Raw genomic sequence first — 254,709 nt, forward strand, 5'->3', positions numbered from 1 at the left:
TAATGACACTAGAGGGCAGTATCACACTACATCTCATTCTGCGAGATCAGTATCCTCTGGTCCGCTATGATGGTGGATGGTCGGTACATGTTTAAGGGAAATTTAGAATTGAATAACCTTGGGTGTAACCTGATTCATCCATTGAGCACGTAGCCGATCATGACATTTATAGATTTGGTTTAGAGATATGGAGCTACATCACTTGTTTACCCATCCCTGATTGCCAGGTAACCCCTCTCATCACACTATAGCCAATGTACAGTGCATTGTGATGCGTCATGCCCTTGTGATCCTGCTGGCCTTCAACGCTGCATTGTGATGCCTGGATGTCCCTCTGCCCCCATTCCTCTTCAAAGCACTTCCTTCAGGGTGACATCAGCCGTGGATCTGCTCCGGAAATGGAGTGGTGGCTGTGTGCTTGAGTGGTTATTTCACCCTGACTTATAAAAAACTCTTTTACTGAACCTCTTTGTAAGGCTGTACACTCATAGTTCTTCTCTTTACAAAGGTTCTTCTTTGCGTTCAGCATTTATCAGCAACTTCTCCATAATCCCCTTTTTCCCTCATCCACTTAAGAAATGATAAAGGAGCCAAATGTTGATGACAAAACAGAAGCACAGAGCCAGCGATCCCTTCTATTGTCTCCATTTCACAAGAACAGCTGCAGTGGAAAGAGCGTGATAAATAGAGTTTTCCTGCCCCGGTAGATGCACACAGGAACAATGGGAGTTGCTGCCACAAACAAGATGCGTGGGATGGAAGTCAGCGGGGTAAACACGGGGTGTTGTCATATGTGGGACTAAGCGAGTGTGTGTGTGTGTGTGTGTGTGTGTGTGTGAGAGAGAGGAAGAGCTGACCTGCCATCAAATCTGATATCATACACGGGACACTCGGATGCCTGCTTGAAAAGAAACTGGATTCCTGTAGTGGGTGTTGCTGATTTGAGCTATATTTACGGGGGTTTCTGTGTTGTCACATTGTGTGTGCGTGCGTGTGTGTGCGTGTTGTTCTTGTTCAGGGAATTCCCATGCAGGTTGTCTGATTGAAAGTCCTTCTCACAGGTATTCCGTCATACAACACAGGGAATTTCAGAGATCAAAGCGGCCTCTTGGTCCGACAACAGAGGCTCTGCCGCTCTGCCACACTGAAACACGATGGCCACACAATACCACCAGGCAATCAATGAACTTCACGCATCATTTTTTTTATGTCAATTTGAGGCCGCTCACTAGTTCCTGAGCTAGTGAGGGAGATTTGGATTTGAATTTGATTTGATTTGATTTCCAAGTTTTGCTGGCAATAAAATGCATATGTTCTTTTTCTGCAGCTTCTTAAACAAATCCTTTCAAAAGAAAGGCTTCCAGTGAATTAATCCCGAGTGTTTCTCCGTGTTTTGAAACTGTAAGATTGCTTTTAATGCCTTGAGTAACTTCTAATCGAAAACACTTGAACTCCATGTCAGGAATGGGCCAAAAGGCCTCAGGAAGAGAGCACAATTCATATTTGTTCTTCTAAATTTATTAGACACAAAAAGTGAAAACGGCAGCCAAGAAATAGTATGTCGCTGCTTATGACCCTGTATGGTATCTTGTATGCCCATAGCAGGCTTTTAAAAGGTATCTGTGATATGTTGATATATTAGGCCTTAATAAATGATTATACGTCTCTGCCAATATGTCAAACCTACTGGAGAACAAAAGCTCAAGCAGTCACTGCACTATCCACTATGTCAGTTTCTAAATCATTGTCATTGGAGGACCTCCAGGATTTATCTCCTGATGAAATCCCAGATTAGAGGCTTGTGTCTGTGGGTTTCAGCTTTGATTGAGAGTTGTTCATGCCAAAAAAAGTTGAAAGACGTGTCTAATGTTGTTGGAATTTTCTTTATGGTTGCTTTACTTCCTCCAATAGGGACATCTGATTATATAACAAAGTTATTCATTTGTTAATTAAAGAGGTACTAGAACTGATGGACACTTGGAGGGCCTGTGGCAGAAAGATCCATATATCTGTCTGTCATCTTGTCCACCGTGTGCTGAACTACCATCTCAGACACCCGTTGGATTTTCAGCGCCCGTTCTCATGAGAGAGACCTTTATGTCACATATGCTCGCAAAATTATCTCCTCATCAAATTTTATTTGAGCTGAACAAATTTTTGTTTATTCAGCAAGTGAGGGAGACTGGCTTTCATGCTGTACTCCTGCAAATCATAAAGACATCACTCTAAATTAACTGATTTACTGTTGCCTTACCTATGAATGCAGTTAGTTGCTCTCAGCCAACTTCCCACAGGGGGGGACTTTAAAGCACGTGGACAGCCTATACCTCTTGTGTGACAAGCTGGGGGAGCTGCTTGGAAAAGTTTTTATTTCCCCTGAGTGAAGCCTGAAGAGGATTTGTCAAGGGGCACAGTGTGCCACGCACAAATGCCATTAATGTGATGTGAAGATTTGTACCATATTAATATTTTTACCCCTGTTTTTCCAACAAGTTTGAGATAACATACGTGTGTAAAAATCCATGCATCGATTTGGGTATTCAGGTGGAGGAAAACAGAATAAACTAGTCTGAAAGACACCATTTACTTGGAGACGGCTATATTTTACGCGTGGGTGTAAAAGTGTCAATGTCCATGCGAGAAAGACTTAACATGGTGAGTCTCTAAGGTCTTTTCATAGGAGACGTGTGTCTGAGCTGCCAATACACTGTCCGGTTCTCATGCTACCCGGAGACAGCCGTAGTCCTCCGACACACTCGCTGAGGAACGCGGTGCATCTGCATCCTCCTGACTATCTGGCTCTAAACACTACGCACCAGTTCCATAAAACGCAATTAAAGGTGAATTAAAACCCAAGTCAGATTTTCATAGTCTGCGTTGACACAGTCTCAAGAGTGGAACTGAACATTTTAAAGAAACAGTCCCTTGTTCACCCCTCACACACAAAGTGATGCACACGTAGGGGGGAAGTCTGTTGTCTAACCTTGCATCTGACAACAGCAGCATCGAGTGAATGGAAGCTCTGCTGTCATGGAGAACAACGACACAATGTCAATTGTTGTGTCCTTTCTTCCTCCCGTGTACACTGTTTACGTACAAGTTTATCAAGATAGTGGCACAGACATGAAAGCCTGGTTTGGAAGCAAGAACTTGTCTCCCCCTGCGGAAGGGCTGCTATTCTGACAGAGCAAGTTTCTTCTTGTAGACAGGAACACCAGCAGACCTGGCTGGCCCCTAAGCTATCACAATGCAACGGCAACACCGGACTCTCTTATCTAAACTTCCCTCGTGTCCGATCAGGATCAGATGTTCGTGAGATGAGATATTCAGTGTTGAGGTTAGAGGAATATAACTGCAGGCTAAACAGGTTGAATTGGGAAATGCTGCGGCGCAGGTGTGCACATTTTAAGAGGCCTCTTTATTTGTAGGATCACCTGAAGTTTTTCCACCTGTGGGGAGAGTGGAAGAATTGCCCTCAGGGCGGCCCTGCGCGTCTACCCGCAACAAATTGTTATTCATCGAATGTTTACACAACCCGGCCCCCCCCCTGGCCCCCTTTTCCTTGTTCAGAAAATAGAACAAGGTGGGGTCTTGCTTTGCCCCGCTTTGTTGCTGAACACTGATGACAACTCAGTGTGCTGTGCGGTTGGTGACCCCGAACCCCCTCATCCATCATCCCAGAGCAAAACAACTTGCTGCTCTCCCGTAGGTTGCACCGGACAAGAAAACACCACACTCGGCTGATGTGGTGCCCTTCTGACACGCACAATCCCCACTTTGAGTAAATTACACTTGATGGGTTGAAGAACTGCAGCTCGTATGAATGTAAGCCAGCTCAATCAAAATAATACATCAGAGCACATTAAATTGTACTTGAGAGGAGATCAAATGTGTGACCCCGGGCTGACCTCCAAACACTTGCTCCTGAACCCTTCATCCCCTCCTCTGGTGTGCTAATCCTCCTGAAGCCCTCCATGGGAGCTCATGTGGCCCAGAGGAGATGGACCGGAGGAGGATGCGTCTGACAGCACCAACACAGTTGGCCTGTTGAATGGCGAGCTGGGACTGGATGCCTCCTTAGAAGGACACTCCAGTTCCAGCATTCACAGAGCGATGGTTTCCGACTGGGAGGAAAACCTGCTTGCTCTACCCCATGACCACCGAATGCTCGCCCCTCTGAAACCTCACTTGGTGAACATAGTGATCTGAGGCATACGTGAGTGTGTGTCATTACACACACGACCACACAAGACTGTTGTTGGGTATTTACATAAACATTTGAAACAAAAAGGGTACATCTATCACAATCAGCAGATTCCAAGTTGGTTTTGCATAAACAAAGACTCGCGGCGGCTTTCCCAGAGCCTCCGTTGAGCGAAGGTCCAAGGAAAAATGAACCTTTTGTTTCGGAAGTGCTTCCCTACGACATTTGAGACTTGCGTGTCATTCAAAATTCTGAGAAGATGGGATCACTCTAGAGCGTTTACTTTCCCAAGACCTTTATTTTACTGCATTTTCATATCGGGAACCAACTCACAAACATCACATCAAGTTTATCCGCCATTTAAGATATAATATATTTGGCAAAAAAGGGCTCGGCACAATAAGATAAACAATTGCAATGAGTTGCTTCTTGAGGAGGAGCAATTATCTCTCCCTTCTATTAGGCAGAGATGATTTGGAGTGTTTGTAACTAGATAATGTGCAGCGAATGCTTGCAAATTCCTCTGAGCGAGGCACTCCTCACATATTTGAAGAATGACTGCTCTCAAATGTACTTGCTCACTGTTAAAGTCTTTTTTTTCCTCTAATGAATAATCTTGCTCTCTGACCAGGACGTGACACCTTATATAGAGCGAGCCAAAGGTCAGGCTGCGGAGCACACAGAGCCATTTACAAATTGTCAGAGTGGCTGTGGGAAAGTTTCCTATTGGCTGGATCCCTGCTTGTCCTTTCTGCTTGGAAGGTTCAGTGAGCGTTGTGTTTTAGAGAAGTCTGATTAAAAAAATCCAGGCCATTCCAGTGCAGCTTGGACATTAAAGATGTCATGTGCAGGGTTAGTAAGAGGGGTTTGTAGCGTTTATTGGTCATATATTCTCCTACAAAGCACTCACGTAAATCCTCCCAGGATCACATATCAGCGCAGGTATTTGTAAAGGTACAAGCAGACGACTATTCAGATCAGTGTCCCAGCTCTGAATTCATTTATGGCTGTGTTTGCAGGGCAAATACATTTTGATGGAGTGGCTGATAGCAGAGACGTGTTTCTGGACATGACCGGGTGGTGAGTTTCCCAGCTGCTCGAGCCAAGAGCTGAGACGCGTGATTAGAAAGTGAAATTTTCGGGTGAAATTAAAAACTCCATCTCTGACATTTTCTTGTGGTGAATAAAGTTGTGAACTACAGGGGAGAAGCAGGGGCCAAGGCCCCATAATATAGCCCCTCTGTCCAAGGCCAGGTCTGACGCAGGGAGCCCGACGCCGGGACAGAGCCGGTCTGTGTGTTGAGCCAACCGTAGAAACTCTGTCACCTCTCTGTGCTGCGTGGAAAGCCCGGTGAGCTGTCGCTGACAGCATCCAACAACAGACACGTGGTGATCGTGGATTAGCGAAGCTTCACCTGCGTTTCGTTTCAGACATGAGCGTGTTTACAGAATATTACGGCTCTTGATTCAACAAAACGACTGAAAATCTTCTCTATCTATCTAATCTTTCTATTTGTCTTACAAATGAACAGCAAGTAAAAAAAACATTATTTCCCGTATTGTCTAATTGACTCCAAATGGGACCATAGTTTACTACAGGCACACCACGCTGTATTAAAAAAATGAAATACAATTTTTACAATGTTTACTTGGATAATGAACCAAGTGACAAGTAGAGTAATTTCCTCATAGACTTGTAATTGAAATATTTTTATCATCCTCTTTGGGTCATTAGGAAGAATGCAAGTGTAATCTTAGGTTGATACCTGGCACGAACTTCCCGAACTGCACCATTTAAAGTCAAATTGTCAGAGTCAAATTATAAAGTTTTGTCGGGCAGAAGGTTCATGGCCTAGTAGCCATCGGTTTGCGCAACACATGTTTTAGATGAAAGTTTAATACTTTTTTTAAAAATCCATGTGTCAAGATGCGTGTTGGAATGTGAGCTCCTCTACTTATTTCAAGTTATTTGTAACTTTTATGTTCACTCGCTTCTTCAATTTCTTTGTGGCGAGAAAGAATGAATTGAAAAAAATGTTGCTCAAAGCCAACGTCAGTCCACTCGTCCATGTTAGTAGAGGACGCCGTCATAGTGTTGTCACCCGTTGGTTTGTAGACTTTACCCTTTTTGAAGCCTCAAGTTTGATAATATTGGCATAGCCATCCTGTATTTCAGCCAGAACTTTTTTTCCACAACCAAATAAATACAAGTTACTATATTTGCTATGCGGAGGAATGACGTAGAGACGCCGTAAATGGCTCTTGTAGCGGCAGTGGCCGGTCAATCACAATAAGCCCTTAGAAATACTCTTGCTTTATGGTTTGTTTGACTCTTAATGCAGCCTGGCTGTGCTTTGGGTTTCATGCTACTTTAGCGCTAAATTCATCCTGTTAACATTGCTAATAAATTAATACCATATTAACATCAGCATTAACATCAGCATTATGAGCAAATTAGCTCAATTCCATTAGCATTTCGCTTCAAGCAACACGGTGCAGAAGGAAAGAGGTTAATGCGGCAGTACTGGAGGATTAGCCCAAATACAAAAGCAATTCAGCCATTTATGTATAATATGCTCAGTGATATAAAACTGCACCATAAAAAGCCTTCACATAGTTGAACAGGGTCAATTGTTGTAATAGAACCACATTCTACAACATGGTGGAGATCCCGTGAGGTCCAGTTCAGGTCTGATCCGTCTGCTAGTACAACTGCCATTCGCTGATAAGTTCCTATCAGTTCTCTGTGTGACGTGGATGTGCACAGTGAGAGGTCTGTGTACCTCATTGGGTATCTGAGCTATGCAACCTCACTGCTGTGTGTCAGGGCGCAACAACTTCTTCCCCCTCTGCTCAGCAAGGATGCAGCTAAAGAATAACGGCTGTGGTCTGCAGGCTTCAATTCAATTCATTTAATTTTTTATACCCCAAAACCGCGGACTACAAATTTGTCTCAGAGGGCTTTACAATCTGTACACTTGTGACATCCTCTGTCCCGAAAATCTCACATCGGCACAGGAGAAGCTGAAAAAAATGAATCACCTCCCAGATGAAGGCGTAAACTACCAGGTTTATACCACGGCAAGAAAGGTTGTCAAAAATTCAGTTTCATCAAAAGAAAGTCTATTGATTAAACCTTACTATGTGTCTGTAATGCCATTAAAAGCATATTGCCAGTGAGTACCAAGAAAGTCCTGATCTTGTCAAAAATGATTTACCCTCCTTGATAGGAGAGGACTTGTTAATTGTGTACCACTGGTCCAAGTCCCCAACCCACCACATACTTTGAGCCCTGTGGTACTGAATGGTTGCATCACTTACTTGGCTCTAAGAGACGGACGTTAGAGCTTTTTTTTTGTGGGTTTGTGTGCATGGAAGAGATATCCACTGCTACAATGGAGAGCCTGGGATAGTGGCTTTAAGTAGTGGAATAGGGGCTGGTGTTGCCTGGAGAACCCACTGACTTCACAAGGAAGGTCTCACTAGGTCAAATGAAGAGTTGAATTTGGATGGACACATTTGAAAAGTGTTAATGACATGTAAAGACAAATATCCGGATTGGAAGCGGGGTGGGGAGCTACACACAACTAAATCACATATACAAAGCCAATGGAAACCTGGGAGAAAATGAGGCATGAATGCTGTCTTGTGCCACCAAATGTTAGAATATGCAAATGATCCTTTCAGTCAGCGATGGCCCGGAATTCGAGGAGGCACCGAAGGCAAGGCTGCGACACAAGCTGTCAACTCCTTTCGCCAGGTCGTTGCTGCGCGGTCACCGCTGTTTGTGATTGATGAGCATGGCTTAAACATGACCCGGCTCAGTGAAGAGCCTCCCCGAACGGACAACACTGAACACTGCTGGCTTTTATTCAGTCTAAAGAGCCATAACGGCACCCCATATTTCTTGAACGTTGACAATATCTTGAGAGGAAATCAAGTATGCACCTTTACACACAAACTGGATGGGTTAAGAGGGGAGTTGGAGCTGCGACATGAAAAAAAACATACCTGGGTAGAAGCCTCTTTCACAGTTCTGATTTCAGTCCCCAGTTGCAACCTACATTGTGATGCTTTCATTGAGATAAGCCTTCGCTCTGCAGGGTTCAATCCCAGCATGGCAACATCACAACTCCTTCTGTAAGAGTCACAACTGCTTTCGTGGACAACTACAATGATTTAATTTCATACACTGTAGCTACTACAATCAAAATATTGTCCCAAAACCATAGAAAAAGTATGGTATGTGTGTGTGTGTGTGTGTGTGTGTGTGTGTTTTGTTTAAACAAAACACACACACACACACACACACACACACATACACAAGGACGGGTTTGTGGTTGTAAATCCTGTTTGCTTACACTGCAAATGTTGGCTTTAAAAGTCAACATTCAGTGCATTTTTGTACTTCTGCTAACCTTTTTAGATGTAATGCTTTAAAGATGACAAATCAGTGGCAGAGAGGGAGACGGTGGGATAACAGAGAGGAACGGAGAGTGAAGACAAAGTGAGAGACCATTTTGGGCCTTTTTGTCTATTTGAGTACACCGAGGGACGTTTTGAGCTCAGAATTATCTACATTGTTTAAAATCCCTCTCTCCCTCTTGGCGGACGAGGCGCAGGCCTGGGTGTCCATGCGGGTGACTGTAAATGAAACATTCCACGCTGGGTTCAGGACGGGGTTCTTCTTGACTCATCGTCCGTCACTGCACAAAGCTGGCTCTCTGCTAGTGAAGCAACCCATTCTTCTGTCCATGGTGGGCCGGGAAGTAAATGATCAGGAAGCTCATTGTTGAAAGCTCCATCACCTACCTTAGATGCCTCTATCTCGCTCTACCTCGTGAACATCTGCCGTGCACGACGCGCAGCCGTGGCTGAAGAGTAAACACCTGCATGAATTTTACCATTGTATCAGAACAAGTGTATTCTTTCTCTGCTGAAACTTAAGACAAACTGGCACAAAAGCAGTTTTTTTTATTTATATGGAAATGTATTATATGGAAATGCTGGGTGTGAACTCCTTTCATCACAAACAACACTATTGGTAGCTAAGCAGATGTGCCTTGCTTAAGGGCACAAGAAAGAGGGAAGTGGGCGAGTCGTTGAAAGCAAGCTGCTTTGGGCATTTGGGTGAAAGATAAACTTCTCGGGGTGTGCATCGGAGTCTGGCTGTTTATGTGCAGGTGTTTATGTGGCTAATTCTTCATAATGCATTTTGGAGAGGAGTGAAAACTTCTCCTCGGGGAGTGAACGGGCCCCGGTAGCTCTCACATCTGAAGAGCGGCCTAATGGGAAAGCAAACACAGTGATTACCAAGGCCCCTTTACAAGGAGCAGCCTGCAGGGAGAGTGAACGATTCCCCTGAACACGCGTGTGTGAGTGCGTGTGTGCACCTTCATGTAGTACAGCCGACGGAATCTTAATGTGTTAGTTTCTTAATTTTTCAATATGAAAATACATTCAGGCCTAGAAATGCTCCGATTAACTTGTGGGGGTCTGTCCCCTTTGGCCTTCAGTTTGTAGACTTATGCGCCTAAGTGCAGCTCAACTTACAGTCAAATTTGTTAAAAGCTGTGGATCACTGTGGAATTTTCCCAATGGGGTTGATTTTCACGTAGCGCTTGTATCTGGATGTGGCACAGCCGCTATATAGGTGCAGTATCGGGGAGCTTCCATGCATGTCATCTGTCGTCCTTCCGTCCTCTTGCCTCTTCCTCTCAAAGTAATTTACAGAACTGGATACAGAAGACAACATGAAAGATTTAAAATATGAATTCACGACATTCATTCAAAACACTGTACAGCTAGCAAGAGCTCATAATGTTATCAGCATCTTGATAACAAGAATGTTTCTATAGATCCCCCAAAAAACCTAAATGAATGAAACCCGGTGTATGGAAGAAACTGTACAACTGTGGGGATCAGTAAATATTTACAACATATAAATGACAAAATATTTATTACCTATTTACTTTACATTTACATATATATTTCATATTAATTATTTTTTAAATGATTCCTGGCGTGGTAGCTTTGTGCTGCGGTGTGCCATGTCTCCTCAGGGACCGCAGTAGTTGCATAGAGGGTCTTTCTCTGCAGCACACGGGCCCTCTTCACTCTGTGTTGACTTAGTAAATTACTTGGGATGTCAGGGCCCAACCACAGCTTATCCTCGGAGGTGGAGACTGGGGGAGGGACGCAGCGTTGCTGTGAGAAAAAGAGGGAGTGTGAGAGAGGGAGAGTAATTATTGTCGAGGACCGGAGTGTAAAACACTCGGTAAGCACTGAAAGTTTCAGGTAGAAGTCTTAGTATAGGTTATGGAACCGAAGAGCCGAGACAAGGGTGATACAATCATGTGACACAGGAAAAGTAAAATTGTATTTTCAACATAATAAAAAAAGATTAGATAGATTAGAAAGTTGCTTTCCTGCGACAAAAAGAAAAAGCGACAGAACTTTTTGATGTTGGTAAGAAAAGAAGAAGCTAGAACCTGCTTGTGATTTAGGGACTAAATAATTCAAGATATGCAAACCGGTGATCTCTAATCCCTTCATTATATGTGAGTAAAGAAACATTTTAATGGAAAAGGGCCCCTCACATTTTTTCTCGGTGTTGTAATGCGTCATTGGGAGTGTTACACCTCACAACAAAGGTTCGTTGGCTTTTTTTTCTTTCTTGTGTGCAGCCGATTCCAGGTGGATGGAGGAGGCCAGCCGGAGAGAGTCCTGCAGGGCACGCGGCTGTTTGGTATGCGCGCTGGGCGCTCAGGGCTGTCTGTGCTGCAGCCTGCCTGCAGTCAGTGGAGCAGACAGCACACCTGTGGCCCCTCAGCTTCAGTCTTGTTTGCTTTGACACCTCGGATGCTGTCTCCTTCAACAACACATCTTTCATCTTCGCCATCAAGCTCATCACGCTGTTCTCAGTCCCCCTTAAACTTAGTTGGCTTTTTTTTTTTTTTTTTCATTTTTCACAGTATGGCTGTCCTGAGGCTCTCTGCTTTATTCTCTATGGATCATAATTTTCAAAATGAACATCATGTAGCATTGGAGCAGACTTAAAGCTAGAGATTGATAAAATGGAGAGAGCTCATAATCAAGATAAAGAAATGGTTTGGAATAACTGTAATAACATTTAAGGAGAGTGAAATTGACAGTTCAGTTACGAACAGTGCGAGTTATGAACAAGAAGTACAATAATCAATTTAGCAAAAAAATGGCAAAGACAAACAGAAAGGTTTTAAACCCCATTATAAAAGATGTGAAAGTTGAGCAAACCTGAAGGTTTCTGGGAGGTGCATGAAAACTAAAAGCTGCTTCTCCATGTTTAGTTTTGACCCAGGAGATGCTGAGCAGACCCGTCCCAGATGATCTACGTCGCCTTGACGGTTCATAACGGGAGAACGACAAAGAGAGCATTCCAGTGGACAAGCTTAGAAAAGCCTTCTTTCCTTTCCTCTCCTTCCTTTGTTTCTTCATCTAATCCGCTCTCAGGACTACACAACACAGCCCCGAGGCCAGAAAGCCCAATCTTTGCTCTGATACAGGCATTCAGAACAAATGCAATTTAAGAAGCCCTCCGACACTGGACGTTCGCACAACCTGGCTTCTGATGTTTTAGGGGGGCGGGGGGCGGATACAAGAGCCTCTTTCAGGGCCTTTCAGCGCGGATTACAGGGGCTGACTGGTCCGCGCGTTTGAACAATGTGACTGCAAGGCCTTTATGGTCAGAGGAGGGGATATGTTCACTATCTTAATCAAAAATGTTGCATTCAGGATTCATGTGACCAGCTTGAAATTAGATTTACGCTTTGCGTAAAATTAGACTTCAGCTCAATAAAAGTGAAACATTTAAGAGGCGGTAGTTTTTACAATAGAGGGCACCACTCTGTTATCACTGATGCAGTTAAGCCTAGTTTATGCTTCTGCGTTTTTAGAGCGACGCAAGGTTGCGTGTCCCTTGCGTGCCTTTTCACACCTCCGTGCGTGCTTGCGCGTGTCGACCCATTTTTCAGCCCGCAAGGCTGTGATTGGTCCGCTAACTACATCCTTTCCGATGTCTCACATTTCCACAATACCGCCATTATTAAAACGAAGAATGTTTACGAGAGAATGAATCAGATTGAAGAGCTTTTGTCAGAAGAAATGCGTAAATATGACCGCTTATACAAGCCGTCATTGGCGGACTTCAGTCGGAAAAACTCAGGGGATCTGTTTACCGTTGGCCAGTCCAGTTGCAGCTGGCTGCTTTGTGAGTGGTGGGATTTCATGATCTATTAATCTATGTTTTTCTGACAATGTGCAGTGAGCGACCGGAGGGGAGTAATGTCGTGAGTAACTGCTTTGTCCCGGACTGGTTTAAAGCAGGGGCTCAGCAGTCAGACTCTTCAAGGGAAAGTACAAAGCCTTGCCTGGTGGTCTGCACACATGCCTGGATGATCTGCCCAAAACAGCCTGGATGGTGGGGTGGCAGAGACACACCTGCTGTGTCAACAGTCTTCCTCACTACTGTGGCCAACTGAAAATCCAGCCTCTATAATTGCAAAGACTGTAAGGCCCCGTAGATTTTAAGTCGTCTTGGTTTAAGAATACTGGCTGCTTAATCATTGCATTTAATCCTGGTGTGGAAATCATTTCCTGTCGTTTTCTACTTGTCAAATTTAGTTGTAAAATATTTAATACTGAAATATACAATGTATTAAATCCTTGGTGAAATGTGAGTAATGCTTTGGAATATTGGAAATTTAAATATCTATATTTCAATAAATAAGAAACGTAGAGAAAGATGACACAAATGAACAGCAAGGCTTGTATACTTTGTTGCTTTTAGAGTGAACATTACATACGAGTCTACAGTCTACGGCCATGATAGTGACAGACTAAACGTGAACTTTAACTCTAATTCATCACTTTGTCGTCACTTTGTTACTTGTTTGTTACTTGTTCGTTAGTGCACTTTATGCTTAATATTTTTCTTTTTAACTTTTTTAATATTTAAAATTTTTAACTTTATTTTAATTCTTTATTGTTTTATACTAACCCATAGCCTTATTCTACTAACCCATTGCATTAGCATTTCATTTTACTTTATTTTATTACTTGTGCACTGCTGTCTTGTCTGTCTACTGTCGCGCACTAACCGCCAAGACAAATTCCTTGTATATTTGGCATATTTTGGTAAATAAATGTTTCCTGATTCCTGAACACTTTTAGCGTGTTAACATGCTAACAGTTGCTTATTGATATTTAAAATGAACCTCAGCTGCGATGGTAAAGGAAATATTAGTTGATCACCGAAGTCAATGGGATTCATCAAGTGGAGAGCATGAAACAATTTAAAAATGTGGACATTTAATCGGGTATGTTTCAACAAAGAGAAGACTTTGACTAGATGACAATAGAAGCTCATCAAAGTCAGTAGGATTCATCTTCTGGGAAAGATGTACAAAATGTAATGCAACCCATCTTGTCTTTGTAGAGATATTTCAGTCTTGATCAAAGCGCTTGACCCTATACAAAATCTTTTGCATCTCAGCTGTTTTTTTTTCTTTTTTTCCTGCATTCTAGAAACCAGAGGCCCTTGACGTTCATCCAGAGCACCCACCTGGATGCCAGTATGACCCCGGCTTGTCACTTTTGACCTGTGGAGACAGGAGTCCCACCACCTGAGCGGTGTGTTGTCCCCCCGGTGTTTACCTGATATTTGGATAGACGTCCTGCTTCTCAAAACAGAGGAGACGTGGTGGGGCAGGTCACCAAAGAGAGAGCAAAACAAAGTGTCAGATTTCACACACCCTCTATCAATCAAACATCTTAGAAGCACAGTCGTATTCACCTTCAGGAATCCCACCGACTTCAAAGCGCAACGCGTGAGGGATCTTTCCTCGCTTCCGAACACGGGATGTTGTAGATCAGCGGCAGTGTTTATCGTCCTTTGTTGCGACGTGACACAACCCGAGGATGTGGATCATGGAATTAATTAATCCCAACGTGAATTAATTCAACGTGATAATAATAGTGCTGAAAATGAATCCGTTGTCTGTTTGTGACTGCGCAGCAAGCACGGGCAAGCTCTTGTACATTCCCAAACATGAATTATGGCAGGACAAATGAATGAATGAATGAATGAATACTGTTCTTTGTGTTACCAATGCTGCATGTCTACTTTGTATACAGAACGCTGATGCAACGACTGGACTGAAATACACGGGCATTGGTCTGGTGTAAGGAGCAAGAGTGTGCGTGTGCAGTTGATCTGTAACTTATTCAACCTGCTTGTTCAGGGAGGTTTCGTCCGGAGTTTCCACGCTCGCTGGACCACGCGTTCAGCCGACTCTTAAAGCGCACTGCGAGCGTGTTCGTGAGCATTGTTGCACAAATTTGTGGCATGTGAATTGGAAGGAATGAAACCTGGAGAGTCTAAATAAAAAAAATCTTTCTAAAATTAGAAGAATAGACTCCTGTTTTCAGATGGTCTCTCCAGGTTGATGGACCAGTCTGCCATGAAAGAGGACCTTTGGCCAAATACTCGATTGATATACTCATCAGTCTTTGGCTACGTATGGAAGTTTTTTTCCTCTTTACCACCTAAGCCACTCCATCTCTCTCAGCCATCCACCCATCCAGCCGGCACCCGCCTCGCCCGGCCGTGCACCTGTCTGCAGTAGGCAGCTGTGGGTGGGCGGGCCTTGGCTGTCAGTAGAACATTCCACAGGAGAAGTCACCCCGTTAATCCCTTGAGTTTAGGCCTGACAACCCCCCACCTTCTTCCCTACCTCTAGTGCCCCTCATTGCCTCTCCCATCGTTGCCCCTTCCTCGCCGCTCTCCCTCTCAGCCCCGGTCAGGCTCAGATGGGATACTGCTATGTCAAAGGCAGACACTGTGAAAATGAGATTAAAGGACGAGTCCCCCCCCCACTCCTCCCACGCACACGCACCCTCCATCTCCTGGGCCCAGAGGTTTTAATCCCCCCAAATATTTGAGAATGAATGCAAATATTGTTATGTCCAGATCTGCAGCCTTGTTTTGGAGGTAAAAGGCTGAATGGACACAGAATACACAGTGGTGACTGTCTTAAGATCAATATATAGAAAAACTATTTTTCATTCAATTCCATTACATTTTCAGAAATGTGCCTTCTAGTCTGTAATTAGTGGCTGTTTGGAGGTGTGAAGGCCGTGCACACATACACAAATCTGTCCTTTGTCTAGCAGAAATTTCACTCCCCTAATTGCCCATATCACTCTCTCAGTGTCACCGTTTTTTTTCTTCTCTCCCACTGTTTATTGACTGTGATTCAAACAAGAGTCTCTTTATCACGCCGGGAAATTCTGAAGCCGGGCCAGATCCCGAACTTGGCAGCAGCCCCATTCAGCTGGAACACATAAATGAGAAAAGCTGCACAATTTGCCTTATGAGCAAAAGACGGCGTTCCTTCGGTTTTCCCTCAACTCTGCAGACACTCTCGAGCGCAATGTTGTATGTTGCTTGTTTGGCGGCAACGTCTAATGCTGTTTGAATCTACCGCAAGCAAAGGAGGCTGAGTTAACTGTGCAGTAGTCTGAACATCAACAGGTGCTACAATGAGGGTGAACATGATCTAACATAAAGACTGGAAACCAGGGATGGCAAGCAGCTATCCTGTCTTACCAGTGGTACTCTAAAGCTCACCAAATGAATCTTCTATCTTGTTTCCTTAATCTGTACAAGAATGTAAATGTAATTGTTTTGTTGGTGTTATTTCAGGAACTATTTATTTTCCGAGAGCAGTAACATTCTAGTTTCTGCCTAAAGCTCGGCGAAGAAGTAGTCCTGCACTCACACTCAAGCGAAAGCAGCATAACGATTTTTATTCATTGGTTTTGTACCGATGAACAGAAGACGTGAAATAATGACATTTTGAGGAGCTGGTTGCTGTACTTTGTCCCCTTAAGCTGCAGCCTTTATGCTAACCTCCTCGTCACATGGCTGTAGCCATATATTAATTGCACTGACATGTCAGCGCTAACTGCCGACAAAAAAGCAAACATCGCTTACCCACAATAAATAAAGTAATTTAGATCGGGGATGGAGTTTGTGAAATGTTTCTTTGTATGAGGGAACCCACTCCCACAAACACTTAACACCACTTGTTTTTCTTTTGCACGCCATCCATTAAAAAGTCACACCTCCTCTAGCAATTCATTTTCTTGAGTGTCCTGCCGCGCTGGCAGGACTGCTGGGGTGTTTGGGCCACACGAGGGGAAGCAGTACGAGAGTGAGGGAGGATCTCAGGGTGCAGGCCGTCCTCACGCTGTTTGCCCACAGACCAGAGCCCCTCCAAAGGGCCAGGGGGAAGCGCCAGCCGCGCCAGACGCTATTAAATACCTGATGGATTTTGACAGCAATTTTTTCATGAGTCCACAGCTCGCAAAGTCTGCCAGTGGTCAGATCGGGTGCCTCCTCTTGCCCATTAAAGCACACAAACTGTGCCCACAAATCCCGCTCAATGGTATCTCTGTGTTCAGGGAGTGTGTTTGTGCATGTGAGTGAGACAAGTGAGGACGCAGGACTGAAGAGAAGTGAGACGGAGGGCCCGGCTTTCTTCAGTTACTCCATCATTTCAGGCACGAGTCCAAGCCATCAGCAGAACATATTTGGAAAACCATGCCTCGACGTCCAGCCAAATTGTAAAAGGTGTTTACGTGCATCACAGCCCAGGGGACTCGAAATCACACATGACAAGGGTCAAGCATTGTGTTGTGCAGAGGTTGGAGCTTCAGCAGCGGTTGAAGGGTTGGCTGGAGGTTTAGGTGGAGGTTGATGAGTTTCTTGGACAAGGAGAGCAGCAATAAGGTGTAGTTTCTGCAGCGCTACACCTGTAACCAGCACACTCACAGGAGCAGTTTGTATGGCTTTTTGGGAAAAGCAAATGTTGCTCTGAGCTTGGTGGTAACATCACCTTTGGGGGGGATTTATGTCAAACTGACGTTGGTGGAAATTAGGGAAATTGCAAAGTAATTGAGTTTATAATATGAAGACTGTTTTCACAAGTATATAAAAAACAACAAATGATTTAAAACATTTGGTTAGCCGTATACTCATAAGTGGGGGGAAGCATAGCACTTGCAGCACAGCACTTGCTTAAGATTTAACTTTCCTTTGCTGTGGATGGAGAAAGGGCTTAATAAGGCCATCTCTAATCCACCACTAAAGAGAAGGCAGTCATAATCTCTCCTCTTAAAAAAACGGACCATTTTGCTCGATTATATACGAGAAAGGAGACTGATGTGTTAATCATATATTAGAGGCCATGCCCGATTGAACAGGTCAATTCGAGGTCAGTCGCTCAGCCCTGTAGGGGACTTTCTGTGTGAAAAGCCACGACTTACCGCTTAGTAGCCTCAACATAATCAGGCAGGAACAATGTACAGTGGTGCAATATGTCGAGGCCGGCCTGGGCCCAGGGATCAGTTCTAACCTCAGACACATATAAGTATACCTTATATGTTCACATACGCACACGGGCTCATATAACGCCCTTTTTTGTGGCCATTTGTTCTACGCACAGCCAACATAGGTCAATTTATCTGTCTTCAGTCTACATGGAGAGCAGACATAAGTACCATCCCTTTTTCCCAATTCTCAGATGTGGCCTCGAGGGAATTGGCATGCTGTCTGAAAATGGAATGATACACAACCGTTGCTATGTATGACTAATACTTGGCTCATAAACACTGTGTCAACAAGGTGTTTTATTAAAGACGCTGCAAGTAAACACTAAACGGCAAAGACATTACATAATTTGTATAAGGAGAAGGAAAACATGGAAGACTAATTGGATTAGAGAGAAAAGAATGAAATCGCTGACCTAATTAACCTTTGACACGTAAAGACTGGCAAAGAACCAGATGTATAAAAGAGGTCTTTATTTCTAATAAACATGGTTACATGTGAACATGTAGAAGATTTTTATGCTGCATGTTTAAGACATTCTTGTGTACAAAGCACGAGAAGAAATGCTATAGATCAGTACATGAGAGATGGTATGGTCTAAGTTATTGTAACTATAATATAGCAAACCATTTATCTGCTTTACCATCATCAACATGGAGGAAAAATTACAGCGGGGGAAGGGTGACAAAAAGCAACATCGAACATGAAAACTTGTACAACTTTGAAAAGTATACTTTTTAGACACACAAAGGACACATACATTGTATGTGTTAAATAATGTTTGTCTGGACATAAAAAGCTAACTACATCATTCACAGATTCAGCAGATTTAAATACCTTATTTCTACAAAGTGAATTTACATTTTTTTCTTTTTAAAGTACAAAGTGCAAATACTATGGTTTCCGTTTTTGCCGATTGTTGAGGGCGGATTCCCCATGCGGGAGGGGAAGTCTCAGATGGTGGTTTACCCTTGCTTCCTTGAGGGATTCTGTGGAGATCACGTTAAGGTTATGTGTCAGTTTGAGACGTGCCATGCAATTAGGCAGACAATTTTTTTGTATAACTTAGAATTATAATTAATACTGAGACAAACACAAACAGATAAAACAGTTAATTTCATCCATAAGTGTGGGAGGAGTGGGTTACTTACTAGTTTACTGGAAGATAAACCCTCTCCTGGTTTAGCCCCTGTTACACAGAAAGGGATAGAAACCTCAACAACCATAACATGTGGAATATGTCGGTCAGTTGAATCACCTCCCTCAATTCTTAGCAGCTTTTGAAACAATTGGCCCTTGATTTCAAACATACGTTAACAAAAACAGGCTTCTTTCAATTTTGAAACCAATTTTGCAAGCTCAACTGGTAGCAGATGGTATTGCTGCCGTTAGATAACGTACTGATGGATGGCTCCATTTGCTGGTTAAAAACTATCCCCGGACTTTTCAGAATCTCTGCATGACTGATGTAAAAGATAAGTAATCCACAAAGGGTTCTAAAGGTACATTTGACATTATATTGTGCTATTGTGACGCTGAAATTATGCAAGCATGACTGGCTATTGTCATGTGCACTGCTCCAGCGGACGGACAAAACCAGCCTCCGCCTAGTTAGTTTGATTGGACAGCCGCACAATGTTAAAGGTCTTGCAGCTCTGATTCCAATTCCCCTTCTGACTGCCATGGTGATTATATTTTAACCATCGATTTCTGCAAGCTATGACACTGTGTTGTGAGGTTGAGCTCACCCTCTTCTTTGGTCACCCCGAGGCAACCCATCAGCTCCTGCAGAGACAGCGCCTTGTCGTTGCTGATGTCACAGTACTCCACAAACTTCTTCACACACTTCTTTGGCTTGGATTTCTTGCGCAGGAAGCGTTTGAAAGGCTTGATCTCCTTCTTTCCAATGTCCCCACTGGAGTTTTTGTCCAGCTGACTGAAATACCAGTGGACCACTCTCTCCTCCAGGGTGTGGCTGGGGTCCGGCTCGGCCACCCTAGACAACAGATATCAGTTCATGAGCTAAGAATTCCCCTTCTGTCACTGCTGTTCATGAGAAACCTCAAAATAAGTGAATTCGCTTGCGAATGTCATACTTTCCGGTGGATGCTGGATCTGTGACGGCGTGCACCATGTCTGTCGACAGCGCATCAAGAACACTTGTCAGGAACTCTGTTTTCTTTGCCCCGGGACAGCCTGGAAAATAAACCACAAATACCTGAATGAGTCCGTGTGAGCATGTGTTATGGTTCATATGGCAGTAAGTGTACGTATATTTATATGTCAGCGAACATGGAACAAATGATCCCCCAGTCAACAGCGTTACAATAGTGTGGAATGCTGATAAATGTTTGTGGAGGGACGTCATGTTTCTGGCTGTGCGGTTTTAACGTGAACAGAAGAAGAAGGTAAACCCAGACATTACTCTCACAGTTGTCTTTTACTCCGTCTCATAAGGTGTCAGACCTCCCCTTGTTTGGAGAAGGAAAAGGGGACCTGCCATTCATGCAGGACGCTGCTGAGTGGTTTTGACAGCTGGAGCATAGAAGACATAATTGAATATTGTATGTGTGGACAAGAGGCTCTATAGAGCACCTAAGACAAGACATCAAGGGGACCAAACACAGTTCTGACAGAAACACTGTTTCGTAGGACTTTGCAGAGATGTCCGATTTAAAAAAGGTATGCATCCAGATGCACACCTCAACACTTGACTTTCAGTCTATAATGGGTTAACTATTTTAAATGTCCACCAGAAGAGGCTGATTTAATTGACCTACAAACCTATAAAAAGGGGAAATCTATCATTAACTACCCAACTAAAACCAACAAACAAGCATTATTACATAGAGAATTACGGGGAAGAAATAAAATGTAGGGACAACTGGGGTGGAATAGCCCTAATGATAGTAATCGTCTCTTTGTCCATATAGTTTTAGGAGTGAGGAGGAAAAAGTGGCTCTGGAAGAGCTGCCGGCTACGCAAGCCCGAGAGATTCCTGGATTCCGCTCCAGACTCTTTTCTGCTTTCTCACAGTCCGGATTCCCTCTTGCTATTCTGCCTGTGGAGAAATAGAAATTCTCCACAGAGTGCTACACTTTTTATAACCCAGGCCTGCGGGGCCAGATTCTCCCGTGTCGGAGATAATAGCATGCTTTGCTTCTGTATAACAGGTGGCGACCAGCAATGGCGTAAACACCCAGCACCCAGCCTCCCCACCACCTTCCCCGAGAGGAGCAGGGCTTTAGCAGCCTGCACTGGACCAAGGGTCAAAACATCCACATGTCCAAACGGTTCCACAGCCTCCTTGACATGCTGAACAACCCTCAACCTTTAGTAGGCCATTCCTGGCTTTAACCCAGTAAAGTATCTGACCCACCTGTTAATGGCCAAACTACTGCCCCTTGTGGTAATTTAGTCTAGACATACAATTGCACCCTGTGACGGCAAAGTGTTTTTTTCTGGCTTCTGGCTGAAGGGAGATTTGTGAGATTCAGTTGGACTTGTGTGAGGTTTAGTGTTTTTCATGGAGAGCACCTGTCCTCTCTCCTGAACCTTTTGTTTTTTATCATACGAGGAACGTTCGAGTGGATCCTGGACTGGACTCCGCTTCGCCACCAGTTGTCATCGCCCTCGGCACCGCCACCCTCTCACCGCACCACACCAAGGATGAAGAAGAACCAACAACTACAGCCCCATCAATGAACATTACAAAATGCTTGGACGATCTGAAGGAGAGACGACGAGCAAAGAACAAAGACAGTTTAGTCAGCACAGTAAGAGCCCTGACGGAAGCAGCAAGCTGTACCAGGGACGAAGAAAGAAGAAGAAACATTGATGGGCAAAGACTTTTGCCGGAGCCGAGGAGGGAGACCTCACATCGGCGGTGGAGGAGGGGAGGAGCAGCAGGAGGGCGAGGCGGACCCCAGTGACGGACCAACAAATTGCACAAATAAATGCACACACGCCCTTTCAGTAGAATGCTGGAATCACAAGACAGCAAGGGAAGGAATTTGGCTTATCACTGTTTATTTTGATCTCAGTCGCTGTATCGCTCCTCGTTGTGTTTGGGTGACTCTAATACTTGGTATTGGAGGACTACAGCAGCGATGGGTGGATGCTACCATGAATAACCAATTTTAACTAACAGGATTGTCAACTGGACGATGAGAATTGAGGGAACTGCTGCATGCTGGGGAGGTCATCTCGATCCCCTGACCGATTATATTGAGGCCTCAATGGCCTTTTTTGTATAAAATTCTGACACAGGATTATGAAACAATAATTATGGGTGATAAAATGATGAACAAACATATTATCTGTATTGGCAAAAACAGTAGACAGCATGTTGTAAGATTTTATAAAAATGTTTCTTTTGGGTTTTACACATAAAAGTAATCTGGCTTTCTTTTATGCAATCATTCAATTAGTTTGGTTGAACATTATTTCATTTTTTCCTTTTAATTAGTAGTTATACTTATACTTATACGTATAAATAGGAGGGAAATGTTGGAAAAACTGCAATAATGTCATGTCAAGAAGGGGTGTTTGGACAAAACAAGACTATGTCTGTATCGTTTGTAGAATAAGTTGGGTGTATGACATGTCAGCTGAGAGAAGATGACCGCTCAGGATATGAAATCTGTGTGACGTGTATGTCCGGTGTCCAGAAGGCCACCCAGTGTCTCATAATGATTAGATGTATAAAGAACATGATGGTCCTTGTACGATGAGATCATTGTCCTGTTTATCATACCTTATCCCAGTATATATGTGGTGGCTGGAAAAGAACCTTTGAGCAGGCTTGGCGCATGACTTGTGTGTGTGTCAACTTCTGTTTGCAAACATTAAATGTCCTGTTTTTGATGATTTTAGACCGATGTCAAGTATTAATTTTTCTAACACCTCTGTAACGCTGGATGGAGCATGTCTGTTGTTCATTGAAATGGGAAGTCATCAGGTGTGCTCCAGTCCCTTCCTCTTGTCAGCAGAGGTTCTCTTGGTTGAGGTGGGACACACAGCTTCTGTCTGTCTGTCTGTCCGGGCAACATTTAGTTGAGGGGCAGCACACAAATGTTCCTGCTGTCCATTAAAGGAAATTGATTGTGGCCACTTTCCATTCAGTTTGTGGCTGCAACGCAGGATGACTGCTGTCTTATTCCCTAATGATTATAATCTTGCCCAGTTGCAGGATGGAATCCAGTTGAGAAAATCTCAAAGGACTCAGTTTTTTCTTATTGAAAAGCTAAGATCTGCCACCACCATTCATACACCTCCCTAAGTCTGCTCTCTGTAAAACGTTGGCCAGTAGGTGCATGTTTGCCTGTGTGCTACTGTCAATAAGACACTGTGTTTTTCTATGGAGCCACATGGGGCAGAGCCCTGTCAGCACTCACAGCCGCAGCTCCCAATGGCCGCCCCAATGCTATCCCATGATACCGCTCTGGGGAGAGAGCTCGCCAAATACTTGGCTCCCCTCTCCTGCACCTTTCAGGCCAAAGTTCTCCTTACTCGCATCTCGCCCCATAAAACTCTCAACACCAGCGCTTCAACAGCAAATGGGCTGCAGAAACAGTTATAATTATCCCTTGTTCATACAGTAACACGGTTTACAACCTTTGATGCAAGTGCTCCTAAAGAAAAGAAGATGCTGTGTTGTTTTGACTGTGTGTATGTAATAATGAGAGACCTGGCTGATACAGTGCATATTTTTGGACACATATAGAATGAAGGCTGTGTCCTCCTGTGAGCGTCTTTGTTTGGCGACCGTATCGCTGAATCAGTATATTGTTTTCCATCCTACCACTTTAGGTTACTGAGGCGTTTGGTTGGGGTGGAGGTCTTTTTCATGGGATGGTTGCTAACAGTTATTATTCCTGCTCATATATGGCATAACAATAATGCACCGCCAGTGCCATTGGCAAAGAGGAGCAACATTGGTTTGTTACCGTCTTTCCCGCTGTATAATACACTCTGTACAAGAGCCCTCAATGGTGGAGCAGAGACGGAGCGCTGCTCTGCTGCTAAATGCAGCACCTGCAAGCAAAGAGCACAGCTCTGGACCGGCACACGGTTACATAAACAGTTGTGGATGGGATGGGAACAGTGGTAGCTCTGTTCATTTGCTGGAGGATTATTAACATGTTTACCATAACCACCAAAAAAACAGAAACTCAGCCAAGCACCGTTCAGCTTTAAACTGTGACCGGGTTGTACGCGGCACCTGTAAGCGCTAACTTTCCTTTGCATGTCGGTTGCATGAGAAGGACAGGCATGCAATTACTGATAGAAAGATTCTAGTATTTATAAATGTAATGAAAATAAATATGAATGTCTTCCATCTACTGCATTGCAACTGTCCAAGGTAACTATGATAATTGAAGGTTAATAGTGGATGCAGATTTGTCAAGTGGTGGACATCTCCAAAACTTTGGGAAACAGTTTGAACTTTTTTTCATTGAAAAAAAAAAAAAGCTGACATGTGGGTTCAATAAAAGTAAAGGTAACTCTGCTATCAAGCTATTAAAGAGAGACCATTTTTTGCAAAAAATACGGATTCCAGTCTACTTCCAAGTATTAGAGCTATAGCTTCACCAACAAGTCCATCAAATCAAACCACAAACTTTCAGTTCTTTGGGGTTATTTAATCCATCAGTCTTTAGTTATATTAATTTGTAAATACCACTCAAAAATATACCAATTTAAACTTGGGAGTTTTGAACTGTCAAATTTGGATCAGCAAATATTGACCTGGCATGGCAAACACAAGGTCACCTGTATCTAAGCCCTCCACTAGACCACAACCCCCGAACCCCTCTCCTACTCTTAATTTAGTTATCTCCGCTGCTGCCAATCATTTCATTTTATCACTATCTCTGGCATCCTATTACTCACTATCTCTACCTCTCCCGCCTGCTGTTTCTCGTTCATGCTATCATCCCACTATCCTCCATCTCCCATGTCAGCTGCAGATAATTCCTCAACCCGATCCGTCTCTGTCTCCCTGCTTGTTGACCATGGAGGGCGGTCTCTGGCTTTCCTCAACTCTTTATCAAGCATTTCCTTGACCAACTCTGCTAATGATGTTAAAAAACACACACACACACACACACATTTGCACTGTTATCACAGCCTTGAAAGCAAGGCAACTGTTGCAGGGCGACTGCTGAAGAACGTCCCCATGTGGTCTGAATGGAGAGGAAATGCACCAACCTTGGAGATGTCTGCTCCTATAATGATCCTTTGGTTTAGTTGGGTGGGCCCTGGCATTGCCATCACACTTTGGCTGTTCATACCTGTGACAAAGATGCATAACGAGAGACAAAGCAAACTTATTCATTGGTGAAATGCATAAAAGGGATGGTTGATTACACTAAAAATAGGGATTCAACTAAATGTATTGTTAGGAAAGTAGAGGCTGTGAATCACATCCAAAAAAAGAGTGGAGAGGATTTGGAGCTCTATGAGGGGGATGGCGGGGGGGGATGCATGGCAGACATGGAGCGTGGGACACAAGGAGTCGTTCATGGCCTTCGTTGGCGAACCAGCAGAGCCCCGATTGCTGCTATACGACTGGGCCAACAAGCTGATCTGGGACAAGGAGAGAGGGGGGGGGGGGGGGGGATCCACGCTTCCATATGTGTACTAATGTGCTGTCTGGCACTGTGCCTGAAGCCTTGTTAATCTGATCCCCAGCCCTGCTGCTCAATGAGAGTGTACCAGTGCCCCACTCTGCCAGTCTGTCTGACCCCTGACCTGCAGCTCAGCAGACCACCTCAGTGAGAGCTCTTACTTTTAGCTTTCTTTTACTTGATTCTAAATAGAGAGTATTCTATGTTCATGCGCTTGTAACACCTGCTTGTAACACCTGCATGACAGATAATGCTGAATTGTTTAAAACATTTGAGCCTCTCCATCAATTGGTCACTGATCACTTACCTGCTGTGTGTAACAACTATCTTGTGTGATTACCACAAAGAACCTAACAATATATTCCAAGAATTTGTGTAAATTAAGTTGAAAGTACCATAGCTGAGGTCTCTCCCACCTGGTGGAGGTCCCAGGTATGGGCCGTCCCGTGTCCACCAGCACACACCAGCAGTACCCGGTGGAAGGGTGGCATTGCACTGGCTTGTACAGTCCTCCTTGGGCACAGTCCGGCACAAACACTGCGTCGTTCTTGTGCTGCCTCGCATCCTCCTGCTCCTCGTCACATGATGAGGCTAGAAAGAGGGGTCAGAGGTTATACAGGAATAAGTGGAGGCGTGAAATGGTCACATAAACACTTGCCGCCTACAAAGACCATTGCATTCACCTAGGTGGTCTAGGTTGTGTGACTTGACAAATGCACACCACAGACACACACACACACACACACACACACACACACACACACACACACACACACACACACACACACACACACACACACACACACTTGAGGTGAAAGAAGAGAGTTTGTTTAAAGTTAAGAATCCCTCCTAATCAGATCTGGCACACATTTTGAATTTATACAACATGCAGTATGTTTGAATTACTTTCTATATCAAAGCCAAATGCACTCTGTGTTCTCTCATTACACTGTAAGCATCGCTAAGATGGAGGTTGAAGAAGACAAAGGGGTGGAGGATGAGTGCTCAGAGACAGTGTGTGTAGACTGTTATATCAGCCCCCGTGGCACTGTTTACAGACATTAACAGGCTAATGACTAAGTACAGCTCCCTATGCCCCCTAAGTTAAGTAAATATTTGGACGCTCCACTGCCCTGTGTGGACGTGTGTGACAGACAGAGAAACAGACAAGACAAAAGCTGAACAGTTTTTATTCGGGCCTTCGCCTTCACACGCCCCCCCCACCCCACACACACACACACACGCATGTATTGAAACACTAAAGAAGAAACGGGGATCTGTATGTTTATATGGTTAGAAATCAAGGGTAAAAAAGCACTGCTTTGTGATCCTTTCTTTTATCACAGAGAAGGGAGCGTCTTCGATGGGTGAGAGCCTCAGCGGGATCTAATCAGGCTGGTTCCTGTGCTGCAGCCTCCTTCTGAGATTTGAGCGCTAAACTATTGGATGAAAGTAGAGCTCTTCTAGCCATGAGGGCTTTCAGCTTCAATCTCTCCCTCTCTTCGCGACTCGCCTTGAGGCTCGGAAGCTGCTGCGGGATTATGGATATCCCTTTTCTTAGTTTATTTTCATTAGAGATCTTTACCCACACAAAAGAGACCAAATGAAATGCCTGCCCGCTTTCTCAACTGACTCTCTTCGCTCCAGTTCCTCCGTATGGGCTCTCTTTGTTGGGGCGGGCGCTTGGTTTTTTTCGTCCGAATACCCCTGAGAGCACATGGTAATCAAAACCATCAATGCTGCATTTCTCAGGCTTTTTTTATTGGGGGTAAATTATGATAATTGGATTCACATACAAATGCACGCATGCACACAGGGTTCTCATCCCAAGGCGGGCCTCAGAATAGTGTTGTTTTATGCAGAACGCAACATATTTCCCCAAAGAGACAACAGATCTTTAAAATGAAATAAACATGCATGCGTGGAAGACAAGACCAGAACGGACCAGGCAGAAGAATGGCAGATTCTGTGCTGGTGCCACGGGCTGATGATTTACAGATACGCTGCAACGCAAAGAACCACAGAGGGGCAGACCCTCAAAGCTTGACGCACTCCAACACCAAGACATATTGGTTTCACAACCCACTATCTGTCCTTAAAAGACAGGAACAGCCCCAAACCATGATTGCTCACACAAGTAGGAAAAACACAGAGCGTGCTTTTAGCTGAGGATTGCAAACACCCGATCGGCGTCATTAAAGATCAAGTGGTTTGAGACTCACATGGTGCTCGGGTTCTGTTGTTCTGTCGACTGCGAACCTGCTCCTCCCACAGAGTGGGATACTGGGAAATGATGTCTGAAAGAAATCCCCAAGACAGCTTTATTAGCTTCAATTGAAAACGCACTCATATATCGTATGTGCCAAACCCGGTGGTTCCAAAACTCAGAGTATTAAATGCATATCAGGGTTACCGTATCTCAGACTCCTGGAGTGGGGCGGAGAGGTAATTGTATGTGACAGCTGTGACCAGAAATATAGCAGCAAAAGCTAAGCTACAACTATGAGTCCCCCACTGTCTTAAAACGATCCTTAAAACAATAAATCATAAACCTTAACTACGTAAAAGGCTCAAATGGATCGGTCTCCTTCACATTCATAGAGAGGGATTACGTTTATTGAGCAGGAAATTAAGTCATTGTCTTTGTCGTTTGGACTTTAAATAACATTACAATATACAAACACACCGTTTAAAATGCCATGTACTTATTTTTAAATAATTATAATAATAATAATTATTATTATTATTATTAATAATAAGTATCCATTGGATTTACCTCTTTCAGATGCTTCCACTATTGTGTACTATTTTTTGTATTATTAGAAGCATGTTAATGTTATAGCGGCTCCTGCTGTAAGAGCTCACCTTCGTCATCGCCTGCTGGCTGTGGATCCACCACTAGGCCGGTCTCATCTGCATTTAGAATGGAGAATATTTGCAAGGAGACTACAATTATGAGAGTAAGATAGGTCACAGAACACAATGATGAGAGATTTGCACGTTGCCCGTTTTAAAAAGGTGGAGGTAGAAGTAAGAGGTTAGGAGAATGGGAGTGACACAGTGTGTGTGGTGGAAGCTGACAGAGGAGTCTTACAGGGAGAGAGGAAGAAAATAGAAGTATAGTGGTTATTTATCCCCATGGATTCACTCCATGCAAAAGGGAGATCCTTATGAGATGGAGGACAGGCTGAGTCAGTGAAAATGACTCAGGAGAGGATGGTCCCTGATGTTCTTCCCCGTTCTTCCCCGTCCTTCAATTGCCTGCATTTGAGCCATGAGAGCTGGATTCAAGTTTTAGAGACGTGAGAGGTGAAGAATGCAGTAGCCAAGTCCGAGAGCAACCGTTGACCAGTGGGAGAATCAGGCTCAGTGTTTGTTTGGACTGTGTTTTTTTGATTTGCGGTAGCGGGGAGTCTGGGGTGGAGGTCTCGAGCTGCTTTGGGTAAAACCACGGCTGTAGGTGTGGTTAACCTCAATGTGGGTCACTCATTCTGCTTAAACTAAAGCTGTGTTAATGGTGGATTCCTGAGACCTCTGACCGGTGGCTTCACAAAGCCTAAACCTCTTTTTTTTAAACAATAAATTCCAGATTTTTTATTTACTGCACATTCGTTATGCCAGCCATTCATCTTCTCAAGCATGGTCGATGGATAAAAATACAAATGGTCAGTGCAGACTGACTAAGGCAGACATGTTATTACTTTGCTCACTTAACGGCTGGAAATGCCATTTCAAAAAGTATATTTATGATTGGGATTTACGTTAAACCACTAATGACCGATCTTTACTTTGCGGCCATTTACATGACTGTAACACCTCTTTTAGCATCTGCCAGGAAACCCCCGTGCTATTTGTGGTCATACAGCATTAGTTTAACTGCTGTTTGTCAGTCGTCGGCTGAATCCAGCATATTAATTTCTCAAGCACCAGAAATGGGTTTAGGGTAAAGTTTCTGGTGTTTAACATGACCAATATTCAGATAATAAAAGTGCAGACATGGATGCTTTGGTGGGGATGGACCTCTGCTGAATCAAAATATTGATGCAATCACTGCTATTTTCAGTTCTGGCACGCCACAAATCTACAGTTTATTCTGCTTTTCACCACCATGTTTATCCGACCAGCTCAGATTGAACCACAGGCTCCCCGTCACCTCCTTCCTCTCTTTCACCATCGCTTCTCCTCCTTGAAATTTTACATTCCCACTCGATCTGTGTGTAATGAGTTTGCCGGGCTCAGACAGACACTGTACCCGAGACTGTTTACAGAGAGAGAGGCGCAGACGTAGATGTCACACTGACAGGAATAACTTATGTGACAAACACAAGTGGACACATTATGTGCACGTTACCTCCTTCTCTCTCGCTGTCTCACACACACACACACACACACACACACACACACACACACACACACACACACACAAATCAGGAATCAGGAATCAACGCAAATTAACCTTTTTCTGTTGTGAGCCTTCAAATTACAACAGTTAAACAAATCACCTACAAGATGAGACACAGAGATATATATAGTCTGGAGTGGAGCCGGAGGGAAAATCGAGTGCTTCTATATCTGGAGACGGTTGGATGTTGGTGAGAGACAGAGTGAAAGTAGGGTGGAAGAAAAAGTGTTAACATTTCCGTGTATCTTATGACGCTGCTGCTGCAAAAGAACCAAGACCAAGCAGATCAAGTTAGAGTAGGGGAATGATGAGTCAGGTTTCCTTCATTCTGCAGACAGCAGGCGGTTAGAGGCACTGAAGCTCACCACGGCCTCTCCCCCTGTGATTCAGGGACAGACTGCTGGTGTAACATCCTTCAGGCTGCTCTCATACAATTTAAAATTGACAAAATATTAGAAAGGCAAGCCTTAACAGGCGACCCACCCTGCACATCTCCAACACAGATGCGGGCAAACAGACAGAGACAAATGAATATACGCTCGCATGTACATGCATGCATGTGCGCATAAAGGACTCAATGTGCCCTTTGAGAATTATTGTTTCTTGAATTAAAGTCTCACCTGCTTTACCTGGCTCTCTTGTAGTTGCTCTCTCTTGTTTTGAACCTGGAAAGCAACGTGTTCAAATCAGTTGAAAATTCACCACCCCACACAATTTTTATGTAATCCCTAATGATAGAACATTTAGAAATCTTAAGCATACTGTTGGCATAATTGGGCCAGATTTAAATCCAGACATGAATGTCTGCTTGAAGAGACTCTTTTTCACCTTATTTTTAAATAATATTATTATTTTTTAAGTGGCTCCAACCACTTACATCGATGGAGATGACTTTTATTACATTTCTAAACTTCAGCAATGATTAAGTAGTGGCAGCAGTTGTGTTGCTGCTTCTGTGTCTTTCTCACTGCATTGACAGCAGCAACTTCCAAGGCCACCCCACGGAGACGCAGAGGGAGCACATGTGGGCTTGGTTATTTGATTGTTTGGCAAACGCTTTCCTCCGAGAACACTTACATTCCTTATAGTTTAACTTTGTTGCCTGTGCAGTACGGATTTTCTACAAGGCTTATTTACAGACGCAGGCCAAAGCCTTGAGCAACGCTCAGTCTCAAACCCTGTGGCCGTACGTCTGGTCCCTGACTACTTTCCCACAGGACTGAATATTACACCCCCTACAAACAAAGAATGTCATGCTTTTCTTTGTTCGATTTGATTTACGGTCATTGCTTCACAAAATGTCAGAAACCGCATTCCTGTACAAATCTGCTACCATTATCGTTTCTGCATGTCATACACCGAACACATTGCAAAACAACATGCTTGTTATAGTGCCCGGAACTGCATATACAGTTTTACCCACCTTGGCATCGAGGTTTTTTATTGGCTACTGCTGAGCCGCTGATGGGCCGACCGTTCGGGGTGACGCACCAACAGTATCCAGTGTAGCTGTGGCACTGAACCTGTAATCAAAGCAGCATGTAAACACGGCCAGCACGAGCTAAAACACAGGTACGGCTTCTGTGACAACGAGATTGGGGAAGAACAGTGTTAAGAAACACATTGATTCAATTCACGCAGCAGAAAAGAGCAATTCTTGCAAAAAAGTGCGAGAGTTTCCGCTTTTTACTCCGTGCAGGCATCATATTCGAAAACAAGTATGATTGAGGTGTTTTTTGTTACCTCGCTATATGTGCCGTCAGGGTTGCACACAGGCACAAAGACCTGTGGGAAAAGCTTCTTAGCCTGCTGCTCGGTGTACTTCTTCTCTGCTACACATCTGGATGTATCTGCCACAAATCACAAGAATCACCACACGTCACACAGATCAAAGCTTAAAGACCGAAACAAACATGCTCAAAAAAAAGTTTGCTAAATTAGACAAAGATTATGAATCTTTGATTGTGGAACAAAGATTGTGGATCTCACAAATGATGAAGAACGAAAGAAAAACGCAGCGCAGAGAAGAGGGGAAACAATTAAAATCGTTTCGGAAGTGTTAGATTCTTGTGCGGCTGCGAATAGAACCCACACCCCGGTCTTAATAGGAGCAAGCCTGCACAGTGCCTAGTGGTAAAGCCATTACCGAGAGAGGCAGCTCGTGCTGCTCCTGTAGAACATTCCAGTCACCCAAGAAAAGGGCTGATGCACGGGGAAAACCCGACCCTTCCTTAATGTCTCCAAGTCGGTCTCAGTCTCCTCTGAAACCTTGACCGTTTCCTCATTTCAGGCCGAGATTCCCTCCAACTATTTCTCAGTATAAATGCGTGTCAGCAACTTCTGACCAATGAGCATCACAAGTGTTCTCATATCTCTCTGTCTGAGCCACGGCTCATCCTGTCGTCCCACAGCTGCTTTACATCTCCTGACCAGCAGCACCAGCTGTGCAAACTCTCAGGGTTGCGATGGGTTTGATGGTGATTTGGTGAGACACGTTAGCCGTCGCGCAGTGCCTGACTCGCAAAATCGAATCACCTTAAAGTAATGACTCATTAGGAGTTTAAAATTCTTCACCAGATTGGTCAGGGGGCCTCGTGTCGCTGGTATGGCTTACAGTTGTTTGCCGATTGGACACATGCAGTGAAATGTGCAATGGTTTCTCTCAGTCTAGTGTGTGTGTGTCACTGTCACTGGTGAGGAGAGGGGACAAGACGCTGGATGTTCCGGACAGAGCAAAGCAGCAAAGTTAGGAGCTCTAAAATTAACTCCAGTGGAAAAACCCAAAACCATCGTTTTTCTCCAGGAGGCTCCGACCAAGAAGTGGACTGGAAAAAATGACAGGACACTTGAATCATGTGAGCGCAGAGATAGAAAACAAATGTGGTGCCAGTCTCACCATCCTTAAACACAATCCCATCTCTGTGCTTCTAGGCCAGAGCGGCAATCTGGTTTATTTCGGCTGCTGTGTCTTTCTAACCGGCCGTCCAGAAGTAGAGGGGGGTCTGAACTGTCATAGACCCGATGTTATTGACGTATACAATACAACTTTCATGGACTCTTGTCCCTTTCAGCTTCCTAGCTGGAATCCTCTATTCTGTGTCACTGCGCTGTCCGCCACATCCAGATGTCCTCTTGGAGACGTTGCCATAGAGAACTGGAACGGGCATGGGACCGTGGAATGCTTTTGCATCATATCTGACTTCTTTTTAAGCAAACCCCTTACACACTCTGTGCATTGGTGGTCTAATGTTGTAATGTGTTAGAATGGGGCATTGTTTCCAGTCTGCGGAGCCATGAACCAGCAGTATAGAGTTAGTGATTCGGGCAGGGTGAGAGGGTTCAGGGCTGCAGCATTGGGGTGTGTGGGTGCTTTACTTCCAATGAGGGCAAACAATGAGGGAGTCTGTGAGCCGTCTGACCTCATTGGCTCTCTTTCCCTTTATGCTTTTCATCTCAGTCACATACATAGAGCTTTACATCTAGTTTGATGAAAATGAGACCATTAATTCTTGTCAAGTATTCTACTGAAAAGCACTCGACCTCTACATAATAACTTGATTTCAGAGAGCTGAAGTCATTTCTTATCACCGAGGAAGCCGTTAGTCCAATGATGCCGTTATGTACTTCTGACAAAGCATGAGTGAATATACCAATTTCCAACAAAAGGAATTCATGTAGTATTTTGACAGACGATCGTACATTTTCTTTAAAATGGGGTGAAATTGTGAAACCGGCCACTCGCCCCGTCCACTCTCACTGTGTCAACCCCACTCGCCCTCCAAGCACTCAAAGAATCAATTATGCTGAAATGAATTTAACCCACTGGTTTCTACTGTGACCCCCTCGGCGCATTTGAGAGCACCAGGCGGCGCTGAAGCGTGACTCATGACCTGACCTTTGCATGGCCCTCGGATGACCTCCAGCTGGGGGTCACGGCACTTGGCTCGGAGGAACTCGCAGCGAGATGTGAACGTCCTGCCGTCGGAGGCGCAGAGGGGCTTGCGAGGAGCTCCGCTGCATTCCATGTTGCACTCCTTATCCTGATCCACCCGCAGGAACTACAAAGGAGAGAAAGCAGGAGATAAGCAGAGAAAACGTTGCCAAAATTTGACTATTTTTGGCCGAGCTCTGCACAAAAAAATATTTTTTTCCACACTAATGGGTGTCATTCTAGAAAGAATTTGTGTTGGATCAAATATCTTGATAAAAACAGGCTACCACACCAGAGAGTTGATGCGGAAACGGGTATCCGTTACCAAACATACAAATTGTTAATTATGTTTCAAGATGTTTTCATGAATAGACTGGATGAATGTTACAACACACGAGGATGAGTCAGTGTCACTGCAAGCCTGTCAGGGTGCAGCCTGTCTTTGTCTACCGAGCCGGAGAAAATTTGACTGACTCTTCCTCTGTGCCAACACCTGTACGGGTATTCACCTGGAATTGCCCCTGACGACGTTCTACTCAGCCGTGAAAAAAGAAACAAGGCCGGAGACTCCTGGCTGAACGCATGGGATCACCTGTGTCAATGCCACCATTGTATCGGTCACCGTGTGTATGAAACCCCTCGCCAGGCCACACAATGGGAAGGCCGTGGTGGTGAGGGAGGGGGGCGAGGGGGGAGATCAAGCTGTGACTGCTACCATGAATGAAAAGACGAGTGAATGACAGAGTGGCTGAATGAAGTAGATGTCAGGGTGCTTTGTGCTGCTACAGTGCAAGTGTTGGGTTTTCATAAAGTTTGGGTGATTCATTCAGTTCGGTGGAATAATGGCCTGGGGTGAGTGGAGAAGAACAAACTCTACATCCATGCCTGTGCAGGTGCTGTTTTCAGTCCTTTTTGAAATCTTTTTATTTTCCTGTATAATGAAAATATTTGCACATGTGAAAGGCTGTCATTTTGCTTTCAGTTCTGATCTTTTGTTTAGTGGCTTTTGTTCAGTTCACAGCGGATCCACGGATTTTCGGACAGATCTGTCTGAATGTGCTCTCGTTCAACTATTGACAGCAGAGACAGGGACGGACAAAGCTTTCTCTTTCTAACACACTGAAACACGCACAGTCTAAGAGAGTCTAAGCCCTCAATTAAAGCAAAGCCATAAAAATATGTTACCAGTCATCAAAAGAAAGGGTATGGGAAGATAGATAGCAAGAAGAAAAGAAAAACACACACACACATCCACAAGGAGGGCAGGTCACCAATAAAAAAAGGATCTGTTGTGTCTGACATCTTACAAATGATGTGAGAGATGAGGTTTGGTGGCAGCCCCCCGCCTTCAGACGAGAAGGGCTGCAGGGCGACATGCACCTGGCAGGGAAGGCAGAGTTGCCCGGGGGTGAGGGGGGGGGCACTCTGTCAGCCCACTGTCAACCCTACTCATAAATCTTGCAGGGTGGGGGGGGATCAGAGAGGAGAGGCCCGTTCAAACACATCGGCAAGAGAAGAGCCGCGAGGGAGGGAAGATGGGTCTTTGGATTCAATTCAACTGAAAAGAAGAAAAAGAAAATGTACAAACTTTCTTCCCAGGCTTTTAAAAATGATGTGTTGTCATGAGAACTTAAAATGTATCGTGGCACTGTTGCTTACAAGAACAGAAATAAGGAGAGGAATCCACTTCCCTCCTTGGGGAATAACATAATAGGAATAGTGAGCGCGGTTTTCCGCTGCTTAAAGGGAACTCGTGAAGAATTGTTTTTATTCTCGGAAAAGGAAAGACTTATAGCGTAGTCTACAACAACAAACTAAATATTTGTCTTGCGTCCCTTTGGGTGTTTGAACTCCCCGAAAAGGTCTTGAGATAAGTCTGATGGGTTACAAGTCAAAATGCTTGGGACAGCTTCGCCGCTTTGACAAGAAGTTTGCTCTCCTCGCTTGTCATTTCATTCCTGACGGAGCTGCCTCTTCATAACATCTCTGGGGTTACTCATTTCATATGAACAGGGGGTCTAAGATCTTCCCGCCCCCCTCCTCGTTCCCTGCATTATTTGCATTAAACCGTCTAACTGACCGTCTCCTGTCTGTACTCTGCCTCCTTCTCCCTTTGTCCTTCTGCGGCGAGGACCTCCGCCCCCCTTCCGCCCTGTCGCTCAGACCTCAACCCCTCACAGAAAAGTCCAGCTGGCGTGCCAGGCTGTTCTGAGGATGCTTTTTGCAACCACCCAAAGCTAGTCACTGCTCCGATAGTGTCCGAGTGCGTCCAGCCATGCTTGGTGGTCGACCGCCGGCCTCGCCACAGCTTGCGCTGGCCAGCCCAGTGCTCACACTACACCAGCATTGGAAGCGTCGGCGCCTGCAAGGCAGCAGACTGACGGCCCGAACTGAGTCATTCAGCAGCCCAGCATCCTGCTGGATGTCCGCTGTACAGCACAGCGCCCGGTGCCTGCAAGCTTTGCGTAAGAGCTCCAAGAACACTGTGTGGAAAAAACATGAAATCAGCCACCCAGATTCACAATCAGACAACCAAGTGTTTATTTCACAGCCACACTTGGCCACACTGAAGGAGGAGAACAAATAAGATGTGACGGCCACGGCGAGGGGGGGAAGCGTTGGGCTCATGGTGTGTTCCTCCTGTGCACTCGTTCTGGTGGTTAGCCGTCTCCTGCAGAGCTCTGTGTGTTTGGGCTGTGGTGATGGATGGGCAAGGCCGAGGTAGAGAACTGACATTCCCCCGATGTCTCACTGCAGGCTCTTCAAATGCACAGCAAAGCGGTGGAGTGTGATGGATGGCCTTCACCTCAGCTGCAAGCGGCAAAAGCTTCCACCCCAATTTATCAGAAAAGACAGCACACCTACTGTGACTCAAATTCATGTATCGCTCACGTACTTTTCTTGTCTACTTCCAAGCAGCTGGCGCACACTCTGTTTTTCTTTGTCTTTATTTGGCTCTTTTCCTTTCTTTTTTTCACTTGTGTTGGAGCTTTCCTTCTTTGCTTTGCATGATTTCTCTTGCAAGATGCTTTCTGCATCTGCTCAAATAATACAAAAGGTTGGCATAAGAACAAGAGGCAGGCGAGCGAGGGCGAGACTGGCGCAGTCTAAGAGAAAGTGCTTTTTTTTTTTTTCAAGACCAACCAGCATACAAATCAAATCCAATTACCCCCCCACCTCCTGCCCCCCCCCCCCCCCCCCCCCCCCCCCGGCTCCGCAGCATTGGGGGATTGAATGGAGAGCGCAGGAGGCAAGCCTCCAGCAGAGAACACATTGTAGGCCGATAAGGGCCTTCTTGGCTGGGAGGCCCCCATTTCCAGTGCCCCAAGAGGCCCCTCACACCACGGCCCCGCGGGGTCAATGGGGGCCCCAGCTGGGAGCCGTGGCAAACGTGTTAAATGGCTGGCGCTTCCTGCGTGGACGCTTGGATGCAGAGGGGATCATTAGTTTCCAGCATGGTGGAAAGCGAAGAAAGTGACAGCCTTCAACCAGGCTACTAACTCAATCAAAGGGAAGGGCGTTTAATTGCTGTGAAAGATGGTAAAAAGAAAGAGATGTGGTGTTAAAGGCCACTGAGAGTCACGAGACAAAGGAAATCTCTCTGAGCAGGTGCATGATTTCATGAAGGCACAGGGGAGCAAAGGAGGCAATATCTTGTGTTTAAATAGCTTTTTCCAGGTTTGAAAGGGACGCAGGCGACTTTTTGTGCTCCCTCATCTTTTCATAAATTATTTCATACTTCTATAACCACGGGGGAAATGTCTGCCTCATGAATAACCTGGGCAAATATCCCATATACAACTGCCCGTTCGACCTCAAATATGCACAAAAACCAACCAGTAACCTCTCCTGTGTAATTAATACAATGAGCCATGAGTCACCCACAAGGCACTGTAAAACGGACAAGTGATGCATGTGCTATTCCAATAAAGAAGGTCTTATGAGACACAGTGGGGAGGACACATTTTCCACTGAAACTTGAAATAGGGACGTTTGTCATCCTCACAGAGCACATGTGGATGTTGGTTCATATTTCAAACACATAGTTGCATCTGTGTAACCTTTGCACATACTCCTGCTAGATTTACTACCCATGGCATCTCAATAAAGAAACCCATACTCTGTGTGAGTAAATGTGTGCATCTTGGTGAAAATAAGGGGGAGCATCTGCTCAGTACTACTCTTCCTCCCACATTCCACGACTCCATAGTGCCGTCAGGGAGAAAAGGGTCTCCGAACCTTCACCTGCCAGTTTGCAGCTCATGGCCATTTGTTTCCAATTGTATATTAAGGCATCCTCACCCGAACCATAAATAACGGCGGAGGGGGAGCAGCTGTCACATCGATCTCTAAATCAAGGGGAGAAGCCTCTGACATTGTGCACATTCCGCTCTCTATCGCTCCTCCATCAGCCCTGTACCTGCACTTGATCGCGGACACAAATCCCCCTCGTCCGTCTTTAAAGATGCACCTTCTTGTGCAGTTTAAGGGTCAATGGACAGGATGCACTCTGCTGCTGTAAACAAAGCCATGTGCCTTGGTGTAGCAGACCTTGCAGAGTAGCCTCTACTCAGCCACCGGCATAGGACAGAGAGGGGCACAAGACACCTACAAGGCAAAAAAAGGAGACCATGGTGGTGCTGCTACCAGACCAGTGACACTCAGAAACACACAGTTTGCAACTCAGAGGGAACACAGAGAACACTATTTTCTAATGCAAACTTCTACCTCGGGTCTCATCTATCAAGTTAACTGGAAAATCAGTCTTATATTCAGCCTGAATTCCCGCCAGATATGAAACACATTGAAAAGGTAAAATTATCTTCATGTGGAAACAGAATGCAAAGTAAGTTGTGTCAGTTAGTAAAGCCTATAATACGTATTGCGTAATGAATTTCTTGTTTTCAATATGAGTTTTCATGAGGAACGAACATCACAAGAAAAACATAAATGACAGTAACTTTAAAAATATCTATTGATAAGTACATGGCAGACGTTCGAATGCGTCCCTTTTACTCAAGTACTACGCATACCCATACCCTTCACTTTAAACCTCTCTTTTTTAACGTGCCCATTGACGACACGTGTTCTTGGGAGCTTTAAGTGGCTCTTCCTACCGTGAGAGCGGAGAACTTTTGAGTGCGTCCATCACGCAGCAGACAGAGGAAGACCAGCAGCGGACAGACGCGCATCCTGACGCAGCGTGCAATAAACTCTCCAGATTACGCACGGTCCGAGATTCACTCTGCCTCGTCGGGATTTCACCGCAACACTTCTTTGGAAGTCGGAGTCTAAATCGTTTTCAAAATCCAAAGTAGTCGTAGCTAAAAAGAAAAAAAGCTGTCACTGGTGGGGTCGTTGGTTTATTTCACTTCGCCTCCTTGGCTTGGTCTGCCAAACCGTTGGTGTAGACACTCTCCTTATTTCTGGCAGTGCGATGAACCCCCCCCCCCCCCCCACCCCGTGTCCCTGACCTCCCCCCCTCCCTCGGTGTCTCCTCTCCCCTCAATCTAATAGTACTTCTTTCTGCACGCTCCCTCCCTCCACATGTTCCAAGATCCCTTATCGGATGCCGGGAGGTAGATTTAGAGGGACTGCGTCTGCTGCTGGTAGCGGAGGCAAACAAGCCTTTATCACTTTAAAAAAAAAAGGTCGTTTTACTTTTCTCTCTCCTTTAAAGAAAAGCGGGTTGTCCCGGAGGACCTTGAGATGATATTACATTGGCAAGGACGGGAGGAGAGCAGATAGGCTTCTGTCTGCTTGGAACAAGAAACAAAGTCTGCGCTCAAACTCACATTCAGCAACACTCCCCCTCACACACCTGCGCACACACACACACACACACACACACACACACACACACACACACACACACACACACACGAACACAAACTTCAATTTGGTGCAACAAAAGTCGCATGGTTTATAAAAGCATTCTCAAAATAGAGAAACGATGTTCTTTAGGACAACAACACACAAACGACTAAATACTGTAGCGGTATTCCCCCGGGATCGATTTAAATGTGGTTGGACATCAACTCCCCAAGTTAAAACAACACGAGTGGGCTCTGATCAATATTAAGTCGGGATTTTGAGGGATATGAGCAATTGGCCATTTCTTCTTGATGCTCTTCTCGTGTGACTTATGTCAAGTTCGTGGCCATCCGAGCATCCGAGTACACGACCCATGGCTGTAGCGCCACCTAGCGGGGTTCACGAGTCGTTACAATGTCGTTACAGTTATTCAATGTCGTTTCATCAAAAGACGGTGCAAAACCACCACATAAAACAACCCTGAAACATGCAAAGGTGTTAGAGAGAGCTTAGCTTGCAGGAGAGTTATTTTTCTGCAGTTTGGAGAAAATGTAACTGGAATGTCACATCTTCACCACAGAAATGAACAATAAATCCTTCATTGTCGACACTCCTCTTCCAACACAACTTTAAAAGAATTCGACTCCCTCACTGCAAAACGTTTCGAGGTTGAAAGACTCCATTTCCCACAATGCCTCGTTGTATCGTGTGTCCCACGTCATAGCTTGTTCTTTCCGCCGATCTACTTCTCTCAGTCGCCAGCTGCGTGGTTTAGCTGCGTGCTAACGGAGTACCGATTCTCGTTAATCCCTCCAGTGTATGAACTTGGGATAATAACTAACACAATGTCCTACCAGGAAGAGGAAGAAGTGAGTCCACGTTGTTTTTCCTTCCAGGGATCTGAATACGTTCGAGTTAGTAACAGTGTCACGCTCGGTAGTGTTAACCGGCTAGCTAGCTAACAGTACCTAGCGAAGGAGGCATGCTAGCTAGCTAGCTAGCATGCCTCCTTCGGCTCATCAGTAGCTTTCGATGAGACAGCATGATGGTAGCTAACTGTTAGTAGCCCCGTTTCTACAGAAAATGCAACACGTATACATCACTTTAACGTTATGCACTTCGTGTGAGGTACAATATAAGGGTTGAGGTAAAGTAATGACTGTCGGGTTGACATATATTCTCTGCTTAAACCCCGATTTCCTCAGTCCTCCGTTCCGGCACAGTACGACCCGTACGCCTTTTCAAACGACGCCGACCTGCACACCGGTTAGTAAACACGTGACTATCTAAATGTATGCGATCACGCGTCAGAGTCCACTCCTCACCCTCCCATCTCCTTGCAGGTGACCCTAAAGTAGACCTGGCCTATGAGAGGCAGTACGAGCAGCAGACCTACAGCGTCATCCCCGAGGTGATCAAGAACTTCCTGCAGTATTTCCACAAAACCACCTCTGACTTGATCGACCAGAAGGTTTATGAGCTGCAGTCCAACCGAGTGTCCAGTGAGAGCATTGAGCAGAAGATCTATGAGATCCAGGATGTGTACGAGAACAGGTAAAGTTGAATAAACCTTTTCCTCTTACCAGATACTTTAAAGGTGTGTGTGTGTGTGTGTGTGTGTGTGTGTGTAAATGAGATGAGCATCTCACCTTTTCTTTTGTGGCCCTGTTCAGCTGGAACAAGTTGACCGACCGTTTCTTCAAGAACTCTCCTTGGCCAGAGGCGGAAGCCATTGCAACACTCGTTGGCAACGGTGAGTTTATCAGGTCCTCCCAAAACACCCTCATGTGGTTTTGTCGCCGTGTTTACTGCGGTTCTAATTGACAGTCCTCTGTTGTTGTTGTTGTTCTTTTTTTAAGGCGGATTTCCAATGAGTGAGTAATGAGTTCATCACAGTGAAGTTCACCCGCGTTCATTGTTTACTTGTTGTCTCCCCTAGATGCTGTGTTCCTCATCCTCTATAAGGAACTGTACTACCGACATATTTACGCCAAAGTCAGCGTGAGTAAAGGCTCAATGCAAAGATATGTCTCTCTCTCTATATTACTGGACCGAAATGTGTGAAAACATTTTCTTTTTCTTTTTTCAGGGTGGACCAACTTTAGACCAGAGATTTGAGTCGTACTACAATTATTGCAACCTCTTCAATTACATTCTCAGTAAGTCACCAGAAAAGTCCTTACCGTTTCCACTAACCTGCATTAATCTGTGTAAAATATCTCCCAATTAAAGACGAGTCATGTGAGAAAATTCCTGATTTATAAACAGATGCTGATGGCCCCGCCCCCTTGGAGCTGCCAAACCAGTGGCTCTGGGACATCATTGATGAGTTCATCTACCAGGTACGGCGCTGTGTATTATTTTTGTATCTTCTGTTCCTCCTTAACGTGAGGACAAGCATGATGTAATAAAAACCACAGAGTTCATCTACAGGTGCCACCACATGAATGGCATATCAAACTTGTTTTCTACGCTATGGTTAAGTTTTTAGTGGACATTGATATGCCCGTGTTGTTAGCGTCTCCTGTAGCACAAAGAAAGTAGGTTTAAATTTAGTGGGCATTTGAATATCATTTCAATCTTTCCACTGCAGTTCCAGTCCTTCAGTCAGTATCGCTGTAAGACGGCCAAAAAGTCAGAGGAGGAGATTGAATTCCTGAGGAACAACCCAAAGATCTGGAACGTCCACAGTGTCCTCAATGTCCTCCACTCCCTGGTGGACAAGAGCAACATTAACCGCCAGCTGGAAATCTACACCAGTGGAGGTACAGAAGAAGGTTTACGGGCTACTTGTTTGTCGAAGGGGACGGGAGTAAAATATAGTGAACATAAATGTTTTATAAATGTGGAATTTCTACATTATGCCGGTTGCATTGTTAAAGTTACTAAAATAAGGTTCCCTGTAGATGTTTTCTCCCGTAAATTCCTTCATTTTTGTGTGTAACTTTGAGACTTCAGTGCATTCGGTTTACGTCTAATAAGAGTGGGCTACCATGTTATCTGTTGTGCTGAAGGAGACCCAGAGAGTGTGGCTGGAGAATATGGCCGTCACTCCCTGTACAAGATGCTGGGTTACTTCAGCTTGGTGGGACTCCTGAGGCTCCACTCTCTGCTCGGGGATTATTACCAGGCCATCAAAGTTCTGGAGAACATTGAGCTCAACAAGAAGGTAAAGGCACACGTGTCCCTACTTCTAATAATGAAACAAACCAACATGCCACAACCTGTATTTTCCTCTTTTCTTGTGCATGTATCCAGTTGGTTTTTAGGCTGGTCCCATGAGCGTTTGTTTCTTGTCTTTCAGAGTATGTATTCCCGTGTACCCGAGTGCCAGATCACTACATATTACTATGTGGGTTTTGCCTACCTGATGATGAGGCGCTACCAGGATGCTATTCGAGTCTTTGCCAACATCCTGCTCTACATCCAGAGGACGAGGAACATGTTCCAGAGGTCAACGTATAAATACGAGATGGTCCGTGAACGCCTGAATAATAAACATCTGACATTTTCATTCAGATGATCAAGCGGTTATAGTTGACACCAGTGCTATAATACTACGCATACATGTTTTCAGGTTAACAAACAGAATGAGCAGATGCACGGCTTGCTGGCCATCGCCCTCACCATGTACCCGATGCGCATCGATGAGAGCATCCACACCCAGCTGAGGGAGAAGTACGGAGACAAGATGCTACGCATGCAGAAAGGGTAAGAACAAAAGTCATCTGAACTTCAGTGTCTGTCTATTTGATTCTTGAATGTTATGTAATGGTACTGTAGTTAACAGCGCAACATGTGTATCTTTGCCTGTGGGTCTGAGCATTGGGCTGGGAAATGTCTTTGTTGACTCAATTTTTTTCCATGTCAGAGACCTGCAGGTGTTTGAGGAGCTGTACAGCTTTGCATGTCCCAAGTTCCTGTCACCCGTGGTGCCAAACTACGAAAACGTCCACCCCAACTACCACAAAGAGCCTTTCCAGCAGCAGCTGAAGGTCTTTGCAGAGGAGGTGCAGCAGCAGGCCCAGCTCTCCACCATCCGCAGGTAGAGCGTACTAACTTATGTGGTCCCGTTCGCTTTTATGCACATCATTGAGTCGAACCCACGCTGATATTTTGATGCTCTTTGTCCTGCTTTGAACTGGGAAATATATCATAGTTATTCTCCTGGCCCCTCAAAAGAAACCGGCTGACTTAGACGTGGCTGCAGGGTGTTTGTACATGTCATCTAAGGCCCTGCGTGTGCTTGCAGCTTCTTGAAGCTCTACACCACCATGCCAGTAGCCAAGCTAGCAGGTTTCCTGGACATGACTGAGCAGGAGTTCCGTATTCAGCTGCTCGTCTTCAAGCACAAGATGAAGAACCTGGTGTGGACCAGCGGCGTTTCAGCTCTGGACGGAGAGTTCCAGTCGGCATCAGAAGTGGACTTTTACATCGACAAGGTGTGTTAAAGTGTCCTATATCACAAACAGTTCAAATAGGATGTCATGTGGGCAGATGGGCCGTGGGTTTGGTTAAAATGATGTTGTGATGCGTCCAAACCAAATGCAACGCTGGATTACAGTCAATGCACAGCCGCCATGAAACTGGAGCCACGCAAAGCTGCCATAATGCGGCGCGTTGAAGCGAATACAGGCGACGTCGCGTCAAACCGCGGAATGCAGCAAACAAAATGGCGTGACGCCTATCAGCGTCAATGGCGTTCAGTAGACAGTTGCCAGCACAGAAAAAAAAAATTGAGGGTAAATGAGTAATAACGTCAGCTGTGTGTGGTTACGAGCTGTGTGAGACATCCTTGTGGATGCTGCAACTAACGATTATTTTCGTAATCGACAGATTCGTAATCTAACAATTATACCATAGTGTAGGAGCGGGGAAACAAACCAAAATGGAAGGATTCCTTTTAGCTATAACATCTCACATTGGTCCTTTTTAGTCCCCTACAATAGTAAATTAAAATGATGAATCAACATGTTATGTCATGACAAGTTAATACAAATGTAATCCTCATAATAAATACATTAAATAGTAATACAAAATGTAACCATTTCAAGGTAAAGAGAAAGTGCAAATAGAGCTATAAAAGTAACTCAAAATAGCAGAGGTGGTTCCTGTAGAAGTCGGTGAAATTACAAAACACGACGGCGGCGGTAATGGTGGTCTGACGGGAATAGATCTTCCACAAAAGGTACAAAGTCCTAATGGCTTCAATGGGTTTTATGCGGAGAAAAACCAACGGCGGATAGTTGAACCGTTTTGATAAGCCACGCCCCCTCTCCCTATATTTGTCTAGTGCAAATGATGCAATTTATGCGAATTGACCAGAAATGATCCCCTGAGAGTACAAACAACTGCGACACATTCCCGTCCATGTTGATTTTACACATGCATAAGCCAATTGAAATAATGCAAATGCGTTATTTAAAATGAGTTCTGTTGCTAGTTGTTGTAAGTAGATCTGTTCTTAACAACTTGTCTGTAACACATCCTCAGGACATGATCCACATTGCCGACACTAAAGTTGCTCGTCGGTACGGAGACTTTTTCATCAGACAGATCCACAAGTTTGAGGAGGTGAGTAGTGACCCATCAGGCCTTCGGAAAGGAACGAAAAGTGAATAGAATTATTGAGTTGCTATTTAATTAATGGCAATTGGTTCTCGTCGTTGTAGACGATGCTGATGTTATAAATGAATCACACTCTACACTTCTCAGGACTGATTACACAACAAGCCTTTTCCTAAAAAGATTTTGTTCTTTCTACAGTTGAATAAGACCCTGAAAAAGATGCCAGGCAGCACCGGCACCACGGCGGCAGTCACCACTGCAGCTCGGGCAGTCTGAGCAGCACGAGGAGAGACATCAGTGCCCCCTCAGTCTTTTGACAAATATTATTGACGACAAACTTTTCTATGTTACCCGGCAACAATAAACTGATGGAGTGGTATTCTAAAGCCCTTGATCTCTTTCTTCAGCTATTAAGTGTTTACCATAACCCAGCAGATGGCAGCATTCACTACTAAATAACCTATAGTTATGTAAACAATTCATAAACTTGCCGGGGTGCATTATACCTACGTTTAGGGCTCATTAGCTTTGTCTCAAAGTCGCTAGGCTGCATCCTTGTAGGTAGACCTGGGCTGGACCTCCAACAACCACATAGGCAGAACCGAACGGTCTCTGAAATGGGACGGTCTGGCCTATGGAGGGACTTCCTCCGCTGCTCCTGTTGCCTAGCAACCTACTGAGCTTAACAATAAAAGCCTTAAAACCAGAAACAAGTACAGATGAGGAAGAGATGCTTCTTCTCCACAGCATGATATATTTCAGACAGAGAACTTAAATTCAAATTAAATCAGTTGGGCCATGTACTTTCAGCTAAAAGTAATAATACAATTTCAAGGCAGAGGAGATTCCATCAATACTTTCAACAAACACATTTATTAACTTGTATGCAAGGACTTCTCTTGCATAGGAAACAAGCTATTTTAACTATTCGTATTACAGAATATGTCCACGCTACAGTAGCTGAATGTCACCACATACATTGTTCTTCAGTTTGATGCTTCCTTTTGCCCCATAAAACACAACTAAATGAACTTTGTGATGTGAATTATAATCACATCACAAAACAAGGGAGCAAAGCGAGTTCAGTTTCTTTGTGTATTTATTCTGCAACGTTCCTGACTTACAAAGTGATATTTCAGGTTTATAACTTGTCTACCTGAGCTCCCTTTGATCCATTTCTGTTAATAATATGAAGTATAAACTACAGTTATATATAAAACCGTCTCAGCCTCAGTAAGATATTAGTCAGCCTCCCAAGTGTAAAAGTTAAGTCATTAAAGTGACTTTTCACTAATTACAGACGAGCTGCTCGTTGTGTATTTGTTATATTATGTGTGTTGGTACGTTGATGTTCATAAGAACAGCACGTGGACCCAGTGGGGGCTCGGCTGAGAGTCTGGCTCGGGCTGTATTGGGGGGGTGTATTTTAAAACACATCGGTTACCAACGTTACGTAACTTAAGCGATTTGATAAACTAGTATGTGGCGTTATATATTATAGCATTTCTATCGGTAGATATTCGAGTAAATGCTATTACTTAACTAGGGTGACCAGATTTGAGTTTGTGAAAAAGAGGACACTTCGTGACACAAATGACTATATGAACATCTATTTATTGAACTTGAACTGCAAAGTGCAAATGTAAGACAATTTTTTGGGGGCATTTAGTCCAGCGCTGCTTTAATGTGTCTTGCCCATATATTGAAGCAATAATGATAACAAATAAAAAATTCTAAATACTTTATATAGCCACATATTAAAATAAGAAAATGAAGACACTTTTCAGTCCCCCTCATATATTAAAGCAATAATGATAACAAATACTGGCTATCACGAAATTAAACAATGGCTTCTGTCTTGGTGCGAGCACTTGAGATTTTTTGAGCTGTCACCGAATTTGGGAAAATCTTTCCTAGCAAACCAGATGTGCAGTCCATTGATCTGTAGCTGTTGTGATGCTTTATTATATGAAAAGGCAGGGTACCCTCTGCAGCCGTAACAGAAGTGTCTGTTTTACTCACAAAAAAGTCTGTCACTTTACTCGATGAGCTCTCTCCTCTTGCTGCAGTTTTGTGTTTTGCAGAGTGCTCGTGAGCTTCCAAATCGCTGCCACCTTTATTTGGCTCAATAAAGGCTCAAAATGGTCGTATTTGGAGGATAATTATCGTGTATCTGGCAACATTGAGATCGGTCGACCAATGACTGTTCTCTCTACAGTCAGAGCTTGTGCAAGAAGGTGGAACGTAAGGGAGACACCATTTCTAAAACTTGTAAGGGCGTAATAACTAGTTTGTGAAAGACCCAGAGAAACACAAATATCCGACGTTTTTGGAATCCCTGCCGGACGCATTTTTTAGGTCTCAAAAAGAGGACGTCTGCTCACACTAACTTAACGTTACATTTAAAAGTGAACTCTCCGCGCTGTCGGACCGCCTCTGTCCTAAACAAGTTAAGTCCTCGCCGGACCGCACTGCATGCTGGGACATGCTGGGCCGCAAAGGATCGATCACACGTGTCCTCCAAACCGGCCCCTGGAGGGCTGCGTCCCTCGGCCGCGTTCGGAGGAGCCGACAGATTGGGACAGGCGAGTCGCAGCGGAAGTGACGTTTGCGGTCGACGAATGCGTCCTTAAGGATGCAGCCTAGCGACTTTGAGACACAGCTAGTCTCAAATAGCCATCAAGCATTGGTTTAAACCTCTAGGTGTGTATATGTACCTCAGTGGATACAAAAAGACTACACATCCATGTTAAAGGTTTTTGAGATGTAAAAAAAGACTGATGTCCACCGGTTTTTCCACCTCTAATGTGACCTATGACAAACAATTCAACCTTTTAGGTTGAGTAGAATAAGCTTACAATAACCTGGTTGCATGAACATGCACACCATTAAACTAATACTTGTTAAAGCACCATTTTATTACAGCACTCAGCCTTTTTGGTTAGGAGTCTAAGCAGGCCACATCTTGACTTGGTAGTATTTGCCAACTCTTCTTTGCAAAAGTGTCAGATTGGGACATCTCCAGCGCTCCTCAGTCACCCCACAGAGGAGTGGAATTCGGGTCTGGGCAATTCCAAAATGGGAAACCTCCCCTGGTGCAGCCCTGCTTTTGTTGGATTTGGACGTCTGCTTGGTGTTGTTTTGCTAAAAGGGGAAAGGCCTCTTCATACACATCAAATTTGGAGAGAATTTTTATATATATCAGGACAGCCATTAAGGCTATTTCATCTGTTCATGTATTTTATTATTCATTCTGCTGTATCGGGTGCCTTTTTGTTGTAAGTAGTTCTCCAATCATCTCATTGACCTGACGTCCAAGGCCGTTGCATATTTATTTTATTATCACAGATCACCCCACATTTTCCCAACACAGATCTCAGAAATGGTGACAATGACAAATAAATAAAAATTACAAAATGGAAATATAAAAACAAAAATCGTAACACAGCACTCATCAGAAACAGCATCAGTTGTCAAATAAAGGAAAACAGAACGACACGTAACCATAGCACAATATACACATACTCCAAACACCCAAAATGATTCCCTACCTATTGTGGTAAGCCAGCATTTTTATTTAAAAATATTTGAATTCAATAACCTTTTCTATAAAATAAAAAAATAAAGCAAATGTTGCTCATTTTGAGCATGACTCATTTAGTCCCTCTGGTGGCAGTGTAAAGTCTCTGGGCACAATGCCATCTTTAGCTTTATAAAAAAGGGATAATTCATACTTTTTAACAATTTTATCTTTAAGTCCTTGCAATTGGTTTTCTTTGACTGCCTTTTGTATTAAATTCATAATTAAGAATTCAAATTTTTTTTTGTTAACTTCGTCGCGTTCAACGGATGGTGTCGCCTTCTCGTTGTTGGAATCATTGGTGCAGCGTTTCCTTGTACTCACTCAGTCCACGCTAGAGAAGACGAGGACCAGGGTTGAAATATTCACCGCCGTCCAGCAGACTAGAGAGTTTTATCTTTTTGCAATGGATTAAAAAACAACCAACTACAGTACTTGAACAATTGCACAACGGCCAAAACCCGTCTTGATTTTGGTGTCAGGGGAAGCTCCACTCCATGAGCATCACTGGGGAACATTTCAAGTCCATCTATAATTTCCCAACAATAAATTGGATGTAATATCTGAAAGTTGTACTGTCCAGCCTCACTCCTCAAACACTGAAGGCATTGCAAAAAGAAAAAAAGTCAGAGCATGATAACAGGAATTGGGTCATTTTTCTCTGTCCCGTTGGTGGCCATCCACTGGTCTGAGTGGTTCAAGCATCATTTTTTTGTGCGTTTCTGTGAATGTATGCAGCCCAGGTATGACTGCAAATTCTGACACGCACACTCCTCCTCCTCCGGGGAGGCGGGAGGCACAAGAACACACACGAGTCATGGCTGCGCTCAGACCAGCGAGGCCTCGGCTAGTCATAACTCTGTGATCTCCAGGGGAATCTCCGACAGGGTGTTCTCGCCCTTGTGACGGTGCATCGGGGTGGACTTGGCCGACTCGGTGCGGGCGTTGCGCTCGGAGTAGAGCCCCCCATCAGAGTTCAGGGCCTCGAGAGAACGTGCCAGGGCCCGCTGGTCGTCTTCAGGCAGGCTGTTGAGGTCAGAGGTCAGGAGTGTACCTGTGCTGCCGTGGACCACGTGCACACCGTCGGGACCCTTCAACTCCATTGGAAGCTTGTGCTTGAAGCGCAGTGTGCCACGACCTCCGCCCATGCCCAGCTGCTCGTCCTCGTCATCGTCCAGGTCGCTCTGGATCAGCTGCCGGAGGAGGGGAAGAGGAGAGCTTAAAGCGACTCACAGCAAATGCATCAGGCTGACGACCACAGTGCAGCTTTGGTAAGAGAAGTAGAAGGAAGATTTTTCTGAGAGAAATGAGTTGCATCAACAACTTGGGAAAGCAGAGAAACAATAGGACAGCAGAGACAGTTCATAGCATGACGTTTCCTTAGAAGATTGCGTGGGTGGAGTTTTCACTTCAGAGCTTTTCAGAGGGGTTGATAACCGTAGGTTGATAGTCGTAGTTTTATTGCTCCAGTCTAAACTCTATTCGACTCAGAGTCTGGCTCAAAGACGGCAGAAGTAGTGAGTAGGGGCAGTCAGAGCAGCGAGCTTCAGAAAGGGAAACCACAGGAATGCAAGATCACTATCCGGCGGGGTAAGACGTCAGTGTTTCCTCGCCCACCTCAGTGACTGACGAGTGATCTCCCTGACTGGTGGACACCGTGACGAGTCGGGCTGCAAAGAGCTTTTTCAGCCTCAGGTAGTCATCCAGGACCACATTGAGCAGGGAACCCTGACAGGACGGCAGTTAGGATCAAACACAGTCTATGACACCCTCCTCCTTACACACCCTCACTGACACAGTGAGGGTGTGTAACAGGGACGACAATCCACACAAGACCATCTTTGCGTCTCTCTCTATTGGTTTTCTTCTTGGGACGTCCTGGACGGAGGTTTTAGGTCCCGCCCTCTGTCCATGTCCCAATGATTTATGTGATGGATGGAAGGAGTACATGACCGGCACAAAAGAGGCTTTTGGATTAGCACGTCTCCCTGGACAATGTGAGATACAGGTGTCTTACCTTGATAGGCCCCTCCCTCATAATCTGGCCTAGTTTAGCAATGTTGTCGTACTCCTGAATGGCTGCCCTCAAGTAACGATCATCCTCAGGCTTCGCTTGCGGCTCTCGGCCGAATGTGCCCTGTGGGGATGACACACACACACACACACACACACACACACACACACACACACACGTTATCTTACAAATTGTCAGCATTGAAACGAATCCTCAGATGACGATGGCTTAGGAAAGGCGACACAAACTTGTGTAATGTTGAGAATGATGACTCCACCTTCTCAGTAGTAAAGCCTGGAGAAATACCAACAATTTCTCTGTCAATATATAAAAGAGGTACTGACATGGGTGCGTGCGGGGCTGTTCCACAGGTCAGTGATCTCACTCAGGTTCTCAGGCAGGTCGTCCTCGTGGTCGGCCTGGGCAGCCAGCTCCAGGTTGCGACAGAATGGGTCCAGCCACACCGGATTGGCCCTGCAGGGGCAAACAGAGTTATACGCATCATCTACTACATGCAAATGAAGTACGACGGTCAAACATTTTTTTAAATCAAAATTAATTTGAAGGAACAGTGAAAGATTTTGTGAAACATGCGTATTCTCTTTCTTGCCTGAGGCTTAAAATTGTCTTGGCTATGCAGAAATAGGCAGTTAAAATTTCATCAGTTGCGTGAAAACAAGGAAATATAAAACACAAGATATAAAAAAAAGATATTCGGTGTGAATTCCTTTTAAGCAATTTTTTGATCTTACCCTTCGAAAGAGTATTTGTTAGTGTTGGGCATGTCAAGGATATCCATGAGACCCTGGTTCCCTGGAGGAGGGGATCGTTTTAAGAAAAACAGTTTATAAACTGCAGCGACATGTTGAACCCTACATTTACAGGCCATAAAAGCCACATCCTGAAGTTAACAGCTGGAGGGGCCGTCACCCTCAACGGAGCTGCTTCTCACCTGTTGATCCTGCAACAATAGCTTTGAGCTTTCTCTGGTGTCTGCAACACAGGAAGAGGCTCGGTTGAGGTAAACATGTTGATGGCTTTGCTCAGACTGGCAGCGTGAAAACTGTCTCCATTACTTTGCAGATTGCAAATCACTCTACTCAAGATTCAAAAGAAATCCAGGTCAATGCAAAAGTGCTGAAGGGCGCTTACACTCTCTGATAATGCCAGTTCATTGTGACAAACAATACTCCTGCCAAGCACAGCAGCACAGCCAGGATGATGACGACTAGCTGTGAGAGGGAAAGAGAAGGTCAGAAGCACCAGAGACAAAGTATCTGCAACAGCCTGCGTGTTGGCGGAGGTGCCGGCCCTCGCCGACCTGTAGTGTGGTGATGTCATCAGGCAGTTTGTCAGTGACAGCGGGCTGAACGTCCACCACGTTGTATTTCCTGAACAGGTTCCTCAGCTGCTCCTGGTTCTCATCAATCATCTTAATTACCCTGCAAAGCAGAAAGCAGCAGGACGCGGGTGAGCTCCCACTACCACTGCGCGTGTAAAACAGTGCTGTCACGCAGCATTGGAGGCAAAGATTCATTGCATTCGGGGAGCTGTACCTTATAACATCGAGGATGGTGTTGCTCTGATTGTTGACGACGTGGATGAGCATGTCGGTCTTATCATAACTCACCCTGCCTTTCTTGTCCACGTGGAACTGCATCAAATGATAAATGACAAAAGTTTTGCGTGTTTACATACACACGTCACAGAAAATAAAAAAGTCAAATAATAATTGACCACTTTCCTTGATAAAACGTCTCACCTGTATATCATCTAAGTTGACAATTGCTCCGGTAATATTGGAGAGCAGGTTGATGAATTCGTCCTGGTTTTCCCGGACTATATCGGGGATCTCGTTGAACACTATCTTGACCCTCTGGTCATCCCGGAGAATGTAGATGTTCACGTTGGTGGTTGTGCTGTGGCCAGCAAAATCGCACGCCAAAATTTCGAGCTGGAAGTAGCCTGGATTGTATGCGGTGAAGAGGTCATACGTTCGGATGATACCATCTGCCAAACCTGTGGAGAAAATGGGATAGAATGTTGTTTTGAAAATGAACGTATGGGACCAGCGCTGGTATGTGGAACCTTCTCTGTCTTGGAGATTTCCAACAGCTCACAAGAAGGTGAGAAGAACTGGCTACAAGAAGTGTGAGGCCCCAGTCTTTGTAAAATACATTTATGTTGAGGCCATTTTACATTACATTACATTACATGTCATTTAGCTGACGCTTTTATCCAAAGCGACGTACAATAAGTGCATTCAACCATAGGGTACAAACTCAGGAGAACAAGAAACAAGAAAGTGCAATTTCCTCAAATAAGCCAATTTACAATTTGCTGTAGATGAGTGACGTTACAAGTACAATTTAAGTGCTACAATTTGTTAGTCTTTAGTCGAGGTAGAATATTTCTACCTATATTTCTATATTTCAATCCTTTATTTACACCCGACAATATGCATTCAATTAAGATTCAAATTCAGTTCAGAATATTGATGAATATTGAAATAAGATAAGTTTGGTGATATATTATCGTTATGATATATATGGTCAACCACTCACAAAACAACAATTTCTTTATACTACCAACAAGTATTCCCTCATTCCTCTGAAAACAGGTCAGAAAGTATTGAGAAAATTAACCGTGGGCATAAATTCTTTCTAAGGCTTTGCACTTTTAATACTTATGCTTGTTTTAATAAATCATTGTCAAAAATTCAGCAGTCTCTCCTGATTGAATTATTTTTGGCCCTTCCATGAGATTTGGTGCATTGTGTAGATTTCATATCACCAAAACACAACTTGATTTGATCTTCCAACTCTATTTTAACAGGTTTTAACATTCCATCCAACATTAAACCCGATACATGCATGTAATTAGAGGGTTGAAGTAAACAGGCCATCAATGTTAAAGGCGGACGGAATGTCGTTCATGAGGAAGCTCACCGATAATGAAGATGCTGCCAACGTCCTCACTGCCATTGCTCTGTGACTGGAAGTAGCGGATTGTCACAATATGGTATTGCACCACGCTGTTGTTTCCGATGTCGTTGTCTATAGCCACGACCTTGATCAGATCCGACCCTACTTTGGCGCTTGCTGCAACCCCTGAAAGCGGAGAGAGAAGACGATGGTTCTACACAGACCAGCGTACACATTCAGCACGTGTACAAGAATGCACACTATACCTGCAGTGTACTCCGCCTTAGTGAAGCGTGGTTTCTGGTCATTGATGTCTTCCAGTTCAATATGGACCTCCAGCAAGCTAGGGTCATTGGCAGGGTCCAGGGCTTTGGCCCGTGCTGCCCTTTGACCCCTTGTTGGAGTCCAGCTCCTGTTGCTGGAAGCCTTGATGATGATTGAGTAGACCGGGATCTCCTCACGGTCCAGATCCTTAAGCACCTTCAGCTCTCCATCTAAACTCAGGCCAAAGTTTCCATCACTGTTTCCTCCTGCAGGAAGAGACGGAAAGCATTTGTGTTCAGTCACCGACAGGCCGGAAGGAATCAGCTTGAAAATACAATAGAAGGACAGTGAGAGGACTTTCATCTGGACGCACAATGGCTACAAGAGAAACTCCTCATCCGCTACTGTAGATCTGTATCTAATGGGTGGATCAGCAGAAATAGTTTCACCCATGGGAAAAACATTTGCAGTACAGTTCTAACTTGGACTATAGAATCCAACATGTTGCTCCTCTTTACCCGCAATGAAGTAGTAGACGATGGCATTAGAGCCCTCGTCTGCGTCCACTGCTCTGGTTACGTTCCCCACCACAGTGCCGGGACGGGAGTGCTCAGGCACGGCCAGCCTATGGTAAGGCAAGCTGCCACGCTGAGGGGAACACACACACACACACACAGGTAAAATCCATGGGGAACCGTTACACGGCATCTTTTGTATACATGCACATGAACAAGCATCAAGACGTATTCAGAGAGCTTCGTACTCACAGGTGGTTTAAGGAAGACGGGTTCATTGTCGTCGATGTCTAACAGCGCCACCTGCAGAGGCTGTGTGGTCTCGTAAGGCACTGGCTGGCCCATGTCGCGGGCCATGATGATCAGCTGAGAGAGTTGTTTGCACTCAGTTAGAAACACACATGGCGGGAAAAACACGAACTGCGCAGATTCTCGGTCCACTCACACTGTGCAGGGCCTGTTTTTCTCGGTCCAGTTTCACTGTGGTCACAATGACTCCGGACATGGCGTCGATGTGGAAGTTTTCCCAGTCTCTGTTACCCGCTCCAGTCTGCAGGAAGCCATAGCGGACCTCTCCGTTCACTCCCTCGTCAGAGTCCGTTGCGTGCACCTCATACACGGGCAGTCCAGGGGGCTGTTCCTACATGGAGAACATCCTAGTGTGAAGCTCTCAACTCACCTCTCAAAAGTTGTCTTTTTAGCAAAATGGTTAACAGAAGGTCTCTAGAACTTCAGTCCAAACGTGAACCCTTTAGCTCCCCAGACATTTTGACATGTCATAACAGAAGCAGCCTAGTTGTAGTTAGTGGCATTAACCTGGCCACCTAGGGGAATCACGCTTTAACATGTCCCTGAAATGTGTACCAACTTTGTCTGTCAATTTGGTTCTGAAGTAAACAGCAGAGCTTTGTTGATTTTTTGTTGTTTTTTGTAATCTAATCCAATATGTCATATTGGTATCAGTCCCTATGTGGACTTTGTGAAGCTGAGCAAGTAGTGACCACATGAATCACAGCGTTTTCATTAGGAAATGTCCCGTTGGCTGTAAAGGTTTCATTAAAGACTCATATTCTACACACCGCAGCACTCCTTGGTGTCAAGTGTAGTGCGATGCGTCACAGATAGTGAGCCATATGTTGTGAGGATTGTGATTTTTAATAATGAGTGCAACAGTATCCAGTCAGTTCTCAGTATCAATATTGCGACTCATGGATACAGATACCTCTGCGATATGAATGATGGTCCCATTGGCCGGCCTGACAAACAGCGGGCGGTTGTCATTGACGTCTATGACCGTAATGATAAGGTCGGCGGTGCTCCACAGAGGAGGACGGCCCTGGTCTGTAGCCACCACTGTCAGGTTGAAATGTTCAGAGGACTGAAGCAGGCGGCGAGAACGAATCAGCCCTGTGTTTGGATCCAGGGAGAACGCATCTAAAACATGCCAGGGAGCAAAAATAGATGTGGATAATTATATTTACGTATGTTCACAATATTTAGTAAGGTGGGCTGAGGCTTTTATTAGTACATCCACACCTGAGTGGAATCCCAGCAGTCTGTAGAGTACCACTCCATTTTCTCCTTCATCCAGGTCGTTAGCCTTCACCGTGATCACAGACGTTCCACTGGGCTCGTTCTCAAACACGCTGGTGTTGAACACTCGCTCAGTAAAGCGTGGCCGATAATCGTTGATATCCAGGACGGTCACCAGGACCTGACGAGCACCAGCGGATGTTAACAATATTTCTGGCATGAACGTTGAAATCGAGGTCCCGTCGAGGCACAACTCACAACATTTTGGCATAGTTATACGAAACATTATTTATTACTATTAGATATACATAAATATATATAATAATAGATATATATAAAAAATAAATCTCCTTCAACAACACAAAACCCACATGTGTTAGTAGTACAGATGTGTAGATTTGCGGTTTATGTTTGCTAACTTCTTGTCTCGTTACAGCCAGTGAGTTCTACCTGGATGGAGTTTTCTCGTCTGTTGTTTGGGCTGCCGCCGGGGTTGTCACGGGCAACAGCGGTTAAAGTGTAGTGATCCTTTGTCTCCCTGTCCAGAGGAGAAAGGATGTAGATCTCTCCCTGACACAGGGGAGAGGGAATGATTAGGAAGGAAGTGCCAGCTGGGAGGGGAGGTGGTGGTTGCACCAAGACATCTATTTGTGACAGAAATGGAGGTCAAAGATGAAGCCTGTCTTCATCTTTAGTACGCTTTTGTTTAAAACGTTTCCAAGCAGGATGACATTCAATGTCAACACATAGCTCTGATAGGGGGCAGGACGTGTTTGTGATGGCCGTTTGAGCGGATGTGCTCGCGTACAGCGTAACTCACAGTGGATGGTTTGATGCCAAACTTGCCCTCCCCGTCCACCAGGCTGTACTCAATGACGGCAAAGAGGCCAGAGTCGGCATCTGTAGCCTTGACCCGAACTATGATGGTGCCCAGGTCCACGTTCTCGAACACAGGTTCCTGTAAACACAAGGTAAAGACACATATCACTGATATTTAGTTAAGGGTTGTGCTGTTTAAATACCAAGATGTGGCTCAACTCACAATATGACAATGTTTTAAATAGAAAAAAACTAAAATATGAAAATGAACTCACTAAAGTAAGTGAGTGCTGAACAAAACATGGGCATAATCAAAACTAAAAAAGGTCAAATACATTATATCATTTCATCATTTTATTTTCTTGCAATGACAGGCCCACATGTGAGCTGTGAGAGTCTATAACACCTCTTTTAAAATAGCATATCTGAAAGAAGCAGCCACTTGATTTAACCAAATTGATTTTTTTACTTTTTTTAACAGCATTCTGGGGTGTGTGTGTGTGGTTATTGTTTAGTACCTGATATGACGGTTGTAAGAAGAAGGGGTTGTTGTCATTCACGTCCACTATCTGCAGATAAACTGGTAGCTCTGTGATCCTGGGAGGAGTGCCGTGGTCCTGCGCCCGAATCGTGAAATTCAGCCACTGTACCTGCTCGAAATCCACCGTCCGGTTGGCTACAATCTTACCTGAGATGTTTATGACACACGATGGTGGAGTTAGGATTCATCGCGCCTACAGCAACAGTCAATACTTACTAGCCAGGAATGACATCATGACTGAAACATAGATTTACTTTACATTTACAGGGTTGGTATATTCCAACATGTGCTAACTACTAATGTTTTAGGCTACTGCAGCTGGCCGAGGTGTGCTGCTGGTCTTACCAGTAGAAGTGTCCTCCAGTCTAACGTATTCCCCCCGAGGCAGGTGGAGCAGCTGGTAGATGACCTGGCCGTTGGGACCTTTATCGGGGTCCACAGCTGATACTGATAGCAGTGTTGTGCCTGGCTGAGCGCCTTCTAAAATCTTCTCTGTGAAGTTGGACACTCCAAAGGGCCGGAAACGAGGGGCATTGTCATTGACATCCAACACGTTGATGGTTAGTCTCGCTGTAGAGGAGGGGATACAGAGTGAAGCTTACTTACTGACTGTATAAAAGTGAATGAAAAACTGAAAGAAAAACCGACATACCGTTGGGAACACTTCCTGACGTGTCAATTACTTCACTGGCATTGTCATGGACAGACACGATGATCTCAAATGTAGCGACCAGCTCCCTGTTGATCGGGTTGCGTACAAACACAGCACCTGAAAATTCACCAAAACACACTTAATTATTTCCCCAAATGTAAGACCCAGTGCTTCTAGTATATATTGGTTATCATCATCTGTCAAAATTAAACTGCCGAAATTTTGGTTGAGAGCCATGTCCCACCAGTGTGTAGATCAATGCCAAATGACTCCTGAAGCCCGGCCACTGCTTTGTTCCCATCATCCTTTGCCTCCACTGAGATGATGTAATACTCCAGCCGGGGATTCAGATCCGGGTCCTCAGCGGTGAGCGTGGTGACTACAACACCTGGCGGGGTGGATTCATTGACATTTATCATGGTCACTGGCTCAATAAAACGGGGTCGAGAGTCGTTGACGTCGTCCAGAATTACTGTCAGGGTTGCTGTTCCCGACATGGTGGGTGTGCCACGATCAGTTGCCATGACGACCAGGCGGTAGGACCCGCGCTCTTCTCTGTCAAGGGTGGAGTTGCCCACCAGGACCGCCCCAGAGAGCGGGTCGACGACGAAGCGGTCCTGAGCGCCGCTTACCAGCCGATACACCAGCCAGCCATTAGAGCCAGAATCGGCGTCGGTGGCGGACAGCTGAGTCACCACCACACCTGGCGGAGACAAAGGAGGACACAAACAGTCGTTGCTGTCTCAACCCTTAACCGCCAAGCAGGGGAGGGAAAGTTAGTAGAAAGGTTAATTCCATGTACTAATTTGTCAAAGAACACTGTAAGCTGGTGAATGACATCCACCCGGCCAATCTACACACCAGAGGGGCTGTTCTCAGGGAGTCGAACACTGAAGCTGGAAGGGCTGAAGACAGGAGGGTTGTCATTCTGGTCCAGGATGGTAACTGTGAGGGGGACGCTGCTGTTTAAACCTCCTATGTCCTCCGCAACAAGGAACAGCTCTACCCGAGGCTCCTGAAATGCCTCACGGTCCAACTTTGCCCCCTGACGCACCAGTATCACACCTGGAGAGAGATGCAGGGGCTTTAACAATTGCATTGGACATTTTACATTTCTCAGTCTGCTTATGAGTTCAAATGTTACCAGAATATCTCTCCACAGTGAATAGGTCCACCCTGGCACCCAGCAGGTTGTACTTCACCACAGCATTGGGTCCAATGTCTTTATCCTCAGCCAGAACGGGCCCATTTAACACTACTACAGTACTGCCTAAAGGACAAAGAGAGGGACAGGTGGAGGACTGCATTTTTACCATACATCCGCAATTGGGGGAGACGTTGCTACAGCCAGGGTTTCGGTATAACGCGCTGTGCTGCAGTTACAGATTTACCAGATTTTACTACAGATTTACTCAATCAGGAATCAGGAACATTTATTGCCAAAATATGTTTTACGTACAACGAATTTGACTCAAGGATAAACAGACACATAAACACAACAGCTTGACTGCTACCTGCTTCAGAGTTCTCGGTGATCTCTGCCCTGTAGCTGGTCCTGGTGAATATCGGCCTGTTGTCATTCTCATCCATAATGGTGATCACTAACAGCTCTGAGTCCTAGCGGCGTGGGACAAACAAGGGAAATAAGCACAACAGAAGATGATATGAAAAGACACATACGTTAATCAGCCCCCAAAGAAAAGTGCAGTCACAACTGAAACAGTTTTTGGGCTGTGACCACCAACTACTGTCGGTGGTTGCAGTTGTTATTTGCTTTCAAATGACAAAAACACATCTCTCCTCAGGTGTGTTCCCACAAGCCCTAAAACATGCTGTTAAAGAAGGCTTGAAAAGGTTTTTTTTCCAATAGCTAAACTACTTCTTGGCCGTAAATAGCAGTTTTGATGCCTTCCAATCACATTTTTGACAGCACCACAATATTGAAACTGCTCTTGTTAAGGTTTTCAAAGAGATCTACACAGTGGCAGAATTTCAGTCTTTGTATTACTGCATTTGACAGGATCGACCATGACATACTACTGGACAGATCAGAGTCCCATCTGAATAGGGTAGGACTCTCTGGCACAGCACATCAATCCTACTTGAAAGACAGAGAATATTTTGTGGCTACAGCTAATTACACAGATGATGGAAAACAACAAAGTGTGTTATCATAGTTATGCAGATGACACACAAATCTACATAACTATATTACCAGGGCACTTCAATCCAATACAAGTACTGAGTAAATGCATTGAAAAATGCAACCATATGTGCCAAAACTCTGTAGCCGCACTTGACGCCACGAAAAACGCTTGGGTGACGGTTGGGAATTGTGTCAAGAGAGACAAACGCATATAATTGAGAGAGAATCCGGCTATTTAAAAAATATTTTTTTTTTTCAGAAAGAAAAAAAAAAAAAGATTATTTTTCTGCGGCCCGGTACCAATTGGTGCCCGTTGGTACCCAACAAGATTTGGAAAAACTAGTCCAATCATTTATCTTCCGTAGACTCAAATACTGTATGGGGTGACTGTGGGTGAGTGGGGAGCACGACTGTCCTCCAATCTGAGGGTTGGCAGTTCGATCCCAGGCCTGGCTAACCCGCATGTTGTCCTTGGGCTAGACGACATTGCTCCTGTAGCTGTGACTACAGTGTGTGAATGTTAGTTACTGATGGGCAGGTGTCACTGTGAGTGGTCGGAATACTAGAAAAGCGCTGTACAGTCCATTTACGGTGTGTTTCTGTAAAAAGGCATTCACAAAGCTACAGCTGATTCGGAACGCTGCAGCTCGAGTCCTAACTACGACAAAGTAAGTAAGACTTCCTGTCAAACAAATAATTTACTTCAAAATCCTGCTGTTGCTTTATAAAGCACTGAATGGTTTAGTTTCATTTATGAACCACCACGAGCCCTTAGGTCATCTACTTTCTGTTCCCAGAGTCAAAACTCAACATGGAGAAGCAGCGTTCAGTTTTTCTGTTCCACATATCTGTGTGCCAAAAAGCTGCAGGTCTGCTGCGTCCCACAATTCCGTTAATTCCAAATTAAAGACTTTTCTGTTTCCTGGTGCCTTTAATTGACCATTTCTGCATTTCCGAATTTTGTTACTACAATTTTATTCTATTTTTAGTTTTTTAACGTAGTCTTTTTTAATGATGATTTTAATGTGTCTCACCTCTGCCACAGAGGCAACCTTTAAAGCGGGCCCTGCTGTTATTTTTCTGTAAAAACCTGCAACCGCAGATTTGGTGATTCACATGTGCTCAATTAATTCGTTTGCAAGACGTTCTCATTACAAGCAATATGCCGGACATATAAGCCCGTAAAGCCAAACCAAAAACTACACTAGTTCTTCAACTAGCCTGCATCGATTTTTCTGAAAATATCAGTTATACATTACTGTTTGTAGTTGTTTGCTGTGTATTGCTTGACACAAGCAATGCCATCGTGCCTTTTATTTACATTATGGTAAAAGCTTTTGGGGATTTGGGGAGGATTACCCTGCGAGCGATGCGCGGGTTCTCGGGGTTGTCTTTGACGGTGATGGTGAGCGTGTACTCAGCCACTCGCTCTCTGTCGAGTGGTCTGTTCACCTGCACCACGCCTGTCTGAGGGACACAGAGAGCACGGGGTAAGCCATTAGTGTCTTCAGAGTCATTCTCTATACAACAGTATTTTAATACATATTACCTGTGCATACTGTTGTGCTATCACAGTACATGTCTTTTCACCTGTTCTATCAAGGAAGTGTATTTGTATACTGTATAATATACTCATGCTGCAAACATCATCCGATTTGGAAATAGATTGTCAGGTTGTAACTTCTGACGTTTGTCTAAACAAACATGTTCAAACTTGGGAGCAGCAAGTCACCGGACTCACACTTCTTCCCCCATGCTTCCATTTTGCACCTGCTCCAGCTTTACCACATCAGGTTTTTCAACTTCAGGAGTAAATTAACAACAGAGCACACACTCTTTGTCTCACCGTGTCGTTGACGTAGAAGGCTCCGTCCTGGTTGCCCGCGGTGATGTTGTAGGTCAGCAGCGCGTTGGGTCCGCTGTCTGCGTCTCGCGCTTGGACCCTGGCCACCGAGGTGTGAACGGCGGCGCCTTCACTCACACTAGTGTTGTACGGCAGGTTCAGGAGGACTGGGTCGTTGTCGTTGATGTCTCGCACATTGACCCCCACCAACACCTGGAGAAAAAAGGTTAGGCCAGTTCACAGTAACTCATATTTAGTCCACAAAACCAACTAATATTTTGTCTACAAATTATGCCAAAAAGACACTGTGCAAAACAACTTCTCGAAGCTCTGTGCAGCTCTTTAACCTACAGCACAGAAGTTAAGCTTGAAAGGTCATGGGTAAGGATATGGTGTGAGTATGTGGCTGCTAGCGGGTGTGTGTGTTAGTGTAATAAAAGCACACCGAGCTGTTGCGAGACGGGGTGCCCAGGTCTCGCGCTGTGACAGTGATGTTATAGAAGGCTGTCGTTTCTCTGTCCAGCTCCACGTCCTTCCTGACTCGCAGCTCGCCCTCCACCGGGGACACCGTGAACTCACCTGACAGAGAGACAGAGACAAAAGGCTCAGAGACCCGTATGGTGTGGATTTAATAGCAGATCACCTTCTTCACTGAACAATCCGGCACTGACTCTGGGGATCTCCACCGGTGATGCTGTACTCCACTTTGCCGTTGAGCCCAGAGTCTTCATCGATGGCTCTGAGAGTCCAGACTCGAGGTCCTGGCTGACCCTCAGTCACCTCGAAGGGACCCTCAAAGGCTCTTGGGAAAGTGGGCGTCACATCGTTCACGTCTAGGACATTTACTTGGACCTAACAGAAGGAGGGAGAGGGAGTTTTAACAACCACTGTGATGAGATTACATGTACACTGTGAGTAGGAAGAAACAGCAAACACACAACATAATTTTGTTGTGGACTCATACGGTTTTAATCTGCTTGTTGGATGTCGAAACATCAACAGAACCGATGGGAAAGTCTAAGGATTGGTTTGGGTGTTTTTTTATTATCTAGTTTTGGCATTCCATCTTTATTTATTTTATGTGTTTAAAAAAAGATTTTTCCTGCAAAGACTTTTTTTTCATGTTGTTTTTAGAACACATTTGAAAGGGTTGTAATTGAGAATTACTGTAATCTAATCCTTTCTTTTTCTTCAAATAAATCCATTGAATGCTTGGTTTAGGAAATAGTAAAGAAATAGAAAAGAACGGTCATTAAACGTTTCCAAGTAGATGTGTCAAAAATGTGTCAAAATGACAAATACATGCAAAAAAAAAAAATCTTTTAATGTGAGATGCAACCAGCAAATGTTTGGCTTGTTGACTTCATACGTACATGAATGCTTAGCTGTTGATCAACTAATTGATTAATAATTGAATAGTTTCAGCTCCATTTTTTCCCCTATTTTTTAAGTCATAATCAAAATAAAGCAGTGTGTCTCATGTGCATAATTACCGTTGTGCTGGATGTCAAGCGGAGAGCAGGCTTTGGACACTGATCCGTAGCTGTGACGACCAGCGCGTAGTGTCCGTTGCTGATCTCATAGTCCAGCTCCTTCACGGCTGTAATTCTCCCCTAAATGCACGCGCACACACACTCACACGGGTTAATGAAATGCCTTATTTGTGCAGAGTTAACACACCACAACAACATTGATCATGTCTCACCGTGATGTTGTTTATATTAAAGGTCTGGATCAGGTTTCCTTTAGCAATGGCATATCTTAAGGTGCCGTTCAAACCCTCATCGGGGTCAATGGCGGTTACCGTGGCGATGGTGGCCCCCACGGTTTCCGGTCCCTCGCTCAGCACTGTGACGTAGTCCTCCTCGGGAAATTCCGGGGCGTTGTCGTTCTCATCCACAATGTGAACGTAGATGGTGGTTGAAGTCTGTGTGAGAAACAGAGGCACGTTTTTAAAACCTCATCTGCTGACAATACGGGTTTCGCTTGTCAGGGAAAATGTGTATCAGACATGAAATGCATGATGTGTTCTGTTCTCATCGTTTGGTATTGTGACGGGGCACAGAATCCTTCACACTTGACGTGCCTTATTGTGAGGAGGATTGATGTGTCTCAAGGTTGAAACAATGTAGAGGTCTTCTTCTTGTCTCTTGGATCCAATTCCGACTAAGCTGCTTAAGGAAGTTTTTCCTTTAGTCAGCATGTCTTTACTAGATATTATAAATCGGTCTTTGTTGACAGAACATGTACCACAGTCCTTCAAGGTAGCTGTAATTAAAGCTTGTCTTAAACCTGTTCTCGCTCCAGAGGTGTTGGCTAACTACAGACCTATCTCTAATCTTCCCTTTCTCTCTAAGATCCTTGAGAAATCCGTCGCAAATAAATTATGTGATCTTCTACTTGCATCGGATCAAGGACTCATCTTTTTTCTTATCTTGCTGGACCTCAGGAACAGCACTTAGCTGGTTTAAATCCTACTTATCGGATCGATCTCAGTTTGTGCTTGTAAACGGTGAATCCTCGAAGACCACCAATGTTGGTCACGGAGTCCCACAAGGTTCTGTACTTGGACCGATTTCATTTACCCTCTATATGCTTCGTTTGGGCGATCTTACCAGGAAACACTGCATAAACTTGTTATGCAGACGATACTCAACTGTATCGGCCAAACAAACCAGAAGAGACCGACCAGCTTGTTAGACTTCAAGAATGTCTTTGAGACATCAAAACTTGGATGACCGGCAACTTCCTGATGCTAAACTCAGCAGGTCTCCGTAGATCGTAGTTCCTTCTGGACCCTGGTCCTGACACCTGCCATGGCCCTGCTGATGCCTGCTGCTGCCATCATCATCATTATTATTTTAGGTATTGATCATATTACTGTCATCATAAAGCAACATTACCCTCTCCTAAAGTCTTTGTGCTCTCCCTCCCCACAGGCTTCTGTGGATGGTCGTTCTATCTGATGGTGGTTGTCCCTGCAGTGGTCCTGCTGTGCGCCTGGCTTACTACTCACAATTACTTGAATCATTTCTGTCACAGGATTTGCATGTATTATACATTGTTCATTCTGTACACATGGCATCCATTGTAGTCTGTCCATCCCGGGAGTGGGAAGAGAACGTCAGAGTTCTCTCCCCTTTTTTCCCCATGGAAGGGTTTTTCATTTTTGGGGGAGTTTTTCCTGTGCCGATGTGTGGGTTTCGGGAGAGAGGATGTCGTATGTGTACAGACTGTAAAGCCCTCCGAGGGGCTATACAAAATAAAATTTATTGAATTGAGGTCTGGACCAATCTGGCTGCAACAAACATTAAATTGTGGACAATTGTTTTTTATTCCTCTGTGACGATCGGCTGGATGTAGGTTTTCCCAGCGTGAAGTGTCAGCTGGAGTGTAAATTTTACTTTCATAGTCCATTAATCATAATGATGCTGAAAGATCTAGCTGTGATTAATCATTTGAGAGAAAAAGGGCGAACCCAACAAAAAAAACACATCAGCAAGTACATCTGGTAATTCCTGTTTGCTCTTTTGTAATAACAACTACACAAATAATATGTCAATCATCAGTAATTCCCCTAAACACCTGTCTCTCTACAGATGCTGCAGCCACTCCAGCACATAGAGAAGGCACACACATGTCTTCAATTATGATGTGCATGTTTAATATCAGGGTTCTCCTCATAAAAACAATGAAAGATTCTGATACAAATGGCAAATTACTGCTGTTTGGAACTACGGTTGAGTGTTGAGTCAGTTCCTGCTCCACCAGTTGGACCTACTAGCTCCAACTGGTTAAAGAGGCCGTTGGAATTTCACAATATTATCTCCGCATCAGCTGTTAGCGGTTTGTGTGTGTGTATGTATATGCAAAATGTGCTGAGAACATATACATTCACGTTTGTAATATAGCTGAGTTTTCAATCAAGAGGGAACAGAACCAGAACACGAAAGAAACAAGAAAGTACAAATTCTGCAACGACTAAACACTATAATAACAATTGCTAAACTTGCAGAACCATATATATATATATAAGTGTGTGTATAGTTGATTTATTATGATGATTATCTGCAATACTCGTGGGGGCTGGCAGAGAGAGAGAGAGAGAGAGAGAGAGCGAGAGGGGGGAGTGACAGCAGGGGGAGGAGTGTGTTGCATCACGGTGTTTTGCGCACAGAGCGTGGGGTCCAGTCTACGTGGTTCCGGGAGAGAGACGCGTTGCAGGCTGGATATCTACAGTCACTCTTGTTTGCTCAGCGTGCAGCCATGGAGCGAGGATCAGCGTGTCGGACGTCCCTCTTCTGGATCTCGGTTGTGTTTTACGTCGCTGGAGGTAAGCCCGGGGGGACTTGTCTCTGGAGAGACAACTTGTGAACGTCTGCCTTTGAGTGACAGCCGGCTGGATGTGATGATGGGGAAGATACTCGCGCTCAGCGCCGGGTTAAGGGGAACCAACCCGCCGTTAGTCTGAACGCGCTGTAACGGGCTGTAAAGTCACCAGCGGACTGTCTCGTGCTTTGTTTTGGAAACTTCGCGATTCAACAAAAATACGTGTTTTGTTGTTGACATTTTCGGAGCGTCAACAAGGCCGTTCGGTCTTTATTTGCTGTTGTTGTTGTTTTTGAGAGCGAACATCTGGTGTGAAGCCGCTCCAAAGCCCCACCCAGGGGACGCGGCGGGGTGTAAACGCGCGTCATGGTCCGCTCGGAGAGTCTTCACTAAACAGCCACAAATTGGTGGGGGAGTCGTCGACGTTTTTGGACTTGCAGAGTCTTAAAATGCACTAAAGCGTGAAGCACCGGGCGCGCGTGAAATCCCGCTGCGGGAACTTTCCGAACGCTGCGCGCGCCTGCGCACGGCTGTTTTGGTGACCTATACATTCATGCAAACATTCAAATTAAATAAAAAAAACATGGTACATTTTCACGGTGTCGAAGGAACACGTTGGCGGTGCTGCCTCGATAAAGGGACTCTTTCTTATTCTTGAAGTTTAGGCGCAGGAGGAGGCGGCAGAAGCAGCTGTTGCCTCCGGGGCGCACGGTGCTTCAATTCAAACGCCCCGGAAACCCTGCAGAGGTTTTCAGCTTTAAGATTTAGATAAACTACTAAACTCACATGTTTACACATAAGTACGTCAACTGGTGACCCATCCTGCACAATAATGGTTATTTATTATACAAAACAGGTTTAGTTTTGAAATGTTTGTAGCCCAGTTTTCTAAGTTTATTCAGTTTTCAAATATCCTGCACACACAGGCCTTTCAAACTCAGAGGCCCCAGAAACAGATCCAATAGGCTGGTCTAACTTTAGAACTGCTCCCTTCAGCCCTCTTGTGTCTTTTGGGTTTGTTAGTTTCCTTCCTCTAAGCCCACGATGAAAACAGCCATTTGTGCTGCTGCCAATAATGTGTTTCTCCTCCACAAAAGTGGACTAGAGATAAACAGAGCGATAATCAGCGCCTCGGCCCTTTCCTCTCGGTCTAGATAAGCACTTAGCCCCCTATGGAGGACAATGGCACTTTCCCAAAACGGTTAATAAACGGCACACAGGATGCGGCTGCTCCTTCTTTCTGTCTCGGCCACTTTCTTGTCCTGCTGTGACAGTTTGTCTCGCTCATTGATCCCCTGTCCTAAATGAACACATCATTATTAGGGTGTAGTGATAAAACGAAGGGACTAGCAGTCAGCAAGTGTGTTGATGTGCAGCAGCAGTGTGGGCACAAACTGCACGAGAGGAAGGGGAGCTCCCCAGTCCTTCCATGGCTCTCTGTGTTATCACCTTTTTAGTTGTTTGACATTTATAGCGGTTCTTCTTTTAATATTTGATGTGAGGCAAGTGAGAGAAGGTAAAGACTGGGAAAACACCGCTGGCCTTCATTTCCTCCATTAAGGATGTCGCTCCCACACTGATTGCACTGATTGCATTGTGCATTGAGCTTCACGCGTGGCGTCTTCTAGGTCACGATAATCAGCAACATAGGTGTAAACATAGGAAACTTTTAATATAAACTGTTTAACAGTATCGTACTAGTATGAAAATTGCAAAATGAGCCAAAAAGAGGGAGGGTGCAGACTAGTGTCTAATAATTAAATCACTTTAAATTAAGTAATTGTGAAATTTCAGCTGCATTGTTGCTGGAGCTCAACAAAGAAATGATGGAGTAATGATGTTTGTAACATTGTCTTTACACAATCATTTAGTGATGTCGGTAAATGTATGAAATAGATTTAGAGGAAGAGGAAGGTTGCGACTGGCACGGAGTGTTTCAAACCAGGGTTAGGATTAGTTTATCGCCGATTGGCTCCCAAGCTGAAAGACAGTGAATGAAAGTAATCTCATGTCGCCGATTCCTGAGCAGAGTTTCTTCACTGACCCTGAACCGCCTCCCTGAGGACTAGGTAGGGTCTGAAGGGGCACATACTAACACTTCCTGTTACTGAGAAGATGGCTAATGGTTGTTATGCCAAGAGCTTCAACTGAAACTCTCATACTTTCTTAGTGTGTTTGTGGAGAGACTAATCCGGGATCCTCCTGCTGGTTTCATTTACACCCTGTAATGGGCTGGATAATCATTACCATTACAGTAGGTGTGAAAGAGGGTGGAGTCTGAAGTGTGTGTGTTTGTACAAACACAGGTAGAGAACTGAAAGGATACCAGATTTTCCAGTCAGGTATGTTCAATAGTTGTCAATTGTATCGGCACTTCTTCACTACAGAAGAAGAATTAGATATACTGTTGCAGAAAAGTTGGTAGGTTGTGATGGTTGTACGTAGTGTCATGTAAGGAGATATGAAGGCATGTGTAATTAATTTGCACAGGCTCGGCTGTATGTCTGAATGTAAGAAAGCTGTCAGATGCAACAAATCCCAAACAGGTGGCATTCTGGCTCAAAACAAAGGAGGGCCTGTGTCGGGGCCCTGGGGGGCTATCAGGATCCTGAGAACAGAGATCAGAGAAGGAAACTTAGATCCATAATAGAGCCAAAAGACAGATGTCTTGTTTCAAGTCGGTTCCAGACTCGGGACAGAGATAGCTGTCAGTCGTTACCTGGTTGCCGTCACATCCAGACGGCTCAGACAGTGCTGACGCCTCGTCAAATTGACACTGAATACGGCACAAATCTATCTCCTTTTATAAGGCGAGAGAAACCGCTGAGGAACCGCTGAGCTGAGGCAGGACGGCAGGGCGGGTGTGAAACAGGAGAACAGAAGGGCTTCCCCTCCTATTGTCCCAGGGAATAGGATATTGGTAGTGCAAAAAAACATCAATTTCCTCCTTCATTATACAGTGCATGCAACAAACCTGCTGCTATGCTGCTCTCCCTGGGTTTAAACTTCCCGTGACGCACAGCATGTGTTTTGACTTTGACGGCAGACAGAACACACCTGTAGTGACATCATCACTGAGATGAGGTACGGGTCAGGGGGCAGCCTGTTTGAAATGATCAGCCCACAGGGAGCCGTACAACATCAGCTGTGGCCCTTCACATTCCGCTTCAAGTAACGAGGAGGAGGAGGAGGGGAAGCCATGTCGACGACTCAGATGCTGATCAATGGTGCAACTGCAAATAATGCATACTTGCTTGCATATATTTCTTCCACTGCACTACACCCCCACACATTTTCACACTCACTGACACGGCCTTCCTGAGTTCCCCGCATTTGTAAATGCTGAACCACAATCTGTTCCAGCCAGCGGATGGTTGTGATCTATCAAAGCAGACGAGGCCGGAGTTGTGGTGTTGTTTTACATGCAGGATTTATAGAAAGCCATTGGGTGTGTTGATGCCGCACTACGGACTGTGTGGTTTATGATGTGTCTGCAACAGGTTGTTTGTTTAGTTTGTAGGAAGTAGAGTGTGGCATCAGACTGCTTAGCCTGAGGATGGGTTTGTTTTGTTGTGTTATGGCAATGAGACAGTGCTAGACAGAACAGGATGCCGTTTAATGTGCCCTGTATATATTCCAGGAACTGATCAACGCTGACACTACACATTTCCACGGGATCTTGTGTGCATGGGTTTGAATCTCTCTCACTGACTGAGAGAATCATGTGCCGTCTTTAACCCTCGAACAAATATATGCAGAACAGGAAACAAACTGCAGAAATAGTCCACAGGAAACCGTCTGACTTGATTGGTAGTTTCAATGATTTGTTTTTAAACTCAAGTTATGTTTGCCAGCACACTCAAATTATGCAAACGCTTCAACTTCAGAAAAAGTAGCTGCCACTTCCGTCAGAGTAATGGTATTTTTTTTTACTTACTCATCTCTTTCCTCTGGCTTTTATTTGTGATCTTTAGGGATCTGTCTGCCCTGGGTGGGCTTCTCACACACACACATTTCTACTGTCTACAAATCCCAGCTACTTTACTAGGATTGACTTTCTTTAACAAAAAAAATGTATCTTCTATCCAAAACCTTTGTGTGGTAAAAACAGTGAAACGCACCCAAGAGGACAGCTGAAGGTCGAAGGTCAGGACATATACTGTTGTATTTGTTACATACTCTCTACCATACTTGTCTATTCTCTCTAGGTAAATGCGACGTGTCCCACGCCCACTCCACTCTAAGTGTTTCCGTCCCCCACCTGTACTACACCTGTCCCGAGGGGGCGACCGTCAAACTGGTGTGTGACCAGCAAGGGGCCACCTTGCACCACACTGATGCCCTGAAGCGTAGCTGGCTTTTCACGCCCCACAGCGACCAGCGCTGCAAGGGACCGGCGGGCCCACGCCACACGACCATAGGCCATTCACGTGGAAACCGCAGCCTGCCGGCGGGGTTGCAGTATGGATCTGCAGAGCACCACTTCTGGGTGATTTTGCAGAATGTGACCCACTCTGACCAGGGACGCTACTGCTGCATGCTGCTAGACTTCCAGCTGGAACACAAACACGCCGCCCTCGTGCAGAAACCGCACAGCCACGTCATCCTCCATGTGACACCACGTAAGGACTTCAAATGCGTGGCTGTGAATGTGTATTAACGGTCGTACCCTGAGGTGATGCTAGCTAGAGCAATTAGCAGGCAGACACCCAAACCGATCTGTTTTGCTCTCTTTGCAGGGAGAAATGGGTCTCAAGACTGCACTGTCTGGGATCCAACACCAGCAGGAGGTATGTCACCTTATTGAAGGCTTTAATGCCAACCAAGGACTAGCCAGTTACTGTGTTTGTTTACCTCAGTCTCTCTGTTGCTTCCCCAGGCTCCGTGCCAGTGGCCTTGGCCGTAGCAGCCTGCATCTTGGCCCTGCTGTCATTGCCTCTCATTCTGGTGCTTGTGTACAAACAGAGGCAGAACTCCCATTCAAGCAGGCGTACGTAATACTTAATAAGCACACGCGCACTTATTCCCACGTCCATGCTGCATAAATGTCTCACACCGGGTTCCCTATGGTGTTTTTGTCGGACACATATTTCCTGTCTATGAGGAGGATTGACTGTATTGCACACAGTAGGAAGTGCATTCACTCATATTCATATTCACAATGGCCCATTTCCCGCTTCCTCTCTCCCAGGTGCACAAGAGCTGGTGAGGATGGACAGGTACGTTTTCCCACAGTCCGTCAGGCAGCTGCTTTCATAACACAGCTGCTCTTTAGACTGAATACATGGATATTCCTCTGTGAAGTGGCCACAACACGTCTTACACTAAAGGGGGTTTCACACACAAAACATGACGAGACCATAGTACAACTCTGAATAATTAACTCGTGTTCACTAAAGATCTACAAATAGCTTCAAAACATTTATGAATCATCACTCACTACATTTATTTTGGGCACACAGTCTTAATTACTACACACCAAAAAACAGCCACAGTCTTAACACTGTACCGTGTGTTGTGTGGTACTGGAATGCATTTTGTGGAAAGGTTATTTACTTTACAGCACAATGTGTGTAAATGAACATGTGGAGATTCTAAACATCTTGAGCAACAGGTGAATGTTGAAACAGTTTATTGAGTCATATTGGCAATGTTTTAGTCATCGCTGCGCTTCCCTTTCTTGTGCGTGCGTGTGTGTTTGCAGTGAGGCTCAAGGCCACGAAAACCCTGTGTTCCTTGGGGGATCGCCGCAGATAAAGACCCGCACGGTTTCTCAGATAATGACCAGGCAGTCCTCAGAGACAGGGCGCCACCTGTTGTCTGAGCCAGGGACCCCCCTCTCTCCTCCTGCACACGGGGACGTATTCTTTCCAATGGAGGGTAGGACGCGCACCCCCCCCCCACACACACACACAACCCTGTACATCCTGACAACAACGCTGCATGCTCAACGAAATTGAGTTCATAAAACAACGTGGACTCTGAATCCCCCCCAGCAAAGGACGGGATACACGACTCCGTGGGTGTCTTTCAGTGAAGGAGTGAGCTTGCTCGTTGCCTTGTTAACTACATTCTGAATGCATAGACCCGACTCCTTTGACATGCTGGTCTGACACTAAGGACAATGTACTTAAGTAGTGGCACGTAACAGTGTTGCACAAGGACCGATTTCCTAATGTACATGCAGTATGGTCAAATCCTCTGATGAAACCAAAGAACAACCATGGCTGCGTCAGTTTTAGCTGAAACATCCCGTGTGCGGTCAAAGTGTCAGAGCAAAGATGGTGACATTCTTGAACAGCTGGGTTGAGTCAGAAAAGCATTTTCTGCGTGGGGAGTTTACATTCTCTCCCAAACACCAGTGAAACCACCTCCTTATGTTGTCACCCTCTTCATTCTTCTTTTGCCTCACTCACAAGTCATTTTCCACCCTCAGGCACTAATGGTCCCTTCGGCCTTTCTCTCCGACTCCACTTGAAATAATACTGAAACATTAGTTACGGTGAAGGGGTTCAATCCTGAGTGTTTTCCTACCAATTCCCGAGGCAGACATTCCAGGCATACTGAGGTGGATTGAGACATGGTACTCCTATGACCTGTCACATCTGGGAAAAGTCTATGAAACACCTACTGGAACGTGACATGATCAGCAAAAACAGAGGATGAAACTGGGCCACCCACACTTGGAGACACAGACAGTAATGAGTAATGTGACCAGGTAACTTCTGATAATGGTAATGAACAGATGCAATATTCATCTCAAATTGCAGAACTGTTCCTCCTCTAAAGAGTGCAAGGACTATTGATGTAATCATCTACAACCCAAGAAAACCTCAATATGTGTTGCACCCGTCACAGTGGATTTTCCAGTTGGAAACCATTTCCCTTCAATAGTCTACAAAATTTATATTGAATACCAAACCTGGTTTCTAGCCTGAGGTTTGTTATTACATCTCGGAAAGCCACACTTTGGGTTCCTTGTTCATCTTTTTCTGACCGTTGACCTTTAGCTGAGAGGAATTTAACACAAAGCAGTTCCGCCTAATCTTCAATATGTCGCAACTTCAACTTGAGTTCTTCTGCTTTTTAATCGGTTCCCAGCTAAACACAGAAATCTATCTGTCATTCTGTGTGCATATATCATTTTTTCTGCCTTTCCCTATAGGCAGGAACTACAATTGTTAATTCTTTCATGTCTAAATTTACGCACACAAACATGAAATGTGCGCTCGAGCCGATTGATGCATGTGGATTACTCGCTATGTTTCTCATGCTGTCACTGACCTGCGCTGTTCTCTGTTCCAGACACCATCCCCGAGTCTCCGGACTTCCTGCAGATTTAGACGGGTTGGAACCTTGTGCATTGCTCTGACTGCTGACCTGGAAATAGTCCTGCAACCCTCTTTCCTCTGCCTCCAAAGTGATGTGGGCCTTATCAGCTGCCTCATAATAACTTCTGCTGGATTCTAGTCCGCAAATTGTCTGGACCGCAGGAGGGAACGGACTGCCTTTTCTTACTCCAAAACGTTTTCCACCAGACACAGCAGCTGCAGGCCAACTTGTGCCGTGGCAGGGTCGCTCTGCGCTCTGACAATGACCAACAGGGGCCGTTTCTTGAAACAAATACAGAGTGCTGAGGGTGGGGGCCCCGTCATGGGCTGAGGTGGCAGGTCAAGAGATATTAAACAGTGCTGTGGACTTAAACTCATTCAAAGGAAGAGTCTGGTTCACCGTGGGCCGTTATGTAGTTCAAACCAAAGAGCTGCCCCCGTACTCTGGAATTGGTTGATTTGCGGCGTGTAACGCATAGCAAGCCATCTGCACGATCAAGTGCGTGAACAATAATAGAATATATATTATATATATTCGCTGACAACATATCAATTGGTAACTGCAGAAAAAGAACTGAATGATCCGTCGGTCCCTGTGAAACCAGGTTAACACATCTCGCTCCAGTTGTATTGCGTCAGTGGAAACCCAAACGTCGTCCTCCCCGTCATTGTAACAAAGTGCTCTCACAGGGAGGCTCATTGGTCGGAGAGCTCTCTACCGTGTTTGTTTCATTACACTGTTCCTCTGTGTCATACCCACTTGGCCTCGGCTTCTTTTCTCTTCCCTCTTTGCTACCTCAGTTACTGGCCGCTCTGCTGCTCTCAATACTCCCCTTCCTTCTTGTACTCACAAACGCAGCACTTCACAGCGGCCTTAAATCTATACGAGCATGCGGAAGTGTTTAGAAAGTAATTATTGATTCTGACAGTGCATGTCATTTAAAGTTGATTACAAATAATGTTTATTCATTTTCTCTTCTCTTCTCTGAATGTATCGCAACCACTCTTAATCACTGCCACCGCAACAATCCTTTTTGCTCCGATATAACGTGTTTGGATTTGATTGATCGAGTACATTAGTGCTCATTCCCATTAGTTTTAAAGTGCAATTTGATGTTAATAAGTAAATGCTATTCAGCAGGTGTGGAGGAATGGAAAAGGAATGTTGATCAAGACAAACGGAGAGAAAATAAGAAATGATTAATGATTATTAATAATTATTCATTTAGCTGTGTGAGACTGTTTAAGCAGTTGTTAGCAGTTTTTCTTATTGAGGTTAAAAATGTACAGCAGGTGCTGAATCATCTCCAAAATACATGTAGCAGGTATGTAGAAAAGGATCCCATGTTTGTATCTTAATTGAAATGTAAGAACTTTGATAAGTAGTCAAAGTCTTGAATATTTGTGCCTGTGTGTGTTTGTTGTGTTTGTGGTGTGTGTTCTCAAATATCAGGTTACAGTGTCAAGAATGTGTGTTTGCATTGGTATGTAATTGTGTGTTTTATACTGTAAAAAGCTTGTATACAAATACATGGAGCAGTGCAGCAACATCATTTTTATTGCGTTTATTGCATTTAAAGTGTCCTGGTTGTGGCTTGCTTAATAAAGTGGAGCTCTTAAACCTTAAAGCCGTGTGTTCATTGTTCTTTTCGGCAGGTCTCCAAAAGTATCACCACACAAGGACGTGAGGCGCTCGCTGCCCAGGGAGCCATTACAGAAGGAACAAGGTTGTTCCACTTGTTTGCCTCTGAGATGGTGGACACCAGAGGGAGACGGGCATTCAGGGGAAAATATGATAAAGCAATCTTAGGATCTTGTTTTAGGAGAGCCTGGGAGGGGTGGTGACTGTTGCACGGTATCTTCTTTCTTCAGTACTTTTTCCATAGTTCCATAGTTGTAAATGTTACATATGTTAAAGCCAAGGCAACAACGCTCTTTTTGAAACCCTTTTGAAAACATGACTTGTGGTTTTCCTGTTTACAAGCGAAGGCGTTTCCTGTGCATTCACAGCTGAACTACCAACCTTCTACTTAATCCCAGTTCTGTATTTTGCCTTCAGGCTGGTGTACAAAGGACACACAAAAATCACATGTTTTAGGACAGGTTTCTGCATCAAACTGCTCAAAGAACAGTGTTTAGAATATTTATAGACCACAAACATGTTGGAATTGATGTTTGTCTCTCTGCTATGTGGAGATGGCTCTTTGCAGCGTTGCACCTGTTTCTGCTGCGGTTTCTTACCGACAGAGGTGGTGCACCGTCATCTTCTACAGTGACAGTGAGTCGATACTCCTGCTGGCGCTCTCGGTCGGGAGGCGCCGGCCTCGTCACCATCTCTCCGGTCACCCGGTCCATGCGGAAGGTCAGGTCTTGGTTTCCAGCGGTGATGTAGTAGAACAGCATGGCGTTGGGGCCGATGTCTTTGTCGGTCGCTATCACGCGCAGGACGGAAGTGCCTCCTCCAACATTCTACAATCAACATCATAACAGAGGCCTCATTAAGGTGGAATAGACACTGAACTGTGATGAATAGATGAATACTATTATGCAAACGGTTGTGCGAGCGCGTCCCTACCTCACTTATACTGACGTTGTAGCCCCTCTGGCTTTCGATAACGGGTGCGTTGTCATTGATGTCCAGGATGTTGATGGTGAGGGAGTGGTCTGTGTATCTCGGAGGTGAGCCGTTGTCAATGGCACGCACCTGTAACAGCATACACATGCACTGTGTACTGCACACAAGACATAAACAAACACACGGGACAAAGAGTGTCTTCTAACAGGCCTCTACATCCAGTCTTGGTACGTCTGTGCAATATCTTGTGTTGGGAAGCCGGATGCAGGGAGCTTTCTTTTTTTATGTTAAATGGTTTTATGTGATCAGAAAACAACATTGTTTGTATTATCCAAAACTCACACAATTATATTTTACTTTATTATGTTACAGCGCAGTGTCGATATATTTAGGTTAAACATGAAGTCAGGTTTGTGGTGTACATGGCCGTAGAGATTGGTGGACTGGTGCCGGACCTTAAGTAAGTAGCGGTCTACTGACTCTCTGTCCAGAGCAGCATTGACGAAAACCTCCCCGTAGGTGTCGTTCAATGTCTTGATCTTGAACACGTCCTCCATGTTGCCGGCCACCAGAGTGAAATTGACCTGCGGGAGAGTAATGAAAGAGACAAAGAGAAAGTGGGAGAGAAAGACAGACAGTGAAAGAAAAAGGACAAAGTGCTTCAGTCACACACTAATAGCAACGTTGTATGAATCTTTCAATGGATGGATTCGGTTGTTCAGGTTCTTTATCTTGTATACTGTGCTAAGAATGAATGGGGAGCACAACCGACACCACATGGAATTTAAAATAAGGAAAGAAAGGGATTCCTCGAAAAGAAAAAAAGAATAAAGCAATTATAACTCAGGGACAAGAGAAGATTTAGGGAGAGAAAAATAAATACAATCCGGTTGTGTGAAGTGAAAGACAAAACGCTGATGTCGTTAACAACAATGTGCTGCTGTAGTTTTCAGCATGTACATCTGATTGTATGAAGCATTAAAATCCATGATGCTAATCTATATTCTTGGAAATAGCTCTAGGGACTGTTTGTGTGTACACTGAGGATAACAGCAACACACAGTCAAATTAATCTAAACAACGTGTGGCCAAAATATTGTTGTTATCATGAAGAGGACAGAGATGTGTTTATTCCAACCGTCTCCATCCTTCTTCTTAATTCTCACCAGTCCATTTAATGCAGCATCTTTGTCCCTTCCCAGCACTACTGCCACTCTCTTCCCCATAGGTGTGCTCTCCAGGATGTCCACTGAAGTATCTGATGTGATGTCAAACTCCGGACTGTTGTCGTTCTCGTCCAGAATGGTGATTGACACCTGTCAAGATCAAAATACGACCTCCATAACTTGCAACACAACAAAATACTTACCCAAATCCTCAAAATTCAAGACGCTGCAGATAAATAAATGTCATGTTGGAAATCATCTTTAAAAAACAAGTCTTACCTTCTGCACTTCCAATGAGAGATGCAATGAATAAAAGAGGAATGCCGTTAAGTTTTCTACAACAAACAAGACACAACGCGTCCTGTAACACATGTACACAAAACAAAGGTACAATAACACAATTCAGGATGAGGCATACCACGGTGGAATCTTTTTTAGGTCCTCCATCATCAGCTACAACGGTCAAGGTGTACACGTCCCCCTTCTCTCTGTCCAGCTGGCCGGTCACGGTGATGCGGCCCTGAAGCACGGCACACACATCTGCATATAACTCTGGTGCAAAGTGCAAGCATTCTGATGTGTCAGACAGTGAGTACGGATTAGAAACTAATAACTATGAAATAAACCTACAACAACAACAACAAAAGATCCTCACTTCTCATCTTTCAAAGGAATCAAATGGCTTAAAAGCCAGCGAGCTGTCTGATCAGCTCACAGTCATGCAGCAACAAGCTTGAAGAGGTGTTGTTGAATCACGCTGTGGTTAATGGACGGTTAATGACAGATGGTGGGCATAGCCTTTGAAGCGTACAACAAAAAGAGGGAGGTACATTGTGCTCACACTGTCGTTGACCTTTCCCCCACTCACCGTTACGCTGTCTATCTTGAAGAGGGCCAGAGCCGCAGGCGACGTGTCGGGGTCGAAGCGGTACGTCAACTGATTCAAGTTGTCGGCGGACTGCGCCCGAACCTGGACGACCTCTGTCCCCGTGGCGATGTTCTCACGAAGCGAGGCCTCGTAACCGGCGGAGAAGAAGGCCACGGCCTCATCTAGCTCATTGAGTAGCGTGACGTAGACAGTGCAGAATCTCTGGTGGAAAGGCGGCGCCTGGTCAGTGGCCGAGACGTTCATCAAATAGGTGGTCTTGGTCTCGTAGTCCAGGTAGTCCACAGTGGTAATCAGGCCGGTGCTCACATCCACCTCGAACTTGCGGTCTGAGCCGGACACGAGAGCGTAAGCAACAGCTCCACCATCACCTGAGCAGCAAAAGGAGAGGTGGTGGGTGCGGAAAAGCTTAGAATAATAACTTTGAACAAACGCAAAATCACTCGTGGTCCTTGTAAAATTGTTACGTGATTCCATAGTTACAACATTCAAACAATTTCCTCCATTCGATGTTATGATGAACTGTTCAGTTGTCTTTGTTATGGTATTTCTGTTTCATGCTTAGTCTTCTGGAAAATGTACGTCACACAACAAATGTATCATAACGTGTCTAAAAACACTACGGGAAGTGAATAGAGGAAGTCTGCAATGTGGAGCAGAAGTGGTTATTTAAATGCTAGTTTCAGTGAATGTTTTTTTACTGTTTGCACGGTGATTTAATAACACGATAAACATGTGGCGGTTCAGAGGTTTGATATTCCTCTTTGCACTGGCACCCACTAGTGTCAGGACTAGTGAAGCTCTAAACAAGTAAGAGGTTTAAGGCCGCAGTCAGCAAAATGTCCTTTTGTGTTTTATGTCAGGAGGATGACACAGCGGACCCCCACAGCTGATGGATCCGAGACTGGACTCACCCGTGTCAGGGTCTGTGGCACGCACCACAATCACAGAGGTGCCGATGCCAGCGGTCTCTCTCAGGCCCAGCCGGTTGTACTGTTGCTGGGTGAACACCGGTACCTCGTCATTGGCATCGTCCACATATATGATCACCTGCAGGGAGAGACATTCACCCCTCAGCAGCTGTACATGCATTCTTTGAGAAAATAGGTAATGCGACATGGATAAAATATATACAGTATAGATCTATATTTATATAGGAAGACTTTTTATTTTTGCATGTATAGATCTTTTTATTATAGACTGAACAAACTACTGCTGCATAAGCATGGGGTTGTAACTTGCACACGTTACACAGCACACTCCTCCCAAGCTCCCCTCCCCTCCCTCACCCTCACAGAGCTCCTCATGCTTCCCTCGTCACTGTTGTAGGCCACCACTTCCAGCACATGGGAGCTGCTGGTCTCTCTGTCCAGCGCCCTGGGGCCTCTTGTCACCAGCCCGGTCTGATTGTCTATGCTGAACAGATTGTTGCTGTTCCCTGAGTGCATTTGTTCACAAACACACAGACACACACAGGCCAGTAAGAGAGAGAGAGGAAGGGGAAGAGAAACAGAGCAATGAGACTTCTTCAAAAATACCCATTTCAGCGAAACATTGAATCTATTCGACCAATTGGGTGAGATAATTGGTTGCCTTCAATGCAAATTTACTTCCAGTCATTACTGGTATTTTCACTCTGACTGCATCTAGAGAAATTGCATTGGGAAGAAGAGTAATTATCATACCTACCCATGGGGCAGAAAAGCTGAAATCAGTCAAATTTTGGAAACTTACTTGTGGAAATCCATTTTACCACATTTTCAAAAGCTGGATTAAAAACGCAATCAAAATAGATGTAATAATTCAACCTGGTGCATCTTGGGAGCCCATTCTCTTTTTACATTTGTAGAGCAAGGAGGCCGGGTCTCCGACCCAAGTAATGCAGCACTCACCAGTGAGGATCCTGTACAGAACTTTGCCGTTCTCCCCCTGGTCGGCATCTGTAGCTTGAACCTGTGCAGACAAAGCATAAAGTTTGTATAAAATAACTTCACAGGGACTCCAAACACAACCAAATCTACAACAAGTAGAAAAAAACACCTGGCTGCAGAGAATTATCATTAATCTCCCATCACAACTGTTACCATTCAACAGCTTTACTTTTTATTTTGCAGTTTGATGAAAGGAACGTAGAGCAGTCAGATCCTCATAGTCCTGGATAGAAAGTACATTCCATTCACACTTTGATTGAATCCTTGCGTTCTACCAAGAGATGGAAAAATACCACTTCTTTCTCATTCAGCACACAGCCACTTGTTGCCACAACAACAACCCCAACATGGCTCGGCAGTAAGTCTATTCCGTCAGAACTTCTTTCTCTGTCTGTGTCGCAGGCGGAGAGCCAGAACCCGGTGCAGACAGCGCGGCTCCACAGCGCGCACAGATAAATAGTGCGGCATGCTGGGCTGCTGCTGAATGGGCCGCGTCAGGAGACCGGCTCCCGGATCCAGAGAGCCGCTGGCGCCGGACGAGGCTCGTGTCATATCACTCCTCTGTGGATGTGTCAGACTCTGTGGAGAGGCCGTCAAGAGTGCGTATTCAATCGCACACACATGCATGTGCGTGAACTCCGGTGCGCAAGAAATACACAAGCACACACAATCTCTCGCTCTTGCAGCCCCCCTCCTCCTCCTCCTCCTCCTCCTCCTTCTCCTCCTCCTCCTCCCTGCCCTGCGTGTTCTTCTCTGCTCTCCTTGTGAAGAGGGGCCCAACTTCACTCTCATTAGCTTTATAAAGAGATGTGGAGAGAAGAGGAGAAAGAAGAGGAGAGGGGAGGGGGAGACGGAAGGAAAAAAAAGGGAGTCTGGGGGGTCAGCTTGGGGAGTGATGAATAGGGTATTACACAGTGGACTGCACCACTTAGGCCATAAAAGGGGGTGTATGAAGTGCAGGACTAAATTGCAGAGCCAGATGTTGTAAGTGTAAGCATGTGGAGTGTGATCACAGAGAGCTTCTTCACCCGCCGTCTGCACGGCTCACAAAACAGACTATTGTCTTCGGCACCCGGGGATTAAAACAGCAGCGAGCGACGATACCTGTCGTAATGCCCCCCCCATCTCGCCTCCTTTCACTCCTTATGCCCTCTTCCTCCCCAGCGTTTTCCCCTCTGTCTCTGGGAAAGCAGCAGTTTAAGGGGGAAAAACAAGTGCGTGAAGCCAAGGAACAGGTCTGACCTCAGTTACTGGAACTAAGCAAGGAACTGTTTGAGTCTTTACAGTGTGGGTGTAAGTATAGATTTTTCATGGGTCTTATTCCCAATTACTAAATATTAAGTTGGAAGAAGCAACGTGAATTGCCAAGTAATTTAGGTAGTAAATCATCTCAAATTTTAAGAGTTTTAAGATTGCTTACAATTTCAGGAATGTCTCTTAAAACCTACATTTCACATCTGCGGTATTTTTGATGAAACTCCTAAAACCTAGATGGACATGTGAGGTGCTTGACTTGAGCTCGAGTAACTGCACCTTGTCTGTATGTGGAGACTGTTCTACACATTTGGTTGAATATTATTACGACCGATCTGGAAGGTAGATTTGAAAATGAGCCCACTAAGGCTTCACATATAACTGTATTGCAATGAAAATACTAAGAACATGAATCAGAGAGCGATCACAAATATCTATTCTATTCATTTGGTATGTATTCAACAAATACATGAACTTGAAAGCGTAGACAAATTTTGCTGGTGAAAAAGTTAAGAAATCTTTGTGTGAAAACTAGCTGAGCAGTCAGATCTGAAGGAGCAACAGTGTGGAGAGGAGAGCACCTTCCGCCTGAGCTGCCGGCTTAGGAGCAGCGTGCCTAATCACGAATATGTGCAGCGCGCTCTACAATCTGTGTGAATGAGCAAGAAAGTTTGCGCTTGAATCGCTGGCGTATTGTGTGTGTGAGTGCGTGTGCGTGTATTTGCGCGCGTGTGTTTGCGTGCGTCATACGTGCTCGAAGGCGCTGACTAATGAACTGACTCTCTAACGAGCCATCCTGCTCCACTGGCCTTTTCACAGTTTTCCTGGCATTTGGTCTTAAAAATAATTTCACGTCCCAATGTGTTTCCCTTAAACCGATAAGCCATGCTTTGTCTCCGCTGAATTAAGGACGATGACATTTACAAATGTTACTATGCCGAAGATGGGGGCGCAAAGAATGGGGGCTGGTGGGGAGGGGGGGTTATAATTGGAGACCAGGATAGAAGAGGTGGGGGGCCTTGCATCTTACAAGGGGCATTTTATTAAACCCAATTTGTTTTACATTGAAGAAAGCCTTTCAAGCGTTGACTGTTTTGCGGTCCTTGATTTAATAGCTACATAATTGCCGCAAATGCCAAACGCATCTGCATGTGCACGCAGGCGTTTCTTTGCGTATTTGTGCACGTGTGCGCTTGCGTGTGTGTACATTTATCATAAGCACTTGGGTGTATAATCCCAATAAAGGGAAAATAAACCTACTCAGCTTGGTTAGTGAGGCAGAGAGCTGCTGTGGCACTCGAACACACGCACAGATATAGAGTAACACATGCGCACACACAGCATCCTGACATATCCCTCCAATCTCATGTTGTTTTCCCCGTCTAGGGCCAAGACAACATGAACACCACTGAACCAGATTCCAACTCCACCTCTACACCATACACAGAAAATGTCCCTGTGTCCAGCCTGCCCACCACGCCGATGTCCCCCGCCAGCCCGCTGCCTCCATCCTACTCTCCCGGCGTCCCGGACCCAGAGTTCACCATCATGGTGGTGGTGGGCTTGTTGCTGGTGCTGGCGGGGTTAGCCGCCTTCCTGGCTGTGTGCCGGCCCTCGGAACAGGACGGCGGCTCCGAGGCGAGCTGCGGCCCGGGAGGGAGCTCGGCCCGAGGAGGAGGGCGGTCCAGCGAGCCCCAGCTCAAGGTGTGGAAGAGGCTGGGCTCATACCGGCGTTCGTACAACATCTCCTTCAGACGGCCGCCCCATCGCAGGCCGTACGAGCGGGAAAGCGCACAAGTGTGCCGGCCTCCGGCCCGACAGACACCACAGCCGGACAGCAGAATGGAGCCCCCCCTCACTACGCCTTGTCTATTTGACTATGTCACGGAAATATGACCAGAGGACAGGCGGGAGGCTGACTGACTGCTTCCCAAAACAAGTGACACACCGCCAAGGACATTATTGATAACTGTAAAGGGCGATGCAGAAGTCACATTTCTGGGACTGATCATTTCACCCCGTGCAGCAGGTAATGTTGTTAGGTATGGATGATGTTTTTTGCACTATATATAGAGTTAAAAGGAGTATTTAATCCAACAACGACTAAATTCATTAAATTCGCTCAGCAAGAATGTAATGCATCATTAAATTCACCGTCTGCACTGAAATAAATTCCCTCTGATTTAATTATATTCAATTTTTTCCAAGCATATGAAATAAACTGAACAGATGAAATACACAATAATTGTACAGACAGAATTCTTCCGGCAAGGCACTTGTTCAAATAATGACTTCTATTTTCATGCCAATAAATGGATTCATAGTGTGGGTACGACTACCTCTCTTCACACTGAAAATTGTCCTGATAAAGAAAATCCCCATCCATCTCATAAATAATGTGCATTAAGGCTATTGGTTTCATATGAAACACAATGGGTTATCAATGCGTTCATGACTGATGCAACCTGAGCCAAAGGGGGACCCCCCTGTGACTGATTCTTTGGGTTTGGTTCCTGTTGCTGACCGTGCGGTTTGTCCCTGGATGGGCATGGCCCAGGTGTGTTTCCTACCTTGAGGATGCTGGTCCTCTGGGGGACGCTCTCCAGTATGCTGGTCTCGTAGCTATTCTGTAGGAAGATGGGCCTGTTGTCGTTGACATCCTGCACCTCCACAAATACAGTCGCCGTGCCGGTCCTCCGGCTGCCCGCTGGACCGTTGTCTATGTGCACAATCATTCATGCATTCACAAAACACTTCCAATGCTACTATTCAGGTCCATGCTAATTTTGAGGCTAACTAATACCAGCTTTCATTTCATGCCTGTATATCTCTGGCTAAGGCCATTGATCTTTAGGAAATAGACCAAACCCCCCCAAAAAGCTTGTTATAAAGACAAACTGGAACATTTTTGGCTCTCCAAAACGTCGGTAATTAATTTTCCCCAGCCGCCCCCCCAAACAAGCATCAGTCCAAAACAGGAAAACATCAGAGTTTTTGTTATTTCTTTTCAAACTGGAAGAATGGAAGTTAAGCAATAGTCTGAAATCACAGCAGATGTGCCGACGGCACAAATTCATTATTGCTGTGCAATACGTAAGGAAACAGCTGCTTTGAACATCATGAAGAAAATTAAGAAAACAGGTCCTATTATAACAAATGCAAATAAGGACTGTGTGGAAATTTGGATAATACTAGATGATAAAGGATTCCTATCACTATAAAAATAGCACACCTATAGCTTCTACAACCAGCGTGTATGCCTCCTGGGTCTCTCTGTCTAGGCCGACCACAGTCCGAACAACTCCGTCTCTGAAGCCCACGCTGAATTTACCATCCTGGTTACCACCTAAAAAATACAAAACACAAACATTTCCGAATCCATTAACAGCATATTAGTAAAACATTGCAGCTATGATACTGACAAAGGAACCATACACAAACTCACACAGAGACAGATAGCTGACAAAATATACTGTACGTGTGTACGTACGTCCACATAACTGTAAAACACTTTAGCCGACAGACACACAAAAACAACTTCCACTGTGACGTCTGACCTGTGATGAAGTAGCTAAGTTCGGCGTTGAGGCCGGCGTCGTTGTCAGAGCAGCTGAGGCGCGCTACAATGTGGTCTCTAGGCACATCCTCCTTCAGGGAAACATTGTACACGCGAGGGTTGAAGGTTGGCGTCTCATCATTTACATCCAGAACTGACCCACGCGCACAAACACACAGACAGAGAGACATGAGGACACACAGATAGACGTACAAGAGGACAAACAAGGCAGCAATGTGGCGCATGAGCAGAAGGACCGGTTTAAATCAAAGGCATTCAGAGACAACGGAGCGGCTTCTTTGGTAGCTGGCTCAGGCTGCCGCCGACTCCCCTGTGATGTTAAGAGACGTGAAACAGATCTCAGCTAAACAGTCCACAATATGTTGATGACTCGTTTGAAAATGCAGTCCAGTTTTTCCATTCCTTTTCCACCATGTTTACAGCAGACTATTTAGCCCCGTTGTTTTTTACAATCCCACCAGCAGGTGGTAGCATCATTCTCAGCAGATTTTTGGGAAGTCAGGGCTTATCTGCATTAATGAGGTAACTCTTCCTGCCATCCTGAAACCAATCATACCATGGCTCGGCAGTTTTATACATAGGGCAATTTCAGAGAGCAAAGGGAATTCAAACCCAGTTTCTCGTCATCAGCCATATCAGCAGACTCTTACTTGTGACTGTGAGGGTTGAAGTGGAGGTGCGAGGGAACTTCCCAGCATCGTATGCAATAATTCTCAAATGGTACTGTCCGATCTGCTCACGGTCCAAGACTGCCACGGACCGGAGGACACCAGTGGAGGTGTTCAGGTAGAAGTCGAGGCGAGGCATCCCCATCTGTAACGCCATTGTAATCAGTCCGTTTGCGTCCTCGTCTGGGTCCTCCACCTGGACCTAAAGCACAGAGAGACCCAGAGCAATGAGAGATGATACTATAATCCTTTTTTTTGAATGGCATAATACAAGAAAAAAGTCTCATATTTCACCCTAAAAACGGAGGATCCAATGGGCAGTCCCTCTGGAACTTCAGCCACAAAGGGCAGGTTGAGGAAGGTTGGGTCGTTGTCATTGAGATCCAGCAGGTTGACAAACACTGTGGCGCTCGCTGACGCATGCAGTGGAGTTGTTCCATCTGAAGAGGGCGCCAGAGAACACGTAAAGACGCACACGCCACAGCTCATGGTCAAAGGGGTTTATTAGCCCCAGTAAAGAGTTTCATCGTCAACATAAAACTTGAACTTCAACGTTTGAAGAAAGAGGCTAATCGTTCAGAGTTAAAGCTCTCCGCTGAAAATGATATAGACCTAGAGTATTTAAACTCGCTTACACAGGGTTCAGGTGTTTCAGGAATCAGGCCAATGTACACAGTGAAAGTGCAAACTGAGATCCCAACCACACACATGCTACTCACTGTCAGCAGCGGAGATGATGATGGACCTCATGAGTAGCGTGTCCCTGGCGTTGGAGCTTTCCCTGTCCAGAGTGAGCCCACTGGTCCGGATCTTCCCTGTGCTGCTGCTGATGGTGTAGAAGGGGTTTTCTGGACTGATTCTGTACACCACTGTGCCATTTTCCCCATTGTCAGGGTCAAATGCCAACACCTGCACAGGGGAGGGACGGGAGAAACACGTTCTGATACTAACCCAGCAGGTGTGTTGGACTTCCCTTTGTATAAGAAATATCCAGTTATACTACGAGGTTAAATGAGAGTGTTCAAGAGAAGAGGTTTAACAAATCGGGACAAGGAAGGATTTAAGATATCAGGAGAAAAAAGGGAAAGGAATCAGAGAGGGAAATATAATGACATTAAAAGTAATAAGAACATCCCCGTCCCACCCACAGAGCATCTTCACACCCAGTCTAGCTGTTCTAACACATCAGTCAGCTAAAAAAGAAAAAAGCTCACGTCTCGTTTCTGACACAAAGTGGCGTCGGGTGATGAATGTGTGAAGCCAGGAGCGCAGCTAAAACCCTGACTGATTCTTAAAGAGCTGATAAATTATTCAGTGAACTGACTAAAATCTCTGGAAACTGGTTAATTGGTCATTAGCGGAATAAAGGTTTTGCAGGTATTTAATAATTAAGGGAACATGGTAGGAAGGCATCTCAGAGGCCCATTGATTTGCAGACAAAGTTAGGTGATATAAGATGTGGGAAGGTGTCAAGCCGAGGCCAGTTCAAATAATCAATTCTGGCCAGAGCAGAGCACATTAAGAGATGGTGAGCAAATATATTAGCCTTGTCCATTGCACGGTAGCCCTGGTCTCACTCCACAGTGGCAGAAAAGAAAATACTGCATTGAAATGAGTTATTAGAGGAGCTCACTATGTGTGTAGGCGCTGCTTGTGAAAGGCTGCAGGTGATAGTGGGTTGCTGGGATATGAAAGTGGGATGATCGTTGCACTGGGCACTGCGACCGAATTCAGCGGCTCGCTGGACACCTCCAGGAGAACTGAGCGGGTGGCCTCTTGTCACCAAAAAACTAAATACGGGTCAGGCCGGCGCTACATTTGGGCCAGTTACAGGACTGGGAGACCCGGTGGTTCGGTTCATTGAAAAATGTTCCCAGGGGCACCAGTGTCTGTCCACTAAGCACGGAGTCGCATACGGTCTGCAACACCCCGGATTAATAGGTGGGAAACGTAGCAACGATAACTTTCACTTCACCACCATTCCACTGTCTTGCTCTGCAAGGTGGCTTCTCGCTTACTTTTCTGCCTGGCAGCTAAATCATTTGCTCTGCGCCTGACTGCAGGCTACATTTTAATTAGCAATCGGACTCCCTTAATTACACTCTCTGACGACTCCTTAAATAATGGACAATCAGGGCTTAATTAACAGCCACACATTGCCAAAGACAAAAGGACGATGAGAGACTTTGGGGGTAATATTACAGTGTTTACTTAGCGATGACCTACGCAGTAATGGCAATTCATCCATCAACAGCAAAGGATTATGAATGCAGATGTGTCCTTCAACATGTTCTGTTTTTTATCTGCAGTACGCTGCCCAATAAAGACTGTTGCATTACAACAATCTTCACCCTTAAGTGTATGTCAGAACACGCTTTTTGCCTAAGTAATGTTTGCAAAGTCAATACCTCGTGTTTCCTCTACCGTGCATTCTACTCTAAAACAGATGACCATGATCGTTCCTGTGGGTTCAGAATTAGTTAACGATCAGCTTGTGGACCATTTGCCAGGTTGCCTGGTTTGTACTCACAGAGAAAACATCAGTGTTCATTGGACTCATCTCCACTATGTTGGTTAGGTATGGCTCGTTTCTCCACACAGGGGCATTGTCATTGATGTCCAGGATGGTGATGTTCACCTAAACAAAGTGGGAGTGAGGGGAATTAAGGTAGAAGGCCAATGAGCTACCTTTGATGTCATTTAAGAGAGCAATCTTTCTGCTATCTAAACGTACAGACATCCCAAATGACTATTAATTAAACAGCGGATAAGAAATTGGTTTGACGTGTGAGCTGTTGAAAGATGGCGCTCTAATGTGGTCACCGTGGCAATGCCAGTCTTTTGCTGAGGTCCCACCCCTCCATCCACCGCTCTGACTATCAGGATGTACTCTGATTTCAGCTCCCGGTCCAGCAGGGCCGTGGTGGTGATCTCTCCTAAAGAAAACACGTGGAATCAGATGATCAAATGATATATCAAATAAAAAAGCAACAGCCAGGGAAAGTGAAGGCCAGATATGTTTTAAGGTAACTCTCATGCCAAGATGAAAAGAAACAACAATGTGCAAACAAGCAGAGTAAAGAGTGTAAGAAAAACAATGGGAAATATATTGCAGCTTTCCCGTATGAAGTGAATTCAAATTTCTAATCAAAATGGAATTAGTCCAAAAAAATGTGTTCTTCTTTTTCTACAAGAGGGCTTTCAGAAAAAACACACACACACTTTTACATGGGCCCTATCACACTCACACACACACACACACACACACATGCACGCACCTGAGCGCGAGTTGAGACGGAACTGAGAGGAGCCCTCCAGGGAGTAGATGAGTGAGGCTTGGCCATATTCCCGAGAGGCGTCCAAATCAGTAGCATTCACAAGCAGCACAGTCGCCCCTGTGGAGGAGAGGGAGGGATGAAGGGAGCAGGACAGAAAAAAAAGTTACAACTCATGGAGTGGAAGAAAAGAAATGAACTTGTGTCAAGGCAAGCGAGAGAGAAGCTGCAGAAACCGACAGAAAATGGCATTCAGAGAGCTGATTTCTTCACCGCCCCCACCCTCAGCTCAACCGATGGCACGGCATTGAGTGGGTTTATGGATTAGTGGATTATCAGCTTGTTTGGCACAGCCTATACTTGGCACAGGCCTGATCAATAGCACGGCAGACAGGAGGGGGGTAGGAGAGGGTGGGGGGGGGGGGTGAGAGACGAGTCGGAGCCTCTGGACTAGCCACGAGCTGAGCCTTGTAGCGCACTCGGAGCCCCAGCTCAGGGCCGAGCATTTCTGCTGCAGTTCGGCCCTAAACCTCAGCCCGGGCCCAAGCCGCTCAACTGCTTGCTCCTTGAAAGCGGGCCCGAGACGCAGGCTGCGGCCAGCGCGTGCCTCTGCTCGGCGAGAGAAAGGGCCGGTCAGACGTCCCATTTCCCTCCAGCGACCGGAAACTAATCTATTCTCATGGATAAAAGACTTTTCCGAATTGTGCATGAGAATGAACAGAAGAGCCAGTTATTTGGCCTTGAAGAGTCAATATCCTGCATTCTGATGGAGCATTTAAAAACATTATGCAACAAATAAAATTGTAGAGGAGGCTGCCAGAGGAAGCATTTCAAATAAAACATACCCCCAAGAAAGCAGAGCTATTTGTTGGATGTGCTAATGGTAAGGCAATTCAAGTATGAGGGGGGTGCATGTGCTCCACGTGGGGTTTGAGCTGTTTGGAGTGTTTAAGTGCTGTGTTGGTTTTGCACCAGAAAACGCATTCTAGCAACTAGACTCAAACCTCACATGTATAAAGTGACTCACCGGCAATGATGTTCTCTTGGATTTTGATGATGTAGGACTGCTTGCTGAACTCCGGTGGGTTGTCATTTTCATCCTATAGGGGGTGTAAACAATGACAACTCATATAAATTGGCCTGACAATGAGGAAATGCCAATGTGCTCCGAGAAGGCTGCAACCGCACATAGGCATTGACAATAACATGATTGAAAAAGCCGAGGCGGAAATCAAATAAAAGACGCATTTGCAAAAATAGGCGAGAAAGTTGTTCCAAACATTGTTATCATCGGCATTTACCTAAAACAATCAAGACCTGTAATTTGACAGTAATGAACGGGACACGGGCGAGCTCTCACAACCCCCCACTCATTGAACTAGACTCTGTTTCACACCAACACATGCAGTTGTGTGGCTATTGGCAGAGAGGCTCCCCACTGTGTGTGAGCTGCTGGGAAGAGTTAACGCTTTAACAACAGTCTCTGGCCCCATTATCTATCTGGGTTGTGTTACACTGGTGTAAAGTGACGTGTGTGCGGGACTCTGTGAGCCACCGATAAACCCCTGTGGTGTGAGACACGACACTGTGGAGGACAGAGACAGAGGGAGAAGGAGCACAGGATTGTGCACATTGCAACACAATATCGCTCCCTCGTGTAGGATGTGTGTAGATGTGCGTACAGTTCTTGCATAGAATATTCCAGCTGGATTCATCCATTCTACTCCATGGTTTGTTCTCTAATAACTAAAAGTGACTTGTATAATGGATGTCAATCAATGGAAATGAACATAAGAGCCAGTAGAGATACGGTTTATGACTTCTAGATGCTCATTATAGTTTTACTGCTGCATTAATAGTTTCTCGGAATGGATCAACATTCAGGTTTATTATTTAGAAAACAGAAAAATGAAGATAAAAAGTTAAACACCTGGCACTGTGTGATATACACGTTGTGCAGCACAGATATTTTACAAATGGGTTGGAGGAATTCCATCAGGATCTTGTCAAACATGCATAACAACAAAAGAAACATTATGGATTCTAATTTTCTTTCTTCATATAATTCAAAAGATAGCATTTATCTGTTAAGCCTTAAGCCTTTGTTACATTAAGAGGTTTAAAAAACACTGACAGAGGTGGCAACATGATACGTTATTGCCCCAGACAGGTGAAAGACAGAAACATGTTGCATAGCTTAGATGTTTGAATTGAAAAGCTGTGTAAGGAAACAAAACATCAGAGTTGTGTTTGACAAGCAGACGTGTTCTCCACACAACCTTCTGACAAACTCATCTGCCAAAAGCAACACAGTCAGCCGTGAGGTGAGAAGTCACAGAAATCTGATCCGTAACAGACACGGATCACAGGGTTTCTGCCTCAGATAGTGTAAAAAAACATGGAAAGGCATTCAATGAAACAAGCAACAGGAGACTACCCGTGCATGACATCATGACACAGCCTTTTATCCATGACTCTTTCATGTCTTTAATACATTAAGACATCTGTGATCTACTGAGTATACGAGTATGTGGCTGACTTTCTCCAGAGCCTTGAAATACAACTTTCAGAGATAAGACTGACAAAAGCAACAGAAGATCAGATAGCTGCAAACAAGTCTGCAGTCAGACATGGATCCAAAGGTACTCAGAATAATTCAGACAGTGAAATCCAATATGTCAGTGAATAGGATCCTAATCATGAGGATCGTAACACCTGTCACACACTGCATGCACATCTGGACCTGCCTGTCCTCTGCTTCACACATGGGGGGTGGATTGCTCTTACAAATTGTCTGCAACAGGTGAACAGCGCTCTGAGTAGCCGCGGGGAGCCTGGGGGGGCTCTGCAGTCCAGCATGCTGTCAGCGGCTCATTGCAGAACCCTTTTGCTGCTGGATGTTTGATAAAGCCTGCCAGCGCCATATTAATGCTGAATAAATTACAACACATTTTCATCAATTCCCAGAATTTAAATGGCGCGAGCACATCTCCCACAGGAACAGCGCCACTCTGCAATTAGCACCCAAATTGTTCATGTGTTAGCTTCACTAACTTTTACCTCTATTCATTAAATCCATGCTCTGTTTTGTAGCCACAGTGGTTATCTAAAAGCAAAGGACCAATACTCCTGTTTGGAAATAACATATGTGAGTGAGAGACCCCGTGTTGCTCGTACTTATTAGGACCAGAATTTGAGATATAAGGGCACTTGGCAAAAGCGGTTTATTGTACTTTTATCCCTTTCTCTAAAGAGGAATGGTGTTATTGGCAATGGTAGAAGAAATACTCAAAAGTAAAAGTGTTAACTATGCTACTAGTAGTAATTAGTAGTGCTCAGTAAGAATCCTACATTCTAATGTTTACTTGAAGTAAAGATGGAAACAACCATTATCAGCACAATATACTTATACTTATACTTAACTAGACATCTATTCAAATAAGAGCTGTCAATTCAAACATGGTGCTGGATAGTTGAATGAATGATAACGTATCATATTTCTAGTTGCTGAGAAAGATCTGAATCTGCATCGTAACACACGGAAGTACCGTGAATAAATGTACAGCTGCTTATGGCCCCTTTTAGTGAGGAGCCACATGTTGGCTACATCGTCTCAGGGTGAACTCTGCCCCTGCTTGGTGTTTATGTAAACCAGACGAGAGGCCTTTTCCCACCGAAGGACCAGCCGTGTTGAGAGTGTAATTGTTTGTATGAAAGGAACTGAAGAAGGCAGCAGCACAGGTCAAGCATTCAGCACTCACCAGCCCCGCTGAGTTCAGATAAATACAGCTTACTCTTTATTCAGGACACATAACAGCTGCACAGGTTGCATCTTTCAGTTACATCTGAGGGAAATTTCTAAAAGTTTGACTGTTGAGCTGAACTTTTAATTAAACGATTCTCAGCCACAGTAAGAGGGAAATCACTTCCACATCCACACGCGAAAAAGGGAAGATGGAAGAGATTTTTGCAAAAGGGAAAGAACATAAAAACTTTATAGTAAACAGTATTGTTCACTATGACTCGATATATAACCTCGGTAGAAACCATTATGCACGAGGAAGATCATATTACACACTAAGCAGTGTAGACTGGATCAAATTGTAGATTTGAGTTGGGCACTTTGTTCCTTGAAGGCTAATAGGCATATTCCCAAAAGAATAAAGATGGAGCAACAACTGCAACCAAAATCTGTTCCGTCTCAAGGTCCAATTCACATGTCATCTCATTGTTTTCAACCTGGCCGAACAATGATGTCTTTAAGTCTTAAAAATAGTTTTAAGATGGTGCCAACAGACGAGGGGCAGAGGAATTCCTCCAGGCGGCATGCAAGGAATTTAAACGTGATGGAGAGAAAACATACGTGGGAGTTAACATCTAAGTCTCACAGTGCTGTTGGTTTTTCAGAGAGTGAGAAGATATTTATAAGCAGAACAAAGTGGGACAACAGCTCTTCTGTCTCTAAACTGTTTTTTAAACCTTCCATCCAACGCACCAGATGTTATTTGTAATGAGTAAAGAAGACAAGCATTTTTTTATCAGATGGATTGTATTTTTGACCACAGCGGGGAGGAAGGGTTTCTAACTTTTGATGTAACAGCTTGTAGAAAATACTCTCTCACAGATGAGAGTATTTTTGTGCTGCAGATGACATTCATGAAAAAAAAGAGAGAGTGATGTCCCTGCAAGGAACTGCCTAGTACTCTTTGCTATTGTTTGCCATGTTTGAAGAGGCGTCGCTACCTTCACGTTTAGGTGTCAAGTGAGACATCGGTGTTGTTTGATGTTAAGCCCAATTGTGCGCGTGTGTGTCAGCTTGTACTTACAATCACCTCCACTCTGACAGGGACAGTGCTGTTGAGGGCTGGGTTCCCACCATCTTTAGCCATCACTGTCAAGTGGACCACCCCATCGGGAACCTGCTCATAGTCCAGAGGCCTGGTCACACTGATCACTGATGGAAGGAGGGAGGAGAAAGGGAGGTTACTATTCTACAACTTAAATGTGGCTGGTCTAAACATCCCTGCCCACATCAGTATGGTTTTGTTTCGCTCCTTAAGCTGAGCTCACCTGCGTAGCCCTCCACCATGATGATGCTGAAGAAACTGGGGAAAGCCGAGGTTGAAGTGATGGTGTATGTCAGCACGTTGTTGGGGGGAGAATCCTCATCTGTAGCCTGTGGGTGGGCGGAGATGAGGAACTTTTGAGCGAAGCGCAAAGACTGACGGTGGAGCAGGAGGCCGGCTGCAGCAAACTGGTAATATCTTATATGTGTATGTTGGCGTCGCCTGGCTGCGTGTCAGTCTGTGCATATGTGTGCAGCCAGGAAGCCGTCAGTCAGTGACGGTATGTTGTTGGACACATTCTAGCTGATTGTGGTTATTAGTGGTGCAGGTGTCAATACTGGAAGAACACCAACCGAGCCAAGACAAGCTAAGCAGGCAGAGGACAGCTCAAAAATATACTTTACAGGACTAATCCACAATAACATCAACAACAATGATGACACCCCCTCATTATTCTCCAGTTGGCAGGAACTTAAACAAGAGTCCTCCGGCTGTGAGGAGAGTCTGCTGGGCCTCCCTGGCATCATTAAAGGCTGGACAGGTTGTCAAAAACATTCTCTTGTATCCATCCGTAACACACATATCTCAACTCTTTGATTTTATGCCAAAGTGTTGACTAAGCAAGACTTTCCTTCCCCCTCAGTGTCCTAAACTGCAGCTTTTCACCACCAGACTGTTTTGTATTTGCCGACCGTTTCGGACTAAATCTGGAGAGGAGTTGGGGGCAGAAAATAGAAGAAGTAAGAAATCAAAGAAAAAGAAGGTTTAGCTTTTAGAAAGCAGAAGTGCTGTCGTAGGAGGCTTTGTTGAATCAAACAGCCTCTTTGCTTTGACTCACATCCTCCTCTTTCTATTTCAGTCTCCTAGAATCCAGAGTGTCGGAGTATGTATGTGTGTGTTTGTTTGTATGTATATAGTATAGGTTCCTGGGCAAATCGCTGACACACACGATTGTGCGACTGGCTTCCCTGGTCCTTTCGGGCGGCACATTAATATCAGCAACATTTGAGGTTCGCTTAGACTAATCAAACATAGCGAGCCAAGCGGTGAGCCCCGTTGCCAGCTCCACCCCCTCAATGTGAAGGGGAGGCGCAGAGTGCACCGTGGAGGGGTAAGCCACCGCCTCGAGGGACCCAGTAGTCTCTCCCCAGGGCACAATCAAAGGAAAAGCTGGGCCATTAGTTACCATTGCGCTGTGTACCTCTGCCTTCTGTGTGGCAGTGACTGATGGGCAACACACACGGCTGACCCGTTCTTCTTGGATGCAGCACACACACACACACATAACTGTGTGATTGTAGCAGCACAGAGGAAACAAGGGAGAAGGAGGCGAGCAGAAGCCCCCCAGTAGGTTTACTGGGGGGCATTTCTGGGGGGAGATCCTCTCATGCAGGTGTGTATTTAATATGAATGTACTGTAAATGTGAATATGCATATTCAGTATTATTGCAGGTATCTTTCTGTGAGTGCAGTTTTCTGTCCCTACTTTTATGTGTACCTTTAAATTAAATTACCTTCAATATTTAGTACGGAAACATAGTTCTTACAGTTGTTACAGTTGTTTCCGTGGTGTTTAACTGTCACTGTAAACATGAATGTTTCACAGACGTCTCACCCGGACTCGTGCCACCACCTGGACGGCCTGTTCGTTCTCTCTCAGCGAGCCAGCGTACGCGTCCTTCTGGAAGAGCGGCGCGTTGTCGTTGACGTCCAACACATTGACACGGACCCTCCCCGTCGTCTCCTCCCCGCCGCCGTCCCTCGCCAGCACGGTCAGCGTGAAACGACGCATCAACTCATAATCCAGACTGTCCCGCAGAATGACCCAACCTGTCTCTTCATCCAATGAAAACCTGCGAAAGTCCAAAAGGTTCGGGCAAGTTGAAACAAAAAGGGTTGATTTGTTGTTATTATGTCGAAAATCAACAAGCTTGGAATAATGCTTTTATCTGTTTGCAGCAGTTTGCATATGGCAAAACAAATTATGCTCAGAGAGGGTAAGCAATAAAAAAATAGTAGTCACACTAACTACGTTCCTTTAAAATAATTAAACAGAATGTGAGTGTGCGTTTTTTCTCTTTTCCTCCATCTGTAAGTCCGACGGAAGGAGAAGCGCCAGACATCGTCGTAGCTCAGCCGTCCCTGGTGAAGCTCTCAGGCAGAAATGATGCAGTGCAATAGTCCACAAGTGGCCAAAATAAAAATGAAAAATGGATGTCAATGTGTGTTTGTGTGTAGCATATCTTACTGGTCTGGCTCGTCACTGAAGTAATAACGCACAATCCCGAATATGCCTTCGTCTCGGTCTGTTGCCTGGATTGAAAACCAGAAAAAAAAAAAGTTTACTTCCTTGAAAGGTTTTCCAGAACATTCAGCTTCTGTTGTTTTTCATCCTTGTCAAACGGTCCATGATCTTTCAAGAGCAATCTACACATGTCATTTCAATGACAAAAAGAGTCAAAATATTGTTAGATCTTTCCTCAACATACATTTGTGTGTGTGTGTGTGTGTGAGGTTAAACAGCATATTAATGATGTAGACTTTCAATGAGTTTTAAATGTCTCACCCAACATCTGTCTATGTCTGTATGTTGATGGCTTTAAGATAACACATGCCTTGCTGGGAGGTGTTGATTGGTTTTAATCTGATAAGATGTGATACATTTCCCTCATCCACATCCCTGCCACTGCCTGAAAAAGCAGCAACAGCTTTTTTCAGGCAGTGGCACAAGTCACATGTTTTGCAGATAAAAAATGGTGGCAGACGAATACCACATAAAGAACAACACTTTCAGGAATCTTGTACTTTATGAAACACCCATCTGTCTTTCTAAACACATGCACGCGCACGTGCGCACACGCACTGCTGCGTACACACAGGGTGGGGGTCGGCGCTGATGGATTGTGGCTGGAGAGGCTGTTGTAATAGAGTTCCACTTCAGTGGCTCTGCAGTCAGTTGAAGGGCCAAACTGGAACGTGTCTGCAGCCCGCTTTGTCAACCACGATGCTGGTCACTGTGATTCAGTGACGCCCCGATGGCGACCCTCATTGTGCACCGCTGTGCGTGTTCGATGGGAGGGTACACACTTTTTACATAGCTGTGATAGCTGTGACTCATACACTTATGCGCTGAATGATAAAGAGTCTGATATGAGAGTTTACACAACAGTAACTGGACTCAAATGTGTGTTAGGTATCGCTCTGTTTCTTCCTGAGTGCGGATGTATGTGTGCACTTTCGTATTCCGTTAGGAAGTATTTATGGTTATGAATGTGTGCACCTATGATGCCTCTCACAGATGGAGCGGCTGCAGCTATCAATGTGTTTTTTCACCTTCTAAAAATGACACCATGCTGTTTAGCTCAAGCTTGTAATTTCGCAGGGAGCTTCCACTACATCGTCCTTGATGGGTAATCGATGGCTCTTTTTAATGTCCAAATGGCCGTCGCTTTGTTGTCAAGTGCACCGAAGCACATCCTGCTGAACGAGTAGAAAGTGCGACGCTAAATACACGCGAGGTGTTTGGAACTCCAGTCAGGTTCTTATATTAACCTTTGAGTTTCCATCTGTCATGTCCCCATGACCTCATCATTTAATGCCACTCAACTGCTTCTCCCCCCTTTTTGCATTCTGATCCGTCCCTCTTCAATCCTACATTCCTCCTCCTTCATCTTTCTGTCTTTATCCTACTTTTCTTCCTGCATCCTAAGCTCCGCCTCCATCTCCCCTCTCCTCTACATATCTCCCATAGCATACGCTTCCCCCTCCATGCCTCCCCTCCCTCCTTTGCTCACTCTTCCTCTCAGGTGAGTGACAGGCCCATAAGTGCCCCAATGATAGCGGTGGGGGTGTTAGCGTGACAGCTATCGAGGCGCTGACAGGAGCTGGGCTCAGCCTGCGAGCTAATACTGCTTCTGCTGCTGCGGCCCGGCCCCTCTGGCATTGACGACACGCAGCGAGGAAGAGAGAGATAGCCGAAGAGAGAGAAATAAAGGGAGAGAGATGATGGATGGGGGAGGACGAGGCTCGCTATCTCCCACCAAACAATCACCATGACAGTACGGGCCGTTCACTTTGCCAACTGCTTGGCAAAGACTTCCAACTTTAGACAGCAGATGGATGGTAGATGGGTTTGCGCAGAGATTTGCGGTACGTTAACGCAGTGGGCCCGAATCATTTGCACCAGGGTATTATGCATTTGCTCCCCGTAACCGTGGTGTTTCAACCTTTTTTTTTGTTTGGAGAGTTGGAGGAGGTGGAGAAGCGGAGCGCACAGGGAGAGTGTGATTGCTGGATGGAATACGGTAAAATATGACGTAGAAATAGACCTTGGTAACTAAAGAGCCCAATCATCTAACAATTATGACAAGGATTAAAAATTCCGGGATGGATCACAAGGATGCATTATTTTTGTGCCTTATAAGCAGCTAACTGATGTACTCAGTAAACATATTTTTCTCTCCAATCAAATAACAAATAACATTGAGTATGGTGGTCGGACACTGCCGTAGACTAAGATGCTACAGAAGCCTGTTACTTGATCAGCTGTTGTCTCACTGTGAAGAGGCCAACGGATGATACTTTGTAGATGGATACTGGACCCAGACTGCAGTGATACAGATCTCTCCGTGTTAAGGAGGAGGGCCCTCAGGTATCAGAAGCAGTTTACTGATCAAAATCCCAACTAAGTTGTTTCAAAGAGTTTGTGCACAAAGAGTCAGTGCGCTGCTGATTGCCAATATAAACTCTGCAAACCCCAGGCTCCTCAGGCAGTAAGTGCAAAAGAGAAATTAGTTCTCAGTTGACCAGTCTGGTTAAATGATGTGTTTCTCCCTTTCAGGGAGGCAAAGCCTGCAAGCAAAGACTTTTATGTGTGTGTGGCATTGAAGGCATGTATTTGGGTGTACCTGTGTACTGGTACGCCCATTTGTGAGAGGATAGGAGAGTTTCTGTATGCAATGTCTAGTGTGTATGTGGACGCTTATCTTTGTGTGTATGGGAAATAGATACACAAAGAGATGCAAAGTGTTTCCAGGTTCATTCAGTCTTAGGCTAAATACGCGCCTCAACCATTTACAGTATAACCTCTTATTCAACACTCAATTGCTTTCAAGAAAAGGCAGAGATGAGAGCTTCCCCTCACAGGAGACAGATGAAATGTGTGTGTGTGTGTGTGTGTGTGTGAGAACCGGGGTTATGTTGGACGAGACACAGCAGCAGATTATCAGCACAGCTATCTCATGGACAGCGAAGGAGGTAAAAGCTGCACAGGCTTTTCCATCGTGAGTGAGCTGGAATTTGAATTGATTGGCTCCTAAAATTGCTTTTTCTGCAGAAGCTTTGAGAGGCATTGAAAAGGAAACCAATTACTGGCTGTCAAAGCCTGCTGTCAAAATAGAGATGACCCCCGGTCCAAACACAGAACACCTCCTCTGTCTCAGTGTTGCACACCTAAACACAATCACAACAGATAACAAGCACACACACACACACACACACACACACACACACACACCTAAACACACCACCACACCCACAGTGAAGATGTCCACCTTCTAACACTCATTGTGATAGAGACAGTGATGAGGACATGGTTGTCACAGGTGGTGTTCCTCAGCTCTAGCTGTTTCCACTCATGTAGGTCCTTTAAAGTCTCATATTCTCTGGATCCATGACAAAAGCATCTTTTTCTGGAGAACACTAACTTCCTCATATTATCTTAACTGGACTCTAGAAGGAAGTATTACACTGAAAGAGGACTGAGTATTTTTGCAAATCAGGGATCTCATTTAGGTAAAAACGTCTACCTTCAGACCACGAAATAATGTCTGACAGACATTAAATTTAAATTTAATTTTTTATACCAAGGAAAAGCAATACATTATAAATGAGAAACAAAACCTGTGCACTTGACAAATACTAGGGAGAAGAAAACACATACGTAAATAGGTGGTCCAAAGTAAATTAATAATACATTATATATATATATATGTATATACATATGTCACGGTATACACTGTATGTACATATGATAATAAAAAACATACAAACAAGTCAACATTATATTCATGGGCTAGCAACTTGGTTTAGGGGGGTAGTTGGCTGGGTAGGGCAGGTCTGAAAGACTTTCAGTCCTTACAAATGTGTTGCATGTTTGTTTTTTTTCAAAATGTTTGACAAAAGGGACAGGTCAAACTCATTTCATGTCAGATCACAAACAAAACAAAGAATGACACAATACTATAAAGGACACTGTCCAGTTAGTCACATCCCTCTCCTTATGTGGGTCAAACTCTGCAGTCCCCCAAACTGACCCCATGCACCTTTATGGGTGCTGTGTGCGTTTCAACGGCTGACACTTCATGGTCGATGGGGAGCGTACCTTAAAACCGCCTCATTTCTCTTAACTATTACGAGCAGGTGGGGGTGCTCACAGCAACCGCTGCCTGCCGACACCATCGAACAGCCTGTTCATATTATGTCCCGAGCACCCAGATAACAGAAACACAGTGCACAGGAATACAACTTTTAACACTCCTTTAGCAATGCATTTTGTCAAAGAAAAGTCCAATAAAGTGGATGTCTTCACGCATACCGTAACAGCTTGCAATTTAAATTCTACCGCTTGCGTGCATACACAGCCACTACATAATGATGGCAGCCAGTGAAAAAACAAACAAACAGCTGTTGCCTCTGGAATAAGAAGCAAAGAGAGATAGGAGTGTACTGTGCCCATAAGCTGGAGATAGATGTTGAGCTGCCAGTGAAAAGGCCTAATGCTGAGCTCTCTGTGCCTGGAAGCTTCACATTGCAGACAGGCATCGGTGCCCAACCCTGCTTCACCTCTCTTTCTCTGTCCTCAATGATGAAACGATGAGTTTAGTACAAGGCGGAGGCGATAAAGACTGAGGAGTAACTGGAGCGACACTTTGGATACAAAGGAGGACAAAGAAATGGGTGGGTGGATAAACATGGTGGTCAAGAAATGACACAAATTTAGTTTAATAACCAGGTTGAGGAACAAACACTGAGTATTAACCACAACCAAATTTTCATTTAAAAGTATTAAAGCTTCTCCAAACTCCCTTCTCATTGTACCAGCTCACAGCTCCACGGGGCCGATAGTAAACAGACCTCTGAGATCCTGTCTGTTCAACAGGAGCCCCGCACACCTATTCACACCCCAGTCTCTCCATGTCAGATCATCCTAACCATCTATTATTAACAGGGACTCTCTCGGAGCTCCCACATGCAGCCAGGCCTCACGCCTTTCATTGCATTAATGAATTATCATTACTGTTGCGACTATTACCCCATAAAGGCCTGACTTAACAGGCGCAGTAGCGAAACATCCTCCGCTGTGTAATTTATAACCTTCTGCTCAAAGCATTTATCATAGCGGCTTCACTCTAAACACCACGGCATCTGCTCAGAGACCGTAAAACACACAGCGGTAGACAAAGAAGACTGCATCGGATAGACTTTATAGAAGCAAGACAAACTATAATAAGAGGGGAAGGAACAGGTAAACTGTACGTCTATATGCATATTAGCCGTGTGTCCTCTCCAAATATATACATAGAGAACGTAAGACAGGCGGGAGAGAAAAGGACACGGCAAAAGAGTAAATCACAATAAATATTTATAATGATAAGTAACGCTTTAGACCATAAATATTAAACAGCCTGTGTGTATACTCCTATGTTAAGCATACGTCCACGGGGATGCAGCAGCGGGCACTGAGTATTACATTGACCAACATTGTACATAAGCTGTGATCAGATGAGCTATGAATATGAACCCAAACAAAAGCATTTCATTTTCATCAGGCTGCCGGTCTAGTTTTTAAAAACAACTGGGGACCAACATGCATGATTTAAATTAGCATAAAGCATTATATCAACACCACTCAGACCCCATCCTCTTCACACATTGAACTTTAAAAACATTATTAATACATTTACTTACCGAGTACACTACTTCACTGTGAGAGAAACTTATATGCGTCTCATGCTTTATTTACTCATTTCAAATGGGTAATGCCGTACTGTATACGCGCAGCGTGAAATAACGTGCAGGCTTGACTGTGTGTTTCGAAGTGGAGGCTGGCTTGACCGTGATAACTGAGTGATAGTTCTGTCACACTCGCCGTGTTTAGGGAAAGTTACCCAGCTGCGACGCACACAGGACTGCGAGGACGAGGACGTGGATGAAAACAAGGACATTTTATCCTGAATGTCCATATACATACATACGTGTTCTATTAGATTTTATATAAATATATTTATATTGTAATATATAATATATAGTATATATAGTTATATACCGTATATATTCATTATTAATTGTATGATTATATTAAACTGTTGGAATAATGTAATAATAATAATGCGTGTTTGATACCATTTTGCATTAAAACCTACTGGGATGTTTACTGAAACTGATTGGCTGGCCAGAAAAAATATCCACCAGACGCCACTGCTCATTTGTATGAGTTACCATCACCAAAGATGGCCCCAAATAAGTTTGGGAAGAAGTAACCGCAGCAATGCAGAAACAAATAGGCCGTGGGGATGTTGTCTCATCACTGTCATCAGTAATGTGATCAGTACTGAAAGGACAAATACTTGGGCTTAAAACTCATGAAAGATACAGTCTGTTAGAATAACAGATGGGAACATTGCTTAATTGCCTTCTTTTGGGATGGCTATCGCTCAGGGGGGGTCCACAAATCGGAATGGCCAGTTGTTCGATCTCTGGCTCCTGTAAGATACTAAACTCAAAATCGCTGAGACTGTTTATCACCCGCGATGAGCAAGTTGCTCCTCATATGGTGTGAGTAAGCCGATGCTGGCTTGAGTCGTCCAGCAGTTTGAGTGGTAGCTAAGAATTAAAAATGAGCACTGCATAACTGCTGTCCATGTACTATGCAGAGGTAGAATTCAATGAGTGGATTGATATGTAACACAAGCTAGAGTCAGCGATTATCTCATCTTAGCATACAGATTGGAAGCATTAAACAGCTGGATGGTGCTCTTCACGACGGTACCAGCAACTCATTAACACAAACACAGACGTAAAAACCACAAGGTGTTTGACCTTGACTTCTTGTCCTAAACAAGAGTTTACAATATTTATTAGCTTCAGAGGTGCAGGCACATTTCACTATCGCCCCCTGCTTGACTATTCTCTCAATGAATCCATTTGTGTGTTTCTGTATATTGTGGCGTTCTGGCCAGGCCACCTTGAGACAGTGAGAATGAAAGAGCCTTCCTCCCGTCTGGTGCAAAAACACAATTTGGCCACCATCTGTTGCACCTCACAGCCATCTGACAGAGAGCACCAAGAGGCTTCTCAGCCTCACATTCTGCTTGCATTGTAAAGCCTTGAGTTGTTCGCTGCACTTAAACATGCAGACAGTTGGAGCGCCTTGTGGGACGGGTGCAATGACACCCAGGAGAATGGAAAAGTTCACAAAAATGGAGTGACTATTTGAAGCCAAGGTACAGAGAGTAAGACATGGCTCAGAACATAATAAGCTGAAGTTAAGTGCACATGTAATGCACATCGTGTGATAACCTTGTGTATTCATTCTGTCATTCCGTTGGTGGGCGACATGGTTCGTCCTTCCCAATGGGGTGAGGGACACGTTAGCTTATCATTTCCCTCACAGCAGTGGGTTGAAAAGGGCTCTTTCACAACCCTATTTTACATTTGAGTATTCAATACTTTAAAATGAATTAGGATGAATATATCTATACACAAAAGGGACATTTCTCCACTGAACTATATGACGCAGAGAACACTTATAACTTCTGTCTGTGCTTCAGTGTACAACTTATTTTACAAATGACGTGCACGCAATGTCCCTTTTAACATGACTAACTCAATATTCACACAAACATAGTGGCTTGTTTGATCAGAGTGCATTCAACGGATTACAGCTGGTGTATAATGCTGCCTAAATCACTAATGACTAAATCATGACAAACCCACATAAGTAAACAAGTCTGTTCAAACACATTTCTGACCACACGTAGACATAAATGGTAATCTTATTGAATAACAAACGTAGAGAGGCCTGCGATGACCTTGATATTGTTGTGTGTAGCCTATGTGTGTGTATGTGTGTCCACTGCTGGTTCTCAGCCTCAGAGAAAAGCTGACTGAGTATGGGAAACATCTGCTTAATTTCTGTCTGTGTGTTTTGTGACAGGACTCGAATGTGTGTGTGTGTGTGTGTGTCTGTGTGTGAGCGAGACAGCAGGTCAGAATATCGAAGTCCTCATCTAATACTGTATGTATGCGAGTGCTGCCATCCGTGCCAGTGCAGCCTTCACTGAGAGCCGTCACATCTCATTCCATTTACGGCCCATTCGCTCTCCACACAGCCCGTCATCAGGATTCCACGGCGGTCTAACCGCTCCAGCACGAGGCCAACGGCAGCAGACTTATCGGGTATTACACCGCCCTGCAATCTCCTTTCATGAGCAAATAGTCCATAAACACTATTGATTTTCACACTGGGCCTTTTGCCCTTACAGCGGGTGGATTGTGGGCATTCTGTCACAGGAATGACCGATGATGAATAATAATTCAGAATTACAGCGAGGAGATTGGAGATTTTTCTTCCCAATGTGGTTAAAGTAGCGGATGCTCTACGGGACAGTAAATGAAGCCACTCTAAGGAGACGAGTGGCTGCAGGGACACTTCGACTGTGAGAGACTTGGGTGCAATAAGTGACCTTCATGGAGTGAATAACACAAGAGAATAATAAATAAAGAAATCATTCTTTACCCAGTTTTTGACTAGATTTGTCTAAACGGAGGCTCTCCTGATGTTATTAGTGATCAATCTAATATTACTCTAGTATGAACAGTAAGGCATTATAAGATCCCTTTATAACAATAAAATCCAGTTATAAACTGATATTTATGTCTATATTTACTATACTGTTTCTGTTTCATTCTGTGTAACTTGCATTTAAGAGCTAAACAAAGAACATTGTCTCTCATCTATTAGGATCAATTTGATGCTGCAAAAATGATTCTCTAGACTTACATACACAGTGAGTGAGACTGTGGTAAAGTAAATGTTAAAGTAAAGTTATTTGTGGTTAATTGGTTGTGCTTTTGTTGGAGGCAGGCTAACTTGACTCGCCATAGGTCACATCTTATATGACCCAGAAGGTTACAGTACAATCTCATTAAAACAAGCCCCATAATAGTTACCTGTAGGTCAGGCTTATTTTAATCTATTTAGACACCAGTTAGATTTTGGAATGTAAACCCTAAGAATCCATAGAGTAATACATTCTCAGCTATGCACAGTACACAGTGGTTTCCTCGAGACACTCACCAGGATACGAAGCAGTGAAGTACCAGGGCGGGTGTTTTCAGGAAGGCTGATGTTGTACAGCGGTGTGCTGAAGATGGGTCGGTTGTCGTTCTCATTGATAAGGTCAATAAAGACCCGAGCAAAACCCACATGGTCCGACATGGACTCGTTGGCGTAAAGCTGCGGAGTGACAACAAGGAGTGTAAACGCACTTATAATTTAAACGAATGCAATTCATTTCAAGTAAGACCAGTTAAGGTTACATATTATGCTTTTAGGGGGAATCATTACGAAACTTTCAGTATTCTTTGCCAAGGAAATAACTGTCTCAAAGAACTAACTTGTTTGTAGACTACACACATACCATTGTGTTGAAGAACTCAGCAGCAATAAGTATGAATTTCACTGCTCAAACCAGACTGCAGCATTGACAAAGGGATATGACCCCATTCCGACTGATTGTCCAAATAAATAAAAACACAGAACATTTGTTCTTGTTACCTAGCGACCTGTCCACAGTTCACTCAAGGGAAGGATGACGAAGCTGCTCTGTCTCTATATTCAACTATTTAACTTTATATATCTTACAAAATGATTTGGTTCGGCATTTACATTTATTGAAAATATAATCAGTAAATACAAATCAAGTTGGGCTCCCATTTTAGCCTCATACGTCTTTAAAAATACCAGCTAGAAAGCTCCTCTCATCCTGTAGTTTAGATGGGAACTTACCGAGAAGCTGTAGCTGCGAATGTTTTCAAAGTCCAGCGGCAAGGCCACGCGCACCCTGATGTCGGCGCGCCCCTGTACCGCCGTGGGGGAGATGGTGAAGTAGTCAGAATTGTTTCCTCTCAGAAACACCTGGAACATGCTGTTCACCCCCTGTGATAGAAGAATGAGAGAAATGAGGGTAAAGAGAAAACAGTTTCACGCTGTCGCAGCTGTGGTTTATGGTTCAAAATGAATCGATTTGATCGTATTAGACATTGTCATAATTTGCATATTGTTCATGGCATGGCCTTCGATCGTTGACTACCGTGATCTCATCAGTTCATCTTTGACATGTTTGGTGACACGTTTGTGCCAAATTTGAATAAATCCGGACACACAATGGTGAGATATTACGATTGGATGAGCGGACAACCCCAAACCATAATGACTCCAGCCATGGCAGATGTGAACCATAAAACCCTTTTCTTTTGAACTCTTTTAAACTCATAGTGCAAAAGGTATTGTGGGTAAATACAAACAAAGCTAGGGGTCAAAATAACCCCCCGAGAAGCTGAGAAAATCTCTCCACTCTCTGGATACATAAAGCTGCAGGGCGACCAATCAGGCGTCCGCTGCGGCAGGCAGAGGAAGACGGGTGGAGGTGGTCGATTATGCTGGCGGTTAAAATAGCCCCCTTGTTTTTGTTTTCATCTCCGGGAGAACCATTGTGGCTGATGACTCTTATTTAAACGACCATCCAATATGCAGGGATGTCACCTCAAACTGCCCATAAACGTAATTGCCCGTCCATTTGCTCCTGCCTTTAGAAGCCCCCGATAAACGCACCCTGTCAGATGCGACTGTCGCAAAGTTTAGTGACAAGTTCCAGCAGCAAAAGTTTTAAGGATGCTAACCAAGCAGAAGAGGACATGAAGGGAGCGACAGACAGAGAGAGCGGTAACTACCACTTGGATCATAGTCCAAGAAATGAAATGTCTGCCTGTAATCTCTCACACTTGGAAAAAGTGAGATTAAAGCACAGGTGTAGCGGTGTGTGAACGAGTGTGTGTATCGGCACTGACATGCAGGTTTAAAGGATCAAAACAGCAATACAACACTGCAAGACAAAAAAAAGAGTTTTGAAGATTTGACTGGTTGAAATGGATGTATGCGTGACACCATTGCAGGGGTGTTGCAATGCAACACTGGGAAAGCACAGAGCATTTTGGTGTCTCCGGCACAGCGGCTTTTCGCATTTCTGTGTGAAACGCCGCTTCCTTGAGCTCTTCTTAATGCATGTTTGTTTTGTTATATTATGATGAATGAGCAAATCAAAGGTGCCAGCTAATGGACTGGTTTTGAGGGAGTGCTTTCTAATTAAGCATCTCTGGTGAATCTGGTTAAAATCATCCCCGAATTACCATAGCTATTCCCTAATTTGCGGTGAGCAATCTCAGCCGGGAGCCAAGCCAAGTGGCTGGTTACCTGTGTGCTGCTTTTTCATGGTGTTAAAACGTTGGGTGGTAACCCCCAGAGGGACCTGCTATCACATGCCAGGTGTCGGGGTCGTCAGCCCGCCTGAGTGCAGCAATGCACTCACGGTACGGACTCACGGGCTCGCCGCTGCAACACATCACCCATGGAATGGATAAGCAGACGCGCTGCTACAAACTCCTGCTATCTCCCCTTAATGGGCTTCCTCTGTTTCTCTTTGCTCCACCAATCATTCAGACTTTGCTCCATTGCAAACTACTTTCTGTTCAACTATTTTTCTTGGAGTTCCTCCCTCGCTCTCCTGCACTCCTGTCTGGGTTTCTTTTCTCTCCACCTCTTTCTCTATCCACTTGACTTGCAGTTATCTGTCAAATTCCATCCTGGCGGCTGCTGGGCCCGAATCAATCAGAGTTGACTAGCTTTCGGCTTATCTGCACCCTAGGTGATTGATTTTCCTCGTTAGGTATAATTTGACGCTCTATCCCATCTCTTCCAGAGCAAATTAAATTGTAGTCGAGTCCAACGCGCTGGTGCGGGCGAGTGTGTGCACGTGAGAGCGAGAGAGAGACGGAGTGGCAGAGCGAGCGCAAAGTGTGTGTCACCACAGTACGTTAATAGATACAACTAATGCAACACTGCGGACACACTAGAGCGGGCTGTTGTACAGGGCTGCTGACAGTCTGCGCACATACACACACATCAAGCTGTCATGTACGTATTTTCAGAGATGCTGCTGTGGTTAAAACACAAACAAAAGTAAACAGAGATTTGGAAACACAGAACACACGCAACTCACATGGACCTGGTTGTCACTGTAGGAAGATCTTATCTGATTAATTATCTTTAATTTTAATCTTTAATTAGTATCTGACTTAAATGTTGACATTGAAATAACGTCTGTACACACAAGTTAGTTGAAATACATAAAGAACGGAAGATTCCTGAGCTTGTTGTGAATCCATCAGCTGAAAAGGTGAGTCCCTCTGTTGGAGTTGCGGGGACGGAAACAGAACTAGAACTCAGGGTTCCAGTGATGTTTGAGAGTGGAGGCTCCTCCTTCACGTATGAGACAGAGGGCGCTTCAACAGAAAAGTTTCATTTTGGCCGGTCGTCAAGTTACTCATGGTATTAACGTTAATTCCATTAACCGCTGCCGGCAACGTTCCTCATTTGAGCCGACAATCGGAGATAACAGATTCATTAGTGTCGGAGCTCAGCGAATCCGTGTGTTTTGCCAACCCGTGTGTCGAGTTACTCGCACCGCGGCTGCAGAAAAAAAACATGATGATTAAATCTTTATTTTCACTGGCAGGAAGTCAAATGCCGAGATTGCTGTTAGTGGAAGGAGAACAGAGCTCCAACACTGGCATGCGAAGGTGGACAGAACCCCAAAGTAGAGTCAGGAGAAGCTCAGATGCGGATCGGCGTTATTTAGATTTAGTTTGTCTGTGTTGGTCCAGATAAGGATTCTTAATACGTTAAGAGAGGTACCAAGCCCAATGACAAGAACGTGATCGGGACGTGATCCACCCACCTCGTCCTTGTCTTCGGCCTGGATGAAGAGGGGAAGGGCAAAGCCCACCTGGGCCAGTTCAGTGATGAGGACCCGATACTCGGAGCTGTTGAACGTCGGGGCGTTGTCATTCTTGTCGATTAGCAGGATGGTAAAGGTGGTCCTGACTGTCGCTCCAGACGGACTGCGATCATCGTTCAACTCGGTGGCCTTGCAGAGAGCAATAAGGGGGAGAGTGTGTGTGTGCGTTTGTGTGTGTGTGTGTGTGTGTGTGTGTGAGAGAAAGGAGGGGAGAGAGAGAGAAAGAGGGCGGGAGAGAGTGAAAGAGATTTGATTGCACTGAAAATGTCATTTTGGATGGAGGTGGTCAGCACACAATCTTAGCCAGGTATTTACAGCTGTTCATTTATTGGATCAAAAGGTGGACAGACGGACTCAAAGCAATCATAGAAATAGGCTCAAACTGAGGGCAAGAGAGGGCCAGCACATGTGCATCCACACACACACACACACACACACACACACAGAAAATGAGATTTAGGAGAAAGGAGTCCCGTTAAGATGGTGCAATTACGCATTCTCTCGGTTTCTGAGCATTGAAGATGTGAGGCCAGAAATGAAAAAAAAGTGGAGAGAAAGATCGGACTGGGCGGCTGTGGTCTTTTATTGATGGAAAAGTGTCAGCAGCAGCAGGAGAAGTTGTAGGAACAACATGCTGCTCTGGGTGATCAACATAGTTTAGCCTCTCTAGTCCCAAAGCCAGCGAATCACTCAACCTCCACACGCTCAGCACTATCTAAGCTGCCTGATGCTGAGAAATTAGTTGTATTACTATGGCACACCGTAATCAATAGTTGCACCACCTAAGAAAACACAAGTGGTGAGAGGGAGAGAAAATGTAGGAAAGAAATCCATATCTTATAAATACATTTTGTTTTTCTTTCTTTTTTTCATTTTCAGCACTTTCACTCTACTTTCTTCTTTGTAATTATGGATTTCCATTAAAAATAAATACTGGGGCTGGAATATCCAAGTCCCCATTTTTTTTGTATTAAACCTTAGAGACGGTTGTTTCACAATATTGTATTCTTCATGTCATAAAATTCACAAATGTCATATGACCTGCTTTTTCTGAGCATTAATCACTGCTGCATGAGTAAATACATGAAATCATTAGGTGCTCTTAAGGGCCATTCATTGAGCTGTACTGGTGCCAATCATTTCACTTGACATGCCATCGAAATCCCCAATGTAACATTGCAGTTACAAGGGAAACTGATGTGTTTGATCACAAATCCTTCCACATTCAGTTGCACTTGGAAATCCATTTCACGGGCCCTCTCACACCCTGTGGGAAATACTCGCTGTACAATACTGGAGGAGAAAAAGAAAGGAGGCGGAGGGGAAGGTGGGGGGGGGGGACTTGAGAGGACAGGGCTGACATGCTAAAAAGCCAAGAGAGGTAGACTTCAGGCTCAGTGGGGAGACTGTGGGATTCAGAGACTGCACCTGCCTCAAAGAAAGAGGAGGGAAAACAAAGGAGCCCTTAGCAATGAGGAGGACTCTAAATCCTGTTCCTTTATCTTGTCCTCCTCTGCGCCCCTCGTCCTCCCTGGCTGCTGGATGTTCACTGAACATAAGCCTTCAAGGGGGGACATTATCGGAGAATCACAAACACAATGGGTCCACCGACGGGCCCAATAAAGGCACTTGAATTAGTCTGCGACACATTTGTTCCAAGGCTTATTGACGCAGCATCTTTAAACATATATGATACTGCAGGCAACTTGTTTTTAGTTAATAAAGTATTGATTCTTAATTATAGCAGAGTGTATCTATATGACACACAAAAGGCTTTAGGACAAGGTGAAATACTGCATTAAGCAGGTCCTTTGAGGCCATATCAAACCCAGGCCCTGCATTGATTTAAAACTGCATCATGCTGTATCAAAGCCCTCTCTTGATCCACAGGCGAAACAGACTTTCGATCGCTTCTCCCGCCCGCGACAGTCCCCACGTCCCATTCAGCAGCTCACCCTGACAGTGAGAGAGAATCCTGCTGAGTAGAGCGGGTTCTCCCTGTCCAGCTGGCCATTAACCGTCAGAGAGCCGCTGATGTAGTCCAGGGCGAAAACGCTGTTGGTGTTCCCTGGTTGGACGAAGAGAGAAACAGACAGATAAGAAAGTCGGACAGACCAACGGAGTCGACGTGGATGAATCACCATAACACCTGGGATGCTGCAGGAGCCTCTGGACGGGAGGCAGTGGACATTCATGCAATATGGATGCAGCTTTTGCTGTGCTGTCGTATGTCTCTCTAACTCCTTTTGCTGACCCACCACCTCCAACCTGTCCACAAACTGCCTCCCCTGGACGTTTCAGCTGTATGCCTTCATCTAGTTTCTTCTAGACACTAGATGTGTGCCAAGGTTACTGTCAATTCACACTCAGTGATTAGAAGTCTCATCAGATGTATTTTCTGTCAATATCAATGACATGGTATGCTTAATGTATTACTTTAAACTATCTAAGCCTCTGATGAGAGTGCAAGCGCACATTTTTGGAACTGAAGATACAATGAGACCTTTTTGTTTCGATCTTTGATGGGATCAATGTTCATTTACATCCCTTCACATGGGCGGATGAATTGAATTAACTTTGTCATGGTCTATGTACTCCTTCAAAGAGGAGCCTTTCAAATGATGAACGCTGCACTGTTCTTATTAATAAGTGTTCACTCTCCACACAGGTCCACAGGTTAAAATAATACACTGAGACCCACTTGAGTCCTATTCTCACACTTTCCTTTTTTTAAATTACGGTCCTTGTAGCAGACTTTGTAGTTAACTTTGTTGCTACTCTTAAACTCATCTTGATACCCTCTTGTCTCACCGCTTCTCTCTCTTTGGCATCTTGTGGTTATGCCTTTTGCCTGCTAATCGCACCCAGCAGAGGGAGACAACAAACGATGCACCCAATCGCCCTCACCTCTCCGCTGTTAATGCCCCTCTGAATGGCACATTGCCTCCCCATCAACAATCCACCCGCTCCGAGGACGCCCTCGGTTCAGTCAGATGAATCATGTCTCATTCAAAAACACTGAATGTCTTCACAATTTCATTGGGATTCTTTGTGTCTGCGCCGTTTTATGTATGCGACCTGAAGAAGTCCCTCTGCAATCATGTGATAGTGGCGGTTCATACATGTCAATGTTATCAGTGAGATCTGCACAGTGGTGCAAGCAATGGAGCAGACTGAACTGGATGAGTCAAGTACACCTGGAAATTCTTCATTTCTGCCTTGTGAATAGAGAGCTCCTCTGTGCTCCTACATACTATATGTTTCTGGAGGAAAAAAGAGCATACATGCTCAGTGAACTCATTCCAGTCCATGCAAATATATGTCTATATGCTGTATATGCACAACAAATACAAGGGGTTGAGGCTGACTCTATAAAATAAAGACTGACTGTTTATTGTGTGTTTAAAGATACAAATAAAAGAACATGCAACATCCTTGGTGCCAAAACCGTCACATCTGCACAGAAAAAGCTCCACCAACGGAACTAAATGTACTTTAAATACTACCTAACCTTAAGCAGAATTAAATCCTCATTCTCTAACCCCCCAAAACTTCTCCTTCTTTCTCAACCTCCCTGATCACCCCAGTCCTCTTTGTCCCTCAACCAGAGGGTTGACTATTTTACAAAGAAGATGAAATACACTCCTAATCGTCTAATCCTCCCTCTACGACTATATCTCACTCCCTTCACTTTCCTCTTTCGCCTCCTCGTTTTCCGACCATGTTCTCACCTTTGCCAACTCTGTACGCCCAACCACCTGCCCCTTTGACCCCATCCTGTCTTACACCTGGAGTCTATTCCTCCAGACCTTTTTCCTTTTCTCTCCCATCTTATCATCACTTCCCTGTCAACTGGCTGTTTCCCTAACTCTCGGAAATCCCCTCCAGAAGAAACCCAATCTCAATCTGACTAAAGTAAACAACTACAAGTCTGTCTCTCTTATTTCCAAAACTCTCGAGCAAGCTATCTTTGACCAACTCTCCTCCTATCTCCAACGTAACAGCCTCCTTGACCTTCACCAGTCAGGCTTCAAGGCAGGCCACTCAACAGAGACTGCCCTTCTCGCTGTTTCTGAGTAACTCCACACTGCCAAAGAAACCTCTCTATTCTCGGTCCTTATCCTTCTCGTCGATTCTCCTGCATTTAACACAGTGAACCACTGGATTATTTCCTCCATTCAGGAACTGGGTGTCAGGGTGCTCTCCCTTCTCTCATCCTGCCTCAACGACCGCACTTACCGGCTAACTTGGAAAATCTTTGTCTGAACTTTGTCCTCACCACTGAGGTCCCCAAGGCTCTGTCCTGGGGCCCCTCCGCTTTCTCTCCGCTGTAGACCTCTGTAAACTCTCTCGGCTCGATCATCCACTCACATGGCTTCTCCAAACATATGATGGTGATGACACCCAACTAAGCTGCTTCTTTCAAGGAAAAGAAGTTCAGTCAACCTGACCACTACCTTGACCAACCTGACCATTACCTTCCTCCGTCCTAACCCAAGGCCTGACTGCTAGGAACGTTGGTGTGACACACAGTCAACTCCCTCACCGCCGACATTACAGTAACAAAACTTTCCTGTAGGTAAAGGCTGCACAACATCAGGAGAACACGTCCCCTCACTCAGAAGGTGACGCAGGTTCTGGTACAGGCTCTGGTCATTTCGCGCCTTGAGAATTGCCTCCCAGCAGATCTACCTGCCAGCACCATCACACCTCGGCAGCTCATCCAGAATGTAGCAGCTCAACTGGTCTTTAACCTAAATTCAGCCACAGTACTCTGGTCCTTGGCTCGCTTCACCGGCTACCAGTGGCTGCCGCATCAGTTTCCAAACATTGGTACTTGCGTACCAAGCGGCGAACAGATCAGGTCCAGTCTACATCCAGAACATGGTCAGACCATTCGTCTCAGCTTGCTCACTCAGCTCTGTCCATCTGCTTGATACGCTTTCACAGCTAAACACTCAACAAAATCCTGACAGATGCTCCTAAATGGTGGAATGAGCTCCCCAATGACATCAGTACAACCAAAGGCCTATACAGCTAAAAACACACCTCTTCAGACTAAACCTGGACTAGTTAGCATGTTATTAGTACTTACAATGGCACTCACTTATCGCACTTTGTAGTTTGGCTCTCTTGAGGAAATTGTACTTTCTTGATTGTTATACTGTGTCTGTACACTCTTGGTTGAATGCACTTATTGTAAGTCAGCTAAATGAAAAGTGTAAATGTAAAATTACAAAAGGTTTTAGTTCACACTTGTCACATCAAGGTCAACTTCCTTAATTGCAGTGATTGAAATTGAAGATCCCTGGATCTTCCCATCAAAGGCTAGTCCCTCCATGATAACTGGTCTTTTCAACTAATTCACCAACTTGGCTCGAATAGCAATAAACAATCAGCTAAAAAAGGACTTTGCACTGCAACTTTTCATCAAAAATGGCTAATAATATGAATACATAGGACATTATTTGGTCATTTTATGTCACTAAAGTTTTTTTTTGTTATTTACATACGAGTTGAATATATTCTTTTTGGTCCTGTGAGCTCACACGGTAACTTCACAGTATTTGTTCGTATCGAGGGCCTAGTCTGAACCTTGAGCTGCCCTTTGAGGGATTCCGAATGATTTTCTTTCAGATAGTTTGAAGTAATAGCTGAGGTCCAGACTCCGGAGATTCAGACAGTGAGTCCACAGTGTACAACGGCTGGGGTCAACAGATTAACCCCACACCCTACGGCTGCTCCATTATTGCCCTCCTTCCTGGACTGGAATAGAGAGTGCACAGTGCTGGCGCCGAGATAGGAGGCCAGCCAGCACAGAGAGCAGAGCCCTGGGCTAATTAGCCTGGATTGAGTCCAAAAGGTGGAGAAAGGGAGGGAAGTAGAAGGGACAAAAACAACTGCTGATTTTGTCCACCTTACATAATCTATTCACCTGTGGAACTGGAGCAAAGTGTTAATGGGAATGTGTCAAATTATAAGTAACTTAAAATACACTCATGTGGACATGAATCAGCAGTAAAATCCTACTTTAGACCTGAGAGTTTAACTGTGCCTTCCAGTCCCTGTTTGCTAGTTATAGACGCACGCTTAAGATTAGGTTGGATTTCAAAAAGAACTGTGAGGGTTGAAATAACTACTTTGATGATTGAAGAGAACAACCTCAATTGTGATTACAAGAAAACAACATTGATAGGAAAGGTGTAACAACTACCTGCATACCCCTTGGCATACCACTCCCTTTCCAAGCCTGTGGAGAACTACGGTGGACTTCAGATAACGTAAAAAAACACTAATAGCCCTCTCAACCGCATTTATCGTATATGAGAAGTGGACATAGTCATCGTGATGTCCCCCATCGGTCTGTAGACTGCCGTTCTGCAGCCACCACCTCTGTGAAATGGCCGTCCCCATCTTGGCTGAACGCGATCAATGAACAGAAGCTCCCACATTTGGAATGTGGAGCAGATAGGGACGCTGTATCTGGTAGTGGCAGTAATCTGTCAATCACAGTAAGCCCACCCTAAAGCATTCTCTGCTTAATGGTCTATTTGAATGAAAATGGGACCATAACTTACTAAATGAACATCATGATGAATTGAAGATGACTCAAAACCAGCAATTGACACCACAATCTTAGGCCTACAGTGTTCACTGAGGTAATAAATCAAGTGAGAGGTCATTTTCTCATCGACTTCATTACAATCTGACTTCTTTTTGCAGCCATTGGGGCTCTAAAAATAACGTTACACTATAAGAGTGCTTTATCACTTGAAGATGAACATATGTTCTTTACTTAAACCATTTGAACATAATTTCATGGCTCTCTTGAGTTTCCAGGTATTTCTACAACTCAGATTTTTCTGTTCCAATCACTGTCACAAAAAACATTCATGAAGTTTGGTTCTTTTATGACTTTATTATGGGTTAACAGAAAAAGTGACCTGCTGGGTCAAAAATATACATACAGCTGTGCTAATATTTGGTTACATGTCCCTTGGCCATTTTCACTTTAATTAGGGGCTTTTGGTAGCATCCACAAGCTTCTCGTTCTCGAATCTTTGCCCACTCCTCTTGACAGAATTGGTTCAGTTAAATTTGATGGCATTCTGACATGGACTTATTTCTTCAGCATTGTCCACACATTCTCAATGGGATAAGTCAGGACATTGGGAAGGCCAATCTAAAACCCTAATTCTAGCCTGATGTATGTATATTTTTGACCCAGCAGATCACTTTTTTCTGTTAACCCATAATAAAGTTATAAAAGAACCAAACTTCATGAATGTTTTTTGTATCTGTTCCAATCACTATCAGAGAAAAATCCGACTTGTAGAAATACCGGGAAACTTAAGCGAGCCATGACATTATGTTCTTTACAAGTTTGTGTAAACTTTTCACCACGACTGTAATTTTACGTCAAGCACCCTTTTTGCAGGGCAGTCACGAGGTTGATAACGATTGGTTGAGGTGGTAAAGTGCATCAGGGACAGACGCGCTCTGTGTGGGCATCATGTCTCTAAATTGGTTTGTCAGCTTCAGCGGCCTGACCTGCACGCCAATCTACTCCAACAGCCGCTCCTTACTCGACCGACTGGGCGCTCACCTGTCCAAGCAATGAGTGGTGTTTGTACATAAACACACAGGTGGTGTGCTGCAGAATGTCCATGTGCAGATTCACAGCCCACTGTTGGTTCTAATCTCTGTATGCATCCGGTAAAAAGGCACAGACTCACTGCATCAGGTTCTACTGTTGAGCCTTCCACTTCTGCTCCTCTCTGTCCACCTCGACCATGAAGAGACAGACTGAAATCACACACTGACTCCCAAGTCCCACTGAGAGGGAAATATAATCATATCCTAATTGCTGACAGAAAGTATTCTCTAGTGATCCTACAGGACACTGTGATTAGACCCGCCGGGGGAGGGGAGGGGGGGTTGCTCCACACACCACACTCCAATCCAATAGAAATAAATGCACACTTCCTATTTGCATTTCATATTCATGGTAAGAGGTGGTGTTTGCGTCTTCTGCGAGTGTTCTAACGTATTTCTATAGTGGATTCTTATGTAGATAGGGTGAGAATGTGTGTGCGTGTCAGAGTGCATGTGGTGCTAACTGGCAGAGTTTGATTCTATGATGTGAGACTCCGGGGGATAAGCCGAGCTTTCACATTACCGACAGTACTGGACTGGAAAATGAGAAACCATGCCATGATTTTGTCTAGTGTGGAGTACACACTCAAATGCACTCACGCACACACGCCTAAGTAAATGCCCACAAGCATGTGCGACGCACACTCAAACTCCGACAAGCAGCCATTATTTCCTTGTGGTGCATATTTAGTATCTGTGAAATAGCTGCAATAGCTACTAAACCAAATAATTTCCCTATTTCAGTATTACCAAAGTACAAAGAAAAGCGCAGGTGTGAATTTTATATTATCTTATATTGACACATTCACTTGCTCGTGCCACACACAATGAAATGAGGCTCATACTGAGAAAAAGGTTACTCGTTGAAACTAACGTAAAGAGGAAAAAAACAAATGCAGAGAGGGAGTAGAAAATAGATCGGCTCAAAATGGGAGAGTTCGCAGTATCGAGTCGCACGAGTGGAAAACATGTGTAGCGATTGTGCGGGGATTGCCTGTGACAACAGTAGAAATAAGGCATTTCATCTGATGAGTTCAGTCGGTGCCATAAGTGGATGACAATGACTTTCTCCGAGCAATGAGCTTCTGAGCAAAGTCGAAGCAGGAGTTCTCCAAGTGTAATCGCCATGACTAAGCCAGTGACAACTGTTTTCTCTGGTTTGTGACAACACCACGGGGGCGCTGGGACATTTTAGTAATGTGATATGGCATGCAGCCAGTGCTCAGAGTCTCGGGGCTAAGATTGTGTACTTTGCTAAATGTACACAAATTAGTGTCACTTTTAAGGATTACGCCTACGGGCAAATCATGATGAGGTTTCGGTTATTGTCTTCACCTCCAAATCGAAATGAGCGGATTCTCAAATACGCCGACGTGCGCGCGCACATGCTCATATGTGCACTGACGCTCACGGTTCAGCGTACGACACCTCGCCCTCCGTTTTTGTGTAAGCCTGTGTGCGTGTGAGGTGGAGTGATAATGGCCCTGTGGGTGTCTTGCCATAGGCAGACGAGCTGCATTTCATGAATACTCAATGAAGTCGCTTCATCAAAAGTTTTTCTTGAAGAAAAAAGGGAATAATGTGAGACGATACAGATGAGAGGAACTTTGCCCAGGTGTCGCTCTCTGCGTAGCTGACACAGCTGGTTGGATGCACTTTCACTATCAATTAAGAGACGTGGATACATCAGACTAGCATTTCCTCCTCCTGCGTCCAGAGGAGGACTCCTCCGATGTCTTTTGATTTTAGAACAGATATGTCACTTTCGTGTCTACCTCCACCTTTTTCAGGGAGGAGACCCAAAGTAACTCTGAGACTGCAGCCGTTATGGGACACACTGCTACAGGCATCGCATCCAAAGGTCGACTGAATACAGCTTTGATACAGAAGTGCCGAGACAATTCAATTTCAGAATATTATAATACAAGAGTCATAACTGAATGGGATGGATAAGAGGTTGCAGTGATCTTGAATATCAAAATCAAATCATTTCATCGTGGGCGAAATGTGAAGAGAAGTGGGCTGGAAGGACGGACAACCAGAAAACACAACGCCTCCAGCGTGACGGAGGCATAATAACTGCCAGCATGAAAGAGACGTCACAAGAGGATGAGCCCGGACTTTACAAGATGTTCTGTGCCGTGTGCCCGCGTCCCACAGCGTCCCGATCAGCGACCAGGCCAAGTTCACCTGAACGTGCGTCTCTGCGACGAGGGGCACAGAGATGCAGCTCAGCAGGTAACTTAGCAATGACCACTTACTTAGATTAGACTGTACTTCGGATTCTTTACCTTCTGCTGACCTCCGTTCCAGACGCTGCAGTGGAATCTGAACAGATTCTAAACCGAGTCATAGACTAAAGTATCGACCCACAATCTTCAGGTTTCATGGAAAATAATCAAAGTCAGAGCCATTGATCGCTGGCTCTGATCTGTCAGTTTGAGGCGTCACATTTTCACTTTAAGCAGAACAATGAGCTGACAGTGTGTGTGTGTATGTCTATGTGTGTGAGTAAATATTTAATTTGTGCCTGGAAGAGTAGACTTTAGCTTACCATACTATCAGATTTTTTTTTGCTGTTTGCTATACAATACAATGCGTTTTGTATAAACAGCAGCTGGTTGAAGACGACGTTGTGTTCGGCATCTGAAAATGTGCTTGTTCAGAAGCTGAGAGCTTAGGACAACTTCAATAAAGGAGAACCTCTGTCACCGATAGATAAAGCTGGAATATACTGCATATGTTAAGGATATAATATTGCTAGAAGAAGGCTCTTATTTTTGTTGCTCGTTCACTTTTTCTTTTTACCCAATATGTTTCTTTTTCAAATTCAGCAAATATCTCCTCATGGTGCCCGCTCTGCCAGCTGTCTGCTGTGTTTGCATGATGCAAATACTCATTCATTCACAGGTGCCAATGCCTCTGTAAACGGTAAACAAACAGTCATTTCATGTTTTTACATTCAACATTTCAAATGAAGCTTTGAATATATATGTCAACTTAAAAAAAAAAACTTCTGGAGACATTGACAGGAATGACGAGCGGTGCGTTTGTATGAATGATTATCAAAGACAGACATGCAATGTTTCTTTTAGTTACCAGTAATAACCATTCAAATAACTGTCTGGGTGTAGATTTCTAAATGACTTTTTTATATAATTAATTTTTTTATATCTAGAAAATGTAATATATGCACTCATCAATATGAAAATATGAATTCAGAGCATAAACTCTGTTGAACTTGGGCTGACGAAAGATTTCTTTTGATCCTCTCATTTCATTCACTCATTTCACAATTTAATCCAACTGAGGAAACCCGCCGTACTGTATGAGGTACCATATACCATATACCATGATACCATATCATAGTCCAGTGGAGTCTGGACTTGATTGTGAACTGCTCGGCTCTACTAGAGTGGACCGGACTTTGAATTGTGTTGTGATCGGTCTCCCGGGGACTATCTGCCTTCTCTCAGAGATTACATAGCAGGGCGCAGCGGAGAGCCCCCGAGCGTCTAATTGAAAACACGGAGAAATCCCAGGGATGCGGGAGTCGCAATAAGAGCTCCCCGTAGAATAACAGGTATTAGCCTTGTCCATATTACGGCGTGCCTGCAGGTAGGAGTTAGGTATTGTGGAATCAGAGCATCTGGGCGTAGTGGCAGTGGAGGATAGAGATACGTGTGAAAAGGCAGGCGAGGGGAAATAATCGCCTTTACTACTTATCAGTTTGTCCAGGCAGAAAATGCCATGGCCCTATCCGTCTCGCCTGTGTGCTGTGAGGGGGTGGTGGGTGGGAGATGCGGGGGCAATGGGGCCGTCCTTTGGCAGTTCACACGCTGCCTCAGACAAAGGCCACGGAAGGCGGCGGATGCTCGAGGCTACGCCGCGCCTCCATCAGTGCATTATGTGGACAGGCTTCAAAATACTTTGAAGATACTTCAGCAAATAAAAGATAACCCAGTTTTTCTATCAATTTAGATGAATTATTCAGCTTGGATTGGCTGCAAATTAAAATCCAAGGTCAGGCAAACATTTGTGAGAACTAGGAGTTAGGCTGGCTTTGGGACAAAAGATTTGCTGCAGTTTCTGCAAAAAGAGTGAGGAAGAACATCTAAAAAGGAAGAAAAGGGTCGAGATGGAAAAGGGCTTAAGATGGGATTAGTCGTGCTTGTGTGTGACAAAAGCGATTGAAACAAGCGCACAAAGATAAACAAGCGGCTGATATGAAAGGCTTGGGGGGAAGTCCTTTCATTCTGTGGGATGCTAGGCTGACTTTTATTCTGTTGTTCTTACACCATCATTACAACACAGCGGCTACACAAAGTTTACCGCTTATCCTAACGGACAGTAATACTCTCAGACAACACTTGTTGGCCTCCAACTCTCCGTAGGAGGACCCAGACACAGCAAATTAGAGAGAACGTTTACGTTGGCCATGTAAGGGGTATTTTCATATTTTTAACAATCATATTCTGATCTCATCTCCTTTTCCCTCCCACCTTCTTCTTCAGTCTCATCTGTGCACATGTGTGCATGAGTGTGTGTGTAGGGATGCGTGCTGGCATCCTCTCATAGACCTGTATTGTCTGACTCTGTGCCAGAGTGAGTGCATCTGGGCTCTGCCGTGTCCGTCCCTCTGGTTGAGCTGATTGAGGGTCTGCGCTCCTGCCTCGGTGGTCCTCGGGGACCGGTTTAAGTAGATAATGACTCACATTTTGGGATTGCTAGTTGCTGCAGCTGTTGGCCAAAAGCTGATGGCTGAAAATAAATTACTTTTTGGAAAAATATAACCCTATGAACAAGCACGGACATGCTAAAACGTTGACGGTAGTGTTGGGCCCTCATCCATGAGTTTAGGCCCGTAGCGATGCATTCCATGAAGGACAGTAGCATGTGCATGTTTGACCAGGGGAGGCTGTAATCACTTCTCTGAACTGTTGTGCTGAGAGGTGCGCAGAGTTTCCATTGGACAAGGACAAGAACCCAGTTCTCATATCCTCAAACGCATCAAAGATTATGATTACAGTAGTGTGTTTATATAAACTTTAATATTCATGTTAGCCGTTCGTAAAGCCATAACATTGTACTATATAGCCCGGATCCACAAGTCCGCTATCATCCTCAGCCTCGGTTGATTTAGCGGCCGTACAGACCACCTCTGCCTCCGTCTCCTCTTCTGGACTTTACGGGGCGGGTGGGGGGCGACTCTGCGATCCCCGTGATTCCTCCCATTCTTTTCGGTACTTTTGCATCCGCTTTCGCTTCAAAGCTGGACGCGAGGGGCATCGGGAGCTGCTTCCGCAATACTTTCAAACGGACACTTAGCCAAGAGACCCGCCCTCCTCTGACTCTGATTGGTTTGTTCCAGGTTCACGGCCATTCCAACCACAGTGTCAGCGAGTATTACCCAATCAGGGGCAGAATAGGACGAGTCTTCACGTGCAATTTTATTCTCAAATACGGGACGATTCTGACGGGTGGCAACCCTATTTTTGATCGTGTTAAACACATTATTGGCTAGAGATGTGGTTGATGTTGATCAGTGTTTCTGTGCGTTGTTATACTTTTCCTGTGTTTACTTGTGCATTTGTACGGAGTTGGCAATGGGTATAAACAGTCAGTGTGCTCTAAAAGAGTGAATATCAATTGCGAGAGATCATTTATAGTATTGGTTATCAGTCCCTTTCAGCTCAGGGTGGTGCCCCATTATTTATTTTGTGAATTATCTTTGGGATTATTAATAATCCCAAAGATAAAAGTTGATGTCATGAATTTAGTTCTAAACATGTTAAAACTACTGGGATCAATGTAAATCTGGTTCAACCTGAAACTGTGACAGGAAAAGGTTATCACATTCACTTCAGCTGGAGTCATGGCGACCAGGCACACGAGACTGAACAAACAGAAATTTGATTCCATAATCACGTGGTAGCTACTTAAAGATACCTGCACCACTGTGACCTTGTTCTGCTATCCTCCTGGCATTTCTACATAATACAGTTACCAGAGCTGAACAGAAGCTTCTAACAGGTCTACGTTTATTATTTAGAGGGGCTGTAAAAAGCATCTCTTAAAAGTGGCCAAATTTTGGTTAAAAAGAAATTGTAATGAAGATATCGTAGCGCTAGGAGGGATCCACGTAATGGTGGTAGTCACCCAAGCACCTCTGGAGCTTTTATCTGATCAATGACGATTTCTCAGTAACTTTTCCAAGTAAAAAACACTTGCTTAAAGGAAACCCTTACAACCATCATTTATTTTTTAGCAATCATGTTGTTTGTTTCAGTAGGTTTGCAAGAACACATCACATGGATAAAGTGGCTTTCAAGCTGGTCTTTAGGCTTTGATATTGATACTGTACAACAATTACATTACAGATGTCACTGTTTCTAGCAGAACAAAAGGGAATATAGGAGCAATTATAGCAGCATCTACAATGTTGGTTAGGGCAACAACAACCACTTAGGGCATCTCGTTTTCATCATCAATGGTGGGAAAATTTAACAAGTTATTGTTGACAAATGGTTCCAAAATTATATTTTTGTGGCACCAAAGTGCACAGAAAGCCCTAATCAGCAGTGAGCTTACAGCCCTTTGATGTAGAATGAGACCAGTAGGTCAGAGGCCCTTTAAGCGATATACATCTTACCCTGTGGACCAAGGATTTACACCCCCCCCCCCCTCCACCCCACCACCGAACCTTCAGCATCATTACAAACAATAACTGCAACGCTGCAGGCAAAGTGCTGCTGCGGCCCTATCTCTTGTACACATCATATCCCAGATATGGCCTCTGATTGGAGGAGGGAGAGGAAATCCTCAACTCCAGTTCTACAATCATTAGCATACATCACAGCTGCAATTAAAACCTCGTTTATCTTAATTACCGAGCTAATGAGACGAGTCCCGTAGGAGCGAGCTGCACTCTCTGAGGACAACCGAGGCGAGGAGCGAGAAGGCGAGGGAGGAGTCACCCTTAAGTCTGCAAACAAGCACGCCCTCGCACTAATCGGACGGCAGCAGAGCACTGTGAGCCGGGAAAGACAGAGACATATGCAAAATAACACATGAACAAGCACACACACACACACACACACATAAAGTCATCAGACAACCTTACCCTCCCACTTTTATCTACTGGCACTGCATCACCCTTCCACTTCCATTATCTATCAAACTTATAATGATTTTATCAGGCCTACAGGCTCCATCTCCATGAGGGCTCGGTGCGGTGCTATAACTCTTGATTTTTCAACGACTGGGAATACATCGCAACACCTAATTAATGTCTTTTTAATGCTCTTCTCCTCTAGAGCTTAAGTCAGCCCTTCAACTTTGCAGCAAACACAACACACACACACACACACACACACACGCGCATACAACAATACAACACGTGGCAGCAGATGGTAAGTGAGACTGAGTAGGCGTGTGCACTGAATGGGCGCAAAGTGTTTACGGTGAGCTTTGTGAAGAAGCGGTCTGGGCTGTGGACGCACGCACGGCAGCAAAGACACTCACAAATAATGCATGACTGCGCACGTGTTCGCGCAAAATGCACGCACATGGGGTCAAATTCCTTAATTCAGCGGTGACTCAGCAGATGGCAGAACAATGACTATCTTCATCACCCGAAATGCCCGTGGTGCGGAAGGCTCAAGCAGTGCCAGCCCTTATCAGCCAGCTGGCCATTAGGGAGGCCCCGACGTCCTTCCATCCCGCTCCTTCTGGGCTTGACAGGGGGCATGCAGAGTTTAAAAGGGTACAGTCGACATGCTGTAATCCTCCCAACTGGCGTTTATTTTCACCACACAGATCAATGTTTCCAACCTGTTTCGCCGTTTGGGGTCCAAACGTTGATAATGATGGAAATCAACACCCTGCAGGGGTATTAAAGCGGAATTACATCAGTGCTTGGACCGCAGTCATGAGCGCCGTGGTTTATCTTAATAGCAATATGGAACAAACAGAATTTTTGATCAAATAATTAAATTCCAGGTTTATTTAATTTCTGGAGTTTATTTACCTTTAACGCTCGATAGACCCATTATACACCAACGCACCAACCGCCAAGACAAATTCCTTGTATGTTTGACATATTTTGGCAATAAATGTTTCCTGATTCCTCATACACATATAACTCACAAATACCCAGAAGAATACCCAGATAAAAACACAACGCCTCCAGCGTGACACCCAGGAGAATTTCTTTTTATAGTTAAGGCACGATCAAAATAGATGTAGACATAAAGTAAAAATATCCATTTCCTTTCTTTGTGTGCAGTTATGACACCAAAGGAAACCTGATGGTGCAACATAGATGCTACATAAGATGTTAACGTTATTTTACAGTGTTAATTGAGTTATACTTGCTCTATTCCAAAATTAGCAAGAGTAAGAACCTCTTTCAGGTGCAGACATGACAGCAGCATAAATCTGAGTTTTGACTTAATCCAGTTATAATCACAATACCGGATTGCATATAAACTCCTACGTCCTTCTATGTAGTTAGTCCATTTTTCTTATTTTGCTTATTGTGGCTTCCTCCCGAAGTAGCTTTACTCGCTTCAGTGTGGCAACGTTCATTTATTCATCAGCACGAGTTCTACAAACAGTGGCCACAGCGTTTGAATCATACATTCAGTCTCTGTGATGTCACCTGTAGTGTTTGGTAACCACTCTGCATTTGTCTTTCAGGTTAACGGGAATCGACTTGCATTTAGATGAAGCCTCTAGTGGTAATTTGAGACACTTTGGTTTTTAGCTATTATGTGTTGTCTTCATTTTTCAGCAGTGGTGTTGGCTGCTTGGTGCAGTGGAATGTACTGGAAGGTTTCCATTTCCCTTCCGAGAGGGAAAAGTAAAGCAGTAATGCTCTTTTGGAAACATCGAAGCGTATAACCTCAGCAGGTGAGTTTAGGGATCGATTACAACAGTGCAGATGTACGTAGACCTAGGATACAACGAAAAGGAATATACCCCCCCAAAAGAGTTTTGTTCTAAAAAGATTAAAAATGTGATTCATGCATCCTGCAAACTTACAAATGGGATTCAGAATAATGAATCTCCTTTTGTGTCATTACATAGAATAGTCCAGAATTGCTCCGAAAGCTGGGTGTCTGGTATGGCTGCTCGAGCTTTCTTAAAAACGTTCCAAATGGCGTCACACGAAGCACTGCACTCCATTGGCTCCTGAGCACTACACCTGCCCCGACAGAGCTGCATGCACGATGGAGAGTGAGCTTTGTGATCAAATTGGATACACATTGTGGAGAAAATACACAGAAAAACATCATTGAATTTACATTATGGTGAAAATTGTGGATATGGATCAAAACCAAAATCTAAGTACCAGCTCTGTTATTCTGTTCATGAGGTTTCCTCCTGATCGACGGACAAGCAGACAAACTCACTTTCAAGCACCAACATCATTTTCTTGGAGGTAAGAAACCTCGTCAGTATGAAAGCAGGACCACTGCTGTGACCTTATCAGCAGCGTGCAAACTGTAGCTTCCTCTTGCCTCCTTACGAGTAAAGCTCTCCGGTGTAGTTACATATATAATTTTCCAACAAAAGTTACGGATTGAAGAAGGAGGCCCAGTCTATAACCCAAACTGCATGTGTGACATTTCTAATAATACAATCGAACACAAGAAAGCAATACAAAAAAACTCAAGATCACACTCTTCTGCTGGAGATTAAACACGCCACTCTGACAAACCATAATCCTGTTTGGTTTGCACGACCCACCGTGTGGATGACAACACTACATGAAAGCTGACTTCCGCACAACTGCACCAAACAGTGATTAATAGCTGCTTTCGGGGAAGCCTATTCTCCAATTCTGAGGCTGTTCTCTGTGGTTATTGACTGTTGTGCTTGATGAGACTTGTCTATGATTGCTGTGGGATTATGATAAGAAGTGATCGATTCACCTCTCTGCTGTGGACGTCAGATTGATTAAGTGACTCAGACCTGAAATGATGGTGTAGCCGATGCCTCTCGGTTGGCCGAGATCCTGGTCAATGGCTGTTATCTTCCTCACCTCGAATCCCTGCAGAGACACACACACACACACACACACACGGACACAAAGCATACTGTATAAGCTGCAAGCAATATTCTCAGTAGCAGTTTCCTTACAATTTCTATGGTGGATCACATTAAAACAGCGATCTGATAATGAGATAATCAGACACCTATATCACTTGGGAGATCCTTACATATGGACTAGACAAGGGCGCTGAATGTCCGATTTGACGTTTAATTGCTTGGTTCCACCCAATAAATTGCAAAATATATAATGGTATAACCAAATCAGTCTATTGTTAATTCAATTAATTTACAAATAACAAGTCTTCAAAGCCTGCATGCACAAATTACCATGATCTGCAGCTGCACTTTCCACACAACATATCGTAACTGTTTCAGAGTCAAATACTATATTGATTTTTTAAAAGCAAGAACACAAGAACCTGGCACTTTCAAAAGCCGAGACATTATCGGGATCTCTCAACAATTGTCTTTGAAAATCAGAGGGGGAAGGTGTTTAGCTGATAGCAGCACTCTATCTGCCGTTGACTGTCCCTTGTCGTTCCCTTCTGTCCGTGGATCATCCTGTTGGAGTAATGGAACGGGGGCATAAAGTTGTATTTATCAGCAAGCAGGCTAACTAAGTGACATTTCAGCACCACGGACAGAGCAGCACAAACACAGAGAAGAGCCATGTCCATTATTCTGAACAGCTCGGCAAAAGGAATATGTATCATTTTGTTGTTGCACGATTCGATCAATTAACGATAGACATAACTTGACCTAAAAAATGATTCACTCATTCTTGGGCCATCCTTAAACTGGAGCATTAATTGCGAGACAGCCAAGCCCAGTCAGACAGCCGTTTTCAAGTGAAGCCGATGAATGAGCACCTTCATCCTGCAAACACACACAATTACTACTAATGTAGGAGCACTGTATTTCCAATTCCCCAATGTAAATGAAATGAAGAAATATAAGGAGGCATGAGGGCAGGCCAACCATTTACTATTTATTTAACTTTGGATTGCTTTATTATCTTTTCATTGGGGGTTATCTCTCCTCTCAGTCCACAACTCAACAAAAAAACAGTGTGACAGTTTGAAAACAAAAGGAGAAAGACATTTGAAAAGTCTTTCATCTGCTGAGCTTTTTCAGCCTTCATGCCTCAATCGGACACGGTGGTGATACTTAAAACCCCCTGTGATGTGTTCAGAGAGAGGGAGAGACCTTACCTACTTCCAAATGTTCTCCTTTCTCTCCTCCTCACACCCTCCTCTGCTCCCTTCCCTCTCCCCCTTAGCTCACTCACTCACGCGAGCAAGCTGCCTGCCATTGATCCTGCAAATTGTCTCTAAAGCGTGTTTATGCTCCATTTCTGCCAAAGCATTTCCTGTCATTGACCAATTACAGCAGAATCTATTACAAGCCTTTTAGAGAGACCGGTCCACACCAATCACAGAGCTAAGAGGGAAACACAGAGAATATTTAGGGATAGATTAAAGCGGGATTCAAGCATGTCGCATCGGCGAGGGTCGAAAACCAACAGATGGGGCCTTCCACAGGGGTTCCATGCATCCGTTTTTATCTAACTACGCATGCAGAGGTGAGGCGCAGGGAAACAGAACTTTTAGGAGCTTCGAGAATGTTGTGAGGAGAAACACGCACAGTTGGGAAGATTTAATCGTCCCGATTCCACATCAACTCGCGTCCGTGTGCCAGTCCTAGGCGGCAGTAAAACCTCGGCTTCGGAGGAGAAATAAGAGGTGAGCGAGGGGACAAAGTGTCGCTGAAGAAATGTGAGCAATATTCTCGAGCTGTCCACACAAGTAGAATATGTTCACTCAACCATTCCCTCCTGCAAACATATAGAGAGACACACAAGGACACACATACAGCAGCACAACCCCGCCGAAACAAAGCCACCGCCGGCTCTCCCCCTCGTCATCCTTTCACTTCCAGCTATACAGTGCATTATCCACCAACCCACCCAACCTTTCCTTCTTTCTCCTCATTGGTTTGACAGCTAAATTGTGCTTTTTGCTGAAATGTCAGTCCAAGCAGCATGGATTCACAGGTCTAACCGCTGAAAACCCGGCTCTGTGATTCCATCTGAAAAACATTTGCCAAAGTTTTCCATGGACGGGTTGATTGGCTGGGCAAAAAAGACACAGAGAATCAAGTAGAAACAGAGAGAGACAGAAGATGAAATATGGGGGGAGGGTGGGGGGTGTCTGCACTCACACCTTTGAGAAATGACCTATGACAGGGATTCAAGTTTGACATCCCTTTACGTGTAAATGTCATAGGCCTTCCGTCACTGTACACCCTCGGCTTATCACCGGCCAACACTTCCTAATGGGAATGACACACGCCTGTTACAATAGCACACAAGGGCATGTGTGTGTATGAGTGCTGGCGCTGTTAGCCTCCATCTCGGTCTTTCTGCCCCACTTTAAGCACTGTTGTTACCCTGTCGGCGTCTGTTGTGGGGTCAAAGGGGCTTGTTAACACATTTCGGTTGCTGTCACAGCCCTGCAGTAATAGAATTACGCAGTGCCCCCTACTGTCAGAGGCAAGAGCTACAACCCTCCAAGGCAGTATTACTCAGGCTTACTGGTGCTCAGCTGCTGTGAGCGACGTGGAACCCATTCGCCAATGTCAACGTACCGGAGCTCTTTTTAATCCTCTCTGCTTTATTCCGTCACCTAACCTCTTCCTCTCTTCTTTCACCCCAACCATCCTAACTATTCCCCCCCCCCCCCCCATCTCTTCCTCCTGTTGTGACCTTCCTGGTGACAGTTGATGAATCATAGAGTCGGGCGGCGACTCCGTCACGCCCCGTTAATATGCATGCAAATGTCGCACTTGACATTTCTACTACAGCGCGATGCAGGCTGGGGACGAGGGAGGTGCTGGTGAGAGGACTGACTGGGGGGGGGAATGGGAGAGCGAGAGAGAGAGAGAACAGAAATAAGGACAAACAGTGTTATGCTCCTGTGTGTAATTCCCCCTCTATGAGTGGAAACATCAATAGCTGGACCATTAGCCACCTGGGAACAGAGTTTAGAGGGCTGAGTCAGGGGACTGAACATCAGGGTGTACAGGGAAACAGACACCCATTACAAAGCTACTTGCAATAAAGACAAAGGTAAGGTCATAAGACTCCACTTTTTTCACACCATACAAAGACTTCCAGCGCATGCAGCAGTATGCGCACATGAAGGCAGCTCAGGAGATAAATCCTATAGCCCTGGTGACCTTTGCCAGAGACCTCACATCCATGAAGCAGGACCGTAAATCTCTTGCGGTAATTACAGTCTTCAACACTCGCAGTGCTGCACGTAGGAGCCGGGGGCAGAGTTTAGGGGGGCTCCTGGAGGGGAGATTTCTTGCCCTAATAATAACAACTCAGGCATCAGTATCCAACCAGATTCCCCCTTACAGACTTTCCAAACACCACCTGAATAACGAAAGAGTATAAAAATGGAAATGGAGGAGCTAGGGATGAGCCATGAGGTGAGAAATAAGTGATGGACTTATTTAGTTTCACATGAAGTGGAATGAAGGGATTAGCAGTGTGAGGTCAGGTGGGATCGTATCACTGACCAGGGGAACGTCCTCCTCTATGTTGGTACTGTAGGGCAGATTGGTGAAAATTGGGTCCATGTCCTGGACATCAGTGATGGTAATAGCTAAGTTAGCAAGCCGGGACAGAGGTCTCACTTTGTCTTGGTCCTGATGGAAACAGAGGCAAACGTTTAAGCTGGTTAATGTGCGTTTCTCTGACTCAGATTTGTGCTATGCGTGTGCTGTGTGTGTGCTGACCGTGGCGTTGACAGTGAGTGTATACGCTGAAGTGGTCTCGTAGTCCAGTGGCTTGATGACAGTGACGGTGCCTCGGGCCCCATCGATGGAAAAGAAAGCAGAGGGAGGCTGGAAGGAGAAGAGAACGCTGCCTCCGGTGCCCTGGTCCGGATCCGTGGCGTTCACCATGAAAACTGATCTGCCCACGGCTGTGTTCTGAAAGACACACACACACAGTGTTATTTTTACTTTAAGACATTCAGAAAGGATACTAATGCACTGCAGCTAAAGTAGAGACTAACCGTTTTACCTTCATGTGGTTTACACAGAAGCCTTTTCTAACCCAATAGCCACAGTTTCATTTGGATATCATAGAAAAACAGAAATATTCTTCTTCTTGGTCGACCTGGATGAATAAAAGCAACGATTATCATGGCCCCTTTGATCACTTGTGATTGGTTAGTGGCCAAATGGAGGTGCCTGATGGGAAATTGTAGAGCACGAACAGGATGTTTATGTATTTACCAGACTGGATACCAAATGGACAAAAGAGGAAACCGATTCAACACAGCTGAATCCAGCTGCTTAAAATGTTCCACGTTTGCCTCTCAAAGGAACAGTTCATTCAAAGTCATCCTCTCACACATCAGGTGAAGGTGGTTCCTCCAGCTGGCTGCGTGTCAGAGCAGCAACATCACAGACAGAGAAACCTCGCAGCACGCTGCCACCAGCGGACAGAGCGCGCTGCGTACGCACCCCCAACAAGAGTCAAGTCATATCAACAGGGCAGAAAGACGGCACATTGTCAGTCTACTGTTTGTTTTGGTTGTCAGTGTTAAAACCTTGTGACTGGAAAAAAGTAGAAGCTGTATTAAAGGAGCCAGGTATTGCAGAACAGCTAGTCTGTTAGTTTGAGGAAAATGCTCATTAATTGGAATTTGAAAAAACGGTTCAGAGGAGCGCAGGTACTGCAGCTATGTCACAGCCACCATCCTCTCGCCCTCCCTTTCTGTCTCTAACACACTCACCTGCGGCCACACACAATGCCCTGTTTACTGCGGGGGGGCCGCACGGGGGAGGTCACGGCGTGGAGCTGAGCGGGCTCCGAGCCAGAGCTAAAGTGACAGTAAGAGAGCAGTTGACCCCACAGTCTGTCTCCAAAGGTGTGAGGGCAGTGTGGAGGTGCATTCGTACATGCATGCTACCATGTGTTATTGTTGTGCTCTGTCAGAGCCTGTGAAACGGCGTGTGGTGGTGTGTAGACCTGTTGACCCACTGCACTCTCAAGGAAAGCGGCTCTTCACCGAGGTAACACAGCAACATAACAGTGAGGTGAGTCCAACCTGCTCGGTCTACAGGACATTATATGAAAACTGCTACATTCACTTCCTCGGCCTCGGTTTAAATTCCCAAACTTTCTGAGCACTGCTGCAAACTGGCACATTCGTCTAATCGGATTAATCCAGGCAGCCACGTGGGAATCGAGGGAAAGAAGGAGGAGAGGGCTCCAAGCGATGTAGCTGCGGGGGAATACGAGGAGAGCAACAGATATCCCAGGGTTCAGGTTCTCTATGAAGGTGAAACCCCAGAGACTCGTCCTATGTGTGCAGACAGTGTCTGATGTATGCTACGTTTTTCTTACCCGTTTCAATCTGAAGTGCGTATCTACATGACCACTCTTAGTGTTTTACTGTTTCTACAGCTATGAGGAAAGGCAGTGGTGTGTCTAGTAAGTAGGAAGCCACTTCCTGTTGTAGAAGCAAAACATCTCTCGTAGGAAGACCGGGAAGAACAACCAAAACAACAACAAGACTGAACCAAGATCTCTCCATCTGTGAGTCTGTAATATTCTGCTCTGCTCAGGTCAAAGAGGATTGACTGCACCACCAAAAGGGTAGCTGAAGAAAGCAGAGGATGCAACGTCTTGTTCTGGAAGTGCATCATGCTCTGGTTGCAAGAAGTCTGTCTGTAAAGAGTTCTGAGGAAATAACCCTACTTCTCACCAGGTGTAGTACCTTAGTAAACATGAGTTCATTGTCTCAAGCATCACAGCAAATGTCTTATTCAGCACTCGGTTGTACACAGATTCACCATGGCGTGTCATTTCTTGCCACAAAAAAAGGTGGCAGCAGCAAAAAGATGAGAAACGCCCAAAATGCAGAGGTTTCAAAAAAATAATAGTTGACATCTTGGTGAAAATGGCTATTTCTTATGTACGGCCTATGAGCAAACCGCAAGGAGAGAAATGTTGGAACGGTTCCTAAACCCCTCCCCCACAACAATAATTGTCATTGAATAAACATCTAAGCTGGATGTCTCTGATATGCGTATGTATTATTCTTGTCAGGTTGCCTGCTAATGAGAAAACTGGAAACACCTTTAAAAAGTACCCCATAGCCTGCAGCAGGAAACTTATCAAGTGGATAAAAATACAAAAAAATCAAACTAAATGGTAAAATATTACTGGTTGTGTTTTTGTGTGTGCACTTTTTCTTATCTGTTTATGTGTACTTGTGAGTACGGAATGGGTTTTTGCTTTATCAACTTTGCTTTGATGTCAGGTGGCAGTTTGATAATTGAGAATTAGTTGTGTGCCTGCGTACATCTTTTGGGGAAAGAGGGTGAGATCTGGATGTGTGAGGGAAAAGTGTGTGCTATGCACGTATCTCCTCCCCTAAAGCATGCAGGTTTCTATCTCTGCCCACACAGCAGCCTGTGAAACAATGAATCATAAACACCTCCCAGTGTCAAATGCCACAAGGATCAGTAAATAACGTCACACACTGAAATAAATAAACACACACGCACTGGTGTTGATCTCCGGGATTTGACACTTGAAAGCTGTTGTGAGAAGCACAGATGACCAAGTCGGTGTGCCGCTGTGGTGCCTCACAGGTGAGCACACTTGTCTCTGTGCAAGTGTAGATCATCGTTGAGCTTCCTGAAGACTCTTTTAGGCTCGGCTGCCTGCTAACAGATCCACAACACAACAACTACCCATTCACCTTATTCATTCTCATCATGTTACCCCTTCATCTCTGCTGTTGCTCTGGAAGTCAAAAGGCTCCATTTTGGATAAGGGATAAAGCAATAAATCAACCTATTTAAACAGTTGGCTCATCAGCTACTCATGATGAATTTCACTGCGTTCCAGCACTCTACTACCAACTACTACAACCACAGAGAGCTCGATACGGCCCGTCTAGTAATCAGAGGACAGAGGAGTCTTCTGCTTTCCAGTGGACGTCAATAGCCTCGCCATCAGTCCGTTGATTGGACCCGTGAGACGTCGATTACAAGTCAATATGGGTGACCTATATAAGCCTGTCCAATTACTTTGCCATAAACGAGTCACACAATAAACAACACCCAGCAAGGCTCAGCGAGACCACTGGCAGCTAAACTGGGAACCACTGCATGCTTGTTGAGGAGCATGTGTCCCCTCCTATTTCTTCACAAGTGCAAAAGCCATTTGGTTAGTCATGGCTCATATTCCTACCTATTTGCCTTGACAATGTCTTGTAGCTTTTGAATAAATGAGGTCCATTTCCTGTTGGAAGCAGAATGTTAAGTAGCGAGACAGTCGGAGAGGGATGAAGAGAGTTCCCCGCTGCGTCTTATTTGAAGTGCACTGCAGGAAATCACCTTCTCCCCCCTCTGGGGGCTGCTACTTACAGGAGGAGAGGAAGAGGAGAGACATAGTGTAGAGAACAGAGACAAAGATTTACATAAGTTTGGGCGGAACTGCTACGCGTCAGAAACAATATATATATATATAAAATTTATTTTTTCTTTATTCCAGACTTTTTTTAGGGGGGCTCTTGTGCTGACAGTTGATTTATTGACAATTTGATTGAAACCCATCGGTTAGAAATTCAGTAGATTGGACTTTAGTTAGAGGCCACATACATTCATATGTTCACACGTTTGAGAAGGTCCCAAGAGCCCCGAAGTCCGAGAAACTCTCAGTAAACGTCCAAGATACAGTAGACTTGTGTTGAGGAATACATGGAAATTCTGATCATTACATGATTACTCAATAAAAGGATAGCATTGTTGGCATAGTAGTGCTTGCTATGACGATAGATTATTTCCAGTTACACTAAACTGTCCAAATGTCCTCGAGTAGATCCCAAGAGGAACCCAAACAAAAACAGACCACTGATGCACTCTGTTAGCCTTGGCAGAGTTTGATGGATTAGCAAGGGAGAATGGGATTATCAAAAAACAGATAGCTCGGAATACTGAAACAGAAGCTAGAACTGCTGCTGATGGTGGTCGTGCTGAACAAAACCTTTAAACACGAATGCGTGTTTAAAGAAATCTGATTACTTAAACATCTGGCAAAAGGAGGAAAATAATGTAATAAAAAAAATCAACAGGATACAAATTGTGAAGAGAGAAAAACAATGACTGAGAGGACGGCCAACAGTGAAAGAGGAGAAAGAGTAAAAGCACAGACATGAACATGTGAGAACGAAAGTCTGTAACTAACAGCCACGAGACAAAAGGACATAAGGAAGGGGGTCCCCATGTACTTTAGACTGCAAAAGTCTGGGTGGGTGAAATCCACAGGGATTCATGTCCAACATAACTTAAGGAGCCCCCGAGAGTCAATGGCTGCTTGGAAGAAAGTCAGAAAGTGCTTCTCCTTTCAAGTGATTGATTGAAGAAAAGAGCTACGGGTCTTTGTTGTAATTCTACAACACTGCATGTCCCAGCTTCTCTTTGGGACCTTGAGGGACAACAGGGGTGGAGACTGCAGCTTTAGGTGTAATGGACTCCAGGTGTTTAATGTCACCTCTCTCCTCTAGGGAGTCCTCGGGGTAGTGTGCGAGGGTACTCTGTCCAACAACAACTGTTTAATTCATGATTACGTCCCTCTCGCCATGGAGGAACAGGTCAAACTCCCTCAGGCTGCAGCGCCAAGGTGAATTATGCTCTTCAGGTGCACAAGCTAAAAGCACCGAAATATATTTTAAAAATTATACTCCAGTCTATGTGACATTTTTCTTGAAAATAATAGTCATTATCAGACCGAATGTGAAAGATCAAGGGTTATATAGCTTTAATCTTTCATTGGTAGCATGTCACTGTTACTCATTAAAACCACAGACTGCTAACGGATCACCTCGGCACAAAGACAATTGGTCTCGGTCAAATCAAGTCGTTTTATTCCAAAATGCCTGTACTTGTTTTCTGGGAATATAAAAATGGTCTCATCACAGCTTATTAGTAAAGGAAAATAAATAAAAATACTAAGTTTGCCAATTTTGACAATCGGAGGCTGACTTAATTATCATCATTGGCTCACATCATCACCGAGAAGATTACGCGAAACGGCCCTTTAAGTACTATTTCACATTGATGCCAGTTGCCCTCCCAATGCTTACGGACTTCATCTGCTCAAGATTTGCTTTCTATTATATTTACAATACAGACACATTGATTTTATGCTCGGGAAAATGTCACATATTCAACCTGAGATTTTCGCAACAAATCGTTAATGGTAAGCAAAAGATGCTGCTCTGTAATGTCTATTGATTGACCCTCCTGACGAATTGAGCTCCTTTACCAATGAGTGCAAATGGAAAACTTTGGGCAGGAGTGAGACTCAACACCGGACGAAAGTACCTCTGATAAAATAAATGACCAACCGATCAACCGAGCTACTGACGAGATCGTTAATATTACTTCATCCTTACGTAGGCGTTGCATCAAGCGAGCTATTGTGCTCCGGCTCCGGTTGATTAAGTAAGAAATGGCAGTCAAAAGTCAATTACCACCATTTGAAGTGAAGTTGACTTGTTCTCCCTGGTAAAGGCTATTGCAAGCCCACATACCTTTAAGTGCAATGCTCTGCTCTTATTTTGTCAGAAATGTTAAAGACATGGTGATTTGCAGGCTCTGACCTCCTGTGGCTCACGGCTCCAGAGGCCCAGCTGTTCTCTACAATAGAGCCATGATTACACCTACGCTGCTCACAAGGTTCTGAGTTCCTCCCTGGCTGTCTGCGCTCCGCTTCCAACCCAGCAGGCATGTGATTGTACCGCCAATGCTCACCATTTCCCTGCTTGCCTCTCCCGACCTTTGTCCCTCCGTCCAAGCCTCCCACATGAGGCGCTTTGTTAAACTGCCACTGACATTATTCTGACCGACGCGAGGCAGCTTATCACAAGTGACGAGAAAAAGAAGCTGTAGAATTAAGCGACATGTGAGAGAAGAAAAATATCTATCGTCAAAAGGCTTCAGTTGAAAGAGCATGCAAACTGTTCATGTCCATCAGCTTTATTAGGTGTCTGTAAACATCTAACAGGACACCTGAACAGTTGTTCTAGTGCTGCGTCTGCAGATACCTCCCAGTCCCTGGTGACTCAGACCTCAGCATGGGCAAATCAGATGGACAAACCTGGAAAAGTCTGAACACAGCTTTTCTTCTTGGGGATAGCAAGTTTACTGTGAGTATGCTAATACACTATATGCTGTTCACATGTGCAGCAAAAACCACAAGCGCAGCTAAGAAACATCATTTCACTTCTTACTACATGATGAAATATTTGGGTAGAGTTCTTCACCAAGTACCATTTTCGTCCCACCGCCAGGATACAGGGTGAAGCAACATACCAACAGATAATATAAAGATTATAACGCATAAGTGCCACTGTGTACCCGTTTTTAAAAACCTTTATCACATCAGCTGTGTACCTTAATGACTCCCGTTTCAGTTTTTCAGGGCAAAATAAACTCCGATATACGCAATATAAGTCATCATAACCCCTCAGCCTGCAACTTTAAGTAAGAACATGATTAATGAGACATATAAGCGAGGAGAATTGAATAACAAATGAATCCATCAAATTCATGAACAACCATGTGATGGATACATAACAAGAATATAAATAGGTGATGGTAATGATTACACAGCATGCAGCTTCGACAGACATGCTGAAGCAGGTGAATCCAGAGAACACTTAAATGAATCACAAGGTGACAAACAAAGCCATTTTTCACTTTTGAAATTAGCTTATCAATAATTCACCGGTTCTGAAACAAGACTAAGTGTCCTTCATCTGCAAGGCTCTAACAGTAAAAAGGGAAAAATTATACAAAAATGATTTATACTGGGCAGAACTCCGTAGTTTGGCTTAGCTTTCTTCAAAACTGCATCTAGTACAATTAAAACGCTTGTGTACTGTGTGTGTACTGTATAATAATGAATAAGATCCCGAATCACGCTTGCAATACAAACGCTTTAGGACATACAGATTAAAGAATAAACTGTCGCTCAGTGGTTTTCTACAATGGTGAAAACTGTCTAGAGGACCGAGCAATGACTTGATCCCACAACTGTGTGTTCATCCCAAACTCAGGAACACGTTAATAGTTCAACCATCAACGTAAATATGCCGTCTGCGCAGAAGCCCAGCCGTGTCCCTGGTAAAATGAGCCATCAGGCCCAAGGGGGCCATAGTACCTACTTTAAATCATGTGTCATAGCAATAATCCACAAGCCAGACGGCTCTTCTCATAAAAGATGTCTCAGATGTCTGCCATCCTAACTCCACTCGTGGAAACAGTTGTGACGAGGGTTTATTTAAAGCCCACGCTTTCCTTGTGAAACCTAGCTGCAGTCCTCTTGTTTGGACCCGGGATATCACCACGCGTTAACCCCGCTCATAAAGCCCTTCAATTTAAAAACCTGCTACTGCTAAGTTCACTACTAGCAGAAGCACCCAGTCCGGTGCTGCCAAACATTTTCTGATAGAAGCAGCACCAGCGCTGAGCGGCGCTACGTGTGGCGAGAAAGTGGCAAAGTCGGCAGCACCGACAGGACTCCCTCAAAAGAAATTGATGTTATATAAATGTAAACTCTATCGTTAGTACCCACTGCTGTGCAGCTGGCAGCTTGTGAGAATATATTACCAACCCTAGATTTAGAAAAGAAACTTGGAAGAAATATCATTTCTGGTAAATAGGGTGCTTAAAGTGTGGTGGGTAAACAAACCTTCAAGTCCAACCGGAATAAAAGCTTGCCGATGGGTGAATCTCCTAAAACAACCTTATCAAGGCACGTATGTTTCTATGCGTATCTATAGCTCATCCTAAATATTGTAACTCTTGTTTTTAATAATTTGTCCCTTCAGAAAAATCAAATGGTCCAAAACCTGGACTGGCAATGTTTTTTATGCATTTCCCACAAAGCGCTGCCATTAATATCTTCTTCCTATTCTACCAGCAGTTAGCCTTGTTTTGTGGTAATTTATTTGACCTCTTTTACCCAATGCATTTGTGTTAAACTGGTGATGAAGACCTAACACAACAAACAGAAAGTCGGAGTATAGTGTAGGGAAACCGATGTCAACAAAGGTGACACATTAAGCTTTTTCCCATCTCGCTGGTGGACGGCTTCCCTCTCGTCCACTCGGTGTCATTGTTAAGCGATGGGTGATTTTCTGAAGGAAGCACTCAGGCGAACAAAATTATCCCACGCTTTTGAAAGGCAAGGACAGTCTATGAATGTGAGTCTGTGTGTGTGTATTCATTAGATTCAGGACCACTTTGTGTGGTACTCGCCTCAATGGCCGTCGACGTTGGGATTCAATTTAGAAGAATTTAGGTCCTAATTGGGATCATCAAATTTGAGGCAGCAGTGATGGTTTAAGGCAGGTCGATCGCGAAGTAACAGTAGATTGCGTGCAATCGATAAAAATCCCAAACTAATGCTTGGTAATGACCAAGAATGTGTGGGATGCTTGTGACGGTTCCCTCCTTCTGACATTGGTGAGAGGATCGTTGTTTTGCTTATATCGACTCGTTTTGTGCTTGTTGTTTGGTTGCCGCTACTTCCGCTACTACCGCCGCCCCCCCGAGCCCGCCCCATCGGGTGCCATGACCTGGTCAGTTGAAAAGTAGCTTGCGAGCCGTGAAAGTGTGGGCACCAGTGGTTTAAGGGGACAGGGAACCATTGTAGCCTGTGGATGATGATGCGCCTGTGTGAATAGGTGGGAACAGCTCCTTTTATCTGCAGAGAAAGAAACAACAAATGTCTTTATCTCCTGATCCCTCTTTCTCCACCAACTGCATCACCTTTGTCAGAGCTCAAGGCTGAATGCCCCCAAAGAGCCAGGACTGTTTGTTCAAATGTAAAAGTAATCAGGTCCGGCATGCCGCAGGGATCCGCAGAGCCAGAAAGAGTGACAGATGGCTGGATCCCCGAGGAAGGGTACAAGGACGGGCCACACCGGCACCCCTTTTATCGTTTGAGGAAAGTTATCCATCTCAATCGAGAATACTAAAAGAGGAAGTTAACTCTAATCTAAAGGTGGTTTATAGCAATGTCAGTGAGCAACCTCCTTTTTGGTATTTACTACACCCAACGGTCAGCCTTTTTTTACAATCAGTATTCATTTTATGTATGCTGATTAACTTATTAAGGTTAATATGGTGAATATAGCAAGCAGCTATTGGGAGATAATACGACACACATAATATATATATGGACGCATTATATAGATTATATGGACGCATGCTAATGTTTAAGATTTGGCAGTCTTATTAGGTTCTAAAAATTAAACGTTCAGTTTGCAGCTTTTAATTTGAATTTAACGCTTATCATGAAAAATTCCCGCGTCAGATTAACTAACCTCAATAACTCGAGAGAAAACCAAATACCAAGATACGTGGCTGAAGTCAGTCCCCCCTGCAACAGTGCTTCACTCCCCTGTACTCTGTTAGGTTACAGTATGCATGTAAGAGATGAGAGGAGAGAACGCCCCCCCCCCCCCCCCCCCTTTTGTGCTGACATGTATTAGGTACAAAATGAACGGTTTAGTTTTCTTCTGTGAGAAGGCAGTGGGTTGGGATGACTTAAGCACAAAGGACACATGTTCCCGGTTGAAATTATATTCTTTTAACAATACATAAGGCAGATTAACTTTTAGAACTAGGACATCCGTATGTGGAGCTTTTAGCTTTTTTAACAAACGATGTATCAAAATCACTGTAAGCTATTGTCGTGTTAATGTGTAAATGTGTAAACACATTTCATCAACATTTAATCCGAGACACTTTATTTTTACTTTATATTCTGTGACACAGAACTTGCGTTGCACGAAGTCGTAGCTGCAGGCTCCAAACATGCCAATCAAAACTAGCTGTGGCTTTTCAACTTAAAGATTTCAAATACATTTTTAATTTAATTTCTTTTTGTCTCCATAAATTAATGTGAATTATTTTTTCGGATTTTGATTTATTGATTTAAATGTGGATGAATACATATTTTAATCACGTACTGTTGTTGTACGCTGCGCTTAATAAAGTCATGTACTTGTCATGTACAATGACAATGCATCAAGTGGTGTAGATTGTGTGGACCATGTGAGCAATAAGGTAACAAATTGTGTTTTTATGAATTGTTATATAGTTTAGAATGAAGTGTTTTCTGCTATTTGTGTGTATGGTTCTGTGCATTATGTCTAGTGTTTGAAAAATAAGCCCCATTCATGCAGAACAATCCTAAAGGAACAGTAATTTATTTTCTTTGTTGTTGTGGAAACTTTACTAAACTATAATACAGCCCAGCTGGTGGCTGCCTCTCAAAACCTCAAGTAGGTGCAACTGTGTAGAAACACACTGGAATACATATGAACATGCACTAGTGCGACAGAAAATATATATTCTTATTATGACCCGGGTGGTCCGTGAGGAAAAGTCCCATTGACATAAACCAGAAAAAAAGATGAAAGACAGTGAAAGGTAAAATATAAAAAGCTTGTTTGCCTCTCCGCCAATAGAATATCTTGTTCTCCTACATAATCGGTCCAGTTCTTTTCCACTTCTCATTTTTAGAAAAAAATGAAATGCAAATTAGAGTGGAGCTGATTATCATATAAACGGCTGATGCCTAGAGGGGCAAGACACACGCTTTATTTATTTATTCAGTCAGATTTTTCACAGTTTCCCTCACAACTCTGACTTTAATCAGTCCACGCTTTCTTTTAAAGACATTGGGGACCCAGGGACCAGTCGAAGCGATGCGTTGTCTGAGCTTGTGTACGTAGGCCACTCGGGGGGTTGTGTTAGTGCGAGTGCATTCCAGGGGTGTGCGACCTCGAGTCGGCCAACATCCATGAGCCGGTGCAGCTTCCTTAGCATCGAGTCACCTGATGATGTGCATTGTTCAATAAGCCTGTGCATGCTGCAGCATCATCTTTTATTTTTCACATGGAGGGCAAACACCTGTGAAGGTACACATCTGGAACAGTCACAAAGCTCTATAATACATTGAGTGGTAACTTTAGTCAAGCGGCAGCACAAGTGGTCGGATTAGAATTCAGTGGGAACGAGGGAAACGTTGTGGAGGGGAGAGATGAAGGAAATTGCATGGGAAGAGATTTAGACTGAAGACTGGTGCAGCGCCCCTAAATCAGCAGGATTGAAAATGGACCTCCAAAAGAACGTCCCGTCGGGACCCGTCGGGAACCGACAGGTCGGGCCGTGTTCGGATAAATATTTAGAAAATATAGTCTGGCTCGGGTCGGGCTCGGACACATCAGCGCGATAAGGCATTGAACATTCCATATTTAAAATGTACATAGTTTTGTGTCGTGTGTATTCTATTTCTCCGTTTTTGCATTGTTTATAATTTATTGTCAACGTGCTCGTGCGTTTAGCAGCGCTTGTTTGTTTGAGCGAGTATATTTATCTGTTGATGCCTGAGTTTAATAAAGGCAGGCTATTTATTAAAAAATAAATAGCCGGGTTCGGACAAAATAGTTTAAAGGCTGTCGGACTCGGGTCGGACTCGGGCCCAACTCTGTCGGACGCGGGCCGGGCTCGGTCAGAAAAAGTCGGCCTAATCCATGCTCTAGTTCACACAACCACAGAGAAAAAGGAGAACACCTCTGGTTAGACAGTACATCAACATATTGACCACTGATTAATAGATACATATGGATAAGATATATTGTTCTCCATGTTGCAAAATCACTCAATAAAGCCAGACCACAGACCACAACCCAATAGAGACCACATGTGACTTTTTCCAAACTTCTGACATTTACCTTCTTGTAAAGATTGTGATGATTGACATGGTCTCCCGAGAATTTTGGAGTCACGAATGTCTGCACCTTGAAAATCAAGTTTGCCAAGAGAAAAAAACCTGCATGAAGTGTTAAAAATCAAAACGTTTCCACATCACAAAGTGACGTCGGCGACCGTAAAACCTCTTTGCATGTCAGTTTCCCTGCTTGGAGCTCCGGGTCTCTCCACTCTGCCCTAACAAAGTAACCAGGCTTTGTTTTGGAAGCAGACAGCGTTACTATGCTGCTGAGGTTCCTCCTTATGCAACAGCAGCAGTGTCTGTGGCCGATGACCAGGGGGAGCTGCCCCTTACACAGCACATCCTAAAACAAGCCCAACTTGCTCCTGAGGCATCTCAGCAACATCACATGGGATTCAATGCACTCTGCCTTTTGAAAAGAAGATTACTCTCTTTTCCCTGCTGCCTCTCCTCCTTATATCAGTGAATCTGTTCATTTTCAAGCCTCTTGTGTGTTTTCGCTTCATCGTCAACTCTGCCCCCCTGGATCTCTCCGCTCTGCAGTCCGGTCGTACACACTAAACTCTGTATCAACAACTCCTTCTATCTGCAGCCTGCGGCGCAGGCTGTCCTGAGGGCAGATGGGCCTCCAGGAGTCTCAATGTCTCTGCAGACAGACACAAGCAGAGATGGACATGCTGCCCTCCCAATGCATAATTCACAGACTTCCAGCAATTGCAGGTACATCAGTACGTATATCCAGGCTGCTTCCCTCCTGCACCATGACCCTAGATCCATTTAATTCCACTTATTCCAGTTTTTCTAGAAAGTCAGTGGTTACTCCCCAAAGCACAACGCGCGTGTGTGTGTGTGTGTGTGTGTGTGCGCGCGCGCGCAAAGCTTAAACTCATACCTCCCATTTCTCTGACCACACAACAAGAGCATCAGAATGCCTCCATCTGTTTTCAAGCTAAGAAACTAATACGACAGGATTGTTATGCTGGCTTTTTTGATTTGTGTGATCGGTGAAAACTGTGACGGATCAAAGATGAGAAGGAGAAGTAATGGGCAGAAAAATCACGGTAGAAATGGGAATTTAATTCCGAAACCACAGCCCTGAAATCACAATCTGCTACAACGACTTAATTCACTTTTACTCTGGTCAGCAGGTCAGCAATACATCTGCTAACCTGACGGCCACGACGAAAAATAAAAAAGGCTGTGCCAGTAGAGCATATTTGTCTCAAAACATTGGCCTTATCTGTACTGCACTAAACTCAACTGCAAAAGATAGAAACACATCTCTTCTATTTTACAACACATGGTAAAAGCAAGTGTAAATCTAACGTGCGCCCTCATTAGTCTCAGCTTTACTGTGGACGGTTTAACCAGTGTAAAGGTCTGCTCCTCTCTAAAAGGTACGTGTGGATTCTGTATTCTGTGACAAAGTAAAGAATATTGGTACAGTACTGAACTTAAAGGGAGCCACGTCCACGAGTCGATCGCACTGAATAGAACATAACTGCACTGAGCAAAATGCGGAGTCACATGCAGAAAGACAAACAGATCGGGGCTGACAGAGCTCGCACAGAGAAACCGCGGCACTGCCGGGGTCCGTTTGCAATCACTTCATGTAGCTCTGCAGCACAGAGGAGTGGGGACGGAGAGATCAGCGAGCAAAGAAGTAGTGCTGCATGGAGGAAGATTGACGTGTTCAAGACAAAAGGCAGCTAAATGTACCGAAGGTCTACACTGTGTAAGCTGTGTGCATATTAAACTCTGGTGGAAAACCCTGGGGCCAAAGAAACTAATAAAAAATGCCAATGTGCAATCAGCTCGTGAATAAAGAGATCATTACATGGATATTTGGTACTTCCTACAACAAAGCAACCTGTTATTTCTCATTTCCCTTTCATTTCTCTCTTCATCTCAATTAATGGAATGTGACGCTGTCAAATTAGATCACATCTCGTTGATGAAAAGCGACACCAGTAATGGAGTGCTCAATGAGAGGAGGGGGGAGGAATGTCTGTGTCTTCAGCTGTCTCAATCCCCTTCACTCAGGCAAAATGTCATAACAGCATTTAGTAGCAAAAGCTGAACACTTGCCTCAGGTAGCCGTGTTACAATCAAATCTCCCTCCTACTCCTATAACGACTTTTATCAATCCCTTTCCTTTTTGTCTTTTCCACTGTTAACCCACCTTCGTTATTAAAAGCCGGTTACTGATGGGGGCGGAGAGAGGGTGGGACGGGGGTCCCAGAAGAAAGACTGGAGATAAGAGGCAGCCCAACGTACAACTCAATTATGCATCAAAGCACTAATGGTGGGAAATGTGGTGTTCCCACCATTAAGGAGGAGCAACCAGGGGGGTAGAAGACCATTGAGCAGGGACCCGGGTGACGTCTGCTGGTATCCACGTGAGGTGGCGACCACGGGAAAAGAAAAGGACGCTTCTCACATGAAGAACGAAAGCATGTGACGAGTCTCAGAAAGTTGATGGTACCTCGCGTTACAAACCCAGGATTGTTCCAATCAGTGTCACCGCGCTGTTGCAGAGTCTAACGGTCTACCAGGAGGGAGCACTGATGACGTGTTTAGTACACCTGACCGTAATAGAAGAAACTGAGGCATATGCATGTTTGATCATATGCGTGCATGAAGATTCAGTCACAACGCCCAAAGCATTTTTTATGGGGGTCAAGATGTAACATGTAAAGGTGATTCTATTGAAACCAACCGGTTCAGCCTGTGTGGATCAAACATGTGCCTTTTGCGACCAACCTCTAACCATCAGTTACCCAGATATGTGCCTCATGCAAAGTCAACATTTTGGGCTTAAACTTACAGCCACAGTAGAGCAAAAGTCCATAAAGTGGCCAAAATGCAAAGGGTAAAAGCTCAGCGGGACCCATCTGCTCATTTTATATTCTTCGGTGTTTGTGTGTGTGTGTGTGTGTGTGTGTGTGTGTGTTCGGGCGGGTGTACGTCTTACTGAGAACCATAATGTTAAAACAGACTGACCAATAGAGCCACAGTCATTCCCCTTAGCTAGTGGGAGAGAAGCTGGTGTGCAAAATGAAGACGCCATCAGACTCCAAAGGAGGAAAATGTAGCAGAGACTGACAGAGATGAAGCTCAAACATCTGTTTGCCACCTTAATTAGTTTGAGCGAATGTTTGTTGTAGTTGTCATGTTTGCCTGCTGCAACACTCTGAGGGATGTGAGGTCTAAATTGAACAGTAGAAGCAGCAGCAAAACAAAAACTATCGGATTTGTTTAAGTGAAATGTGAAAGAGAACAAAAGAGTGAATCATATTTGAGTCTGCAGAGGGCTCTCGTATAGGTATGCCTCTCTCCAACGAGACAGATTCCCATTCCTTTATTCATACTTCTCTATAATGCGTTATTTTTCTTTAATGCCTTTCTCCATACCATCTCAATTATTGAAGTGACAGCCAAAACAGATTTGGAAAAATTGGAAGGGCTATAAAACTCTATTAAGGAAAATCTAGCCACGGTGTGAGGAACAGTGAGGGGGAGGTGCAGATTGAAACACTGAGGAAGACGCTGGGGAATTTGCATAATGCCAAACGGGGGCCCCCGGTGAGGGTGAAGGGACAACTTGTGTGTGCGCGGCATTCTGCAGCGCTTTCCTGTTTGTTCTTGCGGGAGACACAAAGAGATCCGCTGAAAGATGTACACGCACCGACGACACGCACAACAGCTTCAGTGTTGGCAAAGCCTTGTCAGGATTCAAAATGACACCAGGTGAGTGTTAGTGGGGAGGAGAGCACCAATGGCCCGGGGAGGGGAGGGAAGAAAGGGAGCGAAGGGACGACAGGTTGATTTATTCAAAGACTGAGGAGTGGGTGAATCAAACTTTAATGGATTTTGGGAGTGCTCGCAGCTCTCTCTCCCCCCCTTCAATCTCCCCCTTCTCCGGCAGTCTTTTTCTTGTGTGCTCCCATTGCTTCTCCTGCTACTTCCACCCCCCCCCAGAAAAACAACACACTTTTGATGGTCACTCGCAAACACAAGCTTCCGCTTTTTTTGGACAGACGAATCTGCGCCCATCTCAGCACATCACGCAAATCAAGGTGCTCTTCATGCTCAGTGGGATAAAGTAAATGACAGGAAGATTAAGAGGGGGGGGGGGCAGGTGATTTACCTGGACGAGTGACAGCGCTTGTTGCTTTAACCCCTGGACTGGAAAGGATGCGCGGAAAGAATTGCTCAACAGGGCCGACATCTCCTCTGACAACTGACTTAAGCTACCACTTACCCTGAAAGGCTTTAAGTCCACAAATGAATCACCGTTCACGCGCACTCACTCCTTCCAGAAGGTGCTCGCCACACATGAACTTTATTGGTAATGTATAAAAAAAAATGGAGGAGTCTGTAGTGGATGATCACGTGCTGCGCTATAATCAGACATAATCACACGGGTAGCCGGAGAAAAGATCTTAAGATTGCATTCCTTATAGCCTTTTCTTGATAATCGTATTCATGACTTCTGGAGCGCTTTCTCATTTGCCATCAAAAGCCAGAGGAAATGTCTGCTGTAAACTTCCTCAAATGTGATATTTTTTCGAGGAGCCGCAACTTGCTTAAAGTCGGGTTCTAGCACCAGATCTGTATACGGGAATGTTATAAATGGAGCCCGAGAAGAGTAAAATATTGACTGCTTCCCATTTAACCTTCTCGCTTTATCCATTTTTCCTCCCTTTCTCCCTAAATCCTCCCTATGGGGCTCAGGGTCTTAGTGTCAGGCAGAATTCTCTTTGAGAGCTGCGCCTGTCAACCAGCCACCACTCGGCTCAGTTGCTGGATTCAATTACACTGGACCAGGAGAGATGATACTGAAATCATTACTGGCTAAATCCAACTTCTAGGAGGAGGCGTATGTGTGTGTTTGTGTGTCAAAAAGACAGCATGTGTTTAGAAACAAATATGACTGTATTTTCATAAGAGATGTATTCCACCAGGGATTTTTGTTTTAAGTTCCCCTGAACCTTGCGACACTATTAGTCCTCCACACACTGGAAAATCTGCTTTAGAGCAGAAATATCTGTAACCTGGTAAACAAATTGGAAACCGTTGGATGCTGGAACGTGTCGACAGGGCGCAGGGCGATAAAATGTTACGGATTAATTCAGCCTTCAGAAGAGGCAAAAAAGGCAAAGAACGGATTCGTCTATGTTGTACCTGACAGCGACAGAGGGTACATCAAATAGCAGGTGCCTCTGTTTTGCTGCCAGAGCCCCCACCGAGCACTAAGCAGCTCATTCACAGGCGTAATAGGAGCTCTCAAACACACTCTGCCAATATTATCTCAAATAACAGCACATTTGCGTGCGCGTGTGCTTGAAATGCTGTCATACTCTTCATCAGACGTTTGTCAGAGGAAGTAGGAGCCAAAGGTTTGAGACTCAATGGTCTGATGATCCAAGTCATGAACGGCAGTGGATGAGGTTTGAGTTCTTGTGCAGTAATCAAACAGTTACTTCTGATTATTTTAGCAAGAACTGCTGAGGATACACATCTTCTTTTGTGGGATTCTTAAGAAATAAAAAGTTGTTCTTCACATTGAATCAGACCGGACTGCATGTCTCGTCTTTGTCTAGATGTCTGACTTTCACCCGAGGGGTTTCCACCTTGGGAAGCCCTCCTCCATGACATCAGCCGTAGTTCATCAGAGCTTACTGTCGGTTAGAGGGGGACATTGAGATATGGCTGATAGAAAATAGAGGCTGAGGAGGGATTTGCTCACCTGCCTGACATACCTCAGAGGCAGTAAACAGATAAAGTTTGGATGTCTTATCACTTGGAGCCTCTTGCCTGTCTCCCAATACATTTAATCCATCTATGCGCTGCATGAAAGTGTTGGTTTGGCTGATTCAATACAACCTGTTATCAAAGGCAGGATTCCACAGAACTGCGTATATTTACTGTAGTCGAGGACGAACAGGAGTATTGGTAGGAGGATGTGAAAAGAGATGATATCTAAATTGTGAAAAGCTACGACTAAGCTAAAAGTGCAGGGATTCAACGCCAAAAAAGAAGCAAACTTTACACTGCCAAATGGTAGTAAAACAAGTATAAGGAATGACTAAATATATGGGAGGTGAATGTGTATGATACACAAATGCCATGTGCGTGTAGGACAATGCAATACAAAGGCCATTTTAAAAGGTACAGTGTGTAGGATTTGGCAAACTCCGGTGGGGGAAGATCGCAACCAACAGAACTCGTAGCAAGGTGCCACGGTTGTAGCACGGCTTCGGTGAAATCACAAATGGTCCCATCTAGAGCCAGTGTTTGGTTTGTCCATTCTGAGCCACTGTAGAAACATGGACGCAGGCTCCGCGTGAAGATCTCACAGGCTCATTCTGAGCCAAAGAAAACACAATCTCAAATACAGAACATTACAGACAGTTCAGCCCTGCGCAGACTCGGTAGATAGGAGCACTACCTGTCGCGCTTAGGGAGTGTGAAAAACACTTGTGAGTGTTGTATGCTCACTCCATCATCTCATGCAAAAACGGCTTTGGGTTGTGGCCCATCTGCTCTTTCTATCAACATTATTATTATATCTGGCGACGGCCTTCTCTCCTTGCAGCCAGTCTGCCGCTGTCCGCCTGAGTGTGTGGATGCTGTAAATCTGGCCAGCTCATTAGCGCTGACAGAGGGAATGCTGGCGGCCCACCTGCTCCCTTTCACCCTCTTTATGGCTCTACAAATTAAAACGACATTTACGCGTACTCTCCCCCACTCTCCCTACTGCACTGCTCACCTTGCCGCTCACATTGCATCATCTGCTCGCTGCTGAGCTGATCTCTATATACCCCCCCCCCCGAGCGCTCTTCTGTTCGGCCCTGGCTTCTGTCAATCTGTTCGATCTCTGTGTTTAATTCCATCGGTCCACAACTCTTCTTTTGCTTTGGCTACTTTGTCATCCTTGAAATCCATCAAGCTTTTACATCCATCTCTCTGTGCTGAAATCCAGCAGCACTGTCTAGTAGTGCTGATTGTACTCTAACCATCAGTTACTCAGGCATGTCCAGTGAGTGACGGCGGGATGGAGCGATGCTGCAGCATGTTTGCTTTGGCTGACAGAATTCTGTTAGGGTCACGATAAAAGGCAATGAGGCCATTTAAGTGCAGGAGTGAAAGTTAAGGGGAAAACAAGATCAGGTGAGGACAGGAGCGGGCGAGGAAACATGGTACAATTAGGAGCAAACTGACTCCTAAATGAACATCGCCCCCAAAATCCCTCTTCCACTGGGAAGAAAACAAAGGCTTTAATGGAGAGCTCTCCGTGGACTGTAAGCACCACAGACAATATTAATAAAATATTGGATTTATCAAGACGGTCTCAATAACAAACAAGCTGATTAGTGATAAAAGCACATTGCACCTGCATTAGTCTCACTCTGTGCACACATACATAAGCTTTTCATATTTCATTTTCACTGCTGCAGGCATCAGCTGAGGGTTCAGTGCAGGGGAAGGTCAATGATACCAGACTGATTGGCGTGTCTAGTGTTTACAAGAGTCTGATATATTGCCACAAACACATTGTCCTCAAATAAAAAGCTTAAATTCTGCCAGCACCACGACGACGGACAAGAGCAGTAATTCACTTACTGATGTAGGGGAACTAACACTATGTGAGCGACTGCAGGCTTTCTGGAAACTCAAGCATATTGTTTGCAGAGCTTTGAAAGTCTGTCTGTGGACTGCGTACATCCGAGTTCGCCACAGCTGAGCAGCGGCTGCATTGGCCTGAGAGAAGTGGTGGGTGGTCTAAACCGCCTCGTCTTCGCAGTTCTTCTATCTCCCATTTATTTGCCTGAATTTATGGATTGGGGAGAGAAAAAGTCAGTGGCTTTGAAGATTTGGTGAGGACTCAGGAAGGGGTGTGTGCTCAATATAAACAGCAAGATACGTGTGTGTGTGTGTGTGTGTGTCTGTTTGTGTTGGGATATCAGCTACTGTTTGAAGTCTTCCACTCCACTCTGGCAATTACTTCCATTAAGGATTAGATGAGGGAGAGGGCAAAGAGGAGAGAGGAAGATGGAGAGAGCCGAGAAGGGAGGTAGCAGATTCAGGGGACAGAGAACCAAGGAAATAGATTGAGGTCTGCACTGCAGTGAGTCAATTCCCTAAAAGGAGGCTGTGCAAAAGCTCTAAATATGAGCTAGAAGACAACTCCTCAAATCCCATGATCAGCCCATGACAGCTAGACGCAGCTAGACGCAGCCATTTCCAGAGCAACAGGGACTGAAACACTGGGAACTGTCACCACAAACTGGGTGTAACCACTGACGTTACAATGTTAAAATATTGAGGTACATTTTTCTTCTCAAATTTAGGAAGAGGACCTCACCACTTTATAGTAGTAGATCTGTGAGAAAACGATTCTTTGGTTGGTCAGTTCTTCTGCTGGCGTCATTGTTTAGGGTGGGAGTGCTCAATAGGTCGTGCTGGTGGATCAGCTGCATGCGTGGTCGACCGCAGGAGCTAGTGGAAGACTTTGTAGTGATAATTAGCGATCCTCGCTTACTAACGAACATGTTTAATTTCATTCAAATGCAACCCTGCCGGAATCCAAATCAGTGCAAGTCATCATTTATTTTCTCGTTTTAGTTGGTTCAGCCTGTTGGTCTTTGGTTCTATGGAAAGTCCGACGTCACAAAATGTCTTGGGGTTCGCCTGAATTTCCTCTATCAGCGCCAGGCGTGTGTAATCCCTTTTTGCTGTTGTGTAATTTTCTTTCTTATAGCGCATTTGTTTGGAAGATGCATATGTTTGTATATATTGTCAGCATAGTGATTGGTGGAGTTGGAGATCACCAGGCTGATGATGGTAAAAGAGGCGTTGGCGCTGCCTGTGGTGGGGAGTCATGACATAAGCATGGTAAACGTTCCCGGGTTAAAGGCGGTAGCAATCTGCATAATGCAGAAAGGTTTGTAATTATTGTCACAAACAGGGACATTGGAAGGTCGACTGCAAATGGTTGACACCTCAGGCCAAAAGTATACAGGTATGCAAACATATATTGCAAATGTAAAGTATACTCAGTATACATATAAATAAATAAATAGATATTTGACATTGTTAATGTAGGTAGATCCATGACTTGGTCGCTAAAAAAAGCAGTTTGCGAGCCCAAAAAGTGTGGAAACCCTGGTTTAGAGAATCATTGATTTATACCGTGCATACATTTGTGTGAGCCTCACCTCTGGGATGCGGACGGTGTAAGGCTGCCCGTGGAAGACTGGCGCATTGTCGTTCACGTCTCCAATCTGGATGTTTACTGTGTCTTTGACCACCTGAGGGAGGAAACATGTCGGTGAAACCATTGCCAATCCTCCTCCACAAGTTTGTTGTCAGAGAGCTGCATTCAGTGAAAATGGGTACAGAAAAGCCAAGAAAACAGGCACAAGGGTGTGATCGATTACCCACGAAGGAAGAGTAGGTTGAACAGCAGTATATTTGAGTGAATAAAAAGAGTGAGACAGGTGTCAAAATAATTACATGTGACAAAGACAAAACAAAGATGCGTGTGAAAGGGAGATGAACCGCGAGAGAGAAGGTCTCTCTGACATTTGGTCAGGCCATATCCAGGTGTGATCACAGTGCAAATCTTTCTCTTACCTCTTGAGAGTCGCTCACGAAGAATTCAACCTGCATCTCTGACTTGGTCTGTTGGAGACAGAGATCGGCATAAACATGGGGAACAACAGGGGAGCAGAAACGCATTGAAGATACATAGAAGAGCCACTCTGAACCCACAACTTTCCACTACTCTTTCATCATTCACGATTCCATCTCCTTGTTTCCAAATCGGCCAGAGAATCTTTTCTTCCATGTAATGCATTTGGTTGAGTAATGTGTGAGCGTGCGCCCGTGTGTTTGCTGGGTGGTCATACCTCACGGTCCAGCTGCTGTCGGAGCCAGACCACGCCGGTGTCTTTGTTGACAGAAAAATACCTCACCGCCTCTTCTCCCGAAACACCATATATGAGAGGTTCCCCCTCAGGATCAAGTGCGTTCAGCTGCGCCACTGAGGAACCTGCCAGACAGAGAGACAAAGGTCAAGGGTCATACAGGGTCAAAGGTCAGACAAGATATTTCATTTGTTATGAGACCTCATATTCACATATCTAAAGAGCAATACGTTGCAAATACGCTCTAATCAAGTAGATATCAAGTCAATCGACTAAGCCGTAGGAAAGGTTGCGTGCAATAAACATTTCATTGCATCTCTTATTTTGAGGGGTTTGTACGATCTGAATGGGGAAGAGATTGAGGCCATTGAAAGTTATGCAAGTACAGCAAACTGCATTTCCATGTTCAGGGTAAAGATGCCGTAACACACACACGCAGCTAAGGCCGCAACTAACGATCGGCCAATTATTTTTTCAATTCAATCGATTTAATTAATCGGATAAAAATACAGCATTGAAAAAAGGATTAATTAGCAAATTAACAGTGCAAAAAAAACTTCAAAAAGTGCACAAACAGGTTGCTGCTTGAACCTAATAATTTATAAAAAAAATACAGGATTAGTTTAAACGTCATAATGTTTACTCACTGACATGTTCGCCCATGTTCCCTTGAAGCTTAACTTAATCATTCAAATACTATCATAATTATAGTGCAAGTTTAAGTAAATTTATACACCAATATATTTTATACACGGCTTTAAATGACCAAGTGCTGGTGCTGTGTACTAACTTTAAAATGACAACATACACATATATTTGTCAACAATAACCGATATTGCTAACTAAACCCTCCTGCTTTACTGCTGTTAATAATGAGCTAACGCTAGCTTGTTCGGCTGGATAACGAGGAACAAGCTAAAGAGCCGCTGGAGGCGCGTTAAGTTCCTCACTTCAAAACGGAACAACGTGGTTCTCCCGTGCCACGTCATGGTGGCTTTGCATATTTTGCAATTTGTTTATTTAGTGTGAAAAATGCTCCCAAACCGTGGTCGACTGAAGTCGAAGAGACTTCCCTGCTGCGCCACGTGACTCACAACAGCCGCTGCTCGTTCCTCTACGTCGGCTGCGGCTGCGCGCGCATCTCCGCGACTCGTGAGTGGCGTAATAAACGAATCGATAATGAAATTCGTTGCCAACACCTTTAATAATCGTTTTTTATCGATTCGTCGTTGCAGCGCAAACACACCACCACGAGCGAGGGTAAAGATGAGGGAGGGTTTTTTTTTTTAAATAGAGCTCCAGTGGTACATTGACCTCATTCGTCACAGACACCAGAGCAGAGACAGGCCGGCTAATCAAACCCAGAGGCGGAGCAACATTAGCCGGACTAACCCAGCGTGCTGGACGGAGGCCCCTCAACGCAGGGTCAAGGCTCATTGCTGTCCAGTGTCAAGCTGCTTAGGAAGGGTATAGTGTTATGCACTGAAAGGGAGGGTATGCTGACATCAATCACACACAATGGACCCCAGCGGTTATGAATATGCATCATGTTTCTTATACATAAATAGAACATACTGCTTAAATCTAGACACATGTTTAGAGGTACACTGTCCTGAAGACGTTCTGTTGGTGTGCAGAGCTGTGGTATTTACAACAAAGTCAAAAAGAGGGTATTGAATACGAGTGGATGGACGATGGATTAAATCTTTTCTCTCCCTTCCCACTGGTACTCGGTCAGACAATAGAGGTCAAGCTGAACTGAATCAAGCCTTTCCTTTCCGCACCAAAATGCTCAACACAACGACCAATTAGACTTCAAAATCACCTCCTTGCCTCGGCTTATTAATACATCCATTTTCAAATGAAAGGGAGTCAAAAATGACTAATTAATACGACGATTTATGAACTCCTCTCATTGCGTCTAATGAGATTTATGCAAATTCAACTGCTTTCAATATGAGTTATAATTTGGTTGAAGACGGTGCAAATTGAGCATTTTACCTCATGGTCATCAATAATAACTGATTTTCCTTTCCTCCCGACTGTGGAGGAATAGTTAGCTCCGTGTGGCAGACTTACACTCGAGCGAAGGATAACAAATCAATTGAGGCTAAGACTATGTATGAGAGCCACAATTTTGTGGAAGATTAACTTTTACTGAGGAAAACAAGAGATAAACTAAGAGCCATTGAGCACACCAGTTGGATTATCTGGCCCATGTGCTGGACCGGATGCTAGAATATGCCTCCATCTGTGCGTGTGCAGCAGAATAGCATTTGGTTAAGATTGGGCACTGAATAAACTCTTTTTCTACTAATCTTTTACAATTGCGTTTCATTGTTTTTGAGTAACATGTCTGAAAAAAGCATAATGGATGCAATATAGTAAAAAACTAAATTTTACTTTGTAGTCAAAACATTTTTTCAAATGGGGGAGAGCTTCAATATTGTATGACCATGTTTTTGGCTTTATTTGAATGAATGAAATCTCCTCAAATGAATGATAAAAGGAAGAGAATATACTGTTGCCAACCAGTTATTTTTAGGGACGGTTGAGGCTTAATTTCTGTCTGGCTTAAGTTTGGTTAGTTTAAGGGACAGTGTTTTGGTTGAAGGTTCTGGTTATATTCAGAATTGAAATGAGATAAGGGAAAAGTATTGAGGGTCAATGTTGACTATAGCTCTTCTGCTATATATTCAGAAATATTCCTCAAATATTGTGAAAAAGTTTTAAGTCTACTGTGTGTGTGTGTGTATAAATCGTGTGTGTATAAATCTCTCCAGTGCTTATCTGAAACACTGTGACACAAAGCTGACAAACGATGCTATTTAGCAGCAAGTGATGCCAGTATTACTGTTATGAATGATACAGTGCACATTAACATTGTCCCTCCCCTTCTCCACTTCTATGCAACACTGCTCTCATGACAAGAGCGATGGGCTGGAGGACCATCTCTCTACCTCACCTTCTCTCCCATTGTCCCCTGAATACTCAATCTGCAATGCACACCCTTCTGCATTAACATATTAAGCTTAGATCAGAATGACCACAGCAGAGCTAATTAGAATGAGGTAAGCTAGAGACACATGGGGGCTGAACCATGGACCCTTTAGAGATGTGTGCTTAATTTAAAAAACAACCACTCTGAGAACACACAGTTTTAATTAGCAACACGTTTAATTTGTGTTTCTAAATATTTTTAGAAGATAATACATGAGTAAAATTAGATTTACTGATGCCTCTCATATGTGAGACGGCATCGCAGGAAAAGAGGCAAAAACTGAATAAATAACTGGTTTCCTCAAATGGGTAGAAAGCCATCAGCGTTTACAAAAATGAGTGTTCTGAAAACATCAATCCTCCCAACACAGAGATACAATAAATCAACAATTGCAGTATTACAGTGAGGAGAGAGTTAAAAGGAAGAGGAAAGGAGATGGCCAATGTGGTGTGTTGAGGAAACATCACTGCTTCCTGTGTCAGGGTGATGCACGCAATGGCGTAACACACACAAACTGACCACGCCTATGAACTACTCGCTAACCTGCATGCAGCGGCTGCCGCATGTTTTACTAGGTATAATGTTTTAGGAAAAGCAAGAGAGCCAATGGGGACACTGAATCCGCCGCCGGAGGACATCAATCACGGCTGGATCGATGCACGCGTTCGACGGGGACTCGGCTCGTTGCTGCCCCGGGGCCTCGGGATGAAGGAGAAAAAGAAAAAGAGGCTATTGGCCAAAGCCCTGTTCATTATGTTGGTGACATCTTCAGACCTCTCGTTCATCTGAACGCTGATTCAGTGGGACAGGCGCTGTCAGGACTGCAATTTCACGCATGTTGTGAATTGTAGCTCAGATTTTTACGGTGCACAGAGGCTCAACGGGTATATGGGTTTAGTACCATCAGAGCAGCAAAACAATAAAATAAAAGATGTTTTAAAAACCAAGTAGAGAGATGACTGACTGGGGACAGTCCAGAGGAATCTTGATCTTCACCTGCTTCATATAAATACTTGATGTATTGTCTTGAGGCGGGGCCGGAGAGCCTCCGGGTGCAAGTCATCCAATCGGTTGGCTGATGAGTCAGTATGATGCCACTCATGTTACTATATTGTCTGTCCACTGACAAAGAGGGCCTTCAAACACATCAGCAACACGGACTTGAAGCCTTTCTGCCTGCCTTCAATCACTCTCATCAAAAATTCAAGGAGTCAAACCCCGTCTCCGGCTAGCTGCAGCATGAGCTCATCCAGAAAACTGTGTTTGGTTCAGACTTCATAGTGCAACGTTTGGCACTTCATGGACGGCCACGTGAAGAGAGCAGCAGCTATGATGGAAAGCCCTCGCACCTATCACACAGATGAGTTGTGATTAGGAGAGTGGGGCTCTAAACCGTAAACACTTTTCAGCAGAAGAGCGAGTTTGACAGGCCCGGAGCGTGCACCAAGAGAGCACTTTAAACAACGTTTGGCTAATTACAACAAGATGGTCAGTTTCTGATTCACAAGTACAGAAGTTGAGTGCTGGATTCCATGCACTGAAGGCTCCATACAACGTACATAAACTGGTACCCACATATGGAATTGTATGTAGTATAGTGGAAATGTACGTATGTTTGCTGCACATTTGTGTTGAATGCACCTTGGCAGTCACACCAGTGTGTGCTCACCACTGTTTTCGGTCACTCCATATGAAGAATTCTATCGACCATCTTTTAGAGCTCTTGGGGACACATGCATTAACTTGCACACTCACCTCCAGCCAAACAGGCAACAAATTAAACCTTTTTTTCCCAAATAAGATAGAGATGAACTCATCACCCCTTTCTTTGCCAGCGGTGCCGCGTGCTGCGTTAATGTGTAGAGATTCAGCCAGTGTGGCCAGAAACTGAGTGCTTACAACTCGATTTCCATACAGAGAGAGGTGTATTTTTTCAGGGGGCATATTCAATAGCAGAAAAGAGGTTGCATGCTGATTTAGTGTTTGGGGGTAATTCAGTATACACTTCATTTCCCTGTAGGATGAAGACAGCCTTGGAGTGTTGGCAAATTATTCCTCCGGGAGGCGATTGAGACAGAACGCAATAAAACGTGAAAAAAAGACGGAAGGAAAGAAAAAGTTCACTGCCTTTTCTATTTCATATCTGTGTGCCTATTCTCATACTGACAGACCTGCTTCAGATTAGTACAATTTATTTATCAAATATTGGATATGAATGAAAAATGTTGCTCTTCAAAAAGGCAGTTACAATTGTCTGTTAGAACAAAGCTACTTTATCTCAAAGAATTTCAATGGCTCCTTTGAAACGAGACCAAAGAAATCTAGCTCATTTTCTCTGTTTTTCACTGGCCTTCTCTCCTCTGTGTATGTGTGTGTGTTTGTGACATCAATAACCGTGATGCGTGAGAGAGCCGAAGACAAATAGTGCCTGGAGTCTGGCTTTAAGTGACTCCTGTGTTTCAACAACGCACGGCGCGAGAGTCCTTGGGAGGCCGTGTATTAATCCAACAGATTTATGACTAAATCTGTCACGGATGAGAGGAGAACACCCTCTGCCTTTACTTTAGCCATTCCTGTGAGAAATACGCACACATCCTAAATATGTGTGTGCAGCCTTTAAATGAATAACACATACACTAAAGGCTGTGCAAAAATAAAGTGATAAAAAAAAACCTAAAAAAACCTCAACTCAACTCTTTAAATTGTGAAAAGACAAAAAGCAAAGTCAGTTTTGTTTTACTAAGCTTGCAGAAAGGCATCAAGGGATTCCTATGAAGAAGAAGATGTCATTAGAAAATACACTCATGTGTACATAAGATTATACTTAAATAAAGCAGTGTTTTTGGTCATCAGGTTATCAGAGTACATTGTTGGAGTTGCCTCGGCTGTGCAGACATGAATCACTCACTTGATGAGGCCGATCCAGCTCAGTACAAAACCAACCGAGGAGGACCCCGCGTGTGATTAGATGTCCAGCTCAGGAATTGGCTTTCTAATAAACGCAAATGGTGAGATGATGAAAACACTGAGCGACAAGGCCGTGACTAACCAATCACATCGCGAACGTCGGAGGACAGTGAAGGACATTAGCGGACGGTGGTCCCGCACATCGGTGAGGAGCGGCAGGCCCGTCACTGCAGATTCACGCGCAGCTCTGCAGGATAGCTCATACTCCTGCCGTTCTCTATCCCATCCCCTCCCCCCAAATGCTCTCTCCCTCTCTTTTCTTTTTGTCATCCACTCGTCCCGCTCGTGGAGGCCGGACAGAGGGACGCAGGCAGCGTTGATGGGAGCGGACAGGTGGCGGTATGCTACTGGGGCTGTGACGGTCTTTGTCACAAAAAAGGACGTCCGCCCCCCGAACGCACGCGCATCCCCCCCTAAATCCCACCACTCCTGTCAACATGCCAAAATGTCCATCAACACTGGCCCTTTGCCCCGCCCGCCTGATTCTTCCCTTTTCTTATCAGTCTTGCTCTTTTCTTCCAATCGCGCTGCCCACTTCAGTTCTTAATCCCATTCGTATTCTGTTATTTGCCTTCTCTTTTTTACCCTCCATACTCTCAGTCTCCTCTGCACTGGCCCGCTGCTGACCCCACCGGGGCTGACTATTACCTGAGAGTGAGCTAAATCATGGTCGGGTAATGGAACATGCCACCTTCATTGTGAAGCAACACACACACACACACACACACACACATACACACACACTGGCGTTGAAACAAAAGCCTCTCCCTTTTGGCCTTTTCCCATTTCTCTGCCGTTTACATGTTTATGATCTGGACTGTGTGTAACTGAAATATAGTGCTGATGTTGTTCCTATCAGCCCTGCGGATGTGGATGTGATGTTGGGGAAAGGCAGCAGCCGGAGCGGAGGCAACTCAAAGTTGACCTCCGGACCTGGTCGTCATTGGAAAGGAGATGTGGAGCATTGCCTCAGAAAACAAGGGCTCTACCTCTCGACAAATGTAGCTATGTGGGGTCGTCGGGTCGCACGGGTAGAGAGGGTTGGTGGTTTGTGCCCCGGCTGCCCCATGTCGAAGTGTCCTAAAATGAAAAGCCATGGTTTAAAAATACAAGTCGCTTTGGATAAAAGCGTCAGCTAAATGACCTGTAATGTAATTCAAAGATTGGATGAATCAGCGGGGCTTTCCTTGTGGTGGACAAGGGTGAGGACGGGGGCGGGGTTACCTGCAGGGCACAGGCACAGCTTAATGCCACTGTCCAAAATGCATTTTATATTTATCATTTGAATAATAAGTTGTGCACACGCATGGAAAACTTATTTTCTATAAACTCTCACTGTTATTGTTCTTCAGCAGCGCTTTGTTCCTACATTGCATGTGCTCAGTTTCTATTTTTTAGGCAAGCCAGAAAAAAAAGATACTGCCTGGCTTTGATTTATTTCAATAAAAAGGGGAAACCCTGCTGTTGCAGCAGGGAACTCTCGAATAGCAGATGTTGCTGATTCAAATATGAAAATCTGCTGTGGCAAATCTGCCTTTTTTTTTACCCTTGTTAGATTTTCCTCAAATGTCATTCAGAATTAGCATAAAAATTGATTTGCCACCTCGGTTCAGTGGCCCACATCCACTTGCCATGTAGACTAGCATCAAGCCCCCTCTGCTGCTTCTTTTCCCATTCCCTTTCTAGATATAGCTTTATTGCGGCATGTTTTGTGGTTTCTCAGCAGTCCCCATGGTGCAACAGTTGTAGAATGGCGCTTCATACACCACACTAGCATGCCTGATCCCGGCCTGGTCCAGCTCATCTCAGTAGAGCTGACTGACTGGCCAGGCTAGACCAAAGCCAGCTGGACTTTATCTATTCGGGCAGAGTCACAAGCACATCTCTATCTTCCTCATCTCACTCTTTTATGCCCATCTGCCGTGAAGCCCCTCTCACCCTCATCTCCCTCCTCTGCCAACCCGTTGCGTGTGCATCACTCTCACAGCCACAGTTTCTGCCAGCTCCCTGTCATTCATCCTGCTTCTTAAGTTCCTTCTCCACCTTTCGCTCTCTCTCTATGTCCTTCACCCTTTTCCATCCTAGAGTACCTGCATCCCCGGCTCCTTTTTGTCACCTCTCCCTCTCCATCCCTCATGACTAAAACACTCAGCTGATAATGTGCTCAAGAAGACGAATCAGATGACTCCAGTGCAGACATGTCAAACTTGTTTCTGTGTGTGTCTTTCAAGATTGTTTACAGTGGTGCCTAAATCTGATGTCCAGCTTCCGCCCATACAGCATTTTTCCTCCCGTGCAACGCCACACTCGTTTAATGGATTATTAATGAACTCATCATCTGGAGCGCTCATTAGCTTCAGGTCCTGTTTCCTGACAATGCCAATGGCTCTGGAAAATTGAAAATTGGCTCTTTGGTCAAGAGGGACAGAGTGACACAGTGTGTAAGTTTCAGTGGCATGTAGCGGTTTGTGGCGGGCTGATATCATCGAAAAGGTCCGACCCTTTCCTTTACAAATGTTTCACAACTACGATGGTCTGAATGTGGAGCTGTGTGCTGTGAGGATTCTGCTCTGTGCATTAAGTTATAAAAGTATCAAAAACATCAAATAAATTCACAATAGAATTGGAAATTTTACGTGTTTAAGATAGTTTCCAGAGCAGCATGACATGTTAGCAACAACAAATTCACTAAATAAAGTAATTAATATCTCACTGGAAAGAGATGTAAAATGTCAATGAAATTAATATAATTTCTCAGTTTATAAAGAATGAAGAAGTCATTCCTCACGTCTTCTGTCCTCCAGGCTGCGTCGTCTCAGCCAACACCAGCTTTTGCTGCGTTTGTGTGAACAACGTGGCCGACTGACTTAGGTTTCACTTTTTTTTTTTACTTGTTGAAAGATTTATTGCTGAAGTGTTTTTAACTTTTTATTGCACGTACAACAACAAGCGCAGTTGCCGTCAACTCCAGTATCATTCACCAAAGGTTGTGTGTCTGTCTGTGTGTATGTGTGTGTGTAGCTGGAGTGGATCGGCCCGACAGAGAGCAGATCAAATGCACTGTGCAGTAGCATGATGAATTATGTCAAACCAAGCAGAATTACAAATAAAAAGCACCAGAAACTCCAGGTTGGTATACACTATACATCATTATTAAATGAGCCCTATTTAGAACCGTTTGATACAGACATTAATGGCTCTTGTTAGTGACTCAGTGGAAGAGGACGTAGATGTACTGTAAATGCCTTTTTCTAAGCAAAAGGAAACTAATCTTGTGTAACAATACACAGTTATTTGTATTATATTCAATATCTCCCTCTAAATGTCCTTTTGAACAGTGTCTCTTTCCCTTCCCACCAAAAGGCAGACAGGGAGCGGACATGCTGCATTCTAATGATAATAATTCTGGATCTTGTCGTTGGAGACAAAACAAACAAACAGAAAAACAAATTTAGGGGGCGAGAGGCAAAGACAACAGCAAAGCCCGTCTTATTCCTTAACAACAACAAAAAAGAAAGACATGTGCTTCTAAGGAGGCCTTAAACGTCAAACACCTTCTGCTGCAAGATAAGAGGAGTTAAATTATACCACAGTCTCTCCATCCCACCAGTGTGCAAAACCACACACACACACACACACACACACACACACACACACACACACACACACAACGCCTTCTTAGCCCATCATTGATCCACGTCCCACATACAAAGATTCAGAAAACCAACACTTTCTAAAAAAAGTAAATATGTGCTAACAAAAAGTTGACAACACATGCAGCTGAAAAAGCTGCAGTTACAGCAGCCTGCGTCACCTCCAGGAAAGGTGACACGCTGGACGCACAATGACAGAATAAGAGGGCGACATCATTGTCAACTAGGGGAGAAGACACAGATGTAGATAAAAAAGCAAGCCGATTAGAGCCAGTCTGTAAATGAGGGGGCAAAGAGGTAAGTCAATGAGTCCCATCTGGCCTTTATGAGTACAAATGTAAGCTTTCAAAGCTAGAATGACACCACCTTTCTTTGTAGAATGCACACTAGCCTCAGACCAATGTTGAAATTAGCCTCTAGGTGTCTCCTTTAAGCTGATTCAGCACTTCATCCAAACAATAAAAATGTGTTATTCTGGGACTGATCATGGCTCAGTCACGCGTTAGAAATGTATCCTGTTCCTGCCACATGTTCACATCACAGCACTGGCATTCAGCTAGTTTGGTCACTAGTCTTGCACTAATCAGATAATGGCAGGCAACAGGGCCGCACAAAAGCAGATGTTTTTTTTGCCAAGCAACATTCATAACACTATGCATGCCCGGGTAGCAGCTTTCAAAGCATCAATTGTGCTGTTGAACATCAGAGGTTTCCAGCTCTCAAAGACAATGGGGAGGTCTAATTGACATTTTACTTTCCATTTTGCTCATGTTTTTTTGCATCAAATTGAAAAGCTTGTTTTGTGTGTGATAGGAAGAAGCTGGGATGTAAAATACAGACAGGAATATATTGATGCTACAGTCATAATACTAACTGTAGCATGCATGTTCCATTGGGCACAGAGTGACGGGGGGGCCGCAAGCCACCTGACTCATTCAAAACACACGCAGACAGACTGCAGACAAGCAAGCATTGCCCCTCCTCAGTCCCACAGCTTCCTGCGATGGAGCCGAGAGAGCCGGTCACTGATGTGAAACGTCAATTTCCAGGTTAGCTGCTCCGTGTGGCTCAGGCAGGTATCAGCCGTGACCCACCTGGGCCAGATAAGCAGCTGCAGGTAGCTGATCTGCCACCCAGCAAGGCAGCTCTCAGGACTGGAGAATAGAGTAACACCCACACACACACGTACACGCACACACAATAAAACAATACATTTGAGGAAAAAATGGAAATACGGTCCAATGACAATTGCAGAAAATAGATGTGGTGTTGCAAAATCCCAAATTTATCCAAATGAGGAGAGATTGCCGTAATCAAATATAAGGCTCAGCTCAACTGATCATTTGGGGTAATGAAAGAAAGTATAATTAGAATCCCCATCAAAAATGTTGTTGTGTTGTTTTTGTGATTGAGGCCAGGCATACACAATCGTCACACACGGATATACTCTCTGTGTGTGTGTAAGCCCATCCTCAGTCAGTCAGGTGACCACCGCCGCCACCACGGAGACAGTCACTGTCAGCTCGGTGCGGGCGCCTCAGCAGCGCTGCTCAACCTGGTGTCGCTCCACATTCCCACAGACATCTTTAATTATCTTTTACAACCCGGAAAGAAATATCTCACACTCACAAAAAGCCACACAGACACACACAGCTTAAACCTTTCCAACACGACCCCATCTTTGTCTGTCGGTCGTCTCCAGTCTCACAATGAGGGGAACTGACTGATTGTTGGAAACAGTTTCATTTTTAAACTTTCTGTATACTACTAGAACACGTTTCAGGTTTATATTGGATTCAAAGAGGACCACCACCAGAAAAGTAAAAAGATTTAGAGCTCAATATAATGGTGGGTGATTTCTATGTAGACTCACAAAATATTGTGTGTCATTGAATAAAAGTAGATATGTCAGGATATAAGGACATTGGTCAAAAATGTTCAAGAAGCGCTTACGTTTAGGTTCAAAGGTAAGATTTGTGTTGACTCTAGATGAGCCTTCCTAAAAAGATGTATTTGAGGGCTGTGGGTTTGAATTGATACACCTGCAGAAACCGTACTGATTCAGTAGTGGGGAGACAGTGAGTACATCATGATGAGAGGGTACAAAACTATGAGGTCATTGTAACTTAAGCACTTAATTTCTGTTGAAGGATATGAAAGCTTGGTCTAAAATAGTTTAAGAACGTACATACTTAACGCTGTTACATGTTAGCATGGAACAGCATTTTAACAAATCAGTCTTAAATAAGAGCTTATGGGTTTTTGGATAAATGCTTTGCTCTGTTACACTCCCATTGCATCAGGCTGGGAATGATGAAATCAACTAAACTTGCTGTAAAACAAGTTATTTTTTGCTGTGTGTGCGCTATCCCCTTGCATTCACAATGGAACGAGGCATTGGCCTGTTTGGCCCCGCTTCCCCCTTTGGACATTGGTACCCTTCATTACCATTCATTTAAAATAACAGAGCAACCCACTGACCTACGGTGGCTCTGAAGTGCGGTGCTTTCCTATTTGCCGTTGTGTTTTGCACTTCACAGCCACCGTACTGACCAGAAATCGGTTAAATGATCCGTCTTTTGTCATTACGTCTTGTTAGGTTATAATTTTTTTAAAGTAAAGTATAGGAATTAGACAAGTCAAGTTATTTAAATGTCTATTACAAAAATGTATGAGGTTTTCCTTTTATCTGCTGAATGACCTAACTGATTCAGCAGATGTTTTCTGGGAGCATGATGGAAACACAAGTTAAATCATTTTATTACACCACTGCCCAAATTACATTTGATATACATTACATGTCATATAAGACTGCATATTTTAAAATACATGTTTTGTTCAATGCAGGTAGAAACACAAGAATGAAAGTCAGATTGCTAGAAAAACAACATCAGGGATGAGTGATGATATCCAAAATAATGTAGAAATATGAGCAGAATGTTTAGCGAGCGAGGACACAAAGAAGCAATGTTGCAATGAGAGGCCAGAGGGCCGCCAGTGTTTGCAATGACCGTAATAACACTTACACATCACGTGCTGGCTAAGTGCTAACAATATATTGCAGCAAGCGTCATGATGGATGGTGTGTTTGCAGACACCACTGAACCGTGGACCCCATTATTTCCTGAGGGAGGAATGGGGGGGGGGGGGGGGCGAGGCACCATGGGGAGAGATAAGGGATGATTGACTAAACCAAAACAGAGGTCCCTCATGGATGGCAGTGTGCCGGCATTATTGGGTGACCATTGTGGGAGTCAACGCAATGACAGCAGAGAGCTGAGGAGGTCAAGTGCACCCCCTCCCCTAAAGTGAGGCGGGGGACAATGCCTCACGTGGCGAGAAAAACTTCCAGCCATTAGGAACACCTCTCGGACATGCTGGGACTGCGATCAGCCGGTTCCAACCTCGACTGGAAGGAATGCTTCGCTTCTGCAGCTGGTAGATAGGATTCATACAAATGAGACACGTTGGCTTTCAGTCATCATCAAACTCAAATGGCGACGGACACGAGAGCAGATGCAGAGAGGACACTTCACGTTCCGATTTGGCTGAATGAACGGAAACAGACCTCTGATATGCCATTGGACAGCGACAGATATCCAAAGCACGTAGGTTATGAGACACGGACCAAAACACCAAATCAGCTCCCAGACGACGAGCCCCCTCCTTGTCTCCAGACGAACACGCATTTTATCGCTGCATATTTGTCTTTGTTTGGTTTCTGCTCTGTGTTGTTTAGGCAAAGTGCTGTTGGAAGTAAATTCAGTTAATTAAAGAAATAAATGGCCGATTCAAACTCATTCACGATGGTTTAGACCTCGCCTAGATGAAGGAAGCTAAACGTCTTTAGGAAAAGAAATGGATGTGGCTCATTTCAATGAATGCTTTGGGAGCAGTAATTCCTTTCTCTGCATTATACTTCTATGTTACGATCCCATTCTAAACATTGCTGCGAATACTTTTCTTGCTAAAATCAACTTGTGTTGTTTAGTTTAAGTACACTTACATTTTCCTTCACTACAATACTACTTTCATTCATTCATCAGTGCGTTCCCAAAGATAGCAAATGTTATATTTCCCAACCCTAGTAAAATAGAAACCACTGCATTTCATAAATGTTATACATGTCTACACCAGGATAACTTGCATGTAGGAATTACTGAAATCAATTCTAGCTGCATTATGGCATACATTTTGTTCTGAAACAGTAATTTTGTGCAGTAATTGTTTTACTTCCTAATTAAGGATCAGTTCCCTTTGCATAGATGTTGTTTTGCAGGAACAGCCTATTGAACAGTGCACAGTGAGCTGCACCACTACCACGTAAACAGGGGTTAACAGTTGAAAAAGAGCGAATGGTGGAATTGACTAAATCTACCGGTGTTAGTTGAGGGTACATCTTTCAGTTTAAGTGGTTGGTAGGGTTTTAATCTGCAATGTGTTTACAGCTCATTAATGAAGCAGCCCAGAGCCAAAGAGAGCAGGAGTGTGCACATGCTTGCGTCTCATACGCTGTGCCGTATAAATCAGCACCAGGAGACTCTGCCAGGTAAGGAGACCTGTCATAACATTAACACAATATGTTCATTCATATTGGCAAAAGCATTGGAAAACCCAATCTGACATTTTGAGCTTCACCCACAATTTTATGTGAACTGCAAGAAGAGAGTTAAGGCCTTAGTGCCAAAAGCAGGGTTTCAAACGCAACTGACGACACCTCCAAAAAAAATACAGCATTTTGCCACCTTAAATATGCAGTTACATATTTAGTCAAAGAAGATTACTTTGGAATATGTCAATCATTATGTCATCAGTTTATTGGGAGGTCTTTGACTAGAGCGTCAAAATGATCTATTATCTAGACAGAAGATTTGACAGAAGCATTTGCGTTATCGAGGAGCACTCCCAATCAAACGCCATCAATCTACAATAGCAAGGACTTTGTTGACGAGTGCGGTCAACATGGTCAATATATCCAATCAGAACGCCGTGAAAGAGAGTGTCGACAAGCCGTAGCTAATGTAAAGTGCGCCAGGCATCCGAGGGGAATTGGCTGGGGAGAGAGTACACAGACATTATCAACGCGTTCAGGGAAAGGCTCTAATAAGTTGTTCCTTAGGGCAACTCCCTGCTCCCTAATTATTATTGAATTAGGGACGCCATGGAGCTAATTAAAAGTGCAAGGTATTTACTGTTGCAGTGAAAAGCGAAGGAGCGGAAGAGAGCGGGTGGACTTTAGACAGAGGCCAGACGTTGTTTTAACTGAGTCATAGAACTGGTACATAGCTGAGGTTCTACTTAATTAATGCACAGGGCTAAAACAATGCAATTGGCCCACCCTCGGGAGTCATGTTCCCGGCTGGCATTCAAAATAAATGAACTATAAAAAAGGGGCCATTTGGGCTTGAATGAGAGGAGCTATTTTACCTACTAATGTTGGAACTGGCAGGCGTGCTGGTATGGATGTCCAAATGTTCCACTGTGTAAGAGGGGAAATGTAAAATGAAACAAATTTTTTGAAACACAAGTGTGTTGACAGATGCCAATGATTCCGTATGACTGAAATATTAGTTTGTATTAACAGATCATGTAACAAATACTGCCAGAAGCGTCTCTCCTATATGTAACAAATACACTAACGTGTCACGTAAAATAAATACTTAACATCTTAACAACATTAGCCTAAAAGTCTAAAATTGAATCATGCAGCGTGGCCCCATGCTACACTGGCACAAGCTAAAGGACGTTCACCCACAATCCCGGCAGAGTGTGGAAGTTTCTTATTGTGAACCCAAGTTGCGTTCTTCCCACAAGTGAATTACTCAGTAGAGAGCTTAATCTGCCGAATCAGGGCAAAGTGGATTAGGAGATGAGAGCGTTTAATCAAAGTGTTCTCTCCATCTAATTACACATCCCATTTCCTGACACAACGCTCACTGTTGACTGCCACCGCATTTAAACATCAGCTCCTCTGTTTAGCGGCCCCCCCTGAGAGCGAATGATCCCCCCCGCACAGATGTGACCGAAATGCATGACACATAATCACATGCACACACACCCACACTAAATGGAACCACACAGTCATGCACAGAATGGACTTGAACGAGAATTTGGTTCTGAAACATCATGAAGTATTTCTGTTGCATAACACACATCATTCACACCAGTGTGTTCTGCACATTCCTCTTGAGTCTCAAACTGATTATAAAGACTGTACTCATTTATAAATAACGTTTATATATATACACACGTATGCACGTATACTGTATATACGTCAGAGTAGTGAGTTCAGTGGCGTTACAGGTGCTTTGACTTCACACAGCTGTGCAGCATCTTTTCAACACCACGTGCCAGTTCCTGAACCAAAGCCCTCGCTGTCGAGAGAGAGAAGAACGGATGTAGACTTAGAGCAAATATACATGGTGTTTAGATGTGTATCCTCATCGCTGCGATAAATAATCATGCGCTCCTGCATGCATTGAGGAGGAGAGGTTACTGGCTCCGAGGCCATGAGTCACTGATCTGCTGCCTGGGCAACGCCAGATAGTGGTGTCAATAAGTGTGCACACATGCATGTGGAACAGATTTATCTGAAGGTATTCTGTACTGCTCATTTCCATGAAACAGTGTTATGGTCCCTTTGTGCATGTGTCAGTCAATTGCTTTTTGCAAGGACTGATTCTGGGTGTCACCTCACACAACTTGCACATGTGAGCCCCATGCTGATTGTTCTACTGCCGAAACTAATCCCAACAAGCTCCGTGGTAACTAGAAGTCACCGCTTTTAATGTTCATCAGATGTGTGGTAAAATCACAGCGGAATAAAGAACAGGGCAAAGTTTTAAGAAATTGATCCGCTGTCATTTTGCTCGAAAAACATAATTCAACAATCCTTTATTTTTTGCACACCGTCTCTGCACTCAACCTTGAGATGAGGAAATGTGTATTTTCAATATAGCCTTTATTCAAATCAAGAGTAAGAGCAATGTCAGCATTGAAATTGCTGCCAGGCTACTCTATCAAGCTGGCGTGATGGATGATAAGTAATCTTGAGTTTCTGTGTGAGGGTGTTTGTGGTGAAACAGAACTTCTCCGTAATCTTAACCATGTCACATCCTCTAGTCACACACACACACACACACACACACAAACACACTATGGCTTGGGTGTGTCTATGTGATCATGAATTGGAGGACATCATGGATGAGGACATCTGCTGAGCTAATAAACGATAATCTTGACAAATTGTCACTGTCCGATCACTCAGCCCGCCCTCGTATCACACCGCTGAAGAAGTCAAAGGCCGAGGGACATGACGGACAGCTCTCTGGACTAGTGGAAGGCGTTGCTGGACCGATGCCCAGCTACCGGAGGAGAGGACACAATGATTCATGGCCAGAGGGCAACCTGGACCGAGCGGTTAGGGGAATTAGCACGCCACCCACCAACACACGCATGCCCTTCACTGGTTGGAGCATCGGCGGAATGAGGAATTTTTGCACCAACTGCTGGGTACATGATGATGACGATGACGATGATGATTCCCTCTCGGCTCAGTGTGATATGTCCCCTTCACTATCTGCAGTGCAAAACCCACAGCTACAGTAATGATGGAGTTAAAGCTGAAGGCGATGGGGACCGGGACAGCGTTGATGTCTGAGGCTTAGTGGTTTATTTGAACTTTATTGGCACCAAGAAAAAGTGTAAAAAATAAAAACGCTACAGGTTGTCTGTGCTCCGACACGGCCATGCCAACACTCCCAGGCTCAGAATACTACTGACGGACTAGCAGAGTGTAAAGGTCATGTGGAAAAAAAGGAAATCAATCTGATATAAAGGATTTTAATTCCAAGCCACTGACACCCTCTGAGATGATGAAAAGCCAGCCATCCTCAAATTGCCCTGTCAATCACTGCAACCAACAAAAATGACAAAAATAAACTGAGGGAATAGTAGATCCGGAGGAATCAGACCGAACATACGGCAGTGGGTCACAACATGTGAGCAAGCCAATATTAAAATGGAGATATCACATCAGGATGAACGCTCATCCAGTCATCGACACCAGGGTGAGAACTATCCAAAGCATCGCAGGTGTCAGCTGAAGTGTATTACAGAGAGTCTTTCGGGGCTTTGGAGTTTCCTCCCCATCACATACACCAACACAGCACACACAGAAACCCATACAAGCTTCCTAGCAGAGACATCCATAGCCATCAACGTCAGCGCCTTCTTTGACATCTCTCTTTGCTTTTTGTTTACACTTTCTTGGTTTGTATTGAAGGACGGAGCCCCTCTGTGCAGTAAACAAGTTGACACAAGCAATCCGCAAAGACAGCTTTACTGAGCTTTCTTTAGACAAGATACATAAATGAATTACAACATGCTGGCCCCCCCACAGAGTCTCACCGACTGGCGCATCTTCATAGATGAGGAGGTAGGTTGAGAAGAAGAAGTTCAGGAAGCGCGGAGGCTGGTTGGAGCCTGTGATGAAGACAGAAGGACAAAGTCAAATGAAGTCATTAAACCAAGTAAACTAACTAAGTGAATTAGCTGTTGGATTTCCAAATAGATTATCTCCATTTTGGCCATAACGAGTGCAACTGGATAGCTCACTCTGTTATTACCTACTGCTATTTGTTTTTACATTCAGCAGCACAAGCAGCAGTAGACATTTGAAATCATCCAGTAGAGCGGTGAACTCCGGCAGCGTCTGTAAACGCAATCATTGGGAAATGTACGGGCTAAAACCTTACTGCAATGAGCACTAAAACTGGAGAATGCCGGTGCACACACCCTTGTTCTATTGTTTATTTTATAGACCCCCCCCCCCCAACAAGGCGGCTGCAATATATACGTTCAGTGTATGACACTGTGTGAGTGCAAAGGAGCAAATGTACACCTGGGGGCTGAAATTTTGAAAAAAATAAAATCATGTTTGGAAGTTTTGAAAGCTGAAGATGTCACCGTTAAAGTAATGACAGAAGTTAATAGACAATATCCACATATTATTTTCCACTACTGCTGCCGTTCGAGCTGGTGGCGGCCTATTGTAGCCGGTGTGCAATGAAGGCATCGTAATGGAAAATGAGTCAATGACTCCTCTTATTCCCTCACGTTTGACGGTTTTCATCCGTTCACTGCGTGTGCGTGTTGACTGAGCCTTTGAGCTCAGATATGTGACCTTGAAAAAGGGCCATAATGTTCCTCATGAAGTTGTATAATCTGGTCAAATACAGCAGTACTTACTCAGTGCATCTCATTTTAGACACAAGCGCTTTCAAAAATACTCACCGGCCAATATGAAACATTGTGAGCTGAGAATATTGAATTCAGTGCATTGCTGTGGTCAGTTCGAAACATTATTTTCACATGGCCCGTTCCTCGGGAGACTTTTTTTGTCTCCATTGTCCATGAATGTCTGCTGTGATATGAAACCAACTATAACAAGGTCAAACACTTAGGACTTAAGTAAAAATGCAACACTACCAGCCGGCCTGTCAGAGGGTGAATAGTCTGCCGCGTTATGTTTGCGGGTAATGTTCTGCGGTGTCACACGGCAGCGTGATACGGGCTATTTTGTCGGGAGGATCTGGGAACAAAGATGATGGCCTTTGATCAGCTGAGCTGTACGTCGGACCACCAGGACGCTGAAGCGAGAGAATGGGGGGGGCAGGGTTTTTGAAGTGAGAGCCCTCGATAGAGGGAATCGCAGCTTTGACAGCTCGTTCAGTTGTGTGCCCGCCTGTGCGGAAGAAGATCTTTATCGCTTGCTTTGTGACTTCTGCTGTTGGCCATGGACACGGATAGAGCTGGGGGGGGGGGGCTAACAGGCTCCTGTCCGTACCTGTGCTGTAGCTACTGCCAGCCACCCCGTCAGGCTTGGATGGTCAATTGCAAATAGATTACCACCTCGATATAATCACAACTATGATCATCAACCAATTTGATGGACCAGAGATGTGATGCTGAAGGCGGAGTACGGCGTCTGTTTGTTGATGGGGTCGAAATGGGAGGGGGGTTAGGGGGTGGTAGAGAGAGGGGAGAGGAAGAAAGCGTATATAGCGGTATATCAAAAGCAAACAAAAAGGTGTGTGGGGGACGAGAGATATAAAACGAGCCTTGGTAAACTCATTGTCTTTGATGGAAAGAGGTTGTGGCATTCACTTAATAACTTTCCCCGCTGGCTTCCCTGTCGGTCACCGTTGGGGGGGGTCACGGTAACCGGCTCACAGAGAAGCTCGTGCTCTGTGCCTCTCTCAAGCCCTCACAGAAACACACTCAGCAAGAAGGTAGAGATTTTATTGTAGTTTTTGGGCCAAACGGTAATGTGAGACATTATGTGTTTGAAAAGTGGTGACGGTGATGAAATGTGTAAAAATAAATAGACAGGTGTGAGAGTCAAGAGAAGGTAGGGGAATCATGTGTAGAGGGTAAGTGGCAGTTAATAATGAAGAAGTGAGAGAGGAAAAGGACTGTGGACGGGCATTTACTTATAAAAGACATGCGTATTTAAAAGGCTGCATTGACTGACAATCCAAGACAGTTTTATACTTCCATGTTGATGGCACAGTGCTATTTTTAAACTTTTTAGCTGCTTTTTAGTGGAAAGTCTGGCTGACTGAACATACTCCTTTAATTATTCAGCTCCAAGTTCTCACTGTTAAATATTCAAAATGATGACTGCTGGGTAGAACCACTGTGCTCTGTCCATTCAATTCAACGGTATACACTGAACCCCGGATTCATGGTCATTGTTTAAATGATGCAGCACGGTTGTCTATTGCAACACAGCTCAAGTGGACTCACCTTCACAGAAAGAATGGAGAAGGAGGAAGGGAAGAAGGAGCTTGGCGATCGCCATCCTGCCACCTAAACCCACACTCCACGACATCACCTGCACCTGACGAGGCAAACACACACATTACCACATTGCAGCCACATATTGTCCAAACACATTTCAGCTGCTTCAGGTTGACGGCGGTGATTGTTGTGTGAGCGGAGAAGGGGACGTGATCAATGCAATTAGGGAACAGAAAAGGGATGTGCAGCACAGCGCGCTTCACCCAGGTGTTGTGAGTCTGCTGCAGGGTTGGGGCGTTAATGAGGGGAAATTCACACAGAGCAACAGCTCATTTATATTAGAGTGCTCACTGTTTAATAGCCGCCAAGACTTTGCATAGTTAATTGTCTGATAAACCCCCCACAAAATATGTAATTACCACCTTGTCGTTGCCATATTAATTTATTGTGATATTGCCATGTCTGATTCCAGTATATAATATCAACGAGCCACATGCTATCTTCACTCAGAGACTGTTTTTGCAGAGGACTGAACCTGAAGCTCAAAAAACAGCAGAATCCAGAGGTTCGGGAGGGCTACTTCCTGGTTACCACCCAGGGGGAGTAAGAGAAGAGGGTATAGTGGGCACCCGTGGGGTCGAGGGGCCCCTTAGAGAGAGTCCACCAGAAGAATCTTGGAAGAATTCATATTATAAGACAAGATATGACAAGATTTTGAATATGGCAGCTAGTTTAGTTGCGAGCTGAACACATCTACACGAGCACAATGTTAAAAGTGCTTGGTCATCTTTTTTCTCCCTCTCATTCGTTCCATCTCGTTCCGTCGTCACAAGTTGTCCGAGCGGGGAATTACTGTCGGCCAGACTCCTCCAGTGTCAATCTTATTTTGAAAGGTTATCTGAATCCTGAATTCTGTGTTTCAGCTCACGTTTACAGCTCGGACGGCACCCGCCTCCCCCCAGCCCCCGTCCTTCTGGAAACTGATGGCAAAATAAAGCTAGATAAAACTACAGAAAGCAGCGCGAGATGCAATAAAATACAATGCACATGCTGCTTTGTGCTTCTGCTCGCTGGCGTGTTGCTGCTACACAAACAATTCCTATGGACTCAATTCAGACAAAGCAGTTACAATTTACAGGTGAGTGAGAAAGACGCGCGGTAATTGCTTATTGTATGCATACGTCTGTGTGCGCGCGTATGTCTGCTGTGCATGCGTGTCGCTTTGAATAAGAAACATTTGTTTTCATTAGGATACCGGTTTCCTCAGCATTATTGCATTTTACTTTCTGTTACAATTCCACCTACATGGTGTTGTCTGCTCCTTTTTTTAACTTTATCCTGTCCTTGTTTCCTTTCCCCTTCCTTCCTTCCTTCTTTGCTTTATACTGTCATTCATGTCTCCTACTGGGCCCTAAGACCTCTTTCCCCCTCTGGTACCCCCCCAGCCCCCATTGTACTCTTTGAAAACAATTGTGGTCCTCTAGTAAAGACTAGTACATCTGGAGTATCTGGAGTGGGAAGCTCAGATGGAGTCAAGGATGTCAGCCTTAATAAATTAGACACTTCCGCCACATATCTTTATTTGACAAAAAATTACATATCTTTTCCATCTTATCATTCCCAACTGCTTTTTATCAATAACACGCCTGAGGTAGCAAGACTTAGATAGCCAGGAGCACTTTAAATAGCCGAATGTGCTGACACACCGTTAATCAAACCCAGTAAGTACCACGCGAAGGCGTCCCGACCTGAGGGGAAGCTCAGTGTTTCCCGTGTTCTTCTTCTGTGCTTGGTGAGTTGATAAGTCTGGATGGGGACAATCAATAAACCCCTCCACACTGAAAAAGTCAGATAATGGCAAAGACTAGCAAAAAGGCTGTTAAAAAGTAAGTGAGAAGGGTGAACAACACAAGCTGATGTTAATCCAATTGGGCTAACCAAAACCAAAACTCCGTTGAACTATAAATTGATATATAAATATAATCATTGTAAAATTTCAAAATGTAGAATTGGCTTAACGAATGCATGGCCTGTACTTTGTTGTCTGCCAGATATCTCTCTCCCCACACACACACACACACACACACACACACACACACACACACACACACACACACACACACACACATCTAACCCTCCTCCAAATGCTGAAGGACATTTGTGAGATGACGAATGTGAATGATGGATACTAGTTGAGACGGACCTGTTGGGTTTAAGCGCTGAGGCAGCGGTAAAAAATAAAAGCTGTTCTCGCCTCTCTGGTCTAACAGGATGAAGAAGAATTCAATATGACTCATTGTCACAAAGAAAGCACGTCTGCAAAGTTGCTAAGCCGGTACCATTTTTTCTTGTTGATGCAACCTGGATCGTGCACACGACTCGGGGCTCGTGTCTTAGCAAAGTAAGCAGCTAGTGAGGATCCACCTGCGGTGTCAAGTGTTTTAATAATAACTTAAGGTGGTTGTTATTTATTGCACGTTTTATTGTTCCATCTTTTGTTCCAAGCACCAAGAGACAGTACTGTACATCATTTAATGTTTCTTGTCTCCCTATTTCTTCGTTCTCACCTGCAAATCACACAGGTCATTTGAAACATGCCATACAGCTGTTTTTTTTTAGTGCAAGATGTTAACCTAACTTTAAGGAGCAGTTCACCCAAATAAGCAACATTCATTTTCCAACATCCCCCTGGGTGTTTTACCATACAGATACATTTGTATTGGCCCAGTTTTGGAGAGATCTTCTGATAATACAATTTAAGTGAACTGAATTGCATTCGTAATGCTCAATGCATTCAAAATTGCTGTTTGAAAAAGTCAACTGCTACACATTATGCAGAACGACTGCATATCAATCTCGTTGAAGTATTTATGTAAAAATGTGTTTTGTATTGAAGGTTGAAGAGTAGTGAACACTATCCAGAGCTGAGACACAGATTATCTACAGTAAACAGGACATCGTATCAAAAAGAAACCTTTCAGCTGAATCTTAGAAATGTCATTTCTCAATATTTTGAGCACCATTAAACAAACTCCCTTTTAACTCAATTATCTTGGGGGCAGAAATCACTGCTGCAGATGTCAGAAGCTCAGCGAATCTAACTGAAACTATTTGCATGGTTAGATACGCTGTGGGCTAAGTGGAAAAAATAGGTTTCTTTTGGCTTGGGCAATTTATTGTTATTCTTCAGAAGAACATATTCCAAACAGCGCTATAGTTATGTTTTAGTACCTCGGAAATAACACTGTTGAATGTACATCTATACTTATACATTTTAAATAGCTCACAGGCTGTTGTGTGACCATATAATGTGCACTTTGTGGGACACATGTACCACTGCAATCACTCCACAATTCTGTGGGAGCAAAGTGTGGACGGGTGGGTGATAAACCCCTGCTGAGCACCCCATGATCACTGGAAGTGTCACTGGCTTCCATACTGTAAAACCAATTATCTAAAAATACACTTGCAACCATTATTAAACCGCAGCAAATTCCTCAGCACGTTCATCTTATTTTTAACAAATGATATTCAAGCGCTGGTCCAACATATAAGTGACGACACTGTTGAGGTTTTAAATAGAAGTGAATGCCTAGTCATAGAATTTATAGTACGTGTAATAATGTTTAGTGTTAGAATTATAGTTTGTGTGATGTTAGATATTAGTTATTACATTAACATGTTAGATGAAGTGAATACAATTTGAATCAAACACAGTTTATAGTCATTTAAATCATATAAACACTCTACACATTAACATTCTGCTACAATGTGATGTTAAAACCTGGGGACGGATGCTAGTTGCCGTCCTTTATGGATTTCTGCCAATTTTAGCCCCAAAGGGGCTTTTTGGGAGTTTTTTCTCCTGTCAGGTAGTAAATGAACAACTGGGGCAAATGTCTTGAGAATTGAACCACATGAACTGTTTTACAAAGAAGGTTTCAGGTTACAGCTGCAGCTTCACACCTCGACGTGGAGGGGACAATGCAGGAGGGGACACTGAAGAAGAAGCCAATGACATTCAAATGCACCAAGGAAGACACACCTCAAGAGGTTTCAAAGGACCAAAGCGGGGAAAGGACTGTTAGAATTTTCCTGCAGCCGCTTTGATAAGTCCCTTTAGACTTGCTCAGAGAATTCTCTGTTTTGTGAAATGTTTCACTGTTCGCTTTGTATTTCACTTTGTAATTGCATTCCTTATTACGTTGTTTAGTCATTAAATACTTTTTGGTTTTTTGAATTTAAACAAATTTACTCATTCGAGTCCTCATTTCCGGCCGGGACGAGAACAAAGGAGTGAGGCCTCCCTCGAGAGCTTTCCGAAATCCTTAACAACACGTGTGTTGGTAAATGAGAAATCTTGAAAATGCAGACTTGTTTAAGGTCTTTAGAAACTTGTAAACACACCGCAGTGTTGGAGCGAAAGCCCGACATTCACATAATATGTGGTACAGGAATGGCATCGAGCACGGAGCAGACCGAGGGAATGAAATGAGACAGGGGCTCTTGAAGGCGTAAGCAAGATCTAGCGGCAGATTTAGCCGAGTACATGTTACTTTTAAAGTTGCACCGAGTCAGTTTTGCATGGACAAATTAAATTGCGGAGGAAAGTTAAAGCAGGGACATTGTCCTGGAGGCAGGCTCGCTGCAGAAATGTCCCACTCGATGCACTGTCACCATCCATCAATCCGTCACTTTCTGCGCTCCTTCTTTCACTCTGTCAGAGACGCTGGCCATCTTCTGCTCACCCCCCTCACCCATGCAAACATGTACCATTGTCTCTCTCTCCCAGAGCTCGCCTTTTTCTGTCCTGGTTCCTTTCCTTTTTGCTCTTTATATAATCTCTCTCTCTGTCTCTGTCTCTCTCTCTTGATATAACATTTAACTTGGATGTCCGATTACATATTATGTCGTCATTTCAAACTTTGTGCTGAGCTTTGACAACTAATGAGGTCTTCTGGGTCCTGATGTATAATGTCAACTAAACCAAAATGTCTTGTGGTGTTGTATTTGTGGCGTCGTAACGTTACATGTGGGTCCAAGACAACTATTTCCCTGTACCTACCGCAATAAAAGAAGTCCATATAAACATCCAAGTAATATTTTTTTAAAACATGCAGGATAGTGGCTGAGACTTTTATGTTTTGGTTACATCTTGACAACAGAGCCGAGATCCGGCCCTGATTCCAGTCGGGGGATATTTAAAGCCTAGAAATGACCAATCGGAACACATACAACTCCCACTGGGCAAAGCTTAGAGAGGCTGGGATCAAGGTCTATTTAATGAGTTGTAGTCTGTAGCTTATCTGTGAGTAATGTCTGATCAAGGCAGTTTAAAGTGAAGAGTTATATCTGGACCTGCTGCGTTCTCTCCAGAGAGGCGTGCCTGCCCACATCACTGCATCTCATGGCTTACAAACTCAATATTATTGATCACATGGCAGTTGTGTCTGACTTGCTTTAACCTCAAAAGGCACTTTTCGCAGTGGGGAGCAGTGGCCCTCAGCTTGCAGCCGAATCTGGATTATTACAGAAAATCAATGGCAGATTTCTGGCAGCCCTCGGGCCTCATGAAAAAGCCATCAGTCATTAGCACAGAGTTCACCGACAGATTAGCAGACATTTGGCTTCGTCAGGGACGAGGGAGGGGCAGCTCTGATGAGCTGAGTAATGTCTTCCTTCCCGCGCTCCTGATCTCTTCATCTCCAACATGACAGGAATCTCTTAAAGCCTTACTCAGCAAACTTCACCCACATGACAAGAGGGCGATGTAAATAGGATGTCATTTGGACTGCAGAGCATGCAGTGCTTGCCCAGTAGAAACGGCACATTGATGCTGAGCAAAACCGCGCTCGTTGCTCGGATTATATAGAAAATCGCTGGTGTTGGTGTTCAACATTCTTAAAAAATGTGGAACCACGTTTAGTACACCAGGAGGACAATAATATAATATAATAATATGTCCAGTGTGACTTGGCAGACTAACAGTCTATCGCATCATGCTTGTTGATGTGCTGAACAGCAGTTTCCAAACCTCAACAATCTAAGAGTTTTGTTCAACACACACATTTTTGCAGTTTAGTCATATTTTAATGAATTGAAGCTGGTCCCTGCTGAATTGAGGGTTCGAAGGATAATGGGTCCCGCATGCTGTACACATTGTGAAGTCCCTTGAGACAAACTTGGTGGTGGTATTGGTCTGTGCAAATCATTCCCTTGACTGGAGTCTCCTCCCAATGAAGGATCCCTGAAGTGCTACCAGGCAAACTGGATATACACGCCGGGGAATAATAGATAACATGCCAAAACAGACCGTCCTCTGGAGACGCCATGTGAAACCTCTTTGATCTGGTACGGGCTGACAGTGTACCTCACCACTGTGGCGGGAACAGGCCCTACGAAGATGGTTGTTATCAGAAGAGCCATTACAGGACCCTGAAACTAAACGCTTGAGCAGGCACAGCTCTTACACACCACGGCCTGTGTCCACCAACACTAAAGTGTGCGTGCATGTGTGGCCATGGTGTGTGTGCATGTGTGGCCGTGGTGTGTGTGTGTGTGTGTGTGTGTGCATGCATGTGTGATAGTGACATTTGGTCAGATAGCAATAGTGTTCCCTCGGAGTAAATAGTAGGGGAGAGGCCTCCTCCTGTGCCCCATGCAGAGACACAGTTGGGTCAGAAAAAAGTAATTTGTTAAGTGGAAGCTGAAGAGCCGTGTGTGCAAAAAAAACTGATTAAAACTGATCTTGCAATGATGGGTGTAACATGATGCTGATGACACTTTATCTTGTAGAACAGTCAGCCACTGAACTCTGCTGCAGTATTTTTGCATAAGACTCCAAATTGTTCAGCATTTTAGCAAATTGTGCCACAAAGATAAAATATAGTACAAATCTATATTTTATCAGAAATTCGTGTTGATCAAAACAAATAACGTCTCCAACCATCATTGTTTCTAAATGTTCAAAGCCGCACATAGAACATAAAGTTAATATCCCGGCCCATCTACTGGGTTTACACTTTTTCCATTTTCATGAAAAAAAATAATGCCAATGAAACGTCAATTACGATATTTTTTCATGGTGGACTCACAAAATGAAGAGTCAGGAGGCCGGTGTTCACCGCTTTGGGGTTGTGTTGCCTCAAAACAGCTTTTATTTTTCTAAAAAAATGAATTGTTCCGACACAAAAACTACGGACAAGTCGGGTCTGTGTAGGAATCCAATAGATTTGTGTTGTGACCTTTTCTTGAACCACTGCGCAGCCTCTGGAAATCCACACCGCCGAATGTACTTACGGCGAGTCTCACTAGAGGCAACGTCTCTCCTGCTGGCCAGCGGCCATTAGTATCAAGCTGGCGTTATTGTCGTCTGTTCTCGTACTCAAGCAACACTTAATCAGTGGTTGTGGTGGAAATTTGTGGATTAAGCCCTCCACGAAACACTGATATTACTGAATTCTCAATATTCTGATCGAGCAGGAAACAGAACCATTTGCTAAAATAGAAAACTGGAATATTTCTGACATTAAAATTTCTCAAAACGATCAGATTAATACAGCAATATTAATTCAAGTAAATACTTAATATAAAACAGTGCACAGAAACAATATAAATGGATTTGTATGGTAAAAAAACAAACATACTTTCACCAAACCACAGAAAGGTGTGTAGGATGTTCTGGTGCCACCTTCTCAGCTGCAGACAGACATAACAGTCTAAGCTCTCCGCTTTTAGGCTTTTAGTGTTTTTAGACACATTTGTGGTGAGAACATAATGATACACTCTATGACTTTTCCCTCTCATCCCTCGACTGATACAAACAACACGGATCAAAATGCAGTCATGCTCTTCTTGTCCTCTGCTTCACTTGTATTCTTCTGAATCATAATATTTTCAGCTTACAGCCTACAGTATAAGCGTTTTTATGAGACTATGAGGTTTTCTGTTAATGAGTTTGTTGTATACTGTAATCATGGCCTTCGCACACTATTTATCTCAGTGTTTGTCTCAGCTCTCCACTAGCCTGGGATTTTCCCTCTTTGTCCCTCACACATTAAGCCAGTAAACAAATTCAAAGCATCCATAATGTGAACTTATTGCCACTTCCCTCATGTTTGCGATGTCAGTGTTAAAATGCCTGTTTCTTAGCCACGCTTACTTTTCATTTGGCCATTATCCGCCGCAATGAGCTCGGCAAAGCTGTCCCAGCAGAGCCCTGTGTGTATTTCAGACAACACGAACACGGACAGCGGTGTCAGAGGGCGGCCGATAGCCCGTAGAGACTCATTCATCTCCTTTGGCCTCTCTCTTTGTTGGAGGGCAGTCATTCCACCCTGCCAACGGCTGACGCTTTCAATCCCAGTCCAAAGATCAAAACACACTATTTAGTACAGCATCTCCCCAGCATATGCCTTAGAAGATCAACAGCTCACCTCTCTGCCTCCCATCTTACTCCCCCCTCATTCCTCTCCCGTCTCTCCGTGTGCCGTTGGAGCCCCCCTTCAGTGCAGCGCTCCGTGCACAAATACCAACAACAGGGCTTCGCCACACAACAAAGCAGCCATTAAATAGCTGTTCCTTGTTTGTTTAACGTGCCACGGTTTAGGCCTATTTGAAGGAGAGAATACTCAAAGCACTTTACAATCGAATCCCCAATGTTTTAACTGTGAGAAATGAGAGGCCTCCGACCTTCTTACTGTTTTTGTTTCCAAATGCCTTCATGATGGATTGACATTTATACCATTCAAAATCAATAGAGGGACACAGGGATTAGTAGGATGGATGGGTTTACAAAAAAAAACTATTCAAGCAATCACACTTTTTTTTAAAAGCTACTGTCAAAGATCTGGTCTTCGGTGAGACTCATGCCCACCGCGGCACATTTAGGAAAGCATGTCTCCCCATCTATGCAAACCGCAGCAAGCGGGAGTGTTCACCTCTAATTCAACAGGCGGAGAAAAGCATTGCTTGTTGCTCAACTCACTATTTACACGTTGTCTTAGCCCCATTAATTATGTCACTACAATGCTAAAAACATATTATTTTAGTAAGCACCGCTCTCTTATAATCTGCTTTGCTTTCGTCCCCTTTTCTCCTCCAGGTTTTCCATTCCTTCATACCACGACATGCTTTATTATCCCCACACCTTGCTCCTGTGGTCCAGAGGAGTCACTGTATCAGCAACTCATTCTTCTATCGCTCATATTTGGTTTAATTTAAGCAGTTCAGATTTGGCAATTTTGCTTTTTTTGTGTTTATTTTGATTGGATTCAGAAAAACAGGGAAATCTGAGGGGAAAATTGCCGTGCAATATAATTCAGCAGAGTGAATTTCCACAGTGGCAAAACAAGTGTGATCACTCATTTTATGTCATTTAATGTGAACTCTGCGTAACTCATCATGTGCAGTGTATAATCTGACAGTTTGTATGATGTAAACACGTATGATCTAAAAATTTAATTTTTTTAATTTCCATTTAAAGTTAGTCAGGCCAATCCGCAGTGGTCCAAATGCAATAACCTTGCCCTGCTTATATCACAAGCAATATATAACATAAGCTACATGATATGAGGGCATGAATATAACATATTTATCATATATCGGAACACTGCAGTTTTATCAAAAGAGAGATATACATATATTAAAAAAAGATGAATAGATAGAATGAATACGTTGTGAAATTGGGTGGAGCTCCTCTTTGCATGGCGTGCGTCGCTGCGCGTTCAGGTGACACATGAATAAGTGAGCGCGCACCAAGGCGCTCCACAGCAGGCTCCTGCGTAAAGGTGTCGGGTGGACAAGCATGCACACCGGCTCACATTCACTCCTCTTGATCGCGATGCAACAACAGCAACAGTTGGAAATGACCAGGACAGAAAGAAAAGGCAACTTACATGAAGTGATCTTAACTGCGAAATGAGATGGCAGTGACGTTGACCATGCAGTCCGCTGGACTGACAGCTCGTGAACACACGACTTATATTAATCAATCAGCAAGTTCTACAACTCTTCCTCGGGGCGCACAGCCGAGAGACACTAGTCCAATAGCGCCATAAGAAGAGCGCAATAAGTACAAAAGTGCAATAAGTATAATAGCGCCTTAAGTATAAGAGCGCAATAACGCGTCATAATTATAATTGCACCACAAGTATGAAAGCGAAATAAGTATAAAAGTGCAATAACTATAGCGCCATAATTATAATAGCACCACAATTATAAGAGCGCCATAAGTATAAGAGCATCTCTCGGAGGTAGAAAATGTGTGAAAAACGTGATCCCTTAAGTGAAATCCGCGTGTGTGCCGCAGTCATCTGTCATCTCTCCAGCATGGTGTCCGTCAGATCACAGCAGGATGATCGTGTCATTATCATATTGTCATATTGTCATATTATCATATTGTCCTACCTTCCTGGTCCGTGTCCGTCGCTGGCTGGACGCTTTAGATTCGATTGATGCGTTACCAAGTATCTTCTCTCTCTCTCTCTCTCTCTCTCTCTCTCTCTCTCTCTCTCTCTCTCTCTCTCTCTCTCTCTCTCTCTCTCTCTCTCTCTCCCTCCCCGTTAGCTTGGGTCGATCAGCACCCCCCCCTGGTCATTGCAAGTTTCACTTCCCAGTCTTCACAACTACACAACGAGAGATTGTGTGAGGGTTACAATTTACATCCACTCACGATCCAGGGTCACTCCATCCTCACGGCTTTTTAATGTGGCTTCTAAGCGATGGAATTCTATTTTCTCAATGAAATACAATCACACGCACACACACACACACACACACACCCACACACACATTTGTTCATTTTCAAGACAGTTTTTCCATTGAAGTTTCTCCACAACAGCCGAGAAACAAAAGCACCACCATGTGTATCGTCCTTAAGCATGAAAAGAAATGACTAATTGACAAAATAAATTGGATTTAAAAGAGAGATGAATAACTCATTTGACTGGGAAGGTCAGCCCCTATACAGGACATCTATATTTTGCATTTAATGTCCACATATTCATGTAGCCTTTTTCATGGATGTCCGTCAAGAGGGCTGAATCCACTGAAATTAAAGAGATATAATATATTACACAAATTAAATAAACAATCCATTATTAGAGCAATAGTCAATGCAATAGCAACACCTAGAGTATTACCAGGATAATTATAATGGACACAAAATGTAAATGAGACATTTACATGAGAAAAATATTATGAAATTAATTATTTAATTAACAGGTCTGCTAAAATGTTATTTCGTTTGACAAAAAAAATCCCCAAAGAATTTTCTAAAAGATTATCATACCATTGTTGGGGGATTAAGTTCTATCCAGGTCCCCACGCTCAGCATCTTAAAAGCATATTTCCCCGTGTTAAATTGTATGCAAAACTGTTTTGGTGCAACGCCTTCATGGCCACAGGGCACCAGCTGAGGTTTTTATGATAAATATGTATTGGTTCAGCACAATCAGATGTCTTTATTCAAAATGTCAATGTTGTGTCAATGTGAGGTGTGTCTACCTCAGCTGAGAGGGAGTTAATCAAGTGAATTTCCCACCAGAACACCCAACACAGGTGTTTCCACCTCATGTGGCGGATGGGACTGTGGCTGATCAATATCTTCCTGAGGCTCCTGTTAGCTTTTGTTGCAGCTATTAGGGCGGGACCACCTTCACCATTCTTACCGGCAGATAATCATCAAAGCGCCAGTTCACCTTCAACACGAGACGTTCAGAGGTTTTAACAAAATGTATACGTGGCGCCCAAAAGCCTTCTCCACACAAACCACCGCACCACGGCCTTGCACACGCAATTTCAAGCCCTGATGAGGCTCCACATGTCACCCGTTTCCAATCTCGTACGTGAAAAGTAATTTCTGCCTTTGCCAGTGGTCTGACATGCACTTCCACCATGTGTGAGCTGTGGAGAGAGCTACACGTTCTGACATTTCATCTGTTGTGGGCTACAACAGAGACTCACTAAAGGGAGACAAAGATAAGACGTTTGGCCAACGCAGGCCGCTGGTGGTGTTGAGGGCGCCGACGTGCTGTCAAAAGAAAACTGTTTTTTCACTCACAATGCTGCTGCTCTGATGACTTTTCCTCAAAGTGGAAAATAATGAATAATAATGTGATGGCAACGCAAGCACTAGATTGAAAGAAAATGACTGTTCCACTTTTTTACACATGCTTTCCTGTATTTGTTATCAGAGACCATAGGTTTTTGATATTCATGATGTTTAATTTACAAGCTAAGTTCTCGAATCAGCCTAACAAGTTCAGGTAACAATGATTTATTATGAAAGAAAGAATATTCTACTTTATTATAGCTACAGTGTATTTTACACAATCAATCTTCATTTGTAAAATAAAATGTTCCTCTATGAGACTCAAGTTGATTGACAGCAGTTCGATGATGATTCAAAGTGATACTTTGCTGCTCTCTGCTGGATGTTTTACTCAACTGCATGCTAGTGCTGTTGGCAACTGAGGTGCATCCTAAATATCCCAATCTACCAAGAAAAAGAGGAGTGGAAGCAAACACTTTCATTAATTATGTAAATAATAATCTATATGAATGGTGGATATAAAACAGGAGTAGCAAACAAGGCTAATGACTTTCAGCCTCATCCTTTGCACTAAAGCGTCTTTGCACTTATACCTGCTGGAATAATATCCCAACTTTGGGCGATAGACGGGGTACACCCTGGATTGGTCGCCAGCCAATCGCAGGGCTAACACAGAGACATACAACCATTGAGTTAAATTATATTCCTCGTAAACTAATCTGAACTGATAAAGGCCTCTCAACGTTTTGCTTGTGAGTCAGCATGTTGACTAATATTACTCATTAGTACTTATTAGGTGTACCAAACCGTTGAAATGACTAGAACATGTTGCATCCACCATTAAATTGATTAGCATTCCCCAATAAAAGGGAAGGTTTGGCGTGGACGTGCATGAAATGGCTCCTGTTCCACATTGCTCAGGGGCAAGTACCCTGACACTGGTCCTGACATGAACCAGTTGTACGCTTGCACACCGAGTCAGAGGCGTCCTTCTGTGTTTTGAGCAATGTGGTGGTGTGCTAATGACTTGCAAGCTGTCATCTGGAAGAAGCTGGTGCCAAAATGGGCCCGAAGGAAGAAGACAGATCAGTCGATCACAGCGGCTGTGGCGAAGCAGCTTCCCTTAGCACTGAGAATACCTGTTAGTGACGGTCACCTCACACCTTGGGAGGGACCAGCATCGTCCCCAGTGTCCGATCATTCACGACGTCTCCACAGATCTGCTCATACGCGTCACAAAAGGATGGGAACTAGAAAGAATGGAGGGATATCTTGTGTGTCGAGAGAGAAAGAAGGAAGTTATTCATCAATATCGGCCCGAGACGACTCATGGGATTCAAATTCATTATGCAACTGTGGAGAAAGACAGACGGTGCTCATGCAGTACTTGCATGTTTGAATATTGATTTAGTAATAACAGATTTTTAAATCAAGGACATTTTGATATGTCACAAGGGGAAAAGCACAATTGTAAATGATGACATTAATGATCGCTGTCTTGCTGTCGCGGCGTACTGTGACACATGGTACAGAGCCATCATTCATTTCATCAGTGACATAAACGTCCAAATTGCCCAAATTGCTGTTAAAAGGGCTCGAATGTCAGCCACACCTGCGACAGGAAGTGGGTGAGATGACACCTGTGTGTGGATCGTGGCCTTTTATTCATCCAGTCATTCATTGATTTCATGAAAGGAAAAATGTGGAGCTGTGTCAAAGATGCCTCGCTGATACAGCAACGAGCCACGAGCTCTGATTTGACAAAGGTACATTCAACATCACGGGTACGTTCTGCATATAGTATGTGAAGCCATTCATTTGTTCCAAATGTTTCAAAAATGAATTAATTTGGTAAAAGACAAAATCCCCGTAAGGCAGCCGGCCCGGACTCCGTTTCCCCTCACACCCTGAAGCATTGTGCTGACCAGCTGTCTCCGGTGTTCACTGACATCTTCAACACCTCCCTGGAGACATGCCACGTACCAGCCCGCTTCAAGGCCTCCACCATCATCCCTGTCCCCAAGAAGCCCAGGATCACAGGACTCAATGACTACAGGTCCGTCGCCCTGACCTGTGTAGTCATGAAGTCTTTTGAACGGCTAGTCCTGACCCACCTGAAGTCCCTCACCGACCCCCTCCTGGACCCCCTGCAGGTCGCCTACAGAGCCAAGAGGTCTGTGGACGAATCTGTCAACATGGCCCTCCACTACATCCCCCAGCATCTGGACTCCCCAGGAACCTACGCCAGGATCCTGTTTGTGGACTTCAGCTCTGCCTTCAACACCGTCATCCCGTCTCTGCTGCAGGACAAACTCTCCCAGCTGCACGTGCCCGACTCCACCTGCAAGTGGATCACAGACTTCCTGTCTGACAGGAAGCAGCGCGTGAAGCTGGGGAAACATGTCTCAGCCTCTCGGATCATCAGCACTGGTTCCCCCCAAGGCTGCGTTCTTTCCCCTCTGCTCTTCTCCCTGTACACCAACAGCTGCACCTCCAGTCACCAGTCCGTCAAGCTCCTGAAGTTTGTGGATGACACCACCCTCATTGGACTGATCTCTGGCTCAGGTGGGAATCTGACCATCTGGTGTCGTGGTGCAGCCAGAACAACCTGCAGCTCAACGCTCTAAAGACAGTGGAGATGGTTGTGGATTTCCAGAGGAACAGAGCCCCACCCTCCCCCATCACCCCGTGCGACTCCCCCGTCACTATTGTGGATTCCTTCCGTTTCCTGGGCTCCATCATCACCCAGGACCTCAAGTGGGAGCTGAACATCAACTCCATCACCAAGAAGGCTCAGCAGAGGTTGTTCTTCCTGAGGCAGCTGAAGAAATTAAACCTGCCAAAGACGATGATGATCCACTTCTACACGGCCATCATCGAGTCCATCCTTTGCTCCTCCATCACCGTCTGGTACGCTGCAGCCACAGCCAAGGACAAGGGCAGGCTGCAGCGTGTCATCCACTCTGCAGAGAGGGTTCACTTCCAGGTCTCTGAAGCGAGCTAAAAAGATCGTGGCCGACCCCTCTCACCCCGGACAAAACCTGTTTGTGCCCCTTCCATCTGGCAGGAGGCTGAGGTGCATCAGGACTACGACCTCCCGCCACACGAACAGTTTCTTCCCGTCGGCAGTCGGGCTCATCAACAGAGCCCGGTCCCCCACTGCCTGACTATGACACTCCACCGGTCACTCCCCCTCATACTGCACATGTCACTTTAACTGTCATTTCTCACTCGTCACTTTGTCGTCACTCGTCACTTTGTCACTTGTTCGATTAATATTTTTTAACTTTTTTAATATTTTAAATTATTAACTTTAACTTTATTCTTATTTTCTATTAACCCATAGCCTTATTCTACTAACCCATTGCATTAGCATTTCATTTTATTTTATTACTTGTGCACTGCTGTCTTGTCTATTGTTACACTGTCTACTGTCACGCACCAACCGCCAAGACAAATTCCTTGTATGTTTGACATATTTTGGCAATAAATGTTTCCTGGTTCCTGAACTAATAATTCAACAATATTGAGCTTATGGTTTAGTTGAATTATATTATTACCCTGCAAAGTGCTTCTCTCTAGACTATATTCATTTATATATTGGACAAAGATATAACACAAGGCAAATATTCATAAGTCCTCATTGCTTTGACAGGATAGCAATACATTAAATCTTTGTTTCTGACGGACTCAGGTGTGATGACAGACAGCGGCTGGGCGGCCAGAAGGAAAAGCAGCTCAGCCTGCTGGTTTCTCTCGCAGCCGAAGACAGAAGAAGTTGCTGCGAGCAGCTGGCGTGATGGGAGAGGAAGGGTCAACTGCTCAGAGGAGAAAAGACACACAGCCGGGATATCTGTCAGTGCTTGAGTGTTTATTACTTGCTCTTTCTCCCCCCTCCCACCTCCATATTGGAGTTAGGGGACTGGCTGGGACCACGTGTCATTTGAGATGTACCGAAAATCTTAATCACAAATATTGGAACCTCAGGAGGCGGAGCCGTTGTCTATAAATCAGAGCGCCGTAGGCCTCAGTATACATGTCAATGTGGCTTTAGGCAAGACACTAAAAGCCCCAATTGCTGAATGTGTGTGTGTGTGTGTGTGTGTGTGTGTGTGTGTGTGTCTATGAAAACGTACCACTACGGGGGAACAAGAAGCATCCTTTATGGTGGCCAGAAGGGGGTCCAGATTAGTGTGAAGTTCACAGTTGTTTCCTTTTGTTAGGCCACGCTACATATACTTCACATAAGGAATTGTTCAGGAAGTGAACATTGTTGCATACAGATGCGTTTTCATCTGGCTTTCTGGCTGAAAGCTGATAACAATCATCAGTAACCTTTAACAACGAGTTGTAGAGCATCAGAGAAGTGAGGAAAACTACAGTATTTGTTTTTTAATTAAAGAATTGTATCTTTTCACTCACCCTTTTCTGAGTGAATAACCAAATGTGAGAGCGGTTGACAATGGTCAAGCTAAAATCATTTTTCAAAGCACTTCACATCCTTTTTCAATTCATGTTCTCTTTCCATTCCCCATTTCCAATCTCTTCTCATTAACTTGAACTTGGACTTTATTGTACTGTAAGATGAGGCTAAATGATTTATTCAGACAGAGAAAAAAGGGACAAGAAAATTGAATTAAAACCGAATGAGTTATGGACATATCCTATGGTGAGGACATTATTCATCTTTTTACATACTGTCTGAAACTAAAATGATTATGTTTTCATTCTGCTGTCACATTAGATCTGCCTTGTGGGATGTTAGGTGTAGTTACACGCTACTTTAGTTACAATGATAATGGTGTTAGTTGTCTCGCCCTTGTAGAAGGAACAAAGAGACGTCCCTTTCTCCTAAAAACTTGTGTTTAAGTACCTTTTAATGCAGACTTAATCGCTGCTTGTTTTATGTGCCCAGGCAGTTTTCTTGTGGTCTAGGAGGTGCTGCATTTCTATCCTGTGCAAAAGTCCTGTCGTTGTAAAAGTGGTGGGTGCACAAAGCAAGACTTTGATTCCCATCCTAAACACCGTGGGACCAAATTTACATGGACTTGGTTAAATGTTGATAAAGGAAACATGTTGTTTGGGGCTTTAGACTACTTAGATGACTTAATAGTATAACGTTAATTCTTGGAGCAATCCTGTCTCCTAGACATTATGTTATAGAACATAAATGCGGCTCTATAGTAGGAGAATGAAGAGAATAATCTTGCATTTGAATCTAATTTTATCCATTTCATCCATTAGTCACCAAAACGTTATCTGGAAAACCATAAAATAGAAAATGGAACCCTGATTTCTAGAGGACAGGGTTGCTAGGAGACAAATGGGGGCTGGTCAGGGAGATGCCAAACGCACTGAAGATTGAGAACACTTGTGGATGGAGTGTGTAGAGTTTTTTAAGAAGAACAGTTCAGTTAGAGGCACTTACCCTGCAAAGTGCAGGTATTAGAGGGCACGCTGTACACTCCGACTCATCACAACTAGAATTGGACGTTACGAGTCGGCTGCCACCGGTCAGCTAAAGCAAGGAGCATATCATGTGGCACCTCATGGGGGCAAATATTTTTTGACGATGCTGTGGTAATTCTGCGGTAGGGATGGATGTACTGTAAGTACTCTATATAAGATGTCCTGTGTAAAGTCTACCCAGTGGCTGTTGTGGATAACAAGGTTGTGTACTCGTGAAAAATCGATCAAAATGAATACATTCCAGGAGTTGGTCAATAAATTTTATATTGCCTTTATTTAAAAAAAGTATTTTTGATAAACCTTAAAATCCCCTTTTTGGTTTTGCATTACATAAACAAATTGATCAGTGGATCTCATTCCAAGCAGTTCTGGACTTACAGCTGCAGTATTTGATGATTATGTGGAAAAGACATGCTGTATTACTGTAGCCTGTAAATAAGTGTGGACCTCTGTAAAAATATAGACATTCCATGCTTATTGCGTATGTATGCACACTCTTAAACGGGAAATCTGAAAAGTAGGGTCATTCATCACAGATTCATTTGCTTTCGTTCCCTGTAAGATCATTCATTTATCAAAGTAAAGGCCCTGTCTTTCCCACATGCATTGAAAGAAGAAAAAGCAAACGAATGACTCTGTGGAGAAGATACAAATCTCATCAAGCCGCCCAACTCTCAAAAAGAGCCGCACGGTAATTCCTATTCTTGTCGCAGTTTAATATTTCATCACTGCTTCTCATTTTCAAAGGCAGAACTAATTGCTGCCATTAATGACTAATTTCACTGATGGCATTAGCTTTTATCAGTGTGAAGATGTTGATCGGATTAGTCAAGCTGTATTATGCTTAAAGGCCCAGAGCAAGATAGTGAGTTTAAAAGAATGTAAGACTACTTCGGCGAAGAGTCGGCGTAGATATTACATCCCCTGAAAATTGATGAATTATTCAGGAGATTTATTACTCTGCACACCCATATTGTGACAAACATGGGAACAACTGTTGGCCTTTTAGTCAGACTACAAAGATCCAGCCTGTCTTGGCAAGTACACAACCCGATGAAACAAAATTGAATTGAAAGATTTCCAATGTGACCTTTCGGGCGTCCTTGTGTGACTCACCACATGTGCGTCTCACTCTCCCAGACTGAGGCGAGACTCTTCATGGTCCGTTGTTATGAAAGCACACCATTTAGTTTGGATCAATAAAAACCTTTTTAACGGCGTGATACATACACCCCTGCGATGGTTCCAAATATAGCAGTTCCACCAAGACTGATTAGACTCCATCAGTAGCCCAAGGCTAAATTAGACAGTTTAAATACTTTGGTCAAAAAACCTCAGAATTTTTTGGCTATCAATCAAACAAATAAGATAACAGATATTAACATTCCTAAGTTAATTACTTACAGTACATTATGATGATCTTTTTTTATACTACAATTTTTCTGGAAATAAAGATTTGAATATGCTAACGAGACACTATAAAATGAATTTAGGAGCAACCCACAGGCACAAATAAGTATTAAAATAAGTCACTATTTGTATTTTGGATGTTTGAAAGATGTGATATGGAGGACAGAAAATATAGCCAAAACTATCAGAAAAGACATCAGCAAAAAATCTGTTGCATTGTACACTGAGTAAGAACCAATCAGGGCCAAGAGTACTAAAGTCAAGACCTTCAAGTGTCATTTCTTTGTCTCGCTGATGCCAATCAATAAAGTTGAGTGTTCGCCCCAGAGAAAAATCCGTCCACGATTGGCTGCACAATTTATGAGAGCTAAAGCTTTGAATACCATTGTATGCTATTGATCCAATATTTCTTCAACAAATAGCTCAGTGTTGATATTATAGCCAGATCTCCCAAATAGATTATATTGAACACTAGCTGGTGCCGCTTGTGATGATCAAACTACTTTAAAAAGACTTCGCTCAAACTCAATTTCTTCAGAGCGGTGCCATTTTAAATGACATGTTTAGATTTGTATCCCTTATTATGAAGAGCTGTCTACTTTGATGTAAGCTGAGAGTAGTTCAACCGATATGCGATTCCTCCCGACTTTCCTCTTTCAGAAGAATGGCAAAACTATGCAGTATTTCACAACAAAACAATACAAGAGACAAAAGAAATCTCATAAAGACACAATTTGTTCCTGCAGAATGTAGTTTCCTCTCAATTTATACAACAGCTTGTGGAGCATAACTTTTCTGAAGCACTCCAATGCCTTTCAAACAGCACAGTGTGTGTGTGTGTGTGTGTGTGTGTGTGTGTGTGTGTGTGTGACACATTGAGACAAAAAACACAAGTAGCTTGGTTCTAATGACTGCTGTCTGCTTACTGCAAGCTTAAAATGATACTTAGTATTAACAACAGAATAAGTAACACAATTTATACATACAAATACAAATTAAAAGTTGAGTTAATACACAACTGAACATCGCTGAATTCAGTACCCTCACATGTTTTAAGGTCCCATTCTATGTTAGATGGTGGCAAACGATTTCACTTTTGGTTGTTTCTGCAATATGCAGTTTTTGTATACAACTAGAAAGATAAGAAGAAAATTAGATGAAACTAAAATTCCTACCGATTCCTTCACTGGGGGAATGTACAGTAGTCGTCGACCGTGACTGCTGCAATGTGTCTCTTTCCACTTCGGGGAGCAGTTGGATCGACAAACACATTTGGCAGCTCTTGCTTAAGATCTGGTTCCAATTTTTAGGGACTAATTTTAGAATCCCAAGAATATATATTAAAGATTCGTTATTTTGCCCTTCGTGACGCCCTTTATTGGGTTCAAAGAAAGTACAACTTACTTTTTGATACATTGTATGCCGCCCACTGATATCTCTCTATACATGAACTCAGAAAGAGGGATGTTTACCAATAAAAACTGGTAGCCCAAAGTGTAATAAGGAGAGAGTGCAATAAAGCCTTGAGCTATTGGTAATGGAAACTGACCATTACCAATAGCATGATGAGTCGCTCTGTGTCAGTAGAGACCATCCTGCAAAGTGCACCCATTCGCCCATGTAGATGATTAGTGTCGCTTTGTAACCATAAACCTGGACTTTGGTTTATTAAAGCACAACCTTTGAGTCCGACCGCACAGTGTAACCACAACCTCGAGAAATGTGACTCATGGTCGACACTGCAGAGAAGGGGGAAGACCTCAACAATGAAACAGAAATGTTAACATATTCTGACAGGAAAAAAAGGAGAATGTGCCTTTTCATATGACTCCTGCACGTTGGCTTTTTGACAACAAAGAACAAGTCAGCATTAACAGGAAAGAGCATGTTCTATTTTTTTGCGTGACGATTGATTGCTTGTGCAGTTCCTTCAGAAAAGTCACCCTGATCATAGGGAATCACCCTAATCACCACAGTCTGATGCTGCGAGGTAAAACCATGTGGCCGGTTCACTTTAAAGGCTGAAACGTCTGATGGCTGAGAGCTTTGAAGTGAGATCTTACATCCTAACCCTTCCACCATTTCACATCTTCTTAGTTTTGTTCTTGTTAGAGAGCTGGCAAAGAGGTACATCTGCCAGGACTAAGTAGAGAAATACATTAACACATCCGCTTTGTGCTCACTTAGGTATCATTGACTAACAGAGCGCAACAACTTCTGAACCTTGTCGACGGAGTCGGCGTCCAGCTTGACAAAGTTCGTTACCTAGAAAGGCAGGTTTTTTTTCAGGTCCAGGGGCTTGTTTCCACCAGGGTCCCGCCGTCTCTCACATTACCACACAGAGGCGAATCTTGGCCTGACAGGTAATGCAGGAAGGGCAGTTTTAGAAGGCATCAAATATTCATGTGAGTCTACGAAAGTGCTGGCCGGGATTCATGGCCCGCGGGCACATGGCTGCCTGCGCTCCTTCATCACTGCCGCTGCACGGACCCCCGAGGCTGGATTCTTTATATTGGATATATTTGTTTGTGTGTGTGTGTGTGTGTGTGTGTGTGCGCGTGGGGGGGGGGGGGGGGGGGGGGGGGGGGGGCTTGGGCACAGTGATGCAATATCATGTGTCAAGGCTGAAGGTTCAGACTCATTGCTCCCACCAGCCGTGAGCGCCCACCTCCCCCTTTCTCTGTGTCGCATGGGCGCGTCGCGTTCAGGAGCCGTTTGCTCATGTGCCATGTCCCTTGGCTTTGGAATAGACAGGAGGACATTCAGTCCATCACTTGGCACTGACTGGACAGGAGCTTCCTGTGAGGTCCTCAGTGGTGTGTTCCAGAAACCTCCAGTCAGCTGATCCTCCAAAGTGAAGCCAAGCCTCTCAGAGAGAGAGAGAGAGAGAGAGAGAGAGAGAGAGAGAGAGAGAGAGAGAGAGAGCTCCACTTTTCCCACTGTCACTACGCGCCCACACCTCTGAGGTTTTCTGGGGGACTCTAAACTCCAGCCCAGTTGGAGTAGCTGCTGGTGGAGGAAGGAGGCGTCGGTAGAGCAGCAGCTGCATCAAGGAGCGTCGGAGCCGACGGAGAGCGGCGCAGAGCGGCGCGGGGGAGCGGAGGAGCGGAGGAGCGGGGGAGACGGCTGCAGGTGTCGGTGTACGAGTCGCGATGGAGGCGCGCGGCGCGCGAGACTGAAGGGAGCACCGCTTCTGGAAAGCGCTCGCTTTGTTAAGGTGGATTACAAAGTGGAGGGGGCGGGAAGACAAATACGACAACAACTAAACAACAACAACAACAACAACAACAACAACAAAACGCCTTCGTGTTGCTGTCTACTTCACTTGGCTGGATTACCTCAGCACCATGAACGTGTCGCCTCCGGACCGCGGGAAAAACGTGCGCGAGCTGGCTTTGGAGATAGCCGTCCGAGTTCTGCTTTTCGGAGTTTTTGTGTAAGTATAAAAAGTCTTGAAATGATTCCATTTGATGCGCCCCCCCCCCATGACCCACGTCCGTGCGCCATTCCACACGCTCGAGACCCTGACGTGCTGCGTTCAGGGTCGTTTGCGGTGGTTCCCGCGCTGATCCGCTGTCAGTGTGCACATCACACGCACAGCGAGCGGTTACAGGTGGCAAAAAAACAACAACAAGCTCAGCATTTTACTACCCGGCACGAATTAGCGTGTCACTGTTCATGGATGACACATATATCACGGGTTTCCATCAATGGTGCCGATTACAGATGCTCAGAGAAACAGAGGCAGCATCTTCTGACACCTTCACTCAACACGCGGTGAGATCTATTTCAGTACTTGCGTCATCACACCGTGCGTGAAGGTTTCTCCTCTCAAAAGCAGCCTTCAAAACTGACGTAAATATAAATGATTAATTGATTTTTTGGCCTGGAAGCGTTGTGCATTGTTTGCATCACAATTGTGTCACATTGACTCTCTGCTTGATGTGCTCTAATAACAGCCGTGGGTCCTGTTATCTGACTTACACATCCCTGCTCCTTGATTGCACCCTTGGGAGAGAGAAACAAGTGGAAAGCAAAAGAAAGAAAGATCAGCAGCAAAATCAGCACCGCTGTCTGCTTAGCCTGTAGACTGGCGCTAACATCTGTCCGTGCATGGGCTAAGTGATGCATGTGTGCGCTGCTATTCCGCTTTAAAAGGATCCAAGAAGAGCTTGATGCTGCATAGAGGGAACAACTCACCTAGAGGGATCAGACCAGAGCGGGACACATATCCCATGGTGCAGCCCCTCGGCCCCTCGGCCCATTTGTTGCGTTAACGGAGTGCTCCAAGCCACAAAAGAAAAAAACCCAAAACCAATTCTCACAATATCATCAGCGCCATCAGCTCGCTGCCGCCACCGAAGCCCACGTCACAAAGTTCTTGATCGCCATAATGACTTGAGTTCTACACAGAAAGCCCGCTGGAGGCTAGAAGCCTGGTTTGCAAACGGACATCTTCAGTAAAGCTGATCTGCTGAAGAGCCCTTATTGTGGCTCCACAGACAAGTCCAAGGCCAGACATGGTGACGAAACACAGAGCAAATTCTGAAATTTGATCTTTGTGGCAAACTGTGTTTTGGGGCTCTGTGTAAGACTAAGGACCTTTATCTTCGTACGGGATCACATGTTTTGACAGATGAATCATTTTGTCTCATAGATTTCTTTTATTTGTAATTGCTAAGTGAGCTTTTTGCCTGAGGGATCAGAGAGACGGAGCTGCTCTCTGGCCCGGTGGGTCAGCGGTTCCCTGTTCTTGTCACACCTCAAACCCCCAGGTGAAGGTAGATAATTGGGGTCAACTAGAATCAGCTGGAGGTGTAAAGGACAATTTTGTGTTTGCTGCTTATTGTAAATGTAATGTCCCTCATGTTTCCCTCGCTTTTCCTTGTGTCACTGCTCATTTAAAATCTACTACTTATTTTTAATTGCCTCTGCCGCTCAGTATTCAATTTGGATGAGAAAAAAAGAAACTCATTTTTCGTTCTCTGTCCACATTCCTTTATTATTGTGCATGTGCACAAAGGGATGTGGGAAATTAGTTCCTTAAGCGTTTAGCTACATGAGCAGGGAGGGATGCATTAGAAGGTGTCTACAATAAAAGATATCATGTTCTGCCATTGTTTGGTCTTTGCTGCTGGTTTAATGATTCTTGTTGGTCACACAAGCTGGTCTTGCTTCTCTCTGCCACACGGTCAACCCTGCACTTCTGTCCAGAATACATTATGTCAAAGAGGACTTGCCTTTCAAGGAATATTAATTTGCCTTTGCCTTTGCTGTGCCAAGCTGCCTGCCCATTCCAGGCCTCAGGAGGCGCGCTGACCTTCAGTGAGGGCCAAGTGTGTGACGTGAGGTCGACCCTGTGCCATCAAACAGTAATGCCATGCGGTCATCATGACTGGGTGGACACTCCGAGAGTCACACATCTCCCCATAGCAAGTCAAAAAAACAAAACAATGAAAGGCTGAAAACTGCATGCCTTTAAAATAGCCCTCTTTCTTCTAACACACAAAGGGAGGATAATGGGTTTGCGGGAAATTTCACTTTACTTGTAAACCGGAGCAAAACAAGCTAGAGCTTGGACAAAATACCCAAGAAGTAATTTCTCCCCTGAGTGGTCGTGTGCCTGAGCTCATGTACCAAATCAATCAACACAAGGGTTTGTGTCTCAGCACTTAGATGGAAACTTGAATAAGTACGTATTAGTATAGTGTCTCAGGGGAGACCAGAAGACATAGTTAAAGGACACAGGGACAAAAGGAAACAAACAGATAAGATGCAATACAAGGAGTTTGCAGGATGCAATTTATTGTTATCCTGGATTGTTTTAAATATTGATAGATTAAAATCCCTTCTAATCTAAAACTCATCCAAATTCATGGAGATGGAGTTATTGGCCAGAGCTTTTACACATGAGACAAGTTAAATGTCCAAGACATGACATGGGATGTTAAGGATAATGATCTTGTTGTGTTACACGGCGAGTTTCCCACTTAATCCATCGCACATCTCGACCAGTCAGTGGACTATTTGGGAAAATACCTGTACAATTAACAATAATTTGGCCAATTATAAAGAAATGGCATCATATGGTTTTGTTTTATAACATTTGGATCCACCAATTTGCCTGGATAGACACATTGAATAAAATGATAATGGCTATTGTAACACTAGGTATACCAATAGCATGTTTGCAAGATGAGTATGCTTGACTCTGAGCTAGTATCAGATGCACACAATAAAGAAACTGGAGTCAGAGGGTAGAATTTATTGTGTGTGTCTGTGAAGGGGTGTTGAACGTACATAACCAAACAATAAGTTGTGTCACCAGTGGTTTTCCAAATGTATACTTTGATGCACCTTCCTCGAGACATCTCTTCCGTTCCTCCCTGAGCTTTGCAGTTCCACCTTTAAAGGATTCACATTTTGGTGCCGTGCTGGTCAGTGGCGTCAAACTCAATCACAAACAGGTAAACAAGTGAAAAACTGCCAATAATATCAGGATACCCGATACTCACGATACCAGAGTTCAAAGAGATTAAAGTAATAAAGAAGATGGAAATGAGTGTTCTGTGAAGCACAGAATATACGGCTGGAAATGTTGGTGATGGAGATGGGCCGGTATTGGACCAGCCCAAACCCCTCGGCCCACCTGGGATTACCCCAGTATCCCCTAGGGCAAGTCCGCCCCTGCCTCAGACTGTTTTTCAATACGCACATTGTTTAGCTTGCATGTTATGGATGCGGGCGTCCTGGTTTTCAGAAGAAAGTTTATCGAGGATTGGTTACTGTGTCATGAGGGCCTATGCTATTGATATGAACAATATCGAACAGGACAATGTTGCAGTTATTTCCGTTTTTCTGGATTAATGATGAAAAACTTTCCTTGCGATTGTAATGGTTGATTTGGTGATACTTGTGGTTGTCGTAACAGTCAGTTTTAATAAATAGCAGAACAAATAATCACTGAGCAGCTAGTGAGAAAAACAACGGATGAGCAGTTAGTGCTGGTTAGTTGGGCAATCTGATTTTTGTCAATAAAATCAATAAAAACTGCAGTATATTAAGGAGTAAGTACATAATATTATAAACACAATGACTGTGACTTTACTTGATTGTAAATGCAAAACAAAAGGAATTGAATTGAATAACTATGGCTGGAAACATTTTATTTCATGAAAAACATACAGATTCCAACTTATATATAATATATAAATATAGTTTTTTGTGATGTACTGAGACTGAAGTTTTCTTATACGGTCCAAGTCCAGTGATTTTTAGGATGTTAGTAAAAGCATCTGGTGGTGAGAAAGAGGACCCTGGCGTACACTTATGTTGCTTTGATTCTGCTGTTCCGTTGTGGTCATAAATAAGAATGCCAATCGTTTGTTTGAAAGTTAAAGCGTAAAGTCTCTCGCTGCGTTTTTTAATTTTCGCAGAAAAACCCTTCACAGGCCAATCAGTGACCCCTCATTATCTCTGAGATGTAGTAAAAGTTAAGTTTGCAGGCTTTGCTGTGCCTGAAGCGACACGGAAATGCTTTTCTGCCGCTGACTTTTATTCAGCAGAGGAGTAATAATGACCTCAAAAAAAAGAAAAAGAGGATTTTACTGGTAAAAAGCATGAGTGGAAATACAAAATAGTGGTAGGGGTTTTGTTTCTTGACCATGATGAATTAAGAATCTGAGATTTGCTGGAGAATAGATGGGGAATGCGGAAAGTGAAATGGCCCTGGCAGAATCAGAAGAACACGTATGTAAGGATGGATGGAGCTGTTTGTGTTTATCGGAGGCGCAACCACAAACTGCAGGTGCTGTGGCAGAAATAATCACCATTCCAATGAGAGCAGAGGCAGCCGACTATCACAGCAAGACCAGGGATTCCCTAACAGCCCACTCTGTCCCCGCTCTAAGCTACTCGGGCATTTCATTCCCCGCAATCCTTTGATCAGCTCATTACATCTCCTAGTCCCTGCTGTCATCTATCCAACCCCATCTCTTTATCCCTCCGTGGGCATCCCATCACTCAGTTACCCTCCGTGTGTTCTTTTCATTCCTTCTTAATATAGATATGGTATATTGTGTTTAATGCTGTTGCCCTTTAGGTCAATTTATCCATTAGATGGTGAAACTATATTGTATAGTAAGACAGATACTGTCTCCACTGGAGACTGAAATTAGACGATAGGCTGTAAGGTGAAGTAAAACACATTTCATCCAATTTGCATGATTTAGCCGTGAGTCCATCACACTTGAAGAAGATTGGAGGGATTCTCTTCTGCTCCGTCAGGGCCGCGCTTGCTGTGTTGTGGTGGAGGAAATCACAACCAATTCCCTCAATTCTGTGGTGTAGTCATTAGTGACAAGTGGAATTAATACTTTCTTATGTTTCTTGGACCTCACCCAAATCTATCTGCATTCCCTTTCCACATACGTCTCATTACTGATTGAAATTGAGAAAATTAATTGGACGCGGTTGCGTTTACAGGGGACCTCCATCAAGATTCCAGTCATTAACACCGCAGTCACAGGGAGGGTTGTGCTTATGCTGGTGGGCAATTCTTAATTGGCATTTTCAGCTGGAAAATAATATGCCGGAATTGAACTGGTACCATCGTATGATTAAATTGCCCAGTGCTGATCATCGGGAAGGATTTATTACTGCAGCGTCGTATTCTGCTAAGAATAATGTGAAGACTTTAACAACTCCAAGCCCAGGAGATGAGAATGACAGCAATCATATTATATGGACCCACTGTACAATACTATATGTACTGTAGCCAGTCCGCTTGTCTTGAAATATTCTGCCAAAATGTCCCCATTATGAGGAAACATTCGAGCCACAGCTGGTGCTGAGCGGGTGGAGGCTGAGCTGAGTAGGAATGCGATAGACCGCGGGGGTGTGGACAGAGTGGGAAAGTGACAGTTCCTGCACTGGTTAACACTTCTCCCAGTCCTGATATTTCTATTCTCATCCACTTCCTGTCTTTCCTTCCCTTATCGGCCACTTCCTCCTTTCCGATGCCCTTTGGTATTGCCTTCGATCTGCCACGTTACTGTCATTTCCAGTTTCATACCCTTATCTGTGAAAAGCAAGTGGCTGAGGAGATGAAAGGGCCTTTATCCAACACACACACACACACACACACACACACACACACACACACACACACACACACACACACACACACACACACACACACCTCCTACCTCTCTGGCCCCTGGGTTCTGCTGTCAGACCCCATTCTTTTCATGGTTTCCATAGTTTAGACAATTTTTTGCCCCAGCAGAGTGAAAGCGACATTCAGCAAACACTTGATGTTACAATCTCTTAGAGGAACGTGGTAGAGATGCACCTCTGGCAACTTTTAGGACTTTAAGGTCACCAGCTGTTGTTTTGGGGTTCATTAAATCTATACCAGCGTCAGATGTTAACGCTTATAGCAAACTCAGCATTATTGACCATTGACAGACCGTCAACCAGAGGAAAGGTCCATTCTCCCGCACTACTCCACTCCTCCGCTCTCTTCACTGGCTACCGGTGGCAGCCCGCATCCAGTTCTAAACATTGGTGCTCACGTACCGTGCTGTGAATGGATCGGTTCCAGCTTACATCCAGGACATGGTCAGACCCTACATCCTGACCCGCACTCTCCGCCCTGCATCTGCAAAACTGTCCTCGCTCCAAAACTGTGGAACGAGCTCTCTAATGACATCAGGACCGCAGAGAGCCTTCACATCTTCCGCCGCAAACTAAAGATTCACCTCTTGAGACTCTACCTCGACTAAAAACAATTGTAGCACTTAAATTGTACTATAATGGCTCACTGTATCTTTAGCAAGTCGTAGATCGGCTTATTTGATAAAATTGCACTTTCTTGTTTCTTGTTCTTTTGTGTCTTATGGTTGAAATGCACTTATTGTAAGTCGCTTTGATAAAAGCGTCAGCTAAATGACATGTGATGTAATGTCCAGTCAGACAGAATATCTCAATAACTACGATCAATATCAAACTATCAATATCCAATAACTTTTGGGGGGTATACAGGGCCTGTAGGTATGACCGTATGACCTGATCGTAGAAGCAACACTGTACATGTACCAAAAGGTTTCCAGCTCACTATTGAAAATATGCTGAATTATTCATCAGCTGTTCCTTTCTGCAATGTGGCCTTGGACGTACAGACACTGATTCGCTAGACAAAATGTGAAAACATGGTCAATGGCAAGCAAGTTCTGGGGTTACAAGAGGTTTTTCTCTCTGACTTCCAAGCCGATTTATGTGTGATTTAAATGTGTATTGATGATTGTGTCCTAGGAAAGTCGAAGTCGCCCTGAATCCTACGATGTGCGTATCCTGTCTTTGTGATTCAGATTCAACTGAATGGGGCAATCAGGAGCTTTAAAGTACCTCATCTGCCCCTCTAACGTCTTGCAGCATGCAAGTGATTCATCCTTACATCCTAAACTTGCATCTGCAGTTGTGTATTTCTATATGAGCGGTTTGAATTGTGCACAGATCACAGCTTCTAAAACACTAGCTCTGTCCTCAAGATAAGAAAATCAGAAAAACCCAATGAAGATCACACAGGGATTTTCTGAAAAGAAATCCCAAATAATAGCCAAACTAATCCCAAAAGAGTGCTTGGCACAAAAAAACACACAAACAACAAAAAAAGGATAAAAATAATTCCAGCCTTGGGCAAAGAAACTTAAACAGCCCGAGGGAAGAGCTGTCACAGGAAGAAAACATTCAATATACACACGTTCCAGGTCAAACAGTATTATTAATCATTTCAGCTTCATACACATACAAAATCACTATGTTTTTATGTTTCTAAGGAAAAGTCACAATTGTGTTTTTGCTGTCATTTTGTTGTGGTTGTGTGCGGTTTGACATAATGCCCACACGGTTATCTGCGCGTGTGTGTGTGTGTGTGTGTGTGTGCATCTATTAGTGCTGCTGCTGCTAATGACCAGCTCCAACACACTGCAGATGCTCTGGGAAGCTGTGCATGTTCACTCTTGATTTGTAGACCACGAGGCTGTAATCTCTCTCCCCTTGCTTTCCACTTGTGACATTTTGCGAGGATGATCGATGCGCTTAAATGTCAGCGTTGTGTCCAACATCTGGACAGCCAGTGTGATTGTTTCAAGTAACACCTCCATTCCTTCCTCTTTTCTCTGATTCTCTAAACACAGGCAGCTTATGTCTCAAATCCACATGCTGAACAGCACTAGTACACTGCTTACTGCTGAAATCTGTGTGTTGAGTGAGTGTTTATGGTAAAAAAAACTATTACGGTATATTTCCGTAAATCTTGTACATTTAACACCGGTAAGTATTTTGCATGGAAAATTAATGAAAATATTCATAATTTCCGCTGATATATTTAGAGTATTGTACTGTTACAGTAACTCTATTGTACCTATTTAGATCTTTTTAGGCTTTTTACTGTCACAGTGTGGTCCGTGCACCTTTAGGTGCTCGATGTGAGCTAGGAACTTAACACATGAGGTGTTCACAGTTGTGAGCCGTTCATCCTGTAAAATCCATCAGCTGCTGCGGAGAACGTCGGTTTATCGAATGTTTTTATTATCATCAATTACAAAGCAATGCAAATAAAGCCAAAAGAAGATCTGTCCTTTAGATTGAAACAATTCAACGTTATCTGTTGAATACATAGTTCACTTGTGTTTTCACCCTTCAGTGAGTATGGTTTATCTAAAGGTTGCAAAATAATTACAGAGTAGGTAGAGCTGGAACAAGCTCAAATACAGCAGGTGCGCATTGTTTGATTATATCCCGGTTATTAATGAAATAATCCACCATCCAACTAATCCTCACTGTTAATCGTTAATGCATCTTGTTTGGACGACGGTGGAGTTTGACCGCAGAGTGTAGATGCAAAACATCAGTAATAATAACAGAGGATTATTGCCACTTGCTAAGAACAGGCTCCTATTGAGAGAAGGAATTTTCAAATCATTGGATAAAATGAGATGACAATGTTTTCACAAAATGTTCGCTGCAGAAGAATGACATTTTGCCAACAACTTTTTAAGACCTTTTAAATGTCCACATGTTGTGGAATTGCCACTTCCTAACCTTTTCTGTATTTATAGTGAAAGCAGTAGTCGAAAAATCTTGTCAAGAAGTCACTACTCGCTTTTACGAGAATACAAGACCAACACAATGAATGGCATCGAAATACAACACACAATTACAATTCCTGTGCACCAAAGTGCTCTAAATGAGCATCCTAGGGCTTCTCGTTCCCTATACTGTACAAACGAGAGAGCTCACCGGATGGGATTAGCCGACGGCAGCGGGCCGGTAGTGAGCGTGATGAACATGCGGAGCATTTGCGAAGCCTGATGGCAATCATCGGCGCTTAGCAGCCTGGCTCGGTTCCCCCGGTCCCTGCGTGTCCCTCCGGCCTGCTAGGATCCGACCACTGCATCCTCTAATGCCTTTGTCAATCATGGTTCTCTGACCTTTCTCAATGTGTCTGGCAGCACGAAATATCATTCTCCTCATGTACTGGCTTCTTTAAAAACACATTCTTCAATTATTCGGTGTGAATGGGAAATTCAAACTGAAATGATCCAGAGTGCAGCGTGACAAGTGAAGGAGGGGGTTCCCTCCATTTTTTTTCTCGCCCGTCTGGCCGACTTGAGAAAGGACCTCTCCAGGGAGGCCGGCGCTGGCGGAGTGTCACTCAGCATCTATCCCTCTCCCCTGTCTCTGACAGGCACGGCGCTGTGCATTCTGCGCACGTTCTGCAAAGGCCGTGACTGTAACCACCAACACAAACAGACAGAGAGAGGCGATGTGACATTTATTTCTCTCGCACAATTCAGAGCTGAGTACAGTACGAGACGCCTCTGGGAAAATACTTAACGTCTTCTTGAAGACCTCCCAGTAATTACGTGGGTGCAATATGATTATATTAGCTGTGCGGTTTGCTGCAGGGGGAACTCAGATGAGGATATTAATATAAAGAGTGTAGGTGTTCATTTGTTGGCTGACCATCTAATTAAGCCATCGGTCTCCTTTTTCGGTCACTGATGCTTCCTCAGCCCAAAGTCCTTTTGACTCAGTTCTGTTTCCAGTCACCAACCTTTAAACCCCTCGTCACAAGCAGGCACTCAACCTGACCTGCAGGCTCGATAACTTCTCTTTTCACATATTCCCCCACAGGGCGGTCCTCGTCCATCAGGAGAAGGCGCCGTCCAAATGTCATGAATGTAATACAATGGGAATCCCGCAGGTAGATTGTTACTAGCCTGATTGAAACCTCCTGAGCACACTTATCCCCAGGTCCCTCTTCAATCAACGGCACACATAAGCAGTTAGGTTGCAAGGCTGCAGTCCTGTGGGACCAATATTAATGAAATAAAGACATAATGGAATCAAAATTGTATCCTCGAGTCAGTTGGCTCCCTTCTTTCTCCACTTTCAGCGCCCGCTGATCGCAGAATTGCAGAAGCTTTTTATGAAATCACAGATACCCAGGTGTCTTTATTTTAATCCGGCCGTGCTAGAGGACTTAAATTGGATTTTGCAGGATCAGGATTTTCTTTTTTATGTGAAAAGTAAGAAAGGGAGACTTATGCAGACACCTCTGAGGTGCGACTTTTTCCTTGCAGCTGTGGTCACTGTGTAAGTTGCAGATTTGTGGGAAAGCATTCATTGTGAAATGCTCTTATTGCGGTTGAAACATTGTGAACAGCACATTTTTCAGACCCAGAACTTCGTAATAGCTGACCTGAGCGGATGTGCTCCGTCAAAATGTACCTATTTTTGTATACAGACCTAATGGACTTAGGACTGATGTACTTTTAGGCGTCTGATTCACTTCACCAAATGTTTACCAGAACACAGAACAAAGTACATTCCAGAAAGTGTATTCTGGGAGTTACTTAAGAATATCAGTACCACTCGATATGAGGTAACTCTCTGGTTCTTCATGCCAACAACTAACATCAGTGTTGCTGATTGGTCCACACACCACCGACCACTAATCCATCCATCAGTCTTCTCCACCATTTTCTCTTCATCACCTGTTGTTAAATCTCTCCTCTCCACATTTCTACCAATGCACAGTTGTCATTTTCTTATATATTGAGGCCCGAGCTCTCTACACCCACCACTGACCGTTAAGCTTTATTGACCAGCCCAATTCTCCAGCTGGATTAAATGGTGTGTTTGAGGTGGGATGGGAATCTACCACTGGCAAATAAACCATGAAGATTCAGAGCAGAGAAGGAAGAGAATTTCCCTCTGGGCTCTACATAGTCTTGCATCCCAGTAGCCTGTAAATCTCATAAGTCAATTTTTCAATAGCTCTATGCTCGATGATTTAATGATTGGAGTAATAAAACGGGGGTTGACATGGTAGTGATGACTAGCCACCTCTAATCTGGAAGGGGGGGAGAGAGTAATTTGGAATTCCTTCCTACAATCTGACAGATGGTCGGCTCCAGTTCTTCTCCCTCAGTCTCTGAGCCGAACACCGCAGCTCGCTCCTAGTTTGCCAAATGTGCGCCGCACGAGAGAACAAATGCAATCAAATGTGAATGCGCACAACGCCGGCCGCGGGGAATGTGTCTCTGCGTTGCATCAGGCCCAGGGGCGGTCATAGCCGCGTGTCCGCCGGTGGGAAGTGCAACAAGACGAGGATAACAGCTTAACTTCAACATTTAGGAGAGACATTTAGGAGGACTACTTGACCTGTTGCCCTGTGCAGGGCTGGTTGGACATGGCCAAGCTCCCAGGTATTTTAAATTTATCTCAAGATGTGAAGGGCACACGCTATGTGCTTGGAGCCTCTGCACCTGCAGATAAATGCTGCGTGACTGTTTGATGAAGGTCTCTCTGTGGTTGTCTCACTCTGCTAGCAGATATAATGTGATCAATGTTAATGAATGCTCAGCTTCTGTTGAGAATGCGAGCTTGCCTGAAGTAAACCCAGCTAAGCTATTCCACTCTGTTGTATGCATCATGGCTTCACAGCATATCTAACAAATTAAGGGGGCATTTCTGGACTCTTTTTTTCTTATTCTTTTGTCATACTGGCAGAGCAGAGGAAATATATTCCCAAAGACAGCCACAGATTCTGCCCAGAGTGCAATGCAAATAAAGAGCTCTCAAACTAGCCACCTCGCACCGCTCTCCATGCTTCTGTGTGTTCAGAGTGTTTCAGCGATTCAGTTGCATTTCCTTGGCTGTGCTGGACTCAACAGCTTTAGATTATGCATTTTGCAGAGATGGACTGAAATTGGTGATGATGAATTGGCCCAATTGCAGAGCTCCGAAGAAGAGGAACGGGGATGGGGCAAAAAGCGGAAATATTCCAGAGTTAGAAACTGGATTATAAGTAAAGATTTAAAGCTTAGACTAAAGTGCACCCATGGGAACAGTTGTGAACGTATTGTATTGCACCAGCAGTTATCTTAACATTTTTTGCATACTCACCTACAGAGGATGTCCGTTGTGGGCCCCTATAGATGGCATTAAATATTGTGTCTACACAGAGATAAACAGAAGGAGGCTCTCCCAGGCAGCCGGCAGGCGGTGCTGAGTTCGGGGCTTTTTGTGCCCCATCTATTCTGGCTGGAGTGCGAGAGGAGCTCGGGTCTCACAGCACTAGTGATTTTTGCCTTTTCTATGCTGTGCATTTAGGAGAGACAGGGTGGGTGTAGAAGGCTTTAATTCCTCATCTTTCTCTCTTCTCTGTAGCTCCTGCCCTCATCTGCAGAAAGTGTTGTTAGGCTCGGAAACAATCCGAAGGAACGAGGTGCGCATGTTACAGGAAATGTCGGCTGAGTCTGTTCCTGCCTTAATGCAGCCACCATCACTTTGCGACTTTTCGTCTCTCCCTTTGAATCAGTGGGATTACATCCTGGGGTTCACGCTCTTTATGTCATTACCTCTGCGAGCCCTGACATTAGCTGGACTAATGTGGCAGTAATCTATAATGTCCTTCCTTCTCCCGCTCGGACAAATGCATCCTCCGTCACCGGCCTGTAGAGGCTGCACCCCCCCCCCCCCCACCTCCCTTCTGTTTTCATCTCAGACCGTGAATTACAATCAAAGTAAAATTTGTTTCCACAAAGAGCAGGCCTTCCTATCTGCAGAATCAAGGATGAAAGCCTTGATTAATTCCAACTACAATGTCTCAGCTTGAAAGCCTCAAACTGCACCAAAACAACATTGGGGTCTTTCTTTTAATAAAGTCTACGACTGGAAAATAGGCAATGAGGCAAAATCCTTTGAGGGAGGTATTGATTTGTTGCAGGAGATTGGATACAATCTTCCAGAAGTAGGAGGAATATTATTACATGTGCAATAGGCTTTTTTGATTTTGACCCTATGAAAGTGATTAACCTCAGCAAACATGGAGATGGTGAAAATATCTGACAGTTGTGAAATGTCTGGCGTTCATAGCTGCATCATCTTGTCTCATCAATATCTCATCAAATGCCCAAAGTGATGTTTCATGCTGTTTTTAAATACAATTTTACCTGGAGGAGCAGACAGAAATCATTTACCGCATGAGTGGATGTTGCATTTTAAAGTTGTTCATTTTTAATACATGATTTGAATCACACCCACCGACAATTAAAACTACCAGAGAGGTGACTACAGCACGTACATGCATGGAATGGCTGCTGCAAAGGAAGAATAATGCAGACTATAAAAAAATATAAAAAATAGGGTTAGAACCTGCAAGTCGGCCTTCTGTCTTTTAAATACTAATAAAAAGGATTTCCCCTCTGCAGCAGGTTTGTGCAAGCTACGAGAATACAAATGTGAAAGCAAATATTGTGAAGATATATATTTTATCTGCGTAGTTACCTTGGGGGAGCTTGTGCCTCAAACCCATTAAGACGTCGGTTCGATGCCCGACAGCACGATAAGCCTTGCAGGGTGACGGATAGGCCGCTGCTGTATGTAATGACCTGAGAGCTCCTGCGTGTGTGTGTTTGTGTTCTCATAAGCGAGGAGGTGTGTGTCTATCTCCCTGCTTCTCTATCCCCGCGGACTGCAACAACATTCCCTGTCACTGGTGCCGGGGTAAGAGAACAGAAGGGTGGATCAGCTGGGAGTAGTTGATGAAACAAATTGTGCGTCATTAGCACGGTTCCCGCTTTGTGCTGTGCATACTGTTAATGCAATGTGGTGGAGGTGAATCATGCACACGGGCTCAGCAAGGTGTAAAATTAGCAAGTACTGATTAGGCGGCTGTCTTGTGAAAACATCATGACACGGTTCTCCGCAGACCAACAAATAGAGCCTCTACTGTGTAATGTAGGCGCACGTCTTTCGGAGGGATTGAAACACAGTTTCCCTCTGAGGGGACCAGGACGTCCCTGATACACCTGATAAATGCTTCGCTGAAGGGCATGTGGTTCTTTCGGAGAGCATCAATCTCTATTGCCTCCTCAAGTCGGGGAACAAACCGCCGTACCCGAGACTGAAAACAAACAAACAGTAGTTGTGATTTATCTCTAAGCTTATTCTTAAATTCTGCTTTATCGCAAGCGATGCATTTATTATTACCGTATTTTAATTATTACAAATTATTCCAAAGACATTTTTGTTTTGTTTTTGTTTTACTTTTTTTTTTAAATACACATTTTACACACAATACACACGTTTGTCCTTCGGAAAGAACCAGCCTCCTTTTCTGTCGTCCCCTGCAAAGTGCAGACACTCCAGCCCAATCAGGCTGTGTATATTGAATATATGCTGCCCTGTGTAAAAGCATCTACTAAATGCCTTAAACACGTGTAACTGATGAGTGTTCTTTTGTTCCTTGCTACAGATTTACAGAGTTCCTGGAGCCCTTTGAGAGAGTGATTCAACCAGAGGAGCTTTGGCTCTACAAGAATCCTCTGGTTGAGTCAGACCACATTCCCAAGAGGGTCATGTTCGTAAGTACCAGATTTCTATTCAACCATTTGCTCTTCTTATTGACTTGATTGTTGCCAATAAATACATGGTCAGTATTGCAATCTACATGAATTACATCCTGTGCTTAATGCTTAGTAATCGATGTGGTGCAGAAATCCTTCATTTAAGACGATCAATACTGCAAAGCTTCCTCTCTTCAGTCGAGGCCTGAATGGTGTTGGTAGATACAAGAAGGGGTCCACTAACTGTGGTCATTGGTGCATCCAATGTAAATATAATCTTCTCCCGGACAGAGGTGGGCGGTGAAAGGTTATGCGTTTTCCCTTTGGATCATGCTGTAAAATACAGAGCAAAATAACCTAAGAATCTCATCCAAAACCGATTTTTGGCTTCAATAAACTTGGGCTCATTCCATTTTTATTGTCAGTCATACATTGTTGTCAGACTCGTATGGTTTCAACACAATTTCAAAATGTGATTATGGGGAAATATGAAAACACCCACAATGGCAAAAACAAATAAGCTGTTGTTAGACTTGAGAATACGGATCTATTTTCATCTGACTCAACAAAGAACATCTAACGAAGTGAAATGGTTGCGATTGAGGAAATCACTATTTGCTGCTATTAAATTCATAAAATGAGTGAAATCACTCTCATGTCGGAACAAAAGTATAAAGCCACAGCCAGGAGGTGATTAGCATAAAGACAGGAAGCATGGACATGAGTTAGCCTTCAAGCATGTATAAAGGAGTCTTTTCTCTCCAATTCATTTTGTATATTTTTGGTTGTACTGAAACGAAGACGGGAAAATGAGATTCAGGGGTAAATGGGCAAAAATGATAAAGAGGAGTAAAATGGTTTTGCCGTGTAAGCAGGAACGCTGCGCTGATGTCAGAATGTGAGCTAGAACTGCTTTTTAACATGGCTCTAATGGATACCTTCTGAATGTGTCTTCCATGTCACTGCTCCGTCCCGATGATGATTGCATTTCATGATGAACTCTTTTTCCACCAGATTGAAGCGGGATCGAGTCTTCTTTCACAGGCTTGTTTTGATTGGGCTGTGACTTTTAGCTCGTCCATAGTTACAGTGAATTCTCTCTCAGGCTGACATGGATGCATTATTCATAGCTGGATGTCAATTTCGGCACGCTAACTTGCCAGATCGTAGGCACTTTTTGTGAGATACAACTTAACCGGCAAAGACCTTCCTGAGCATGGCTTGTTTGACTCCCCTATTTGCTAACTGTCAGTGACGGACACACCGCTGCGTTACACCACACGCATCAGTCCTCTCATCATGTGCAGAAACAGCTACAGAGGCGGAGAGCACTGTCAGTCATCATGAGTCAGAAATGACGACAGCGGCAGTAGATATACTGTATGTTGAGGCTCCGCTTAGAGGCGCTGGGGACCGATCAGCTCAAATAATTGTAAGCCAGTTTAAAGTGACAGAGTGACAGTGACGGGGCATTTATTCATAAAATAGAAACGATTCTAATTAAAACAACCTCCACCACTCAAGCAGAAACCACACAGCCGCAAAAAACCACACCTGTCTGACTTTGCCATTAGTTGCCATTCGTCTGCTTTTGGCAAGACCCTAAAAATAATGAGTGGGGAAGTCTGCCCCCCCGCAGCCAGCATTGGAAGAAATGCTCCAGGTGGCGAGACCCAACAGACCGGCTTCTTGAATGTCATTGTGCTGACAGCAGCCCTGAAGGTGTGGTGGATTTATCTCTCCATTAAAAACAGTCCATGAAGCTATGACTCATTTAGATATTTGCTGTTATTATGCATGCAGCCTTAACTTAAGAGTCACTCTGTCGTTTTTGCAGGAATATCCTCCAGTGTTATTTGCTGAACACAAGGAGAGGAATCTTAGAGTAGAAGCGTGCCCTTTCAAGCAAATGTTTCCAGCTACATTACATTACAGGTTCTCGGATTTCACGGTTAAACAGATACACATACAGCTGACAACATATCAATCTTATTAATTACATGTTTGTATCTGGATTTTGGGTTGTAAATATGTTTACAAGCTTGAACGTTGAAAACAAAAAAAATCTCTCTATCTCTATCCGTCTGTCTGAGGCGCATCCCTATAAAGATAGTTCTCAACCTGTAGGTGGAGAACGGCATCTTAAAACTGTGAAAAGGATAATGAACATAGCCTGAAGATAGCCTTACACTACTAACCAATTATATTTTATTTTATTCCTCATGCACTATTGTCTTGTCGTCCATTGTCCTACTTGTCTGCTGTTACGCTCCAACCGCCAAGTCAAATTCCTTGTATGTCTGACATATTATGACAATAAATGTTTCCTGATTCCTGAACATTAATCCATCATAATGTACGTCTTTGTTAATGAAAAGGCAGGAATGCATCTTTGTATTTAAACGTCCACATCAATGCTTTCATGATTTTGACTGTTCACATCTTTGACTATTAATTGTAATAAACTTCAAGGAGTGCCTGTGTAGAATTGTAGGCTATAGAGATCATCTTCAAGTAAAATACTGGAGGGATAAAATACTGTTTAGAAATAGCCGACCCCCCTGCATGACTCCCTAGATTCCCTCACAGCATTTTTCTTTTGCAAACATGAAGGATGTCACTAGCTGCTGAGCACACCTCTGTGATCCAGTTTGATCCAGTTGGGCTAGGTAACATTTAAATGCATGTACACTCGTTTTTTAGGTTAAATACAGTATACTAGCTACTCATTCTCCTCACTATATGGTGTCATCAGAACTGTAAAATGTGCAAGCCCCACTGGGCTGCATGTAATGTGATGTCGGCCATGATACAGCATGTACTGCATGGCTGTTTTATACCGAGTAAAGCTCAGCTTAAGCACCCAGTGGTTAGTTGCTACAGTATGAGTAATGTGACATTTTCACTCTACCTACACACTGCCCTTCAAAGGTTTCTAATATCCTCTTACATTCAGGTGACTCAGAGAACTTGAACATCCTCTTGAAAAAATTGATGTTATCTACTGTTAATGGGTGTAAATGAAGTTATGTTTAAAGCGTGTAAAGTTGTTATAATTAAAAAAACAGGTTTCTGTGTCAGTATCAAGTGCACAATAATTTCTCTAACAAGCTTGAATTAACAGATGTGGGCTGTTAATTATGTGCAGGGAACGCCAGCTCAACATGCTATGGCCTGTTTCCCCTCTTCCCACATCCCCTTTGTCTCCGGTCCTCTTCACTTCGGTCTCTGCGTCTGATGCAAACAGGAGACAACGTTGACACACATACATCAAGCGCCAAGCCTACTCAAGGATTTTCATCTTCGGAGCAGGAATATATAGTTTTAAGATAAACATGCTAAAACAGGGGGGGGGGGGCTCTGGGCAAAACCAGGTGTTGGTAGTCGACCTCGGACGTAGACGGTCATCTTTGGCACCACAAGATTAAACATATCAGATGACCCAGAACACCATGTGCCTCTATGTGCAGAGAGCACAGACTCTCTGTCGTACTAAGGTGGAACGTTATTACAGTTTTTCCAATAAGCTGATTCCAAACTTTTCTTACCAAGATCATAACTGTCGCTGCACTCCAATCCAAGTGTGATTGCATATTTGAATCCGGCTCCTTCAAAGAGGAAAGTGAGGTACAAAATTAATTTAAAATTAGCAGTTTCACTGAAGTACCCTCCTTTCATTTGAAAATATATTGAATTTGCCTGAAAAATAATGAATCTATTGTGAAGCATGTGCTGGGTAGCCCCACATCTCTTATCTAGTGAGTGGAAGAATTCTTCTCTGCGCAGACAGGAGAGCCCGCTGAACCACAAAAAGGCTTATTTGGCCCCCTGGTTTGCCATATTAAAATAAACTGACTAATGGATAGGTTGGTGTTATTCCCTCAGTCCAAAATCAATTAACGATTAACCCGCAAAACAGATCCAGTGGAACGCTGCAGCAAATCCCTGATGACACAATGACTGTCAGATTCTAACCTTTGTGTCCTCAGGCCATTTCATTCCTTACCCCGTTGGCGGTGATATTCGTGGTGAAGATAATTCAGCGGACGGACAAGACAGAGCTCAAAGAGGCATGTTTAGGTACGTGAAGCAAATGACTTAAAATGTCCCACATGTGTTGTTGCAATCTTAAGAGAAGTCTTTAAGTGAAAGCTTATCTATTTATAGTATATTGTTGGCATTTTTCTTAAATCAAATGCTCTTCCTTCTTATGTTCTGCCTGCAAGTATGTGCTAAACGGTACCAACAAACAACTTTATTGGCCTAATAGTGCAGCTTGTTTAATTCTGTGACCTAATGTTACATACGGCACCACGCAAGTTAATCTTAATCACAGAAGCCTCAAGAAGGTACACACATTCTCACTCTATTGTTCTCTCTGTGCCCATTTCCCACCCTGTGGCAGAGGACATTAAAGAGCATTAAGCAAGTTTAACACAAATCCAATTAAAGAGACTCACAGAGTTGAATCCGATGGCTCAGTGTGGGGATCACAGTTCTCTGTCGCATTTAAAAGGACCATTATCGCCTGCAGAGAAGCACTTTACCAAGCTTCATGGTCGTACAAATCAACATCCCGCAGAAGAACAAAAAACAAAAGGGAGCCCATTGTTCTCACATGGTCACAGTTTGGAACACGACTCTGAAATCAGGGAAATGACAGACAGACGGATGAGAGAAGAACTTTCGGGCTGGGTCAAAGTGGCGATGCAGAGCCACTCATTTTGTCATCTCAAGCTTAAATTATAGAGAAGTACTTGATCCTGCAAAGTTATTGAATTCAAGGTTGCCCTGAGGGTCCTCCAAATTCACAAACTACAATTTCAAGCAGATGTTTTTGTACCTGCATAAATACAAGGTTTTTGGAGTTTGATTTTCACCCATATAATGCCAATGGGACTTCTAATATTGTGCATCTATTCTTTGAAACAGTGCAGTCACATCTGCTCCTCCTCCATTTTTCTTTGGAGTAAACAGAGCAAAATGTTCCCTTGGCTCGTCTAATAACCCTTTATCATTCCGAAACTCCCGCTGCTTAATTGTGTAATTATCCCTATCCCTAGTCACAATATAATGCAGTCATATTTTCCAAAAGACTACACACGGAGAACCACGCGGAGATGATTCTGCAGTGATTATTTTGGTTACGAAGCACGAATGATGTTGTTCATCATCTGAACGTGAGATCTCTAATCTTCCAGTCAGCGAGACAACGAGGGCGACACAATAGCAGGAGTTTCTGTGTTATCTGTATATTGGGTCTTATCTGTCAAAAGATTCACCAAAGCCTCGAGAATACATTTCAATCATTGAGAACATTCAGAAGATTTACGCGGGGAAATTTCTTTAGTCTGTTTTTTACATAACAGAGATTTTGTTCCAAGCAGCTTTAACAGCAAATCAGATTGAGTTTAAAGAAAGACCAATTGCATGAGTTCCTTTTACTTGTGATCAGATCTGACGTGCGCACAGACCCTAAAGGCTGGAGGTCAATACCGAAAGCAAAAAACGTTGCTGCTAGATAGTAAATGAGTTAGAGCAATAGATTCAAACAATAAGCTGAATCTGAACAGGGGCACACATTGTCATTTAATGTCGCATTTTTCAACTGGTCCAGCCGAACACGTCTCATTCGGATCCTTTGACCCCCCCGCTGAGTTTGCCCAAATTAACGAGCTGTTAAATAATATTGACACTGCGCTGGTCTCAGCGGCTCAGGAAGATAATATGGCTCGGGCCGACGTGGGTGGCATTCAATTGACCTGCACACTGCTGGGATTAACCTGAGAGGGCAGCGAGTGTGGCTAATGATGAGCCCCAGTGGTTTGCCTCCCAGCTAATTAAATGAACGTACTGTTACAGTGCAACGCTCATTGCCCAACTGTCAACCAACAGCAGTCCTGTAAAAAGTTGAGCTGAAGGACTAATTGCTCTGCAGTTAGATCGACTCTAAGAAGGTGCATCCATATTGCCAGGCCGACTGTAGCGAGACGTTTGCTCCGAATTACATATCTGGCTCACAGTAGCAGTGGCTTAAAGCAGTGGCTCGAAACTTTGTATCACCAGGACGTGATTCAGCTGTAGATGAAAGAAACCGGCCATGAATTTATGGATGTATTTGTCTAATTCTCTGGGTATGTTTACGAATCTGCTCGCTACAGCTGCTACCTAGAAATCCCCAAAGAATGAATTCCTAAAACCTGACAACCATCTGTCCAGCGGCAATGAAAATACCCATGAACCTAATGGGCTCTTTTATTTGAACGTTACATCACACTGGTGCCAGAACATGATTCTTGAATCAATCGTACCACGGGAGCATCACTGTTTCTATGAAGTCTCGTTTGCTGACTGTCGGAGGCTGATTTGACCGTGTGTGTGTGTGCGTGTGCGTGTGTGTGTGTGGATCTTCCTACTCCAGCTGTGTCCCTGGCCCTCGCCCTGAATGGAGTCTTCACAAACACTATCAAGTTGATTGTTGGCAGGTACGCTGATCATCCTGGAGCATTTTTCCGGCTCCTTTAGTGATGCTATATCTCTGCACATTTTTTCAGCTTTGACTAGTTTGATGGACAATAAATTGTTTAGCAACAATCTTCTCAGGGTTGTTTTTCCATTTTCAGACCAAGGCCCGACTATTTCCATCGCTGCTTCCCAGACGGACAAGTGAATGCAAAGATGCTGTGCACCGGGGAGCCAGATATGGTCTCCGAGGGACGCAAGAGCTTCCCCAGCAGCCATTCCTCCTGTGAGTCCCAGCTCTCCTTTGTGGCAGATGCCCGCTATCGCTTGCAATGCACATTACCAAAATCTATCCCAAATCACCACCCGGCTCATTAAGACTGCGTGCAACCGGAGCAACTGGAGTACGTAGCAGTGTCTTCATTCAATTTACGCATCCCGAGGAAGATGATTGAGACCCTCTCGAGTTGAATGATTGAGTCAATTGAATTCAATCTGGCTCATTTGGTGATCAGGTGAACGAATGAGAGAGGTGAACGAACACCCACTGCTTCAGCTCAGTGAAATTTGCAGCTGTGTACAGCTGTGCACACCAACGCGCGACACTGGACATCATTTCCCACCATATTGTTTTGCAAGCTGTTAAACAATTCTAATGTTTTCTCTGTGGTCCGATGTGATGTCCACGGAGTGTTCGATGTCAGCGGCCACACGCGTGTTGGGTAGCTGCTTGGCACTGAATGGTGCAACACCAGAAGAGCCGTCTTTGATGAAACACACTCGTCAAATTTCTTTTCTCTCCCTCGTTCCTGTGACTGCATACATGCAATTACACTGACTGCATATATTGAAATTACACTGAAACGCCTGCTATCTATTATGCAAAATGAAAAAAGATACATATATCCTCCAGTCCCTTGTTGCACTCCCAGTCTTTAATTAGGCACTTTGAATACGGAAAGGTTTGTTTTAAGTTTCATATTTAAGTGTTACATCTCAGTTCAGGAAGAAGAAGTACACTAGAGTGCGTATGTGTGTCTGCAAAAAACACTTGTGAAGGTGTTTGGAAGGTGTTTAATTGAAATGCTTCTTCTCCTGGGACTCCCTTCAACTACTCTGTAGCACGCTGGAAAATCAGCAGCAAGATGGATGAGATTTCAGCGCTGCTGTAATTTCATGACCCAGTCTGATTGCAAATCGATGCCTTGACGTTATGTTGAAGCTGCACACGTACAGCCTCTCAGACGAAAGCTTTAAATAGAACTGCTCCGAAGTCCTGGCTGTGTTCCATTAAACGCAGAGAGGGACCTTTCTCCGTACGTCACTGCAGCGCTCTGTATGGATTAGAACCATGCGAGTGAGAAGGCGATTAAGAAAATTGTGCTACGGGGACACAGGGAGCACCCGCACGCCGCCACGTCTGGAGAGCAGAAGAAATCCAATTTCCTGTCTGTGTCCCCCCTTTTCACCAGGACTACGCCGGGTGGACCGCGTGTACGTGACACAGCCTTTGTCCAGACGGACGTGGGAACAATCAGGGAACACGTGCAGACCAATAGGAACAGTGAATGTAGCGTTAATCAAAGTGGCATCTGGACGTAATGCAACACATGTTGTAACGACGGTGGCTCTGAGGAAAACAGCAAAAACGGCAAATAGGAAAACCGGGATCGGAAAACACAACAACATTAACTGCTTAGGAAAGGGTAGGGCCTTATAGCAGAAGGACAGATCCTTCTGATTGGACAGACAGACTGTCTTTGGCCATACTTCGTCCCCCCTGCAATTTTAATTATGCTAATTTTACACAGAATTATGTTATTTAGATGCAAGTGAGGGACACACTTAATGTCCTCCCTCATGTTTTATAGACCCCCAAAGCAATTATATTAGTGTAATCAAGATGTCGACTCACTGTCTGCAGACATATTGCTTGTATGTCATGTAAATCTGTGCTACAAGTCTAGTCATCAGACCATCAGAAAAGCTTGCACAATATTATGCAATAATCGACTGTGTAGTGTGCATACAAAGTAGACGTAATAATCCTGACGTCACCCATTAATTTGTAGACTGTCAAGTTTAGTGTTTTTTCCATTGCCATCTTTGAATTAGCAATGAACAGAAGTTAATATTAGATGTGGAATGTGAAGTGCCAAAGAGATGCTGGATGCACCCATTGCCGTGGCAGCAAGCGGTCGATCACTGTAAGCCCGCCCTAAAACATACACTAATTGATGTCTATTTGACCCTTAATGATCCATAGTTTACGAATTGAACATTGTGCAGTATTGAAACTCGAGATAGAGACCATCAACTCATGTGTACAATGTTTACTAAAGGGGAATAAATCAGCTGTGAAGTAGTCATTTTCTCATAGACTTCAATGCTATCAGGCTTCTGTCGCCCCCTGCAGGTTGGTACAGAGAATGCAAAATCGAAGACACCCAAATCGTCTTCTCTCTGAACATAGCAGCCCTACACCCATAAATAGCAACACAAACACATAGGTTTGTGTTGTGTTGTGTTGTGTTGTGAAAACAGACCATTTGCATGTTTTTAGAGCGTGAAACCAACAGTGTCAAATAATATGTTTAATAAAAAATGTTTTATCTCAGCTATATTAAATTAGTTAATTGGTCACTCTTGTGTGTTGTGTTGTGGAAACTAGCGGCGGCCGTGCATTTTCAACCTGGACCTTCTGTGCCGTCTTACTACAGCTGAATAACCTAATAACCTCATTGTGACGCCACTGTTAAAGGTTATTATTTGTTGGATGAATTCACATAACACTGTAACATTTTGAGTGAAATAAAATGTTACATGATGCTGAACACCTACAAATACATTAACTGCAGATACATGAATATACCATGACAGGATGCTGCGTAATTAATGGACAATAAAAATAGTCAAATGAATGTAATTTACTCAATGACAAGAGCATCCTCACAAAAAGCAGTCATATTTATTTACAACAAAGCATGACAAAACAGTCCATCAAAACTGCAGCACTAAACACTCAAGAGCACAGGCCATTCAAATATTATTTACATCAGACGGTGATTCTGCTTAGGCCAGCAGAGACAGCCCACCACTGTCGAAATGTTCAGCAGTCATTGATTCATAGATCATTGAGTTCTGTCTATCCAAATGAATAATGTAATCTTCTTAGCCTGGAGAGCTATCAACATGAATGAAAGGATCCACCGTGTGCTTGGAAATTTGGAGAGTTTGCAACAAAGAACAACATTATAGCCATGATTTCCAAGGTTTGTGACTATGAACAACCATTCTTTAAAATCCATTATGGACATGTACCACATACTATAATGAGCTAAATTGTGTGAGGGCCCTCTGGCTTTGAGCAGAGCCTGCTGTACATGTGTGTGTGTGTGTGCGTTCGTCCCTTTGTCCTGTCTTGCAGGTCCATGGTAGGAGGAGCTCGTCAGCGCAACCGGAAGCACCTGGCCGGTCTTCCGGTGGTATCTAAGACCCGTTCGCCCCGGTCCTAGCACTCTTGGTTTAGCAGGAGCCTCTCGGCTTTGTTTGTGGGAGCTTCGTTTCTTTGTGTTGTTGGTTAATGAAAAACAAATACATTTACGTGCCGCCTACAACCTCTGGTTTCTTCCATTTTTGTCACGGCCCAGGTTGCCTAGTGGAGTTCCTAATGGAGCCAATGCCTGCTCCCTGACAGCAGGACCTCTGCTCTCTCTACCCACGCACTCCCTCTCTGCAGGCTGCATGTTTCCAGCAGAGCGGGCAGTATTCTTGGCCAGTTTGTGAGCAGAGGGACAAATGTTCTGTTTGACCCGCTGAAAATGTAGAGTAATGACCGAGCCTCGGCACCAGCATTTTACAGATCCGCACAATTTGATATAATTGGAGACCCGCTGGTTCTCTTGCGCTACCATCAATTCAGCACCGGTGGTCCAGCAGCTCAATTTCATTAGTTTCTGTTACAGGGCTTTAGCTTTTGCCGTGGCCTCCGGCTCTCATGCTTAATGTGGGCATTTGCGGAGGAGTTGCTTGACGAGACGGGCACACTGCATCCACTACGTATCAATGTATCAAGCCCATTGTAATCTGTTGTAATACTGTGTAATTTGGGACTGGCTCGGCCTACTGTCGTATCTCAGTCTAGCAGTGTTTGGATAGAAACGGGTCATTATGAATCTGTTTTAGTTCTGTGTATTGGCTCAGTGATGCACACTGAGGACACGTAGATTTGCCCTAAATAAACTCTCTAAGAACGTCTCCATCAGTCGCCGGGTCGAGCTTCGCGTGGCTGCCGTGTTGCACCGAGGGATTTAGCGTGGAGGTATTTTTCTGGCGGACGGAGGTTTCATCCCTCAGTGAGCTCACCTGCTAGCGGGCGGCCGTAAACAAACTGCAAGTCTCCCATCGGCCTTCTTCATTACCTTGTTGGGCCTGAAACGCTTTTCCATTACAATATAGCTTATTGTGTCATGCTGACTGTAAACCGTAGCACACCTTTCAATCTGGCAGCGTAATAGACTTTTACAATAAAGTCCCTTGAGACATAGTCACGGTTTACTGTGTCGTTGCTGATACACACTATTGTCTATAATGTGCATGCTGTTTTTGATCCATCCTTTGTCTGCCCACTTCTCTGCCTGCTGCAGTTGCATTCTCTGGCCTCGGCTTCACCTCCTTCTACCTGGCGGGGAAGCTGCAGTGTTTTACGGGTCAAGGTCGAGGACGCAGCTGGCGTCTCTGTGCCATGGTGCTGCCTCTCTACAGTGCCATGATGATCGCCTTGTCCCGGACCTGCGACTACAAACACCACTGGCAAGGTCTGCAAAACCGCTTTAGTGTGTTAGTGTTGGGTCTGCCTGTGTCAGTCGGAGTAAGGATTGCTGTGCAGGAGTGCATCTCAATCCCACCTGCTTCAAGGTGCTTTCTAACACAGATCATGTAGAATGCAAACTCTGGGTGATGCTCATTTCATGCAGCTCTACTGCTGTCATCTCGGCAGCTTTCTTTTTTCCCCAACTCACTTAACATGTTAATGTATAAGGTGTAGCATAGAAACTGATGACAGATGGCAACAAGGTGTCATTTAATTCAACCTGGGAAGAAAATTGTAATTACAGGCTACAGCTTTGCATACGGTCTAGAAGTGGGTTTGGGGTGGAAAATGAAATGTGGCAATGCGAATCATATGGTGTTAATTAGTTTTAGGGATCCATATGTTCCCTGTGAACAGCGCAGCCAAGATTTATTTACATCCAAAACGCACCACATGCAGGAGTTGCAGGAGAGCCAACCACTTTCTGAATCTCAGTATTTCCCAAAATATCAAGTCACCGTCTATTGAAGCCAGTGCATTGTAGAGTTAAGCCATGATGGAAATCAACTTCGTATTATCTTTTCTTTTCACACAGTAGGAGAAGATAAAGAGACTCGTTTAAATGGATGGATGTGATTTTGATGTTATTGAATCCTCAGTTTCAGCCGACAGATGGTCATGTCATTTTGAGCGATACCCAACAATATAGGCTTAATTTTCCCTGTGGCAGCGTGATATTCAATGATGTATCGTAGCTTAAAGGGGGGCAGGTATAACGGGTGCTCAGCAGAGATGATAAAAGGATAGAGACAGCCTGTCCAGAGGAAGGTGAGCCTCAGTGGAACAGATTCATCGCTTTGCCTTTCAGTCTGCTTTCACCATGCTCTATAAAGTAGTCAGCTGTGATGAATGCTCACGAGGACACTCTTTACACAGCCTCCAGTAATGCCTAATCGATTGTGTCTACAATGCTGTTTTTTCTTCTTTGTGGCCTCTTTTCCACTCTGAATGCATATCTTAAAACATGTGTGGGTTTTTTTTGTGAATTTTGCAGACGCCTTTGTCGGAGGAGTGGTCGGCTTGCTCTTTGCGTACGTCTGCTATCGCCAGCACTACCCGCCCTTTCTGCACTTGGACTGCCACATGTCCTACGCCAGCCTGGCTGCCGTCGCCCACGTGCCCTCGCACCCCGAGGACGACCCGCAGCCCACGGACAACACCACCAGCCTTCCCCTGGAGGGCCTGAGTGAAGGGCCAGTATGACTAGTGGCCGCCGCCGCCGAGACTCCCCCCACTACCTTCACCAAGCCGCCGAGCCTCGCTCCCCTCGCCCCCCTCGTCACCCTCGCCCAGTGACTGACTGGCTCTCGTACACATTCCAGTGGACAAAAGTACGCCCCACCCATCCCTATGTTTCACCCCGTCTCGGTGACGCCTACAGTCATTATTATTATTTTGTTAATGTCTGGCTCTCGCTCGGCAGCCTTGAAAGTCTATTATTAGATGTGATGTGCGATAGGAAGACGTACACATATGGGACATCACCGCAGAGAGGGGAAAACCTGTTTTGGCTGGGAGGGAAGATGATATTATTTTTGCTGTGTTAATGAGAATTAACAATGCAATGGAATATCACATTCATCAAACCATTACGCTTACACTACTCTATGTGTCACACTAAGAAACAAATTATGGGATATTTGTCAGAAGACAATGTTGATACGTTTTCATTTGAAACAAAAGAACATGGAAACTGCTTAGTCATTTTTGGTTGTATCATTACAACACAAATGTATTTATAACCAACGACTTTTGAAAAAAAAGCACTGGTCCATGTCAAACACAGAATCCAATGATCCCAAACTCTCATTTTTCATCCGTGCATTTTGCACACGTTCCCACGGAGGTTGTACGGGGACATATTCCCAAGATGTAGCTCAATGTGTCCAATCTATAACAGGGGGGTTGAAGTGTGTGCAGACAGGCACAAGCATAGATTTGATTCTGCATTAATCATCATCATGGGGACTCCGTCACGGCTGCTCTCGAGCGCGTTAGGATAATGTGAGAAGACCCACTAGCATCGCAAATCAGATTTCCCCCCTACTGTAGCCCCGCAAATAGACAAACCTGCATTCTGGAGACGACAGGACTGGGGGCAGCAATTAGGATCATTCATCCACAACCCTATTATTATATCCAGCCTTAATTGAGGGACAGCATGTCCAAAGTCCGGACTTTTCATTTCCCGCTTGGGTTGCATGCACCCTGTAATGCATTATTTAATTGAGAGGACACAATGCCTATTACAAAGCAATTTGTAGCATCTTGCAAGTTTTGTTAGGGAGGATGGCTTATTTTGTTGCCTTAGTTACCATGTGATTTTCCCCACTGCACTGACATAAATGGAAATGTGCAATCTTAGCTCAACGACAAACACAACACAACCAGTCTCCATGCTCATAGCTCCGAGGGTAGCGATTATATATTTGCACTGAAAAAACATGGGATTGCCAACTGAAAGAGAATGATACAAAACGAGCTGCAAGCCAAGTGTAGAAGTTTTACTCTCTTGCATGTATTACCTTGCAGAATGTTAGGTGGGTTTGATGGTGCGTTTGTTTCCACTGTCAACAGCTGAAACAGCAGCACCTTCAGCTGCGTACCATTTGAATACACAAGAAAAGATTTTCTCTAATTGCAATTCGTTTAAACGCGATTTACTCAAATCAGCCACAATCACGCCTCTCACTAATGAAACCCATCGGCAGCTTCTCCAAACTGCGTGCGCGTGCAGCTTAAGCGTAGGCCAATCCCACGCGAATGCAACACGAAATAGAAAGTTTACCCAGAATAAACCTTTCCCGAGAGAGGAAAAGCCTGCTGCACATCAGACTCTGTGACGGGACTTGACGAGACTCTGAGAGCTGAGTGGAGAGGAACATTTAACCTTCATGCTGGTTGTTATATTCCTCAGACCTGCATTTGCCTGACTTGGCATCCTGATTTTTGTACTTTTTCATTTTAGTATTATTCTATTAGATGGTGCAGAGTATATTTAAAAACAAACGTCATGTCCTAACAGTATTTTCACTTCAAATCATTCCACAATTTGTTTTAATTCGGTGCTATGGATAGTTTTGTAGCAATAGGTGTGAACTTAAGTCAATTTCTAGAAAGAGAGAAAAAAAAGATGATAATATTGTCCATATTTCTTTTCTTTTTTTCCAATTAGATGCACACGGGCAACCAGTGTTGTTGTTATTAAGTGGATTCTTCTCCATTATTTAACCTTCCCAAGGACTTAAGGGATGAAAGCTTGAAAAAAAATAACAATAATGAAATTAGTGTGAATTCTATTGAATAGATGTCTTTGTTTATGGCATGCCAGTTCTATATGTGAGAAAAGAGTGTTTTCTATGAATCCGCATGTCAGGCCTTGAGAAGTCTTTCAGCTGTGTTTTGCTGTTTCTCTACTTTGTGTACAATAAAGGACTGCAGCTCTGTGAAACGTAACCACGCAGAAAACAAAGAAGCCCAATGTACGTTGTCGAGGCGTGAGCGTTGCAGCGTACGCTTGTTGCTGTGACGGGAGCTCCGAGCCTCCATCTTCACTCTGATTCAACCCACTAATGGGAACGAAACCGATGTTTATGTAAAACATGTTCATCCTGTAATCGGACAACATGGATATTACTACGTTATTCTTTTCAAATGAACAATATGACATCGAGCATCCAGAGATGGTTAGAGGAGCGATGTTCCAAGTTCACATCAATGAATGTATGCTCCAACGGGCCTGCTGTCAGACAGCACAGTGCCACTGAGGCAGATGAGGGAGTGTCTGTGTGCGAATGTAACTTTGTGCTAAATGTGTGTTGTGCTTTACTGAATCGGTTGCGTTGCACTTTGTTTTGAAAGTTTCCAATAAACGTATGCTTAAGACTGCTCGTCCTATCGCCGTAGAATCAGGTGCGTTTCTTTTTAGCCGTATAAACACAATAATGTATCCTGCTCTCTGCTATTTGGGTCTCAACCCAGTGTCCCGAGAGTGAATTTAAATGTCCTCGTTGAGCCCCTGATTCTTTGGTTCGTTACCAAAGTCATGTCATTCCCTGTTTTAGGACACCCTCTTTGTTTTGGTCACCTTCAATTTCCAAATGGTAACATCAAAAAAATATATACCGGGCTGGTAAATGTTAGCTGCCACTGCAAGAATGTTTCACTCCTAAAAATGATTCCTGCTGAATAGACCCTAGAAGATCAATAGAGTTGATATGTTAGACGTTTGCCCTCTTTGTCCGATAAATGTGTGTTGCTGGGTAACAGCCCGTTCAATGAGACCAGCAGCAGCTCCTTCTGTAACGAGTGGAGAAAGTCGCCCTCCTGGAAGGGCCTAATACAACTTGAAATATCCCGGCTTTGACTCACACTAGAAACGTAAAGGCAATTTGGACTAAGTTTCCAAAGAATTGCCTCAAAGTCCACATCTGGCAGATATCACTTACTTTAATGGGAGTTGACAGTGAATGCCGCAATACACCTAAAAGTCTAGGAATCACATGGACAGCCATTGTATCCCCTGAGCCAACTGACTTGTAGAAGATGTGCTCCATTGAGGTACATGATGCACAAAATAGAGACCATGTTCAGCATGGCAGAGGAGCTACAGTTTAAGGCGGGGTGCTGGGCAGCTATTTGCGTTCCTTTGAAATAAAATAAAAAATGGAAGATATGATGATTTTTCAGTCCAGAAATGATTAAAGTGCTCAACAGAAGGCAAGTGTGTCATCCCTCAAAATATCCGTATTGTTTTCCTGTCAAGGACGGCTCCCCGCCTCTGGATGAGCAGCAGCATTATGGCAGTCAAATCAACCAGGATCAAATGCATCAACATCTAATATCACTTAAAATTGCGGTACCCTTCAAAACGCTTCATACTCCATCACGCTCAAAGGGCTATTTTGAAATAGATTTCATCAACCTGTATAGTTGAGATCCTTCGTAAACAGGGGTCAGTAACATGTTTATTATATTTTTTAAATAAGTAAATACGGGGACCGTGGTGCATGAAGTAGAGTGGGTTGGCGGTTCCAACCCCGGCTGTGTCCCTGAGCAAGACGCCCAACCCCTAACTGCTTCCCGGGCGCCATTACGCCAGCCCACTGTTCCGACTATGTGGGATGGATTAAATGCAGAGAACAATTTCCTGTATGTGTAATATAATACTATAATAAGACTAAAAATGTCTCCTTCTTCTTCAAAATACATACATATTTGTAAGAGCCTCTGCTTTGTTGCAAAGGTTGACCTGTGCTAGATCGCTTTGCTGAGACTTCCATATTACACTTTTTGTTTTTCACAAACAACTCCATACTCATTTGAAGTTAATTTGCTTTTTTTCTGTAGTAAGTGACGTCTATTATAAGGAACTGAATTATTACAACCTTAAATATTTCAGCATTTTTCTTGTCCCCTACTCTATGTTTTTTTATTGCTTTTTTGACAACGTCTGAATAATAAATGGACCTGGAGTCAGAAGAATGGGGCAAATAAAGGAATTATTAGACAAGTTTATTATTAATGGCTCAGTTATATCTGTTAAAAGTCATATATGTGGAGTCATACCAGATATTGCATAAAACTATGCAGATCAGTCTCAATAATTGCAAATGCACACAGAAAGATTCACAAATGCACAGAGAAGGAAGTACATTTCAATGCACATATCAATAAATTATATTTGTAGAATCTCGTTCAGTAAAATGAACAAATCTTTTGATAATGGTCCAAAGACTCATACCCGAAAACCCAGTCGAGGAATGAACAAATATTTCTATTTCGGCCACGAGAAAATGAACAAATCTCTCTTTGAGAGGACTCGTTACTCCCGAGTCCTCGTAAGGATTCGTTTTTTCACGAACATATCACTAGTTCAGCAAACAAGGGCATCTGGTAGTGACGACACACCGAGTAAGTAAAACAAGTTTAAAGTTTCATTCAATTCAATTCAATTCAATTAATTTTAATTCAATTAAATTCATTTTGTATAGCCCAAAAGTTACAAATTTGCCTCAGAGGGCTTTACAGTCTGTACACATACGACATCCTCTGTCCCGAAACCCACCATCGGCACAGGAAAAACTCCCCCAAAAATGAAAAAAACCCTTCCAAGAGGGAAAAAAGGGAAGAAACCTTAGGGAGAACGTCAGAGGAGGGATCCCACTCCCGGGATGGACAGACTACAATGGATGCCATGTGTACAGAATGAACAATGTATAATACATGCAATTCCTATGACAGAAATGATTCAAGTAATTGTGAGTAGTAAGCCAGGCGCACAGCAGGACCACTGCAGGGGCAACCACCATCAGATAGAACCACCATCCACAGAAGCCTGTGGGGAGGGAGAGCACAGAGATTTTAGAAGAGGGTAATGTCGGTTTAGGAGTAAAGTAATATGATTAATATCTAAAATAATAATGATGATGATGATGATGGCAGCAGCAGGCGTCAGCATGGCCACGGTAGGTGTCAGGACCAGGGTCCAGAAGGAACCACGATCTACGGAGACCTGATAGGGGAGAAAGCACAAAAAAAACTCCCGGAAAGAAGCTGAATTAGTCATGTGCATTAATAAAACGTGAATTATGGTAGAACGAGAGCGTGAGAGAGGAGCTTGGTGTGTCCTAAGAAGTCCCCTGGCAGTCTAAGCCTATAGCAGCTTAACTAAGGGCTGGTCCGGGCTAACCTGAGCCAGCCCTAATTATAGGCAGAATCAAAGAGGAAAGTTTTAAGTTTTACTTTAAAAGAGCTGACCTAATCTGCCCCCCGGACTGAAAGTGGAACCTGGTTCCACAAAAGAGGAGCTTGATAACTGAAGGCTGTGGCCCCCTATCAGGATAACTTCCGTTTTTTCTGAGTTTAGCATCAGGAATTGCCGGTCATCCAAGTTTTGATGTCTCCAAGACATTCTTGAAGTCTAACGAGCTGGTCCGCCTCTTCTGGCTTGATCGACAGATACAGTTGAGTAAGAGTAAGTTCATGCGGTGTTTCCTGATAAGATCGCCCAAAGGAAGCATATGGAGGGTAAATAAAATCGGTCCAAGTACAGAACCTTGTGGGACTCCGTGACCAACATTGGTGGTCTTTGAGGATTCACCGTTTACAAGCACAAACTGGGATCGATCTGATAAGTAGGATTTAAACCAGCTGAGTGCAGTTCCTTTGATACCAATTAAATGTTCTAGTCTCTGCAACAGGATACAATGGTCTGTGGTATCAAATGCGGCACTGAGGTCCAGCAAGACAAGAAAAGAGATGAGTCCTTGGTCCGATGCAAGTAGAAGATCATTCGTAATTTTCACCAGTGTCGTTTCTGTACTGTGATGCGCTCGAAATCCTGACTGGAAATCCTCGAACAAAGCATTGTTTTGTAGAAAGTCACATAATTGATTTGCGACGGATTTCTCTAGGATCTTAGAGAGGAAGGGAAGATTAGAGATAGGTCTCTAGGAATCACGGCGACTGACATCCTTCACAGATTGCATGATAGACTGAAACACATCTTGACATTGAAGGGCTACAGCTTGCATGCCGTCAGGATTTAGTTTTATTAAGTGCTCATGACATAACAGTGAATGTAGAGGAACATCTATTGTCGGTATTTTTTTACTTAACGTTACTTAAGTAAATTATTTATATCCTTTAAAAGAAATATATATATTTTTTAAAGGATATAAAAACAAACATTTGCGGCTTCCCTTTCACGCCGGTCCACTCACGAGAGCGCAGCGTAGGGCGGCGAAGGACAAGCCCAAATCTCAATGTATTTTAGGACATTATAGAAATGTCACTCATTGACTTTAATCAGGGATTGGCTAAAATGCTTCATAGAGCCGCCGCATTGGGACACGGCCCGAGCCCAGCTTAGTCATGCACAGATATTTTATTTTACAAATAATACTGGGTATATTACATGTTTCAAAAACACAAATAGACACATATTGACTATTTGTCAAATAGTTTTTAATTGTCAAATAGTTTTTAATAGTTTTTATCTTTTTTTTGTTTGTTGCTCATTGACCTCTATGGACCAGCCGACAATTCTGACCCTATATACAACTTCCTGTAGTACTGGGGCTCCCAAGAAGCCAAAAGCAACAAAAGAAGGAATCTTGTTAAAGAAGATATGTCCTTACACAAAGCACAATGATGATACAAAGTTATGTTACGCACATGTTTTCAGCTTTATGTCTTAAGTAGTTTATGTGCTTAACTATGTTAAGTTATAACAGCATTAAGAAACTAGTTCATATTGTACTCAATATCTTCTGTGTTGAATAAGCTCTTCCTCCTGGTTAGTATTTCATATTATCAAAAAAAACTATTTATGTATTGTAGCGTGCACAAAAGACTCAGCATGAATCACAGCGGAAGTAGAAGCTAGCATTCATAATAGATCAATAGCAATAAACAGACAGCTGTAGTTGTACCTTTCGCGCTCCTGTAAATTCCTGAGGGTACTGTGCTACATCGCACAACTCAGTGATTTCTGTCAAGTCTGCCTCATTAATACACAAACCACAATTCTGTCAAAGTGCAACATTCAGTATGAACCCTCAAGGAAGGGTGTGGGGAAAGTGAGTGGCAGACTTGCTTTCGTTAATGCTAAGTTTGGCTTCGTCTGACACTAAGAGAAGTTTTATCATTCAGAATACAAGATAGCAAACCACAAACATACTGGAAGGGTTTTTTTCAAAATAGAATCTCGGCAATTATGAGAACAGGTTTGTGAAACTTGAACTATTCTTTTTTGGGTGCACAGTCAGCTCAATGTCAGGAACTTCCTCATGCTCTTCTGTGTGTGGACAGGCCGACATTCATTTACATCTGCAGTATTGTTTAATTGGTTGACACCACATCTGAGAAACACCAACTTGTAAATGTCGTTCCAAATCAATTTTTATTCCTTTGTATTGAAGGCTGGTAAGTAAGATGAGTGGGTGCTGACATTTACCTGTTTTGTTTGGTCGATTTTCCTAGAAGACGAAAATGGTGATTGTTTTTCTCTACGGTGACACGGTTGTGTTTTTGTTGCCTAAATATGGTGTATATCATAATACGCTAGTAATGGTCATTTTGCATATTTTTTGATGAAGCTCAAGTCGTTACATCACACACATTTAACCCGACTTTCTGTGACCTCGCTGCAACAACCTCCCCTCAGTGAGTCAGCAACGTTCCGTAGGTCGGTTTAGTTAAACAGTACCGACATTCATGGTTCTGGGAGTGTCCGTTGCACTCCTCTTCTGTTTCTATGTATCCACACAAAGACATACATGACAAATAAAACCCATCAAGTTCTGGTGTACATTCTGAATTATGTTTTCTTTTTCAGCTTTATTCAGAGGAAAACCCCATTGAAACACAGGGTCTCATTCTCTATTCAGTTCAAGCACAGGATATTTAATTACATCTAACAACAATTTATTAAACATAAACACAATTATAAGAATCAATTGTGCAAAGTCTTTGGAGCTTGGACTCCATCCTGCCGTAGGATAAACCAGGAGTGGGGATGCTGAGTCCGGACACCAGTGGTGATGGTGATGGTGTGAGTTACTGCCATCCTATGATGAGCATGACTTTGCTGCTGATGGAGGTGTCTGGCTGGAGGAGGTTTGCATCTAGTGCAGGCTGTAATTACAGCTGATTACAAAAGGAAGAACCATTTGTAAAGTTTGACTGCAGCAATGATGTGATTGGCTTATGGAAACTGTGGAAATTATATAACACCCCCCGCCACAATCAGCTGATCTAGTAACCACAGGCAGAGAGGAGGCAACCCGATAAATGAACACGACTGCCAAGTTTGTCTTCCTGAACTAACTTTTGCTTAAGCTTCATTACGCTCTACGTCCTTTATGATTACTCTTAATTAATGTTAATCAACAAAAAAGCCCAGTCAAGATCTGAACAACAGCTTGAGTAACTCCCACATAAATCCCTTGTATCTCTGCTTTCTCCTGTGACATTTTCTTTCTGTTGCCTAATCAGCTCAAATTAACATGAGAAGAAACACACATTTATTTTATTATTCAATAAGACTTTATTACTTTCGCGTTGCCTCCCACTGCATTCTGTTATTGAATTTACTCACACTTTTCCTTCAAAGGGAATACTGACCTCTCTATTCATGCATACAGTGGATGTTTAAATAAACGTTTGTATAAAATTAATAACTACTTTATATTACGTGTTGCTAGGACTGTTAATTAATACATGCAGAATCTCCCACTGCCTGACTATAACACTCCACCGGTCACTCCCCCTCATACTGCACTCGCCACTTTAACTGCAATTCATCACTTTGTCACTTGTCACTTTGTCTCTTGTCTGTTACTTGTTTGTTAGTGCACTTTATGCTTAATACTTTTCTTTAACTTTTTAATATTTAACATTTTTTAACTTTATTCCCTTGTTTTATACTAACCCATAGCCTTAGCCTTATTCTTACTAACCCATTGCACTAGCATTTCATTCCACTTTATTTTATTACTTGTGCACTGTTTTCTTGTCTGTCTACTGTCGCGCACTAACCGCCAAGACAAATTCCTTGTATGTTTGACATATTTTGGCTAATAAATGTTTCCTGATTCCTGATTCCTGATGCAGGTATTATGATTGAAAGCAAAGCTGTTAGCGTTTGGAAGTTACAAGCTCTACCTCTCGTGAGGTGTGATGAGCTAAGTGACGGAGAGAACAAACACAGTTTTTTACTTTGTGTAAAATATATCACACAATATTTCACAAACTTGTTTCCTCTGGCGCTTTCTTTTCGTGGCGTAGTAAATGCTCAAATGTGGTTGGTAACCATCGGTGTATTGGAAAGTAACTCATCTGAACTTTTCAACTTATTGAAAAAATCTTTCTCACACACCAAGCTGTGTTAAATTAGTTTTTTAGCCCTGGAAAGGCCACATGACAAACCAAACAAAAGATATCAAGCTCCCTCTACAAATATGTCGGTGTGCAGTGGGCTGTTCAGGAAGAGGAGCCAGCCATTAGAAAAAGTATAAATCAATAAAGATGATCTCTGCGCTGTGATGCGGTACTGCGGTGAGCTCAGACAGCATTCCCTCCCTGACGTGACTGAGCTTTCCTGGAGGAGAGCTAATGAAGTACAAAAGAAAATCGTCTCCAGGTACAGCAGCCACAGGTGAGTTACATTATGCTAACAGCTCCTGACCTCGTGGTAAGAACTTCTAAGAAGTGGAAGACCATAAGAGTGAGTGGCTCAACTGCTGGGACTCTGAGGAGTTAGAACAAAGCAGTGGCTGCTTCAAATATTGACACATCACAAATATGCATAAAAGGTATAAGAGGCGAGGGATGGAACTGTTGTTTTTATAAAAATTATGAACAGCCATTAAGGAAGAGGCTGTTTAGGGCCCAAGTAGTCAGAGCAAGGACCTGTTGTTTAACATATTGTCACGGTGTGGTTCACTTCATGTTATATTTTGTAGTTTTCTGCCACTCGTGTCCCCGGGTAACTTCACTTCCTGCCTTGTCCCGTCATCCCCTGTGATTGTCTAATAGTTTCCACCTGTGTCCAATCACCTGCACCTCCCTAGTGTATTTAAGCCATGTGTGTCTGTTGTCACTTGTCGCGTCATTGTCTTTCGCCACGCATGTCCTTGTCTCCCGTTTTGCCCCTTGCCCTTTTGTTTTTGACTATTAAAGTCCCTTTTCTTTTTGAACTCTGCGTCTGAGTCCTACCTCCCGCAATCCCTGACACATATACTATAAATATTAACCGTTTTTAAACGGAGAAGAGAGGTGCTCAGGTCTTCAGCGCCGTGAAGGGGGGCGGGGGGTAGATGAATGAGGTAGGATGGAGCGGGAGATGAAGGAAGGTGTTACTGGTGTCCAGTCTCAGGCTTGATGTTGACATCCTGGATGGTCTCCTTTTTCTTCCCAGCTCTCTCCTATTTCTTTGTCTCCTTGTCCTGCATCTTGCGCCTCATTTTGTCCATCTCCGTCTGCCGGTCTTGCATCCGTCTCCCAAAAACGCCTCTCTTCTTTTTTTTAAGTCACTGCTGTTTAACATGATGGAACGAGCCACTCGCCCTGCTGTGCTTGTGCTCTTTGCTGTGCTCTCAACTCTCCATCATTTGACGGCTGTGTTTTAAGTGCCAACAATCTCCCCACATTTAGGACATTTTCCAAACCACTGTCTTTTAGGGACACAGTGATGTCCCTCTGCAGGGTAGATGTTTGGAAGTAGCCTAGCAGCTACCAACATATTCCAGGCACTATCAGTCCTAAAGTCCTAAAGTCACTCATCCCTTCTGACTTACTACTCATAATATTTTAATCATTTTTGTCATAGGAATTGAATCTATTGCACATCTTTTACGTTGTTCATTGTTGACACATGGTATGCCTTGTAGTCTTTTCATCTGGGGAGACGGATTCCTCCTCCGTCCTTTTTCCCTTTTTTCTCCAATGTCAGCAATTTGTTGACACGGGGAGGAATTCCTCTGCACAGCTGTTCTGTTTGTTTTACTTCCAATGCAAAAAGTTCTCTCCATATTCCTCTACCGTCTCGGTCTCTCTGATTTTTCTGTATTTCAGCAATTTTTACAGAAAAGTTTACTCCATCATTCTAAAAAAAGTTGTTCACCCTGAGATCATCAAAACCCAAGCAGCTCATTTTGAGTCACAGGCCTGTATCTTTCTTTGGCTGATAAATAAACAATTAATGTTGTTTTCAACAGTTGCTCTTGTAAACATGATGAGGGAGCAACACAGATGGTTCGGGTTTGTAATGGGTTTTATTGTAATATACAGTGGGCACACGCAAAGTCACACTCCACGCTCCTTCCTCCGCTTCTCAGTCACTACTGCATTTATTGGGGACACACACAGATTAAGCACAGCTGAGGCCGATCTCATCCCAGCAGCATTCCCTGAACTACCCCCTCGCTCGGTTCCCCCTGCTGAGCTAACCCTGCCCCACCACAGTGACTTATGTCAACAGTGGCGCATGGAGTAGAGAGGGTACATGAAAATGTATAGTGCAACTGTTGTAGCTGCACAGGGGTCCAGAAGCTGACCTACCGGATGGTTTTGTGCGACAGGTGGGGAAGCACCAGACCCTCTTTCAGCACTTTAAGCACTGTTACGTCATGCACTGTAAACTAACCACATAGGGTACATACAGTATATGCTGTGAGCTCCAGATTGGACTGGAGATGTAACCACTTTTCCTCCTACGTTTGTCTTTTTTGCTCACCAGGTAACCTGTTTTTATATTGTGAGATCTACTTTTAAAAAGAAATTGCTGATTGGAAAACTCTCAGCTCCCTGGCGACCTCCCTCCAAGCAACTGCCAACGTATTTAGGTTTTCATATTAAAAGGCGATGGTATCGCATAGATGACTACTCATCTTTACTTCACAAACATTTTCCTCCCTTCGAAAAGAAAAGCATAAGGTTCTTGGTGGATGTTGTTTATGACTGATGTGTGATCAGAGATTTTCTATTTTAACATCAGGAATCAGGAAACATTTATTTGCCAAAATAGCTAAACATACAAGGAATTTGTCTTGGCGGTTAGTGCGCGACAGTAGACAGACAAGACAACAGTGCACAAGTAATAAAATAAAGTAAAATGAAATGCTAATGCAATGGGTTAGTAGAATAAGGCTATGGGTTAGTATAAAACATGAAACATGAAGTGTGATGAGTGGCTTGAATCTATAGTCATTTAATAATTTGTACTCGTATGCTGGAAAATAACCCCCTGTAATCTTTGGTGTCCTTGGTGCTGATTCAAAGGCTTGTTTGCAGGATTTTTTGTATTTTTTATGTTGATCCATGGTGGCACAGCAATTGTCCGCTTTGCAACTGTCTGGAGCAGTTTTGTGTGAGTGTGTCTGTTTGTTTGGGGGACAATTACAATTATGTTGTGCTGCTGACTGCTAACCTCCTTTTTGTGGGTTTATACCACAAGTTTTCCTTATCTTAACAAACTTGTTAAGAAGGCCGGCTCCATCATTGGCTGCAAACAGGACAGCTTGGAAAAGGTGTTGGAGGGGAGGTCACTGAAGAAACTGTTATCCATATTGGATAATCCTGACCACCCCCTCCACCACCTGCTACAGGGACAGCGGAGCACGTTCTCCAACAGACTCCTTCAGCTCCGCTGTCACAAGGACCGATACAGGAGATCATTCCTGCCCAGTGCAATAAAACTTTACAATAAATCATCTCTGGCTAAATAATGACAATAACAACCCTGTACTGCTGTGATGTTGCTGCTCTTCCTCTTCTCCTTTTACAAATTATTATTATTGTCTCTTTTGGAAGGTTAGTCTTTTGTTTCAGTTTTAGTTTATTTAATTTAATTTAATTTAATAATTTAATATTTCTATCTTATTATATTGTATATAATGTGTATCTTTTTAATCCATTTTCTTCCCTGTACATGCTGCTGTGATACCAAAATTTCCCTCTTGAGGGATCAATAAAGTATCTATCTATCTAACTAAACAGTCTATCTTTTTATTAATTGTAATTTGACTGTTTAATCATCTTGATTTTATTATTTTCTAGCGTTCCTCCACTTGTTTTACTCGCCTAACTTCCGGCTTGCACTGAGGAAGCACGTTCCTGCTCTTGTCTCCCCTCTCTGTGTTCCTATTTCTCCACTTCTCACCTGTTTCTTTAGAATAAAGACCGTTAGCCATTTCTGTTCTGTCTGAAGTCTGCTCTTTGGTCCAGCACTAAAAAAAACATGACAATTAGACAGTCATGTTAATCAGCAACTGGAGCAGGAAGTGTGTTGTAGGCTGAAGGCTAATTGGCATCCCCTCAAAAACGGAGAACTACCTCACACTACTACAGATGATAACAGCCCTGGGAACAAGAATTGACTGATTAGATATGAAGGACCACAAGCAAATGACCTCCACAACAAATAAGCCTGGATGAGTTTATTGAAATGTTGTCTATAATCTGTATATAAATTTACTGTGTTATTGTTGGCAATGTTAATATCTGTGTTAGTTCTATAGACTCTGTTTCCTTCCTATCCAATTAACCGACAACAGAGGGCATACCCTGGAGCTAATCATCACAAAAGGGCTAAACGTTTCCAAGGTGGAAGGTGCATTTGTTTACAAGGAGATTGCACTCTCAAAGAAAACACAGATATGGTTGGAAAGTGCAATATCAATACGAGCCGTATTGATATTGCACTTTCCAATCATATCTGTGTTTTCTTTGAGGGTGCAATCTCCTTGTACACAAATGCACAAGCTCTCTGAAAAAATCCCCCATTTACTTAGCTTTCCTCCACACCGTCCCTCTCGGGCTGTCACGGTTTGGGTTCATGTCCTGTTTTATTTTGTAGTTTCTTGCCTTTTGTCTCCCTGGGTAACGTCACTTCCTGCCTGGTCCGATCATCCCCCTGTGATTGTCTGTCATGTCATGATTGTTTCCACCTGTGTCCAATCACCTGCACCTCGCTAATGTATTTAAGCCATGTGTGTCTCTTGTCACTGGCCGTGTCATTGCTGAATGTTCTGGAAGCCCCAGCTCCTGCTCCTGCCTGCGTTTTTGCCCATTGGCCTTTTGCTTTTTGGAATTTTGATCATTAAAGTCTTTGTGTTTTGGAAACTCTACATTTGAGTCCTGCCTTCCTTCCTGACACAAGCATCTCAGTCAATGCGCTTAAATTGCAAAATTAGGGATTTTATTGATATCATTGCACCCACTAAAGGGAAGGGTGTCCCTAATAAGTAAGATCTCCTTGGAGAAAGTCCATGCTGGTCAGAATGGAGAAAAGAGAATGCACAAGAGCATAGCGCATGTGGCAAAATGAAAATTTCAATGTTCCTTGTTACATCTATAAAAAAGACTTTGCAATTGCAAATTTGCAATCCAGTTATTTGGAACTGAGAGATTCACGGCAGTAAATAATAAATACTATAATGTCAATACTGAGAAAAATCTGAAATGCTTCTAAATAATATCCATTTAAATATCCATTTTTTTTTCAATTAATGAACCTTGGAAGTCTGGAAGACACAGTATAGCCGAAGTCCTTCTCCTGCTCCTTAGATATTATTCCAACACACTTATTCAAGAAGAGTTCTAACTGCATGACCTCTGATCTTTTACAAATTGTGAACACATCCCTTGTCAGGCATTTTCCCAGAGCCCTTAAAAACTGCATACATTAAACCACTCCTGAAAAGGCTAATTTAGACTTCAATACAATGAATGATTATAGGCCAATATAATCAGGAAAATAATTAAAAAAGCCACTGGAAGGACTAAAAATCGAGGTGGGATTCTGGCATAGTCCTAAAGTGGTTTGAATCCTACTTGAATGACAGAATACTTTGACTGTAGCTAATTACACATCACAGCTGTCTAAAATTACATTTGGTGTTCCCCAAGGTTCAATTCTGGGTCTCTCCTGTTCAACATCTACATGCTAGTGCTAGCTCAGACTATGGAAATGCACAATTTATGCCATTATAACTATGCAGACAACATACAAATCTACATATATAACGATATGTCAAGGGAACTATTAATCCCATAGAAGGGTTTTGGTAAATGCATTCAACAAACAAACATTTTTCGTCATTAAACAAAGATATAACGAATGGAATTACGATTGTAAGTCAGCACTCAGCTTCAATCGCTGATGTTAAGAACCACAAAGCAAGCCAGAAATCTTGGTGTAATTATGGATTCAGACCTCAATCTGAAAAGCCATATAAAACACAAAAAAACTCCAGCCTGTTATCAAGGATTACAGGACAAGTCTCAGCAGGATTTGGAAACGCTTGTCCTGCCTATTGTAATGGTGTGTTCACAGCTGATTAAGTTAAGAAAGTGGATCACAAAACTACAGTTCTGAGCCCTTTACATTGGCTTCCTGTCAAAAAAAGAATTGACTTTAAAATCCTTTTTTTAATTTATTTTTTTACTGTTTGTACCATTGACTGCCTATATTTTAAGATGGATTATTCTTTTAGGACACTACTGCTGTTTCTCCTCTGTTCTACTATAGATTTACAAGTTTGCTTTATTGTATGCTTACAGTGAAAAGCAGGTGGGCATACTCTGGCTGCGTTTAAAAACCCTGCACTTAGCTCAAGTGCAGTTGGGACAGTCCAGGTAATGACTGTATGATGGTGAGTGGGGGAAATAACCTCCATGTCAGACTTCATTTGAGAAGACTTTGGGCCTGTGGAATGACTTTAAACTGTCTTCAGCCACTGAACAAAATACCTCATGCACTCAATTCTTGGGTACACATCTTTCACTGATTTGTGCACACCCGAGGCAACAATGAGTCCTATTACACCTTTGACGGAGGATGATAACGGCAACTTCTGGCATAGTCACTCAGATTCATGCACTTTTTCTTATAAAAAACAAACAGCTGGAGAAGGCTGTCAACCTTAAGAGTTGAGCTGAGAGTTTATTAACATGATGTGTTTAATGGCCCTCATTCAAGAAGCATGAAACACCATAATCACGATTACTTTTCATTTGTACTTGTCCCCCGAGCTTGTTATGCAGGCCCTCCAAAGGCGCCATGAAGCCAGTGTTACAGCTGATCGGGGGGCAGGGAGAGTCAAGGTCCGTGGTAAAAAGGCTTGTCGTATCCCAGGTGGCGTGATGAAAATCAGTGCTGCCACATGCTCAGAACAGTGTTTGAGTCCCTTGACTCTGGTCTGCCTGCCGGGCTGCTTGTTTCTCCTGCCCTGGTGTTGGTGGTGCGGGGCACAGCCTACATTCCCATCGTGAATGTAGGGCCCTCTGATGTCTTGCTGTATCCCCATGCTGTTGTTGGGACCTTGGAGGAGGTACGGGTGGTCAGTTTACCTTCTGGGGTCACCGAGGTGCCACCTGTGGTGGCCACCGTGGCTTCTCAGTCTTTTTCCCCACCAGTGCAGGATCAGCTAGAAGGCCTGGAGTTGGATCATTTTCCAGCAGAAGCACAGGGTGAGGTGAGAGCGCTTTTGGGTCAGTTCGGGTCCATCTTCTCAGCCCATGACGGGGACCTAGGTTGCACTGACCTGATCTCCCACGAGATAGATAATGTCCCTGTGCGGCAACGGTATCGCCGGATCCCTCCGTCAGAGTATGAGGTCGTTAAAGACCACATTAATCAATTGTTCAGTGTGCAGGTTATTAGGGAGTGCAGCAGTCCCTACGCCTCTCCAATTGTGCTGGTTAAGAAGAAGGACGGCAGTCTGCGTATGTGTGTGGATTATAGGCTCCTGAATAGCAAGACCCGAAAGGACGCCCCTTCCATTGCCACACATTGATGATTCCTTGGATGCCCTGAATGGAGCACATTGGTTTTCCACCATGGACCTGGCTAGCGGGTACAACCAAGTCCTCATGGGAGTGTGATCGTTCCAAGACTGCTTTTTGTACCCCCTTTGGCGTTTTTGAGTGGAACCGCATGCCCTTTGAGCTTTGCAACGTGCCCAGCACCTTCCAAAAGTTGATGCAGCGCATTTTTGGTGACCAGCAGTGTCAGTCTTTGCTGCTCTACTTGGACGACATTGTGGTTTTCTTCTCTACCATTGAGCAACATCTGGAGAGGTTGGGTGTGGTGCTGGGTCGTTTGCAGCACGAAGGGCTAAAGGTGACATTTAAGAAGTGTGCCTTTTTCCAGCGGGAAGTAAGTTATTTGGGACACGTCATCTCCGACCAGGGTGTCTCTACAGACCCCAGCAAGGTTGATGCGGTCTCTCGCTGGCCCCCCCTACCACTCTCCCAGAGCTGCGCTCGTTCCTTGGTTTTGCCAGCTATTACCGCCGCTTTGTAGAGGGTTTTGCAAAGCTGGCTGCACCCCTGCATAAGCTGGTGGCAGATCGGCGGGCCGTAAGTCCAAGCGGGTCGATAAAGCAGTCTCTGACTGTTGAACAGCAGAGTGTCACCATAGCTTCGAGACATTGAAAGCCAGACTCATCTCTGCACCTGTGCTGGCATATAGGGTTGTCGCGATACCAAAATGATGACTTCGATACTATACCTGCCAAAATATTACGGTACCCGATACTTACGATACGATACCACAAATAGGATAATGGAATATATTTATCTATGATAGCAATAAATAAAACATCTGTAAGGTTCCTTTTTTTTACCTGATATCTGTTTGACTGTCTGTGGGATGAACAATGCTTTGTTTACTTGCATAATTTGATATTCTCACATTCATATTTCCTTAACTTAAAATAAAAAGGATTAGGTGAAGATCCACCCTCAGGCTCCACAAGCATGTAGCCCATTGCATCAAGTGTGTATTATGTGGTAAGATGTTGTGTGCATTCTGACCTCATGATCATATAGGCCCACATGAGTGAAATTGTAGGTTATTTTGCATGTAGGCCTATATATTTCTGCTGGACTATTCAGGAACTTATTTGGGGTCTTGCTTTGTCTTGTGTTGCTTGATGTTTGACTGTGTTAGGAAAGTTGTTGTCAAGCTAGCCAACTCTCACGGTTTCCGCGTGTGACACGCGTGTTTCCATGTTTTCACACGCACTCACGCCACACATCCAATTTATTACGCTAAAAAAAGAAAAAATCTGCGCTGGTTCATCTAAACGGCACACGTAGCGTAACTTACACCCCCCGTCAGCCGTAGCTTCACCCCCAACGTCTCACTCCAAGGTTTAGTGAAAAGTATCCCTATAACATTAGAAAGAAGCCAACTCAAGAGCACTTAAAACTAGCATCAATATGCAAGCGTTTTATAACAAGCTTGCTAACATTGCTAATGAGATGTCTGCTAGCATCTAAACTTACTTTGTTTATGACAAATTAGCAAGTCAACAATTTTCCAAACACAGTCAAATATCAAGCAAGTGCAACACAAGACAAAGCAGACGTCCTCTTATACCCGGACATTTCCTCTTTTTGAGACCTAAAAAATGCGTCCGGGTAAAAGAGGACGTCTGGTCACCCGAGCTAAGCTAGGCTAAGGCTAATTGTGTTGCTGTGGCTGTATATGGGTGAGCAGTCTGCTACATGAGGGCACGTCTCCCCTGATAAACAATGTGTGCAGGCAGCCCGACACGGAGCGGAACAGTGAGTGCGCTCCAATTGCATGCTTTTTTTTAAAATACCAGTACTAAAATTATTTAAAACCGTATTGTTTTCAACGTATGGGTACCGCGATAACTTTCTAGTACCGGTACACCGTGCAACACTACTGGCATATGCTGATTTTACCCTCCCATTCATTCTGGAGGTGAATGCCAGCTATGATGATCTTCGGGCAGTGTTGTCCCAAGAGCAGAATGGTAAGGTTAGGCCTATAGTCTATGCTAGCCGTGGTCTGAGGCCCCCCGAGCGCAACATGAGCAATTATAGCTCCATGAAATTGGAGTTTTTGGCTCTCAAATGGGCGATGAATGAAAAGTTCAGGGAGTACCTGTTGGGCCACAAATGTGTCGTTTACACTGACAACAACCCCTTGAGTCACCTGTCATCTTCCAAGCTTGGGGCTACCGAACAGCGTTGGGCAGCCCAACTTGGGTCTTGCAATAAGAACGCTGATACCCTGTCTCGTCAGCGTTCCCCTGGGAAACAGGACATGCAAAACCTGGTACGTGGCACACTGCTCCCTCAACCCTTGCGGCAGGCCCTGCAGGTGTACAAGGTAGATGCGAGACAAGCCTTCAGTAAATATTACCTGGGCTGTCCCCACCCGTGATCAGCGAGCTGCCACTGTAGCGCAAGTCTTGGTTGTGGAGTGGTTCTCGGGATTCGGTGTTCCAGCCCGGATACACTCTGATCAGGGACGGAGCTTCGAGAGCTCTCTTATTCAACAGCTGTGTGGTTTTTATGGCATCAAGAAATCTCGTACCACGCCCTACCACCCTTCCGGGAATGGGCAATGTGAGCGTTTCAATAGAACACTTCACGATCTTTTGCGTACGTTGCCCGTATCCTGGAAGCGTGATTGGACCTCTTGCCTGCCCCATGTTGTCTATGCATACAACACCACCCCACACCAGGCAACCGGTGAGTCTCCTTTTCTCCTCATGTTCGGTCAGGAGCAGAGACTCCCTGTGGATTTTCTACTAGGTAGAGTTCAGGATCCTGTTGGCGGTTACGTTCACAAGTGGGTTCAAGAGCACCAGACTCGCTTACAGATGGCATTCGAGGGAGCTCGTGACCGGTTGAAGGCTGCTGCAGAGCGCCGTAAAACAAATCACGACCAACGTGTCAGAGATGTTCCCTTGAAGGAGGGCCAGTTGGTATGGCTGCGAAATGTCGGTGTACGGGGTCGCCACAAGATCCAGGATCAGTGGGCCTCAGTTATGTATCGTGTTTTAAAGGCACCGAGGGAAGGGGGATCGGTTTACACCATTGCCCCTAGGGATGATCCAACAAGAGCCAGGCAGGTTCATAGATCTTTGCTGAAGGCAGTGTTGGGAGTCAACTCTCCAAGCAGTGCCAGCGTTTCCTCTCCTCCTCCGCCGCCTCAGTCAGAGGATGAGCAGTCTTGTGATGGAGATTGGGTGGTATTGGGACCGGAGAACCCATTGTCTACCTTTGTTCAGGCAGAAGCAGTGGCTCAAACCACCCCTCGCCAACGGGATCCACCGCCTGACCCGATCTCCTTTGTGTCACCTTCGTCAGTGGATCCGGCAACAAGGACAGCTTCGTTCCCTGTTCTAGAAGGAGCTGCTGTCCGCCGGACCACTAGGTCAACTGCAGGCCATCACTCTTAACATCCATCGTCTACCACAGCCTATAGGGGGGGCTGAACGAGTAGGTGTAAATCATCCTGGCCCGGTGTCTAATGCAGTTGCCGCACTATTTAGGCCTTGGAGTTGATGTCTGGCTTGTGGTTATTCCATCGTCGGGACAATTACCGGGGGCAGATTGTGGCAGTATGCAGTGATTGGTCCTAACAACTTTCAGCTGGGTCTGGACCACAGCCAATCGCTGCATGACAATGGGGTATAAAGGCGGCTTCAGAGCACCGGTCTGCATCTCAATTGCCAGAGGCTGGGATTACGACACACCCTCGCGTCTTTTACGCTGCTCCGTGTGGTGACATAAGCTCACTGGTATGGCTGCAAATTATTCTCCACCTGATGCACTCAATGTCTGCGGCTGGTAATCCTCGTGGTAGCATCAATCCCTCCGACCCACGCTAATTGGCTGAAGTGGCCTGACGGTGCAAGGATTATTGAGCATCAGCTCTACACCCGCTAACCTGCCAGAGACCACTGCTGCTTTGCCTTGTCTTGGTTAAATTAACCCTGTTCGGGTTCGCTTTGTTTTGGCTGAATTAACCATGTTGTTCTACTTCGCCTTTTGCTAAACCCACCTTGTTTGGGTCTGCTTTGTTGTTGGCCTCCCCACATTGCTCGTTTTTGAGTTTCGCTGTGGGCCTCCTACTAGGTCAAGACACATTTTAACTGTGTGTACGAGAGACAGGCCGTACTTTGTTATTTGTCTGTTTGTCAATTTGTTATTTTTCTTTTGTGATTTCGTTAAGCTTTGGTTTAGCAGTTTGTCTGTTTTATTAGTATAGTTTTTGGTTAATTGTAATTATTTCCTTTCTGTTTTGGTTTAGTTTCTTTTATTTTAAACCTGTTGCCCTCATCTTTCCCCCCATTCAGGTGCTGAGTCTGCGGTGGTGGATTGGTGTCCCAGGTGGTGGTGTCCCTTTTATGTTATGTTTTTGCATGTTTGAGTTTGCTTCACTTATAGTTGTTTCACGTGTGGTGCTCCTTGGGTCCCCTTTTCTTTGTGTGACCTAATGGACACTTAAAATACTTTGGGAATAGTATCCAGACGTGACAACGCCACTCTTTGGAGGGGAGAGACCCTGCATTCAATTATCTTATTGGCCAAAACCCCATACGAGGTAGATCATAGACAGACAGAGGCTTCTGCGTGTACAATGCAATATCACTTTTATTTAAACAATAACTTTATAAAACCACATCCAAATAATTTATACCAGTAGTGATTGACCGGGGGCACAATGACACTTCCAACAATAAAAACACTGCACACTGTTAAGAAAGGCTAAAATAAGCAACACTACAAACTAACACACTCAAATACGATTACTGATCCTGGTTAAAAGACACAACACAATAGAAGTGGGGAAGGGGGAAGCAACGGTCATCAAAAGGGCACAATATCATTGTGTTATTTCTATAAATGGAGGGAGCAAGATGGAGGCACTTGAGCATAATCTAAACTAAAACTATGGTCTGAGAAAAAGAGCAATGGCTGTCCTGCTGACCACTGCGTGTCACCAGTTCAGCCTGAAATGCACAAAACAGCCATTAATCACCAAATACCCATCATCCTTCTCATTACAAAACACATAATGTGCTTGCAAGCCCCACTTCCTACCTCCTTGGCCCAATGCACCTGTGCACCAGCAGGTAGGACCCTGGGCTCACCAGGTCTGGTTCAGGTCTGACCTTCTACCATAGAAAAGAACATTATATTAATTTCCCCATGGCCTACAGGATGTAGATTAAAATTACACAGCCTACCTCCTTAGTACAGTCCGCTCACCTGCACGGTACTGGCGAGCAACAAACAAAGCAACCCAGACTTCAGGACATGCCGGACAACGAGAACAAACGTGAGTTGCTCGACTCTCACGGGATCTCCTTTATATGGAGGGGCTCTCCTTGAGTTAAAGCCTCCCGCTCTATGCTGAGGCTCCCAGGTCCTAAGGTCCCAACCCTCACATTTGGACCGTCCATCATCGTAAGTCTCAGCCCTCTATTGGTTCCCCCGTTGCTTTTCCCAGAGTGAAGAGGTTTTTACCGTTGTTTTAAAACCGTAAATTGACTTGTCTTAAACTACGTCTCTGCATCATCAGTTGCAACAAACCTGAGTGCCTCCCCTTAGTTTTATTTGGGTGAAGATTTAAAACAATTCCCTGGGTAAAATTCCCAGGGTGGCGTTGTCTGGCGACATAATATTTGAACTGCCCTCACCCATCCATCACGCCTCGTGTCGCTTCATACTGTATTTGGATAAACCCCAAAGACTTGTGTTGTCCAAGGCACAAAGAAATGGTCTCAATAAAATTGCCTTATTTCAGCTTGGCAGATCCTCTGACCTGAGGCTCCTTCGAAGCTCTCTCACACCTTATCTCTCAGGAAACATCAGACTCCACAGGTACACGTAACTGCTGCACATGAATCAACCTATTTATTCCATAAAGCCATGAATTATAGAAGGTGTTGTTCTTTTCAGTCGATGTTGCTGGTGATACCTTTTCAAAACAAAGAGGAAGAGCAAAAATGACATTCATGAAATATGTTTTAAGGTTTCTGATGAGCACATCAGTTCTAAGCAGAGACGTGATGAGCAAAGGGACTGAACAAACAGTATAAATAATTTAACTTTCCCCCTCTTTCCTTATATATTCATTCTCTCTGTATAATTGGCTCTGTTCTTTTGCCTGGTTCCAGTTGATGAATCAGAGATGAACTGCAGCTCCTTTTTGTCTTCCCCTGAAGAGCTTGTGAAAGAGTTTGTGAAAGAAATTACAGGATTCCTCCCACGAAGAGAACAAGTTTCAAAAACAATTGTCATTGTTTTTTTCCATTTCCTTTCATTTCATTTTAGGAGAAACATTCAAATGATATGTCTCAACCTCCTTCTTCAACAATAAGGGCATGAATGAATCCTTAACACATCTCCTCTGCGTCATTCAGGTGGAAGAATTATGTTGACTTAGCTTGTTCTGCCTTTTTCAGAGAAAAATGATATTCATGAAATCTTTAATTGCTCTGATTCCTTCATTTTATGTATGCAGACACAGATAAATACTCACACACACAAGCAGTCGTCCAGCCCTCTGAAGTGGAGTTGATGTATGAATCTGGGGCATGAACTGACTGATGTTCAGCACTGACGGGCATTGGCACTGCTATCCCGGCAAACCCATGAGGCGCTCGCATGAGGAGAAGGACGACAGCTGGCCTGGATAAGATTCTCAAATCAAGACCAACAGCAACCTGGCTTCAATGGGAATAGCAAAACCTGGGTCATCCAGGGACACTTTGATGATGCTGCTGTGTCATACTCTGTGAAACACTGAAGTAGGATTTTGTTAACAATACTTAACATCCCAAAACATTTGCAGGCATCTGATAGAGTGATGATCATTTCTTGGATTAATGCCAAGAATATGAATGAATCAATGAGAGATGAGTTCACAGTGAGCTGAATCTGTCTCATAATACTTTCTGTGGATACACTGACGATAAAGAATGTGAATGTTGAAGAGATGAAGAACTAAGCAAGATTTCTTTGATGTTATTGTATTATTAAAAGTAACTGCTTACTAATATATTAAAAGATAGTAGTGAAAGGTTGTTTTGCGTCATGTGGTTGCTTTTTTAAATGTGAGTTGGAATTTCGAATGTCCTGTGATCCGCCCGTATGTTTCATTTGGGATGTGTACTCCTCTATTTTATCAACTCTTTGTAATGCCTGCATTATCTCTGTTAAAGCAAGAATTGATCTGTAATGATTCTCACTCCTCTCCGGTTCGTTGTGGATGTTAGGAACGTACCTAATGTGTTTTTTCATCTCTGCCATCTCAGCTCCTTTTTGTTTTGTCTTTTACCATTGAGTGAAATGGCAACATTAAATTTGCGGACCTCAGAGAAACAGCGTTGGTAAATGATTATCCCCACTGGCGGTACATTTCTCATAGAACAGTGATATGATACACTTACTGTAATACTAAAACATTGTAGCGGTTTGGCCAGAATTATGTTCACCAATGTGACCACAAATCTTCTGGGTGAGGGAAACATGACTCTAATTACCTATGAGTGCCATGAAAGAATGTACTGTGCTCAGCCTTCAGGCATGAGCTCAGAAAGTGTTGGAATAAAGTTGGTCGTCCATAATATGTTCTACTGGAAGGGAAAGGTGGCCATTGTTATTGAAGGGGTCACAACAACACCGGAACCTATTCAGTCAGAGCCAGCTTCTATCCAAAAGGTGCAGCCTGAGACCGACACACAAAATCGGTGGGGCGAATCAGGATGCAGGACCGTGGTGGAGAACCTGGTAAGGTGAATAAATGGTGACATGCCAAAAAGCCTCCGCGGAGACATCGTCGATTCAATAACCCCATTGGTCCTGGAAAAGCTACAACACATTGATGTGGCCTGGAGACACAACATCAAGAGGGCTCACAAGAAAGTCTACAAGGACATGCTGAAGACAACAGAGTCTGCAAGGAGACTGCCGTCGATTCTGACGGACCCGCTGTTTCATGACAAAATCTGGTAAACACTGGTGAAGCACACGATAAAGCCAAAGAAACCCTGCATGCCCAAAAGATTCTGCAACGCCGTGGGCAGAGTAATCTTCTGCTGTTGGTAATGGTAATAGTGGTATTGACTATTGGTGATAAATTACATTTGTAGCAATGGTAGTTACAGCAGTAATATCAGGAGCAGCACTAGTAGTCGTTTTAGTAGTAATAATTGTAAAGGGTTTCTCAGAGTTGCTCGGTTTAGAAAAATACCCAAAAAATCATGACACCTTGACGGTGTGGCTGCTACTGCTTACAGACGTTGCAATATCATATTAAATTAATATTAGCTCGGAGTGCTTCGGTTTATCCCTACTTAATAAAAGTAAAAAATGTAGGAAATGTTGATAGTGTGGCTGCTACTGCCTGAATACATTGACTCAATCCAGCAGCTCCCCTCTCTTTGCCTGAGGGCCTCCTCTGCTCGTCTTCCTCTTCAGGTTACCCCCCACCTCCTTCATATCCTCCGTCACACACAAGGCCGACCCGCTGGGCCACATTCAACCCCCCATCCACTCCTACACTCACCTGCTCACCCCCCTGACCCATCAGCTTCGCCACACACTCCTTCCCCCACCCTGGCGACCAGTTGGGCCTCACTCACCCCCCCACCCATCCCCTCACCCACCCTCTTTCTCCCTGGTCTCCCTCCGGTTGTGGTCCTAAGTGGAGGGATTCTTCTCCGGACAAACCCTCGCCACGTGTCCCGGAGAGTACCAGCCCACTTTGAGCACTGACAGTTGTTGTGGAATATTTCAATAAAACTAGTTCGGGAGAATGATTTCTTTCCATGTTTATCTAATAAAAACCTTGATGAAAGTTGCTGAAAGTTGTAAAAGTCCATTTATTGCTTGCAAGCAGGAGGTCAAATACACAAGCACGTATTTCAGTGCTCTGTGGAGATGGCGTCTCCCAGCAGTCAAAACGTTGAGCTTTTATGCACACACATCATCCCCAGTGGCAGGTGGCGCCGAATCCTGACTACTAGGCTACATGGGAGATGGCAGATATGAAACTTGCGAATCAAGTTGAGATATGAACCACGGTTAAGATGGAGTAACAGACAGTTCCTTTGTTGAGCGTTTGTGTGAGAGCAAGTTGACTCGCACTCCTTCAGACACAGCTGCAAATGGAATCTTGAATCATTCTGCTTTTCGCACATTACTTCAACACAGACAGTTATCACTTTAAGCATGAAACTATGGTATAACATTTTACCATTACACTGTTCCAATTGATTCTCACTCAAACTCCCCTTTGTAGGAAACCCCAATTCAACCCATGAATGCATTTGATTCAAGCGCATATTAGTCTCATGGTTTTCATCGGTCTCCCCTCTACTCTGAACACGGCATGTGGGCTTACCACCTCTGGCAGAAACGGATGGGGGTCGGGTGCACTGCTACAAGGCGGAACAGACCTGGGCAGCAGATGCTGGCTCTGGGGACGTTAAACGTCACCTCTCTGGGGGGGAAGGAGTCAAAGCTTGTGCGGGAGGTGCAGCGCTCCTCAGTTGGATCTGGTGGGGCTTATCTCTGCGCACAGCCTCGGCTCTGGAACCACACTCCTGGATAGGTGATGGACTCTATTCTAGTCTGGTGTGGACCAGGGTGTGAGGCGTCAGGCGGGTTTGGGGATACTCAGTCCCCGGCTAAGTGCTGCTACATTGGAGTTCGCCCCGGTGGAGGTCGCCTCCCTACGCCTTCGGGTCTAGGGGAGGGGGGGACAAGTTACTGAAAACTAGTAATTAGTTAGTTACTTCTTTTAAAGGAAATCGAATTACAGTTACTGTATATCAAAAGTAATTAGTTACTAGGGAAAGTAACTTTTAAGTTACTTAAATGTAATGAATATGAGCCGTATTGAACAGTCACAGCGCCGCCACCGTTGTTCGCATACACCTGGGCTCAGCCAATCTCTGCTAAAGGGATAATTCTGGGAGACCAGCTGAAGTATATCTACATTACGTGTGGCATAAAGGGAGTCTTCCTTCTAGAACTACCGCTTAAGCTCCATTTATTGTACCTCAAGAAGAGAAGCTTCTCAAACTTTTGATCTGAGAGCCTATTCCTCTTTGGAGAGAGAATCACGTTCCCAAGGCCAGAGAGTCTTTCCACCGGGGAACTGGATGGAGTGGCTGCATTATATTTAAGTGATACTTTCTTTATTGTGGAAAACTGATTCAGAGCCGTCCATTCCTGTGGCTCCTGATTTAAAGTAATCAGCTACTTCATTTTCAACAGTGACATAGGCATCCTCCTCACTCTCATCAAAGCTAAAGAATTCATCTGTGTTGCTGGGTTTGTTTCTGCATACTGCTACTAGATTTGCTTTTACCAGGTCCTTCCTCTCCTAGGGGTCTCATTTATAAATGTTGCGTACGCACAAAAGAAGGCGTACGCCGCTCTCTACGCAATAATTGGTATTTATAAAAAGCAAACTTGAGGGAAAAATGTGCGGTCCTTCAGGCAAGATCAGACCCATGCGTGCGCACAAAAACGGGTGAAATAAGAACCGTCGGTAAATGCAAGAAAGTGTGTAAAACTAGACTTTTGTGTAAATGATATGCCAATACTGACCCTCATAAATAACACAAACAATCGTTTGATCGCTTTGCAGCGTAAAACAGAAATACAAATTAACACATTTTCAAAAAGAAAAGTGAAATATATTCTGCAATTCATCCTCAAAACACAGCTGTTGTTTGTCAGATGCAATTAAATGGACGGTAATAAAATGCCATGATGCCATCACAATTTGTAATGACACAAAATGGCCGATCTTGCGCTCTTAGAAGATGTGGCACATGGAAGGATTTGCGCTGAAGTGCAGCGCACCATCGGCCTTTAAGGGCAGATGACGCTGCCTTGACTGCACTGGGGGGAGGTTATTGTTTACCCTTGAAAAGGTGTGCAAAATCGTGCTGGCATGTGCATTTAGAAGTGATTGTGATTTATTAAAAGGAAAACTGCGTAGGCCTAGGACGTGCGTGCGCACGGTTTTATAAGCCTGAATATTTCTGTGTGTACGCACGTCCTATGTTTCATCCGTACGCCACTTTTGCCGAAAATCCTTTGCAAGGTTTTATAAATGAGGCCCCTGGTCACGCAGCCAACGTACCTTGAATTTGGGTTGCAGCAGCCAGTAGAGCATAATTATCCTCAAGAACACATGCAAATCTTGTTTTGATTGCCTGAAATACATGACACAAGATACATAACAAGAGTATTAAAACAAGTCTTATTGTACAAAATACATATTTGGCATATAGCATAAATCTGACTACAGAGAAGCCACTACTAACTTGACCTGCACTTATAAATACCTCACATTATCTAGACACAAATAAATGCAAATGAGCTATTATTGAGCTATTGCTCTCAGAACAATTACCTCTGGTAGGCCATTAAGGTGTTTTTTTCAATTCCAGAGTCTTAGACGGAGTGGGCAAGAGTGTTCCATAAAAACAATTACCAAGACATTCTGATGTACCATTTTAGAAATGCCCCCTTCGTTTTTTACTGGATAGGCCTACTAGAAAATTTGACTTCCTGTTACCAGAAGGTGGCGCTATGACTTTACACCTCATCAGTCTAATCAAACATAAATGGAAATTGGAAAGAATCCAATGTGGAGTAGAGTTACAACGGTTTAGTTGTTCTTGGCAAAGGATCAACTTTGCCGACCTCACCAATTATCGGATTCTTATCTAATATTCACAGTGAAGCATTATCATGGTCCTACCTCTCTGCTAAGACATTTTGAGACAGATCAGATTAACCTTTGAGGAGCATAACCTCAAAGGTTAAGCAGGGTGTAAAAAAAAAAGACTTTCAAATTCCTGTTGTCACCAGGTGCCGCTATCACTAAGGTTAAAAATTATCATATGCATGTATACAGGGTGAGAAGTTAGATTTGATAAAGTATGGTTGAGTTAAAACAACTTAAATGTTTATGCTAAATGGTGTTTTGTGCTCTCTACACACATAGTTTGGAATTTCTTCCAGCAAAATGCAATTTTGAGAGCCTAGGTTCTCAAGATCACACTGCGCAAATTTGAAAAGAATCGGGTTTAATCCCTGGGGGAAGTTCGGAAGAAAATAGGTCAAACGGGCAGATTTTCAACGGTTAATTGCAGCGCCCCCTATTCTTCAAATATTCTCAAAGAATTAGGGTGCGTTCAGGGGTTCAATGTTTACATATGTTACAAGTTTGGTGAGGGCAGGCCAAATCATTTAGAGGTTATGAGTCTTGCCAGATTAAGCTACACCCCTTGCGACCCAATAAGGATCCACAGAAAATTTCATGACAATTGGACATAGCGTTTAGGAGAAATGGGCAAAAACGTGTTTTTCACAAACTTCAAAATGGCGGAAAATCTAGTTAGGTGCATTTGCATACCATGATACCATTGTGTGAAATTTCAAGTCAATCCTACTTTTTAAATTCATAGGAGACGCTATAGACATTTCTTTACACCCAAATGCAAGACCCCAAAATTATTTTCAATTTTTTTACCAGTTCTGATATGCATGCCAAATTTAAAATGGCAAATTTCCTTAGAGAAAAGAAGAAGAATTCTATGCAATACAATAGGTTCCTCTACGACTAGTCGTAGCGAGGACCCTAATAACTGATACCATTTACTGCTTTTAAATCTAAAATGAAGGAAATAGAGGCACGTTCACTAAAATGTTGTGTTTTTTTTATTAACTTGGTTATGTCACTGTCTCTTAAACTTTTAGTTTTTTTTAACTTGTCCTATTCTGTGTTTTCTGTTTGTAACTATGCGTTTCTATCTTGTTTCTCTCTTTTAATCTAAATGGGACTTATACAAATACAATAAGTAAACAAACTATTGGCCTCCCACGCAGCAACGTCGATTCCCATGGAAGCCAGGGCTCTTACAAGCTGTACTTGCTGTATAATGTATGATTTAATTAAAATGAAAAATTTCTCCCGTTTTCTACACTCTACAGTTTAAATTACCAATACACAAAATATGGAGAAAATACATTTTTATAGCTGCCCTGTAATTGTCAAGGGAGCAAACTTGTTGCCTCGGTTACTACTGTTAGTGTTAATGAGCTGCGGATCCACTCCATCTGCCTTGCTGTTGATCTGCTATAATGGTATTTCTCACAGTACTGTTAAGGGAAAAGACTATTTCCACCGTGTTTAACCTTTAAGGACTTAGTACAGACCAGTGGTTGGAAGCCTTTTCTGTCAGGGGCTCCTTTGGGGATTTAGGTACATTATCAGCCACCACCCCTCTGGAGAAGGCTATGTAATAAAAAATGCCTACCTTTTACCCAGCAAAGAGGAACAGGCTTATTCATTTCCACTTGCCAGCATGCTTATCATTCATCGGGGGGGGCTTTGTAAAGGACTGTACTGGCCCAGGGTTTTTACTGGGGCTTCATTAAATGTGTAGGGATCATAGCAGTGGTTGACGAATGAGTTCCTGTACATGAATCTTTAGTGCTTTGTGACATTTCATCTGGCATTTGAAACTACTGTTCTGCTAATTAGTATGAAAAACACCTTTTTGGCACCTTGGAGCCTCATCGTCTAACTTCACATCTTACACAGAAATCCATGAAAAGGTGCCATTCTGGGTATATGATGACAATTCACCTCAAAACCGAGATATCCGTCCAAGGGGGGGGCACTGGATCAGAACAGAACAGGCAGATCAGGAACAAACTCAAGCTACACTGGAGAGCTTGGCAGTAACACACAAGACAATCTGGCAGAGGGATAGTGCAAGTGAGGGGACCTAAATAGTGAGGGACTAATGGGGCAATGGGCTGCCGGTGGGGAGGGCATGAGGACCAGGTGAAAGGAATGAGAGATGATCGCGTGTTGATGACAGTATCTGGAATGACAGGAGAGTTAATTGACAAGCGGACAGGCAAGAGAAAAACTAATATGCTGGAGAATTCGTGACAAATCGATATAATAGGTATGAATATTACATAATCATCCCAGACCTTGTAGACCCGCTGTGGTTTGCGTATCGTATTGCTACAACCGCTCCACTGACGATGCAGTGAACAACGTCATCCACACAACCCTCACACACTGTGCAAAACTCCTCTTCATTGACTTCATCTCAGATTTAAATACTGTCATCCCACAGAAACTCTGGTATTTGATACCTGCCTTCTGCAACTGGGTGCTGAAGTCTGTCAGGCAGACCCCAATCAATCAGAGTTGGCCACCGCACTTCCACTATGAGCACAGGGACTCCTCAGGGCTGTGAACTGAGTCCCCTGCTGTACACCGTCTTCACATGCGACTGTGTGGCCTCCGAGGAAAACACCATGATTAAGTTTGCAGGTGATACCACGGCCATTGGAATGACCACTTGTGGGGCTGAGACAGCGTACAGAAGAGAGGTGGGAGAACATGTAGCCTGTTGTCGTATAATCTCTCCCTGAACACAGACAAAACCAAGGAGATTATTATCAACCCAAGGAGGAAGAAGGTGCAACAGAGGCATTGGTGAGACTGAGGTGGAAAGGGTGAAAACCTTTAAATTCTTTGGAACTCAGCGAGGAAGGTCAGCGAGGACCTCGTCTGCTCTCACAACACACTCCAGATAACAAAAAAGGCCCAGCAGAGGCTGTACTTCCAAAGAAGACAGAAAAGCAGGCCACTTCACACCATTGAATCTTGAATCTGCTGCATGGGTTTTTTGTAATTAAAGATCCACCTCAAACTCCCCAGTTTCATTATCACTACAGCTTTTGCGACAATCACAATGCAACTGCAATGAAATGGCAACACCTCAGCAATATTTTTTGTCAGTACACCCTCATCAGCATGCATTGCTAATCTTCTTATTCCACTGCCAGCCAGATTACCTGACAGCTGATATGTTGAATAACCCTCTGTGTGATTTCCTTCTCCTCCTTTCCTGGAGCCTTCTTTATCTCGTGTCCAGGCAGATGATGCAGCCAGTAATCATTTAGTCGCAGCTGGTAGCACAGCAGAATTTCGCCATATTCTGGTATTCCATCTAACACCTGCCATGACTACTTTAGGAAGGCATCCACACACAACTGATGAAGCTTCATTTGCTTAACTATTGAGAGAAACATTCTGGCAAAAACTGATAATGAATAATAATGATATTTGTGCAAGATTGAATAAACTCCTACATCACACAGGGCGGTTTGTTCTTTGGATTACGCATGAATGCATAATTTACAATTGGATGTTTCTGCTGATTGGAGTGTTGATTATTGTAAAGCCCTATGGAGTTGCG

At 44.1% G+C, this 254,709-nt stretch overlaps 6 protein-coding genes and 2 long non-coding RNA genes across 14 annotated transcripts; 5 read left to right on the forward strand and 3 right to left on the reverse strand.

Annotated features, from left to right (window-relative positions):
• Positions 1-18,094: 18,094 nt before the first annotated feature.
• Positions 18,095-39,429, reverse strand: smoc2 (SPARC related modular calcium binding 2). Of its 6 annotated transcripts, none has more exons than XM_078104954.1 (13): positions 38,718-39,429; positions 33,565-33,727; positions 31,413-31,519; positions 31,093-31,192; positions 30,290-30,334; positions 28,133-28,213; positions 27,490-27,564; positions 25,684-25,858; positions 24,849-24,931; positions 19,733-19,832; positions 19,385-19,632; positions 18,788-18,825; positions 18,095-18,625 (listed from the first exon to the last, which is right to left on the reverse strand). In XM_078104954.1, the coding sequence occupies exons 1-13, from the start codon at positions 38,790-38,792 to the stop codon at positions 18,602-18,604; spliced, it is 1,314 nt and encodes a 437-aa protein (XP_077961080.1). In that variant the 5' UTR covers positions 38,793-39,429; the 3' UTR covers positions 18,095-18,601. The 6 variants fall into 6 exon arrangements, with proteins under 6 accessions (XP_077961080.1, XP_077961081.1, XP_077961084.1 ...); XM_078104955.1 differs by having other exon boundaries at positions 25,663-25,858; positions 28,133-28,180; positions 38,718-39,390; XM_078104958.1 differs by having other exon boundaries at positions 28,133-28,180; positions 30,299-30,334; positions 38,718-39,383.
• Positions 39,430-39,838: 409 nt separating this feature from the next.
• On the forward strand, positions 39,839-45,368 carry eif3s6ip (eukaryotic translation initiation factor 3, subunit 6 interacting protein). Its single transcript, XM_040179329.2, has 15 exons — positions 39,839-40,283; positions 40,620-40,680; positions 40,758-40,968; positions 41,088-41,167; positions 41,354-41,415; positions 41,504-41,573; positions 41,683-41,756; positions 42,008-42,179; positions 42,429-42,583; positions 42,719-42,889; positions 42,992-43,125; positions 43,286-43,459; positions 43,667-43,856; positions 44,908-44,988; positions 45,181-45,368. The coding sequence occupies exons 1-15, from the start codon at positions 40,260-40,262 to the stop codon at positions 45,256-45,258; spliced, it is 1,737 nt and encodes a 578-aa protein (XP_040035263.1). The 5' UTR covers positions 39,839-40,259; the 3' UTR covers positions 45,259-45,368.
• Positions 45,369-48,301: 2,933 nt separating this feature from the next.
• On the reverse strand, positions 48,302-183,395 carry cdh23 (cadherin-related 23). Its single transcript, XM_078104959.1, has 68 exons — positions 183,334-183,395; positions 172,933-173,026; positions 170,533-170,607; positions 152,485-152,627; positions 152,210-152,257; positions 151,792-151,884; positions 130,528-130,722; positions 130,309-130,437; positions 126,643-126,721; positions 110,964-111,076; positions 108,949-109,137; positions 105,942-106,091; positions 105,231-105,389; positions 96,120-96,184; positions 95,487-95,724; positions 93,876-93,981; positions 93,632-93,759; positions 89,833-89,905; positions 88,809-88,925; positions 88,354-88,466; positions 88,061-88,168; positions 86,250-86,439; positions 85,825-85,970; positions 85,513-85,732; positions 84,843-84,995; positions 84,518-84,631; positions 83,856-84,004; positions 79,993-80,053; positions 79,390-79,538; positions 79,015-79,150; positions 78,083-78,471; positions 77,633-77,734; positions 77,215-77,364; positions 76,504-76,632; positions 76,049-76,177; positions 75,715-75,942; positions 63,519-63,740; positions 63,307-63,426; positions 62,485-62,665; positions 62,259-62,392; positions 61,817-62,026; positions 61,330-61,437; positions 59,339-59,441; positions 58,969-59,094; positions 58,686-58,889; positions 58,069-58,527; positions 57,825-57,941; positions 57,518-57,742; positions 57,150-57,319; positions 56,633-56,770; positions 56,263-56,382; positions 55,816-55,993; positions 55,502-55,713; positions 54,725-54,919; positions 54,532-54,645; positions 54,283-54,412; positions 53,767-54,030; positions 53,525-53,686; positions 52,339-52,595; positions 52,133-52,230; positions 51,898-52,018; positions 51,729-51,808; positions 51,529-51,569; positions 51,329-51,389; positions 50,921-51,050; positions 50,580-50,699; positions 50,180-50,290; positions 48,302-49,755 (listed from the first exon to the last, which is right to left on the reverse strand). The coding sequence occupies exons 2-68, from the start codon at positions 173,015-173,017 to the stop codon at positions 49,414-49,416; spliced, it is 10,104 nt and encodes a 3,367-aa protein (XP_077961085.1). The 5' UTR covers positions 173,018-173,026; positions 183,334-183,395; the 3' UTR covers positions 48,302-49,413.
• vsir (V-set immunoregulatory receptor) lies at positions 65,727-75,101 on the forward strand. The gene is made up of 7 exons (XM_040179331.2): positions 65,727-66,146; positions 70,351-70,764; positions 70,882-70,932; positions 71,022-71,132; positions 71,334-71,361; positions 71,847-72,022; positions 73,448-75,101. Exons 1-7 carry the CDS (start codon positions 66,080-66,082, stop codon positions 73,483-73,485), a joined length of 885 nt encoding a protein of 294 aa, XP_040035265.1. The 5' UTR covers positions 65,727-66,079; the 3' UTR covers positions 73,486-75,101.
• LOC120821008 (uncharacterized) lies at positions 81,009-83,614 on the forward strand. Of its 2 annotated transcripts, none has more exons than XM_040179332.2 (2): positions 81,009-81,324; positions 82,672-83,614. In XM_040179332.2, the coding sequence occupies exon 2, from the start codon at positions 82,684-82,686 to the stop codon at positions 83,179-83,181; it is 498 nt and encodes a 165-aa protein (XP_040035266.1). In that variant the 5' UTR covers positions 81,009-81,324; positions 82,672-82,683; the 3' UTR covers positions 83,182-83,614. The 2 variants fall into 2 exon arrangements, with proteins under 2 accessions (XP_040035266.1, XP_040035267.1); XM_040179333.2 differs by having other exon boundaries at positions 81,193-81,318.
• On the forward strand, positions 95,614-96,096 carry LOC120821009 (uncharacterized). Its single transcript, XR_005712471.2, has 3 exons — positions 95,614-95,741; positions 95,831-95,868; positions 95,968-96,096. It is a non-coding gene; the product is annotated as an uncharacterized LOC120821009 (long non-coding RNA).
• An 11,064-nt stretch (positions 183,396-194,459) lies between the features above and the next one.
• On the forward strand, positions 194,460-225,001 carry plpp4 (phospholipid phosphatase 4). Its single transcript, XM_040178892.2, has 7 exons — positions 194,460-195,293; positions 209,688-209,796; positions 213,768-213,858; positions 216,200-216,263; positions 216,402-216,526; positions 220,887-221,057; positions 222,108-225,001. The coding sequence occupies exons 1-7, from the start codon at positions 195,205-195,207 to the stop codon at positions 222,314-222,316; spliced, it is 858 nt and encodes a 285-aa protein (XP_040034826.1). The 5' UTR covers positions 194,460-195,204; the 3' UTR covers positions 222,317-225,001.
• Positions 225,002-244,024: 19,023 nt separating this feature from the next.
• Positions 244,025-244,622, reverse strand: LOC144409471 (uncharacterized). Its single transcript, XR_013467925.1, has 2 exons — positions 244,493-244,622; positions 244,025-244,401 (listed from the first exon to the last, which is right to left on the reverse strand). It is a non-coding gene; the product is annotated as an uncharacterized LOC144409471 (long non-coding RNA).
• Positions 244,623-254,709: the final 10,087 nt, after the last annotated feature.

The sequence above is a fragment of the Gasterosteus aculeatus genome, chromosome 6 (assembly GCF_964276395.1).
Source record: "Gasterosteus aculeatus chromosome 6, fGasAcu3.hap1.1, whole genome shotgun sequence".
Classification (NCBI taxonomy): domain Eukaryota; kingdom Metazoa; phylum Chordata; class Actinopteri; order Perciformes; family Gasterosteidae; genus Gasterosteus; species Gasterosteus aculeatus.

What these genes read in the sequence shown, in the direction of transcription:
- smoc2 (XM_078104953.1), bottom strand. Translation starts at nt 38,792, where the DNA reads ATGCGCGTCTGTCCGCTGCTGGTCTTCCTCTGTCTGCTGCGTGATGGA. An exon ending in TAAAAAACCTCGATGCCAAG is followed by an intron (nt 30,335 to 31,092) that starts GTGGGTAAAACT and finishes GTTGCTTTCCAG; the next exon opens with GTTCAAAACAAGAGAGAGCA. An exon ending in AAGAGAGCCAGGTAAAGCAG is followed by an intron (nt 28,214 to 30,289) that starts GTGAGACTTTAA and finishes TCATAATTGTAG; the next exon opens with TCTCCTTGCAAATATTCTCC.
- eif3s6ip (XM_040179329.2), top strand. Translation starts at nt 40,260, where the DNA reads ATGTCCTACCAGGAAGAGGAAGAA. An exon ending in ATATTTACGCCAAAGTCAGC is followed by an intron (nt 41,416 to 41,503) that starts GTGAGTAAAGGC and finishes TTCTTTTTTCAG; the next exon opens with GGTGGACCAACTTTAGACCA. An exon ending in ACATTGAGCTCAACAAGAAG is followed by an intron (nt 42,584 to 42,718) that starts GTAAAGGCACAC and finishes CTTGTCTTTCAG; the next exon opens with AGTATGTATTCCCGTGTACC.
- vsir (XM_040179331.2), top strand. Translation starts at nt 66,080, where the DNA reads ATGGAGCGAGGATCAGCGTGTCGGACGTCCCTCTTCTGGATCTCGGTT. An exon ending in GAACTCCCATTCAAGCAGGC is followed by an intron (nt 71,133 to 71,333) that starts GTACGTAATACT and finishes CCTCTCTCCCAG; the next exon opens with GTGCACAAGAGCTGGTGAGG. An exon ending in CGTATTCTTTCCAATGGAGG is followed by an intron (nt 72,023 to 73,447) that starts GTAGGACGCGCA and finishes TCTCTGTTCCAG; the next exon opens with ACACCATCCCCGAGTCTCCG.
- LOC120821008 (XM_040179332.2), top strand. Translation starts at nt 82,684, where the DNA reads ATGAACACCACTGAACCAGATTCCAACTCCACCTCTACACCATACACA.
- cdh23 (XM_078104959.1), bottom strand. Translation starts at nt 173,017, where the DNA reads ATGTCGTGGAGTGTGGGTTTAGGTGGCAGGATGGCGATCGCCAAGCTC. An exon ending in CTTCACTGCTTCGTATCCTG is followed by an intron (nt 96,185 to 105,230) that starts GTGAGTGTCTCG and finishes TTTTCAATCCAG; the next exon opens with GCAACAGACCGAGACGAAGG. An exon ending in TTCAGTGACGAGCCAGACCA is followed by an intron (nt 95,725 to 96,119) that starts GTAAGATATGCT and finishes GGACTTTCGCAG; the next exon opens with GTTTTCATTGGATGAAGAGA.
- plpp4 (XM_040178892.2), top strand. Translation starts at nt 195,205, where the DNA reads ATGAACGTGTCGCCTCCGGACCGCGGGAAAAACGTGCGCGAGCTGGCT. An exon ending in CTGCTTTTCGGAGTTTTTGT is followed by an intron (nt 195,294 to 209,687) that starts GTAAGTATAAAA and finishes TCCTTGCTACAG; the next exon opens with ATTTACAGAGTTCCTGGAGC. An exon ending in GCTCAAAGAGGCATGTTTAG is followed by an intron (nt 213,859 to 216,199) that starts GTACGTGAAGCA and finishes TTCCTACTCCAG; the next exon opens with CTGTGTCCCTGGCCCTCGCC.